Below are 288,070 nucleotides of genomic sequence, written 5' to 3' on the forward strand. Positions count from 1 at the left end.
AAAACTATGATCCAAATTTCATTCAGTTCTGAACTAACTTCAGAGCCTCTGTTCTCTCAGTCTCTTTTCTTCACTCCCCACCACACTGCAATATGGGGGAAATAATACTGGGCTACTTTATGAGGATTTCCAAAGTACTGTAAGTAGCAGTGGGCAAATGGTTTTGCAGTTTCTCATTTTTCCAGTCGTAAATTCAGTTCTCTACATTTCCATGTTGGTTTGCATCATGAAAATTCACTAGAATTTTAGTGACAATTTCTCCTAATATGTGTCATTTCCTACGCGGTTTTGCCCAATGTGTGAATTCTTGCAATGCAAATTTTGCTGTTATAATGCATTTTTGTATGTTATTTTCACTAATAAATGCCTTTTTAATGCACACTTTATGGTAGGGTATCCATTTTTGTATGTCTTCCTTGGCTGGAGAACTGCACTGCAAAATTTGGAGAAGTGCAAATTTCAAGGCACAGAAAGTGCAAACTACCTAGGTTTGCTTTCAGATGAGAACTGACTCTAATCTCTTCCCATCCCTAACTGCAAGTTATGCAATTATCCTCTATAAATGAAGTAGGATGTTGTAAATAATCTTAACTGGTAGAAGCATCTTAATTCATGAAAACATAAGGATTCCTTGAAATGGTTCCCACTTATGGAAGAGTTTACCAAATGATAAATTTTGTGACTTTCCCCAAACCTTCAGCTGAAGCAAATGGTTGTTCCCTGTGCTCATGTTCTGATAAAACAGCACTTGCCACTATTTGATCCAAAATCAAGTCCAGCCAGACCACTAGTCTAACGCTGAGCCTCCAGCGATGCTCAAGAACACGTTTGAGCAAAGAAGGTGACAGGAAGCAGATCTGCAATCTTTCCTCTTCCAGCAGCTTCACAGCGCTGGCTGTGCAGCCAGAAGCCCAGAGCTGGCTTAGAAAAATAGGGTTGGTGCTCTGCTTCAGGACTGGCAGAAGAATTCGCTCTCAGTCACTTGGCTTTTTATTTGCAGACTTAATAATACTTCCCCCCCCCAGCCCCCTGCCCGAGGAAGTGGGTACTAAAACTCAGCACCTAAGGTTTCTTTCCCACTCCCCCCTTTGAAACTGCACATGCTGCTGTCCCAATGGAGTCACTGAGGAGACTGTGTTGCAGCTGCTGCTTTTTCAACGGGTTAATTTGACAGTAATCTACTGTGCGGAGTTGCTAGGAGAAGCCGAATAGTCGCAATTAAGAGCCTACTCCTTCAATGGCAACCTGTGGAGCGCTCTCTCTCTCTCTCTCATTCCCTTTTATGCAGGAGCTCCGTGCACACCAACCATGCCTGCTCTGCTTATTCATTCTGAGAGGTGCTTTTGTTGGCAGAGAAGCAATTCAGGATCAACGCAGAGAAGGGGAAGCAGTGACGCTTAAGCAGATGCTCCCCCTTGATTAAGGAGGGTGCGGACTTCAGATTGGCTCCAGCCACCTGCTTCCTGATTGCACCCTGCTTTGTGAACTGCAGAGAGAAAAAGAGAGCGAGAGAGCGAGCGAGCAAGCAAGCAAGCGAGCGAGCGCACAAATCGTTCTCTCTCCTGGACCACTCTAGATGCTCACATTGATTCCGGCGTGGCCAGAGATTCCTGCACATTTTGAATGAGACAGCTGCGCTTCTGTGCGCAGGACTCCAGCAGTTGAACCGAACCAGAGACAAGTGCGGGGAGAGCATCAACGGTCGGCGGTACATTTGCTGCCTCACTGGCATGGATTAATCTGTCTTGAGGTCAGGAGAGCTGTGTGCTTAAGGGACTGAGTTGGCACGGAGGGAAGGGGGCAGGCAGAGTGTGGATTTGGCCAGCCGAGTGAATCAGCAATTGAGGAAGAAGCTCCCCTCCGCTCTGTAATCCTGATAGGTTTCGAGAGAGATGAGAGCAGCTGCTGCCTAACATGTGCAGATCTTCTGGTCTGTGTGCCAAACTGAAGAAGACTCTTCCTCCTCGCCGCTGAGATTGACTCTAATTCTGTCACTGCTGGCTGGACATTGATGGCCATGGGCTCCACGGGTACCGAGACAACTCCGGGCATGGAGAGCGCTCCTTTAAAGTATCCGATAGGAGGCCACACGGAGAAGATGTGGCAACGGCTCAAAGGAATGTGAGTATTCCACCTCTTCTCTTTCCCTTGCCTTGTCTCATTGAATGTTGTCTCTGAGAACATGCATTGCCATTGGGTGCATTGGCAAGCCACTTGTCTCAAAAACGATCAATTTGGTGGTTGATTTTGAGGACTGATTAATTTGATGGAATCGGCAGGGTTGCATAGGGTGTCTTGGAGTGGTTTGCTTTGCATCGGCCAAGGCAACAAGGGAAGCTGCCACTGGCAGCGTAACACATGCACCTTTCGAAGAGTTGGGTGTGACTGTCCAACCTCCCCAAAACAAACTTGCTGTCTAGCTTGAGAGCCAGTGTGGTGTAGTGGTTAAGAGCGGTAGTCATGTAATCTGGGGAACTGGGTTCGCGTCTCCGCTCCTCCACATGCAGCTGCTGGGTGACCTTGGGCCAGTCACACTTCTCTGAAGTCTCTCAGCCCCACTCACCTCACAGAGTGTTTGTTGTGGGGGAGGAAGGGAAAGGAGAATGTTAGCCGCTTTGAGACTCCTTAAAGGGAGTGAAAGGCGGGATATCAAATCCAAACTCTTCTTCTTCTTCTTCTTCTTGTATGGGTAGCAGCAATGTGACCAGGAGAAAAAAGTCATCCCGTAGTGAGCATGGGTATCTAGGAAAGTATACTCAAGTAGGAAAGCACTGAAAGTGGCAGTTTTTAATGCACAGTGCAAGAGAGGCATGTTCAGTGTTTAATGACTCTATCATCTCTATCTATCATTATCTATCTATCTGTCTGTCTATCTATCTATCATCTATCTACCTACTGTCATCTGTCTCCATCCATCCATCCATCCATCCATCCATCCATCCATCATCTTTCTTTATCCATTTAATTTGGCACATGATAATCTCAGAAGATGGTCCATGGTTCCTACTTGACTCCTGGTGTGGGTGGAGTGGAGGAAAGGGCCCTAGGAGAAACAGGGGGCAATGAAACTACCACACCCTGACCCTACTGCAGCCACACAACCATGGGCAAAAAAGTGGATGGGCAGAAGAGAACATGGCAACTTGGAAGCAACAGACCAAACTGAACATTTTTAACTCAACTGAATGTGGTCATGGTCCTCCTGGATGGAAAGATGCTCATAGAGAAACTGCACCTTTCAGAGGAAGCTCGTTGGGTCCAAAGGTTTTGCTCTATAGAATGAACCTCGCATTGAAGAGGTGAACCCATTTCTGTATTATCATTGGCTGTCTGGTGGCCTGTTTTCAGCATGATGACAAAGGCTTAATTCACAGGTGCAGGTTCATCAGCATCCAGTGACGACTTGCAGTGTGTGAATAGGACATCAGTGGCTGCAACACCCCAAAGAGAATGCCCTGTCCTTGTATCCCCTTGAACACAAGACTTTTCAATACAGGCCATTCATGTTTTGAGTCACCAGGTGCACAGACATGACTGTGACTTAAGCCACAGTTTGGAGTCCTGAAACTACAAAATCGAATAGCTCCTGGAGGAACATTGTTATGACAAAGGTTTGAGGTTTAAGTCAAAAGGTGTTGTCATCATTTGCATACGCTGTTTTGAGTTAGTTGTAGGAAGGGGGTGATTTCAAACACTGGGAATGAAAGACTGGTATTGATCCTAGCCACACGGTTAACAGCAGGAAAAAGAAAATACATACTTGAAAGGAAACAAGGGAATTTCAGATTCAGTGAAAGCAGCTTGGGAAAGTATAGATTAAACTTGTGCTTCCTTCCCCCTCCGTCTACTATTCTTGGACTCATTCTTTTATGTTGCTCCCTATACAACAGGTCCCAGCGGGAACTGGGCTATTTATCAATAAAAAGTGCCATTTCTGGACTTCCTGCGCAAAATCAGGTGAATAATGTTAGGCGGATGAAAGACAAGTTACTGAACTTGGTGTTTTTTTTTTAAAAAATGAAGGCAGAAGAGAGTCTTTGAAATCCGGTGTTGGGAACACGTGTGATACACCAAGGCATCCCTTACTGCTACCAAACCCAGGTTTATCCATGTGATATGGGCTCAAGGTAGATAAGGATATTTTCTCTTATTAGCATTGCAAGTTGATTCTAAGGGGTGTTGTTGTTATTACTAAAACCGTCATTGCAATCTGTGTGTCATAACACCTGCAAAATATCGGGTCTGAACTACATGTTGACCACCCCATCATATCACCAAGCTTGAGCTTCAGGCTTAGCGACTCTGAAAGTCTGACAACCCTGTACATCAGGGGTCACCCATATGATGGCTGAAGGTTCCAATGTACCCCTCAGCCGTTCCTATGGCACTTGTGAATAGTCTCAACTGGCTTGGTTGGACTCTCCTACATTGAACTTACACACCCTTGAACATGGCTTTGTTTCATTGGATGCCAAGATTGAGCTCCCATTTTCCTTTTCATTTCGAACAGAGGAGAGATGTAAAAAGTTTATTTTGGTGAGCAAGCAAAGTAGTGGTTGATATAGTTGCCTTCCAAACCATAACCAGCATTGTTGGGACAGCTGGTGTGTGTGTAGGGGGGCATTCTGTTTTTTTCTTGCTTTTTTAGATGTGGTAGCCATTTTGCGTTACGCCACACACACACATCCCCCACAGCAGCCATTTTAAGTTATGCCACACATCCACAATCTGAATCCACAGCTTGTAGCTACAGCAGCCATGTTGCGACTGATGCCCACGGCACTTTCTCAGCGTTCCAAATGCCCCTCCCAAAGTTGGCAGTCTTCCAAGTTAAAGAGATCCCTGAAGAGCTCATCCTTTTGGCTGGCTTCTAGGGAATCTTTTTCATGATATTTTATTGTTGTTCAGTTATATCCAGTGTAATTTTTTTTTTAAAAATATAATTTTGTATTAAATTTTCTGTTTTACTATTTGGAATGCTCATTTAAACATCCTAAAATATCAGTGACTTCCCTTCTTCTCTTTCCCTGGTTCATTTTGCATACCATAAAACCCTGCATATTTTACATAAACTAAACCATTCAGTATTCCATTATTACATCCATCAAAACTTATTTACACTGTTGAATTTATCTTAACGCAGCCAACGTTTTCAAGTGTACACAATTTCCCCCCATATATTCAATAAACATTTCCCAGTCTTCTCTAAATGTATGTTCTTTTTGTTCTCTTATTCTGTGTTAGGTCTGCAAGCTGCACATATTCCATCAGCTTAAGTTGCCATTCTTCGTGAGTTGGGACCTCGCTTGGTTTCCATTTTTGGGCTAACAAAACAGGGGCTGCAGTAGTGGCATACATAAATAACCTTTTTTGACACCTGGGAAATATATCCAGTGTAATTTAACCAGCTCTTGGTAGTTCTGCCATTGTTGGAAGTGTGGAGAACGGTGTTCCGGGATTGGGCTTTATCTATGACAGCCTCTAAATTGTGAAATTCCTTCCTCACAAAGGTGCATCTAGCATCTTCATTGAACATCTCTTTACTCTGGCCTTTGCCTGCTAAGGTGGTTTTTTTTGGGGTGGAACCCATTTCTTTTACTGAATCTATACTGTTCTGTTCTGGTTGGAACAGCATTACTTGTTTTCATAACTGTAACTGTTTTATTTGTTTTAATCACACACACACCAGTTGCAGTCTGCCCCTGGGACTTTACGAGAAAGCACGGCCAAGAAATCTCACATAGAAATAAATAAAAAATCTTATTGGCCAGCACCCGGTTTCTATTTTATAAACATCAATAATGTGATGTTAAGGGACGCAGGTGGCGCTGTGGGTTAAAGCCTCAGCGCCTAGGGCTTGCCGATCGAAAGGTCGGCGGTTCGAATCCCTGCGGTGGGGTGTGCTCCCGCTGCTCGGTCCCAGCGCCTGCCAACCTAGCAGTTTGAAAGCACCTCCGGGTGCAAGTAGATAAATAGGGACCGCTTACCAGCGGGAAGGTAAACGGCGTTTCCGTGTGCGGCTCTGGCTCTGGCTCTGGCTCTGGCCAGAGCACCGATGTCACGCTGGCCACGTGACCCGGAAGTGTCTCCGGACAGCGCTGGCCCCTGGCCTCTTAAGTGAGATGGGCGCACAACCCCAGAGTCTGTCAAGACTGGCCCGTACGGGCAGGGGTACCTTTACCTTTACCTAATGTGATGTTAAGATGCTACAGCATCTGGTTGGCCACTGTGAGAATGGGAACTTAGATGGGCTTAGTGAGAATGGGACTTAGATGGGCTGCAGATCTGATTCAGCAAGATTCTTCTTCAGTATAACAACAACTAGAACATACAGCATCATCCATTACACGGAGTAGTGCTTTGGGTAAACACGGTTGTCGGTAGTCCACCATGTGTAAAGGGATTCAAGTGAAGTCTTATTTCAGTATTCCAAGAAAGAAAAGGGAAAGAGACATGAGTGTGTTTGGCAGAAATGAATTCTGATGATGTCCAGTTCCATCCCCAAATGACCACTGATAATTCAATTACTTGTGCTTTTTTTCCAAGGACTCCACTTTGATGGGTGGGTGGGCATTCTTCATTTGGTTGTTTTTTGTTGTTGTTGTTTAAATTGTCAATTTTAAAATCACATAAAGGGAATACTGGACAGGTCAGACATGTTGTTGTTGTTTAGTCATTTGTCCGACTCTTCGTGACTCCATGGACCAGAGCACGTCAGGCCCTCCTGTCTTCTACTGCCTCCCTCAGTTTGGTCAAACTCATGTTGGTAGCTTCATGAACACTGTCCAACCATCTCGTCCTCTGTTGTCCCCTTCTCCTTGTGCCCTCAGTCTTTCCCAACATCAGGGTCTTTTGCAGGGAGTCTTCTCTTCTCATGAGGTGGCCAAAGTATTGGAGCCTCAGCTTCAGGTCAGACATATGGCAGCATATTGACTGGTTTTATGAAATATCAGGAAGGAAGTGTCAGAACAAGAGAAGGAAGCGTTGGTTGGGGCTATTGTCCTAGCTCATAGAGTTATCTGCATGAGTGACAAATAAAGGAAAAATTAATAGGACATATCTTCTCTCATAAAGAGAGCTCACATCCATTTCAGAATTGAACAGGACCTCAAAATGTGCACAGCACATAGGCATTCCTTTGAACAGGGCTTGCTGTTTTGTTTTGTTTTTTTCTCGCGTAGCATGAGCCCAGCTTGCACAAAGTGCACTGACCAGAGATTAAAGCAATGATTTCAGTCATCTCTGCTTCAATTCCCTCCATGATCTTCAGATGGGCTATCCATGTAATTGTTTAAAAAGTGAAGCATGAACATTTGTCATTTAAAAAACTGTTGCAACATTTCTCTGCAGGTGGGATGTGGGTTTGTGATGTTGCAAGTACTAGCCAATCAGTGGTGTGCACAGCTGGTTTCTACTGAAAACTTGTAGCAGCTGTCCTTTGAGTTAGCTGGCAAAGTGCATCTGAAATGGTTAAACCATTAAAACAATGTGCATCCATGTGCACTGAAAGCCAGAGCTCCCTGGAAAACCCACAAGAAAGTGTTGGAAAGGCCTTGGAGATGTTAGAAGAATTTGGTAAGGTATCTGGTTTCAAATTGAATAAACTAAAGACCAAAATTTTAACGAAGAATTTACAAAAGGATGAAAATGAAAAGCTAGAATTACAGTATGGAATTAAAGTGGCAAAAAAAATAAAGTATCTGGGAATTTGGTTAACTACTAAAAATATAAATCTGATTCAAGACAACTACCTTACGACATGGAAGCAGATTAAGAAAGACCTGGACACTTGGAGCAGAGTGAATCTCTCGTGGAGGGGAAGAATGGCAGCAATAAAAATGAACTTACTTCCTAGAATGCTGTTTTTGTTCCAAAACATCCCCGTGATCAGAGGCTCTAAAATGTTTACAGATTGGCAAAAAACTCTTTCGAAATTCATATGGCAAGGAAAAAGGCCAAGAATTAGATTCAAACTTCTTACAGACCGGAAAGAAAGAGGGGGATTCTCGGTGCCCAACCTAAAATTATATTTTGAGGCAGCCTGCCTTTGTTGGATCAAAGATTGGATCAATTTGGAAAATACTGACCTATTAGACCTTGAGGGGTTCGACAATAGGTTCGGCTGGCATGCCTACCTGTGGCAAAACAAAGAAAAAGTACATAAAGGGTTTTCTAGTCATATTATTAGGGGGCCTTTATATGAAGTGTGGGAGAAGAATAAAAAACTCCTTGAATGGAAAACACCCTGGTGGTTATCACCAATTGATATTTCAGTGATCAAAAAAACTAATATGGAAGGAAAAAGGTTTACTTATGAGGACCTACTAATAAGATCAGAAAGTGGATGGAAGATGAGAACATATGAGGAACTGAAAGAGAAACTAACAAGCTGGTTACAATTCCACCAAATAAACGCAATATGGACGGAACATAAAAAAGTAGGGATGAATGAGAAGAAATCCAAATTTCAGATAGAAATAATAGAGGGTAAATCCAAATTATTATCTAAAATGTATGATATACTATTAGAATGGGACACCAAAGATGAGGAAATAAAGGAGGTCATGACAAGATGGGCAATGGATTTGGGATATAATATAGAGTATGATAAGTGGCTGAATTTATGGTCTAGCGGAATGAAATTTACGGCATGTGTAACACTGAGGGAAAATTTAGAAAAGATGATGTACAGGTGGTACATTACCCCAGCAAAGCTAGGGAAAATGTACAAGACAGGGAATAAGTTTTGCTGGAAGTGTAAAACTAAAGAAGGTAATTTTTTCCACATGTGGTGGACATGCGACGAAATGAAGAAATACTGGGAACATATTTACAATGAGTTAAAAAAAATATTTAAATATACATTTCCCAAAAGACCAGAGGCTTTTCTTCTGGGAATAATTGGGGATGAAATTAAAAAAGAAGATAAGACATTATTCCAGTATGCTACAGCTGCCGCTAGATTATTAATTGCCCAAAATTGGAAAAGCCAAAGTATCCCACCAATTAGTGATTGGCAAACAAAGTTATTCGAATTTGTAGAACTTGCAAAAATGACACAAAAAATTAGAAACCAAAAGAATACAAAGTTTATTAATGATTGGAATAAATTTATGAATTATATTGAAGGGAATTATAAGAACCTAAAAACTATAGCAGGACTGATATAGATCCTACGATGTGCAAATTATTATAACTATCAACTGCAGGAGAAACAAACTATTTATACTAAGAAGCCTGAAACCGGGAGGGATGGAAGTCAATAGGAGTGTAGAATAATTAAAATACTTAAAAATATAAAGATATAAATGAGAAGACAAAGAAGCGTAATGGAAATCGACATTGTATATACGTTATGTATTGATATTTATTTAGTTTTCTTTTTTTGTGTGTGTTGAGGTTTTTTACAACTGTTGTAACTGTTGATTTATTTTTCTTTTTGGTGATCTAATGTGAAAATTAATAAAAAGAATTAAAAAAAAAAAAGAAAGCCAGAGCTCACCACTGCATATATCTCCAAAGAACTCTTAACAGGACAGCAAATGGCAGCCACAAATGTGCACTATGATGCTAACAGCAGCTCTTTTCAAATTACACTTTTCACCCAGGAGTTTTGAAGTTCCGAAACATCAGTGGCAATCTTTTACACCTACATTTCAGGAGGTGAGAATGTACAGATTTCTCTGGCCTGCAAATTGCTTTCAATCCACCTTTCAACATCACAGGTCAGCAGTTTATTTTACAGAGCTAAGGAATAAAAGTGCTTCTATATAATGTTGGCATGTTTCCTTTATGCTAATTAGCTGCTATGCTTTTCTTCCAGCTTTAAACATTTTTCATTTAAGCTTACCTGTTATTTCATAACAGATGCCTTGGGTTTCTTTTCATTGGAAAACCAGGCAGCATTTGAACACACCAGGGACATATGTTTTACATCAAGCATGGAGAATCTGGGGCTGCCCAGATGTTTCTGGAGTCCAGCTTCCATCAGCTTCAGCCAGCAAAGTCAATCATCAAGGGATGTTGGGAAGTGGCGTGCAATCCTGCTCTTCATACTTTTGATGGCACAAGCAGATAGCATGTGGAAGGTGTGGGTCTGTCAGGTAGCTTGATCCCAAGCTGTTTAGCAGGTCAAAGGCTGTACCAACAATTTTAACAGAGCCAGGAATGGACTGGGAGCCAATGCAGCTGACAAAGCCCAGGCATAAAATGGTAAAATGCTTCGTCCCATTCTGGCTCGCACCCTTTATAAAGATTTCAGGAGGGAGGTTATTATTATCTATTATTGTCCATGCTGGGTTGCTCAACCATTGCTACTGTGTCCTTTCTTCTAGCAGATCAAGATGATCAGGTGACAGCAAAAACTGCAAGGTTTTTAGCGGGGGCAATTAGAATAAGATCTATTATTTGATTATTGATATAAACCCCCAAAATGTATTTTCTATAGTTAAGTTTGCTATGGCTAGTGGCTGATGCAAATAAAGAGTCTATCATCTATCATCTATCTATCTATATCATCTATCTATCTATCTATCTATCTATCTATCTATCTATCTATCATCTATCTATCATCTATCTATCTATCATCTATCTATCTATCTATCATCTATCTATCTATCTATCTATCTATCTATCTATCTATCTATCATCTATCTATCTATCTATCTATCATCTATCTACCTATCATCTATCTATCTATCTATCTATCTATCTATCTATCTATCTAATCTATCATCATCATCTGTCTATCTATATCTATCTATCTATCTATCATCTATCTATCTATATCTATCTATCTATCTATCTATCATCTATCTATCTATCTATCTATCATCTATCTATCTATCTATCATCTATCTATCTATCTATCTATCATCTATCTATTATCTATCTATCATCTATCTATCTATCTATCTATCTATCTATCTATCTATCTATCATCTATCTATCTATCTATCTATCTATCTATCATCTATCTATCTATCTATCTATCTATCATCTATCTATCTATCTATCTATCTATCTATCTATCTATCTATCATCTATCATCATCTATATCTATCTATCTATCTATCTATCTATCTATCTATCTATCATCTATCATCATCTATATCTATCTATCTATCTATCTATCTATCTATCTATCTATCTATCTAATCTATCATCTATCTATCATCAATCATCTATCTATCATCTTCATCCCAGTCTTGCAAAGTGTCTCGCATCCTTGTTCTGGACCAACTGCAGTTTCCAGACCATTTTCAAAGGCAGCCCTGCACAGAGCATCATATGCAGTAAGTCATGCTTGTATCTCCAACTATCAGGCTGTGTCTTCCACAAGTGTCTATCTGCAACAGCTGCGCAGAAGGGAGAAAAAGTCAAACCTCTAACCCAAGCAGCCACGGGTAAACAGGGAAGCTTACAGAGGACTCGCACTCCTACTTGACCCTGTCAATATCCATTTGTTAAGTTTCTGCAGTGAAACAGCATTGGTTTTCCTGCCAAGGAGTTGCACTCACACTTGATGCTACAGCCAAATGTGTTGATGATTTCATTGCTGCCCATCATTCAGTCATTGCAGTTCTCTTTCCAGAGATCAGTTAGAGCAGTTCAGCAAGCCATGAGCAGCTGCCTGCTGGGCGTCTTTGCATGTAGCAAGGAGTGGTGACAAAATATTGTTTCAGGAGGTAGGCCTGGGGGTAAAATGTGGCTTGTTTTGCATTTTGATGTGACTGTGCCTATTTTCCACCTCCCAATACAATATGCCGCCCAATAATCCTTCTATATTTGCACTTTTCAGAATTTTGCAATTCAGTTCTCCAGCCAAACAGTGCATACAGAGATTCATGTATTAGGGGAAAGGGTGGATAAAAATGCATATGTTGGTGCAAATAACACACGAGAATGCATGAAGCACAGGGAAACTGCTTGCAAAGATGTGCACATTAGGCAAAATTGCATACAGAAATGAGCAATAAAAGGTGGGTGAATATTCATAAGGACTTTTTCTTTTCAAAGAATCCACAAACCCATGGGAAAATATGAGACTGGAAAAATGAGAAATGTGAGAGAAGACAAAACTGACAGATTCATCCAACCCTAGTTAAAGGTCAAAACAGAAACCAGGCAATTTTGCTACCATTCAGTGGAGCAAATGAAGAAGCCTGTAATTTAAATGAACTGAATTGACTTTTCTGGTTAAGGCATTTAAACCATAAATGTATAAGCCTCTGAAAATTCACAGGAGTCTTTTGCAGCTGTTAGGTGAGGACTACACTGTTTTGTCTGTGTGCATTCTTGGAATATATCACTTCTTCAAGGTGTCTCAGCTAGAGCAATAAGTACAAATAGGCAGCAGCATCATGAACGAAATGAGTCTCATCAGCAGAAACGTACACAAAGACTCATGTTTCCCTCCCCCTTATCCCCCCCATGCTCCCTCTGCACCCCCAACATTGGTTCATGAGGGAAGAGGTCAGGAGAACCCCTAGGGTAGATTGTTCCACCTGGCAATGCTTTGCCCTGATGGAATGATGGACATAATGTGATGTTGAATTCTTTCCCATGTTTTTAATTGCCCATGCCTTTATATACAATTGGCAGCAGAAATGCCACACAAAAATTATATTATGAATATGGGGGGGGGGGGAGAGCTAGATTTGAAGCTGTTTTCTGGGGTTCAGGTGGGAAAAAGGCACACATTATTCCATCTAAAGGGTGGTAGCCAACTAACAGGTAAAGGTAAAGGGTCCCTGGACAGTGAAGTCCAGTCAAATTTGACTATGGGGTTGTGGCACTCATCTTGCTTTCAGGCTGAGGGAGCCGGCGTTGGTTTGCAGACAGTTTTTCTGGATCATGTGCAATGAGACACTGACGGAAGCCAGAGCGCATGGAAATGCCATTTATCTACCTATTTATCTATTCACACTGGTATGCTTTTGAACTGCTAGGTTGGCAGGAGCTGGCACAAGGCAACGGGAGCTCACTCCACCACACACTTGAACTGCTGACCTTACGACTGGCAAGCCTGAGAGGCTCAGTGGTTTATAGGACCACAGCACCACCCAAGTCCCCAGCCAACTAATACATCCCATCAGCACAAGGATTCCTGCTTGCATAATGGAATTCCCACCCCTATGTCTCCCCCTTAAATCTGCTCTAGGCGTTCTCCCAACCCTCTGGGGCAGATTTGGAGATATCATGGGGTGTGTGTGATGGAGGAAAGGGGGAAAGTTCTGTTGCACAAGTGCAAATCCATGCACTGATGGGACTTATTAGTTGGATACCATTGAACACTCCTGATCCAAGTGTCCAGGGCAGACCAGCTGAACACTGATGTTCACCCTGTTGCTGTATACATCCTTTCATAGAATTATAAAATTGTAGAGTTGGGATGGACCCTGTGGGCAATCTAGTCCAACCCTCTTGCAATACAGGAATCTCATATTTTTGAGCTACCAACAGTGCAAGCGTTCAAGTGTTATTTTCCCCCCATAGATGGTAGCAGTGTGACAGCAGAGACCAGGGGCATGGGCTCTTTGCTACCTGATCTTTTCTCACTGGAGATGTTAGGAATCAAACCTTGACCTTCTGCATTGAAAGCATGTGATGTGCTACTGAGCTACATAACCACTGAGAAGGGATCCGCAATACGTCCCTCGTATGTGATAGGACACCCAACAAACTGCTTTCTTGCTGGTTTATTGTAGCCCTCTGTATGCTCAGAGGCATAAAGGAAGGGGAGTACATCTCTATCCAGGGTTTTTCTGCTAGAGCAGGAGCGATGATGTCATCTGCCGGAGCGCCAGGGTAACTGATGGCGTTCTCCTTGCTCTGGCAAGTGAATGTGATGGCAATGAGACTCTCGAGTTTGTTGATAATAGATTAGCTTAGAGGAAGTCGGAAAATGAGGAAAAAAATCAAGCAGGGGCTGTATACTTTCCTTTGACAGCGTTCCTCCTTCGTACTGGCAGCCGAAATGGCAAAACCTCTTTGCAAGATTGCATTTCTAATTTAAAAAGCCTGCATTTCTAATTAAAAGCTAAAAGGTTATGCTTCGGCTGGCTGAAGATCTCTTGCTAGAGCTGAATGTGCAGAATTCAACGTTGTCTTGTTACAAACGTTCTGTATGCTTGCCACATGGAATGTTATTCCCCCTCCTCTTGTGCAATAATCCCAATCCTACCCAGCCAAGTTTGGGGGGGGCACGGGGAGAAGAGAGTGGGGAAGCCCCATTATGCAAGCAGAAGCCCTTGCCCAATGCCTTTTGAAGCCATGCAGGCAGCGGTAAGTGGAGCCAGGAAGTGCTGGTGCTTCCTTCCGGGAAGCTTTGCACAGGAATGCAATCTTGCTGCTCCCAAGAAATAGGGTGTTGTACTTTGTACTGCTGCTTTTTGGTGTGTGATAATAATAATGGACCAACACAGTGGCTTGCATTTTTGGATTCTCCACGAGAGCATAGCTATGGGACTCACTTTGTGGGGGGATGCTTAGGATGGCTGTCATAGTGAGCTTTGGCACTTCAAAATTCACCACCATATCACTGGGTATGCTGTTGTTGCTTCTGTGCTCAATTACGGATTTCTACTCTGCTTCGTCCCTGAGCAAATCCAAAGGAGAAATGAGAGCCCCAGGACAGGGTGCTGCCTAAACACCAGTGGATAAAGGTTGCAGTCAGCTATCAGGACAACCCAGAAATACAGGGTCCTAAGGAGCAGCTGAGGTCCAAAGGTAAAGGTAAAGGTAAAGGTACCCCTGCCCGTACGGGCCAGTCTTGACAGACTCTGGGGTTGTGCGCCCATCTCACTTAAGAGGCCAGGGGCCAGCGCTGTCCGGAGACACTTCCGGGTCACGTGGCCAGCGTGACATCGCTGCTCTGGCCAGAGCCAGAGCCAGAGCCAGAGCCAGAGCCAGAGCCAGAGCCGCACACGGAAACGCCGTTTACCTTCCCGCTGGTAAGCGGTCCCTATTTATCTACTTGCACCCGGAGGTGCTTTCGAACTGCTAGGTTGGCAGGCGCTGGGACCGAGCAGCGGGAGCGCACCCCGCCGCAGGGATTCGAACCGCCGACCTTTCGATCGGCAAGCCCTAAGCGCTGAGGCTTTAACCCACAGCGCCACCTGCGTCCAAAGGTAGGTGCAGTCATAAGGCAAGTGTGAAATGCACATGAAGCAATGTAGAACTAGGTAGGTTTTCAAGAGCAAAATATTAGCAGGGGTCAGTAGCACAGGATCAGTCAGGGGAGGAAGCCAGAAGAAGAAACTGGGTTGTTAAAGACCTGGGTTGTTCCAGCAGCTAATACTCTTCAGCTAGCTGAGAGGAGCTTATGCAACCTGGTTGCCTGGATTCAGCCTTCAAGGTTTCTTCATTCTGAAGAGGCCTCATTCCCAAAGAGCCTGGTTCTTCTGGACCTTGAGACATACGAAGTCTTCTGACCCAGGCATTCCCTGAGGAGTCAACCTCCTCCATCTGTTCTGCAGGTGTGAGAGCCACTGTGGTCCACTCAGGATCCTCATCCATGGGTCTCCTGCTGCAGATGGGCCTGCTGTCACTTCTCTGGAGATGCTGGCTATGCCTGGCATAGTGCTGGAGTCAGGAGGCCCCATAAAATCTTGGTCATTTCTGTCATTGGGGAATCATCATTAGGGTTTTCATCTAAGGAGGAGTCATCCTGGCTCAGGCATGTCAAAGCAGCCAGAAAAGCGGGGGGGGGGGGGAGAGAGAGAAATCATCTACAATTTAGTCCTGGCAATTGTCAGCCATAATAAGCACTGCCTGATAATTTCGCTGCATCCACAAACAGAAGAGCTAAAACGAACAGTGAGCTTCACCACCCCAGTTGTTACTTAATAGCCTGTTTATTTGTTACAAAAGGCCTTATTAGTGCAGAGTTTCCCAAAGCATTAATAAAAACAACATACCGCACAGCCTCTTCTGCATACATTGACTCATTTGTTTGAACGGGGAAACTTTAAGGTCTACTATTTTTCTTTAGCATCTTTTAACAATAATATTCAGGTTAGGTTGATGATACCATTTGTCAAGCATGGCTTATTTATCTTCATGAAGACAGGCCAAATAATAAAGTGCTTTGAAATAACGCACATCGATGAGCGTGAAGTTTGTTAATAATGTGGGATACTCAAGTGACCCTTTCACTGAAGAAATGGTTCACATATTCCAGTCAACTCTTTAGCAGGAACCCCTGGTCTAATACACTGACAAAGCAGAAGTGAAAGTAGAAGTATATTTGCATTTAATGCACAGGCTCTTCTTTAAATGCAAATTGCATCAGTTGTGTGTGCGCGCACACACACATAGATTCATAGAATTGTAGAGTTTGAAGGGACCATGAGGGTTGTCTAACCCAACCGCCTACAATGCAGGAATATGCAGTTGTCCCATATGGGGATTGAACCTGAACATGTAATAATAATATTTATTTATTTATATGTCGCCCATCTGACTGGGTTGCCCCAGCCACTGTGGGCAGCTCCTAACAGACTATTAAAAACACAATGTGATAATTATCTGAATTTAATTTAATCCTTTATTACCTTGCTATGGTCCTAATGAATAGATCCCTTCTCTGAAGGTGGTATTAGCCTTGGGAGGGAAATCTCCCATTTCTGTCAGCGGGAGACTCTTTCTTCCACTACAGCAGCTTCTGAGGACAGATTTTCCTCAAGACTACAGCAGGGAAGGGAAGGTTTAACTTATCTCTCTCACCCATGTGAGAAATGCATGTGGCATTTCTGAGGATTTTATTTATGTAGTTGTACACTCCGCTCTTCCATAAGTGAAATCCCAGCATGAGAATTGTTGTATCTATATCATGAGCTCAGATTTAGCAGGGTTTGTTATTCTGTCAGGAGGCTGCCAGCAACTCCCACAGCCAGTTGCCCAGGAACGTACAAAGACAAGGAAATGCTTCTTAACGTCCGCTTTTTATTCAGTATTTACAGAGAGAGGCTTTAGAACCCAGCTTTTTAAATAATGGCATTGTCCCGAATGTCTGTCCCCCCGTCTCTCCCACTTCCTCATTAGTCATTCTCATCTGCTCTATGGGTGCGGACAAGCGCCCTCTGCCTTTGAGCTATTTGCTCTCCTACTTTCAAGGCTCACCAGGTTCTGGGAGAGGGGTGGGGTCTGGAATGCTTTTTAAAGACACTGTGTCTGCCAGCTGTCACCCCCTGGTGCTTCCTCTTCCTCCTCCTCCTCTCCCATTATTTCCCAACTTTCCCCCTCATCTGCCTCTGAGCTGTGACCTCCCTCAAACTCCTGCTGTAATTCTGAACTGTCTTCCTCTTCTCTAGAAGGGTCAGGATGGGGAGGTGGTCTCCACCGTTCCCCCTCTGCTCAGTCCCTGACATATTCTAGGGCAATAATGCACTGCTTTTCCACCCACAATCCCAGATGTCAGCGTCAGATTTAGGGTGGTGCAGGAGGTTCCCTGCACAGGGCACTGAGCTGAGTAGGTGGAAAATTGAGAAGATCCATAATTGAGAAGATCCATTTGGAAGTGCCAAATTTGGGCTTTGCACAGGGCGTCATATTTTGAAAGGCAACCCAAGTCCATCCCTGTAAACGTCCCTGAAACCTGTTTTCCCCTCCTGATCTCCTTAAGCTTCTTACTGCAGCCTCAAAACACCTTATACAAGTCGGCGAACTTTTTTTTTTTTTTAAAGATGTGGGCTGTTCCTTTTTAAACAAACAACAACAAAAGCCACCTCACTCGACTGCAATTTAGAAGAATGGACCACAGATGCTGGCATTCTTTTACACACACTTGGCAGCATGTTGACTTTGCTCGGGATTCATTTCCCTCTCATGCAAGTGGAACAAGAAGACAATCTGGTCCCACTCCCAGAAGATGAGTCACAGACTGAGAGCAATGCAGGAACAGTACTCTCTCCCCCCCCCCCTTTGGCTGCTGCCGTCTAATTCCGCAAAAGAAGATCATCCTTCTTTTCAACATTGTGCCCAGTACTTTTGATTTCAACCATGATTTAGTTATTTACTTATTAGTTCTTTGTACTTGTAGCCCACCCTTCATTAAATGGTCCCTGGACAAATTGCAAAAAAAAACCCACAGTTGTAAGAAATTCAATGTACAATTATTATTATTTTTTTAAACACACACACCTGATAACAGAGTAACAAAACAGTAGTACATAACTGCTGTGTGCAGCAATGTAAGAGGAGGGGAGATACCCATTCAAGCAAAGGTCTGGGTAAAGAGGTGCATCTTGACCAATTATTGAAAAGTATACAGTGGCGGCAGCCAAGAAACAGTTTTGGAGCAAGGTCATTCCATAACCTGAGGGCCACCACAGAGAAGGTCCTTCCACATGCTGCCACCTTTCAAACCACAGAAGGTGGGGGGTATAGCTCAGTGGTAGAGTATTTGACTGCAAACCACAGAAGGTGGCATCACTACGAAGTGATTGTAAGAACTGGGCAGGTCAACATGGAAGGGCCCTCATAAAGACAACTTTCCTCTCTGGGAGCATCTCACTCTCTCTCTGTCTCTCTCTGGGAGATTCCAAAACATCCTATAGGGATGCCATCCCAGAGTCTGTAGGACTGCAGCCTTAGTCATTTAAGATGAGCAGAAAGAAAATTAGTATTGAACGTGCTAATTCTCTTCTGCATTTTTCAGATTGTTTGATACCATGCTTAAAAAAATTGCCCTTCTTCATTGATAATAGAGCTCTATTAAGTGTGTATGGCAGGCTTCCTCAAACTCGGCCCTCCAGATGTTTTTGACCTACATCTCCCATGATCCCTAGCTAGCAGGACCAGTGGTCAGGGATGATGGGAATAGTAGTCTCAAAACATCTGGAGGACTGAGTTTGAGGAAGTCTGGTGTATGGTTTAAGAACAAGATAAAGTAGGCACAGTGTTGTGCAGCCATTGCTTCTGTCATCCAAGTAGCCACCTGTCAATGTTCAGGGTTGATGAAGGTTGTAGTATAATCACCTCTGGATCCCTGGGCTATTAACGTTTCACTAAATAGAGAGATGATTACATGTCCTTGAATATGCTAACAGTTCTAGGAACCATGTGATTGATTAATTACTGTCATTTAGGAAGTTGGTTCTCATTTCAGTAAAGTGAGGGAGATACAGAGCAAGGCTTCAGATCGTATCATGGTTTCAACACAGCATCCACAACTGTGGGGCTTTTCATAGGAATGCGTGTGAAGCTGTCTCAGAATGGCTTCTTTATTTGGCAACAGTCAAGCCACTAGAACATTGCCTTTCATATGCTGGGTTGGCTTTGATTTGCATAACAATACAACGGAATCACAATTAGATTCATAATGATGGCAAATGAAGAAAAAAATAAAGGAGAGGTATGCAGATTAATCCTCATTAAATGTCTTTGCTACAATATGCTTTATAACTTTGGGATTTCATCTAAATTTACCCGAGCGTAAAATACAGCATGCCATTGTTTGGATAAAATCATTACTTACAAAGGCTCTCAAGGAATATGTTAAAGATAACACGCAACATTGACTAAAGTCAATCTAGATTGCACAATTCCTGTTCCGTTCCTGGTTTGAGTTTCTGATGGGCCAATTCATCTGAATTATGACAATTCAGAAATGTTTCTTTGGACTGAAATAAGAACTGAAAAGCCAGGTATCTTATTATCTTTTTAAAATGTTCATAGTCACCTTTTTGTTTGAAGAAATATCTAAGGTGAATAAACAAGATTGACAAATTAATAGTGTGATATGAGAATTAAAAGCTTTAAATGGGTCAGCAACCTTTTTCAGCCATGGGCTGGTCCACTGTCCCTCAGACCATGTGGTGGGCTGGGCTATATTTTTTTGGGGGGGGGGGGAATGAATGAATTCCTATGCCCCACAAATAACCCAGAGATGCATTTTAAATAAAAGCACACAGTCTACTCATGTAAAAACACGCTGATTCCCAGACAGTCCGCGGGCCAGACTGAGAAGGCGATTGGGCCAGATCCGGCCCATGGACCTTAGGTTGCCTACCCTGGCTTAAAACAAAGCAAAACCTATCACAAATTGATCAGTAGTAAACAAACAAGAAATAACCCAGCAATTTAAATACTGGTCTATGTTAAAGCCCATCAAAGGACTGATAATTAAAACCACTGTTGTTTACAGGATGTTAAAGTTAGTGCCTTTGACTTGATCTAGCAGCCAGGTTCTTATGATGTTCTTAATACAAGCAAATACGTGCGATTTCAGATTTCAGGTGAGGAATCTTGGTATTACAAAAGCCTTCCTGCTAACAGATAATTTGCACGGCAGGGATGAATGTTTTTGCCTAGCCTTCTTCCTGATATGATACATGTCTATGTGCAGAAATATATATATTTATGTAGGAGCGTGTGTAAACTTGTGTGATTCCCTGGGCATGAAGTACAGCTCAGGAAGACCTGAACCACATGAGTCTCCGGGCTTGGGTAGCTTGTTCTCGAATACTTCAAGTATTAAATAATTGCTTCGGCAGGAAAGTGTGAAAGAATGTTGTCAGCTAATTAGTACATCTTAATTGTGTGTTTCATCCGGGTGAACTTTTTATAATGAGACAGGAAATGGTGGGCAACTATGGTTTGTTTTTCTTTAGGACCAGATAGACGATTGATCATCTAGAATTGCACCGGTATCTGCAGTGGTTTTGATGGTGTTGTGATTTAACTTCTAAACATCAAGGAGTTTAAGGTGGGAGGGAAGAGAGGGAGGAGACTGATGTCGGAGGAGTGCTAATTATCCCCCTGGGAAGTGGTACTTGCTCATTGTGGGAGGCTGGGGAGGAACAATTTTCCTGCAATCAAGATTTCCCTCCAGAGAGCCTAATAAAAGGGATGAGATTATTTTGGGAGCAATCATCCTCTTGAATATGTAATACCGATTTTGATTCCGCCTTGTACATCCTACAACTGTTTTGTGGATTCTGTTAATGAGAAGATTATATTTCCATACAGGCCTTGATTGAAGTGCATTTTCATAAGTTAGGGGTTGTTGTTGTTTTTTTAGAGAAGATGGGCAAGGACGGAGAAAATGAGGTAAAACAAGAAGTTTTTAAAAAAGTTTCCATAAGTTGATATTTAATTTGTATCAAGAACAGCTTTGTATGTTAGCCACAACATTGTGAAGCACAGGGGTAAGTCCCTTGCACAGTGCTGTTTTTAAAAAGAAAAAGCACCCCTCCTTTTACTATTCCAGAAGAATTTGCACAGGGAAAATGTGTAAGCTTCAGCCACAAGTTGTGAGGGCACATCTGCACTATATATTTAGCAGTCATGGCTCTCCACCCACAAAATATGGGTGATTGTAATTTGTTAAGGGTGCTGAAAGTTTTTAGCAGATACCTATTCTTCCTCCCATAGCTACAATTCTCAGAGTTCCCTGCAACGAGGGATTGGTTGTTAAACAACTCTGGAAATTGATGATAGCATCTTTTAAACTGCAGTTCCCATTATTATATGGGAGGAAGTCACACCACTGTTTAAAGCAGTATAGGAGTGTTTTAAATGTATGGTGTGGATTTTTGACTTAATATGAGGAGGGTTTTCTTTAGATAGTAATGTATATTATTTTGTTTACTTCAAAATGTGGCAAGCCAGTGATGCTGTGTGTGGTGCAGCGCGGTGCTGAAACATTTCAAATGGTTTCTTCCCCACAAAAGTGGCTTCTTCATTCACAGGGTGCTGCTTTAAGAATTTCAGTGTGTTTGGGGGACTGAGCTCTCTTTATCACTGCAAAGGGTCCAAGGCTGGTGGGTGTGCTTCTCTTTATAGTAAACATTTGTCCAATGCTTTGCAGCCTCCCTGGCTGCCTGTGCTTCCAAGTCTGAAAAAAATCCACGTGGGTGGAGTTACCTCATAACATTTCCCCCCGAATTTCAGTTGAAACATTGAAAACTGGCTACCAAGTGCCTGAGATCTTTGTGCTCTCTTTTACCTATCACCTGCATTTATTTCACTTAAAAGCAAGCAATGGCCAACTGTCAAATGCATGATGGGTGATTTTCCTAACCTCTTGCACTAAGATGTTGTGCTGTTTTCTGGGATGGTGGGCACCTGGGAGGGCTGCAAAGTGCGGACTGCAAGACAGATGATTTCCAGAATGAAAGAAATTACACTTGCATCTCCCCTTTGCAAGCTCAAAAGTAAACTGATCACTGAAAGACACCCATGCAAGAGAATTTCATTAACGTTTTCTCTCCCCTCTAATGATTTTTTGCATGCAGTTCGTTTTCTCATTAACCAGTGGTGAATCATTTTTTTAAAAATGAAGAAATCTTTGGCACAGTGCTAGCTGTGTTTAGAGGCTCTCCTGCTCATTCAGCTCAGCGGTCCCTGAATGTCTGCCCTAAAGTCCTACGCTGATGGCACCATGTGAGTTATCTGAACCATGGAAGAAAGATGCAGCCAGCCACCTGTTTGCTTCTGCTCCTGGTTACATACAAAATAATCCCAAACTAGTAGCCATGATGATACAGTGATGGCACTGCTGTATGATTGGTTGCGAGAAAAATGACAATTAAATGAAATAACAAAATGAAATTCTTCTTGGTTATAACTAGGTTTGATAGGCAGTCAGAAGAGCAGGTTAGCCTTACAGCGTGGATTATTATTAATTAAATTTGTATACCACCCTTCTTTCGTAGATCTCAGGCCAGTTCACAACATAAAAGATAACAGAATAGGGAGTCCTGATCTGTTCAGTGCTTGTGGAATTCTCTCCCAAAAAATATATGTTTGCTTCCCCACTCTACTGGCTTTTAAATGGAGCCTGAAAAATTTCTTATGATTTGAGATTTCTTTTTAATATTGGTGCTCCGTTTTGATTTAATTGCTGTGTTTCAATATAGTCATACTTCGATGTTTTACAGTATATCATGTTTTGGTCAGTTTTATGGCTTTTTATGTAAGCCTCTGGGGGGGGGGATATAAATGGTGGCATATAAATTCTTGTAGCAGATAGAGTTTTGGATTTGGACAACTAAGGATCCAATCTCTGAGCATCCAGGAGACCTCATGCCAACCTCACCCGGATCATCTTGTTAGGGAGCAGCTGTTTTGAGAGTAAACATGGGATTACATCTCTCTCATACAAATCTGGGTTACTTGGAGGAAAAGCAGGACTAGGGGTACCCGAATGCCCTTTGGGTAGAAAGCAGGGCAGTCAATAGTGGGCAGAGCCAGTGAGAGTGACAGTGACAGGCAGAGCCCACTAATTTTAGAATTGTCCCCATCCTCCCCCAGCTGAGTTCTACAAAGGCAACACTTAGACTAAGAAGGGAGGGTGTTGACAGACATGGTCTGGTTCTAAGTAAAAGGTGAGACTAGTTGAGGATGGACTGAGATGGATGGGGGAATGCCTTGTTGGACCAACCTTCTCTGAGCAGGAGAAATCACATTGAGATACCTGGAAAACAATGGCACCTTCTGATCAAGTGGAGCTTGGAAGTTCCACAAGACTTTTTCTTTTACTGCTCATTTGGGGGGGCCTGTGTAGGGCTAGCAGCTTCACTTCCTTGATGGTTTCTTGGTATGTATGAGAACAGGGACAGTCTCCTGCGGTAAAGCTGTCATGTATCTCTTCCAGAGATTGTTCAAGTAGGAGTAAATGTCATGATAATCATGCTGTTTTCATAGATCTGCAGTAAGTTATGTTATATATATATATATATTCATGTGAAACTCTTCACTTACAGTTGCAGTTAAGCATATGTTCCAGATTAGAAAAGCTTCCTATCTGCTCTTTGAAAACGCTTTCCCCATCCCTCATCCTGTCCTTTGAAGATGTTTGCTAAATCTGAGGAAGTCAACATTTCCCACATTTTTACTAAGATAAGCTTAGATGCTTTGCGTGTGTCCTGAGCAAATTACAGAGAAGCCAAGCAACACCAGGTGAATTTGCGCATTGCTCGGGGGGGGGGGGGGAGACGGGGACAAACCCTGTGTGTGTGTGGAAACTGAATATTTTATCTTTTGCATGTTGTAATAATAATAAAAATAATAAGCATTTGCCTGACTTTTGCCCAGTCAGTAGGATAGATACTACACAATTCTTATTTTTGCTTCCCCTTTATTTATTTCCCCTCCCCCTTATTTTATAAGGAGAAAACACATGTAGAGCTGGAGATAAGAAATGCTATTTCGCTCATAATTGGAAATGTTTGACTCTGCCTCTCTCCTCTCTGCCCTGGGCCATGGCTCAGTGGTGCAGCATCTACCTTGGATATAACACTGCTTTGATCTTAAAGGAATAGTAATGGAAAGAAATGTTTTTAGTACTGAAAATGAAGAGAATATCAAAATGAAGAAAACATCTCTTCAACCCCAATTTCACTACATAAGCACTGTACAGTGGATGCTTGGGTTGCGAACGTGATCTGTGCGGGATGCACGTTTGCAACCTGCAGAGGCGCGTCTGCGCACGCGGGGGTTGCAATTTGGTGCTTCTGCACATGCGCAAAGTGCGATTTAGCGCTTCTGCGCATGCGTGACTCCCGAAACCCGAAAGTAACCCGTTCCGGTACTTCCGGGTTTCGGAGGGTCCGTAACCCAAAAAAAACAACCTGAAGCTTCTGTAACCCGAGGTATGACTGTACATTTAAAGCAGTATAATACCACTTTAAGCCATCATGGTTTCCCCTGAAGAATCCTGGGAGCTGTAGTTTGTTAAGGGATCAGTGAGTTGTTAGGAGACCCCTGTTATCCCCCCACCCCCCAGAGATACGGTTCTCAGAGTTGTTTTACAATAAATTCCTCTTCCCAGGGGACTCTGGCTAACTGTAGCTCTGAGAGGAATCATGGCCTGTGAAGAATTCTTAGCAGCCCTATCAAATCAGGATTATTTTGTGAGGAAACCATGTCTGGGGTATGATACTGCCTTGAATGCATAGTGCAGCTGCGACCGCAGTGGCAATGAGTGGAACAAATTAGTAGCCCACCAGCAAACCACTGCATGAGTCGGTTTCTAATAGGAGAGATGGAAGTTGTATCCTACCACCTGCCAGGGGCAGAGTGGAGACAATAGCAAGACTGCCACATCATTCGTCGTTGCTCACCTGGTTAAAAATTCCTCATAGGAGCGCCAGCAATGGGAGGATGAGGGTGCGCAGCAACTCCTAAAGAATGTCATGAAATTTGGAAAATGAAAAAAAGGTGCTGTCTGCAGTACTAACTATCTAGAAAGGCATGAGGGCAAATGAAGTGGTTTGTGAAGGGAGAAAAACATGAGCCGAACCTCTCGCAGCTCTGAACTGAAAAGGATTTCATCCTATTCAAACTAATGCTGTGCTGGAGATTTCTGCCAGGCCAACCCTTCACCACGACCTCAACCATTCCCCATCAATTAATGAGAAAAGAAACTCCATTTGAAAATAATGAAAGGGGAGGGAAATATTTGGAGAAATTCAGGAGGGAAGGGCGCCGGGTTTTTGTCATGTGTACCTCGCTCTCGAAGTTGCTGGGGAGTGTTTGTGCCTGACATGTCTTTGTCTACAAATCATCTCACCAGTGGTCTCTGTTGTAAACAGAAATTGCCCTTTTCCCTCATGGGGTATCCAAGAGCCCATATAGAGTCCTTATATAGGTTCCCTTTTGGTAGGAGAGAATAACAGAGGCCAACCAGAGAATATTGAGAAGCAAAGCAGCTAGTAAGCTTGATCTTTATTGATCTGTTGCAACAGGGTGCTCCCCTCACCAGCAGGAGAGGAGGAGGAACCCAGAACAATGGTGTGCAAGGCCTTATAAAGACTTTTGAAATTGCCACCCTGTAGATCAAGACCACACCCAGAAACATCATACATACATCACAGAAGGGGTGTAACCTAAGACCACCCCTCAGATACATCATACCTACATCACAGAAAAGGCGGTCTAAAACAGAAATTTGAATGTTGTTTTTCTCCTGTCGTTGTTTATCTCCTGTCTGGCAGGTTACTTGATTGGATTGCCTGGGGAGCCTGGCCAGTCTTTTGTAATGATAAATACTTAGTTTCTGGGCCAGGTCACAGGCTCACACCCTATTCAAACACAGACATACCCTTAAGACAGGATTTGTGAGGAAAGAGACAATGGGGAGGTTTCCCACTTTGACCTTACAGAGAAAACATTTGCTCAGTTTAGGAATCAAAATGGTTCCAGGTTGGTCTTTCTGTGCTGATCTATGTACATGCTTGGTTGGTACACTTATGAACATTAGCATATATCTAAGACCATAAAATTCCTGTCACATCTGCACTCTGTGGTCTTCCCAGGTGCCCAGACTTCAGTTTAAGCCCAGGGCAAAATGTCATGAGGCTGCTGTTTCCATGGGGCGTTTTCAGATCGTGAAAGACGGGCATCCAGGGAGGCTGCAGGCACCTCCCGATAATAAGGTAAGCGTGAAACATCACACCCACCTAAGTTCTAAAGTGCTCTAGGGAAGGGTCAGAAAAATGGAAAGCTCTTTTACAGGGGTGGGGGAGCCTGAGAAATTGGAGGACAGACTTCAGCAGATCACTAGACTTGCCAGGTCACTTGCTGCACTGGCTTCCTGGCAGAGGAGTTGCTGTTGCTTATCAGAAGGGAGAGCAAGTGGTCAGTACAGTGCAAACAAACTGGTGCAGGCATCTTTGGTATTTCTGCTTCTGTGTTTGCACTACGCTGACATTCCTGCCATCTCACTCCTCTCAATCCTGGTAAACAACAGCAACACAACTGCAGGAACCTAATGTATTATCTCAACCCCACTCAGTGAGATGCTTCTGTTCAACCTCTTCTCCAGTCCTGTCCAGAATGCTTAGTCAGATGTAGTTCAATAAGTTCAGTGGAGCTTACTCTCACATAGGTGAGCGTAAGATCACAGTCCATCAAACTCCTTCCTTTCCACCATTCTGGGAATTTCTTCGAAAAGATGCCCAAAGAAGAAGTAGACATGATAGGTTATATCTAGGAATTCATATATTAACAGAAAGGAAATGGTCAAGGGAGAATGTTATTTAAAATAGCGCTCAGAGCACATTGGCTCAGATGTCCAAAACTACCTCAAAAAGGTTAATTAGCCGTCCTGAATTAAACAAAATATTTTTGTTGTTGTTATTGTTAGCCTGGTAGAAAGAAAATCTGTTCCTTAGTGGGAGAGCAAGTGTGTTTGTGTTTGGAGCATTCTGAAGGAAAAGAAAATATCTGAATTTATGCTGGAGAAGTGTGAAAACTGTAGGAGGGGATGGAAAAAGGAGAGTATTCAGAGATATTTTGGCTAAAGAGGCATTAATAACCCAATAACAGAACACTCTTCATGGTAGGAAAAAGGTAAATCTGAGAGAACTTGCGTATAGGCAAATGGGTGGGGTATAAATAACATTTTTATTATTATTATCTGTAGAAATGAACTCCTATGCATATTTAAAAACAACTGCAATGGGCAGGAGGGACCTGGCAGCAGTGGGGCAGGACAAAAAGCAGGCCAGGGTGGAAGCTGGTGGTGGGACAAGCAAAATCTTGCTTCATGCTATGTCCACCTCAAGCTGCCATAGCAATTGGGCTTGATAGCATCAGGTGATGGCAGTAGGTTGGGATCAGGATCCAGTGGAGATTTCTTGAGGGTTTTCTGTGGACTACTGCCAGTGGCAATTCCACGGGCATGACTTCCACCCACACTTCAGTGGGTGGAGCAGAGAGTTATTCCAGAGGAGGGAAACTGGGGTGGAAGCCAGCTGGACTGTTTTGGGATGAATGGACAGAAACATCTGCCTGCTCAGCCCCCTGTTTCCCAAGTGTGGTGGATTGATGGTTAGGTTGAGACCTTAATCTATTTGAAGACCCCCCCCCCCAAAAAAAAAGAATACATTAACAGACTTGATTAGCGGACATTACATGAAGCACTCGATTCCAACATAGCCACCAATTTTTGACTTCCATATTCATGTCAGTAATCAAGTTCCTCGAAAGCATAGCACATAATATATCTACAATCATTTTGGAGCACTCTGTCCTCTCCAGGCTATGAGAAAATCCTCAAGGGAACTGAAAAGGAAAGGTTTTGAACCAGGATAACCACCCTCATGTAAGTTAGAAAAGAGGAGCTATAACTTTGTCTTGAATTTATTTATTTTTTAAAAGAAAAAGGCGGGGGCACTGGCAATAATAATAATAATAATAATAATAACAATCATGAATGTCCTGGAACATTTCATATGTTAAATTGGTATTTCTCAAAATTAGCTTTCCTGAGGGCAGCAATATATTAACGTAATGAATGGGTGGTAAGAGGGAAGACAATTATTTTAATGGGAGAGTAGGATGAAGAGAGAAAAATCTTTTACTGAATAAGATCCTTCAGGGAATGATGCACATATTATGGAGAGAATTAGAACAGATACAGATGAATACATTTCCCAGTGTGCCATCTTACGCAATCATTGCACAGTGCGAATGTTTTCCTGTACAAAAAATAAAATAAAATCCTGGCACATAGAAAGGTGGATGTCAAATGAGAAAGGTTCTAATCTAGCTTCCTCCATGACACACTAGTTTTCTGTACAGAGGGACTTTTCCCCCCATGGGGGGAGCATTGTGTATTATGAAAGAGCACAATCTAGGAATCATTGTATCGTGATCAATTATGGTTGGTCCAGAAGAGAACTGAATTGCATGAGCAGACCTAATGCATGATGATTCAAGAGCTCAGGAGGGCTTGTCACCCACCTGACCTGCCGCTCACTCACTACTGGGCCTGAAGGTTGTGTGACCTTCCATGCTTGGCTCCCATGAACGGCAGTTGGCTACTTGCTTGCCTCCACCAACTGCCTCCCTATCTTGCCTGGGCTGTGAAAAAGGGCCATGGGTATCCTCTTCTGAGCTAGACATTTTGAACAAGGTGGCCAGAAAAATGCCCTGGTGGTTAGAAAGGTTTTTTAATCTTACATTTTAAAAAAAATATATTAAAAATCTCTTTTTAAAAAAAAAAACTAAGTTTTTAAAAATCCACAGCAATTCACTACAGTGGCATAGGCATTCTCCTGGCCCTCTCACCCAGAATGTCTGACTTTGAAGGAAGACATCTTTGGCCTTTCCTCACAGCCCATGTGCCATAAGCAGTGGGGAAGCTGTCAGCATTATGACGGCTATCACAGCACAGGTATATGTTGTTGTTGTCATTTAGTCGTTTAGTCGTGTCCGACTCTTCGTGACCCCATGGACCAGAGCACTCCAGGCACTCCTGTCTTCCACTGCCTCCCGCAGTTTGGTCAGACTCATGTTGGTAGCTTCGAGAACACTGTCCAACCATCTCGTCCTCTGTCGTCCCCTTCTTCTTGTGCCCTCCATCTTTCCCAACATCAGGGTCTTTTCCAGTGAGTCTTCTCTTCTCATGAGGTGGCCAAAGTATTGGAGCCTGAGCTTCACGATCTGTCCTTCCAGTGAGGACTCAGAGCTGATTTCCTTAAGAATGGATACGTTTGATCTTCTTGCAGTCCATGGGACTCTCAAGAGTCTCCTCCAGCACCATAATTCAAAAGCATCAATTCTTCGGTGATCAGCCTTCTTTATGGTCCAGCTGTCACTTCCATACATCACTACTGGGAAAACCATAGCTTTCACTATACCGTCCTTTGTTGGCAAGGTGATGTCTCTGCTTTCTAAGATGCTGTCTTTTTAAGATGCTGTCATTGCACAGGTATATGACTACTGAAGTAAGAAAAAGGGCAGGGAGGAATAGGAAGGTGATGCCCCTGCTGCTGCCTTCATTATGGTGACCTTGTATCCTACTTAATAGATGCCAGTCTTCTGTGTGAAGGGCTGTTAGAAGTTGGAGGAAGTCCTCTTTTTGAAGGGCTGGGTCTGGTGAAAGTCTGGGAAAGATAAAGAAGACGACTAATAATAGTACCAATACCCATCATCTGAAGATCACAGTTTACAACATAAAAATACAAATCCTAAGAGGGGAGAGCAGGAGGGACCTTGAAGTCGCCCATCGACTGTCGGCACCAGCCAGCAACAAGCTGTCAGTTTCAGTTTCTCTGTTTCTCATCCCCCCCCCCCATCATTTGTCCTCTTCTCCACACCACCACGTCGGTTTGCAATGGAAGCAAAAACCCTTGCGAAAATTTGTCAGCGTTTTTGTGTGAATTTTCCCTACCCTACACATTTTTTGTATGCCGTAGCATAATGTGTTTTGTATGACACATTTAATCAATATATGCATTTTAAATATATAAGATATATTAATATATGCATTTTTTTGGAAAAGTCACTGGGCAAATTTCAAAGGACTACTGTGCTCCTCTTCGCATATTGCTTTGGAGAGTGAGAATTAGGTAATTTCGCTTTTAGATACAAGGTGATGCAAATGCCTCCACCATCTACCTGAAGCACTTTTTTTTTTTTTTGAGAAAAGCAAAGCATGTTCAATGTGCCATGCAGTTTGGCCTTCAGCGATCAGTGCCAATGATGCAAAATTATACAACAGAGCTAGAAGAATTTCAGACCCTTTGAGGCCTTGCCCTGTTCATTAATCAACACTGCACTTGCTTTCCTTTGCTAATAATGCGTAGGAAATTCATTTTTATTAGCCATCTGCCTTGTCTTGCACTCCCAGCAGCATTTTCTTCAGATTTTTAACTTTAAAAACACTCCCACCCTACACATCCTGGTGTTTCATTTGTCTGGATGCTGCAGAAATCTTATATTGATCACTATCCAGGGAAGTGTAAGGATGGGTTTTTTGTTTGTTTGTTTATTATTTCTTTACTTAATATTTTGTATATAAAAATTAATTTTTGCAACTAAAAACCAGGACACCTGGAAAGTTATTGAGCTTTTTTAAAATATAAAAATGCCTCAAAAAACCTACAATTTGGAAATCCCCCAGACATCAATTCTACCTTTGAAATCCCTGTAATGTCCAGGAAAATCTGGACATATCGCAACCCTAGCAACATGCTTTGTGCCTGTATTTCTCCCTTTCCTGCAGCAGCCAGCTACGGATCCTGACATATCCCTTAAAAGAGTTCAGAATTGGGGAGTCAGGTGCTTGGCACAGCTGCAAGGAACACTCTGAACCCCAGCTAATACTTGGAATCATGTTCTAGCTGAGTTAACAATCAATAAGATTTGAATAGATCCCCCGCTGAACATCGAACGCACAGTCTCCTTAAAAAATGCACCAGTGGCTTGTTCTCAGAGCATCTCTCATGTACTTTTTGAGTGCTGTATGTGGGCGGATTTTAATTCCAAGCTGTTGTAATTATATACTTGTCTGTGTATGTAGCAGATAGTCTATTCCAAACCTTATTGGCTGGATCTGTGGTCTAACTTGATTGAAATTTCACAAAGTCCTTTGGATTTTTAGAAGACTCTGCAGAGGGGGACCACAAATAGGTTTTCTTCCTTCTCTCTCATCTTTGCAGGAGTTGCTTGTCCTGGCCCCTGGAATGTTAACTGAACTTCCTGGTGCCCTCTAATGTCAAATAATTGCAGAAGCCATGTCCACTGTCAGAGACTAGGTATACACTAAGGTGTTACTGGAAGTGTGGATCAGTGTTTCCTGGTGCACATTTGTGCACCTTTAACGCCACACATGTGTGCTTTCAATTTTATGCCTTTGAAATCTTTCTTGGAGTTTCCCATCCACACAAGTAAAAAAAAGGTAAAGGTAAAGGACCCTGGGACGGTTAAGTCCAGTCAAAGGCGACTATTTGGTTGTGGCACTCATCTTGCTTTCAGCATGAACACCCTGAGAGGGTCTTGTTTCTCCCATAGCCATAGCCTTGGACGCCACCAGAAATTAGGCATGGTTCTGTCTCTCACAGCTGCCCAGTCTGTAGCCTTCCAGCTTCTAGCTCACATAAGTCAACTCCCAACTCTGGTACAGTGGTACCTCCGGTTACGTACTTAATTCATTCCGGAGGTCCGTTCTTAACCTGAAACTGTTCTTAACCTGAAGCACCACTTTAGCTAATGGGGCCTCCCACTGCCGCCGCGCTGCCGGAGCACTATTTCTGTTCTCATCCTGAAACAAAGTTCTTAACCCGAGGTACTATTTCTGGGTTAGCAGAGTCTGTAACCTGAAGCGTATGTAACCTGAAGCATATGTAACCCGAGGTACCACTGTATTTGTCTTTTTAACTACCAGCAAGCTGAGGAAGACCCACTGGTTTTCTGTCTGGTGCACAGAGCCATTTCTTTTGTTACCTTAATGGCCCGTACTTAGAGGGTCATTACCAAGAAAAATGTCTGGTGATTTCAAAACTTTGCATCCTTGCTTAGATTTTAACACTAGCTGAATCTGGGTATTTGAAGGAACTCAGGCACACAACCTACCCTGCTCCCCAAACTCATATCATTATAAAATAGTTTATATCCATGACATGAAATTGAAATTCAGCTGTGGTGCTCCAGTTGATTTAATGGTCAGACTTGCTGAATATTAAAGAGTTGCTCTTGCCTTTGTTGACAAAGCGTGATAGGCAGTTTGTCCCATGAAGTACAGTTGTACCTTGGTTCTCGAACAGAATCTGTTTGAAAAGCAAAGCACAGTTTCCAATTGGCTGCAGGAGATTCCTGCACTCGATTGGAAGCCGCGGAAGCCGTGTCAGACGTTCGGCTTCCAAAAAACATTCACAAAACAGAACACTCTCTTCTGGGTTTGCGGCATTCGGGAGCCAAAACATTCGAGTTGCAAGGCAAACCAAGGTATGACTGTACAGAATTTAGGCAAAACAAATGGAGGGTCTGTTCTGCTGTTCTGCTTCTTTGTTATGATCTTGTATTTGATTTGTGCTTTCTGAATGACTGGATCAGTCCCAGATGTAACCAACCCCATCCTCATCCTTGAAGTCCCTCCATGGGGAATAATGCATCCAATTAATCTGTGAATAATCAGCTAGACTTTGAGAGCCAGTGTGGTGTAGTGGTTAAGAGCGGTAGTCTCGTAATCTGGGGAACCGGGTTCGCATCTCCGCTCCTCCACATGCAGCTGCTGGGTGACCTTGGGCCAGTCACACTTCTTTGAAGTCTCTCAGCCCCACTCACCTCACAGAGTGTTTGTTGTGGGGGAGGAAGGAAAAGGAGAATGTTAGCTGCTTTGAGACTCCTGAAGGGGAGTGAAAGGCAGGATATCAAATCCAAACTCCTAGACTGAAATCGAAAGGGCACCAGCAGCCTACAGCATGTGAATGGGGTAAGAGGGACTTTTATGGAGAGAACTAATATTTCACCAGAGAGGAACCATAGCTCAGTTCTGCTCTGCATCCAGTCCCAAGTTCAATTCCCGGCATATCCAGTTAAAAGGATTAGGTAGCAGCCTAGCAGATGGCAAGAAAGAGACTCCAGAGAGCCACCAATGGTCTGATTAAATAAATCTGACCTGGTATAAGGAAGCTTCCTATGTTCTACTAAATAAAATCTTATTTTTATGTGCAAGTCATCAAAACCAAGCATGTACCTGCCCCCCCCCCCAATTTCTTTATTTTGAAATCCTTCATCTTTACTGAACACACGTCATATTTCTTCCCAGGGCAGTTAGTTATTTGACAGATTCCAAGTCCGTAAAAAACCACTGCATGTCAAGTTTAATAGATAATCCATGAAAACAGATTGTGTCGAAACACACTGTTCCTGTTCACATGGCAGCTTTAAGCCTTAGGGAAAGTTTTAAGATTCATTATCAGTGTTATTCTTGCTTAAAGGAAGTTGAATTAACTGATATCCGTTCATCTCTTTATGCTAATAGGGTAGAGCACAATTGTATGGATAATTCCTCCAAGTCATCCTGTTGTGTTCAGCGGTGCTTACTCCCAAGTAAACGTACATAGAGTTGTAGCCTGAGGGTGTGTTATTGCAAATCTCATTACAACCAAAACTATAGTGAAGGAAATTACTGGGTTTTCATTAATTCTGCATTATGGTAGGCATATGTGTGGGAAGAACTTTGACCAAAAGCTCCTCCAGATGATCCATTTATTAATCCTTCATCCTGATTTGTTGTTCAAAGCTTATGGGAAGGTTAGACTATATTGGGTCTTTGCAAAGCATTTATTCTGATTTGATTTGGGAGAGATTATATGACAATGAGCATTCATTCTACATTCATCTTGATTTGCTTGTGTGATGTTCAGATGTCTCCCTATTAATCATTTGTTCATTGTGTATTTTTCAGTGCATTTCCCAATCAGTTTCCTAGCCACATTTGTTGTGCCAGTACCACAGAGCTAAACTAAGAATCCTGTACAGTATCTGCTTGGCTCCTTCCTGAAAAATACTGACAGACTAGAGGCCCCAGATCCCCACATATGTTCAAGCATGAAGAAGAAAGTATTCTTGTAATTTCTGAGACGCTGACATGAGTGTTATTGGGTGTTCAGTTTTACAAATGAAATTTGCAGCTTAAAAACACTTAACCTTTCAAGGGTTGCGATATTTACTCACATCCCAAACTTATTCTGACATGATGAATGCACTGCACTTGGAGTGGATATTGGGCAGGGGAGAGAAGCAGAAAGCAAAAGCGAAGCAGGGAAATGAGCCTGGATTTCTGGATGTGACAAGCTGAAGATTTTATTCTGTGTACAGTCGTACCTTAGATCCCAAATGCCTTGCGAGTTGAATTTTTGAACGCCACAAACTGGTTTGCGAATGTTCTTTGAAACCCGAACGTCTGATGCGGCTACTGATTGGCTGCAGGAGCTTCCTTCAGCCAATTGGAAGCTGCGCCTTGGTTTCTGAATGTTTTGGAAGTCGAACGGATTTCGTTTGACTTCTGAGGTACGACTATATTTTTTAAAAAATAAAATAAAGAAATTAAAGGCTCTGGAAACTAGGATATAAATGGTACACATCTGAGGCTGCAATGCATGCCATAATAGTCAGTTGTTGTTGTTGTTGTTGTTGTTGTTGTTGTTATCTTTCTCTTGAATGATGACGATGATGAAGAAAAAAAAACCTGCCTGGGGCGGCTACACGTTTAAGAAGAGAAGTAATAGGAGGAGGAACCTCTAAACCCCCCACTCTCTGGACATTTTCCTACTCATACATCCTCTCCCCCTCGCCTGATGCTTTTCTTTTTCACCTCTGCAGGAAAAGATACAGTGCAAATGTTTTGTTAATTTCCATTGAAATTACCGCAAATAGGGTCAGTTTGACACAGGTTTAAGGTAGGAGGGGAGCTGTTTCGCTCCAGTTAGAAGAGTCAAATGGTTAGTGGAGGAGGTGGGGATTCAGAACTTGTGATATTCCTTTTGTTCCTAATTATTAATTATGTAGCGTGACTCACTTTACATAACTTGCCTGGCAACGATTTTGCTGTCTAATAGATCACTAAAGAAATTTGACTTCTTTTTTTCTTCAACGTTCATTGGGGAAAAGAGTACAACAGTCATCTTCTTTTTTGTAGCTTTCTTGCCCGTACAAGGCACAGTCAGAATTTCGCTTTGATATTCTCCAAGGCAGGACAGCAGGACTTCCATCTTTCTATGTGTGAGAAGCTGAAATGTCTTCCTTTTGAACTCACAATGACCCCAGCATCCATAGAAACTAGGCAGCTGCTAAGTGAGCTGATGGGTTCGCCGGGATTATGCATCCTATTTTGCTGCCTGCATCCCATTTTGCTTGCCCTGCCGCTGCCGCTGCCGCCACCACCACAGTCACACCTGCTGCCATTGCCTGCATTGACCCTACCTGCCCGCAGACTGCCTCGCCAGAGTGGTGCATGCTCTAGTTATCTCCCGCTTGGACTACTGCAATGTGCTCTGTGTGGGGCTACCTTTGAAAGTGACCAGGAAACTACAACTAATCCAGAATGCGGCAGCTAGACTGGTGACTGGGGGCGGCCACTGAGACCACATAACACTGGTCTTGAAAGACCTACATTGGCTTCCAGTACGTTTCCGAGCACAATTCAAAGTGTTGGTGTTGAACTTTAAAGCCCTAAGCAGCCTCGGCCCAGTATACCTGTAGGAGCGTCTCCACCCCCATCGTTCTGCCCGGATGCTGAGGTCCAGCGCCGAGGGCCTTCTGGTGGTTCCCTCATTGCAAGAAGCAAAGTTACAGGGAACCAGGCAGAGGGTCTTCTTGGTAGTGGTGCCTGTCCTGTGGAACAGCCTCCCATCAGATGTCAAAGAGATAAACAACTACCTGACATTCAGTAGACATCTGAAGGCAGCCCTGTTCAGGGATGTTTTTAATGTGTGATATTTTAGTGTATTTTTGGTCTTTGTTGGAAGCCACCCAGAGTGGCTGGGGAAACAAAGCCAGATGGGCGGGATACAAATTATTATTATTATTATTATTATTATTATTATTATTATTATTATTATTCTCCCTGCAGCTTCTGCAGCTGGCTGAGAAGCAGTTTCCACCTTCAGCGTCAATTTCAGGTGAGATTGCGCTGATTTCAGGTGAGATCTTGCCCCCAGTGGCCACTATCTCACATGAAATCAGCACTGATGCTGGCGCCACTTCACTGCTGGCAGAGCAGCAGGGCGGGTGGGGCACCCGTGGGGAGGACCTCTGGGTCACCCCAGAGGCTTCTGCCACCCGAGGCAGCGGTCTCACTCTGCCTAATGGCTGGGCTTCCAAACACAAGCTAAGTGTTGAATATAAAGGGCATGATTTCAGTCTCAAGAGCATTGTTTCTGAAGAACGTTATTGCCTTTTATTGCCTTTTACCGGTGGAGTACAGAATCAGGTTTAAGGTGCTGGTTTCAACCTTTACGACCTAGGACCCTCGTACCTACGGGACTGCCTCTCCTGGTGTGTCCCATGGAGGACCTTATGGTCTTCAAATAAAAACATCTTGGAGATCCCGGGCCACAGGGAGGTTAGGCTGGCCTCAACCAGAGCCAGGGCTTTTTCAGCCATGGCCCCAGTCATGGTGGAACGCTCTGTCACAAGAGACTAGGGCCCTGCAGGACTTGACATCTTTCTGCAGGGCCTGCAAGACAGAGCTGTTCCACCAGGCCTTTGGCCAAGGCACAGTCTGACCCCCTCCTTCTGTAATCCTCATAGAATTCTAGCCCAATGGTTGCCATTAATTTGACTCTGAATTGATTTTAGAATGAAGAAGAGAGAAGAAGAGTTTGGATTTGATATCCCGCTTTATCTCTACCCTAAGGAGTCTCAAAGCGGCTAACAATCCCCTTTCTCTTCCTCCCCCACAACATACACTCTGTGAGGTGAGTGGGGCTGAGAGACTTCAGAGAAGTGTGACTAGCCCAAGGTCACCCAGCAACTGCATGTGGAGGAGTGGAGACGCGAACCCGGTTCACCAGAGTGCGAGTCCACCGCTCTTAACCACTGCACCACACTGGCTAAAATGAATTGATTTTAGAATGTATTTCAATTAATTGATTGTGATTTTATGCAAACTGTGTTATTTTTACTGTTGTTAGCCGCTCTGAGTCCGGCTTTGGCTGGGGAGGGCGGGATATAAATTATTATTATTATTATTATTATTATTATTATTATTATTATTATTTCCCCTTTAAACAAAGGAAGGGTGGGCAGAAGGTAGATCCCTAGATTGACAAGGGCATCTGACTCCTTAGAACAGCAACAGCAAAACATATTTTAAGCTGCGGACATGAAGACCAGTTACCAATTGCTGGAAACCACAGGCGAGGAGAGTACTCTTATGCTCAAATCCTGTTTACAGGTTTCCCTCATGCATCTAGTTGGCCACTGTGAAAACAGGATGCTGGACCAGATAAGACATTGGCCTGGTCCAGCAGGCTAATCTTATGTTCTTATGCTAGACAGCCAAGCATGAGCGGACTTTTGTGTGAAGGACTGCCGAACCCCTTTGATTTCTGGTGCTGAAAAAATAATAATCCTAGGCTCAGAATATAGTTGGCTGAGAGGCCCCGTCTTCTTAAATTATAGCATATGTCTTTTGCACCTGGCCCTGGTTGGTACATGTTAGGGGGCAGTAGCTATGTGTGGAATGAAACTAACCCTCCAATGTTCCTAACAATTGCTGAAAGTGCAAACAGGTAGATTGATGGTTTTTTTTAATATGTGGTGGATTTGCAAGGAAGCGAACGTATTTTGGGAAATGATACATGGCGAGATTAAAAAAAAAAAAAAGATGTTTAAAATGAGTATTCCAAAACACACACGCCCTGAAATGTTTCTGTTAGTGATTATAGGGGCAGAAATCCCCCCCCTATGTTGTTTATGTATGTAGCAACAGCAGCTAGGATTCTTTATGCACAGAAGTGGAAGGAGGAAGTTGTTCGCACCCAAATAAGAATAAATAAGCAAGATAATGGACTGTGCAGAACTGGCAAAAAATAAGAGAGTCCAGTGATGAGTGTTTTATATATGAATGGAAGCCTTTTTCGGACTACTTAAATGAATATTATCATATGATACGAGCTATGAGCAACAGAAGTAATTAGATTATAATATTGTGGTTATGATTTAATAGATAGAAGATAGGATGCATCAGAAAGGGAGAAACAGCAACTCCATGGGAAGTTGACAAAAATAAGAGAAAAAAATGTTGGAACTTAATGAAATATAATTGAACACAAGGGAACTAACCCTCCAACACTGGTATCACCACAGCTTACTTGGACAGAAACAGGGCAGCACAGCCCTGAGGTCAGGGCTGCACAAGGCACATCAGCAGAACCAAGCTGGTGCTCCTGGCAACACTTCTGCACAGCCCTGACCTCACCACTGCCTTGCTCTGTGCTCCATCAACCTGCCCAAGCCAGGGTTTCTCCATCTCTCTGCCCTCCACACCATCTGCTATGGCTTACGAACCTCTTTTAAAAAAACCAAACATCTGCTCACGCCTATTAAAAGTGACTCTGCTGTAGCATTCTTAGCTTAGTCTATTATACCAATTGGGGAGTAAGTGTTTCCAGAGCTTTATGGGAAGGTTAAAAACAACAGCCCAGCAAACCAAAGCAAGAAGAAATCTGCCATAAACATAAACGTCTTGTATGAGTGAATTGGACTGGATTCTAACCAACTCTTAATTTGATCTTGCTGCAAAAGGTTTTAATTTCCTTGATGCTGTTGTTTACTTCAAGTAAAAACACTTCCCCGGTTTGTCAGTAGGGCATGTTATTTTTCCTGCCTTGAGCCAAGAAATGCATCTTCATGTAGGTATTTTCTTGTCTCTTGCCCACCCTCCACCTCCTGGCTAACAGATGCTGATGGGGACAAAGCAGTAAAATGTCCAAGCTTCAGAGGAAAGTTCTCCAGATGGTTCTCACATGTGGAACCTTGCCAACGAACTATTGCCTCTTTGGCTTTGACTCAGAGTGGGTCTATTGCTTTGCATCTAATGAACTCTCAACATTCAACTGACTCTCCAATGACAGTCAGGGTAACAGATGTAGGGATAAAGAGAACATTTCATGAACATGTGACTGGGACCAGTGCTCTAAACAGAAGCATGAACAATTTGTTTTGGATCTGAGCTCTTCCTTTCATTCTCCTCCCTTTTTCTTTTTGCAAAAAGCAAACTTTGGAAGCTGATTCTAAGAGTCATTGCTAATAATAATAATAATAATAAAAAAAAAATATATACTACTCGCATGCCAAAATGGCTTCTAAGTGGTTCATAAGTGGAACGTCAGTTATAAAATAGCCATGCAGGATTAAAATACACAATAAAGCAATTCCCTCAAAACATTTGAACACATCCATAATTAAAATGTACGACGACATGAGCCCGTTCAAAAGCAGAACAATTAAAACAGCTAAAGTAGCAAGGAAGACAATTAGATCAGGAAGTTTGGGTTCAGAGGAATGTTTGTCTAAACAGCTGTGTCTTCAAGAGCTGGTGGAATACCAACACTGATGGGGCCTCTTGCATTTTAGCAGGCAGGGCTTTCCACATCTTGGGTGCCACCAGTAAAAATGCCCAACTCTGTGTTACTACAAGCTGATAATATTATATTGAGCCCTCAGTGTAGCATCACTCACTGAGCAGGGGTGGATGAATTTATCAGTTTTGGTTTCTCCTAAACTGCTGCTGGGACGCAGGTGGCGCTGTGGGTTAAAGCCTCAGCGCCTAGGGCTTGCCGATCGAAAGGTCGGCGGTTCGAATCCCTGCGGCGGGGTGCGCTCCCGCTGCTCGGTCCCAGCGCCTGCCAACCTAGCAGTTCGAAAGCACCTCCAGGTGCAAGTAGATAAATAGGGACCGCTTACCAGCGGGAAGGTAAACGGCGTTTCCGTGTGCGGCTCTGGCTCGCCAGAGCAGCGATGTCATGCTGGCCACGTGACCCGGAAGTGTCTCCAGACAGCGCTGGCCCCTGGCCTCTTAAGTGAGATGGGCGCACAACCCCAGAGTCTGTCAAGACTGGCCCGTACGGGCAGGGGTACCTTTACCTTTACCTTTAAACTGCTGCTAAGATAGGGGGAGGAAGAGGGCCCACCAGGTCAGTAGAGGGCCCACACATGAGTGACATCAAAGTCTCAAGCAACCCTGGCAGCAGCCTCATGTTTTTCTGCCAAAACTGGTTCCCAAACTGACTATGTACACACAAGAAATTACCATCGTTCAGCTGGGAGCTGACATAAAGCAATGAGGAAGCAGACATAAAACAGAATTCCTAAAAAAAAAGTTCAATAAATAAACCCTGTCACTTGGTTGGCTACCACAGATTTAGATCAGTGGACAAATAAAATAACACCATCTGTTTTCCCAAATACACTTCATTTGTCTCGTAATAACTTACAGCCGGCTTCTATGCACGGTTAACACATATCAAATGTTTAAGACCTGCCCCCTCTAGAGTTTGACAGGTGACCTCATGGTGACATCCTCAATCATGGCAATGTCACTGTGATGTCTCCTGTTAAACTCTAGAGTGGGCAGGGCTTATACATTTCATATAAGGTAGTCTACATATACTACTAATGGGAGTTACTTCCAAGGAAATGTGGATACAATCTGAGCTGCTTCAACCCTCCAATCCTTCCCATAGTCTGTTGCTAATAACGTGCACTACCATGTGCACTTCTTTTTGTTTTTATTGCATTCACCTCTTTTTTTAATTGATAACCCAGTCATTACAGGGACTGGATAATAGACTACTTCCTTCCTTGATCTTCTTTTGTCAATGCACAACTACAACCTAATTGCATTCTTATGGCCAGCTCAGATGGTGGGAAACCATTGTTTGCAAATCTCCTTTAGAGCACAGCTGATGTTTCTGGTTTGTTTGTTTGTTTGTTTGTTTGTTTTTGTTTTTGTTTAGTTTTATTCTAACATTCCTCAAAGGAGATCAGGGTGATGTTGTGGTCTCTCCTCTCCCCCATTCCCCAAAGCAAAATCTTATTAAATCCAAACTTGGGGCGCAAACCTTTTTTTAAAAAAACCTTATTTCATCTATGGCAATGCAAGTATGAATGGTTTCATGCTGTTTTAACTGTTAGTAATCACACAATGGTCAGCAAAGCACAGCAATTAGAGGACTCGTTTGCAAAATGCATGCAAAAACAATCACAATGTATTCAAAGGAAGAGCCAAGGTTCCATCTCCTCTGGCCAATAACAATATTGCACTGGCTCCAGACCAAGGAATCCCATGTTTTGACTCGTGTGTATCCCAGAACAAATATAGCATTCTAACTCCCAAGGGAATGTGTTTCTCCACTCTGCTCCCCACCCTTCCACCTCTGTATCTTTTCTGCCATTTCCCTGTTCATCCTCGCTGCAGATACGAAACACAAAACGCTGGTAAGAAAATTAAAGGATAGGTCATACAAGGAGAGGGCATCTGCCTCACTGCTCAAGCCCATGTTTTGCATGCAGAAAGACCCAAGTTCAATCTTTGGCAATATCCTGTGACTGAGCTCAGAGTGACCCCTCTTGGAAACCCTGGAGAGTTTCTTGCAGTCTCTCTCTCTCTTGTATGCTAGAAATGGGACACGGATTGTATTATTTTTTTTTTAAGTACAATTCCCACTGAGAACGATGGCACATCACCCCATTGCTCCCATGGGGATTTGGTTTGTTTTGAACATGCATTAGTGGCAGGAACCCCTAGCTAGCCACCTGTAGGCAACTGCAACTATTTTTTTAAAAACCCAGGGATGATAAACTTGTAGCCCTCCAGATGTTGTTGTACTCCAGCTTGTATCAGCCCCAGCCAGCATGGCCATTGGCCAGAGAGGATGGGTTTTGTAGTGCAGCAACATCTGCAGCTCCAAAGGCTCTTGGGGCACCTTATTACTCTTATTAGTAGCATTAATGCAGAACCACACCTTAATATAAAAAAATCAGTGGATCTCTTTAAGGATTTGAGCAGATTTTTCCTACTAAAAAGCTACACAGTGTCAGAACAGGGTGAGCTTGATTCTAATCCTGAACAGAAGCTAGAATTTTGCCCATCCCTGCTGATACCACCCGCTTTCAGAGTATGGAGGAGATTCCCAAACCATAAGGGATATCAATGAAAACACCTTTGGGAAGGCATAGCTCACATAGCCAAGGGCAAAAAACCCTTTGATTTCAACTAAAGTTGTTGATCTGCAACCTCACCTGCAGGTTGTGAGAAGCCTGGTAGAAGGCTGTCTTTGAAATACTAAAGAAATAAGGAAGAGCAGAAGGATATCCCATCTTTGACATAGTTCCTCTGGGAACAACAAGCTGGGTAATGATAGTGTCTGATAAGTTTATAAAGCTTATCCACTTTGTTCTGGAGAGAAACATATGAGGGAAGATTAGGAAGCACTAACTAGAGTAGCACACAGAGGGATGCTCTCAGATTGTTTGCTTTCAGACTGTTTGGTCTGATGGGGGCCACCTATATGCCCAGAGCCTTCTGGGGGGAAAGAAAACGAGAGAAGCTGCTTCAACTCATGATCAGGCCATGCGAGAGACAATAAAAATACCTTCCAGTAGCACCTTAAAGACCAACTAAGTTAGTTCTTGGTATGAGCTTTCGTGTGCATGCACACTTCTTCAGATAACTGAAGGAATTTTTTTTATTTTGTTTTGACTATGGCAGACCAACACGGCTACCTATCTGTAAATAAAAATACCACCCCTGAATGAGAACTTTACTCAAGGTGGGAAAGGTGACAAATCACCTCAAACGTACTCCTGGGGGTGGACCAAGCCTGCTACTGCTGGATTTTACTTTGTTATGCGGGAATTCCCTGTTCCAAATTCTCTGTGTGTTTCTTTCTCCCAGTCCCTCCTCAGTGTATTAAATACAGTTTGTACCTCATCAAGCTGTTGGGGAAGGAAGGTGGTAAACAGGAGTCTTATTACTACATTTAGCAGATGGAACCTCAAGGCTGAGGGGATCTTGGGAGAAGGCACTGTGCCGAATTAGAATTGAGGCCTCCTTGTTCCAGTTCCTTTCCAACTGAGGAAAGGGGGGGGGGAGTCAGGCATCTCTCCCCTCCCCCCCAATTTACCTGGTGGTCAGGGGGTTATGATTCAGTTAGTTTTTAAGTAGCAAAAGCCTTTTGCGTGGCTGTAAGCTTTCATTTCAGGGGGGGGTGGAAATTGTGCAAATCTGTCAGGCAAGTTCAGATTTAAGGGGGCTGTGGTAGTGAATAAGAGACCAAAACAGCCTGGGTTTCAGCCAGCAAGCAGGAAAGTCTTAGCGAGGAAATTAATCTCCCTGCAACATGACGTTGCTGGTCTCCTGTGCATGTTGTGTACACAGAGAAAGAGAGGGAGAGATTAAATCAGTTTTACAAATACTCCTATTTGCTATAGGCGAAAAAGGAAATCGGAGCTTAAAGGTCTTTACAATTGTTTGCTCATGGCTTTACCACATGAACTAGAGTAGAACTGGTCAATAGCCCGCTAGGGCATTTATTTTTTTTAACTGCCTTCTCCCGAGTGCCTGAATGAGTCATCATGCTTATGTTCAGTACTTTCTAGTTTTGCAAGCTTGGAGAAGTCATTAGGTTAAGTTTCAGAGCGTCTTTTTCCATTTGCTGACGTCAAGGCAAGGGAATAAATTGAGCTTGCCCTACACATTTGTGTGCTTCCATTGCCGGGCGCTGAATGTAAGCTCGTGCAGCAGTTATTGGGTGGACTTTGTTTTGCTTTCGTTAATCTGATCTGTAACGTAAGGAATCGTGCTGAGGAATGCCCCTGAAGGAAATATATTCGCATCCAAAGAACCTGGCTGTTGCTGGATCAAGGCTGCAGTCCTATGAGAGATGGGCACATGTGACAACCTCAGTTTCTCTCAATTTCCCGTTTTTTCCAATTCCTGTTCACCACATTTCAACCTCAGTTCGCCACTTTAAAAATAATAATAATAAAATAATAATAATTTATTATTTATACCCCGCCCATCTGGCTGGGTTCTCTGGGAGAAAAAAATAGTTCTCATCAAAATTCACCAGCATTTTAGTACAAACTTATCTTAATATATTTAATCAACAAATGCATTAATATACACACTTTACCCCAGTAAGTGCATTTTTGAGCACATTACTTGGCTGGGGAATTGCATTGCAAAATATGGCAATGTGTGAATTCTGAAGGATGGCTGTGTTTTGCTTCTCATATTGTAATCTTATGAGTCTCTATCTCCTTTTTCCCATTGGCTAAAATAATGGGGCATATTTCTAGGCAACCATCCCATTGTGATGAAGAGACATTCTTTTCCAGGAGTGGTTCAAGTGTGAGAATGTTCTGGAAGTGCCTCATTGCATCAGGGTTTCCCCTTCCTTCTGTTCTGGGCTTAAATTGGAAGGGAGTTGTGCCTTCGTCTAATGGGAAAGGAAGGAAGCAGGGTGTCTCATTTGTATTTAAAATTTACATTTAAAATTTACAGCCTGGCAGAGCTAAGGCCCACCATACAATTATAAAGATTAGGGTTGGGCGACATCTGGTTTTCAACATCACGATATATCATCAGCCAAACATCACAATATAGCAATATATCACAGTGTCTGAAATAAGGATGGAGCTATATAGAGGCATTGGCTGGCTTCACGGGTTTTCCTGCATTGTGATTTTTGCATAGGCAACATGCACACACATCATGATTCGCAATGTATTGCCAGGTAAAAAATTATGAAACAGATATTGCAATATGGGCTTCAAAGCAGTGTGGGATGATATATCAATATATAGCCCACACTTAAGGAAGAGTAAGGTGCTGTCCAAGGCTGCTGAATTTTATTTTATTTATTTATTAATGTTTGGTTGTAATTAGCAAAAGAATAAAATTATTCTCTGGATTTGGAGCAAGTGCTCTATGGTGAGAGAGCCTCAGCAGAGATTTAAAATCACAAAACAAGCAGCAAGGTAAAGCATGGAAATATATAGGCTGTTAGATCTTTAAAATAGCCCCTTCTAAATTCCTTTCAAAGTTCCCCTTACTTCCCATAGAAAAAGAGACTACACATTTAGTAAGTTTAAAAATGGTTTAGTTACAAACTCTTCAAAGGTCCGATTCATGCGCCTTTCCATACAGCAGCAAGAAAAGACAGGCAGTTTAACTTATTTTCAAAAAGGTAACATATTCTAAATTATTTGTATAGAAACACAAAGACAGCTTGCTAAAGCTATGGGGCCCAAGCTTGGAACATCTTGCTCAGACATCCTTTCTGGGTGGGTTCACATGATGGAAGAAAATGAACTAAGGCTTTGGTAATCCTTCTTCCCAAGGCGAGGGGATGTGACCCAAGGGGAACTTTGGGAAGAAGGGAAGAAGCAAGATGCTCCAAGCTTAGACCCCATAGCTTCAGCAAGCCATCTTTGTGACCTAGCTAAGCTTGGAAGACAGCTTATTCTACGGTCTTTACTTTTCCAGCCTCAAGCAGATAATGAACATAAGGGTGATGAGGTGAATCAATTTGTTATTGGCTTTCTCAGGCAACGTGGTATTGCTATCTCTGATCTTGCAGATGGGGTGGGCATGGAGTCAGAGTGAAATGGAAGAGAGAGCAAGAGCAATTTTTGCCATCTAGTTAGTTCATGACATGATATAAATTGGGTACTTTCTGATTTGTAGTTTAGTCCATTTGCCACTACACTTACGCCAGCTCTCACCTGGGGGTGAGGGGAAGAGACTTTAAGTACATCGGTTGTACAAAATTCTACAAAACTAGCCCATAGCTATACAGTCATTCTCTTCCCTTGGGAAAATAAGCAGCAAAGGAATGGGAGTAGTTTGGCAGGGGCTTCAGAGGCAACTATTCTTTACACTGCCGGATGCTTTCCTTATCCGTGTTTTGTGATGCATGCTTCCCTCAGCTAATGTCCCTGCAGTTGGCTGACATGAACTTGGGGGAATCAAGGTGCTACATCCTTCATTGTGCTTGTGCTCAGCTCTATACAAGGCAACAGAAGTTGTTGAAATAGTTCAGATGGCCTGCCTGTCAGGGCCATGGGCAATAATTTGGTTCTCATGTTTTTCATTCTTCTTAATATTGACATTTTAGGCAGCACTTATTTCCTGCAGAGGTGTATATTGGCATTTGCCCTTCACAGTTGACATCAATTGTAGTTTGAGAATGTGAGACTCTTGTGGGAATATAAGGGCAGATTCACACAACCATTTTTAATGTGGAGGACTCACCATGAGGTAATTCCCCCATAATTATTTACATGGTCAGGTAAAGTAGTCTTGTGAAGGCGCTTTCTTGTGTTTTGACTGGCCAAGGAGTTCGAAGGAAAACTCAGCTGAACTCTCACCTCAGGAAAAGAATATGGCTGGTAGCTGTGTGATGACCACCAGCGTCTCAGTATCTCTTGCCTCCTGAAGAGGATGTCAGGGCAATCTGTGACCTGCATGAGGTAAGGTTTTTGCCACATGTTGTTCCCAGAAGCCATGACAGGAATCATGAGCAACCCATGAGGTCTACATGAGGGAAATATTAAATTACAGTCCAAAATCAAAGTGTGGCTTGCCAAGTATTTGGGTTTCTTCGTTGTTGTTTACTGCATCTCTAGGAAAACCATCAGTTTTGTGGGTTTACATAACAGGTCAAAAATGCCAGGTTTCAATCGCAGGACCACATTCTCTAGGAATGTTTTACAGACCCATCTAGACAGGTTCGGTGTTCAAAACTCCCATTGTTCTAGGCACATTTTGAGACAGGGAATTTTATTAGAGCAAGCAGTTTCTGAGCTCTGCGCTCAGTACTGCGCCTGAGATTTCAGATTAAAACTGCAGAGTGGAAGGAAAGGAGGACCTTTTTTCTGCCTCCCCACTTCCAGCTACTTTCTGAAGACTCGAGAATACACCCTCTTAAGAATATTAGGGGGGTGGGCAGGGGAAGGACTAGAACATGTGAAAAAGGAACGTAGTATTTTAGCTGCAGTTCATTCATTTTCAGCTTTGTATTCTTGTTATTAAAAAAACGCATCTAGACATTCTGTTGTTGCTCCCATAAGAAGAAGAAGAAGAAGAGTTTGGATTTGATATCCCGCCTTTCACTCCCTTTAAGGAGTCTCAAAGCGGCTAACATTCTCCTTTCCCTTCCTCCCCCACAACAAACACTCTGTGAGGTGAGTGGGGCTGAGAGACTTCAGCGAAGTGTGACTAGCCCAAGGTCACCCAGCAGCTGCATGTGGAGGAGCGGAGACGCGAACCCGGTTCCCCAGATTACGAGTCTGCCGCTCTTAACCACTACACCACACTAGGTTTAAGGTGCTATTTAGCTCCCAGCTTTCATATCTCTGGGCAGGTTGTAGTTACATTTTCTCTAGTTTTGCCACAGATGACCTAAGACCCTATTCCTATGTTTATTTTGTGGGAGCAATGGCTCTTGGCCACAGCTTGGTAAAGGTAATATCAACATCAGGCATCTTAGGACTTGTGGGGGAATTTGTCGCCTCAGGGGTTTTTTGGGAGGGGGGAAGGGAGGTGGGGAAATAAGAAGAGCCACTCTACACTGAGCTTGCGCAATGAGCTGATAGAATTGTACCATATCAGAGATGGGGGAGATATTTTAGAATGCTCCCCTTTGTAAAGCACACACACAAACACTGTCCCTGCATACAGTAAATTACCACACAAGGGAGAGAGCTGCCCTAAACACTGATCTCTGATATGTTTGTTTACTCCATGCGGGAAGGGTTTGTTTGCTTTTTAGGTGGGGAATCTCCTCCTATGGCAGTGAAACACTGCACACACAGGGTCCTGATTTTGGCACCAACAGCAATTGTCCACAGATGTGCCAGTGAGTTCTCCGATCACTGCCAGGCAGGAGGCACCATTTACATTTCCCACAGTGCCCTGTAACACCAGACATAGCATTCCATACCCTCCAACGTTTCTCTGATGAAAATAATGTCCTATTCTGTTGTTGTTGTTGTTTTACTTATACCCCACCCATCTGACTGGGTTGCCCCAGCCTCTTTGGGTGGCTTCCAACACATATTAAAAACATAAAAAACCATTTAAAAACTTCCCTATCCAGGGCTGGCCTCAGATGTCTTCTAAAGGTTGTATAGTTTCTTATCTCCTTGGATCAGGGGTTGCATAACTCCATACCCACATTTCTCTGATGAAAACAGGGACATCCTCAGGAAAAGCAGGACATTCCAGGATCAAATCAGAAACCAGGACAGCTGTAAATCTGGGACTGTCCCTGGAAAATAGGGGCATTCCTCTGGAGGGTCTGGCATTCCTCTGGGGTACTGTGGGGAATAAATATGGCAGTTGCTACCTTGTATGGGGCCCAGGGTGTGCCTCAGCAATGATGACCCCTCTCTTCAGTACTGTCAAAGCATACTAGGTGCTGATGGGGCAGGGAGATACAATCATAGAAATGTAGAGTTGGAAGGGAATATGAGGATCATCTAGTCCAACTTCTTGCAATTCAGGAATATGCAGTTGTCCCTGACAGGGATCAATCCTGCAACTATGGCATAATCAGTGTCATGGTCTAACCAACTGAGCTATCCAGGCTGGGCATTGACCAGGGGTCAGCAAACTTTTTCAGCAGGGGGCCGGTCCACTGTCCCTCAGACAATGTGGTGGGCCGGACTATACTTTTTTGGGGGAAATGAATGAATTCCTATGCCCCACAGATAACCCAGATGCATTTTAAATAAAAGCACACATCCTACTCATAGAAGAAGAAGAAGAAGAAGAAGAAGAAGAAGAAGAAGAAGAAGAAGAAGAAGGACTTCCGGGTTGGCGCCATCGCCGAATGGCGGACTCCCTCCGAGCTCCGGAGGGAGCCTGCTCGGCAGGGGCTGGGTTCTACCGCGCCGGCGACGCGGGGACCCTCAAAAACCATGGGCGCTGAAACCCATGGGCATGGTGACTCGGCGGGCACCGTTTGCGTCCCCCCCGACCCGCGAAGGAGCCTTTTTAAAGGCTGCGGAGCGGGTGACAGGGGGGTGGTGGTGCTGTGAGTCCTCCGCTTCCCCTGCCGAGCGAAGCCGCATGCCATTCGACGGAGAGCGCTGACTTCTTCCATTGAAAATTTGGACTTTAAAAGAATAACCCGTGAGTAATTGGAACTTGGATTAAAAAAGGGGGAAAATTCTTTTTAAATTCGGAGCGAGCGGGGGAGGTGCAAAAAGGAAGTCAGCCTCCCCCCTGTTGTAGAGAAGCTAAAGCAAAGGATTTGACAACTAAGATCGAGTGCAATCTTTTTTTGATAAAATTATTAACTTCGCGATGGAAAATTATAAGATTGGGCTGGAGGAGAAAAGTGGAATGTGAATTAAAAGGCAACCCCCCCCGGAAACCCCAGGAGCGATCCGTAAGAGCGCCGGGAGAGGAGAAATAGAGGTTTTGACAGCTGTCAAAGGAGCTGTCAAAGTGGAAGAACAAAAAGAGAACTTTGTTACGAGGACTTTGCTGGTCACATTTGTTACAAATTGGATATAAATTGTTTAAAACAAGGAATAATAAGTTACTTTGACTGTTGGGTGTGATCGGGAAGGAAACTGAGTTACTATAATCCCTCTAGAGGAGCTGTGGGACACTACAAGTATTGTTGGCATCGAATTTGAATAGGACTTTTTATCTCCTGGGAAACTGCAGAAATGGAACACTATTTTGTCTACAGAGGTTTACACACTAAAGGAGACAATAGATTTATCTGTTGAAGAATGGAAGGGACTTGACGTAATGTTTTGTTCCTGAATAACAAAGCCTCTGCAGAGGAATTAGAAGTTTTTTGGAATTAGAACATTTGTGCAGGAGAGCGGGGGGGGGGGGGGAGAGGAGGAGAGAGAACAACAAGAACAACAAGAATAACAAGAACTGGACAAAGTCGGAAGATAGACTCCTTCCAAGATTGGACATGTGAAATCAAAGATGACCAAAAGAAGGCAAAGACTAATAAAAAGACGGCAAAGCGGACTGGTGAAGGACTGTGGTTTAGATGTGGGAGCTCCAGGATGACAGTAGATATTGACGGACATTGGGAACGCAACCGGGAAAGGGGGGAGGGAAATTTGGAATCCAAAGGGTGTTAAATTACATTTTATTCTTTTTTCTATTTTTCTGTTTATTTTAATCTGTATTGCATATTAAAGAGGGGAACTCGTGGAAGGGAACAGGTCGATTTTAGGGGATGGGAAAATATTTTTTAAATTGGGCCAATGATAATAATTTTAAAATTTGGGGTAAGAATTTGTTGAATTTATTTGAAAGAATTGGAATACAAGAGGGGGAGGGGAGGGGAAGTCCTGGAAGGATGCCAATGAAAATAAGGTTTTAAATTTGGATGTTTTTCTTTTTCTGTTATATTTGAAAATCTTTAATAAATATTATTTTAAAAAAAAAGAAGAAGAAGAAGAAGAAGGAGAGTTTGGATTTGATATCCTGCCTTTCACTCCCTTTAAGGAGTCTCAAAGCAGCTAACATTCTCCTTTCCCTTCCTCCCCCACAACAAACACTCTGTGAGGTGAGTGGGGCTGAGAGACTTCAAAGAAGTGTGACTGGCCCAAGGTCACCTAGCAGCTGCATATGGAGGAGCGGAGACGCGAACCCGGTTCCCCAGATTACGAGACTACCGCTCTTAACCACTACACCACACTGGTATAAAAACACCAGGCAGGCCCCACAAATAACTCAGAGATGCATTTTAAATAAAAGGACACATTCTACTCATATAAAAACACACTGATTCCCAGACAGTCCACAGGCTGAATTTATAAGGCGATTGGGCCTTAGTTTGCCTACCCATGGCATTGACTAATGTAAGTTTGAAGTTCCAGAGACTGGAATCTTACCTAGCGCCTCAATCTGTGTAATAGATAGATGGATTATCTCTGTCGATTAACTATGGTAGTATTAATTCTATTCCATGCTGACATACTTCTGCTTATGTTTAACATGCCCCATATTTCACATCATGGCCAGACTGAAATGCAGGGTTCAGTTTTGTTGGTGAAGAAATCTGGTTTGTTTTTCCCTTTCCCCCCTTCCCTGATGCAAGTCTAGTTGCTCCATTCTGTGTCGTTATGATCCCCCAACAGCTGCGAGCTCTGCATCCTACTGTGGGCTGTTAGGCTGTGTAAGTGCCAGAAATTATGAGCGGTGGTTTAATATGCATAGTTACAGCTACACATCAGCCAAAGTGAATAATAGCCAGACTGTAAAATAATTACAACAACGTCTTGAAGAGAAGCCAGGCACAGAGACCAGAGCCATTCGTCTCCTTTAATTTGTATACAGTTCCGTACAACGGCACACACAAAAAAAGGAAAAGGGAAAAAAAAACTTTCTGAAGGCACTTGCAAAGGGGTGTGTGTGTGTGCTTGCTGAAACAGCTGGACAACTTTTATTTTGAAGAAAGAGGAGAAGAAGGAGGGGAAAAGAAGAAGTGAAGTCTCTGAACTAACGAGCTTGTTTTACAGTGCAAGGGAGCCTCTGCATCAAAGACTTTGACCCGTGTGTGTAAGACGTGTTCTCATGACTGGAATAATCGTAGCACTTTTTCTTCTCCCCGAGTTAACTGGCTGGCAAAGTTTTGCATTTTTCTCAAGCACCTGAGAAGATTCCAAGGCACTTCCCCACTTCGATCGACTTGACTCCAGCGCTACTGTTAACAGCCTGCATGGTTTGGTCTTGCTCAGACGTTATGTGGTCTCTATGGCCTCACTTTGCTCAACTGTCAGAGAGAGGGAGGGAGGTTTTCCCCAGCACCAAAAAAAAATCCACTGTGTTCTCTTCAGCACAGTAGCTAAGTACAGGTCCCCTGGTTGCTCCCAGGTTCTCGCTGGAACTATTTTCAGGCCAAGGAGATTCCCCCACCTTCATTTAAATGGCTGATTGTGTTACAATTAGGAAAAAGCACCTCCAGAGACCAATCTTTAGGTAAGTAGTGCCATGGTCGTTTCTTGGGATCAGAGTAATTCTTCTGAACTTTTCCTCTTGCATCTCTTCTTGCTAACTTGGATTTCAGATGTGAAAGCAAATAAGAGGCTCTGCACAGCAGGAGTCTAAAGTTTAACTTACTCTGCGTGCCAGCAATGTCCTCCCCCCCCATAATGATATAGTCATTTTCGTGGAAGTTGGAGTAAATGTTCTGAGACATTTGTTGCAGAAGCTTAAGAGGGAGGAAAACAACAGCAACAACTGAAAAGAGGCTGAAACTTTCTACGAAGTTTTCTGTGGCATTTCCATGCTTGCAAAAGATGCACAGAAACCTTTCTTTTCCTAACGCTTCGCTGTTGCTCGGACCCATTCTGGAACGGTAGAGCCCTCTAAATGTTGTACATTGTTCAAATTTGGCTAGCTGATTATGTTTGTGTGCCAGAAATGTAATGCCTACTAATGACACATGATTTGCAACTTCTGCAGCTCAATGCTACATGTACCTACTTGAAAATAAGTTGCAATGAGTTCAGTTGCACTTACTCACCGGTAAACATGCTTAAGGCTGCAGCCTTAATAGCATGTTTGAAGTAACATGGAAACTAAATGCAATTACTTTTCTTTTTCTCAAAGGAACTATGCAACCAACAAGACCTGATGTACATTTATTCAGTGATAACTCCCATTCATGTGAATGGGGCATACTCCACAGGAAGGAAGAGGGAGATATTTAGTTTGGTTTGCGGTTTAGTGTGAACTAACCTAATTTATGTCCAGAAACAGTATGAAACCGAAATGTAGCTATCCTTAGAATTTCACACTTCTCCAAATTCTGCAGAGCAGTTCTACGAATGTTGTATAAAACATTGGATATATTCAGGAAAGTGTGCATTTTTGTATGTACATTATATTAGGGGAAATTGCATGCAAAAATGTGTGTACTGAGATCAATGGCACACTGAAATGCTGACAAATTTTCACAATCACAAACTGTTGCGGAAACCTTGTGAATTGAATTAAAACTGGAAAAATGGGAAACAGAGATAAATGGAAATTAGTAAGTGTATGTAGGATTGTTGCCGAAATATATAATGGGGTTCTTATAGCGAAAAAATATAAATCACAAGACAGAAGTAAATTAGGTTATAACTCTGATTCTGCTGTGTAAGTTTAGATTGCAAGAAAACCCACTGAAGTCCATTAAATTATGACTTCAATGCTATGCGCAGTTACTTGGGAATAATCCTCATGAAGTTCAATGGGATTCCTTCTATGCAGACATGTATCGGAATGGGATGGACACAACCGCTGACCATTAGTTTCCACCCAAAATCAGGCACGACTGAAGGACATTTGCATATAGTGCAATCCAAATCAAAATGCTAGTATATATTCTGAGTACATTTTGACCTCTAAAACTAGGCCGGGGGGGGGGGGAGGGGAAGGAAATCTTATGAATGGCAATTATGTTTTTATTGTATGAGTTTCATCTCATTTGTTTATTTTATGGCAAACGTCTTTACACCTTTGCTTTAGGCTTAGCCTGATAAAGTTTTGGAATTACATAGCTATATAATAAATATAAAGCAGAACAATCACAGCTAGTTCTGAAGCCTCCTTTAAAACACCTCTGGGAAGAACACGATGACAACAAGGAGATCTCGTTGCCAAAGTGTTGATAAGCTACATGAATGCCAAGTTCCAATGGGCCTCAGAAGGGCAAATGGGGCCGCAGTTTGATAAGGTGTGGCTATCTGCCCAGAAGTTAAATTCCAAAGATAAGATCCTTTGCCTTCTGTGTGGACTCAGATAGAGTGTCACAGTCAGTTTGACTCACTGTGAAAGACAAGTGTCCAGTGTTGGCATCCAAGTGTCCCTATTTTCCAGGGACGACTCTGATTTAGAGCAGCCATCCCAGTTTCTGATTTAATCCTGGAATGTCCCACTTTTCCTTAGGATGTCCCTGTTTTCATTGGAGATGTTGGAGGGTATGTATGGAGTTATCTGACCCCCGAGCCATCTGAAGGCAATCCTGTATAGGAGATGCTTTTTTAATTTTTTTTAAAAAAAATTATATGTTGGAAGGTGCCCAGAGTGCCTGGAGCCAACCAATAAGATGTCTGGGGTATAAAGAGTAAAATTGTCATCATGGAATGGAACGTCCCTATATTCATCAGAGAAATGTTGAAAGGTATGGCATTGTCAGGACTGGATTTAGGTTTGATCAGGCCCTAAGCTACTGAAGATAATGGGGACCTTTTTATGTCCAGCTGTCCTTTGTCAACAACGAATTGTTGCTGTTTTTTGTGTTGAATATATGCTTTATGGTAATTTATGGACCTAATAGGTATCTAAAGCCATTTGCACATAACAAATAGGAGCCGACACAACACAAAACACTGTTGCTGTATGTAGGTTTTATTTAATTTTTTTTTTATCTTGTATTTTGGAAATGTACATCCAGTTCATTTTTCTTTTAAAATTTTTGGGGCCCCCAAGAGAGTGGGGCCCTAAGCTATAGCTTGTTTAGCTGATAAGTAAATCCAGCACTGGGCATTGTGCAGCTGCAAGTCACATTTTCAACCAACATTTGTTGCAATTTAGGATTTCATGCTGGCACAGAAGTTCCCCCATTCACAAGGCCTTTCCCTCAATCGCTTCAGGCAAGGTAAGGGCATTCTGCTGCATGCAGGGTGTGGTTCAGCCCATTGAAGAGACTGTGGAATCCCCTTACACAGCATTCCTGTACTATTATCCAACTCTTCCTCCAAGGAGCTGAGGTTGTCATGCAAGGTGATCCTCATAACAGTCCCATGAGGTAGGTTATGCTTAAAAATAGAACCACAGAACCGTAAAACTGTAGAGTTTGAAGGAACCCTGAGGATCTTCTACTCCAACCCCCTGCAATGCAGGAATATGCAGCTGTCCTATACAGGGATCGAACCTGCAACCTTGGCATTATCAGCACCACACTCTAACCAACTGAGTTGACAAGCCCAGGTCACCCACTGAGTTCCATGAGTGGATATTGGAACCTGAGTCTCTGTCCCGCTCCAAGTCCATGCACTATGGAGCGACTATGGAGTTGCGGCGCTCATCTTGCTTTCAGGCCGAGGGAGCCAGCGTTTGTCCATGGACAGGTTTCTGGGTCATTTGGCCAGCAGGACTAAACCACTTCTGGCACAATGGAACACGGTGCCAGAAACCAGAGCGCACGGAAATGCTGTTTACCTTCATGCCACAGCAGTACAGCAGTACCTCGGGTTACAGACGCTTCAGGTTACAGACGCTTCAGTTTACAGACTCTGCTAACCCAGAAATATTAACTTGGGTTAAGAACTTTGCTTCAGGATGAGAACAGAAATGGTGCAGCGGCGGCAGCGGGAGGCCCCATTAGCTAAAATGGTACCTCAGGTTAAGAACAGTTTCAGGTTAAGAACGGACCTCCGGAACGAATTAAGTTCTTAACCCGAGGTACCACTGTACCTATTTATCTACATGCACTGGTGTGCTTTTCAATTGCTAGGTTGGCAGGAACTGGAACAGAGCAACAGAAACTCACTCTGTCATGAGGATTCGAACCGCCGACCTTCCGATCGGCAAGCCCAAGAGGCTCAGTGGTTTAGACCACAGCACCACCCGCCAACCACTGTGTGCACTGGAGTGTAGGCAGAGTCCTGGGCTTCTTCAGTTTGAAGATCTGAATTTCACAGAAGCCAAAAGGAAAAACAGTGTCATTTTTTTATGCTGTCGTAAAAACTTTCCGGCCACAATGCATTTCCCTTGGAAGTAAGTTCAAGCGGAACATTTTAGTGGCCCTTACCTCCAGGTAAATAAAGACTGCAACCCTGCACACTCTTTCCTGGGAGTTAGCCCAACTGAACTCGGTTGAACTATGTAACAATGAACATGGAACTATAAGAGTATGGTAGAGCATGAGACTCTTAATCTCAGGGTCCTGGGTTCAAATCCCGCATTGGGCAGAATGTTCCTGTATTACAGGGGGTTGGACTACATGAGCCTCAGGGTCCCTTCCAGCTCTGTGATTCTATGATCACAGCTTTTGGTCACATATAGGCTTGAACTCTAATATACTTGAGAATGTGTTCTTAAACTGTACAGGAAAATAATAATAATAATAATAATAATAATAATAATAATACATTTAGAATTTGCCAGTCGACCCTATACACAGGCCATTTAAATACCATTGGCAGTAAGGGTTTTCAGCAGCCGTGCCATTTGCAGAGTTGCGGCAGCCTTTGTCGGCTGTATTAATTTACTTTTTAAAACATCTATCCTGTAAAGGTGTCCAAAGCTTGACATGGTTTACAGACGCTTCAAACAAAAAACCTGCACAAAATGACAATTAAATCATAGTCAAATATAAACAGAGCAAAACTCTACTGTGTGTCAGCTCCAGTCATAAAAACCCAGTTCAAAAGTGACGCTCTCCTGAAGGTTTAGTTTGGGGCCAGTCTTCAAGGGAAGCGAGTACCGTTGTTTCGGGGTGGGGGGTGGGGGGTGGCAGGCAGCAGGGCTCCTTGTTCTTACTCTACGGCTTGGTCCACACATGCAGCAGAAGGAGGTGAGAAGGAGATAAGAGAGTCCTGATTCCTGAGGCTGTTGTGGAATGGACAGTACCCAGTGCCGGATTTGCGTATAAGCTAAACAAACTATAGCTTAGGCCTCACTCTCTTGGGCCCCCCAAAACAATTTAAAGGAAAATAAACTAGATGTACATTTCTGAAATATAATATAAAAAACAAATAAAATAAAACCTGCATACAGCAACAGTGTTTTGTGTTGTGTAGGCTCCTGCAATGGGCCCCGCCTGCTAGCCTGCTCCCTAAACTATCACTGGTTTGCTCATTTCTCTATTAGGGTGCCTACATTCTGCATGTGCAAATGGCTTTAGATACCTATTAGGTCCACAAATTACCATATAGCATATATTCAACACAAAAAACAGCAACAATTTGTTGTTGACAAAGGACAGCTGGATATATAAAGGGCCCCCTTATCTTCAGTAGCTTTGGGCTTCATCAAACCTAAATCTGGCCCTGACTGTACCACTTCAGACAGCAGGTAGAGGAAACATTTTTGAATGCTCCTTTTTTTGAGGGGATAAATAAACAAACAAACAATCCTGTAAGTAGTATTGTTGGAAGTGGGCTGGGCTAGAATCTTGATTTTATGACCAGGGATGTGTTGTGAGTCTGGGGCTATTGCACAAGACAGAAAGTAGTTGGGTAGAGAAAACAGGTGGTGCAGATTCTCCCTTGCAAGAGTTACCAAAGGAAAACAGTCTTGAAATAGAACCACTAAGCTAGATGCGGGTTGGGGAATTCTAGAAAATAAAACTACAGCACAGATACTGTAGTTATTTCCCTCTTGTGTCTTTTGTGGACTGGTGCAGCTCAGTTGCTTCTGGGCTGTGGTTTGAGAAAGGCAATTCTCAAGTTCCCCAAAGAGGATCTGGGTGCTATTTCATAGTAAAGGTAAAGGGACCCCTGACCATTAGGTCCAGTCATGACTGACTCTGGGGTTGCGGCACTCATCTCGCTTTATTGGCCGAGGGAGCCGGCATACAGCTTCCGGGTCATGTGGCCAGCATGACTAAGCCGCTTCTGGTGAACCAGAGCAGCGCACGGAAACGCCGTTTACCTTCCCACCAGAAGGTATTTATCTACTTCCACTTTGACGTGCTTTCGAACTGCTAGGTTGACAGGAGCAGGGACTGAGCAACGGGAGCTCACCCCATCGCGGGGATTCGAACCACCAACCTTCTGATCGGCAAGTCCTAGGCTCTGTGGTTTAACGCACAGCGCCACCCGCGTAGGGGCATCAACAGCACAGAACATTTAACCATCACCATTCTGCAACAATGCCAGAATGTCACTTATGTCACTGCAAGGCACCCCTGTCCTAACTTCTCCCACTCATTGGATACTGTTATCACCAGCGATGTACCCAGGGGTTGGCGAAACCGGCGTTTTGAATGCATTATAAACATGCAACTTCAGATGGCGCTGAAGTACAAAAAAACCCCCACTATGCGATTTTCCATAGCGTGTTTTTTTCTTTTGTTATAACGACTTAATTTCTGACTTATTTATAGTGGTTCCCTTCCCCCCTTGTGTAAATCCACCCTGTCTCTTCAGCTGATACATGATGTGCTTTATTGATGGTCTCTCTGCTGAGTCTAGCAAGTGTGGTGTAGGCACAGATTAGCTTTGACCAACCTGTAGTCCAATGTTTTGGACTACAACTCCCATCAATCCCAGTCAGCACTAGTTGGGGTTGATGGGAGTTGTAGTCCAAAACCTCTAGAAGGCACTAGGTTGGGGAAGACTGAAATTGGACTGCGGAGACTAGGATTGAAGTCCCCATTCAGCCATGAAATTCACCTGGTGATTTTAGGATACTTGTTCTCTCTCACATACTAAGATCCAACACCAAGTTGTTGTGAGGACAAATTGAGCACAGGAGAGGCCCATGCACTACTCCAAGGTCTTTGGAGGAAGGGGAAATTTTAATGTGCAATGAAATCACCTGAGGGTACTGTAGTAAGGTTTCAGAGCAGGAAGTACTTGAAATGGAGCCATCTGCAAGCTATTTTGTACACAAGAGATTGAGGAATACACTTGCGCTGCATGTAGATTGATCGGAGACTGAGATAAGAACAGCTGAAAAGTAAAGGAGAAGTTTGTTTTGGCACCTTAAGAAAAAATTCAGATGCATTTGAACAGCTGCCTAAACATTTGCATTTCAACCTCTTAATTGTTCTGCTGCAAGGTGAATGGCAGGATGATCCCCGCAAATATGTTGAGGGAAAACCAACTTTAATAGAATGGGATTTAGAACAGATTTGCAAAACAGGGAAGCACAACACACTTCTCTATCCCCCCCCCCCTGCATATGGTTTGAAAGGGCAGCGTTAATAGCTGTCAAACACAAGATTAGCTCAGTATCAGGTGTTCCATTGTTTACTGTTAGGGACTGAACTTTCGAAGTGGCCTGAAATGGCAAAAGCAGGCAATGTTCTGATGAAGCTGAATGTTGTACTTAGTGGGCAGCTATTGCTTTTTCAAAAGACACTGGACCTGAGTCTAGGCAGTGGAGCAGGTTGAGTTGTTATAAGTTGATTTCTCTCTCAGATGTAAAAGTATTGTATACATTCAACAGTATGGGTAGAACTTGCCTGCTCTCAGTGATTTTTATTATATATGGGGGAGATTAACTGTATGAATGAATCCAGTTCACTTATACACCCCATATTCGCGTGTAGCACTGGAATTCAAGGGGAGAGAGTGTGTGTAACATTTCTGTCCCAAAAGGAATGTATGAACAATTCTGACATCAAGAGATGGATGGGGGCCGATCCTCCAATTTAAATGTTAGCTATATGTGTGAATACAGAGAATGCAGACAGATAGGGACAGCAGCATGTGTAATTTGGAGCGGGGGTTTGGGGCCAATTGAGTTGTCCTGCTTCCCCTTTCCCCATGCGTGCCCTATATGTGTGGAGAATCATAGAATTGCAGCGAAAGGGTCCTTCCACCTACATACCCCACAAGTGTCCCGGAAAAACTGGGACATCCCATTTCCTCCCATGAGAGCAAGGCAGCCGTTTAAGTCGCTGTGATATTGTGCAAGTTGGTGCCGTGATCTCACCCTGAAAAAGCACATTGGTTTCCACAATTTTCTACAGCACCGCAAATGCGTGTTCTTTGAAACCGTGAGAGCATGGCCCTGAAAAAAGCATGTCTTTTGCACTCCATGATCTCGTGTGGGTCATGTGACTTGTGCGGGAGCATGGACGGGAAGACGCACGTCCCGGTTTTGGGACTCAACATGCTGAAGGGTATTGCACCAACACAGAGGGCACATAAACTTCTTCAGGGACTATTAGACATGGTGGGACCAATGCGTCCCCCAGCAGCATGCGACTGAGTACCAGTTGTTTGGGAGCGATGATGGAAGAAAACAATTGCCTTTAAGGCCTGCTTGTGGGTTTCCTGGGGGCACCTGCTTGGCCACTGCAGTGAGACGCTGGATGCTGGACCAGATGGACTTTGGATCAGAATCATCCAGGTTATTCTCATGTTTACCTAATGGCACAGTTTCACAAAGAAAGGATCTTTGTGTGGATTCTTCTCTTCCGCTGAAGTGAAAATGAAGCTCCTGTTCCCATGTGTGCATTCGTGTACCCTACCCACAAATGACTGCTGGATCAGAATATGCTCAGAAACTCATCAAAGAATTCAGTTGACAGCAAGCCTAATCCTCAAAGTGGTTGGTGAATGCATATCCCATTCAGGCCACTATTAACAGTGCTTTTAAGTCATCACAAGAGAACAATAAACGGAGGGTCGAGGCAGTGCTAAACGCTATTTGGAGTTCACAGTGCTGCTTCTAAAATGTTGTATATTTTTCCCACTAAACTAGCTCGTACTGTAGCATGCTTTATTTAATTCTTGAAAGTTTCCTTCTCCTTTTATGTACATTTTAAAATGTTAATAATGGAAAAAATGACACAAGCTGTCTAGTCACCTAAGAATGATTATGTTAAATTTACCATTTTGAAAGCAAGTTATGCTATAAATAGTGCAGGGCATGAATAGAAACTCAAATGCTACTAAATTGGTGCCCTCTGAGGATCCAAACAACAACAAAAAGATTTTGCAACCCACAAAGAACCCAGGAAAAAAAACCCTATTTGTAGAGAAAATATTGTCCATTATTGTCACAACAGGAAAAAAAAAAAAATCAAATGGAGCTGTTCTGGTTTTTCCATAGAGTATAGAATTCCTCCCAAAGCTCTGATTCGAAAAATAACTTGGTCTGGAATGGCTAGGCAATTGCATATGCTAAGACTGACATTTAATAGCACAGAACACTGGTATGACCTTTCAAATGCTGAGCTTAATACATGTTAAATATGCCTTCTTTATTGTGATTGGAAAGAGATGTGGGATTCTGCATTGGCTGTCTTTCTTTGCTAGTATGCAAAACAGAATGAAAGAAAGCGGGTCTTTCAAGTGCTTGAGAAACAATGGAAATAATAATCTTTCCTTTCATCCCTACAAGATTAATGATGAAAAACCATTTACCCAGGAAGGCATCCTAGATATTCAAAGTGCTGCAGCTGCTACTTATATTTTAACAAATGTGCCATAATTTTTTTAAAGCAATCACAGAGCACAAAAATGTTTTCCATTAACTGAACTAATTATTTTGACATTATTAGTACAAAAGGGTGATGAAAGGGCAGGCAAGAAGGAGCCTCCACACTGAAATGGAGAGGATATATGCGAACTCCATAGCAAACCCAAGTAAATATATTGAAATGCTGTCCATTTGAGCTGTGAATCAAGGAAAATGTCCATTCTGATGGGGAAGAGAATCAGATGGACTGAAAATGGATTTCCTTCTCCTGCTTTCCATTGATTGTCATGATCTGAAGATATTGGCAGATGAACTGTGGTTGAATTTTCATTGAGAGGGAGTAGGATGGTGAGGATCGTAAACGATAAAGAGATGATTGAGAGAACCATTTAATTTAACCATTGCCACATATTACCAGTGGACATTTTCCAGAGAAAGTTATACATTCATGAGATACATGAAATGGTTCAATATAGCTTCTAGTGTTCTAATGAGTTTAGAAAGAGAACATAGCATTTTATGGTACCAGTAGGGAAAATTTCATTTTGTTGTGCAGTTAGCAGAGATAGAAGAGCTGTCTGGGTAATTCTGATCGCTGTAGCATTGCAGTGAAAATAGATGAAATTCAGCACTGGCTCCCCATCAGCAGACATTCGCTGGCGTGCCAAAAGTTTGTAAGATGAATGGGTACAGTTTAGAGCTGAAAAATGCATTAACAAAAAAGCTGGATTCTGACAGTGTTATGGCTACGTCTTCTTAAAAGTGAAAAAAAAATATAAGACATTTTAGGACATAATATTGGGGGAAACAGGGAAGAGTACAAATATATACAAAAGGGTATATATGAAACTTTGAAAAACACATTTTTCAGTCAGAGTAGCGTACAACATGTCAAGATAAAATTTCGCTTAGATATATGCAGGGCTGGCCTGCCCACGAAGCAAAGTGAGGTGACAGATCTGGACCTGAGGAGCATGCTGCTCACCTCCTCCTTCTACATGGGTAGGCCTCACCATGTCCTCCCCCTCATCTGCCCCTCAAACCACCACCCTGCTCTGCTTTCCCCTCCTCTTCTGCCACAGACAGGCCACTGCACCGCCACCGCCATGCTGCCACGGCCGCATCTGCTGTTGTGGGCGTGTGGGCTTGGTGCACCCGTAGCAAGGGCAGGGTGCACCCATGGCGGGGTGGCAGCAGAGCACGCCCATGGTGGGGTGGGTGGCACTAGCAGGGCATTTTGCCTCAAGTGGCAAAACATGCCAGGCAGGCCCTGTATAGATGCATTTTTCACAAGAGGGAGCCAGTGAAATAACATGTTATTGGGGAGATGCATGTTGGAGTGATATATTAGGTTTGAGATTCTGAACAAAAGGGACAGGAAGAAGAGTGAATTTTGTAAAAGTGTGAGGAAGTTACAGAAACAGGATGTGAAGGATTTGGAGCAGGTGGGGAATAATGACTCCTGGAAAATAGAACCTATCAAAACAGCTTTCTTTCCTTATTTTTAATAGGCAGCTGGGCAACAGAAAGGGGAACAAGGACATTATTTATCAGTAGCATCCCACACAGAGAAAAAATTAGAATATCTGCCGGTACATCATGCATTAAGCATCTCATATTGTTGCCATGTCATTTCCTAGTGTTTTGCCAAAACAAAGCAGGCGTTGTAATGTTTGCCCCTCTTGACTTCTGTGTCAATCTGTCTGGCATGACAATTTTGATGAATGTTAAGTGTGAGTGTGACTCTTCCACTGAAGGAAGACTGATCCATTCTCATAGTCTGGAAGATCCTCCTTCCCATTCTGTACAAAACTTGTACTTTATCTGCATAATGCCTTGTGTGCTTAGAAAATCACGCTATTGAGAAAATATGCAATAGGAAGTGCTGATTTAAATCAAGCTCAAGGACAATTGGCAAAACTTTCCCCTTGATTGGCTGAGATCCAACACCCCTCGTCTCCTGTCCACTCCAATCAATTTTGGGGGGTTGGGAGAACTCCTAGGACAGATTGGGGAGTGCATGGGGGGAGGAGAGGGAAGGGAAATTCCCTTATGCATGCAGAAATCCTTGACAGACAGAACAACTTCATTGAATACAACCTGTTAATGTAACTTTTAAAAATAGTGAATATAGTTTTTTATATTTTCAGATTTCATAGCCCGCTGCAATGCACGTTCTGTTAAATAAGTATACACATGTATTAGCAGCTATTCTTTCATTGTGATTCAGGCCTCGTTTCTTGATAGAGCCGAGGGTGAACACCACTGAACTTGTTATTTGCTCACTTCATTATTCATCTCTGTGCTTTGGAAAACCTTGCCGTAAGCTCTAAACAGTGAAGAATTACTTGACCTGTTGACCTCTCCACCATAATGAATCCTGTGTTTTGCTCAGGTTTTGCATGTAGTATTGGTTGTTGCAACAATCTATGAAAGGCATGTAGACACATTAGCAGTGGGACAGCATATTCCAATTACCCCTGCCATAAACAGAGGGGCACTCTATTAAATATAGTCTGAATTCAGCAAGGATAGATACATTCTGGCAGCCAGTGCAAATTTCCCTCTCAGACTCAATCCAACAGCCCATTCAGGTATCCTTAATATGATTTACCACCAGGACATCTTAACCAACCTCTATGGACATTCATAGTGATCTGAAATCTCCTAAGGAATCCCTGCTCAAAGTGTACCCATATTCTGAAATGAGGTTGGTGTGTACAAAAAACAGGATCTTCTCAGTGATTACTCCTCATTGTATCACTCCTGTTCAAATAAACTTACCAGGTTCATTAAAAGAAAAGAAAAAACTCTTTTGAGAGAACTTACAGAATAGGGTAAGGCATTGAGATGGGTGAGGTTCTAGCCGTGGATTGCAAGCTAGTGTTGTCAATCAGCAAAATCCAGTGCCTCTTCTCCCTCTTCGCTTCCTGGCATTCTCCTTATATGGTACTGTTTTGCACTGTTGGATCATTTTGTAGTCAGTCTATCTGTCGGTTTAGAGCTTCATATCTGTTCAAATGAGTCCCAATTGATTTGGATTGATCTGATTTAATTCGGACCAATTCAGAGCTGATTTCAATCAGATTTGATTTGGGATTAGGCTGAATTGGTTGCCTAACCTTAATAATTATGTGTTGGCAATCACATTCTCCCAAACCCATGGGAAAGGGACATACTACCCTGTCCTGGCCACAACTGGGAGTCAGCAGGTGTCATGATGGACACCTGTGAGTAGCACCGGGCAGCCAGAGTATCAGGACCTTGGATAGCTCCAAGGAGACAACTTGTTGTGGTGGAGTTTGGAGGCTTAGAGCCAAACACGCTACAATCTCTGCCTTGTGTGTTAGTCATCACTGGGCTCAATTCAAGGTGCTCACAGTGATGTTTAAAGCCCTACGTGACTTGGGCTCCAAATATCTGAAACACCACCTCCTTCTCTGTAGATCTCCTCAGCAAAGGAGGCCCTCTTGGTAGTTCCACCACCCTCAGAATGTGGTTGTGGTAGCCTGGGAGAGGACATCTCTGGCAATTCCTTGGCTGTGGAATTCCCTCTCTAAAGAGATGCTTTCAATATACAGTTTTCATTGTATGCTAATGATGCAACTCCTTACACTGACCTTTGATATGTGAGGTAGACATTATGTTATGTGAAGGGCAAGCAAGATGCACTACAAAACAGTTAGTTAACCCAAAATGCCAGTCCTTTAACATACACAACCCTTTAAAAGTTAAGTCACAATATTTGTATGTCTCCGCTTGAAGTCAGGTTTAATCTGTTTTTCGTTTCAATCCAAGATTTTCTAGCACAGCACATAAATTAGCATTCTTCCAGGGGGTTTTCTGCAAATTTACCTCAGGATTCACACTTTCTTTTTTTTTAAATTTCATATTTATTAAGATTTTTGAATACAAGTGCATAAATAAAAATTACTTATATCATAACATAATTTCGTCTCTTCTTTGGACTCCCTCACATCTCCTGCTCCCACTTACATTGTTGCAAAAGGTTTTTTCCAAGCAAATTACCCACTTGTTTGCAATATTTGTCACCACTCATTTAGATAAAATCTAACAATTCTCCAAAATAAATTTATATTTTCCTTATTTCTCACTTATCATCAAAATCAAATCTAATTCAATGGTAGGCAATTATTTATGATCTAGCATCCTTCTTAACATTCAACCAAATTACAGTATTTCTGCAAATAAGTCTTAAATTTCCCCCAGTCCTCCTCAACCCTCTCTTCTCCCAGGTCTCGGATCCTGCCAGTCATCTCAGCCAGTTGCATATAGTCTATCAGCTGCATCTGCCACTCTTCCAGTGTGGGTAGATCTTGAGTTTTCCAATTCTTAGCGATGAGTATCCTTGCTGCCGTTGTTGCATACATAAAAAATGTTCGGCCCTTCTTTAACACCTTCACACTTTCATAGCCAAACAAATGCTAACAATATCAGCGGGTTCCAGCAAATGTCACCTGTGGTGTCTAAGTTTCCATGTGGCTTTCAGATGGAAGTTTTGTTTATTTTATTAGATTTGAAAGCTTTATTGCATCATTTGGCTGAAGTGTTCCTTCCCTATGCTGCAAAAGCAGATTTGGCTGGCATTTCTCAATATTACAGCTTTTTATGCAAGAAGCTGAAGGCTAGCATCTGTACATTGTACAAAACACATGGTCTGAATTATGTGCATGTGCCACCATTTCTGGTGCAGCAGATGAAGTGCTTGGTTAAAATGGGGTGTGTGTGTGGAATGGAAGAAGTTTTGAAGGCTCTCCCAGACATTCGAAGAACAGAAAGTAGCGATTATGTCACTGAATGTATTCCAAATCATATTAAAACATGTCAGAAAATAGTTAAGGGGGGCATAGGAGACTCCACTGGTAATGTGGCTTCCAAAATTGTTATTTAAAAAAATACATCCATCCCAATACAATGGCTTTTCATGCACAATGGAATGCCATTGCAGAGAACCTTTGGCCTTCCTGATACTGCTGAACTAAAACTCTCCTTAGCTCCAGGAAATATGGTCAATGGCTACCCCTGCATTACACAAACAGCACTCCATCCCCTAACGAGGGCTTCGTCCTTCACTTCATTATTAGAGACTCCCAACTCCCATCTAGGTAAGCAGCAGAGACACTGTTGTTGGAAGGGTGAGCTTCCACACCACCATAGGCACTGCTACTGGAAATGCGTTAACATTTCATACTCAGATTCAGCTTGGAGGGCCTTCTGGCGAGAAGGGAAGTTACAGGGAACCTGGCAGAGGGCCTTCTGAGTAGTGGTGTCCTCCCTGTGGAACACCCTCCCATCAGATGTCAAGGAGATCAATAACTATACAACTTTTAGAAGACATCTGAAGGCAGCCCTGTACAGGGAAGTTTTTAAATGTTTGATGTTTTATTATGCTATTATATTTGTTGAAAGCTGCCCAGAGTGGCAGGGGCAACCCAGTCAGGTGGGTGGGGTACAAATAAAACTATGATTATGATTATGGCCATTTGTGGCAGGTGACTAAATGCATTGTCTATCCTGTTATTTATTCAGTGCCCATTTCCCTTCTCCCCTAGGCAATATGATTATATTTGACATGTTAGCTAGAAAAGTATTTCAGGGTAGCTAAGCATGCTTTTTTTTTGGCGCATATATATATATATATATATATATATATATATATATATCTTAGTACAAGTATATTACATGTCCCTTTTTCTGGTCACAGTCCAGAAGGATAAGAGATAACATGTGAAGCTGAATGCCGTTTGCTGCTATGGAGACCTGATGTAAGGCTCTCCATAGTGAGTCAAACTGGTTAATTATTGGAATGCCGATAACTGCCTTTTGTATTCTGTGGTCTGTATCTTAATCTGTGCTTGTTGCTGTTCTATATTATCTGCAAACCACTTCTCAGCTAAGATTTGTGTGTTCCTGGCATTGGGCAACCGGGACAGATTAAGGGATTCTGCTGGTTTATTGCCTGCCTTGCTACCCAGCAGTCTCCCTGCTGGAACTGACAGCCAGTCTCGGAGGTGGTGTTGAAGACTTCCAGACCAGTGGTACTGGGGGATTTCAACATCCATGCCAAGGTGGCTCAGGAATTTTTGGTTGCCATGGCAACCATGGGGCTGCCCCAACCTGTCATTGGCCTACGCTTGTGGCAGGCCACAGTCTGGACTTTGTTTACTCAACTGGACTGGAAGAGGGTAATCTGAAAGTGGGGGCTATTGACATGGTCAGATCACTTCCTGTTCCGATTTAGGCTTTCAGCACCTTTCCCCCTCTGCAGAGGCAGGGGACCTATTAAGATGGTCCGCCCTTGGAGGCTGATGGATCCCATCAGTTTCCAGATGGCTCTGAGGGATTTTCCAGCTGATATGACTGACTGACCTCTGGAGCAACCGAACGGCTCAGACCGTTGACACGACTGCCCCTCTCCTACTTTGTGGAGCCCGTTTGTCTCCCTAGTATACTCCAGAGATTAGGGTGAGAAAACAAGCTGGGAGACAGCTCAAACGTGAGTGGTGGAAAACTCCAGTTGAATGCAATTGAGGGTTCATCATTGAGCCTACCTAGTGGCAGTGAAGGCAGCAAAGAAAACATACCGTATTTTTCGTCCCATAGGACGCTCTGTCCCATAGGACGCACCTAGATTTTTTGGGGAAAAATAAAGGATATTTCCCCCCTTTATTTCCCCCCCAAAACCAGGTCGGGGAAACCGAACCAGGTCGAGGAACAGCGGGGTGGTGGCGCTGCGCCCGAGCTTGTGGGGCTGGCCGATGTCTGTCCGGTGGGCGGGGCGCTCTGCTTCAGGGTGTCCCTTGCGCCGGGCGGCAGGCTGCTATCCGCAGTGTGGGGAGCCCTGTGGGGAACTCCCCAGGGCTCCAACACGCTGTGGATGTCTGCCTGGCGCAAGGGGTGCTCTGCTTCAGGGCGCCCCTCGCGCTGGGTGGCAGGCTGCTATCCGCAGCGTGGGGAGCCCTGCAGGGAACTCCCCAGGGCTCCAACACGCTGCGGATGTCTGTCCGGCGGGCGGGCTTTCAGCGTGCCCGGCACTCCGGGAAGCAGGCTGCTATCCGCAGCCTAGACAGCCCTGCGGGAGTTCGTCCTATAGGGCGAAAAATACGGTACTTTGCTGCCTCCATTGCATCCTCATTGTGCCGTCCAACAGAGCTTTTCCAGGTTGTGTGTGGCCTGTGACAGTCTAATCTGAAGGTAGAACCAATGCTAGCTTGCTGTGAATTGTTTACAAAACATTTTGAGGATAAAATGGCTTGCACCCACCAGGACCTTGATTCTCCTGTTACAGCAGAGAGGTGCCCAGAGCACTGCCTAGTCCTGTTATGTTGGATGAGTTTCAGTTAGTAAGGCTTGAGGATGTGGACAAAGTGCTTGTTCAGGGTGACCACTTGCATTCTGAACCCTTGCCTCTCTTGGCTGATAAAAACTAACAGGGCGAGGACAACTGACTAGGGCAGGGAGATGATCAATGCCTCCTTGCTAGAGGGGGTCGTCCCTGCCTGCTTAAAGGAAGCAGTGTTAAAACCACTCCTCAAAAGAAATATTGGGAAAATCTAAGTAACAATCAGCCAACCTTGCTTCTTGGGCAAGATTCTTCAGCAGGTGGTTGCAGACCAGATCTAGTCATTTTTGGAAGAAACTGATTTTCTAGATCCATTTCAGTCGGGGTTTAGGCATGGGTTTGGCACAGAAACTGCTTTGATCACCCTGTATGATGACCTATGTCAGGAGGCAGACAGGGAAAAGGTGTCCTTGTTAATTATCCTTGACATCTCAGCAGCTTTCAATACTGTTTATGATATCCTTCTCCTTCTTCTTGGAACAACTTTTCATTGCATTTTGTAAACAAGGATCACAGGAATTATAAACGGTACATGTAAATCTTCTCATGCCATTTGCAGTATATTTGCAGTAATATCTACAACACATGATTTATTATTAGTGTTCAGTGTAGAAGTTCTTGGTTCACAAACTGGTCTAAACAAAAACAAGGGGAAACAGGATAGAACAGAGTTAACAGACAATGTTAAACCTAGCTAAGCATCTAATGAGGAGCCCTTGTGGCTGTGTTTAGATTAAGTTTGAGTAATAGTAATTTTCCCTCTTATGTTACCAATGAAACAATATAAAAGGTCGGTCTATTGATGAATATGGGGCTCCAGATTTGGCATGTTCCAGCCTCCTTCCACTGCAGGGAGGTATAGGAGTCTGGGTCTTTTGCGGGGGGGGGGGGGGAGTAAATGAATTAAATTTTTTCTGCCACTTTCATACCTGGTTGAGCAGGATCCAATTTGGCAGTAATTGGAATAGAAACAGCAGTTTCGGTAGGATCATCACTTTTACCATTGCTAATCTGTATGAGAGAGTAAAATAGAGTCTGTTAAAGTTTCTTGTTATAATTATTCCTAAGTATCTAAGCTTTTTGTGGCAGAGTCTATTGAGTCTAAAGAGTTCTGTGAGTGCTTTTTGGATCTTGAGTGGTACATTGAAGCATAACGCTTCAGATTTTGAGAAGTTACCCTGCAGGCCTGATAGGGTTGCAAAGTTGTTAAGATCTCAGAATATTGCTGCTCCCGTGTTCAGTGGGTCAGGTGTAACGATCATTAAATTCTCAACGAATTGCCCTTTTGTACAGTACTGTTTTCCAGTTTGGACTCCCTTGATGTCTGGTGTTGTTCTGAAGCATATATCTAATGGTCCCAGGGATCTCCTTCCCCTGGGAAAGAGGTGCTGCATGTGTGTTTTTAAGCCTGTGTGTTTGTATGTGAGAGACAACACTCTCAGGAAAAGGCATCAGAAAATTAATTTCTGAAAAATTCTGGCCACAAGACAAAATTGAGCGAAACTTCCTGATATAATGCCAAAGCAAGAAGCCAAAGCTGTCTAGTGTCTCCTCAATGATTTCTGAATCTGCAAGATAATAATAATATTCGTTATTAGCAAGCAGACTCCTGCTCTTTGCAGCACTTGTTTTCAATACACACATTTTCTAGAGTCGCATAAAATATCATTTTTATCCCATCTTTCACACCCGTATGGAGAAACCTGTAGCTCTGTGCCACCATCAGGGGAAATGGACTATATATAAACAAGGATCGTTGCTTGTTCCAACCCTACCCCCATTTCCTTGTGGGATGAAATGACTGAGTTTTCTCACATGAGGAGAAGGTTTACAGAATGCAGGAGACAAGAAGCGCATGGGAAAATGCCTTCAGTAACCTTTTCCCTGTTCCTTTCCTCAACTGCGTAAAATGTGTCTGCCTTGGCCTACGATTATTAATTACTCTTGTTGCTATCTTGACAGGGACATACAGCAGAGAGTTTACATTCGTAAAGTTTCCAATAAAAAAAGAAAGAGAGCAACATATGAAAAGAACTTTAAAACAAACATCCCATTCCCACTAAGAGGAAAGAGAGTGAGATGTAGCCATTTCAGTCCTGCAATCTGGGAACTTGCTGTGACCAGACTCGTACTGTTTTACATGCATCACCAACGAGCTGCTTAAAGTTTATTTAAGGCCCCGTTGCAGTGAACTCTCTTAAAATGTATCTCCCAGAAAAGTAGTTGTAAGTCATATGTTGAGCTGCTTCCTGAAAGTTCAGACAATATACTTTTTAATGTAACCAGAAACTGGGCTATGAATAGATTTAGGATACTATATCGTGGGTCTGGGTTGTTTCCTGTGAACTAGCTGGTACTTGTGAATCCATAGCCAACGGGGTCGTCCATCTCTTCTTCCCAGGAATGCCCTTGGTAACAACTCTACATCATGGCAGAGCATCATTCCCACGGGATATTCCATTGAACATTACAAATGAAATGCCTCTGGATTGTTAAGGGCAGAGTGAAGTGGTGCCAAAAGTCTTTTCTCTGTTAAAAAATGAAAACATTGTCCATTTTGCCTTTAAAGGTAAACCCACCCCCATCTAAAAGTTCTTCAACTCCACCTTGACATTGGCTGAAGGAAGTGTCATTGGACCACCTGTCTGGCATGCTGAATGTCCCAGGTTTCAATCCCTGCTAGGGCTAGGAATGTCCCCTGCCTGGAACCTTGGAAGGTCTCTGCCAGATGGGCCTGTGAACTGGAGGCACCAATAGTTCGACTCAGTATAAGGGCTTATCCATACTTACTTTTTGCCCTCCTCTTTCCAGGCACAGGGCTGTGCTTTAATGCTCCAAGTGCAAGCACTCTTTTTAAATTTTGCCCTGGAATTTCCCCTGCGAAAACCCATTCTTTAAAACAGGACAAATGGCAATTCAGGTTTTCCACGGAATGCCATTTGCTCCGAGTCAGCGGTAAAGAGTGCTTTTTTGCAGGGAAAGCTCCAGAGTAGAACAACAACACTACTTGGTTGGTTAGAGCAGGTGATGAGGATGCTAAGGTTGCAAGTTCGATCCGCATCAGGGACAGCTGCATATTCCTGCATTGCAGGGGACTAAAAGATACTCAGGGTCCTTTCCAACTCTACAATTCTATGAATGTGGAGGATAGGTAAGCATGGATAAGTTCCTATGACATCCCTGACCTTACTTTCAGGGAGAGGATGAATGGTCCAGCAAAAATCGGGGTAGCAGGAGCATAGAAAGCTGCCTTGTGCTGCATCAGATGACTGGTCCATCTGACTCACTGACAGCAGCTCTGCAGGGTTTCAGACAAGATTCTGCCACTAGACTTACCTGCAGATGCTGGGGACTGAGTCTGGGGAAGCATGGATAGCTCAGCTGGCTAGAGCATGGTGCTGATAATGCCAAGGTTGCAAGTTTTATTCCTGTATGGGACAGCTGAACCTCAGGGTCCCAATTCTACAGTTCTATGATTCTGCATGGGATACGGGTGCCACTGTGGGTTAAACCACAGAGCCTAGGACTTGCCAATCAGAAAGTCGGTGGTTCGAATCCCCGTGACAGGGTGAGCTCCTGTTGCTTGGTCCCTGCTCCTGCCAACCTAGCAGTTCAATACCAAGTCAAAGTGCAAGTAGATAAATAGGTACCACTTCGGCGGGAAGGTAAACGGTGTTTCCGTGTGCCAGAAGTAGCCTAGTCATGCTGGCCACATGACCTGGAAGCTGTACACCGGCTCCCTCGGCCAATAAAGTGAGATGAGCACCACAACCCCAGAGTCGGTCACGACTGGACCTAATGGTCAGGGGTCTCTTTACCTTTACCTATGATTCTGCATGCAAAGCAGATGCTGTACAGCAGAGCTATGACCCTTCAAGTTTCTCTTATGGTTCTGATGCACCTTTTGGTCCTGTCTTACTGATTTGTCCCACTGCTCCTGCTTCTGCAATAGCCAAGTCAGATTGGTCATAGGGAATGCAAGGCACCTCCGAGTTGGAGAAGCTTTTTATATTATCAATATTTGTACAATAAGGGCAAACACTATGCCTGCCTTCCATTCTCAGGGTCCAGCATGAGCATGCAGCTCCAAGCCTTCATTAACCGAAAGCCAGCTTGGCCAAACAGATAAAAGTGTTGGACCTGGGAGACCCAATATATGGCCTCAGAGAAGCTGCAAACTTTCACCTTCAATTCTCATCTCCCCCCCCCCCTCCCAAATGTATTTATTTGAAAGGTTTGGCCTCAAGCCCAGCCATTCTCGCCTTTGCACTGGTATCTTCTAACCCCAACTTTATTAACTGTGAGCTGACATTTGCTGTTAAAAGATTGTGATTGCTTTGAAACGGGAGGGTCATATAGCACAGCTTAAATAACCTTGTCAAACTGCTTATGGCTGCATCCAGTCATCCTTAAAGGAACCCTGAGAATGGTTCATGCGGTACTATCACTGGGGCATGCACGCATGGAATCCGGTCAGGCGAAAAGCCTATTAAAAAGGAACTGGGTTGTTTTTCCATCAAGGCTGTCAGCAAAATGTGTCTGAGATAGATTGGATAGATTGTACCTACATAGGTTTGCGGGGTTGGGGAGTGGACAGGACGATAAGATACAACGGCAAGTTGTTTGAGATTACTGCATCCACTATGCAGTAATCTCAAACCACTTGCTGTTGTATCTTATCACACAGGATTGGGAACCTTGTAGCCCTTCAGGTGGTTGATGAAATATAGCTCCAATTCTTCCTGACCTGGGGCTGTTTGGAATTAAATTCCAAGAATCATCAGATTCCCCATTCCTGCATTGTCAGATGCGATGCCAAATGGTTTGGCATCAATGCATCCCATGAGCCCACATGCTCCCTTCTCATGTGTTAATCTTTCTGGAGGACCACAGAGTCCCTTTCCCTGTGATAATATTACCCTTTTATAAGGGTGGATTGCATTTTAGCCCCTTGGCACTGAGTTTGATAAAGAAAAGCCCTTATGTTCACACACCAGAACAGAAAACAAACACAACAACTTTCTCAAACGAAAAGACGTTAATTTGGAGCACGATCTAGTCAAGGTAAAGATGTTTTAAGCTCAGCTGATTTTAATGGGATAGATGGTATGTTCTTCCCATGAAATCAGTAGGATTTAAAAGTACGTACTTCGCTTTGGATGGCTCAGGACTTGCTCCAATTAAAACAGGGCTAGAGAACTTGTGTGGCCCTCCAGATATTATTGAACTATTGAGCTCCAACTCCCATCAGCCCCAGCCAACATGACCAATGGCCAGGAATGGTGGAAACATCCACAGCAACATCTGGAGGGCCTTGGGTCACCCAGCCCTGAACAAAAGTGACCAATCTAATTCAGCTTCTGAGATTTCAGCCTGTACTTGCCTCTCCCATCAAAATAAATGGGCCTTGAAAGTTCATAGCCTGGATTGGACTGTGCCCTTTCTATTCCTAATGAATTCTGAATAGTTTTTCAAAAGCACCAGCCATTTGCTCAAAGCACGTAATACCAAAGAAAGGCCCATTTAATTTTTTAGGTTTCTGGTTTAATTTCCAGAGATGGCCTTGTGTAATTTCCTTATTGCAATTACTGCCAGAATGTTGCAGAGTTGCAAATGTGGTTTTGTCTTTTTTATATATATAATAAAAACCATTGTTTCACTTTTTAGTTATTCCAGGGTTCTAGCCCTTTTATTGGGTGGCGCTGTGGGTTAAACCAGAGAGCCTAAGGCTTGCCGATCAGAAGGTCGGAGGTTTGAATCCCCGCAATGGGATGAGCTCCCGTTGCTCAGTCCCTGCTCCTGCCAACCTAGCAGTTTGAAAGCACGTCAAAGTGCAAGTAGATAAATAGGTACCGCTCTGGCGGGAAGGTAAACGACGTTTCCGTGTGCTGCTCTGGTTCGCCAGGAGCGGCTTAGTCATGCTGGCTACATGACCCGGAAGCTGTACCCCGGCTCCCTCGCCCAATAAAGCGAGATGAGCGCCGCAACCCCAGAGTCGGCCACGACTGGACCTAATGGTCAGGGGTCCCTTTACCTTTACCTTTCTAGCCCTTTTATACTAGTCTCTTTTTAAAATTATTGATTATCTTATTAAGCCACAGACTTATTTGCATCAAGGACCTTACAAAATCATTTGTGGAAAAGGTGTGCTTAATGTGCCTTCATGGTCATGGTCAAGGAAGGAGAAATACTTCCTTACTCCAAAACTCTGCTTTTCTCTTGTAGCTGGTGGGCCTTGATGTGGGATCTTCTGACTGGGTGCAATTCAGATTTGAAAAGGAACTGTTCAGGGCTGGCTTTAGGGCTGGGTGAGCTGGGCGGTCAGCCAGGACAGTGAACTGAGGAAGACACAAGGCTGTGCTCAGTGGCTGTGTTTTTTTTGGGGGGGACAGTACTTTCAGCATTGCCATACCTTCCAAAATTTCTCCGATGAAAATAGGGACATCCTATTCCATAGCCTCCAACATCCCTCTAATGAAAATAGGGAGATCCTATTCCATACCCTCCAACATTTCTCCAGTGAAAATAGGGATGTCTTAAGGAAAAGTGGGGCATTCTAGGATTAAATCAGAAACTGGGACAGCTTCTATAAATCTGGGATTTTCCCTGGAAAATGGGGACACTTTGAGGGTCTGCTGAGCTAGGATGGCCAAAAACATTTGTTTTAAGAAACTCCCCCCCCAAAAAAAACAACAACTCAATACCCCGGTTCTATAGCTTGTTTGGGCCAACTATAAAAATGGTCATCCTTTAACTAGCTTTAAAGTATGTTTCGTCTTCAATTTCCACCTAGATGTCATTTGTGCTAGAAAAAAATCAGTGGGACACAGCTTTCCTTTGAGGCAACTTTGCCAAGCACTTAGCACTTCAAATGCTATAAACACTGTAAGCACTATATAAATACTAGCAGAAAAAAGCTGTAATCTCTAAGAGGTCAGCTGCATATCTTATTTATTTTTTTAAAAATAAAAATAATGGATGTTCTAAAATAAAGAATGCTTACCAAAAGAAAGTAACTGCTTCAAAACAAAGTAAACGCAAACCCTTTGATAGCCCCACTGCACTGAATTAGTTCACTGCCACTAATGGCTTTTTGAGCTTTGGCTTGTGCTAACAGTGGAACAGTCTCCCTTGGGAGGTTGTGGGCTCTCCTTCCTTGGAAGTTTTTAAGCAGAGGTTGGATGGCCACCTGTCATGGATGCTGTAGCTGAGATTCCTGCACTGCAGGGGGTTGGACTAGATAGCCCCTAGGGGTCCCTTCCAGCTCTGTGATTCTATGATCACAGCTCTTGGTCACATTTGGGCTTGAACTCTAATATACTTGAGAATGTGTTCTTAAACTGTACAGGAAAATAATAATAATAATAATAATAATAATAATAATAATACATTTAGAATTTGCCAGTCAACCTACAATTCTTTGATTCTTTGAATCCAACTGTGGCACAACAGCTGAGAGATCCAGGTTTTCAGCCATATGGTTCTTGATGGATAGGATTGCAAGGGACGAAAAACCTCGTCTACCAGATTCACAAGGACATTTTTATGAGTTTCATTTCTTTCTTTTTTTTATAAATTTATAAATTTTATTTAACATAATTGTTGCAAATTATAAGCAAAACACTGCAAATACATACACGCATATACACTTCAAATATTGAGAGTTAAGCACATATACATGAAAAAAGAAACAAAAGAGGAAAAAAGAAGAAAAGAAGAAGAAAAAGAGAAAAGAAGAAGAAGAAAACAGATACAATCTTGCTTAAAATGTATATAGGAAGTGCAGTGTAAGTGATGGAAGTCAATCAATGAAATTTTATTATTATTTTCATATTGAGATATTTGTAGAATGAGTTTCATTTCTGAGAAGCCGTGCTCGCCACTGGTAACTGGATCTTAATATGTAATTGTAACATAACGGGGACGTCCCCCTGGCTACGATGAAGTAAATATTTTACGTAGTTGTGTGTGAAACTGAACAGATGCTAATTTGAGAGTTAAGCAATTGTTTAGGCCATTGGTGTGTGTGCAGGCTGGTTGAAAAACACAAACAAGCAACCCAGCAACATTAAATGAATTATTTTTGCTTCTTTGGTCAAATTTAAGCCGGCTGTCAAATGTATCCTAGGGAGCCTGGCAGAGAGGGCTTGCTTATTAACTAGAGTGTCTGAACCAATCGCAGTAAGGTAAAAAACTTACAGTGGTACCTCGGGTCAAGAACTTAATTCGTTCCAGAGGTCCATTCTTAACCTGCAACTGTTCTTAACCTGAGGCACCACTTGAGCTAATGGGGCCTCCCGCTGCCGCCGCACAATTTCTGTTTTCATCCTGAAGCAAAGTTCTTAACCCGAGGGACTATTTGTGGGTTAGCAGAATTTGTAACCTGAAGTGTCTGTAACCTGAAGTGTCTGTAACCTGAGGTACCACTATACTTTATGTCTGGGCATCAGTAAAGATTGGTCAGGCAGGTTTATGATTCACCAGGCCAAGTAGCCCCAATTACAATTTGTTGTAAGGGGAGGAGCAACACAGAAGGCTTTAAGGAGGGTTTCTGTGGAAAAGCAGGATGCCTGTTATTAGTACAGAAAGGACTCCAGGGCTGCTGGGAAAAAAAGAGAGTTTGAGATGTCAGCGAGTGAATTCTCTGATTTGCAAGCCTGGGCAGTGTGTTTGGAGATCCTGGGCTGCCCAGAAGACCCAACCCCCCTCTCAGCCTCACTGATGTGGTTCAAAGGAAAGCAGAGCAATACATTTGGCACCAGCTTGGAAGGTGGCGCTGTGGGTTAAAGCCTCAGCGCCTAGGACTTGCCGATCGAAAGATTGGCGGTTCGAATCCCTGCGGCGGGGTGCGCTCCCGCTGCTCGGTCCCAGCGCCTGCCAACCTAGCAGTTCGAAAGCACCTCCGGGTGCAAGTAGATAAATAGGGACCGCTTACCAGCGGGAAGGTAAACGGCGTTTCCGTGTGCGGCTCTGGCTCTGGCCAGAGCAGCGATGTCACGCTGGCCACGTGACCCGGAAGTGTCTCCGGACAGCGCTGGCCCCTGGCCTCTTAAGTGAGATGGGCGCACAACCCCAGAGTCTGTCAAGACTGGCCCGTACGGGCAGGGGTACCTTGGAAGGAGGCATTCAAAGCACCATCCAACCGTCTTAGGGACTCCATTCTGGATTTGTGTGGGGTTGACCCCCCCCCACAACACCTGCCTACCAGGGAGGAGCAAAACCTTTTGCTAACAAGCCACATGCCCTATACTAGCTGTGCCTGTGTGTGGATGAAAACCAAGAAAGCTGACTGGAACAAACTTCCATTTATTGGGAAATAAAAGACATGAAATCACATAAAACAGACAGTGCAATTTTGTGACTAATTTATGTGTGGCAGCACAGGTTTATATATATAAACTTGCGGGAACCTTTGACCGTTGTTCCAACATGTATTCTAAGCGAAAGAATTTTAAGGTTTAAGATGTGGTAGAGGTCAAAACGACTGATTGGCAATTAAAAGCGTACTAGTTAAATGCGCTTTTACCTCTCACAGCTGCCTATAAATAAGGGAGGGCTTTATAGTGATGCAAGTGAAAGGTGATTTATGGTATAAGAACATTTTCCTTACCTTCCTGGGAAAGTGGTGAGGGACTGAGTTTATGGCTAATTCCCCATCTCATCTGGCAATGGTGCAGCCTGGTTTCAACTGTCTTACCACCTTTTCGTTAAACAACCTCTTGATCTACTGCTCCCCTTGCTGTTCATAATGTATAACTGGGAGAAATTACCCAGTAGAATAAATCTACCAACAGGATTAGGTAAAAATCCTCAAGGCCTACATCAGGGGGCAGTCCTTTTAGTTTGCCAGTGTTATTATTCCCAGTTAAAGCTAGGACTCCAAAAGGATCAGCACTGGCTCCCAGTATGTTTCCGAGCACAATTCTTGGTGCTGACCTTTAAAGCCCTAAATGGCATCAGCCCAGTATACCGAAAGGAGCATCTCCACTCCCATCGTTCAGCTCCGAGGGCCTTCTGGTGGTTCCCCACCGGAAGGAAGTGAGGTTACAGGGAACCAGGCAGAGGGCCTTTTTGGTAGTAGCACCCTCCCTGTGGAACGCCCTCCCTTCAGATGTCAAGGAGATAAACAACTATCTGACTTTTATAAGACATCTGAAGGCAGCCTTGTTCAGGGAAGTTTTTTAATGTTTGAGGTTTAATTGTGTTTTTAGTATTTTGTTGAGAGCCACCCAGAGTGGCTGGGGCAATCCAGTCAGATGGGAGGAATAATAATAATAATAATAATAATAATAATAATAATAATAATGTCAGGGCAAGGCAGGGGTCAGAGCAGGGGATGAGAATATACCCCAGGGTTCACATGGCTTGTACCAGGCAGGTGGCACTGTGGTGTAAACCACTAAGCCTCTTGGGCTTGCTGATTAGAAGGTCGGTGGTTCGAATCCCCATGATGGGGTGAGCTCCTGTTGCTCTGTCCTAGCTCCTGCCAACCTAGCAGTTCGAAAGCACACCAGTGCAAGTAGATGAATAAGTACCGCTGTGGCAGGGAGATAAATGGCGTTTCTGTGCCCTTTGGTTTCCGTCATGGTGTCCCATTGCGTCAGAAGCAGTTTAGTTATGCTGGTCACATGACCCAGAAAGCTGCCTGTGGACAAACACCAGCTCCCTCGGCCTGAAAAGCGAGATGAGTAACCCCATAGTCACCTTTGACAGGACTTAACCACCCAGGGGTCCTTTGCCTTTTTACCTACCAGGCTGCAATTCATTGAGATGAACTAGATTCTGGTGCCCTGTGCCACCCTCATAATTTGATTCTGATGTGCACTTCCACATTCCAGATAAAGTTGAGAGCTATATCTGCTCAGCCTCCTGATACCAGGTATGAACATATTTTCTTGCAATGGGGTGCTTTCCGCTGATCTGAACGTGAGTGACCACAAGGATTTAGTGGGCCAGGGCAGTTCTGTATTTGGGGGGGGGGGTCGATAGTGACTGTGAATTAAACAGATATTGGCCAGAGAGCTCAATTGTCAGGGACTGGACTGAACAGGAGGAATGGGAAATGAGCCCTCGGTCTGATCGGCTCCTCTCAGAAGAGGAGGAGGAGTGGGAAGTTTCGCCCTCCCTGTCTCCAACAGTTTCAGGAGGAGAGGGAGACAGGGATGATGTACAGCTGAAGAAGGAAATCCCAAGTTAGGAGATAGTGGAGGATGAGGAGGGGGACGTAAGTAAGCAGTAAGCAGAGACCTCCCTGGAGAGTATGGGGGACCCTCCTAGTTCTAAGGCTCGAAGTTCCCTCTGCATTCAAGAACAGAGGATGTGAAGGGATGAGACTCCTGTGACTTCCCATAGGTTTCCAGGAGTCCTTCCCCCCGAAGAAAATATTCCCCACCCCTACTTTGATACATGGCTGGTGCTCTCAGAGTTAACAGATCCAAAGCAGGTCCTTGAATAAAGCTTGAAATGTTATAGGAAACTTGACCACAAATAGCATGTGCCCCTGGCAATTCTCCCCACCCTTTAATAGTCTTATTCTCCATGGAATACAGAACTATAGAGTTGAAAGGGACCCCTGAGAGTCTTCTAGTGCAGGAGTCACGGCCTAAGGCTATCTGATCTGTGTTTAGAAACCTCCAGTACAGGACCTTCCGAGGTTGTAATCAACACATCTGAGAAAAATGGTTAATGATTTAATTGCAATAAAGTTTGGGGTATTATACCCCACCAGTGGAGTTTGCCTAGGGCAAAATTTGACATTAAACATGCCATGCTCTGTTTTTAAAGTAAACAAGGTTTGCAGAATGGAATGAATGTAAAGATGCTTCAAGAGCATGGCTGGGAAATTCTAACTTTAAAAGCTTTCTAATTGCTCTTTCAATAACAAAAATGCCCCACATTTTACCCTTGAGTCCTGCTCTTTAAGCACATTCATTATGAAATTTAGTTAATGCTGGTTAACCATATATCAGCTGAGGTATGAGGTTAGCAAAGAACACTTCAAAGCCACTATAAAATCAATGCCGTCATGCAGTAGAATCAGGTTTTATTTTGCATCTAATTTTTTCAGGCAGCAGTATTAAACTCCTACTACCAAGGAGCCTATCCGCCCCCCCCCCCCCGCCATTTATCTTTGGGTTGCCACATTTTAAAAAGTGAAAATCTGGACACAAAAGTCATCAAGCTTCTTTTGGCAAAGCTGTTGAGCTTCTTTTGCAAAATCTAAAATAATAATAATGAAGCTTTTGAGCTTTTCATAAAGGAAATCCACCAAAATCTACACTTCCGACATGGGTTACCATATGTCCAGATTTCCCCAGAATTTGCAGCGTTTTCTGCCCAAACACTGCTTCCGGCGGCTGAATCCCAGCTATGTCTGCGATATTCCAGACATATGGCAACCCTAGTAATCCAAAACTGCAATTTTTGGCCAGCGAAGCTTGAATATGGGCAATAAAGGCATCCTGTTTGAAGTCCAATCAGGACAGGGGACACTTTTGTCCAAAAAGGGGGTGACCCTGTTTTTCTAGGGACAGATGACAACATTAGCCATGGGTGTCCGATTCCTGGTAAACAGGATTTCGGCATGCTTGAAGGTTTTGATTTCTCTGAATTATAATATTAATTAACCTGATCATCATCCCTCAGACTAACATGCAAATTGGATTGGGACTTCTCTGAATTTTCTGGTACAATTCTTGACTCAAAGGAAAAGAATCAAAATGTGTTAAAAATGCATACTTAAGGTCCAGTGTTTAGAACTTGTGCGTGTTTTGACAAATGTTTACATGAGGATTTTAAAAACAAAGAAAACAAGCAAATAAACTGCAGATTTAGGTTGGAGTTCAACATATCACACTCTTCCAATTCTTCTATCAGTGCATGCATTTCAGCTTGCCAGAGAGAGAAAAATCTCCCTCCTCTTGCACACTGTTCTCGTGTCCCCCCCCAACACTTGCACACCCCAGAGCTGATTGGAGGGGACGTGAAGAAGGAGTAGGGAGGAAGAAAGCCCTGTTCTGCTAGCAGGACTTGTTGCATTGGCTCCCACTAGCGCAACTACTTAAGGTGGATCCTGCCCAAACATCGGAATGAGATGGAACAGATTTATGAATGACTATATGGACCTTTCAGAACCACTTGACTTTTAGCTTTCCATTCCAGCTTCAGCTTCCTTGTGTCTTTATGACTTTAGCATCATCAGAAAAATGCCAATCGGAGTTCTTCATTGTGTGTTATCATTAGGTGATGAAAAAGGAAGCCCTTTGAAAGTAGCACAGAGGGAAAAATTGTTATCGTGGTGCTGCTTATTTCCTGCATGCAGAAAATCTGTTGTGATTTTGTGGCCTACTCCTGCCACAATGTTTGTGTGTGCTCATTTGGCTGGGGTTGGTGATAGAAATCAGGCTAGGAATCACTCTTTGATTTGTGTTACATTAAGCCCAGTTAATCATTTATTCGGCCACTGCTAATAAAAACCAAATACTTCTCTTTGAAGAAGGGTTCTAGAGAATGTTAAGTGCTTGCAATATAAAGTAAGCAGTGGTGCTGGCAAATCATCTCAGCAGCTGAGGGTACATTTAGGACCATATTCTGCCTTAAAGAGAATAATTGCTGCTTTAGTTAATGAAGGCTGCCCACTTAGGTTAAAGGTTGGAATCTGACCAAGAACTTGACATTGTCGAAGTAGCAATTCATGGTCGTCTTCTTTTTATTTCTGCAACTTCCTCCTAAAATTCTGGCCACATCTTCCACCCTTGGATCAAAGGGAACAAGGTCCCAGTGTTAAATAGATTTAAAGAGGAGGAGACATGGACATGTTTAATTTTCTCCTGTTTATTCATTTTAAATGTGTGGAACTTTGATGATGGGGCAGGGAGAGCAACAACTGGTACCAGGCGCTATTTTTGGGTGGGATTCAGTCACATTCTGGCAAATTCAGTTGGTGCAGTTGAAACTGGTTTGGATTTTTCACTCAACAAACTCATTCCCCCCAAATACCAGACTTTTAGTGATAAGGAAAGTGATGAGGAGAATGCACTGGAATGTTTGCAGACCCTCCAAGTGTCCCTATTTTCCAAGGACAGTGCTGGATTTACAGAAGCCGTCCCAGTTTCTGATTTGATCCCCAAATGTACTGCATTTCCTTTGTACTTCCCTATTTCCACTGGAGAAATTTTGGAGGGTTTAGAATAGGATATCCTTATTTTCACTGGCGAAATATTAGAGGGGTACGTGTGTGGGATAACACTTGCTTTGATGTAACCCACAGTTTGGCAGTCTTTCCATTCTTCTGAATTCAGATAAGTATTCAGAGGGTTGGGAAAAACCTTGGGGCAAATGAAAAGCCTAGTTCAAATTGTGAGGGCTGCAAGATCGGCTCATAACTCAGGTGAAGTATTGAATGGTAGAATGAGGAGATGTCCCCATGGCAACTTTCTCTTTTTTTTAATTTTTTTTAATGCAAATTTATTAAGGTTTTTTTGAATACGAATACGTAAATATTAAACAACATTACTTATATGGTAACATAATTTTGTTACATCTTTGGACTCCCTCACATCTCCCGCTCCCACTTACATCATTACTTAAAAGAGATTTTTCAAGCAAATTACCCTCTTGTTTACATTCTTATCTCCACTCGTTTAAATAATATCTAGCAATTCTCCAAAAAATTTATATTTTCCTTAATCTCACTTAGCGTCAAAATCAGATCTAATTCAATGGTAGGCAATTATTTATGATCTAGCATCCTTCTTAGCATTCAACCACCCATGGCAACTTTCTCAAATTGTAGGCCGCATTTCCTTCTGTGCATTGTTCTGAGGACCAGATGCCAGTGGCAGCAGGCAGGAAGGCTGAGGGAAAAGCCAGAAAAGCAACAAGTGTGAAGTTCACCTTTGTACAGTAGGCAAGTTTCTGCATACACTCACACAACTCTTCTATCCTCCAAGGAGGCATGCAAGAAGCATTATCAGAGTTCAGGGACACTTTCCAGTCAGGCAGAAATACTCAAGGGTCAGTACGGGGTGTAGCTAAGGAAGAGATATGCTCTATGGAGAGTTATATCTGAGGGCCAGATAGAGAGACATGGAAGGCCACATTGGGCTTCTGGTCCTAAGTCTCCCCATCCCTGGTTCATTTAGCACCGCAGTTAACCTGAATGCACCACAAATGCAAAGGCTGTGTCTTTTGGTTAAGACAAGGCTGTCCTTTCTCACTCCTAGCTTGTAAAGCTGGTTAAACAGACTACATGCACGGTTAATTGCTTCTTCTTCTTTGGCAATCACTCGTAGCCAAGTAAGATTGTCTTCCATGAACACAGTTTTAACAGTGAGTCTGTAAGTGACTGTGGAGGCCAATTCTGGATCCACACGTCCTTCCACAGTGGGGACATTGGTTTCCGGGTGGGAGTTGATCACAGTGTGGATTTGCCAAGCGTGCCTTCCTCTTAGCACATTTCTTCCTTGCGTCCTGAGTTCGAGTATTTCCAAAACCCATGACACCAAACCCATGACACCTTTGGTAAAGGTTGTTCTCCAATTGGAGCGCTTGCAGGCCAGTGTTTCCCATTTGTCTGTGTTTATGCTACATTTTTTAAAATTTGCATTGAGAGAGCCTTTAAACCTCTTTTATTGACCACCAGCATTACACTTTCCATTTTAAAGTTGGGAATAAAGTATTTGCTTTGGAAGACGACAATCAGGCATCCACACAACATGACCAGTCCAATGAAGTTGATGTTGTAGTATCATTGCTTTGACACTGGTGATCTTTGCTTCTTCCGGTACACTGGCATTAGTTCACCTGTCTTCCCAAGTGATGTGTTAAAATTTTCTGGAGGCACCGTTGATGGAATCTTTTTTTTAAAAAAAAGGTTAATTGCACACTGTTAATCACACAGCTGCAGAAATGGTTTTATTGTTCTAGTAGAATTTGTACACAGAGGGGTTTGTCATTTTTTTAAGTTTGTCAAAAGGGTTTTATTGCTTTTAGAGCATGCGTTTCTGCTTTCTTCTATTTTTATGCCTCTTTGATGGCTTCATCCTACAAAGTGGTTAATTAATGCATTTGTTAAGTAAGTAAATGCAGTGGTATCAAACGAATCATCATCAGTGGCTTGGAATCCCAGCAGCAGCAACAAAAAAGAGAGAGAAAGGATCAGTGGGATGATGAAGCCAGATGAGAAAAGACACAATTCATGATGGTGAACAGCTACATGGCTGGCTTTTAAAAAAATGAAATTGGATACACTAGGGCCCTTAATCTGCACCAGATGGTGGTGGAGTGAGGGCTGTAAAATGTTGTCTACCCTGTTGAATCCCAAGTCTGGATCACAGAGCCCACACCTGCCATTTCCTCTCTTTTTAAAAATGCCCTTCACAAGTTTGCTAAATAGGGTTGCCATGTGTCCTCCTTTTCCAGGACACCTCATTTTTCAGAGGTAAAATTTGAGACAAATTGCGTTTATTTGCTTTGAATGGCCTCCCTTCCGTCTTCTTTTTCGCTCTTCAAAATATGGCAACCCTAAAATGTTGCGTATTATCTTGTTTGGCCCTCACCATCTTTCTTTATGTGTACTGCAGGACTCGGGAGCACACTAGGTTCTTACCTAAATTCTTCCAAAAGCTCACATATTTGGCAGGGGACGGGGGAGGGAACGTGCTGCCTTGAGTCATTAGATGCGCATGTATCCATCTGCACAAAAAATGGCTAAACTAGTGTTGTGAGGGGGAAGTTCAGGACTGTTCATGAATGAGCATGAGACAAAAGAAAGGGCTCATTCAGATGATGGTGCATGATTTCCAGAACCAACTTTCCGCAAGATGTGCTGAGGGCCGTTGGTTTCAGGTGCTTTAAAAGTGGATCAGACAAGTTCGTGAAGGGCAGAGCTGTCTGTAGCTCTTGGTCGTGAAAGCTAAATAAAAGTTCCATGGCTAGCATGTCACTAAATGCCAGTTATTTTGGAGGGAGGCATCATTAGGTGATGAAGGATTTTCAGAGTTACTGGAAACCAAGATGCCATACTAAATGGATCCCCCTTGGTCTATCTGTCAAAGTTCTTGTTATGTACTTAAATGTGTCTAAGCAATCCGATACAGGAGAGACATGGTTTATTGCAGGGAGGGCATATAAAGGCATCCAGTTTTGCTGCTACAGGTACACCATGACATTTCTTTCCCCTGTGGTCTAGTCACTGCCATGGATACACGACCTGACTGCCTGTCTCTAAGCACTGTGATCGTCTGCATGGGATTCCCACACGGCAGGATTAATGCTGCCAGCCGTCATATCACATTTGCAGCCATCTTTGTAACACAGAGTAGGGACTCAGCTACATTAGTAAAAAAAACAGTGTTTTGAATGCGTTATAAACATGAAACACCAGATGGCGCGGGAGAGCAAAACAAAATCATTGCAATTTTCCATAGCGTTTTCTCTCTCTTTTGTTATAACAATTTAATTTCTGACTTACTTATAGCTCCACACACCCCCGTGTGTAGATCCACCTTTGGTCCGCCAATAGACCTAGTGCCTGAAGCCAGCTCCCTGTAGAGGTTGTTGAAAGATACAGTTGGAAACTGATAATCTCCAGCTGTATCACTGAATGAAGAAATATCTAGGTCCCTAATGCTACCACATAAAGAAAAATAAAAGTTTGGTATACTAACTGTTATCTATCTATCTATAGATATAGGATTTTAATATCTATTTAATGTAAGATTTAGTTAGCACCAATAGTAAAACAGCAATGTGCTCCAATGCAACGTAATCCCAGCATCCTTTTCCCATATTTTCCCCCCTCGCTTTTATGGCAGTGTATCAAACATGGCCAGTTTCCCAGAACCTTTCAAGATAATTTTATGTCTAGTCAACAGATTGGATGCTTGCAGTATAGGAAGCCGCGTCTTGGCTCAGAAAACACATCTGAACAAAGTTGCCTAAAATATGACAAAGTATTTATGAACTTACTAGGGGCTGCACCCCAGCTTGCTCTGCTCAACAATCTCTCTGACATTCTCCCTCCTTCCACCTCATGCAACTACAGTGGTACCTCAGGTTACATACGCTTCAGGTTACAGACTCCGCTAACCTAGAAATAGTGCTTCAGGTTAAGAATTTTGCTTCAGGATGAGAACAGAAATCGTGCTCCAGTGGCGCGGTGGCAGCAGGAGGCCCCATTAGCTAAAGTGGTGCTTCAGGTTAAGAACAGTTTCAGGTTAAGTACAGACCTCCAGAACAAATTGAGTACTTAACCTGAGGTACCACTGTATTAAGTTTGCTTTTCACCTTCCCAACCCCTTTTCTGAAGCTGCTTCTCTCTTCTCTTCCGCAGCCCTACTTTGTGCCAGTTTTCATCTTCACTCCATGTCCATATGTCCATGCCTCCCCCTCCTTTTGTGCGACGCCCCCCTATTACACACAAACCACCCACATGGTAACCTCCTGCATCTTCCCCCCCCCCACCTATTGCAACTTCTAAGCACTGTCTTCCACCCCAGGGTTATTTTCCCCCAGCTGTAACTTCCCGGAACTCAGTTCTCGCACCTCTCAGATGGGCACCATTGCCATTATAAGAGGACAAGGGAGGTGTTATGTACTGAAGTTCTCACCCTGGGCCAGCAGGGGGATACTGTAGATAGTTTTCACTCAGGTCCACATATGCAAATACGGGATTGAAAGTGACGTTCAGTGATTGGATAGTTACAGAAAATGGTTACTGTTGCGTTCTAGTGGAGCTCTATAGAAGCAGGCTGGCTGAACCCTTCAGTTCAGTTCTGTTCTGGCCTGTGAATAAACAAGAGCTTCCTGCTTGGCAGGGGGTTGGACTCGATGGCCCTTGTGGTCTCTTCCAACTCTATGATTCTATGATTCTATGATTCTAAGAGCTGTTTGAAGAATCGCTGTGTTGTCTGATATGTTCACCCACAACTTAGCAGGAGGTGTTCCTGGTGAGTTCTGGCCCCTCTTTTTCTAGAAAAATAGCACTGTTCCTAGAATAAATAATCCTTCAGATATTATGTAGATAGAAATGTACCCCCTCACAATCCCTCTTTCAAAGAAATACGAACAGCTCTGTGAAGACACATTTTAGCCAGAAGTGATTTCCAGGACATTCTGCAAGTGATTTGTTCTCAAATATTTAGAAAGGCTTTTTTCAGCCAGGTTTTTCCAATAGCGTGAAGAGCAATAGGTTAGGAAAGGTTAGATAAACAGTGTTACATCCATTACATATGTTTTAGACATTCAGAAGCCTTTCCCTATTGCAAAAATAATAAAAAAGTAGAGTGCTGTTTTATAAGAGATATTTTGGCCCATGGTTCGGTTGTAAATCTAGCCAAATATTATATTGGATTTAATCTGCAAAGCTCAGGGGATGTCAGTAGCGCTTTGAAGGGAGTTGTGGGTGGGGGAATCAGATATAACGCTGGTCACATGGAAGTGTGTATGGGGTTGTTATTTTTACACACAGCTGCCGCTGCATCAGATCTCTTGTTAGCAGCACAGTCTTACCTGCAAAACATTTAAATGGAGCAATTATGCCTTTAAATTGCTCCCTGGGAAAACAAGGCACTTGTCTTAAGTGCCTTGGCACACATATCACCCAGGGTTCCCATATGATGAGGCAAGCAAAGAAAACTTAACCATGCCTTGGATTGCCTGCCTGTTTTCCATGTGCAGCTATAATGAGCCTTGAAGGCACTGCAACTAACCTTGCTGCTGTGGTCAATTAACCTTGCAGTTAACATATGCTAAGCCATGCATCTTTCCCTCTGCCTATACTGTATATTTTTGCTCGTGATACATTGATTGGGTGTGTTTGTTTTTAAGAGTCTGAAAAGCATTATATATCAGAAGGAGGTCGACAACAGTCTGTGTACCAAGATTATTCATGTGCCTAGTGGCTTACTTCGTAAAATGTTTACTGATTTCATTGCTGTTGTGGTTCTGCTTAAATGTGCTTAAATATAAGGGTCAATTAACAATTTTACATTATTGTGTCTCATGGATAGCTCAGTTGGTTAGAGCATGGTGCTGATAACATCAAAGTTGCAGGTTCAATCCCCATAAGAGGCAACTGCATATATCTGCATTGAACTAGATGATCCTTAGGGTCCTTTTCAACTCTATGATTTATTTATTTGCTGCCCTGTCTCATAAGATCCCAGGGTGGGTTACAAATATGTAAAAATTCAATATCAAAACCCAAGTGTTCCTGCTTGCTTTGAACTCTTGCTTCCCGTTGTACCAAAATATCCCAAAGCACAATAAATGCCTAGGTTTGCACACTTAAGAATGTAAGAGGAGCCTTGTAGGTTCTGACCAATGACCCATCTAGTCCAGAATCCTGTTCTCACAGTGGCCAACCAAAGGGGGAAGCTTAAAAGCAGATCCCAAATGCAATAGAGCTCTCCCCAGCTGAAAACTCCTGTTTTTTCACCTCTAGCTTAAACGGAGCCCCAGTTCCTTCGCTGATGACTAATGTATTGAGAATGATTTGTATGATCTGTCCCCATGGCTTGCATTCTTAAATTTCATGCATCATTTATGGATCTTTGACTTGTACCGTTCCCGTTATTGTAAGTCCGCTCACCTTCCGGGTGCGGCGGCATTGGGGGCCAGAGGCTGCTCCCCACAGGACCTGATGAGGGGTTTCGGGTCACTGGGAACCCATCTGAGCTGTTGAGGAGGGTGTAACAACCCTTTCGCCTATCAGGTGCTGGATCCAAGCCTGCCTGCGTGATTGGCCAATGGCAGGCAGGCTTGGACGCAGGGCTGACCTTGGGGGGTAGTCCTGATGGAGCAGGTAGGCTTCCTTCAGGTCCACCTCCAGGGCATTTAAGGACCTTGCACCTGGACCCTTTACCTGGTCGGTTCCTGTGACTTGTGGCTTGCGTTCTTCACTTTTAGATATAATTTATGGATATTTGACTTCTATCGTTCCAGTCCTGAGACTTTTTTGTATAAGGTGCTTAATAAGTGAAACAAAAAGATTACGATACTGCATTTATGTCAATTCATCTCCTTTTACTCTTGTCTCCATCTTTACTCACTGCCCTTCTCAATTTCTGCTATCTCTCCTCTGCAGAATTTCTGTGCGGTAGCAGTCCACCGTCCAATTAGAAAGAGGGTATAGCAAATTGATTTGAAAAGTAGCTGTTCAGTCATAAGCGTTCCTTTGAATGCCACACAACATTCCCCAAGCAGAAAGGATTTACAGTGAAGTGAGGAAGAACCAGTAAAGGAAAATAGGTATCATCTCTCCCACCCGTATCCACCCTGAGCTAAGATTTATACTTGTTGTGCCAGAGTGACAGCAAGCAAATCCAGTTCTTCCTGCAAAGGCAGCTTCCAGCTCTCCAGCTTTCTATCTTTAAATGACAAACACTGCTTGGAAAGAAATTTCCATGCACCTGAAGTTTGACCCCAAACCACAAATAATGGGACAGGAAATGGCTTCCCAAATACTTTTTATATATACAGTTTTTCCATGGTACATGATTTGCAACACAGCATTACTGGTGTGTGCCGACATCTCGAAAAGGTCATAATTCTTTCACTAGGTTAATTCGTTCCAAACACGTACACACATAGGAGATGTGGGAGAGGAATCCCTTTTGGGATTATTCAGTGTATATTCAATCCATTTGAAATATTCGGATCTGAATAGTTCATTTGTCCTGAAGAGTTTTTACAGGGTTTTCATAGTCTACAGCAGGCTTCCTCAACCTCGGCCCTCCAGATGTTTTGAGACTACAATTCTCATCATCCCTGACCACTGGTCCTGCTAGCTAGGAATCATGGGAGTTGTAGGCCAAAAACATCTGGAGGGCCAAGGTTGAGGAAGCCTGGTCTACAGCCCATTTTGCAGTCTAAAGCTTTTGCAAAAGATAAGACTCCAAGCCCTCCTCTGCTATTTGCATACTTATAGTTACCTAGAAAATGTAATGGTGTGTCCACTGATATAATCACAGTTTTATCCTGTCGAGGCTGTTGCCATAAAGGGGGAAAGTGCTTGTCAGGGAACTGTGGACTGATACAGAGGCAGCGTCACAATGGACTTGGGTGATTGGAAAGCGATTTGGTTTTCACCAGTACCATAATTGCTAATGTAGCACTGGGGAGAAATGAGCTTGTTTCTGAGGTAAACTTTTATTTTTAAAACGATTAATGGTAAGTGTGCGTGCACACACATACACAAAATTCATTTAGTTCAGTTTATAAGCATACATAAGTTCCTAGAAAAGGCACTTTATTTGCACACACGTTATAAGAAAAATACATTGATGCTAAATAATAATAATAAAAATTATTTTATTTTATTTTATTTTATTTTATTTTATTTTATTTTATTTTATTTTATTTTATTTTATTTTATTCCCCCCCCACCCATCTGGGTTGCCCCAGCCATTCCAGGTGGCTTCTAATAAAGCAATATTCAATAATCCATTAAAATAATAAACAGTAAAATTAAACAACAGCAAATAATAATGAAACAGTTTACACTTATCAATTACAATAAAGAATTGCTATATAATAAAGATAGTGCATGCTCACAGCTTGATTACTTTAACCCCTTCCTTTCAAGTGAAATTCTATGTGATTGGCGAAAACTGACTTGAAATCTTATAATGGGAATTCATTACAGAACCGTACCTGTACAACCAATTAGCTAGGGAGTGCAATGTACTCTGTGGGTTTGGCCAGAGTTTGTGGTGTGTGATGCATTGCTGTTGCCTCTCGTCCTGTGGATTTGCACCTTTCCTTTTAAACGAAAACTTGCCAAGTGGAGTCTTCTTTTTCTTCAGTTGTAAAGCTGGCTGCAATACAGCTGGGATTGTTTGTACTGTACTGAGAATTCTGCGCTAAAATGTCTGTTGGTAAAGGAGAGTGCTTCTCCCGTGCTGTGATCCGATTCCTGACCGGCCTCCCAAAGCAGGATTGCAAACGAACAAAGAACGACATCTGACCTTCACTGTTTCTATCATTTCTCCTTACTCCCCTGCCCTTCCAAGTATTTGAGACTTTCTGCCATCCCACATTGTTGTATGTTGAAAGCATTAAAGAGACATAATGGAGTAGCTTCTCTGCTGGTATAAATTGGGCTCCAGCTCTGCAGCCCTGAATGGGTCTGTGTCTAGCTTTTGAAGCACCTGGGGATACAACTCAGTGTTTTCAATTTTCTCTTCCTTTCTGTGCTTGAAAGGATTCGGAAAAACTGAACTTTTTCTTCTTCCAGGGCAAGGCCAACACAGCATCGCATCCCATTTCTACATGAAAGCACCTCTTTTTTCCCCAACATGAAAAACTAAAAGCTTTTATACTAAAGTGTATTGAGCAGCTTTCATTATAAAGACACCTTTCGGGGACTAAAATGGTCGCTTCTGCACTTGGTACAAAAATTGGATATTCACATGCAGTTCACTCCCTTAAAAGTGGAGTCATTACATAGTTCTGCTGCAGCAATCTCATATGCTATGGGAGGGGAAACCTCAAAATACATAGACGCAGTATGCTCTTGAAAAATGCTATTTCCACATCCTTGTGGCTTCTAACCATCCCTCTAGTTCCACCGTCCAATGTCTTATTTAATGAAGCTTTGGCATATGTGTGTGGAACCTGTAGTCTTCCAGATATTGTTGGACTATAATTCTCATCATCCTTCATCCATGCAATGCTGGCTGGGGATGATGGGAGTTGGAGTTCATCTGAGAGGCACAGGTTTCACACTCTGGCCCTGTATGTTCAGGATTCATCCTCATATCCTTTGGTACATATTGAAGACAACATAAATGTACCGTACTTCCCCCAATCTTGTAAGAAGGTTACTATGTATCCTTAGAAAAATACATCTCCACCCTCTCCCATTTCAAGACATGTTGAGTTGTGATCTAGACACATATTAAACTACATCCGAGCTGAAATTTTTAAAGAAGATTTTCTAATGAAGTGCTGAAGAAATGTTAGGTAAAGGTAAAGGTACCCCTGACCATTAGGTCCAGTCGTGACCGACTCTGGGGTTGTGGCGCTCATCTTGCTTTACTGGCCGAGGGAGCCGGCATACAGCTTCTGGGTCATGTGGCCAGCATGACTAAGCCACTTCTGGCGAACCAGAGCAGCGCACGGAAATGCCATTTACCTTCCCGCCAGAGCGGTACCTATTTCTCTACTTGCACTTTGACGTTCTTTCGAACTGCTAGGTTGGCAGGAATTCGCTGGAATTCGAACTGCCAACCTTCTGATCAGCAAGTCCTAGGCTCTGTGGTTTAACCCACAGCGCCACCCACGTCCCTTTGAAAAAATATTGGTTGGGGCTAAATGGCATGCTGAAGTAGGGTAATTCCGATGGAAGAAGAAATAGACAATGTTGCAAGAGTGTCAAAACTCACTGAAATGGTATGATTAAGAGAAGGCAGGCAAAGGAAAGAATGATTTGAGAGATTATGGTCCCCTTTTATTAATTACATGAAAGAGGAGTACAATTCGGAACCATTTAAAAGTTTTTCACTGCTGCTATAATTTATGTATATTTCGTATATAAGTTTGTACTGTTTTATTCCTGGCAGCCAACTGATGAGGGAGGGAGAAAGAAAGAAGCCATCTCATGTCCGCAGATGCTTTCGTGGTGTATGATTTAACCTGGCTGAGTAGAGGGGAAACTTGCATTTGATGTGTGGAGAGAGCGAGAGCGAGAGCGAGAGAGAGAGAGAGAGAGAGAGAGAGAGAAGGAAGATTTCATTTCACTTTTAATTTGAATATCGCCTCTCTATATTACTATACACAAGGTGATGTACAGCAACAAAGAACGCGTGCCTTAAAATAACCTGAACCAATACAAAAAATCATAATAAAACGTAACTTTAAAACACAATGACATATCAAATAAAGTAATGTTAGAATATAACAGTACACAATAAAATTAACTCTCAAAACAACAGCAAATAAGCAGAAATTCACTCTTAACAAATACAATAAATAATTACTAAACTATGATCAATAAAAATAACTGCAAGTTACAGACACCCCTATCTGCTGTGGGTTGAAAGCAGCATCTGTCTTCTTCTCTTTCTGGCAGGTGATCAGCATCTGTGGGAAGGAAGGCACGGTGGCCAGTTTGTCCTTTAAGTTGGCCATTATCAGTCTGAGGCTTATACGCCTGTCGGTCTTCAGGCAGAAAGCATCAGTATGACATCACAATGGCCCGCCATTCTTTTGCAGCTGCATGAGCCTTGGGGGCAGCGGGTGGGCAGGGGCAACACTGATCAGCCTCTTTTCACACTGAATCCAGCCACCGCCTGTGGCAGCATGTATCTCCCTCTCAGGCAGAAGCAGGGAAATTCAGACAATTACTCTTTCTCATTGAGGTGAGTTTCTGCAGGAACAGATGGGAACCAGCGGCAGAGCATATGCACGTGCTGCTCAGGGTGGGCGCACTCCCTAGGGGGGCATGGCGTGGAGGGTGCCCTCCTAGGTACAGGATAGTCGCTTGGGTGCCTGGAGCGGTGCATGTGTCCTGCAGCCGGGGGCAGAGCAAGCCGCCCATGGCAGACATTCGGGGCACCACCTGCCCGCGACTCCAAAGCCTCCCCCAAGCTGGCAAAACAAAGGGGAAGGGGGAAATGCTGCAGCCAAAGTGGCGTAGCTCCCCCCTTACCCTGACAGCTCAGGTAGGTTTGCAAGTGGTGGGTGGGTGGCACGCCGAATGTCACCCCCCTCAGTGAGGGTTGTTGAGATACTGCCGGGGAGACGGGGGCATTTGGCAGGCCCCCAGCTGGCAGCCGGGCGATCTCTGGTATAAATCAGCGACACGAGCCTCAGATACGTTTAGAGACTCAGCACGCTCTTATCAGCAGAGGGAATAAATCTTCACAATGGAAGTGGCGGACAGAGACATGTGTAAGCGTATTTGCAAGCGTTTATTCAGCATAGTTCAGGAACAAAGGAAAAAACATGTCTGCTTCCCTTTGTGTCCAAGCAAACAGAAGTAATGCAAAAGCAATAGACAAACGTAAGTTCCCAGCAAACTGTGCTGGAAGTAAACAGGCATGTGACACACAACAGTCATGCCTGTCCCTCTTAAGGTGGAACGGAACTATATCCAAACAAGGGCACCCGGGGTGGTCTGCCCCCACTGCCCCCCTTCCTACGTCCCTGATGGGAACAGCCTCTTTCTCAATGAAGTGGGCACAGTCTCAGATCACACCTGCACCATGCACTTAAAGCTCATTTAAACCACCTAGCCTCCTCCCAAATGCTGGGAACCATAATTTATTAAGTGTGCTTGGATGTTATAGCTCTGAGGAGGAAGTTGCAGTTCCCAGGATTCTTTGGGAGAAGTTGTGGGCTTCAAATGTACGGAGTGACTTGACCTTGCTTTTTGAGATGTGGAGAGAGAAGCAGCAGGTAGAAAAGGGGGGAAGTGGTTTGGTAAAGGTAGCCTAGGCTGGTGAATCAAATATGGATGGCAAAGACACACAAGAAGGCCTTATTGCTATCTACTGTCTCTCTAGAACTGCATTTTCCTTCCTATAATGTCTTTAAAAGTCAGACTGCCTTCCAGAAGTAATGCAAGTCTTTTTAAAGCAGGAATTAGTAATTGGAAATAATTATGGGACAACTTTAATGGGGTCGTTAGAGGAAGAGGGCTCTCTTAGACCCATGTAATGATGTTCCGTGCGTCCAAATAATTATGACTCTTATGTATTGCTGATGGAATACTTTGCCATAAAGGAACACTGTGCTCATATTTTCTCTTTACTGTATGTGGGAATGTGCCTTAGGGCTGAAAAACCTCAATTTCTTAAAGAAGCCAGTTCTTTTTCCGATTCATTTCAGATGCTTTTAATTTTTATAGTTTATGTTGTGTTTCCCTTGTGCGAACAGTGCAGCCTCTGGCAACAAATGGATTCCTGAACATTCCAACTGCTCAGAGAACATAGCTCTTGGAATATTTGCAGTCCAGCTTCTATCAGAGAAAGGAAACGTCACTTTGACTGAGATTAAAGCCTCACAAAGGCTAGGCACAGTAGTGGCTGTGTGGGATTGTCTGGCTGGGAACAGGTCAGAAAGTAGGGGAGCTGAGGGGTGGATGTGGATGATTCATTGGAAAATTAATTCAGACACAATAGAAGTACTTTTGGCATGAGATTGTCTGAGATGGGGCCTTTTCTAAAGTGGTACTAAGACTCTGAGACTCCCCGTATTTGGTCCCTTTGCTGCCAGTTTTCCCAATTTGCTGCCATTTTAATTCAGAGGGCATTTATGGAGCCCTCTGGAGAGCAAGGGTCTTGGTTTTTCTACCAACTGGGTATGCTTATTGCTGCTTTTTGACCCCCCCTTTTGCTTTAGTCCTGTATTTGAGGCTCTTCATTGTGAGCTTGTCAACATGCTCTTGCAAGAAAGGTGGGATACGAATATTTCAGTGAGTCAGTCAAACTAAAGGTGACTGAAGAACATTTGTAGAATCGGCAGCGGATTGAGAAATGTGAACTTTGGGGAAGTCTAGATTGAAAAGGCAGTTGAAAAGGGAGCCAGCATGGTGTAGTGCTTAAGAGCGGTGGACTCATAATCTGGTGAACCGGGTTTGCGTGGCTAAAGGATGGAGGCCAAAGTAGGTCATGGGTTGAAAAGCACAAACTTGAGAAAGAATAGGCAGTGCAGACATTGCAGAGAGGAAGTACTATGCAGAAATTACGATGCTCAAGTACTCTTCCTGTCATCAAGAAGAAAAGAAAAAGAGGGATGGAGACTAGGGATACAGAGTTGCTTCATCAAGACTTCAGATTCTAGAGTCACTTTTGCACCTGACAGGCTTCTTGTAACTTTAAAGCAGGTCTGGGGAGCCTGTGGCTTGCCAGACATTGATGAATTCCAGCTCCCATCATCCCTGACCATTAATTGTGCTGGCTGGGGCTGAAGGGACTGCGAGCCCAACAACTTCTGGAGGGCCTCGGGTTCCTGGCTTTAAAGGGTTGCATTGGAAAGGGAGCAGTGGCCACAAAGGTTCAGTACTGTTAGTGAAACTTAATAACCTTGCAAACATAAGGGGAGGACTAAGAAGAATCAGTTGGCAGGAATGAAACATGGATACTGAATTTTACATTTTGAACAGACCAGTAAAAAAAAAAAAATATTATTATCTTTTTACTACTATTTATTATTATTATTTGAACACATCAGAGACAGCAGGATAGCTGAAAAAGCTGAAAAATGTCTTAGTAAATATGAATAATCTGAGCTTTACTGTTCAGTCAGGTGGGCCCCTGGCATTGCATCTGCTAAACGCCCCATCAGCGCTGCAGAAACCTTTGCCACAGAAGCAAAAATAGCAGAGCTTGTTCTCATTTCACCTGTGTGATCACACGGGCTATGGTTCTTAAGATCTCAGCACCAGACTAGATCTCTTTAAATCAGATGGGGGGAACAACCCCCCCCCCCAATGTTATGGTACTGGTCAGTATTATGTTTCTGCTTTATGTAATCCAAATGGTCATTTCCAAACAGAAACGTCTAAACAAAGAATATTGACACAGATGTGAGGGTTAGGAAAGCAAAATGTAGCTTCCAAGGGGTACAGTATTTTTCGCTCTATAAGACGCACCAGACCACAAGACGCACCTAGTTTTTGGAGGAGGAAAACAAGAAAAAAAATATTCTGAATCTCAGAAGCCAGAACAGCAAGAGGGATCGCTGTGCAGTGAAAATAGCAATGCCTCTTGCTGTTCTGGCTTCTGGGATAGCTGCACAGCCTGCATTTGCTCCATAAGACGCACACACATTTCCCCTTACTTTTTAGGAGGGAAAAAGTGAGTCTTATAGAGCAAAAAATACGGTATGTGTGTAGGGAATGTCAGGTGAGTAATTTGGAATTATCCTGCATCATTTGTAGCCCAACATGCTGAGAACAACTCTGTAATACATATGTGTCCTCCCGGAGCCTCAACCTTTTTTTTTTTTTTTTTTTTTGCAATTCTGAGACATGGGGCTGGGTGGGTCAGTAGGTGGAGCACAACCCTCCATCCCTGATGGGCTGCATTAAGTGTGATGAGTCACAAGTTGTACAAGCCAAGTTTTAATAGATGTTTTCAGAACAAACGGCAGTTTTGTTTGGAAGAGGTTTGTGAGGCTTATGAGGCTTGAACCCTCAGTGACGGTTCATTTAAAATAGTTGTTTTACAGCAGGAGCCGCCCACCGATTCTTGGGAATCGTGGGCACATTTGCAAACAGGAGAAACCACAATCGCACATCCGCAAGTGCTCATACACACATCTGGGCCACTAGCAGTGGCATAACGTGGTGATGGGGGCACAGGGACAGCTGCCCTGGGTGCAAATTTGTTAGGGGCGCAAAATTTCAACACCTGCCTCAATACAGCCGTGTGCTTCTGTCACTGGGCTCCATTGCAAAGGGCTTCTCCATGCGAAACAGGAAGTGGCACCCCCAGACAACAAAACGACTCTTCTTTTCTTTTTCTTTTTCTTTATAATCTTTTTTCTTTTTTAAAGTTTACAAAAAACAGAAAATAAATTAATCCTTTCACCCACATATACCAAAAAGAAAAATGATACATAGAAGAAAACATGAAAAGAAAAAGAAAAGAAAAAGGGGGGGGGGTGAAAAAGAAAAATATATTTGTCAAATACACAAAATTATTTAAGGAGTGCAAACCATATTGAATATTCTATACCCAAAATTCCTAGAAAGACATTACCTTCATATTCCATCTTTTCTTTTTTTCTTTACCATCACATTCTTTCTATTTCACTAAACTGGTTTGAGTCCCTTATATGTTAATTGACTTCCCCCATCTCTTTGCAGTTTCCACATTTCTCGTACATTTAAATAATCTGCATTCCATTATTAAAAAATAAAATTCCCTTATATCTGTGAAGTTAGTCTAGGCACAGATAAGTGTTGTTGTTGGAAACATATTTTGTCATAATTTTTAAAGCAATCCCATTCTTTTTTAACCCTGTCGCCTGAGTGACTTCTTATTAATTCTGTCATTTTGGCTAGTTCAAGGTACTCACACAACTTTAATTGCCTTTCGTCTTTTGTTGGTGTTAACTCATTTTTCCAGTATTTTGCTGTTAACATTCTGGCTGCTGTTGTCGCATAAAGAAACACGCTTTTATTTTCATTTGGAATGCTTATCGTTAAAATGCCTAATAAAAAAGTTTCGGGTTTCTTTAAGAATGTATATTTTAGCATTTTTTCTTAGTTCCTCATAAATCATGTCCCATTTGTTAAATTTGGGGACAAGTCCACCACATGTGGAATAAGGTTCCTTCATTTTGTTTGCATCTCCAACACTTGTTGCTATTATTTTTATTTATTTTAGCTAATTTGGTACCATCTGTAAGTCATTTTCATAAAGTTTTCTTTAACCAGATAGCACGCAGTAAATTTTAAGTCTTTTTTCCATAATTCTTCCCATTCAACTCTTCTTTTCTTATGTGTGCTGCTGTGATCTCCTGGGTGATGTGGATGCCGTTAGGCAGTTGAATGTGCATGCCTAGTTGGTCCGTTTCCCCTTCCTCTCACCCCCTGCATAGCCCTGGGGGCTGCCAACCCACGCTACACCACTGGCCATGAGACATTAGCCTTATAAAAAGCATTTTCACTTTCTACAAGTCTAATTTGGGAGGACAATTTTCCTGGAGGGTTAATGTCTCCTTCCTAGCTGCAATGCCCAGAAAGATCACATACCCCAGCTGCGATGGTGCGTATTTTCAGGTGTGTATTTCTTACCTCCTCTGCTACATCCCACCCACCAAAATGGCCCCTCCTCCATTGTAATTGTAGCAGAAGGCTTCTTTGCACACATGACCACCTTAGCACATGAAGTGGGTGCCACGTGCTGAAAGAGTCGTGAATTCTTCCTGCATGTCCATTGGAACAAGTGTCAAAGGTTACTTTTCATTTCTTTCTTTGTGCATTTCCCACAAATGAAAGTTAACAGAGGTGTCAACCAGTGTCAACACCACAGTACAAAGGGAGCAAGGCTCTCAAAAACGCGCATATGTATGGTTTCCTCAGATGTCTGGCCTCCAAATCTGACAGCTCTTTCTTTTTAAATGTTGCACATGAGTTTTCTTTTCTGTAACAGTGAGCTGCTGACCTCCTGAACTGAAGTGGCATTTCTGCCAGCTTAATTAGCTGTGCTGACAAGAGGAATCATTATGAAACCTTAAAGATGTTCTTGGTGATACTCAGCACACAGATGCTCCCCATGGACTGGCCTTAACCGGCTCCACATGCTGTTCTTGCTGATATGTCAGCTACATTTATTAGCTCAGGAAATGAAAAACACCACCAATGCCCACTTATTTAACCGTACATCTTTTGCCCTTCTGTGATTTTTTTGACCTATTCTTAACTGCTCTGAGTTTGGTTTTCTTTTCTTTTCAGCGTTACACTGTGCATTCAGATTATGTCCAGCTCTACTTCATAATGCATTATTGGATAAATATGACGTGCAGCGTAAATTAGTAATGCAGAGTCTTCTTCAGTAAAAGAATAAAAGCTTTACTGAGTTAAAATAAACTCATTTGCAAATACAGTGGTACCTCTGGTTACGAACTTAACTCATTCCAGAGGTCCGTTCTTAACCTGAAACCGTTCTTAACCTGAGGTACCACTTTAGCTAATGGGGCCTCCTGCTGCCTCCGTGCCACCAGAGTGCGATTTTTGTTCTCATCCTGAGATAAAGTTCTTAACCTGAGGTACTACTTCCGGGTTAGCGGAGTCTGCAACCCGAAGTGTTTGTAACCCGAGGTGTTTGTAACCTGAGGTACCACTGTAACAGCATGGCGAACAGAAGATTAAACTAGCTTCAGAGCATACACAGAGTTACTGAGTCACACAGAGTCTCCATTGAGCACAGGCTTCACAGAGTACAGACTCCACCTTACACACAGAGACATAGACTGAGAGAGACACTGAGTCTGCCTGCAAGCAGATACAATACTTATACAGTGGTACCTCGGGTTACATACGCTTCAGGTTACAGACTCTGCTAACCCAGAAATAGTACCTCGGGTTAAGAACTTTACTTCAGGATGAGAACAGAAATCGTGCTCTGGTGGTGTGGCGGCAGCAGGAGACCCCATTAGCTAAAGTGGTGCTTCAGGTTAAGAACAGTTTCAGGTTAAGAACGGACCTCCGGAACAAATTAAGTACTTAACCTGAGGTACCACTGCACAGGGAATGAGTCATCCTCAAGATGAGTCATAGTGATTCAGCATGCTAAATGATTCTGCAGCTTTTCAGCATTTCACAACATTTCTAGACTCCTTTACTGCTTCCTTTACTGTTTCTGCTCTCAAATACCTTTGTCACATGACAAAATATGTTTTATGGTCCCTTTTTGGAAGTGGAACAGTCACCTTGCACCACAGCCTCAGAACTGGGACTCTATAGCTTCCGTCCTGAGATAGCTCAGTCAGTAGAGCATGAGCCTTTTAATCTCAGGGTTGCAGTAGGTAACTCTAGTGATCCCTTCCAGTTCTACAACTCTATGAGTCCCATGGCTGAATAGCTTCTCCACCTATCCAAAACTTTCAAGACCTGGCAGGTCAAGATGAGTCCCCTGTTCCTCCCTATCTAATTCCTGCCACCTTCATCTTCACATCTCATCTCTTAGGCATACTCAAAATCTTAAGTAATCATTTGTCTCTGTGTGGTTTCTATTTTAACATCAACGGTAACCTTGGGAATAAATTTCGCTCTTGACATCAGCTCGTCCAGTTATCTGATTGGTTGCTCTCACTTGGCAACATTGTGATCTAATGCATGAACTCAATAGTCAAGATGGTTTAAAACCTTAGAACCTCACTCATATTGCAAAAGTGGGGATGAGACATCCTTAGAGGAGGGAGAGATGCAATTTTTTGCCAATCTCCCACCTTTCCTGCTTACTCACTCACTACTATTGCCGCCTCCACCTCTAGATGGGCGAAATATGCAAAGCACAATGCGTGAGGGTGCCTGAGCTGGATTCAACCATTAGATGACAAATCAGGTTGAAACTGGCTAGTTTTGTGTCCTGATTAGTAATTTATAAAATGTCTTTTCATACATGCAATTCTCAAAGTATTTATCATAGCTCTACTCTTGTTGGGAAGACATAATGGATGTCATTAAAGGTTTGGTATTTTTGTCCAAGAGGTATTTTTCACTGGTAAAATCTTCAATCTCTCTCTCTCTCTCTCTCTCTGTGTGTGTGTGTGTGTGTGCAAGCCACCCACTCAAGCTATTGAAAATGCACATGCAAAGAAAGATAATTTGTGTCTTCCAGCCAAATGCCAAGTGAAAGGCGTTTGTGTACAATTTACCTTGGTGTGATAGATGCAGATATAATGAAATAAGTAGCTCATAAAGAACTTTGTCAGGACATCCATTACTCAAATGGAACTTGAAATCTCAAAGGAACCAAAGAAGCACCACACACATAGTGGACTGTCAACATACCTTATCACAGCATTAAGAAAAGTTAGCTGCATTTTCTGAGCAGTTTTTTTTTTAAAAAAACTTCCCTGAAGATTCCATCGTAGGCTAAATCAAGGGTAATAACTTGGTCTGCTACTGCATAGATCAGTTAAATTACTATTTTTTTATTTTTTTTTAAAGTGCATGCAATTTTAAAAACTTTCCAAAACACAGCTTTTTCCAAACTAAAAACAACAGCCAAATTTACCTGGGGCTAGAAACGGGTGGTATGACTACTGCCACTCAAGTCTGAAAAGGCATGTCGGAGGCAGAATTGTGAAAGTGTTTTCTCATAAATGGATCTACAGTAAAAACCAGTATGGTTCTAAAAGAAGGATGAAGATGAAATGCTCATCTTGTACCAATTTCGCCACGAGCCCTTGGAATCTGGTTGATTACGCAGCTGGGCAAGGCTTTGCAATGGGTATCCAGGGCACCACTTGGCAGAATGAACAGAACACGACAGGGCTGGTTTATCACATGTTGAAGTAAGTGAAGTAATACTTCCAATGAGATCTCAGAAGGTCATCAAAAGCAGAATCTAAAACTGTCCAGCTGCTCTGGATGAGGACTGCAGTGCTCTCAGTCAGTGTTTTGCATGCACGAACCCATTGCAGCGCAAAGCATTACAGTGGTACCTCGGGTTAAGAACTTAATTCGTTCTGGAGGACCGTTCTTAACTTGAAATTGTTCTTAACCTGAAGAACCACTTTAGCTAATGGGGCCTCCTGCTGCCACTGCGCTGCCAGAGCACGATTTCTGTTCTCATTCTGAAGCAAAATTCTTAACCCGAAGCACTATTTCTGGGTTAGTGCAGTCTGTAACCTGAGTATGTAACCCGAGGTACCACTGTATACGTCACCCAGAGTTGAGCAATCAGATATCAAGTGTACAGGAATGTGGGAACTGGCCCAGTCCATAAATTGCAAGTCCGAGCACAATTCAAAGTGTTGGTGCTGACCTTTAAAGCCCTAAATGGCCTTGGTCCAGTATACTTGAAGGAGCGTCTCCACCTCCATCGTTCTGCCCGGACACTAAGGTCCAGCGCCAAGGGCCTTCTGGCAGTTCCCTCACTACAAGAAGCCAAGTTACAGGGAACCAGGCAGAGGGCCTTCTCGGTAGCGGCACCCACCCTGTGGAATGCCCTCCCACCAGATGTCAAACAGAAAAATAACTACCAAACTTTTAGAAGACATCTGAAGGCAGCCCTGTTTAGGGAAACTTTTAATGTTTAATAGGTTACTGTATTTTAGTGTTTTATTGGAAGCCGCCCAGAGTGGCTGGGGAATAAATAATAAATTTTTATTTTTATGGGCGGGGTATAAATAATAAATTATTATTATTATTATTATTATTATTATTATTATTATTATTCCAAAGAATAAAACGAAATTGGGATTAATGGGTTTTATCAGGACAGTGTCATAGGTGCCAATTCCATGGGGTCCTGGGTGCCCAAGAACCCACAAAATTCCCCATGTAGGTGCTGGGCACCCACAAATTTCGGACCTGGGCTCCCATGGTCGCAGGGCCAAACTGGCACTCTTGGCACTGTGTGTCCTGCACAGGGTGAGGCACAACAATGGGGGGGGGGTCCAAGGAGGGACAGTTGTAGAAGAGTGAGAAATGTCCCTATTTTCATCTGTGGAATGTCAGAGGGCATGGAATAGGACCAGGCTGATCTTATTATTGCTTCAATATTCCTTGGGTGTTCAAAAGCGTATAACCCCTAATGGCAACCTCCATTTGCCACTCTCTGTCTTTAAGTAAATGTGAAGAGCCAGAATGGATCAATGTTGTTTTGCAAGCAGCATTCAAAAGGGCAGTTGCTCTAGAAGTACTAGCCTTTGGCCTTTGCACTAATCAACACGCAGAAAATGACACCGGGGCACCTCGGTGCTGCGGTACTTCAAACGTTCAGCAGAAGTTGGGAAAGGTTTGCGTAGCTTTTTCGTATTGCATTTATTAAGTGTAATCGAGCTTGATCAAATATTGAGCACAGGTCTAACGAAATCCTAGAGGATGTACCTTGGGGCCTCATTATTTTCAATTAATTATCATTTTATAGGTAGGCTCTGAACTATGCCTAGGGAACTGCACCAGCACACCTTAATTCTTCACACAGGAGGAAGAAATGTGTAAAACTAATTTTCTCAAAGGAAATTAAATGGCCACTAAAGCTGAATCTCATTTAAAATGTGTCTCTTTTGCCCAGAGCTTGTACATGATTAGAAGTTGAGCACGATCACAGATGTAGTCTTACGAGTATTAACAAAATCATATTAAAAGTGATACTGGCCTTTTTCTTTCTTTCTTTCTTTTACTCTGAAAATTATTTCTCCCTCACCCCGTTGTGCTTTAAAGCAAAAATCCTGGACTGCATTTTAGTTTGGGAGAGTGGGAAATGAAGAAGAAAAAACTTTATGGGTTAGGAATCATGTTTGTTCTAGAGGTTAGCATAAATAGCTTAGTACAGGGTTCCCTGAACTTAGGTCTCCAGCTGTTTTTGGACTATGATTCCCATCGTCCCTCACCACTGGTCCTGCTAGCTAGGAATGATGGGAGGTGTAGTCCAAAAACAGCTGGAGACCCAAGTTTAGAAAACCTGGTTTAGTAAAAGGAAACTATGGTTGGTGGATGTTACCACTGTTTAATGTGAACTTTAATTTGTATTACTGTTTGCATGGTGATATTTTTCTCCTGTATAAATGCAACATCACTTTCACTTTTGTCTGTGTGATTTATGATCAAGCATATCCTTTTCTGTTTCCACTAGTTCAGTCACAAGGTATCCTGCCCTGCCCACACCATGACACATGATTATTCCTCAAAAGCAGGATGGGAAATTTGTCTCTTTCTGGATGTTATTGGACTACAACTCCCACAATGCCTGACTGCTGCTGGCAATGCTAGCTGAGATTGATGAGAGTTGTGGTCAAACAGCATTTGGAAGGCCACGAATTCCCTCTTCCTAATTAAGTGCTTGCATTGTTTATATCTAGCTACTTGGAGGGGCAAAAACTAATGATCACAAATAGCCTGAAAACGTGCTGCTTTATTTCAATTTCATATTGACTACATCCTAAGCCTTTGAATTCTACCAGGTAAATAGAGTTGCCAGACACTGACAGCAGCAGCAGGGGTTGGAGGGGGGGGGGAAACCCCTTCAAGAATTGATGGCACACTTAATTTATTTATGATAATTTATGGACCAAAACCAAAAAGGTTCCTAGTGTTTTTCACTAGTGCAAAGTAAATTGCTAGCGCACATGAATTCATATATCCCATGTGGTGCAGTTTGACTTGTGGCGAGGATCAAGGGTGAGAATTGAAGTCTAAAAAACCCCAAATTTGACATCCACAAGTCTAATGATGCCTTCCAAAGCACAGGCAGGAGTTCCTATTCCTTTGGATATAGTCTGTGTGCATTTTCATTGAAATGAATGAAGTCTTCATACATGTAGTGGAGCTCCAGGTGTACAATGGAGTATACTTGGGGCCTGCATTCTGGGTAAAATTATGTCATCCTAGATAGCTCAGTTGGTTAGAGCATAGTGCTGATAATGTCATAGTGCTGATTCCCCATATGGGACAATTGCATATTCTGGCATTGCAGGGTGCTGGACTAGGACTGGGTGATCCTTAGGGTTCCTTCCAGTTTTATGTCTAGGATTTTGGTATATGAGGTAGTATTGAACTAAGTTTTACTCACAGTAAAGGTAAAGGTACCCCTGCCCGTACGGGCCAGTCTTGACAGACTCTGGGGTTGTACGCCCATCTCACTTAAGAGGCCAGGGGCCAGCGCTGTCCGGAGACACTTCCGGGTCACGTGGCCAGCGTGACATCGCTGCTCTGGCGAGCCAGAGCCGCACACGGAAACGCCGTTTACCTTCCCGCTGGTAAGCGGTCCCTATTTATCTACTTGCACCCGGAGGTGCTTTCGAACTGCTAGGTTGGCAGGCGCTGGGACCGAGCAGCGGGAGCGCACCCCACCGCAGGGATTCGAACCGCCGACCTTTCGATCGGCAAGCCCTAGGCGCTGAGGCTTTAACCCACAGCGCCACCTGCGTCCCTTACTCACAGTAGACCATTAATGGACCTAAGCTATGCTTCCAATTTGACACACACCACTTCTCTGCTGCCCCAGTGTGTTTCCCATACATCATATAAATATTGGAGACCTCACATTTCTTTTCCTTTTGGGGTCAAGCTTCTTTGTTGTGGTTCCCCTGTATCAAGCTGTCAGATCGACGACTGCAGAGGCCCTTGGAGCATTGCTTGATAGCACTGGATGTCTGAACCACTCATCACTAAAGTTCAATAATTTTAATGGGTGTAAAACTTAGTCAAATCATACCCATTGTCAGAAACCACCTTCCACAGAAGTTGAAGGAATATACTGTTTTGGAAAGGACAACTAGTTTTGCCTTGAATAATCCCAGTTTTTTTTTTGTTTTTGTTTTTGTTTTACAGATTAAGATGTTTGGTGAAGCAGCTGGAGAAAGGTGACGTTAATGTGGTCGATTTGAAGAAGAATATTGAATATGCTGCATCTGTCCTGGAGGCTGTATACATTGACGAAACAAGGTAGGTCTACAGAACGTGGGGCAATTGACTAAATCTGGCTGAATATATTTGTCTAGCTCTCCATTCATCCACCACCTGTCTATTGGAAGAAGGACTTCTCTGAGTTACATCACATCTGCACAAGTCATGACTAAAATAAGATGGTAATGTAACCCTTAGGCCAGCATCCATTTTGGAGATAATGTAGGTGCATTGCTTTGAACACTAAAAAGGAGATCAGTTCTAGTGGCGTAGCGTGGGGGGTGCAGGGGGGGCCGGCTGCACCGGGCGCAACATCTGGGGGTTAGGGAAATCCACGGGTTAGGGGGCGCAAATCCATGGGTTAGGGGGCGCAAATTACTTGCCTTGTCCCGGGTGCTGATAACCCACGCTACGCCGCTGATCAGTTCTAAATATTTGAATTATTTTTTTTGAGTTCAGAATCCAGAATGTCCTTAACCATGTTGAACGGTGCCTTTTTGTGATCTTTATTCTCAGCTCAACAGAATTAGATGTTTTTGGGAACAGAAGGTGCTCAATGTTGTTCAATTACTCTGACCGTTGGAACTTGTCTCTCAGTACATCTGTGATTAATTAGCTTTTTGTATGGCTACACATGCAGAAAGTCTTTTCTTTTTTCATCCCAAGCCTTGTACATACTGGACTTCTATTGAAATGGTTTTACAGCTAATTTCATGCGTCTCATTTTTACTGTTAGAAATAATGTTTAGGGTAGCCATGTCAATGAAACTGTATCTAGTGTAAGACCAATTTCCAGCGTGTTTACCTAAGTTTTACATTTCACAGTCTTGACTTTCTCAACATTTTTGCATCGAATGGAATGTTCTCCCAAGTGTGGCTGCCAAAACGTCTGTAGGATCACTTGGAGTTGGAGTCTGTGTTTGGTCCTATTTCCTTATTAAATTTAAGGTCTGGTGTTTTCATAATTCCAGGAAGCCAGCCAACCTTGTTATATAGTAAGTGTGATACGTGTAATTTGTATGACTTTCTTGTTTATTATATGCGCACACTAAACACGATACATTTGGAGTTAATAAATAAGAGAACAAGAGGAACAACCTGCCTGTGATTTCCTGTAACCTCTGCTGAGAAATGAAAATTAATAGAAAAGGAGCAGAAGCCATTATCCAACAATTCTGCATCATACACAGATTTCTGTGCTCTTGTCCAAGTCAAATTTTTGTCATAGCCTATAGCTATTCTGTTTGCACCAGTGTTGTTGTTGTTGCTGTTGTGACATTATGAGTTGGGGGGGTCAGTCTGGATGGACCCTGAGTCCCCTCTTAACCTTCCATCCTGTACCTTCAGTCTACCAACCTTTCTCAACCTGTGGGTCCCCAGATGTTGTTGAACTACAACTCCCATCACCCCTAGCTAGCAAGGCCAGAGCTCAGGGATGATGGGAGTTGTAGTCCAACAACATCTGGGGACCCACAGGTTGAGAACCGCTGGCTCTAGTCCCATTGTCAAAGTTAGGCTTTAGCTGGCCAGTTAACTGCTCATCAGCATCTCAAAGAATGAGATTAGTGATGGCGCTTTCTAGGAAAGGGAATAAGCTCCCCTCCTTTCCATCATTGAGCTGCTAGCTGCTATGTAGGAGAACAATAGCCAGAATGGTGCATGAGAGCTGGAAGGAGACAGAGACATGCTCTGTGCTGGATCTAAAGCTGTTGCGAATTGAGGAACAAGACCTCGTGGGGTGTTAATGTCGTGAGCTCCCTTCCCATCCTATGCTATATGTGTAAATAAAACCATATTGACTCTAAAAACACCATAGTTTTCAACTGTCCTTCACTCAAAGAAAACTGAACCCTGGAAAAGCACTTAGAACCAAGGGTGCCAACTTGAATAAAATATTGGGGGGGGGCATGCAGAATCGATCACATGACATGGCACACAAACATGATTTGAATGAGAATTCCCCTGAACTTTGGGGGGCCCTGGCACCCTCAAATATTTGGGGGCGGCGACAAAGGGACCTCGGCTCCTAAGATTTTGTTCCTGTGCTTGGAACCCCTGGAGTCTCTCACCACTCAGAGATTGGAGTGGTGTGTAACATAACTATTTCTATTAGGTAAAGGTAAAGGGACCTCTGACCATTAGGTGCAGTTGTGGCCGACTCTGGGGTTGCGGCGCTCATCTCGCTTTATTGGCCGAGGGAGCCGGCGTACAGTGACTAAGCTGCTTCTGGCGAACCAGAGCAGTGCATGGAAAGGCTGTTTACCTTCCTGCAGGAGCGGTACCTATTTATCTACTTGCACTTTGATGTGCTTTCAAACTGCTAGGTTGGCAGGAGCAGGGACTGAGCAACGGGAGCTCACCCCGTCACGGGGATTCGAACCGCCAACCTTCTGACTGGCAAGTTCTAGGCTCTATGGTTTAACCCACAGTGTCACCCGCGTCCCCAACTATTACTAGTAACTATTAATGGTAACTATTACTATTACTGTTATTTATATTCATATTATTACATCTAGATCTTACCTTTCATTCGAGGAGTTCCCGGTGACATATAAGCTTGGGCTCTCCCCCTTCCTGTTTATCCCTGTGAGGTAGATTAGGTTGAGAGACTGTGACAGGCCCAAGGTGATCCTCATGGCCGAGCACGTATTTGATCCTTGGTTTCCCAAATCCTGGCCCATTATTCTAATATACCTGTGGGAGGGGCACATGGAGCCGCTCCTCCTTTAGGTGGGCAGAATCAGCTGTAGGGGACATGATCCTGTCACTCTTCTGGCAGGCAGGGTCAACATGAGGTCACAATGGCCAGCCTTTCTTCTTCATCAGCATGGGTTGGCCCCCTCACCCCAACTGATTCAAGCAGCCACCTGTGTGTACTATGTGCCTTTCTGTAAGATACTGCCGCAAGCTGAAAAATGAAGCCATTGCCAAAATAAGTTTCTTACTGGGGTGAGTATATGTAGCGGCATGTTGTAGCTTCATGACAGAGTAGAGATTTAAACCTGGGTCTCCCAGATCCCAGTTGAGCACTCTGCACAATATAGTTATTTCTAGGCAGAAACTCCGGTGCATGAAATGGCTTCACTGATTCTCCCCGAGAAACATCCATCTTCTAAATATTAAAATACTTCTGAATTTATTTAAGAATTGAGGGAGCATGGAAGAATGACAGATTTCTCACCTCATAGAAACATTCCCTATGAAATAACTGGCTTTGCAATGTCACATTCATGCATTTCCTGCTTGGAACAGGGACCCTACATTGAGCTAAAGTAGATCATTCATGATGCACTTCTGAAACTTTTAGTCTCAAAGATGTGCTTCCAGATCATGTGGTTCAGAATGCTCAGAATGTACTTTGATTAAGCAGCACCCCAGATCTTTTTAATATAGCCGGATACCAAAATGGATCATTCAGACTGACTTGCAAAGTCCCCACTGTCCCTCCTCTGCGTATTCATTCTTCTAAAGCATCTGCTGTATTACCACAAATGGGAACTGTTAAAATATTCCCAAAAATTCAAGGAGAACGTTCAAATGAAACATTTTACACAGTTCCGCCAGCCTAGCGCTTTGATGCATTTGGGGAGCACTTGCCTACGTAAATCCCTGGCCTGTGTCACAAGAGTTTAATTTTCAGGAGTCCCCAGCTAGCAAAATAAGAATGGGTAACAATTGGCTAGTCCAGACCCCATTATGTGTTTAATATGTGTGTTTCCCACTTGCCTAGAAAGTAATAGCTTTTAGTGGAAAAATCAATAAGGCCTGATTGTATTTTTCCTGTTGCTGAAGGTTGGGGGAGGGAGCAGATATGAAATGCATTTGATTCAAAGTAATTCCAAACTTTAAATTAAGTTTCTTTGATTGGAAACTTTACATTTAAAATTTGAAAATGTAGCATACCCTCCAACATTTCTCTGATGAAAATAGGGACATCCTATTCAATAATAATAATAATAATAATAATAATAATAATAATACCCCGCCCATCTGACTGGGTTGCCCCAGCCGCTCTGGGCGGCTTCCAACATATATAAAAACATAATAAAACATTAAACATTTTTTTAAAAAACTTCCTTATACAGGGCTGCCTTCAAATGTCTTCTGAATGTTGTACAATTACTTATCTCCTTGGCTTGGAGGTCACATAACTCCATACCCTCCAATAGTTCTCCAGTGAAATTAGGAACATCTCACCACATGCTCCAACATTGCTCTGGTGAAAATAGGGACGTCCTAAGGGAAAGCAGGATATTCTGTTTAGGGAAGCTTTTAATGTTTGATGCATTACTGTATTTTAATATTTTGTTGGAAGCTGCCCAGAGTGGCTGGGGAAGCCCAGCCAGATGGGTGGGGTATAAATAAATTATTATTATTATTATTATTATTATTATTATTATTATTATTATTATCATTATTATTATTATTATTTAGAAACCAGGATGGCATCTGTAATCCAGGTCTGTCCCTGGAAAATAGGGACACTTGGAGGGTCTGTGCTGTAGCCATCATTTGTATCTTAATGCTGCATGGGAGGTTATTCTGACCAGCTTCATACAAGAAGAACACAGATCTGGAGCTGAGAATGTTGCTGGCCTGGAGCTGGGGCTGCTGGGCACCTGTATATCCCAAAGTGTGGGATTTTAACAAATTCCCCCATAAAGAATGAGAGAAGCCTATCTTGAAACCCCCTAAAAGCAGGGGTGGCAAACCTGTGGACCTCCCACAGGTTGCAGGACTCCAACTCCCATCAGCCCCAGCCAGCACAACCCAATGGCCTGAGGTTATGGGTGTTGTAGTCGGTCAACCTCTGCAAAAGCCACAGGCTTCCTACTTCCCACTACATTACTGTAGTAAAGAAAAAGCGTTTTGAATTCGTTGTAAACATGCAGCACCAGATGGCGCTGTAGAGCAAAAAAAAATTCTTTGTGATATTCCATAGCACTTTTTCTCTTTCTGTTATAATTGGTGGCGGAGCTTCATGCTCTGGCACTGGGGGCTGAGAGCAGGTGGGGGTGGGGCTGGCGCATGTCCTGGGGGCGGGGGGCGTCGGCCAAAGGGATGGGGCACACGTTCTGGGGCGGCGTGTGCCGCCTGCGGGGGCAGGGTGCCCAGCACGAGTGGGGGAACAGCCGCAATGGAACCCCACCGGGATTGCGCTGCCGGGGGCAGTGCGCTCCCCCCCCCCCGTCCCCTCTTCCTCCACCAGTGGTTATAATGATTTAATTTCTGACTTATTTATAGGGTTCCCCACCCCCACCCCGGTGTGTAGATCCATACAAAATCGTGTTTATTAGGAGAAGTTTACACTGAAATGCTAAAGAATTTTCACGAACATGTCCCTCCCCCCCAAATTGCTGCAGAAATGTAGAAAATGTAGAATTTAAGATTAGAAAAAGGAGAAAGTGAGAGAACTGAAATGGACAAATTCTCTGGTTAAGAGCCAGCTAGGTTTGAAGTCAGACAAGTCAACTACTGTGGCATGTTGAGGATATGCAGAGATGGGCCAAGATGTTTTGATGCCTAGTGAAAAATTGTGTCCCTAATCATTTGTGTGTACACTGATGCATAACAATTAAATACATTAATGATATGTTGCCTGCTATTTGCATTTTACCATGTGCCACCTGAGGCCAGCTGCTTCACCAGTCTGCCTCCAAGGCCCTGCCATAATTAGCAATAATAGAGGGGTTGCCTGCAGTGTCCGCTGAAGAGAAGGCAGAGGTCTTTCAGTCACTTCCAGCACCTCACAGCATGCATTTGATGTAACTGAATTTCCAGGAAACAAATAACACCTTGGAATTAGATTTTCTCTTAACCTTTTGCTTGAATTACTACTGAGGTCTCATTAGACACAAATTTGTCACAAAAAGAAGAGGAAGATCACAAACAGAAAAAAAGAAAAAGAGGAGGATGAAAAAGAAGAAGATGAATAAGCTAAAAGAAGTTCTTCCCCTTTTTATGCTCAGACATTTCCATGACAGCCTCCGCCAACCAGGTGCCCTCCAGATGTTTAGGACTATGGCGAGATCCTCACCATATATTGAAACATTTAAAACACATGACTTCACTCAAGAAATCTTGGGAACTGCTGTTTCCACCACACAGAGCTACAGTCCACAGCAGTGAAATATACTTGGAGTAGAGAGTGGATTTCATGCTCTTTATTCAGCTCATAGTGTTGAAGAGGAATGAATGTTCCCCCAGAATGTCTACTTTCTATACATTATTTACACAATGGTCCCCACGTGATTGGCTAATTCCGGGATTCTCCTGTAGGCCAATCAGGTTGCGGATTCACTTCCTCCTGGAGCTGGATTGGGAGGCTCCTGTGGACCAATCAGGCTGCTGCATTCTGGATCCTATTGTTCTAGGACCAATCAGACTGCTGCATTCTGAATCCTATTGTTCTAGGACCAATCAGACTGCTGCATTTTGGATCCTAATCAACTCAGTACATAACAGCACCCTTAACAAACTGTGATTCCTAGGATTCTTGGGGGTGGAGGGAGTCGCCCCCAAGAGTGCCTTAAAGGGTGGCCTTTAAATGTATGGTGTGGGTGAGCACTATGACCCTCTTAACTCCCTGCTAGTATAGCCATGCTGGGTGAAGTATGGTGAAGTATGTTCCACCACAGGTAGAAAGTCTCTCCCCCCCCCCCAATATATGGGCAAGATACTCATAAAAGTAGCCCTCAAAAACACAACTGAAGTAGTCTTAATTTGGTTGTGATCCTCTGACCAGTGCCTTAGATTATTTCCTCCTTACCCGCCTCCTATTTTGTAACCGATCATTCCATTATCATAACAGCAAAGTCCTTCAAATATTATTTCCTATTTGCTAGCTGAAGTGCTACTAAGCTGCTTCTTCTCCCAAGCAGAAGTGGGCCTTCGAGAGCAAACAGTGTTGGAGAAAGGCAAAGTAATCAGTTCTTCAAGCTGAGAAGAGAGTCAGGGCAGCTCTTCATGCCCACTTCATTATTCATTTCCTGGAGTAGATGATGGAACATCAGCAAAGTATATAATGGAACTGAATATAACAGAATACCAAAGGAAACCGTCTTGAAACCTAAAATGAGTATGCAAGATTATCAACGAAGATTGTAATGTTTGTTGTTTATCGGGCTGAGGATGGTCTGGGGTGCTGATAAAGTTATTTTTGATATTTGGGGATACGCTGCTGATAAGATTTCGACCTTCATTAGTTAGGTGCTTATATTTTCCATTTAATGATGGTCTACTCTAGATCATAATGATGTTGATCTTATTTTATTCTATTAAGCCCCTTTAAGGCATACTTAAGTGGGGATGCACTGTTGTGCTGAGGTGTTTCTTGCAGGGTTCCCGTAAACTGACCAGCCTGGGAGAGACTCCCAAAAGGAAGGAAGAGACTCCCAAAACCCAGTTAAGGGAGGGGGGTTGTGAGCCCTTAAGACTATTACTGAAAGTTACCTCAGGAGTTGGATTTGTTAAAGGGGTGGGTACCTGAAGGAAAGTGCCGCCTCAGAAAGGGAACAAACTAAAAAGCCGAAAAACCTCTGTGAAACAAATTCAGCATACTAGCATATTAATTCTGAAATAACCTAAGTTTCTCAACTTGTATTATAATACCTTGTTTTAAAATAAATCTTTATTGTCATTTAAAAAACAAAACAAAAAAACTGGCCAGTCTGAAAACAGGATATGGGTTCTAGGTAGGCCTTTGGCCTGATCCACTAGACCTCTTTTTATGTTCTTTTCTGCACCACAATCCAAAATTATGGAAGACTGCATTTAACTTCTGCAGGTTGGGTTTAGCTAAGGCTGGGTTGAGCTAAGAGCTTTGAGCGCCTGGTCCATATTTTCCTCTTCCTATTCTGAAGTCTGCAGACCTTCTATACTGATTCATGCACCCGATATATATTTACAGGAGACTCTTGGATACAGAGGATGAGCTGTCGGATATCCAGTCAGATGCAGTCCCGCTGGAAGTACGGGATTGGTTGGCGTCCACCTTCACGAGGAAAATGGGGATGACCAAAAGGAGGCCAGAGGAGAAACCAAAGTTTCGAAGCATTGTGCATGCTGTACAAGCAGGGATTTTTGTAGAAAGGTGAGTTCTGGCTTTATAAGAACAAGGAGGACGTGGCATAGCTCAGTGGTAGAGCATCTGACTTGAGTATGAAAGACCCCTTTAGCATCTCTGAGCAGACTAGTAAAGTCTCCCCCTAGAAACCCTTAAGAGAGTCTGCCAGCAGACAACACTGAGCTTGATTGATCAGTGGTCTGTCTTATGTTCCTAATCTGTAATAAGCCATAGTTTGGCTTACCATGATGTGCAAGCCAGGCCACTGTTAAGCTTGTAGCATCTTAAATTTCTTTTCTCCATGGGTGGGTTGATTCATTTGTTTTAGTCCTCTTGGTAGCAGTCATTTGAAGACAGGTCTGAAATCTTGATAAGTGCTAAGACGGAACATTAAAATTCTTTATATAGACTAGAAACTAAATGTTAATGTTCCGCCTTTGCACTTAGCAAGATTTCAGATCTGTCTTCAAAAGTTGTTTCCCATATGCGAAGACCACAGCAAGGTTTGAAGTGTAAGAAAACAGCAGAATATATTAAGAAACTTGTTAGAGAGGGTAAAATTGGATAAAACGAAACCTTAAAATGTAATTGTATATAAATTGAGTTATAAACATTGATGTTGGGTGAGTGGGAATTGTTTTGTTGAATAGGAATACAATTGTTCAGTAATAAATGTAACTTATGAAAAAAATGTTTTGTTTTGTTTTTTTAAAAAAGACAGAACATTAAAATTCTGTTTCACCACACATTGACCAAGAAAGTGTTATCTTAAAAACAGATAAGCATGTGGCACTATTGAAAGGACATTGGCATAAAATGCAGAGATCAGATATAAATATCAACAAATTCTATTGTAAGTTGGCGTATGCCTTCCCTTGCTTTCGGGAGCAAACATTTTTGGCTCCCATCTTTCACAAGATTTTAAGGGTCTTTTTATATCGAATTTCAAACTTCAAATTGCAAGGGGAACTTTTCCAGAACTGCTCCAAAAGCATAAACACATCACCATTAGTTTTCAGATGCCGTTTCATTTACGCTTCTTTTCTTCTAGAATGTATCGAAAGACCTCTAGCATGGTCGGCTTGGCCTATCCAGCTGAAGTGATGTTAGCTTTTAAGGTGAGATCAGTTTGTGGACTTTACTACAAAGTAGGGATTTGGGAGAAGTGCAGTTTCAGAAAGTGCAAATTTGGTCGGTTTGCCTTTTAATTCACGTGTACCAAAACAACCATGTGCCAAAATGCACACTTCCCCAAATTTTGCAATGCATTTCTACAGCCAGGTAATATGTACCAAAAAATATACTAGCACAAACTGTGATTGCAACTGCAGGTGTAGGTGAAAGCAACATAAAAATATTTGCTATAAGAGAAAATGTTGCTTTGGGCAGCGTAAGCAATTTGGCCTTCCAGACTGAATGATCCCACTCTCCAGCCCACACGTGCTGTCAGGAGCTCATCCTACACTCGAGTAGGACCCTGGCAGAGACACAGGTCCGACTGGCATGTTCTCTCCCTCCTGGTCTTTCATTCGGGAGCTTCAAAAGCTTTATCCAGCCCGAACATCACAGTGACCGATGCCAACAGACACCGGCACACTTAGGGATCCACAGAGCCTTTGCAGCTTGCGTAACAGACCTCAGCAACTCAGCATTTTGGCTAATCTACTTTATTTACATATAAACACACACGGAGCACTGCAGCATGGCTCCGTCTCTCTCTAGCATCAGACAGCAAAGAGAAAAAACGAAGAACAATAGTTCCACTTCACGGAACACAGTAACATAAACATCCTGTCTCCATCACTTCCCACTCTGTGGAGTCAAAACATACACCGTCATGTGATAGACAAAAATCCCATGACTGCAATCATGGAGCAGGAATTCTAACATGTGCTGTTTGGGAAGCCCCATTGCTCAAACAGAAGTCCTTCTAATGGGGCTCGAGGAGCTGGATCCCACCCATATATTCTAGCTACTGGAATATAGTACAACTAGCCCCAACCTGGCGTCCTCCAGGTGTTGTTGCGCTACAGTTTCCCACATTACTGACCAATGGCCATGCTGCCTTGAGCTTGACCCCTTGCTTGAGTGAACCATTTCCTAAGTGTTTCAGTATCAAATACACACGCAAGGACATGTTTTTCCGCTTTCACAAAAGGTTTGTGATTGTATGGCTTCTTCCGCTTAGTTGTGATGAAATTTAGGTATTATTGGAATGGTAAGATGTATCTGTTTTGAGAGGTGTTGCTCAAAAAGGTAATCATTGCTATTGTTTCAGTAATAATAATTTATTTATACCCCCGCCCATCTGGCTGGGTTTCCCCAGCCGCTCTGGGCGGCTCCCAGCAGAATATTAAAAACACAATAAAGCATCAAACATTGAAAAGTTCCCTAAACAGGGCTGCCTTCAGATGTCTTCTAAAATTCAGATAGTTGTTTATTTCCTTGACATCTGATGGGAGGGTGTTCCAAAGGGTGGGCGCCACCACCGAGAAGGCCCTCTACCTAGTTCCCTTTAAGCTCACTTCTTGCAGTGAGGGAACTGCCAGAAGACCCTCAGAGCTGGACCTTAGTGTCTGGGCTGAACAATGAGGGTGAAGACGCTCCTTTAGGTGTTCTTTTTCAGCAAGGCTACCCCCACCCTGTGATTCCTTCTAACTTGAGGTGGTAGCTTATATGCAGAAAGGTTTCGAGATGAGGGTGTTTTTCAAATAAACAGTCCCAAAATCTATATTATGCGGAATCACAGTCTAGCAAGAGTCCTTTGCCACACGCATTTTGGTTTTCAGCCCAGAGCAAGTTGGGGACTGCAAGAGACTAAAGACCTGCGGTAAGAACATTTCTGGTGCCAATATGATTCCCTGACAATTATGGGATGTCAGGGTAACAGGTTATTGAGTGCAAATTACTTCATAAACAATGCTGAACATGATCCAGCCAGATCTGAGCACGTTTAAGACCGAGCACTCAAAACTCAAAACCTCAGTGCCATTGTCCATGTCTAGGAAGGAAGAGTATTACATAAATGGGGTGCCAGGACTGAGTAGGTCCTTGCACATGTTGTTGTGGCATACTAGTTTTCAGGTAACTGTGGCAAAATAACCTCCTTCACAGGTATAGGCAGGTCTATAGATACACCATACCTTATTCTCAAATGGTGCTTGTTGCTTGAATGAAACAGAGTTTAATTGCTGCCCCTCCCCTGAATTTTCTGTCTCCTATCGGTGGAGAATGTATGCAAATCCTTAATTATCCCCCTTCCTCAAAATTCTTTTACAGGATGTTGATAAATGGTCGTTTGACGTGTTTGCCCTAAATGATGCAAGTGGGGGACACAGCCTGAAATTTATGATGTATGAATTATTTACCAGATATGATCTATTGAACCGTTTCAAGGTAAGAGACTTTCCCTTAAAGAACTACCACATCTACCCACACCTAAACATACGCCAGAGAAGGGAAAACAGGTATATGATTTCTTTACAGAGAACTGGAGAATATTTATTCTATTCATTACTGGAATGACAAAGGACAAGATGAAATTCAATGGCATGTTAAGTAATTTGAGTAAGATAACTATATTATCATTTCTCTCTCTTTTTCTTTCTCCTTGTCTTTTCACTTCTCTTCTCGTTTTTCTTTTTTTCTTTTTCTTTCTCTTTTCTTCCCTCTCCTATAGGGTCTTTTTTATCCTTATCTATGGAGAATCTGAAAGGCGTGGTGATTACGTACATCCGTATTGTTTTGTTATTGAATATGCAGGCCATATATATATATATATATATACACACACCGTATTTTTTGCACCATAACACTCACTTTTTTCCGCCTAGAAAGTAAGGGGAAATGTCTGTGCGTGTTATGGAGGGAATGCCTACGGGTGGCATGCCTACGGATTTTCCTCCTCTAAAAACTACGTGCGTGTTATGGTCGGGTGCGTGTTATAGAGCGAAAAATACGGTATATATATTTGTGTTGATTGCTTTGTTATATACAACTGCTATAAAATACCAGATATGGGAATTATGGCATATTGTTAACTTGCAAAGAAACATTTTGCACACAGACACACCCAAAGGAAGTTATTTCATGTCATTTATTTATTTATTTATTTATTTATTGCTAAATACTCTGTGTTAACACATGTGTATTGTAATTAAATTATCATAAAATGTATATGCCGCTTGATTGTAAAAACAAAAACAAAAAAACCAACAACCTCAAGGTGGTTTACAACAGGACAAAAGAAAAAAATCAAGAAAAAAATCACAACCATCGTTTAAAACATACAAAAGTTAAAATACTAAAACAGATTAAAATTGCCCCAACTTTCTCAGGATCTGGGTACACTTGTCTAAACAGGATTATTTTTTAGCAGGTGCCAAAAAGAGTACATTGAAGGCTCCTGCTTGATCTCAATAGGCAGGGAGTTCCAAAGTGCAGATGCCATCACACTAAATTATAATTATAATTAAATTTTCTAATCATAATTATATAATTATATTAAAAACACAATCAAACATTAAAAACTTCCCTAAATAGGGTTGCCTTCAGATGTCTTCTAAAAGTCAGATAATTGTTTATTTCCTTGACATCTGATGGGAGGGCATTCCACAGGGCCACTACCGAGAAGGCCCTCTGCCTGGTTCCCTGTAACCTCATTTCTCTCAGTGAGGGAACCGCCAGAAGGCCCTTGGAGCTGGACCTTGGAGTCCAGGCTGAATGATGGGGGATGGAGACGCTCCTTCAGGTTTACTGGGCCGAGGCCGTTTAAGGCTTTAAAGGTCAGCACCAACACTTTGAATTGTGCTGGGAAATGTACTGAGTCCTTACAAAAAATAATAATAAGCAACGTGTACAGAGATGACTTGAAGTGGGCTGGCAATCAAGGGCTCAGGCCAAAAGAAGGGCAAGCATCTTAGGCAGGAGCTGGGCTGAATAAATGCAGGAGACCGAAGGCCAGGAAACTAGTGCATCAGTTTGGCAGTGACAGAAAACAGGTGCCACCCACCCAAGTGACTATTTGCCTAGACTGAGTGAAGCTTCAGTAGCTTCAGTTCTAAGCAATCCCACAAGATGGGCTCTGCAATGTCACCTGCTGTCCGTCTCAGCACAGGAGGATTATGGGTTGTTGCTAAATGTCCTATCGGCAGGTACCAGTTTGCATACATGCTGGCTGATTTCTAGCTGGTGCCATCCCCAAAACTCAGGATGGAAGATGGCATGGCAACATTAGCACCCTCAAATCTGCTGGTGACCCTGGTGATTATTACTTGTGCTTGCCTCTTGCAGATCCCTGTTCCTAGCCTTATTTTGTTTGGAGAAGCTTTGGAAACTGGCTACAGCAAACACCGAAACCCTTACCACAACTTAATCCACGCAGCTGATGTCACCCACACGGTGCATTGCATCATGCTTCTTACAGGGATCATGGTAAGAAATAATGAGCTGGTCTGAGCCCAGAGGATCGGGACATGGTGACATAATGCAACCTATTAGTGAACACTGGCGGGAGACATACTGCAAATATATATGTTTTTTTGGGGGTAGGCAAACCAGAGGCCGCAATCTAAAGAGCACCTTTAAAGGTAAAGGGTAAAGGGACCCCTGACTATTAGGTTCGGTTGTGGCCGACTCTGGGGTTGCGGTGCTCATCTGGCTTTATTGGCCGAGGGAGCCGGTGTACAGCTTCCGGGTCATGTGGCCAGCATGACTAAGCCACTTCTGGCGAACCAGAACAGCACACGGAAACACCGTTTACCTTCCCACCGGAGCGGTACCTATTTATCTACTTGCACTTTGACGCGCTTTTGAACTGCTAGGTTGGCAGGAGCAGGGACCAAGCAATGGGACATCACCCTGTCGTGGGGACTCGAACTGCCGGCCTTCTGATTGGCAAGTCCTAGGCTCTGTGGTTTAACCCACGGCACCTTTAGGGATGCTCAAAGGCAGCCTGCTTCTAGGCACTGTCAGCATTTGACTCAGCATTTGACTATGACTTTGGAGTCACTAAAATAAAGCTTTTGATGGTAGCCAACTCTCTCACGGTCCATGCATTTTTTTTAAGCTCTCTCTCTGCCCAGAGATTAACATAATGCCAGCCTGAACCTTTTATCCTTGGCTATTTATAAGTATCCTGATGGCAGAAATGAATGAGGAGCAAGATGCTAGGAAAGCTATATGGTGTCTTGAGGTATATGTGGCTTGAGGTTTAAGGCAACATTGATAAGTGCAAAGGTTATGGACCACTTCCTGCAACCTTTCTTGCCGTATGGGAGTATGATAGCACAAAGGCTAAGCCGGTAGTGGGGAACCTGTGACCCTCCAAATCTTCTTGGACTGCAGCTCCCCTTGGCCCCAACCAACATAGCCATTGGTCAGGGACTGGGGTGGCCCAAGATGTCTCAGAACCTGAGGCAAAACGCCCCCACGATGGGGGCGCCAACTTTGTAAGGAGTCTCCCTCATTGGGTGGAAGGGGAGTTTTCCACAGAGCTTTGCTACCAGTTCCTCTCTGCCCCTAGAGGCCAGGGAGACAAGCTGCAAGGCTGGGTGGCAGAGCCAGGTGATGCCCCTTAAGTGGTGCTGCTTGAAGCAGCCACCTCACCCAATCTCACGGGTGGGCCGGCTCTGTCATAGACAATGGGAGTTGTAGTCCAGCAACATCTGGAGGACATCCCCATCCCTGCTCTGTATTAAGAAAGGGTAGGATTCTATAAGACAAGACAACTTAGCCAGAGATGAACTATTTGTACTTCATATGATGGAAGGTTTTGTTATTGTTGTTGACTAGCACTGGCTCACCGAACTGGAAATATTAGCAATGATCTTTGCAGCTACAATCCATGACTACGAGCACACTGGGACTACGAACAACTTTCACATCCAGACCAGGTAAGCTGGTGGTATAAGAACAAACACATAAAACTGGGAAGGAGAAAATCTTTGAGCAGGCTTTCAGGCATTGCTTTCCCGCAAGATCCCATGGCAGACTCCCAAGCTGGTATTGCGCATGATACAATGCAGAAATTTCCATCAGTGCGATAATTTCAGTGCTTCCAGAAGGCACGAGGGACAGAAGAGAAGCAAAGTCACGAGTGAAGGGTTCCCAGCCCTCGCTTGAAGCTGGTATTGGCACTTCAAAGTTTATTTATATCCCCTCATTTTTGGCTGGTGCTAGAGATCATCCAGGCTGGGCACTGGTCAAGATCCCAGAGGCTTAGAAGGGGCCCCTCGTTGGCTCAACCCAGCAGTGTGTAGCTAGGTTATCGGATGTGGCATTGATATAACACTATGGCGCCTGTCAGTCATTTATAAGGGTGCCAAGAAATCAGCCCACTTCTCCCTAGCAATTCTTTTTTTTCATACAATTGTAGCGAAGACTTGTTGAGAAGGATTAATCTAAACAGTCCTGCCAGTGGGAACCATTGCAATGGGTCCTGCTAGCAGAATGGGACCCCCCCTCTCCTTCCCACCTGCTCCCCTCCAAATTGGCTCTTGGGGGTCAGAATAACCCCCAAAACAGTGCATGGTGGGAGGAGAGGGGAGATCTTTCCACCTGGCAAATAGAACTGCTTCCACGGATGGAATGATTGCCTCAATGCTATTTTGAATTCCAGCCATTGTGATTTGATATTCATATTGCACCGTTTAATGAAGAGATGGAGAACCTCAGGCCTGAGGGTCAAAAGTGACCCACCAAGCCTCTCAGGACTCTTCCCCAGTCCATATCCCTTTGAGTGTTTTTGTCTGACTGGACTGTGTCCTTGAACTCTTGCTTCCCTGGATGGTGGGTAGTGTCCAGGAACATGCTGAGGGGGGCTGCACTGAGGAAGAATGGTGGGAGCCTCCCCCTCCTCCTGATCAGAATCCTGAATGTTCCCAGGAGCAGGAGGACAGTATAGACAGTAAACAGTGGTTTGCAGAGGGACATAATTCAGAAGGCAGAAGCTGGGAAATACTAGATGGGGAACAGCTAGGAGAAGTACTGGGAGAGAGAGAGTTAACAGATTCACTGTCTCTGGAAAGCTTTCATCTGCCCAGCCCAAGGTCAAGAAGAGCTGACAAGGTGGCAGCGCAGAAAGCACAGTGGTTATGAGCTCAGGGTACAAGACGCGGTAGTGACGTGGGTGACAAGGCAGGAAGTGGATGGAACCCTTAACTGGGAGCACCACCATTCCTTGGAAATGGATTTTTTGTTCTCTCGCTGTGATCATTCAAGTTTCTAACTGGTAGGAAGACTCCTTTTCCTTTGTTCTGCTTATCTACTGCCAGAGGAGGGAGGAAGCCAATTCCCCGAAGCCTGGCAGGTAGAGAGATCTGCGTGCGAACATGTGTGAAACAATTGCTCCTCCCACTTTTGTCTCTGGCCCTGCTCAGCACTGGCATGTGGCCCCTGGAAGTTTGCCTGACAATGAATAGAACCCTTGGACTGTCAAAGGTTCTCCATTCATGATTTAATGATACAATGAAGGGGTGTTTTCTTCTTCGTTCTCCCACAAATTGCTATGACCCCCCCAACCGAAAATGAAGACTCGTTTTCCCTCACCCTATCATGCAGCGTGTGCTAGGACCCTGCTCTTGCCAGACATGTTACTCAGTTCATAAACTTTACAGACTTAGAATGCGTGTGTTGATTTATTTATCCAGTGTCATATTTGCTCCCATGGCGACAGTGTCAAGCCAAGGCTTGCAAGCTATAACGAAAAATAACTTTTTACCACTCAGTCCAGTAATTCCAAATTTAAACCACTTTTCTATTTTGATCTTAAATTATGGGGCCATTTTTTTTTTAAAAAAAACAACTGAATAAAAACTCAGCCCTTCTCATTTCAGATTTCAAAAGCAAAGATAAAATTGAGATAGTTCTAGTTTTTAAAGGATTTCATGCCCTGATGTGACAGAATGGGCTGCAACATATTGAATTGGAGGTTCCTCACCACTGTCATAAGGTGTTTTCTTGTGCCTCCTGACTCACCTGACAGGTAGATAAACCTGCCAAGGTGTTGTGAACTCAAGGTGTTGTGAACTCAAGCTATCCAACTCTTTGCATCTAGGTCAGATGTTGCCATTTTGTACAACGATCGCTCCGTTCTTGAAAACCATCATGTAAGTGCTGCTTATAAGATTATGCAAGAAGAAGAAATGAACATTCTGGTGAACCTAACCAAAGATGAGTGGAGGTAAGACAGGTGGGCTTGTTGAGAGTGACACGCATCATAGGCCCGGCTCATAGTATTCCAGCTACCACAAAAGCTCTTCCAATTGGTTGGCTACCATGTTGCCAGAGTCATATGTCAAAACTTTCTCCAGTGTGAGTGGTCTGTGTCATGTGGATTTTGCCCATTCCAGAGACCCCCGGGTGTAAGGTGGTATATAAATTCAATAAATAATATACAGTGGTGCCCCGCAAGACGAATGCCTCGCAAGACGAAAAACTCGCTAGACGAAAGAGTTTTCCGTTTTTTGAGGTGCTTCGCAAGACGAATTTCCCTATGGGCTTGCTTCGCAAGACAAAAACACCTTGCGAGTTCTTGCGAGTTTTTTCCCTCCCCCCCCCCTTTTCTAAGCCGCTAAGCCGCTAATAGCCGTGCTTCGCAAGACGAAAAAAACGCAAGACAAAGAGACTCGCGGAACGGATTAATTTCGTCTTGCGAGGCACCACTGTAGAATAAATAAAAATAACTCTTCGGGGTTTCAGACAGGGAGCCTCTCTCAGCCCTAACCTGGAGATGTCAGGGATTGAACCAGGAAACTTCCATATGCAAGGCAGATGCTCTACCCCCTGAGCTATGGCTCTTCCACATCAGCTTTGTGTGCAGGATGGGGGTGTTGCTAAATATTAAGAAGACTCAGGGGTACAGGCTTATGACCCCAATCTGCGCAAAGTTTGCATATGCAAAGATATCCCTGAGATAGTCCCAACATTGCCCTTGGCACATGGGTTCTTTTAAAGGCTCACGTGTGCAGTTTATTTTCCCTTCCCAAGATGTTACCCACAGGGTAACAAAGGTATGCTGCAAAATGCCCTTCCTTTCTGGGATGTTATCCAATGGAGGTGCTGTCCTACCAGGCGCATGCTGAGATGGCTGCAAGTCACCACCTGGTAGCTTTTCTGTCACCAAAGTAGTCACCTCCCCCAGCTACTGAACACCACAGCATGAATAGCGCTGTGGTTTAAACCACTGAGCCTCTTGGGCTTGCTGATTAGAAGTTTGGCAGTTCAAGTCCCCAAGACGGAGTGAGGTCCCGTTGCTCTTTCCCTGCTCCTGCCAACCTAGCAGTTCAAAAGCACACCAGTGCAAGTAGATAAATAGGCACTGCTGTAGCGGGAAGGTCAATGGTGTTTCCATATGCTCTGGCTTTCGTCATGGTGTCCTGTTGCGCCAGAAGCAGTTTAGTCATGCTGGCCACATGACCCGAAAAGCTATCTTCAGACAAACACTATCTCCCTCGGCCTGAAAAGCGAGATGAGCGCCACAACCCCATAGTCGCCTTTGACTGGACTTAACCATCCTTTTCCTCCTGGTGAGCCTCCTTCTTTAAGGGAACTATCCCGAGATCTAGTTGGTTTCTCTTCCCCTTCTGAGTTCCCAAGCGAAAGTTCAGTGCTGGTGGTAAAGTCTTAACCTTCTCCACGTTCTGCTGATTGCAGTTATGTGGAAATCAGGCAGAGCTTCCACCCAGAGCCCCAGAATGTAATTACAGTTCATGATTCTGAAATGAGGGATAACAAAACAGCAGGACCGATGAAGTAATAGCAGGGTTGCGTTGTCGTATTTTTCAAGTACCCAACTCCCATCAACTCTCAGGAGGCTGGAGGTTTCCAGATAATAATAATTTGAAGTGCTTTTCTCATTTTTTAAAATAATGTTCATGCTCATCCCAAGAGATAAATTAACCATTGCTTTGTGAGCAAAACGTCTCATTAGAGAATAAATACGATTGTAATTTAGTAATGCTGACTGTCTGCAGGGAGCTGCGCACCCTCGTCATCGAGATGGTCTTATCAACTGACATGTCAGGCCATTTCCAGCAGATCAAAACAATGAGGCACAGTCTGCAGCAGACCGAGGGGTAAGTGCCTCCCCTCATTCTCTCTCCAGTGCTGTGTGTTAACATACAATTCCTATTTGAATGGGAGGGAGGGGGAGACTTGCTGTTGTGGTAAGATAATGTGAGAAAATCTTTGAATGGGCAGGATAGACAAAGCCAAAGCCATGTCCCTGATTCTTCATGCGGCCGACATCAGTCATCCATCAAAAATCTGGAAGCTGCATTACCGGTGGACGATGGCACTGATGGAAGAATTTTTTCAACAGGTAATATCCGTCTCCCATGTCCAAACCTGTTCATAAAGATCCCTTATACAGTGGTACCTCGGGTTAAGTACTTAATTCGTTCCGGAGGTCTGTTCTTAACCTGAAGCACCACTTTAGCTAATGGGGCCTCCTGCTGCCGCCGTGCCACCGGAGCACAATTTCTGTTCTTATCCTGAAGCAAAGTTCTTAACCTGAAGCACTATTTCTGGGTTAGCGGAGTCTGTAACCTGAAGCGTATGTAACCCGAGGTACCACTGTATTTGTTATTAGATTTGGTTGTAATATTCCTTTTTCTTTCTACTTACTACTTGTAAGAAAGGGTGAAGGAAGAATTCGTTTCAGTTCACATTTCAAGGTGAACGGTCCAACCCGGAAGCAATAGGAGAACCGAAGCCCAACTAGCCTTTGAAATTCGCACGTATCTGAATTTTGCAAATTAGCTCTCCAGCCAAGCTGTGCTTACAAAAAACACACATCTGTTATGGGAAAGCATGTGTACAGTGGTGAAAACCACACACAAAGCTGGATTCTGTTTGGGGAAACTGTTTGCGAGAATGTGTGCATCAGGCAACATTGTGTGCAGAAATGCACGTGTTAGCAGAAATTTGGACAAAAACCAGAATTTTCATGAGAACTCTTAGAAATGAATGAAGAGTTGCAAAACTGACATGGAAATGTAGAGAGCTGAACGTAAGATTTTAAAAATGAGAAATGGAAAGAAACTGAGATTGTCCATCTCTAGATGGTGTGGGTGCATCTGAGCATACATGGAAATGTTTGTAGCTCATAGGGAGAGAGAAATAAGCAGGCAGTGCTAAGAACCCTCTGTCTGGAAGCAACCATTTTCTCTATCCTCATTCATCATAAGTACATGTTTAATATACAGTATTTTTCTTTTTTTTAAGCCACACATTGCAGAAATTGGATGTGAAAGGGACACCCCTTGGTTTAGTTAAATAGTTGGGCTTGTGTTCAGATGCAGTCCATAAATTCTTAGTCTTGCTTTCATTAGTACCTGTAAACTTACACATTTCAATGTGTCACCTTTTTTTAACCCTTCAGGGAGACAAAGAGGCAGAACTGGGGCTACCGTTTTCTCCTCTCTGTGACCGCAAATCCACCATGGTGGCACAGTCCCAAATAGGTAATGCTTGGCTTTTTTATTTTTTACTTTGGAGAAATGATCTCGTAACAGAAAGGAACAGTGTTGTAACCATCACAAAATAGGAACAACCAGCATTCTAAGGCTGGCAAGTCACTAGCTTCTGCTTCCTCCTGCTACGTGTGTTCATTATGCACACCGTCGCTTATGGAAGAGGACTCTCATAACATCTGGAAGAACAGAAGAGGATCCTCACCTTTCAAGAGCCCAGTACTCTGAGGAAAGGCAGAGGTTTGGGGATGGATTGTTGCTGCAGGATGGGAATGAGACTATGGGTACGTGAACACCGTACATTTAAAGCACATGACTTCCCCCAAGGAATCCTGGGAAATGCAGTTTACCCCTCACAGGGCCACGATTCCCAGGATTCTTTGAGGAAAGTCATGTGCTTTAAATGCATAGTGTGTTTGCAGCCGATGAAGAAAGAATCTGTGTGCATGTGTGTGTGTATACAGGCCCATGATATAGGAAGATGTCTGAAACTAAGCAGGTCTGCCTCTGGTCAGGTTTTGGATGGGAAACCACATATAGAGTGCTACATATTCAGCCTTGTGTCCATGACAAAAGGTGGAATATAAATGTTTATTTCAGAGAAGAGAGAGAATATGTTGATTGTTAGGAACACGGCGTCTCTGGCCTTTCCATTGCCTACTGAAGACCTTCCTCTTTCAACAAGCCCTCGCATATGTTGTTTGCCATCCTGGGCTCCATTGGAAGGAAGGGGTAAACTTGTAGTAAACAAGCAAATGAATGGCTGCAGGACCATTGGCTGGGGAAGAAGCATCACCACCTACTGTGAAGGTAGATTTCCCACTCCCAGCACCAAATAGCTATAGTCCAGCTGGTTCTGGGGGAATCCCAGCAGGTCAACAGCCAACATGTCTCCAGCCCAGGTGCCATTGCACAGGTATGGGTAAAAAGGGCAATTCAGCTTGCACCTTTTACGTTTGCAGTAGGAGGAGCTGCAGTCTTGTCCTAGCTCACTTTCCTGGCCTCACCTTGCTTGTTGTAGCTGGCTTGTTGTGGGTGGTAGTTTTAGGTGCAAGTATCACAGGAACTGGTCATGGCTCTGAGCCACAGGTACATGGCAGCCGGCTGTGCTGATGCTAGACGAGTCTCCCTGCACACACCTAGATGGATCCTTTGCTGTAGCAGGGATGGGGAACTGTTGGCCCTCCAAATGTTGGAAGCTCAACAGCCCTTGATCCTGCACAGCCAATAGGTATGGATGATAGGCATTGGATCCATCAACACCCAGAGGACCACTTCTGCTCTTGAGGGTCTTCAAGTCAGCCAATGTTCTTAGCTAACACAAGATATGGGCCATACAGATTTTCAGATTCAGTGCCACAACATTCCACACATTGGTGTCATTTCTAAGTCTGAGAATGCCTGTTTTCAGTAAGGTAATGGGGTACCGCTCTCCTTTATGCCCAGAGCATTTATTTAGCATATTGAGATGATGTGAAATCTGTTGCTGTTCCATGTAGTATCGGGCGTTTCTCTTTTTTCACCTGTTCAGTTCTCAGCGGGGGATAATGCTTTGTTCTCTGCGTAATTTCTTGCCTCGACAAGCATTTTTCAAGAAGACATTGTTCGATACTGACATCTCAGAGCTGTGGGTTGAGTTCTGTCTCCCAGGGATATTGCTTGTTCCATTCACTGATTTGACAGAACGCTGCTAACGCATTGTGAAATAACACTTGCGCAGAATAATAAACAGTAATTTGGAATATCAACTCAGACTCATAAAGACCCTGCTCCAAGATCGATCCCCTGTAGGCGGAAGTGTAAAAGTTGCAGCACGCAAGGGCTTCTTCTGCCAAAGAGATGAGATGTTTCTGAGCTCCATCTTGGCTCGCACAAGACTGTGCCCAGAAGGTCACACAGGTGCTTGTTTCCATACATGGATTTCCTGTGCTAGATCAAAGGAGGACTCCCTGTCAAGAGACAGGATGATGATCTGGCTCAAGGACTCTGTCGTAGGCAAGGGAACTTCAGGTTCATATTCCCACCCACACCCCTATGGCAAAGTTCACTTTGTGATTTTGGGCCAATGACTCCAGGCACACCTTCCTCTTAGAAGGTAGTGTTATCGTTGATGATATATTTATGTATTTATTTGAAATATTTCTTAACTGTCCTTCATCAGAAGATTCCAGGCAATATACAAAAGTGTGGAAACAATTCGTGTAGCATAAATGCAATAGGTTATTGAAGTGTAGGTGGGTTCCCATGAGACAAGACACGGTGATAACAGCAAGAACCTGTATTGAACTAACAGAACTGGACAACAGGGGCAAAGCAACTGCTTATCTACATTTTTGAAGGCCTAGGCCACTCCCACTCCCAACATGATTGGCTGTCTAAACTTCCAAGCTGTGAATCATGACTCAGAGTTTAAGAGCCAATGGCAGATGCCCAAATCCTGAAATGTTCTGTGATTAGATATCATGTATCGAATCAGAACACAGGGGCTCATAATCCTTAGTCCAGACTCAAGCTCAGGCAAACACAGACCACTGAATACATAACATCTATACTCAACTGAGTTCCAGTCAGAGTAGGCCCATCAAAAACACTGGATCGTGCCCATTAATTGGATGTAACCCAATTTTTAAAGGAAACAGAAAGAAGAAGGCTAATCTTGTTGCACTCCAATAAACACTTATTTGGGTTTTAGTGCCATGAAACTCAGTGGCACTTCTGAGTAAACGCAGGATTTTGCTGCGTAAACCCAGCCTGAGTTTCTGGACGTAAGGGTAGGAGGTAAATGTTAACACCTGACATAAAATAAATAGTGATCCTTTTTGCTCAGCAATTGGACCATGGGAGTATTTCCTTTTTATTCCAACAGTTAGCTGCACAAGTCTAATCATGTCTACTCAGAAGTAAGTCCTATTGAATTCAATGAGGCTTTCTCCTACGAAAATGAGATTAGGATTCCATCTTAAGGGCGCCTTAAAAGAGAGGTTTATAGAATACTGGCTTGACTCTAGAATTGAAAGCTGTAAATATTAAATGTCAACCTTTTTTATCCTTGCCTTCACCTTGTGGGCAACATAGGACGTGTGTGTGTGTGTGTGTGTGTGTGTGTACTCCTACGGTCTTGCATCTCTAATGCATTAGATTTGCAACATTTATTTTATTGCACACCTGTCCCTTGCCCATATAAACTGGACCTTACATAAACTGGACCTCATATTGTTTATGTAGTTGCTCTAAATATATATCTGTACAGAAAGCCAGTGGTGGAACATTGTGTCTAAGCCTATCAGGGCCAATGGACATTGTACAAAGTCTGCAGCTTTACTGTGCAATCCAATGTATGCATGTTCAGAAGTAAATCCTGCTGCTTTCAGTGAGAGTTTCTTCCAGGTAACTGCAGGCAGAGAACTGCAGACCGAATCTCACCTCTGTCACGGGTTAACCACGTAGTCTTCAGCAAACCACTATACCTCAGCCTCGCCCTCTGAAATAAGAAGGGTGTGGGAATACAACTGATCCTGCCTTGCCATTTATGCCCAAAATACAAGTGTTTTGAACACTTGCACACTACACAGATGCTTTCATGTGCAGAGTTTGTGCTGTTACCAAATGCCACATAATGTCCATTGTGCATTTGTGAGAAATTGATCTTTTAGTGTGGCAGCACATCTGTTAGGCTAGCACACTTGTCATATACAATTGTAGGCACTTGCTGAAACCGTTATTCCAGCAAGTCTATCTGGTCACATAATTAAGTCATGTATTCTTGTATCTTGATTATGTTTATTTTATCTCTGTGTTGATGGTAATTATTTTACTGTTTTATGTACACTTACTGGATTTTATTTTTAATTAAGCTGTTTGTTAAAACTCTTAAATTTGCCTTCAGCAAAGCTCTATTCACATTTACTTACTAACTGTACAAAGAATGCACAGGCACTCAATGTTTTCTTCCGTCTCTCTCTCTTTCTCTCCACACCCCACTCCCAAATTTCCCTGCAGGTTTCATAGATTTCATAGTAAAGCCAACATTTGCTCTTCTTACTGACTCCATGGAGAAAATAGTTTTTCCTCTTATAGAGGAAGCGTCAAAATCTGAAAGCCCTTCCTTCTCGACAGCACTAAGGTTTGAGAAGCACCCCCCCCCATTTATATTATTATTGAAAATCGAAATTACGCTAATATAACATTGCCACCTAGTGGCAAGAGTTGCAACTGTGTTACATGACAGCATATAAATCCTGTTGAGGAAACGACTGTGTATATGTAAGAATACAAATCATTATATTTGAAGGAGCTGGTGCTCAAAATATTATTCAGGAAATTTTGTGGAGGGATTATTTGCTTGGAGGTGTGTACACATGATTTCAAGGCTCTTTCCTCTCTGCCCTAAAGCAAATTATGAATTTAGCTTTTAGCCATTAAGCTTGTTATGCTAGCAAAATACTGTACGTTTTTGTTTCATAATAGCTTTGCGGCATCTCACAATCACAAGATCCAAAGCAGAAATAGGAAGATTCGAGGTCATATAATGTAGGGCATATAAATAAAAATAAACCAGCACCCCTTTTGGCAAGGAACAGAGGTCTACAAGTTAATTCTCCAAGTCCAACTAGTGTCCTTTATTTAATTTAGGCTGCATTCTTATACCGAGTTTCCTGGGAATAAGCTCTATGGGACTCATTGGGACTTCTAAGCAGGCATACATAGGATTGTATTGCCATGGCAAAGAACAATAGAGTTGCGTTCTGCACATGGGCATAGACTGGAGAGGAACAGGGGGCAGCTGCCCTCCCCTAAATCAAGTAAACAAACAAAAACTCTTAACTATAAAAGTAGAAATTGTAGAAAGATTTTGACGGATTTCTCTGAGCACTTGGGGTCAAAGGGAAGGAATTTAAAACAACTGTTGTTGAGACATTTCATTCTGAATCTGCTAGGCAGAGCCAGACAGAGGAGGATGACAGATGAGTGTCCTCGCCCCCCCCCCCAAACCCTGGCTATGCCCATTAGGGTGGTTCATTTCTTTTTAAATGCCTGCTCCAATGGTCTTATCTTACTACACTAGGGATTATATAGCTATATCTGAAATTTCATGCATATCAGTTAATATCTTGACCCTCCTCCACTGAATTAAAATTTCAGCCTTCATGACATAGGGAAATGACCAAGTAAACAGCTCTTTGTGGCTTAGGGCCCTCGTATTTACAGGACCGACTCTCCTGGTCTGCCCCGCAGAGGACCTTAAGGTGCATGAATAATCATAGTTTAGAGGTCTCGGGTCCTAAGGAAGTCAGATTATCCTCCACCAGGGCCAGGGCCTTCTCAGTGATGGCTCCGACCTGGTGGAATGCTCTGTCCCATAAGACCAGGGCCCTGCAGGATTTAACTTCCTTCTGCAGGGCCTGTAAGACAGAGGGAACTTCCTTCCCTCCCTCTCCCCTTTTTATGAAGATTACCCTCTCTGGGATCCCACAGCTAATTCTCCCTGGGTCTCCTCGCTGGCCCAAATAGGACTAATTTAGCCAGCTAGCCCTGGTGATCATCTAATGTTTTCCCCTAAATTGATTTTTTGAATTCAATTAGCTAGTGTAGTAAGAGAAGACCTTTGGAGCAGGCATTTTCGAGAAAGGTTTTTTATGAACCACCCTAATGCCCATGTCTCGTTGCCCTTTCCACCCTCCTCCATGTAGGGGATATTCCTGCATCAGTTATGGGAGCCTTTTACAACCTGGCATCCTTTAGACTGTTGACTTCAACCCCATCCAGAACTGATGCAAGCTGTAGTCAAAAGCCTCTGGAGAACCCCAGGCTGAGTTACGGGCTACAATGTATTACTGTCCTTTCTCCTTGTCTGTGCCCCTGAAGTGTCTTGCTCTGCCTTTAATCTAGTTCTTTAATACACCCCCTCTTCTAGTGACATCGCTGGGGGATCCAGTGTGGAGGTACAAAGAAGGATACATGTTAAAAATGCCGGGTGTGTTGGCGGGTCTTGCTCAGAAAACTCTTTGAACACCGTGGACTTAAGAAGCTTTAAAGACACCCTGTTTCAGATCATACAAGAGAACAAAGACAGGTGGAAAGAGTTAGCAGAAAAAGGTACGTTTTCCATTTGTCAGAGTTCCATTTCCACCCCATTGGCTGGTTCACTCGTGAGCAGCAAAGTATCTCTGTTCATCTGCGCTCAAAGACAGTTTCCTTGCAAAACTACCACACATTAAAAACACCGTGAACACACAAATGGACGTGTGCATGCGAGAAAGACAAAGATACAGTGATCACCTTTTTTTGTGCATGGTATTTAGGAGTATTTTTCTTTCTAAAGTTGTAGACAACCTGCTGTTCCCTTGATGGACACTTGCAGCATTCACACCACTAGGTGGCAGGTGTCCACGCCATCTCTCACAGTGCTGTCCTTTCCATAAAAGGTAAAGGTAAAGGTACCCCTGCCCGTACGGGCCAGTCTTGACAGACTCTGGGGTTGTGCGCCCATCTCACTTAAGAGGCCGGGGGCCAGCGCTGTCCGGAGACACTTCCGGGTCACGTGGCCAGCGTGACAAAGCTGCATCTGGCGAGCCAGAGCTGCACACGGAAACGCTGTTTACCTTCCCGCTGGTAAGCGGTCCCTATTTATCTACTTGCACGCGGAGGTGCTTTCGAACTGCTAGGTTGGCAGGCGCTGGGACCGAGCAGCGGGAGCGCACCCCGCCGCAGGGATTCGAACCGCCGACCTTTCAATCGGCAAGTCCTAGGCGCTGAGGCTTTAACCCACAGCGCCACCTGCGTCCTTTCCATACTCGTGTCTTGATAGAGCATTGCATATAAGAGATGAGAACCTGAAGTTTCCTTTTGACTGATAGCATGCAGTTAGCAAAGTCCAAGTGAAAAGCTTGCTTGCTTTCAAAAGGATAAAACGTTAACGAAAGAACGTACGCAGAGGCATGCTGGGACAGATCAAAAAGGTCCGTCCAGTGCAGCGTTCTGCCTGCTACAACTTTGGTAGAGCATGAGACTTTTAATCTCAAGGTTGTGGGTTCATGCCCCATGCTGGGTGAAAGATTCCTGCATTGCAGGGGTTTGGACTAGATGATCCTTGTGGTCCCTTCAACCTCTACAATTCTATGATTCTGTGTTTATGGGAAGCCGACAAGCAGAATGTGAAGGCGATCGCCCTTCCCTACTGTTTTTGTCCCTGCCTCCAGTAGCAACTGGTATTCTGAGAAACATCGGGGGTCGGCTTGAACTGAACTGAATTGCAAAATTTGGAAAACAGTTTAATCCAATTGTAAGAGGCATCCCAATCAGTCTGGAAACTACAAATTGCAGTATTTTTCGCTCCATAAGAAGCACCTGACCATAAGACGCACCTAGTTTTTAGAGTGGGAATGCAAGAAAAAGAATATTCTTTAAAGGGAGCGCTGAGCAGAGCCTGTATGCATCCCAGGCTCTGCTCAGCGCTCCCTTTTACGAGCCGCGTGGAGCATGTGTGCGGCGCTTGCAGGCTTTTCACCAAGGAGGGAGAAGGGCAGCCCATCACTGACAGGCTGCCCTTCTCCCTTCTTGGGGAAAAGCCCCCAAGAGCCACACACACGCTCCGCGCAGCTCGTAAAAGGGAGCGCGCTCTTGTGGTATTTTCCAGGAGGTGGAGGAAGGGACAGGGGGGCTGCCCTCTGTCCCTTCCCCCACCTCCCCCAAAGCCAGGTAAAGCCACATGAAACCTCCTCAGGGCAGCGGGATGAAGGCTCCCCATGCCCTGAAGAGGCTTCGCGTGGCTAAGCCAGAAGCTAGAACAGCAAGAGGAAGCACTGCACAGTGCTCCCTCTCACTGTTCTGGCTTCTGGGATAGCTGTGCAGCCTGCATTCGCTCCATAAGACACACATACATTTCCCCTTACTTTTTAAGAGGGGGGAAAGTGTGTCTTATAGAGCGAAAAATACGGTAGGTGAGATCCCTTCCCTTGAAAATGAACAAAACTCTTGTGACCCACCAAGCAAAATGCAGCCTGCCAAGTTTTGACAAACCTTGCCCCCATGTTTTTGCCGTCCTAAGAAGGAAGGGAAGCATTAATAGGTCTCTGACATGTGTGCCAGCTTGCGCCTGCGATTGAGGGGGCCGGCGCTGAGTGACATGTGACACACAACGCATAGTGCACTGATGACATGCATGCACGCAATGTGCTGATGTGTCGTGTGCCTGTCGTGCACCTTGTGCATGTGATGCAAGCAGGCTGTGCGCATGCACAAGTGACGTGAGTATGCTACACAGTGTGCGCACATGGCATGTGCATGGTCATTGTGAAATTTTGAGGGGGCGAGGTCCCCTCTTGAAAATTTTGGAGGGGGGCCTCGGGGCCCCTTAGTTGGCACCACTGGTCTTTGATGGGCTCTCACATAGAGCTGCTTGGCTTGGTCAGTCACAGATTGTGTGGCCCCCACCCTGGGAAAATCTCACTCTGTGACATAAAACCTTCTCTGTCTGTCTCTCTGTGTGTTTTGTTACTTAAAAAAAAATCTTTATTGCATTTTAAAAGTTTACAAAGAAAGCACGAAGTAAACATTGCATCCAAATATTCAAAACTAAAAAGGAAAAATAGAAAAGAAAGTAAAAATATAAAAAGAAAAGAAAATGATAAAGGAAAAAAAGAAAAAATGAGGAAAAAAGAAAAATGATGAATAATAATAAAGGGGGGGGGAGAGAATTAATCAAATACACAAAATGGTTCAAAGGATACAAACAGTAATTTAAATATTCTACACACCAGGTTCCCACAAAGAAATTACATTTGTCATCCTTCTTTTCTTTCTTTCTTTACTGTCACTTTCTTTCTGTTCCGGAATGTTAGTTGACTTCCCTCTATCTCTTAGCGGCTTCAACACTTTTCTTAAATAACAAGTATTCTTTATTGATTTAAATCTGTTTTTTCCCAATATATCTGTGAAATTAATCTAAGGACAACCTTAGAAATTAATCTAAGGACAACCAAGTATTATTTTTGGAACCATATTTTATCAGGTAGTTTCTGAAGCAACCCCATTCCTTTTTTACCTTATCGCCTGACTGATCTCTTATTAGTTCTGTCATTTTGGCTAATTTGAGGTACTTGCACAACTTTAATTGCCACTTGTCTTTTGTTGGTATTAAATCACTTTTCCAGTATTTTGCAATTAGCATTCTAGCCACTGTTGTTGCATAAAGAAACACACTTTTGTTTTCGTTTTGTGCAATAAGGTTCCTTCGTTTTGTTTACATCTCCAACACATATTGTTGTTATTTATATATATTTTTTGCTAATTTGGATGGCGTCAGGCACCATCTGTAAATCATTTTCATAAAGTTTTCTTTTATCAGCACAAGGTGAATTTTAAGTCTTTTTTCCATCATTTTCCCCATTTTTCCATCTCAGTTGGATAACCAAAATCTTGTGCCCACTTCACCATCACTTCCTTGACCTCCTCGTCTTTAAGGTTCCAGTCCAGTAATAATCTGTATCTTTTTGATAATATATTTTCATTATTTAATAAAAGTACTTTTTCTAAATCCAATATCTTTGTTTCAAATACATTAATATTTTTGGTCTGATTTAAAATTTTCATTTCACTGGATATATTGTAGCCAATTCACACCTACCTGCTTTAATTCTTCATATTTTTAAATTTAATTGGTTATTTTCTTTTTCTAAAATTTCCTTATATGTTAGCCAATTAATGTCCATAGCTTTCTTTTTTACTGCTATTGCTTCTATCGATGACAACCACCAAGGTGTTTTGGGTGCCAATAATTTTTTGTTTCTTTCCCATACAGTAAACAGAGATTTCCTAATTATGTGACTGAGGAATCCTCTGTGGATTTTAACTTTATTACAGTGGTACCTCTGGTTACGAACTTAATTCGTTCTGGAGGTCCGTTCTTAACCTGAAACCATTCTTAACCTGAGGAACCGTTTTAGCTAATGGGGCCTCCCGCTGCTGCTGTGCTGCCGCCGTGCGATTTCTGTTCTCATCCTGAAGTAAAGTTCTTAACCCGAGGTACTACTTCCGGGTTAGCAGAGTCTATAACCTGAAGTGTTTGTAACCCGAGGTGTTTGTAACCCAAGGTACCACTGTATATCCCAGATAACTGTGCCAGCCGAACCTATTTTTTCAGCCTTCGAAGTCTAATATATTGGCTTTTTAAAAAATCATCCATTCTTTAAGCCATACTAAACATGCTGCCTCATAATACAATTTGAGGTCTGGTAATGGAAACCCTCCTCTGTCTTTTATTTCCATTAGCAGTTTGTACTTTATCCTTGGGTTTTTTTTTGCCCTGCCATATAAATCTTGCCAAATCTCTCTGCCATTCCTTAAAGCAATTTAGTCAGCTTATTATTGGGATTGTTTGAAAAAGAAACCACATTTTCGGTAGCACAGTCATCTTTATTGTAGCTATCCTTCCCCATAGTGACAAATTTAGCCTATTCCAAATTTCCAAGTCTTTTATTATTTCTTTCCATGTTTTGGCATAGTCATCATTATATAAATTTATGCTTTTTACCGTGATCCAGAATCCTACGTATTTAACTTTGTTTGTTATAATTAGCCCGGTCTTATTTACTAGCTCTAATTTTTCTTGTTGATATTTTTCACTAATAATTTTGTTTTATCTTTATTCGATTTAAAGCCTGAAACCATTCATTTTTTCCATTGCTTCTGTTATACTTTCTGTTGGGTTTTCTATCGTAATGATGAAGTTGTCTGCAAATGCTTTTAATTTGTAATATCTATTTCCCAGTTTGATCCCTTTTATTCTTGGTTCTTCCCTTATTGCCTTTAATAATGTTTCTAATGTTGTTATAAAGAAAAGTGGTGATAGCGGGCAGCCTTGTCTGATGCCTTTAGAAATATTAAACATTTCTGATAAATCATTTATTATCAATTTGGCTTTTTGATTTTTATATATCGCTTTTATGCTACATCCAATTTTCTCTCCTAATTCCATTACATCAATAGTTTTCTCCATAAATCTCCAAGACACATTATCAAAAGCCTTTTTGGCATCCACCAGCATCAGTGCAGCTTTTTTATCAGGCCTCATATCCAAATATTCCTAATGTATTGATCACCATTCTTGTGTTATAATACATTTGCTTCCCTGGAAGGAAGCCTGCTTGATCATCGCTGATAATTCTCTTCAAAATCTTTTTTAATCTATCAGCCAATATTCCTGCAAATAATTTATAATCTGAATTTAGTAAAGAAATTGTTACTGTTCTGTAGAAGAACAAGTGCCAAAAGCTGGTGGGGAGAGAAAGGAACAGAAAGGCCAAAGCCGACGTGCCTCAGACCCGTTGCTAGAGGAGGTGGCAACGGAGACACCAAATGAGAAGAGCAAGGAAAGCGGTGGTGAAAGGCCATCTGTGGACTTGTCCCATACCTCTGTCGTCCTTCAAGTGCACTCTCTCAATTCCCTGCCCAAACCATCTGACTCTGAGATCTCACCAAAGGATTCTTTGAATGGAAAAGAGACTGCGGATATACAGCAAGACACAAAACCTTGTGCTCCGCTAAATGGTAAGAGGACATCAGCAAGCATGCCTCGGATGGGTTTTGTTCAGGTTTTGTTTTTAATCTCTAATTTTCCATTACAGATTCTCACATTCAAATCAATATAACCACACAGTAATCATCAACTTCCCTCTCCCCCCCCACTCCATGGTTTGTTTTCATTATCCATTACCACTGCATATCCCAATTACTCCAAATATTTTCTTTTATCCCCATTTGCATTATATCTTCACTTAATTCAAACTGCTGAATTTGTTGTAAGCCTACTAATGTTTTATCCTGCTTACAATGATTCTTCAGCTATTCTACAAACATTTTCCAATCTTCCTTGAAGGCTCCTTCTTCTCATTCTCTCATTCTATTCATTAAATTTTCTAATTCTGCATATTCCATCAGTTTCGTCTGCCACTTCTCCTTTTATTGGCATCGTTCCCTCTCTCAATTTCTGAGCATATATCGTTCAGGGCTGCTGAATAAGGTATTCAACCCTGCAGTTAACAGATCGCACCTTATGCAAGCATGCACAGACTAATAGGTCTCTATGTAAAAGAAATTAGCCAGTACAAAAATGTAGCCAGATTCAGCTATCAGCAACAAGTTATAGTGTTGCTTGGGAATTCTAAAATACCCCCCACCAAAAATCTGAGATTTATAAATCACTAATGGCAGTTTGTTAGTATCTAGATGTTAATAAACTCTGGTCAACTTGGAAAACGCCTGTCCCAGATCCACCCCCAAATTAATGTGAGAGACAGGCTAGTGTTTAATCAGAGGTTAAGAGCGGTAGATTCGCAATCTGGGGAATTGGGTTCGCGTCTCCGCTCCTCCACATGCAGCTGCTGGGTGACCTTGGGCTAGTCACACTTCTCTGAAGTCTCTCAGCCCCACTCACCTCACAGAGTGTTTGTTGTGGGGGAGGAAGGGAAAGGAGAATGTTAGCCGCTTTGAGACTCCTGAAGGGGAGTGATAAAGCGGAATATAAAATCCAAACTCTTCTTTGCTCTATTGAAGCAGCCAGGTGCTCAACACCTTCATTTGTGCATCTGAGCACATACAGGGTTTGGGGGATATCCATTTCACACACTGTACTACCACCTTTCATTGGTTTCAGTAGGAGTTACCGCCTCCTTCCTTGGAGGTTTTTAAGCAGAGGTTGGATGGTCATGGATGCTTTAGCTGAGATTCCTGCACTGCAGGGGGTTGGGCCAGATGACCCTTGGGGTCCCATCCAATTCTACACTCTTATGATTCTATGATATAGCTGCAGAGTGAAAGATCCAGCATTGGAGATCAGATTTATATAGGCATCTGGATTTACATTTCCCTGTACTTTCCTTGCAATGCCTTTCTGGGCTCCCCTGAAATAGCTGAGTGCATATTTTGATATGGGTTGGAATCCACACATTCACATCCAGGGCTATCAGTTATTACATGTGATCATGGACACTTTGGGGTGGGGCCTTGGTTTTTAAATCTCCGATAAAAAGTTTGGTGAAGCATCCAAAAGAAAAGGCTCAGTCTATATTAATAGAAGCTATTAAACTTCTTTTAAACTTGTTATTTATTTGCTGAATGCCAAGGTTGCTGGGAAAGTAATGCTCACCTTTTCTAAGTAAATAGCGAGGGCTGGTTTCTTTTTCTGGCTGAGCAAATCCTCCGCCTGTTATTACAGCACGTCCCACTAATTGTAGGCACTTAATATCATTGGAATCCCATGGGCCAAGTCATTTGTACTTCAAAATAAAGAACAGGTTCCATTGCTAATTTTACATGATTTTAATGTGATGCACTCCAAAACGGAAAGTCGATGTAGAAGCTTTCATTTCATTAATATGGAACATTCCTTTGCTAGTACGGAATGGGAAAAGGGAATAGCTAGAAAGCCCTTCATCATACACTGTGATAATTAACTTGGATTAAAACTAATGAAACCAACTGCAGCCGTCATTCTGATGGGGATGGAGCGCCGAGGGCCTTCTGGCGGTTCCGTCATTGCGAGAAGCAAAGCTGCAGGGAACCAGGCAGAGGGCCTTCTCGGTAGTGGCGCCTGCCCTGTGGAACGCCCTCCCATCAGATGTCAAAGCGATAAATAACTACCTGACATTCAGAAGACATCTTAAGGCAGTCCTGTTCAGGGAAGTTTTTAATCTGTGATATTTTAGTGTATTTTTGGTTTCTATGGAAGCCGCCCAGAGTGGCTGGGGAAACCCAGCCAGATGGGCGGGGTACAAATAATAAATTATTATTATTATTATTATTTGTCTATGTTATCTGTAGGAAAAGCATTGCCTGTAAACAGAATTCTACGGCTTATGTTTTATGTTAACATTATAGTGATATTAAGTGTGAGTTTGGAAAGGGAGATTGAGTTGCTGGGGGGAAATGGCTGTGATCTTCCCCCCTTTTTGACTGGGACCTGCTAGTGGGTCACAGCCTGATCCAAAGTGGGCCATGACAGGGGCCGTACCATCATGCAAATATATGGTAATAGGTTAAGAAATGGAGCCCCCAATGAATGCATGTTTGGGTTAAAAGTGGGTCCTAGGTCTGGAAAGGTTGAAAACTGATTAGCCAATCTGCACACATACAAAATATTATTGCTTTCAGTGGGAGAAAGCGAAGGATTCATCATCAATGAGAATTGAAGCTGCAATCCTGTACAACTATATTGGCTGATTGCTGGGTCTGCCCCCATTGCAGAGCCACTTTGCAAGGCGCTTCTCAAAACCTGCCATTCAGCTGATCATCAGGATTTGCAAATTCTTTTTCACACGGCTTTGCAGGCATCAGAAATCAGTGTTTAGGAAGAAATCTAATTCTGTTCTTGTTTAAAAGCAAACATGTTGACACTTTCTGAAATAGTATGTGAACCGAAACACATCTATCCATCAAAATCTGAACTTCTCTAGATTTTGCAATGCAGTTCTCTAGCCAGCTTCTGTGGGGGGGGGGTAGAGAATATGCCAGAGAAACATATGCGGCCCTATACAACCTAGGACCCTCGTACCTACGGGACCGCCTCTCCTGGTATGTTCCACAGAGGAACTTACGGTCTTCAAACAAGAACATCCTGAAGGTCCCAGGCCACAGAGAGGTTAGGCTGGCCTCAACTAGAGCCAGGGCTTTTTCGCCTGTGGCTCCGATCTGGTGGAACGCTCTGTCACAAGAGACTAGGGCCCTGCGGGACTTGACATCTTTCCGCAGGGCCTGCAAGACAGAGCTGTTCCACCAGGCCTTTGGCCAGGCACAGCCTGACTCCCTCCTTTGGCAATCTTCACAGAACTCTAGCCCAATGGTTGCCATCAGTTTGATTTGAATTAATTTTATAATGAAATGATTTTAGAATGTTGTATTATTTTAATTTATTATTATTATTATTATTATTATTATTATTATTATTATTATTATTATCATTATTATTATTAAATGCACACAATAGTGAAACTAACAAAATAAAAGAGTATTATATTACAGCCAGGGCCGTCTTTACCCGGGGGTGCAAGGGATGCAGGGCACCTGGGCGCCGAATTCTGGGGGGCACCAGGCACCCGCCACTGAAGCCGCCTAAGCTCTTAACTATCTACCTGTTATGAAATAATAAATAATTTTGCTCAAGCTAGAAAAACAAAATACATATATACCTAGGTATTACCGAAATGTATACCTACTGTTTCACTAAAGGACTTTTGACTTTGTGCACTCATTTACCAAAGACGTGCTGCTCCAGCAGCGGTGCTTGTCATTCACAATGGCAGTGCTTGTCATTCACAACAGCGCCATGCAGGTGAAATTAACCCTTACATCAAAATACTGTGTTACGTATTGTATTGAGCTGCTATGCGGCAGCGGGGTCAGCGGCACCTTTGACACGACTGATGTTTCTCCTAAGTAGGTGCCTAAACAATACTTATAAGTTTAAGTGTGGTGGTGGTGTATACTTAAGTATAAGTGTGTTGTAAATAAATGAGTAAATAAAAAAGTTTGTTTCTTTTTCCTCCCTTCTTTCATAAACAAGAGAAAAGGTGGTGTCTGACATAAGCATAATAAAAGTTAATTTGGGGGCTAAACTAAATTTGGGGGCGCTGGGTGGATCTTTGCACCCCGGCGGTGCATATGCTAAAGACAGCATTGATTACGGGAAATTGCTTTGCAAAGATTTCTATGTTAGGCAAAATTGCATATATAAATGTGTCTATTAGGATAAATTTGAACTAAAATGCTGGTGGGTTTTCAGAAGGACTTTTTAAATTAAAGAAATTGCAAATTGGTGTGGGATTGTGGAGAACTGAATTTAAGATTGGAAAAATGAGAATTGGAGAGAACCTAAAACGGGCAGATTCTCCCATCCTTCTTGGTGGCACCTGAAAATCTCTTTTAGCTGGGCCAGGCTTTTGCCTGCTCCACACCTGATGTCATATATCTGTGGTTTTCAACCAGTGTGTCATGACACCCTGGAGTGCCTTGAATGATGGTTAGGGGTGCTGTGGGCCACACCAACCTCTGTCCCTCCTTCCTTCCCTCCCTCCTCTGATGCCCTCTCGTGTCTCTTCCTCCCAAAGGCTTGCACAGCTGTTTGTTGCAGCAGCCCTGGCTATAAGCTCCCCAGGTGAATGGTGCCTCTGGGGCTGGTCATTGGGTGCTGGTTGCCAGGAGCTGAGGTGGTCTTGGAGTAAACAAGCAAGCGGGTGAGGGAGCCCAGCCAGCCAGTCCACCAACCCTTGATGTTGGGAATGGACAGACAAGTCCCAGGTCCATGTGGGGCAGTGTGAGGAGGCACCTCTCTTTGGGGCAGGGAGAGGGCAGCTCAGAGACCAGGGGCAGCAGTGGCGGCTGCCCAGAGGACTTCGAAGGAGAGGGGAGAGGAGACTGAGGGAACACTCCACAAGGGAAGGTGTTCAAAAAAGGGTGAGAGCCTGTCAGTTCTACAGGCGAGGAGAAACATAAATGGACTCCTGAGCCCCACAGGGGTGTTGCAGGAAGAATGTAGTTGGTCAAGGGAGCCGTGGACTCAGAAAGGTTGAAAACCTCTGTCATATATGATGGCAGGTAGGCATGGCTTGGCCAATATGGCCTATGGGCCAAATGGGGAGGTCTGCTGGACCTAAATAGGCCTGCGGACCAGAGGTTCCCCACCCCGATTTGCCCACTTATCTGGGAGTCACCCCCAATGTGCTCAAGTGGGACTTACTTCTCAGTAGACATGTATGGAATTGTGCCATAGATATGCTTAACTGTGTCTGCATCTCCTGGTTCTCAAGGCTAATGCAGAATTTAAGGGGCATATACAGTTCTCCACCCACAACCAACATTTGCAGCCATCTTGTGAGGTGTGTTAGGCTGAGAGGCCTTAGGCCAGCCAAGAAGTTTCATGATTGATTGGGAATTTGAACCAACCCAGGCTTTCCTGGACGTAGTCCAGCACTTCAACTGTTAGGCCACACTTAGACAGTCAAGGCCACATAATAGCTGACTCACATGACTTATGTGGAGACTTTTTTAATTTTTTAAAAAAGCTTTGTTTTTCTTTCCAGGTGAGCCTAACCTCAATAAGACCCCAGAAGTGACACCTGAAGAACAGAAGCAGAAGCTGCTCCGCAACTAGATGAGCTGCATCCTCAAATGTTTCTGCTGTTTTGAGAAGGATAGGTAATTGTTTTCTTACCTGGTCTTCCCCTTGCAACAGAGCCCTGAGAATTAAGTTGCCAAGTGGTCATGAAATGGCTTCAAGTCACGTTACAGGGTTTGCATCCCATCACTCTGTTTTCTGTATCTGGGTGACTGTTTTATCTGAATAGTTAAAAGAAGAAGCCTCACAAAGTTGTAATGGGGTGGAGCGTGTCCAAGAGAAGGAAGTTCGATTGTGGGAGAGACTTGTATCTCAATTGCTTGGGATCCAAATATCCCCATGTGGCAAGTTAGCGTTGACCGTTGGGGCCAGTTTTGCCAATGCAGTGGTTCAAAATATCAGGAGGAGACAACTGACGACACTGTGTGGAGTTGTTGCTCGTGTGTGCTGAGGCTGGGAGTGAAGAGGGAGAGGTGGCGCTAGGGTACTTTTTTTGGTATTACAATTCATCACTGCAACTTTCACATTTTCAAAACTTCAGAGAAAAATAGGAAATAGGCCACTGTTCACCTATCACGCCCCCTTAGTGGAAGGATTTCTGCTTCTGCCATGGGACTTTCTCCCCTCTCTTCCCTCTGTGTGTGCACCTCTCACCCTCCCCGAATCTGCTCTGCAGGGTTAGTGGAACCCGTGGAACAGATTTAGGGGGTACACCGAGGGAGGAGAGGTGGGGGGGGACCACTCTGTTGCACAAGCAGAAATCCTTCCACTGATGGAAAGTTCACTTGGTGCTATGTTGGATTCTGCCCATAGCCAGTCGTGCTGCCTTTGTTGGAATGAAGCCACGGAGTTTCCCTTCTGACACCAGTGTTGCTGCTGCTTACCTGGATAGGACTGGGACAGGGCACAGTGGTGATGGTGAGGTTGTTCCCATGGTACTGCCTTCTTCACCACCCTGCTTGGCTTAGCTCTGCCCAGGTAAACAGCATCAATACTACCCTTGGGAGGGGACCTCCATAGCTCCACACACACACACACCCTTCACCACACCTGGAAATAACCCACTGTGCTTTCATGTCCTTATTGTTGTAGCATGTGGCATACCTTTCGATTTTTAAAAATCCGCTCCAGTCAAGCGGATGCTACTTAATGACACTGGGAGAATCAGTATCCTTCAGTGTGTAGTCCATTCTCCTTTGTAACCTTCAAAATGTCCAGTTTCATTACTCCACAGTTAAATGCCTTGAGTTTCGCACAACAGCAAATCTCAACCTTCTCCCTCCTCCATTTCTGTTTGCAGGATGAACAGTGCAGCACTAAGACATCTCCATTCCCCACAAGGCTGTTACCTTCTGTGCCAAATCATCCTTGGACCATCCTATCTATAGACGCAAAACTGATGGATACTGAAACATTAAACACTACAAAGCCCTGAGCTGGTAACTCAAGGCACTTAATAGCAGCGCTGGATATGTGGAGTTATTTTATTCCTTCTTCTGGTCCTGCTACCCCTCAGCTTTGCTGGAATGCTTACCAGCCAATTTCCTTTGAAATCCATGAACGAATGTTGCCATGTGCAATGTGGGCTGAAGACTGACTGGCTAGCAGAGACTTCTGGACAGCCTGTTTGGGATGGAAAGCACAACCATGGCTTGTAGATGACCGAGGGGTGCAGTTGGGTGGGTGGCATACCAAGCTGAAGTCACTACAGACAGCCTCAGCCTTTCCTTCTCACAGCCCTGTTGTATAATGACGCTCGTGTCTGCATTTATGCGGGTCCTTTTCTTTTTCAAAGCGCGGGAGAGAGATTCCGAAAAGCTGTACCGAAAAATTCAGGAGTCGTGGAAAAGCCTCTTGAATGAGCAGTGAATGTATTGTTGACACCATTCTGTGTGTAGGTGGTGGGAGCAGGTCTTTTATTTAATCAGCTTTTTTAAGAGAGAGAGAGAGAGAGAGAGAGAGAGAGAGAGAGAGAGAATGATCTGTTTAAAGGTAGTGAAATAACAGTAGGTCACAAGTTCAAAGTGTTGCCCTTCTTGGGCTCTAGCAGAGGAGGCATTGCCTGCTGGTTAAGCATGTGCTATGCATGCAGAAGATCCCAGATCTAATTCCCTGGCACTTCCAGTTTAAAAATGAGCTGTGCGAGTCTTGGAGAGCTGCTGCCAGCCTGAGTAAACATTACTAGGCTAGATAGGCCAATTGCCTCCTTGAGGCTGCTTTATATGTCTGTTGTTCAAAACTATCTTGATAGATATGCCATGAAATTGCATTGTGTTTTTTTAAATATATATATATATATATACAGAGAGAGAAAGACAAAAGAACTACCAATGATTGGGGTACGGGGTCTTAACTTGCTCATAAACCACAGGCTAATGGTCTGTGGGCACCACTGAGGAGATAATTCAGTCCAAACCTGTCTGTTGTACTGAGGACAGCACAGTGACTCTGCATGCCATAGCAGTTCCTCTTCGTCTTTTCAGGCCTCTCTCACATTTTGAACTGGGTACATTCCAAAATATCAGGGATGGTATAAGATAATACCAAGAAGTCATAACAGATGCCAGTTGCCATGGAAGCCATAGCAGATCTGCGCAGTTTTAGTACGGATTATTTAATTTGGGGTGGGAGTGATGCAAAATATTTGGGGGGTGGGGTGGGGTGGGAGAGTGAAGCATTTTAAGATATTTTATAAGGGCCAGAGCTTACCTTCAGCATGGACTTTTGTGTACAGTACCGTAAACAAACAACATTTCAAAGAATAAAAATGTATGATATACTATATAATGCAACTTGCGGTTTGGCTACTCTTGCTCTCTCTGTGGGTGCGCATGGGAGCATGTGCACATGCACGAACTATGGCTGCCAAGCGACTCCCAAGAGTCTGTGCCCTCATGTCCTCTTGCAGAATTTCTTCTCCATCCGAATAACTGTCACTGTGAATCATCTGCTTCAAAATGGAATGTGAGAGCTACATCCAAAATATGTGTGTGTATATATATAATTGGGCTAGTCTTAAGGAATTACCATACTCAGGTAAAACACCAGAAGCATTCAAATCCAGTGCCTGGGGTGCAAATAGAAGCCATGATTTATCTGCACTGAAGTGAGTGAGATGGACTTTACAGCAATGAGAACTCAGTGTGGACAAAGTACCCCAGCCTGCCTACAACAAACCATAAATCTGTGGGGCAGTGATTTTCCAGTGTGTTAAAGATCTAGGAGGAATCCCTTACGCCATTTCTTTCTGCAAAAGTACGCCAGCTTCGTGCTTGCATTCGGCACGCCTACAGATGAAACTCTGCAGGCTGTGAGTCTAGCCACCAGCCAGAGATCTTTGGGCTGAGATTTCCTCTTGTCAGTGCTAGGAACTTGGCTCCGGTAGGTGGAAAGCAGGGTTTGCTAATGCCTTTTTGTGAAACAGCAGACACAGTATATGGACTGTAGATTTTTGGAACTGGTTGTTTGAAAATGGAAGGAATTCAATATCGTGCTAAGGCGATCGTTCTGCAAGGTGAGCATTTCAGCTTCCAGTCAGAACAGCCTCCCTCTTCTCCCCTGCCTGTGCTGTTCCATGGGTTCTCCTGGGTAGGGGTCATATCGGGAGGAGAGGAGGGGAAAGCCCTATTGTGCAATCAGAAGTCCTTGCGCAGGGTTTCCACCGACAAGGCTCCTCGTTTGAACCCACCCAATGAGGCCAGGCAGCATGTTCAAGAGGTCTAAGCACCCAAAGCAGCTTTGAAGGTGGAAAATTGCATGAGAACCTGTCAGCTCATGCAAAAAATGAAGCCAGTGGAAGACAATTGTGCATGCTCCTTTTACACTATTTGTTTAGCATCCACTGCTAGAAGTGCTGGCAGAAGTGGGTTTAAAGCTCCTAACAATCACTGGCCCAACTGAGGACAAACGCAGGTGAGGACAGCTCTGGGACATTTTCCACAATAGGAGGGATAACATCATCTGCCAAAGCACCAAGGCAATTTGCAGGCCATCTTCGCCCTAGCAAGCAAATGAGGTGATAACGAGGTTTTCAAGTTTTGCTTTGGTTTGTGACGTAAAGTCACAGAATCTGTTGAGGTTGCTTTGAAAAATAAAATCCCTGAAAGCATGCCTATTGGGGGGGTCTCCTGTTGAGCTCAATCCTATAACTACGTACAGTGGTACCTCTGGATACGAATGGGATCCCCATTCGCATCCTGAAGCAAACGTAACCCATGCCTGCGCTGGTCGCAATTCGCCACTTCCGTGCATGCGTGTGACGTCATTTTGACCATCTGCGCATGCGCGAGCAGTGAAACCCAGAAGTAACGTGTTCCATTACTTCTGGGTCGCCGTGGAGCACAACCCAAAAGCTCTCCACCTGAAGCATATTTAACCCGAGGTATGACTGTACTTCAGAACAAGCCCCACCAAAATCAATGAGACTTGCTTCTGAGTAGAGAGGCATACGTTTGCACTGTGTACTCACAGTGCAATAGAACTATTTGGCCATTTCTGGCGCAGGGAATGTCATTTGACTTTAAGGACTGAGTAAAACTATGTTCATGCGATCTTTTCATGTTTCGTGTGTGTGCTGAAAAAAAAACCTAACCAGTTTTAACTACTTGCATTACCATTCTAAGCACTGTGGAAGGTTTCAATCTGATGGTCTAGAGAAGCAGGCCTTTCTTCTGCGTGTCTTCTCCCTCCCTCTCACAGAGAGAGCAACTGAGACTGGGAACACATAGATACCAGTCACTTGGCTTTGCAATGCTTGGCAGCAGGGCTGGGGAACCTGGTGCCCTCCTTAGATACCAGCCTTGCATACTGGCCATGCTGGCTGTGGCTGAAGGAAGTCTAACAACATGGAGGCCACAGGTGCACGAGCCTGACTTCACAGAGCATTGCCTCGCCTGCTTTTTCCTGTGCACACATATTCCTCACGCACAGCCACCTACAGGGCGGCCTTGCAATGAGGTGAGGTGAAGCCATTTGCCTCTGGCGGCAGATTCAACCCACTCCCGCCCTCACCACTGCAACATTGCCCACACCTCTGTGCCCGCTGTGGCTTTGCCGCTTCTGCTGTGTCACAGCAGCAATGCAGGCCCAACCGCAGGCGAAGTTCCAGTAGTAGGGTTGGTGGCAGCGCGCGAACAATGGCAAGAACTCCAACTTATTTAAGGGCATGGAGGGAGCCTGGTTCTGTAGAGGGAGAGGTTGTGGGGGCGGGAGTGGCACCAGGATGCTGGAAACCGACAACAAACATTGATATGTTGCTCATCTCCCTGCTTTGTTGTTGCCCATAGAGATTATGGGGAGCAGAGAAGCAGCACTGCAGAACTACAGCACCGAAGTGCTGGGTAGCGCTCGTCTCTTGAGTGAGTAGAGGCATCTCTTCCTTAAGAGACATCCTGCTTTACTCTGCGTCTGAGGGAGAAGCCAGATGGAAGGACCTTTGATTCCCAAGAGATTGGAGTGCAGATCAGATAATAACAATAATAATTTTATTCTTTGTACCCTGTCCGTCTGACTGGGTGGTCCTAGCCACTCCAGGCCACTTCCAACGTATCTAAAAGCATAATAAAACATTCCACATGGAAAAGCTTCCCTCTACAGAGCAGCCTTCAGATGTCTTCGAAAGGTCATATAGTTACTCATCTCCTTGACATCTGATGGGAGGGCATTCCACAGGGTGGGCGCCACTATCGAGAAGGCCCTCAGCCTGGTTCCCTCTACAGATGTGTATTGTAGATGGCTCAGAGCAACAGCACACTCAGACACAATAAACAGCCAATACAGATCAGGCCTTGGTTTAGCTTTCCAAGTTTATATGTCAAATATCACTAACAGAACAGTTAACTACAACTCCCAGAATCCTTTGGAGGAAACAAGGACAAGTCACAGTTGTATAAACACAACATACATTTGTAATGTATCTAGGGCCTTATAAGGATGCATATGTCCATAATGTCCCAAGGGCCTGTTGAAAGTACCGTCCAACAATTATTTTGTATATTTATCTCAGGACAGCTGGTGTTCCCTGTAATTTAATAATGGGCTATGATTTCTGGACATTTTGAATTTTTAATTTTCTATGTGGCAAGCATCATGGGATGATCAGGGTTATTTTTTTCTGCTGTACTTGCCTGCGATAAGAAGGTGAAATAAATTATATTGGAAAGTAACGTTTGTAAAATGTTGGCATGCCTTTGAGATATATAATGAAAAGCCTTTGATCACTGCCTATAGCTTTGTTTGGCAAAAACTGATGCACCATAAAAAAAAAAAATGCCACTGATTTCTATAGCTTGTGATTCTGTACTTTCTGGTGTTTCCCCCTTTCTTCTCCTTGTCTCCCAGTGAGGAAAGCAAACACACCTTGTGCTATGTCTCTCTTTTCTCCTGGTTTCTTTCCCTCCCCAAAAGAGAGTGCAGTATAAATAGGTAGGACAATCACTTAGGCCTTGCCAAAATATACATCACAAATAAAGAAGATTAAAGAGAAGCCCAATTTGCATACAATGTGCATGTGCAAATTTATATTTCTAGATGCATATTTAAGAAACAGTAATAGGATAATATTAACAGAAACTACAAGCTCAGTTGAGTTTTGGGTCCTGAGATGCTACTTTCAAGACATGTTGCTGCCTGAATCTGAGCCCCAGTGGTCCCTCCTGCTAGGGCCAATATTTGAAGAAGTCTTGCTGCACCATTAAGACATTTGTTCCTGCCTTCATCTATCTCCTGGCCTCCCCCGGACCTGCCTGAAGCAGGTTTCTTGGACTTGATGCACAACAGAATCCTAGCAACTCTAGAAAATGCCCCCTTTATGAGAGAGAGAGGTAGAGATCCTGTTTTCTGGGTCTGGTCCCTATGGGGAAGCACTGGAAATTACATTTTTTAAAAATGATTTTTTTAAAAAAATGCTATAGAAGAAAACGCCATAAAAGCTCTTGATGCAAAACCCCATCAGTGACGGAACCACTGCTCTACATTGCCATCTGGTGCCGCATGTTTATAACACAGTTAAAGGTAAAGGGATCCCTGACCATTAGGTCCAGTCGTGACCGACTCTGGGGTTGCGGTGCTCATCTTGCTTTATTGGCTGAGGGAGCCAGCATACAGCTACCGGGTCATGTGGCCAGCATGACTAAGCCGCTTCTGGTGAACCAGAGCAGCACACGGAAATGCCGTTTACCTTCCCGCCGGAGCGGTACCTATTTATCTAGTTGCACTTTGATGTGCTTTTGAACTGCTAGGTTGGCAGGAGCAGGGATCGAGCAACGGGAGCTCACCCTGTTGTGGGGATTCGAACCACCAACCTTCTGATTGGCAAGTCCTAGGCTCTGTGGTTTAACCCACAGCGCCACCTGCGTCCCTTATAACAAAGTTAGAACAATATAATTGATACAGTCTCAGGGCAGATTAAGAGGCAGATGAACAAGCAATTTGTTTCTTGCGGTCGCAGTGGCTTCCGGTGAGCACCAGGGGCAGGTGGGACGCCATCCCACAGAATTCTGCCACCCGAGGTGGCTGCTGCAGCCTGCCTCATGACCAGGCCAGCCCTTACTATCAGAATAATCTAGAAAGAGGCTATAGATTTCTAAGCTAACTGAAAGCCACTTCCCAGAACATGTGTACACTTTTTCTGCTGCCACACAGTAATCTCTCCACAAACAGGGTGGTTTTTTTAAGGCTCTGTGAAACCAAGCAAACCCAGTGAACAGAGATGGCAGGAGGATTAATCTATACATAATGAAGAACAAAGGCTCTTACTATACAGCTTTCAGCATTCTGAACTGGTTGGGCTGAGAAGTGTCAGTCTCCAGTTTCATTTTCGCTTCCTGCGGCGATAACTTGGCACCCCTAAAACTGTTTACACTCTGTGTCTTATATCAAGACTGAATGCAATTAGCAAATATCTAAGAAGATACTTAGCAAAGAGATACAGAACTCTCTGTTCTCCCCAAGATGACAGAAGTCTGCATTGTTCATTTGCATGGAATGAACATTTTATTTCTCACTCGCCAGAGAACTTCAGCTTAGCATCTGCAAACTGATGAGCAACTCTCTCTCTTTTTGCACCCTCTTAATGGTAAATGACATTCTGAGAGATGATTGACTTCCTGAGCAAAGTAACTGGATCACTGAGAAGCCACTACAGTATTAGCATATTCTCAGGTTCATTTTGCAAATAAACTGGCATTATAAAGAGAAACGAACATTATGACTCTTGACTGCCCCCGTCTGTTCAGTTGCCAACTTGCGGAATGTAAACTGCATAGTAACGCAAGAAATAATCTCGTTTAAGGCCATTATTACAGCAACCATGACAAACACTGGGCTGGGAATCTTAGCTGTCGCTTCTCAACAGCTAAAACGGGGTGGGGTGGGGTGGGGGGAATGGAATAATTTGCAGAGTGGTTTGGTGCATGGGAGAAGGGGTGCTTAATCCTTCCTTTGCTGCTGTTTTCCCCCTCCCTCAACTAGGATTTACAGATACATATTTGACATTTTAAAAGGGGGGGGGGAGCTGCAGAGAGATAGCAACAAAGGGTTAATTCCTAACTCTCGTGTTGCTGTTTCTCTGATACAAAATAATTCACTTCTTCCAGTTTACTGGGAGGGGGGGTCTGTCTGTGCTACATTAAAGAATACACTCCCCGCCTCCAAATATTTACACTGAGATAAAGCCTCCAGCTTCTGTGTTGCGATCAGAATACATTTTATTAGACTTAGCACTGACATACTGCTCTACAGCACCATCTCGTACACATTTACTTAGGGATGAGTTCCACTGAATTCAACGAGGCTTCCTCCTAAGTAAAGTTTTACAGGTTTCAAAGTCTTAAAAGTGGTTATTTGCCAACTAGGTGCCCTTGAGATTTGTCCGGACTGCAACTTCCATCATCCTTGGGCCACTGGCTAGTTGGGACAGAGCGAATGAATCTCTACAGCTGGGGAAGACTACCTTAGAAGGTTAAATCTATCATATTATATCTCCATGCAGGTCTATCAATTTTTCTGTTTAGCACCTTTAAATTTTGATTTCTTTTAAAAGGGAAAGTGTCTATATAACATTTTAGGCAGGCGTAGATGATATTTGCAGACATGGCTACTCCTTTTGGAGTGGGGGGGGGGGAGAAATCCTTCCAAATTTCAAATGATTCCCTGTGGGCATGACTTGGGGAAATCCAGGGCTTTCTTGACCCAACTTGACACAAATTCCCCCCACTTGACACTTGATTCCCCCAAATCAGTCTGATTTAGTTCAGGCTTCAGCCAAATCTGGAGCACAACCCTACAAATTATGTGCATAATTATGAAGTGCAATAAATCCAAAAAGTGAGTCCTCTCCAGCATTCTGACAGACAGACAGACAGACAGACAGAGAGAGAGAGAGAGAGAGAGTAAGTACACACACATACAAGAGGAAAACACGAATGAGCCTTTCAGCTTAGTTAAAATAGAAATTTAGATGGACTCTCACCTCATCTAGCAAGGGAATTTTGTACGGAAGAGTTACATTACTGCAGTTAAATGATATCTCTACTGTTATCAAAGTGAAGAAGAATTGGTGTGTTTTCATTTAGCTCAGAGTAATCTCTGGAAGTTTTATCTGCTCCAGAGCCAGAATAAGGAGGCATACAAACAACCCCATCACAAACTAGTCATAACAACATAATGATTCCAATTGCATTTATTAGATACTATATATATATATATATATATATATATATATATATATAAAATAATGTTCTTGTTTAGTCATTTAGTCATGTCCGACTCTTCGTGACCCCATGGACCAGAGCACACCAGGCACTCCTGTCTTCCACTGCCTCCCGCAGTTTGGTCAAACTCATGTTGGTAGCTTCGAAAACACTGTCCAACCATCTCGTCCTCTGTTGTCCCCTTCTCCTTGTGCCCTCCATCTTTCCCAACATCAGGGTCCTTTCCAGGGAGTCTTCTCTTCTCATGAGGTGGCCAAAGTATTGGAGTCTCAGCTTCAGGAGATACACACACACACACACACACACACACACACACACTCACACATATTGACCTCCCCTTTAACAAATAGTGAACGCAGATATCAGCTACTCTTTTGTGCTGCATATCCTGTTCCAAAGACATGAGTCACCCATTAGATTGTTGCAGAGGTCAGATCAATGAGTGACTAAGTATGCATTACCTCATTAGCCAATCTGGCCATCTGTTGGCTGAGGATCCCACCTCAGTTCCTAAATTCTGCCTGTTGATTTTTGAACCATAAGCTTTGGACCAGCATTGACTGTGGGGTTTAACAGTAGTTTGCGAATGAAGTGTGCTAATGATGTCATGTAGCCTGTAGACATATGTTGGCATCCCTCACCAGAGACGAAAGCCATAATGATAAAGAATTTTCAGGCGCAAGGGAAGGGATCAATTACACATACAGTCTCACGCACAAACCCCTATCTCAGTGGTGTCAAAATTTAGCATTTGAGACACAAGGAGATGCAAGCCCATTGGACAGGGAAGCAAGGTGTGCAGGCTAGAATGTGTTTTCCACCTCTCTTCTAAGGATCTGAGAGGACAATATAATCAAGAATATTATGTATAAGTGCATCCATTCATTTCTGGGTGTGTGTTTTTTTCAAAGCTAAGCAACTGGCTTATAAGACCTACTGGCAATAAGGAACCTATCATCATTTGGCATTGCTGATTAAGTCCTGCATCTGACAATAATGAAAAAAGTATAAAAGTAAGGGGTCTGAGCATACAAAAATAGACTTGATTGTTGGACACACAGACCTACCACTGAAAACAGCAACAGCAGGTCATGTTCTTCCTCATCTCTCTATAACAAGCCAACATGCGTGTGTTATGGCATCATCACACAATGTTTTTCCCTGGCTGGGCCCACAGAGCGGCTAACAAAGGCGACGCCAGGAAATGTGTGGGAAAAACACTGACAAGTATGCCTACATTCTACTGCTAAGCCAGTAAGCAAAACCAGCAAATCGAATGGGGCTTGTTCGTTTTGTCTAATTAAAACACACAACACAACTAAGAACCAACCTCAGACATTTTGAAATTGTCTCTGAAGGTTCACGTTATGGCTACGTCTTTTTAAATGCTGGGGCCCATTGCTGTGCTCCTTTCCCCCAGGAAGCAACAAGGGCTCCTACTTTTGTATCCGAGAAGCTATATCCTGGGAGAGAAAACTATGCATCTCCTCCAACTTCTGTTCCCCAGCTACAGCCCCACCAAAATGGCCTCCTTGTGTTTCCCCTCCTCATCTACCTCAGAGTGCCACTCCACTCCTGAGCCCAGTAAAGCCTTCAGCTTGTATCAGCTTCTCTGAACCTGGGCCCCTGCAGATGTTTTGGATCTGAGTTACCACCACTCTTGACTACTGGTCATTCTGGTTGGGGCTGACTTCTGCAGCACACTGTCCAAATTTTCTAGGTAAAAAAATGGGACCCACGTCTTTCAGGATGCATTCCCAGGTGTGTCAGGTGCCCCACGTTACCATCTCACCCCAAAAAAAGCACTTGGGGGAAGTGTGATCACATTTTTTTTCAGAGTGTGAACATGTCAGATTGTGGCCCCCAAAATGGCCGCCACAATCTCATGTGAAAAAACAGTGTCCCATTTCCCCTCCGGGATACTTGGTGGGTATGATATAGCTGATAGTACGGAGTTGCACAGTGGGCCGTTTTGTGCAGTGTTGCCTTGCATCTTGTCTCATAACCCATGATGGCTGATTTGTGCTGATTTGGTTTATATCGGTAGCAATAAGATGAAATTGGCTTTAGTCCCCAGCATTGTGGCTTAATATGGATGGGTGAGCCTGATTATCCCGCCACTATGTCACGTTTTACCTAAATGTTTTCTGTTCAGGCTCTCGCTGGCAGCTAATGACATTCTCTGTGTCGTTCCTAACTTTGATGAGCCCTTTAAAATGTAAAAGACATTGTTCATTACTGACATCTCTGGGCTGTGGGATGAATTTCGTCTCCCAGGGATATTGCTTGTTCTGTTCGCTGGTTTGACAGAACGCTCCCACGCAATATAAAATAACACTTTGCTTCCGCAGAATAATAAACAGTAATTTGGAATATCAGCTCCACGCTTCATGGCTCACAAAGCAATATGACGTTGTCCGCAGGCCTAAACAGTGGCTTTTCATTTTATTCAGTAATTAATCGCAGCACAAAAGAGGACATTTGTTGCAGATAATATCTTATAGTTATAAGTCAAGTAATAAAAATGCTGTCAATAATGGAGAGGGGGGAAATATCTGGAATGCATTTGTCAAATATGCTCCTGAGGAAATTGCAGTGATAATAATAAGAAAAACTTCTGCTCTAAGCAAAATGAGATACAAGCCTAACAAATAAATAAATACTTAGGACACAATCTAGTCCCACTTTGGGTGCAGTGCTTACATGTAGACTATTTCCATAGGCTAAATTAATACAGGAACCCCCAAGTAATTTCAGGACTATACATTTAAACCAGTATCATACCATTTTAAACAATCTCGGCTTCCTATAAAGAATTATGGGAGTTGTTTTCAGCTAAGAGTTCTGAGAGTTGTTAGAAGCCCCTATCCCCTTCACAGAGCTACAATTCTCAGAGTAGTTTAACAATCAACCCATATTCACAGGGAACCCTGAGAATTGTAGCTTTGTGAGGGAAATAGGGGTCTCCTCACAACTCCCAGAACCCTCAACAAACTCGGCAGGATTCTTGGGGAAAGCCATGGTTATTAAAAATGGTATCATAGTACTTTAAATGCATGGTGTGAATGAGGTCTTAAAGTACACAAGGGCAACATACTCCACAAGTGTCCGGGATAAAACGAGACTTCCCATTTTCTTGTGCGATAGCATGGCAGCCATTTTGGTTGCTGTGATTTAGCAACAAGATTTCGCCCCCCAAAAGCCGTGATCTTGTACAGTACCTCAAAATGCATGCTTTTTTTTTTTTTATAATAATTTTTATTAATTTTCCACAAAATGCATGCTTTTGACCTGCTTATGCCTTTCCTCTCCTGCATAGGGCAAGTTTCATGGGTGTACAAGTTGACAGCTTTTTTCTGAATTTCAGCAGTTTTTGAAGGAGGGAACATTCCCAGCCCTACCTACAAAATGAACCTAGAACTTTCCCTACAGAGCCATGGGAATTGTAGTTTGGTGAGATCTGTGTTGACCCAGTGTGCTATGGCCATGAAAAAGACAAATTCCATGCTAGGGATCATTAGGAAAGGAATTGAAAATAAAGCTGCCAGTATCAGAATGCCATTATACAGATATTTGGGGTGCAGAATAGGAGAGAGGAGGAGGTATGAAAATAAAGGTGGTCTGTGTGCAAGGGAGAGTGGAAAAAAGATGGAGGAGGGAAGAAAAAGGGAACGGGGGTGATAAGGGTATGCAGGGCTTTTCCCCCCAGCCGGAACTCACTGGAACTCAGTTCCAGGACCTCTGAGGTGGGTTCTGGCACCTCTCAAGTGGGTGCCATTGCCATTCTAAGAGAACAAGGTGAATTCCAGCACCTCTTTTTCTAGAAAAATAACACTGAGGATATGTGCCTATGCAAAGGTGACTGCAGAAGAGGTGAGAGGATAAGGCATGGAAATGGGGTAATCTGTGTGCAAGGGAGAGTGGAGAAAAGTAAGGACGATGGAGGGGGAAAAAGAGAGCAAAGGTAAAAATGGAGGTGCAAAGGGAGCTGCAAAAAAGGAGGGAGCAGGTGGCATGGGAACGGGGTTGAACATGAAAGCAGGTGTCTGAAGAGTGGATGGTGGCTTAGTAGTTGCAAAGTGTGGGCAAGGAAGATGCAGGGGGGTTGCCATGTGGGTGGTTTGTGTGCAAGGGGATTCGGCCAGAAAGATTACAGAATTGCAAAGAGGTGGCTTCAGGTACTGGGTTCGAAAAGCAAGCTTACTAGTTACATGGGGTGGGAAGGGGAAACTCTAGGGGTTTAATATGGGGAGAATGCTGAGGGTTGGTGAGTGGAGAGAGCAGCAGCAAAGCTCTGTGTATTATATTGTAGCCCTTACATGGATATATTAGAATAAGCTTCAAGTCTGGGGGCTGGGGACAGCAACCAAACGCCCATCTGCAATCCAAATGTTATTTATATTTATGATGGGTTGTTGACCTCCATGTCAGTTTCTTAATAGTAAGTCTGCCAAGAGTTTCAAGAAGCAATTAAAAGGCCCATATAATGTTGAAACCCTTGATAAATGCAATAAACAAATGACATATTCAAAGGGTGGAATCAGTGTCCCATTAGAACCGGAGGAGAAATATGAGAGAGACATATGGCAGTATAATTAGCATGATTAGGGAGACAGAGAGAAGAGTTTATGCCACAGGGAGCATGTAAGAAGAAACCAAGATATCTAGTTCACTGCTAAGAAAACTATAAAACCACACTTAAAAAAAAAGAGGGCAAGAAAGTGAAAATACACCAACCAGCCCAGTGAAACACTTTGAAGTTCCATTGATTTCAGTGGGAGAGACTTAAGCAGATACTTAACGTTCCACGGAAACAATGGAAACATATTTCCTAAATCTCTACTGCAGCCCTTACTCCATCCATCCTTAATATGTGCTGAGCCCAACAATTTCTTCCAAGAGCTCTGTGTGACCAGGAGCCCTGAGTGTGTATGCTGCCCAGTTGTGTGATCAGCTCACATGAATACAGCCGTATGCACAAAGGCTTTCTTTGCAGATGTCATCACTGAATGCATAGATGTTGGGAAGCAGGGCCAGGAGGTGCACAGATGTCTGTTTCAAACCAGCAGAAGAAAGGTGAGACATCAACAGCCCATCTCTCCAACAGTCTGTCTGGAATAAGTTGCCTCCTCCCCTCTCAGAAATTACTCCACCAACAACCAATGTGTCTTCATCAGGGCGGTTCAGATGAACCACACACACACAAACACACACACACAGTGTTCAAAGGTGACTCTGAACAGATGTGTTTCACTCCTATCTTATTAATCTCTTATCTCTTATCACTTAGCAATCTCTTACCTATCCCTAAATTCTCTCTAATCAGTCTCTTATCTCCGATCTCTTATCAATCTTGTATCTCCTATCAATCTCCTATCTCTTATCTAAACTATTATCAATCTATTATCTAGGGTTGCCACATGTCCAGAATTTCCCATACATAGCAGGAATACCACTAGGGAGCAGTGTCTGGGTGGAAATTGCTAGAAAATGTCTGGGGAAATCCGGACATGTTGGCAGTGTCATTTTTGGTGATTTCCCTTAAAAATAGCTGAAAAACTTCAATTTTTTGCTTGACAACTTTGGTTAAAAATAAAAAAAACCTCAACAACTTTTGTCTCCAAATTTTCATTTTTTGAAATATGTATATCCTAACTCTTTTCTCTCATCAATCTTTTACCTCTAATCTTATCTCTTAACAATCTACCATCTCTTTTCTATCTCTTATCTCTTATCAAAAACAGCTGGAGACCCAAGTTTGGGAATCCCTGCTCTACTGCATCCAGCTAGTAACCATAGATAGCCCTCTCCTCCTCAAATTTGTCTAATCCCCTTTTAAAGCCCTCTAAGATTAGTAGCTAGGGACGCGAGTGGTGCTGTGGGTTAAACCACAGAGCCTAGGACTTGCCAATCAGAAGGTCGGCGGTTCGAATCCCCGCAACGGGGTGAGCTCCCATTGCTCGGTCCCTGCTCCTGCCAACCTAGCAGTTCAAAAGCACGTCAAAGTGCAAGTAGATAAATAGGTACCGCTCCAGCGGGAAGGTAAACAGTGTTTCTGTGTGCTGATCTGGTTCACCAGAGGCGGCTTAGTCATGCTGGCCACATGACCCGGAAGCTCCCTTGGCCAATAAAGCGAGATGAGGACCGCAACCCCAGAGTCCGCCACGACTGGACCTAATAGTCAGGGGTCCCTTTACCTTTACCTAAGGTTAGTAGCTGTCACTTCCATATGTGCTGCGTGAATATGTCCTTCATCTGTCCTGAATCTTCCAGCGTTCAGCTTCATGAGGCCTGTGCTTCATCTCCTCTGTCAGAAGCAGTCTGTCTCTGAATGCCAGCTGCTGGGAAGCACAAGTAGGGAAAGTGCTACTGTGCACAGATCCTGCTTGCATATTCCCCATAAGACATCTGCTTGGTGAGAACAGAATGCTGGACTAGATGGGTCACTGGTCTGATCCAGCAGACAGGCTCTTCTGGTGTTCCTTTGTGGATGGTCCTGGACTGTGGCTGCTGATGCTTCATTTTCTTCAGAACGAAAAGGCTAAGCAGCTGTCCAGGAAATAGCCTTTTATGGAGGACAGATGGACCAGATACTGTGTTGAGAGTCAGTGTGGTATAATGGTGAGAGAGTCAGACTTGGGTCGACCAGGGTTCAAATCCCCACTCAGCCATAAAGCTCACAGATGATTTGTTAATTATTTTTATTTGATTTATGCTGCATTTATGCGACGTTCTATTATGTTACTGTTATTTATTGTTTGCAAGCCGCTTTGAGATTCATCGGAATGAAAAACGGCATAGAAATACAATAACTCAAACCAAATCGCTTGGTGTGACCTTAGGCCAGTCACTGCCTCTCAGCATAACCTACCTCACAAGGTTGTTGTGGGGATTAAAGGAGGAGCAGAAAAACTATGCGCACCACGGTGAGCTTCTTGGAGAGAAGGTGTGATATAAATGCAATAAATAAATAACAAATATTTGGGCGTGGCCACTTATGGAACCCCCAAATTCAATGACAATAGAATATGTACCTCTCCATTTCCCCTCAAAAAATAATGCCAGATGTCTCAATGCCTACAAGATCAGAAAAGTGGCAACAAAAGCATCCCGTTATTAATTAGCCACAGATCAATTAAAACAGCATGAAAACAGTGAGGCAAAACACATAACCTAAAAGCGTATTCATAAAGGCCCAGTCCATAACAGTATCCTCAAACAGAAGACCTCTGACATTGTTGCCAGACAGGATTCAAATGGAAGGCTGTGCCAGATTAAGCCCTGTGGAGGCCCCAGGTAGTCGAAATCTCAGGTAGCCCCCTGTGTGCACACCCTAGTGGGCTAATATTGAACTAAGAAGGCTTGGTTGTAATTTTCTATCAAGATCAAATCAATATTATTTTGATTGGCTGTCATGGGGCCCTTAAAAGGCACGGTCTGCCTATTTAGCACAGTTTTGTAGCATTCAAATTTATACTATTTACAGCTGATCTTCTAGACTGCAGCTCACATTCAGAAATGAAGCAACGGCAGCACTAAAGGACTCGACATGTTTGCAAACGACGAATTTGAAGTCATTAAAAACAAATGCAAGGGGGAAATGGCTAGAAAAGAAATGGAAGAAACCGTTATCTTCAGTTATGAAGTACCACAAGGCAGATTCTGCAAATTGCTGTAAATTCCACCACGAAATCCTCCTGCTGTTGGGTACTGAGGTGAAGACTGGTTTGGGTCAGGAAGACAAGCAATAGAGTTCCACGTTAAGTACAGAAAGTTTAGCAGTTCAGTTATTGACAATTAGGGCTTTCCCACAGATGCTCGGAGCCAGTTACGGGCTCCACTCCTCATCTCTTTCATTGACTCCTTCATCCTCCTCCGGGAAGGCCGCGTCATTCTGGTTTTTTAGATGCTTAATCCCTGTAAATATAAAAGAACCACATTTAAGGCCACATACAGTCAAATCTGAAATCTTGCCTGTTGTGCTGAAGGAAGAAATCAATGTGACAATGTTGCTGTTTTATTAACAACTGTTAAGGGTGACAGCTTACAAAAACATGAACGGTGGGTTTCCATTACATCGGCAAAATAAGGGTCAAACAAAATATGTTGCTCACCGACCCTGCCCACCCCACACACCCTTGCCAAACCCCCATTCTTTACACCCCACGCAAACCCCCCAACACTCCTTCCATCCCATGAGGGTGAATGTCTTTCTCCTCCTGATTCCGCTTTCCTCTGCTACTGGCAAAGGGATATATGAGATTGCAGGGAGCTGGGAAGGGATGGGGGCAGTTTGGGGTGAATTGTGGGCAGTGGAGACCATGGTGATGGGGAGTGCGTGAATGCCTGGGCCAGCAGCCTTGGGCCTCCTGCCTGTTTGAATCCCAGGTTTCCCTGTTGTGCACGCATGTAAACAGGCAGGCAGCTGGTGGCAGTGGTGACACAGAACATGTGAATGTCTGCCTGGGCCACCCAGCTGCCCACTCGCTTGCTCTGCCCACATGTGATGCTGGCCTGCCTGCTTTTATTGCTCCTTCCAACCATGATTTTTGTTTAGGAGGGGAGTTGTTGAGCTTAATTTTTTTTTGGGGGGGAGGACATTATAGGGGGAAGGCTTTTGTTGGGGGGGGAGGCTTCTGCCGGGGGAGGCAGAACCTCAGTTAACTGGCCCATCACCTCCTGGCAAATAGAAGGGGAAGAAATGGAGGCAATGAGAAATTTTACTTTCTTGGGCTCCATGATCACTGCAGATGGTGACAGCAGCCACGAAATTAAAAGACGCCTGCTTCTTGGGAGAAAGGCGATGACAAACCTAGACAGCATCTTAAAAAGCAGAGACATCACCTTGCCGACAAAGGTCCATATAAGTTAAAGCCATGGTTTTCCCAGTAGTGACATATGGAAGTGAGAGCTGGACCATAAAGAAGGCTGATCGCCGAAGAATTGATGCTTTTGAATTATGGTGCTGGAGGAGACTCTTGAGAGTCCCATGGATTAGGGGCTATCCATTCTGAAGGAAATCAGCCCTGAGTGCTCACTGGGAGGACAGATCCTGAAGCTGAGGCTCCAATACTTTGGCCACCTCATGAGAAGAGAAGACTCCCTGGAAAAGACCCTGATGTTGGGAAAGATGGAGGGCACAAGGAGAAGGAGACGACAGAGGACGAGATGATTGGACAGTGTTCTCAAAGCTACCAGCATGAGTTTGACAAAACTGCAGGAGGCAGTGGAAGACAGAAGTGCCTGGCGTGCTCTGGTCCATGGGGTCACGAAGAGTCGGACACGACTAAATGACTAAACAACAACAACAATGCTTTTCAATACTTTTTGAGGATTTGGAGGGCAACTGCCCCCCCCCTTGGCAATGCCCATGCTTCCACCTGTTGCTGTCATGCTGCAGTTTGCATGGCTGCCTATATCGAAAGCTACACACACAGATATGGGTTACATGATATCATTCTATTCCTACGTCGCCTCCACCCTCCCATTCATTTCCCTGCTATAATTTGAAATGGTCCTTGGGTTGCTGGCTCCGAGGGTGTTGTGTTCTGCTCACACCCTTTGTCTGCTTTCAAGTCACTCTCTTCATGCTTGGCTACACCTTTTGTGTTCAACTAAGCTTGCCTTCCTCATTACTGAGTTGAGATCTCTATGCCCAGGCTGAGTTCCCCCCTCTGAATCTCTGCTTTTGTCTGCCGGTGTTTCTCCTCTCTTGCCATCTGTCTGATAGTAAGGCTCATCTATTTCTCCTCACAATGTAGCAGTGATTTCCCTGGGTCTGTATTTCTTTTTTTACCCGACAGAAATCAGTTTGTACCCTTCAGTTCACCTGCTTCAGAGTTGTCTTCCGTCCCTTGATGTCACAATGCGAGGAAACATGCATACATATTTGACTCTTATTTTTGTCTTCCTTCTAAAGTTTGCTGTTTTCTCCTTTCTCCTTTCCCTCAAAGGCTCTGATTTCACTGCAGGTAATTTAATTCAATTAATGTTGACGAAGAAAGCCTGAATGCCAAGCCATTTTCAGTAAGCATGTACTAATATGCTTTGAACTGGTAATGCATTTTAGATTAAATCATCGCCTCAAAGCTTATTTGCAGATTCAGGATAAATTATCTGTGCAAATGAGGCAACTTTCTGACATTTCCACAGTCACATCATGAAAATCTCCTGTGGGGAAATGAAAACTTGACATCTGGTTTAATCCATCCAAGCAAAGTAGAAGAAATTTGAAAGCAGATACGTATTCAACAAGGTTCCTCAACTTTGCAAAATACTTGTGGGGGATTCAAACATTTAACATGCATCCATGTCATGGGTCAATTTAATAAATTCAAGTTGTCCATTTAGCATAATAGAATTGCAGAGTTGGCAGGGACTTCAAAAAGACCATCTACTCCAACTCTAATGATGCAGGAAATCCAGTTCTGCAATATCCCTGATAGGTTGCTGTCCATTTAATGCACTCTAAAGACTACGTCCACCTTCTTCTAAGCTTGTATCACTAAGGAAATCTTCCTTCTGTTTAGTCAAAATCCCTCTTTTTGTCATTTGAACCCATTGGTTCAGGCCCTGCATCAGAAGACAAATTATCTCCATTATCTCTGTGATAAGCTTTTCACCTATGTGAAGATGGCTACAGTACTGCATCTAGTCTGCAGGCTAAATGTACCCAACTCCTTCAACCTTTCCTCATGAATTTAGTTTTCAAGCCCTTCACCTTCTTTACTGACCTCCTCCTGATACTGTCCATACGATACACTTCTTGTTAAATGCAGACGATCTGATCTAAAGATTTATTATTGGTTGCCAGAGTTCTAATACACATATGGAGCTACCCTGCTTATCATTCATTTCAATGGAAGAAGTGTGCGTATTGCATTGCCTATGGGGGTCTACTCCCTCCGTCAAAATGAATGGGACAAGCCACACCCACAAGAGCACATAGAAAGCTCTAAGTTGTGATATATATAATGCTGAAGGTCATGGCTAAAGTTAACTCAGATTCTGCCTTATTGTAGATGTTGCATTTCCTTTTGATGATGCAGTTTCTAGCGCAGGTGTAGATAAAGGTGAATGGGTACTGGTGATGAGAGATATGTTCCTGCCCTTTTGGTCTATGAGCTGATCTTCAAAATCAGAAGAATCCCACTGATCCTGGGATAGCACAACACCAACATGAACCCAGGCGATTTCATGCTCTCCACATTTCAAAAGCTTTCCACATCGGGAATCCTAGTTAATTGGTGGTGAGACTACAGCTGATGCATGAGTATGTAAACACTGTGGATGGGCCATCCTAAGAGATTGAACTGTACTTGTGCTATATTTATACGTTATGCATATAAAGGTACCATTCAACTGGTAAATTGGAGCAAGCTTCTGATGCTGGTGCCTCATAGACAACAGATCCCAAGGCTGCTGGCTGAAAGCCAATGGGACATGCCTCTGGTTGCCCCGAGTTAGCAAAACCTGAGGCAGGGACCCTCACAGGTATTGTTCCCTAAACTTGACTCACCAGAGGAGTTGAGTGGTTTCCATGCTACTGCACCTGCCCGATAGTAAAGGAAGCGTGACAAACAGGATTCCACAGAAAAACAAGGAAGTGCTTTTTTATGCAGGCCATGGGGCTGGCCCTCACCTTTAGGCCAAGGGGTTCAAGCCTGGGGAAATGGACAGGAAGAAGAGGCTTATGAGACAGCAATTCACCTCCAGCCTTTGTTCACTTGGAGCTATCCGTGGTGCTGTAAAACGGCTGAACTGGCTTGCCCCCTCATACGAGTACCTGGTGCAGATAAGGCGAGAACAGTACCCTCCAGGGACAACCCTGATTTAGAGAAGCCGTCCCAGTTTCTGATTTGATCTCAGAATGTCCCGCTTTGCCTTATAATGTTCCCATTTTCACTGGAGAAATGTTGGAGGATATGGAGTTATCCGACCCCCGAGCCGTCTGAAGGCAATCCTGTATAGGAAAGCTTTTTTAATGTTTAATGTTTTGTTGTGTTTTTATATATGTTGGAAGCTGTCCAGAGTGCTGAGGCAACCCAATAAGATGTGCGGGATGTAATTATCACGATGGAATGGGACACCCCTGTTTTCATTGGAGAAATGTTAGAGGGTATGTGAGAACAAAGCATGAATGTACAGAGACATTACCTACATTAATGAGCAAAAGTGGGGGACATTTTAGGGGAATTGGGTCAAGGCTATATGGGAATCAGAGCTGATTGTGGGCCAGGCTCATATATGCAAGTGTTAATTTTATCATGTACAAAAACACTTCTCTTCTGCATACATAGGGTTGGATCCAGAGCACCACTGGTTTAAGGGAGGTGACTTTTTTCAATTCCTTCTCCCCTTGCAGCCCCCCAGGGCTAACTTGCACTCTTCAGGCATTGTTTTGTAGAGTTATTTAAAGTGGGGTAGATGGGCCAAGTGCAATAGCTCCATTTCACCATTGTCAGGATGGAAGGTGCCTGAAATAGTGACAGAGAGAAAATAGAGGCAGTGTGCCTCATCCCTGTCTCCATGTTAATTAATGCCCTGCTCAGCGCCTGAGGGCCCCAGTCCTGCCACTCAACACTTGGCCCAGGGCGGGGCCTGACAGGCCTATAAGAACTGTTGTTGTTGCTGCTGCTGCTGGCCAGAGAGGGCTCCGTTTTCTTTTCTTTTTCTTTTTTGTTTAAATTGCTGTTATTTTTTTACCTATGTCATTTCAAACTGTGATATTAATGCTGTGTTCTTAGTTTTAGATTTTGATTTATGTGGAAATTGTTTCCCATTTGGTTGTGTATGTTTTTATGTGGTTTATTTATGGTTTATGACTTTTGTAATTATGTAAATCTTGTTACGCTGTAAGCCGCCTTGAGCATTGTTTTTTTAACTGTGGAAAGGCGGCATACAAATAAAAAAATGATGAAATGGTGATGATAATGCCGACATGCTAAACAGAGGAATCCTGTTCCAGAGAGCTGGGGGTGGGTATCTTGTGTGGCAATGTGGAAGGTAGTGCTGGAAACATTGGGGGGGCAGGGGGGGATAATCAAGTGCAGCTTCTCTTTCCTTTCACCAGCAGAATTCCCCCACTGGATCCAATGTCTTTCCATTGACACAAGGAGCCTTTTTGTCCATGCAAGGTGATTTCTGGATCCAACCCACTGTCTAAAAACAGATGGCAAAGTTCTTGCTGTTTTGCTCTCAGAGTGTTGAATGTGAGATGAGATGGGTGTTCATGATCTTAATTGTTTCAGTGTTTGTAGATGGTCCTAAGTGTTCCAAAAATAAGAGTCGATAGTTGGGTGGATAGTTGTGTGTGTGTGTGTGGTGGCACTGTGATATAAACGACTGAGCCTCTTGAGGTTGCTCAAAAAAGACATCCTGCCAGCACATGCCTCTGTTACCTACCATACATAAAAACTTTAGGCCTCCTCAAACCTATTCAGGCCTTTAGTATGAATTAAGAGTATGCTATTCACAGTGCCGAAGCTGCATGTTCCAGCACTGGGGGCGGAGAGCAGGCGGGGGCGTGACATGTGTCCTGGGGGTGTGGCATGCCACCCACGGGGGCGTGGTGCCTGCACAGTGTGGGTGTGTGGCGCGTGTCCAGGGGGCAGCCGTGATGGTACCCCCCTCTCCGATGGTGCCGGGGGCGCTGTGCTCCCCCTGCCCCCCCTTTCCTCTGCCAGTGGCTATTCATTAAAGTTTATGTGAAGCCCATCTGTGAGTAACACTGTTGCTGAGAAATAATATAATATAGAAGGAGAAAGACATCTTTACTTAAAATATCAAGTGGGAGGGGGAAAAATCAAACCCTAATTTCTTGTTCTTTACAATTTGACATACAAATGTCAAAGAAGTCCATCTGTCCAGATTCATGTCCTATTTATGCTGCTTTGTTCAGATACTATTATGGGATGCACATTCCCAGCTCTGTACAGAGAGACGGACATCTCTCTGTACATCTCTCTGGGAATGTTATATCTATGCTTATGCACACAATGGAAAAAACATAGCCTGGGACATTGGCCCTGATTAATCAAATCTCCTTAGATAAAGCATTTTAAAATTTCAACCTTGCTATATTAAGGTTTGCCATGAAATAGTTTAAAGGGTCAGGCAGTGCCGGGTCAGTAAGTCAAGCAAGAGAAAGGAAAATGTTGATCTCTCAAGGGTCTATTTTTATCCATTTTCTTGATTTCTTCTTAAAATAATCATCCTTGTCTATATGTGCAACTTATTCTGGGATGGCCAAGTTTCTGCAGCAGGCTAGGTGGGTGGTAGGTTTCTGAATTACTGCTTATGTTTCAGCAAAACTGATCAGTGCTTATATCTGTCGTTCTTCCAGATTTGCATTGCTATATATATATATATGTGTGTGTGTGTGTGTGTGTGTGTGTGTGTGTGTGTGTGTTATTACAAATAAAGGTAATATACATATTAGATGATACTGAAAGAGTCTTAAGTAGCTTTTAAAAAGACCTATGTATTTTCTTATCTATTTGTAATTGCACTTTTGAAGGAAGAGAACGGGAACCCAGAAAAAAACACAAATTTCAGCATTTGAAACTCTTGGTTGTTGAGGTTACCTGGGGAACTATGAGCTCATTTGGGTGTATCAGTTTCTTGCTATCAGAATGAGCTTAGCTGATAATTGGGTTTGTGCTTTCTCCCTCCTTCAGTGTTGATGTTGTTCACTGTTTCCTCCAAACCCAAACAAGGTTTGCCTTAGCTACAGTTCAAGAGAGCAAGCCAACTTCAAACCTTGGTATATGAAGCTGGTTTGTTTTAACTAGACATAGTTATGTTTAGCCACAGTTTAGGGTTTGGGTGTAAAGCTAAACTGTGGTTAATCAGAAACAGAAGCAAAAGCTCATGGCTGCTCTGGAGGAGTGGGAGGGAGGGAGAAGTGTGTGAGGGAAAGGTTTGACCAGGCTTGTTCCTGTAACAATAAACCCTACATCAGAAGGCAGCCTGTGCACAACCCCTTCGACTCCATAGAGAGAAAAGCCAAGAAATAAATTAGTAGCAATGAACTAATCATTGCCCTCCAATTTTCCTACTTTCCTACTGAAAGCACAGATACAGAGTTACAACTCAGAGTCAATGAGCCACTGTTTACACTGTCACTGCTCATCAGCCATGAAAACAGTAAAAGGCTGTGTTCAAAATAGTTGGCTGCTTTCCAGTTTATTATTTCATATCACACGACTTCCATTCCCTTTTCCCTTCTCCACATTTAAAAGTTGCAAACAACAGCATTGGCTCAAGATCAGTGCAGAGAGATGTTTCCTCCACACAACTGTGCTGTCACATCACTGCCTCCCCCCACCCCCGACTGAACAAAGCATGCTTTGAATGGGAGGCTGATTTCGCTAATGTAGAATCACACCCTGTAGAAATCTTCTGCTGACAGCATCCCCCCAAAATGTAAGCAGCTTTTGTAGTTCCAGGCAAGCCTCACTAGCATGTAAACATTTCAGATTTGCTGATTCCTTAAGTCTCTCCCTAGTCTCTGTCTAGAACTTGTCAGCCAAATCAAAAGACTTCAGATGAAGAGCAGAAGCCCCTAGAGGTCAATTCGACGACCACAGTTTCGGTCTCCAATCATCACAGTTTATCTTCTTCTTTTGTAAAATAGAAAAATAATAAAATAAAATAATGGTTTATATACTGAAAGGAAGGTGGTGTTTCTGAAGGGATGTTTCAGGTTCTGCAAAAGCTTTGGGTGGGCTTCTCTTAGCAAGGGAAGGGAGAGGGAGAGGGAGAGAAAACCTAGTTTATGTGTAATTAAGTTTGGCACAGTTGCGTCAGGGACTGGCTGGATGTGAAAGAATGGTGGGAGCCACCCACCCAAGAACCCACCATGGAGGACACAGAAGATGACGACTTAGATCCCAGATCATGGTGGTGGTGGTGGGATGCTGAAGAGCAGTCTGGGGAAGGAATGAGCTGGGAGGCGCTAGAAACAGGGGATTCAAGGAATCAAGGTGGGGATCAAGAGAAGGAAGGCCTTCCAGGACAGGTTAGAGGCTGAGAGTCACAGGAGGAGTGCAGACTCAGACACAGAGGAGTTAGAGGTTGCCTTTTCTACCCAGCAGCAGGGAAGTCTCAGTCCTGCTGGCTCTCCTCCCCCTCTTACACCCCGCTCGAGGAGAGTCCTGTACGTAGCTGAGCAATAGGGCAGGCAGGTCCAGAGGAGGAAGAGGAGACCACCCCCTCAATGCAGGCTTTGTCTGCTTTGGGAGAGATCCCGAGTGAGAGCCTAGAGGGGGAAGGGTGGGGCTAGTGGTCAGTTTCAGCAATGTCTTAGCTGGTTTAAGATGAACCAGAGGACTGTGGCGATCACACAGGGTCCCCAGACATTTCACCGTCTATTGATCCCTGTGCCACCACTTTATTTCTCGCTGCCACCACCCAGGCCCTACCTGGGAAATTACTGAGTCCAGTCAGGGTTAAGTTGGAACATAAACTTCTGTTTATTTATTGCAGTTTAACAAGGGTGTGGTTGCATAAACGGTCTCAGTCAATTACAATCATGGGCTGCCTATCCAGACCTATAACTTCCGCTACCTGCTCTCACTCACTAAACCACCTCTCAGATATTTACTTGTCTTCCTAGCCCCTAACTATTCCTGACTCAGGTTATTTCGCTACACTAACTCAACCTACCCACAGACTCTATCCCAATTCACTCCCACTCCCGCCAACCACCCAACTCCCAACGAATGCCTCCTCTTGCCCCTCCCAGAGCTGGTTTTATAGTCCCTCTGACTCCACCCCCCTGGGTTCTGATTGGGTAACCTGTTTAACTATTTCACCTCCCGCACTCTCATATGTTAATGTCACAAATACAAAGCTAATTGCATTCTATGCCTCCTGTGCTTCCCTGTCCTGTGGTTGACAGGTTGTCACATAAGAACGTAAGCAGCTGCCTGATAGCCCATTCAGGCTATTTGGTCAATCTATTCCAGGACTGTTTATTCTGACTGGCTGTAGCTCTCCGGAATCCACAACTAGCATAATAACAATGTAATAATAATTTTATTATTTATATGCTGCCCATCTGACTAGGTTGTCCCAGTCACTCTGGGTGGCTCCCAACAAAATATTAAAAACACATGGCTTGCTTCAACCTGAAGAGTGGAAGGGGATAGTTTACTGCCTACCAGATGATGAGTGCAATGACAAACTTCTTACGGAACTGTTGAGGTGGAAAAGAAAGAGATGAGAAAAGGGCTGAGGACTGGAAAAACGAAGGTACTAAGAAATAACTAATGTTGTGATCCTATTGTCCCTGGGAGGGCATCCTAGCACCATAAATGTAAAGGGACCCCTGACCATTAGGTCCAGTCACGGACGACTCTGGGGTTGAGGTGCTCATCTCGCTTTATTGGCCAAGGGAGCTGGCATACACCTTCCGGGTCATGTGGCCAGCATGACTAAGCCGCTTCTGGCGAACCAGACCAGCGCACGGAAATGCCGTTTACCTTCCCGCTGGAACGGTACCTATTTATCTACTTGCACTTTGAAGTGCTTTCGAACTGCTAGGTTGGCAGGAGCAGGGACCAAGCAATGGGAGCTCACCCCGTCACAGGGATTCGAACTGCCGACCTTCTGATTGGCAAGTCCTAGGCTCTGTGGTTTAACCCACAGCACCACCAGATCAGGAGAGAGAACACTCCAAACTTGGTGAGGGAGATCTGATGTTGCAATACCCCTCTCTGCCACTATGGGAATGTCTAGGTTCCTGGCCCTATGGATCTTGGAGCCCCAATGTTTGTAGAGTAAAAGAGGGCGTATGCTGCTGTCTATTGGAAAAGGACCAGGAAAATGGTTGGAGTCAAAGAATTCAATGACCCGGGAGAATCGCACCCTAAATATGGTTTGCAGGTGAATGAAGAGAGTGAAATTGCAGTAAATAACATTGTTTTTGTAGATTTGTTTGTTCCCTTAAAAGGTACCAGGGGAACCAAATGATATAAATCAAGGCTGACAGATCTCAGAAATCACCCCATGAGTGCAGTAAAACAACCCTCTGCCTTTCTTACCAGCCTGCCAAAAATAACAGCCACCATTGTTCTCTTTTATTTCTCCCTATAAAGCGTCCTTCCCGAAGATATATTTGCAGAGCCGCTTGCAATAAACAGCAATGTCAAAAAATAAATGTATACAGTCAACATAAATAAAGTGAGGATCATTCCATTCCCGTGGTGGAAACCAAATATTTATCTCAACCCATGCTTGTATATCTGCCTGTGTTTTGGGTGGGAAGGGAGGCATGAAAAAAATCCCACGTACATTTATGGAAGAGGACTTATTTTAAAAACATGGGATTTGGGGTTTTGCTGTGTTTGTACTCAACACAATAGGGCAACAGAGGGTGATTAAATTAATTCCCATGTGAGCCAGAGGAGGAGATGTCATGGAAATCTCTCTCTCTCTCTCTCTCTCTCTCTCTCTCTCTGTGTGTGTGTGTGTGTCCATGTGCATGGGGGACATTTCTGTCTGGACATTTCAGTGTATACTGTAACATGTAGGGAAGCCTGAACAACAAGCCAGAAGCTGCACTGCTTTATCCCACATACACTTCATAAATTGCAAAGGTGTCGCGTCCATGGCAAATCATATCTGGGGTGGAGTTTTTTGCGTTTTTATTATTATTAAAGCTTTTTAATGATACAACAAGATAAAAAAACTAATCTGTATAAAATCAAAAGAAGAAAAAGAAGAAAAACCCACACAGAGAGATATGAGCATGTATGGGGTGAAAGGGGATGATGACCCTTCTGTTGTCATACTGTGTACCCTGTGCTTTTCTTGTGGAGACCATTTTTTTTTTTTTGAAGGGTGGGGCAAAGTGTCTCTTAAGTGCAGTGGAAGCTCTTTTTAAAGCTTTTTATTTATACTTTTCAAATTTATACATTTCATGAATTTTACAATCCATTTAACATTTCAAAATCTGACTTACTTTCCCCTCGTTCGGCGGTTCCCTAAATTTATTTTTTCATATCTTTTGCATATCCAAATTCAATTAGCTTACTCATTTAATTATCTACTGTAAATGTATACTCTTATAAAACTGCAGGTTACTGCAACAATCCTGCTAATGTTTTTTATCTGTTTACAATTTATCTGTAGATATTCGATAAACCATTTCTGTTCTTTTATAAAGAGTTTGTTATCTTGATTTCTCATTCTTCTGGTAAGTTTCGCCATTTCTGCATATTCCATAAGTTTTTGTATCCATTCTTCCTTTACTTGGGACTTTTACTTCTTTCCACTTGGGGGCAAGTTCAGAGGAAGTTCGACTTGTGTTATCTTTAGTTAATTTTTTTAGAAATGTCCACAGGAACATGTCGCTCACATTTAAAGCAGATCTGATGAAACATCCATCAGTCAACAAAGGTTTGGGTTCTTTTTGTGGGGGGGCGGGGAGGAGAGCAGAAATAATACTTCCTGTGCAGTCCCCCTGTCAATCAATGTAGTATACTTGGGATATGGGCTGCAATCTTAAACCTCGCATAAGCAGAAACCAAATTCACATATGAGCTCTCCGTTGCTGCCATGTCGCTTCCACGTGGCCACTCTGCTACTGGGCTGAGCAGCACTATAGAGCGCTGGGCTTGCAGGAGGAGTGGCAGATTAAATTAATGGACTATGCCGAAATGGCAAAACTTACTGGAGCATTAAGAAGCCAAGAGGAAAAGCACTTTATTAAAGAATGGGGGAACATATGTGCAAAATCTGAAAAGTTCTCGCCCATGTGTAAGTTCGTTAGCAGGATTAACTTAAAACCAAGCAGTTAAAATTAATGTTAAAGAAAACTAGGGAGTAATTAGTAACTGGAATAATGAGGGAAATGCAGTGCTAAGAATCAAAAAATACAAGGAACCACAAAAGGGGTGTGGTGGGGGAGTCTAAATATATATGTTTATTGGGAAAATATTGGATTTGTATGTTTTTAAAAAGAATAAGAAACTCTCTCTCTCTCTCTCTCTCTCTCTCTCTCTCTCTCTCTCTCTCTCTCTCTCTTTCGTCAAAGCTCTCATGTTTGTCTCTTTCTCTAGTCCATTGGGCTATCGAGAGGCAGGAACTGGAAGTGCAAAAACACACCTCTCAGATCCACTAGAGGGAGCCTTGTTACTAATAACAAGTTGCTTCGAAACCAAGCAGCGAGAATCCATTTTAAGAGTACTTGAGTGCTGTCATATTGATAGCAATGAAACAGAAAGTAATCTTGAAGCCTGAGCTCCTATATTTAACAAAACATTTTATCAGCTGTATCCTCTCTGCTCAGAGTACATCCACACAGAGCATAGAACTGGGGCAACTGCTGAATTTCCTACACCTAATAAGCAATCGGTGAAAACGCCGCATATTGATAAAAACAGTAACTTTTCAGCTGACATTAAATAGCAGCTGATAAACCTTTCAATTACTTCAGACTTTCCCACCCACTATTTTAAACACAAAGTTTCTCGCTGGCTTTATTTTGTCAGCTTAAATCAGCAATCCAATTCAAACCCGACAGAATGAATTCAGTCCAAAGATCTTATTCCACTCACGGAGGTGTCCCTCCGTTCAGGAAGAGAAATGATTAAATTCAACTCAGTGTATGTTATCTCCACAATATCCCCCGAGTTAGCTTTAATCCACAGATTTGTGAATTTTTGTATCTACTGCTAGAATTATACCCAGTTCTTTATCAAATCAAGAACACACTGCCAAGGTGACCTCTGCTTCTGAAGGGAATCCTTTTGTTATCTGATGATGGCTGTAACTGACACAAATTATTTCCTGGTTGGACAGAAGGCAACATGTTTGGGATTGTGCAAGCATCCTGCTAACCTAAGCCCATTGGTCCATCTAACTCATTATTGTCTCCACTGACTGGCAGAAGCTCTTCAGCGTTTCAGACAAGAACCATTCTCTTTTTTTTTTAAATAAAATGTTTATTAGTTTCCAAATTTTTAACAAACACAAAAACAACATAAAGACAAACATAAAAGATCATACTTTCTTTACCTCGTTTCCATAAGCCTCTTTTCCCGGACTTCCCCATACCTTCCCCTTTTTGCATCCTTTATTTTAAACAATTGTTCAGCAACCCTTCTTAGCCAATTAAAAATAAATTCATACTCCTTTTCAATTTCACCCTTAACTTAACACAATTTATCGCTGTAATTCTACGTCTTAGCAGACAAGAACTATTCTCAGCCCTACATAGAGAGACCATGGATTGAACCTGGTGCCTGCAAAGCATGGGCTCAACCATAGAGTTATTTCCCTTGCTTTCTTTGAAGTAAAATCAGGATGCAATTAAGGGACAGGTAAAGATTGTTCTTACGGGATGCGGGTGGCGCTGTGGGTTAAACCACAGAGCCTAGGACTTGCTGATTAGAAGGTCGGAAGTTCGAATCCCTGCGATGGGGTGAGCTCCCGTTGCTCGGTCCCTGTTCCTGCCAACCTAGCAGTTCGAAACCACCTAAAAGTGCAAGTAAATAAATAGGTACCGCTCCGACAGGAAGGTAAACGGCGTTTCTGTGCGCTCTTCTGGTTCGCCAGAAGCGGCTTAGTCATGCTGGCCACATGACCTGGAAGCTGTACGCCGGCTCCCTCAGCCAATAAAGCAAGATGAGTGCCGCAACCCCAGAGTCGACCACGAGTGGACCTAATGGTCAGGGGTCCCTTTACCTTTACCTTTAAGGATTGTTCCTGTTTTCTAAAGCATAATGTCACAAGGATGCTCATTAATACCTTTGAGAGACTAAGCTGCTGTGGAGGATGACAAATGAAGAGATAAATGAATGTAGCAAAATGGCATTCCTCCGCCATCTCCCTAATCTGAGCTTGTATAAAGGAGGAAAGGCTTGCAAAAATGCATATATAGGCTAAAATGCATACAGAGAGTGAAACAGAACCTGACAGATTTGTGCCTCCTTTAGTTTTTAGTGAATGCTGGCTTTGCAACACTTTGTCCCTTTAGCCACTAAATGTGGCTAAAAAGCCAATGACTGCAGCCACAGACAAATCACGTTGACCCAACATGACAGTCCAATTAGAATCTCCAGCTTTAAACTTTAGTGTTGTCATAGCCAATCCAGCTCAAATATTTAAATGGATAACCCAACAAACGGGTTTAAACACTGAATAATTTCCCCATGAGCAAAACCAGTATTGTCCCAGCACACTTCTCAGGGGTAAAGGAATCCCCACTAAGGAGTAGCAGCCAACAATGCTATTGCTCTACCACCTTGACTGCTTTTCTCCCTGGGTAAATCTGAGGAACCTCAGGCCCAGCAGCCAAGTGTGGCCCTCAAGGGCCTTGGGACTCTTCCCCAGGCCAGGCCCCCTTCCCAGCCATGTTTTGCGCCTTTGCTTGAGTGTTTCTGCCTGGCTGGCATGTGTCTTTGAGCTCTGTTTGTGCTTCTTGCTTGACGAGATGGAGGATAAAGAGTAACGTATGTGGAAACTAGCCTACTGCACAAAAGGTAAGAGTCACTTAAATATATGTGAATCTTACATTTTGTACATAGGCCCATGATTGCCAATCTTCCACTGCCTTGTGGGTTATCTTCTGGAGAAGAAAAGGCTAAGGAGTACAGTGGCATAGCATGGGTTGCCAGAGCTTGTAGCAAGGCAAGTATTGCCCGCCCTCTACAGTGAAACCCCCCCCCCCCCAAAAAAACACACACAAATGTATCCCCCACGCATTCCTCCATACGGGGGTGGGTTGGCCAGTGGAGCCAGCGTTCTGCTGTCCAAGCTATGGGTGCTTTCTGAGGTGCAGAGTCTGTGGGTAGGTTGAGTTAGTGTAGCAAAATAAGCTGAGTCAGGAACAGTTAGGAGCTAGGAAGACAAGTAAATATCTGAGAGGTGGTTTAGTGAATGAGAGCAGGTAGCGGAAGTTATAGGTCTGGATAGGCAGCCCATGATTGTAATGGATACTGTTTATGAAACCACACCCTTGTTAAACGGCAAGAAGTTTATGTTCCAATTTAACTCTGAGTGGTCTCAGTATTTTACCAAGCAGGGCCTGGGTGATGGCAGCGAGAAATAAAGTGGTGGCACAGGGATCAATAGATGGTGAAACGTCTGGGGACCCTGTGTGATCGCCACAGGGGCAAGTAAGCCCTGCCCTGCATAATCACTTGACATGGTCAATGGACACCATTTGAATGGCAATGCTCATCAACTTGGAGGGGCGGCCTTCTCAAATATTTTATTGGGGGGAATGGAGACCCCTTGGTCCCTTTGCCAAACATATTGCTCTGCTTTCCTTTGGACCGCATCCGTGAGGCTGGGGTGTGTGTGTGTGTGTGTGTGTGTGTGTGTGTGTGTGTGTGTGTTGTCATCTGGGCAGCCCAGGATCTCCATACAGACTGTCCAGACTTGCGCCCCAGGCAGGTCACCTTGGTGTTGCTAACGCAGCGGTTTGACTTCACCCCTGGATGCGCACTGCATTGTCTCCCAAGACAGACAGATGCCAACAATGTTGCCTCTGGTCCCTCCCCTGCTGGCATGTGGCCCTGGAAGAATGCCCAGAAGGGAAAGGGCTGAGAAAATGTTTCTCTCCTGCCTTCGTTCATGAACAAATCTTCAGCTCCCTCTGGGGTTAATGTAGGGAAGCTTGTGCATTGCCTGAGACTACTGGATCTTCCCAGCATGTTGTTCCACATCAATCCATTCAGGTGCATTTCAAACATCTGAGACAGTGCTGGAAAGTGCATCACTGATCGATTCCCCTTGGCCACGCTCAGGTGATCTGGGCATGCTTTACGGACAGCAGGTTTTATCCCTGGCTCTGCACCAATGCATCACAGTTTACTTGTGCAATTGGCCCCGTGTCTGTGTTTAATGGAGGGTTATCTGATAAGTGACCAGAACACAGGGGAAATGCTCCTGTGATGAGCAAATCCAAATCAAGAAGTGTCAGGATTCCCAATCTGCGATTTTGCTTACCACACAAGTGTGTGTAAGCATCACTCGGGAGATGAGAACGACGGAGGCTCTTCAGATGGGGAGAGTGTCTCCCAACATCCATTAAGCACAGAAACATAAGCCTCACAAGGATCCTGTGCCAAACGGCTCTCTCGGCTGCTGTCTGCCTTGTTCTGGAGATAGCTCTGCAATCAATAGCACTCGCATTGATTTTTCCAGTGCGCTGCATTCCAGTAAAACACACATACATAGCTGAGTAAGCCATTTCCTGCTAGAAGGGCGAGTGGATGATGCCTTGGAAAAAGTGCACAGGAAGGAAATTTGCTTTTTTTGAGGAGAGGGAATTTATGCTGCCAGTCACACACTAGCATGATACTGATGTCGTAGAAAAGCTATATTGAAATATTTAAGCAGAGAGGAAACATTGCATAGAGTCTGGAGGGTCCATTTTTTTAGTGGCAGAGGATTTAGAATAGGGATTAGGTGCTGGATATGGCCCCCAGGTCTTCCTTTATGGCCCTCAGAACTCTCCTCAAGTAATCCCACCCCCTGCAGATACAAGGGAAAGAGCAGTGTGCTGACAGTCTTTCAAAGGTGTGTGGATCATGGCCATGTGTCTTTTTCACTCAATGTCATTATAAAGTTATCCTGTTAATGTTTAGTTTTGGGGTTTTGAGAGATGTCATGAACAACAAAATAGACATTATTAGCATGGCAAGAAACAGTACCTGCACAGTACCTTTCATGGCAGGAGGGGTATAGACGCTCTGCTTCCTCTGTTTGGGAGAAGCATTCTGTGTCTAAGGAGAGAAAAGAACGACGTTTCAACAAAACTAAGAGCAAAGCAATAAAGTCAGACAATAAACTAGAGACATTTCTTCCTATTTGCAGTTTTCTCATGGTACCCTGAACGCTTTATATTTATGGCTTAGTTACTAATATTGTTTGTTGACACCGCTTATTGATCCTGTATAGACAGTTATAGTAGGTCTGAGCTCTTTAATTAAAAGGGTATGTTTGAAGCAAAAAGTACACACACACACACACACACAGAGAGAGAGAGAGAGAGAGAGAGAGAGAGAGAGAGAGAGAGAGAGAGATTTTGTGGGGACTGCTCTGAAATAGGATGATAGGATGATCACCCATTCAAAGTGAGAGTGCCGCTGATCTAAGAAGCATGTTTCACTCTCGATTGGCTTGGTGGTGTCATCATCACATAGTCAACTATGATAGGGTTGTGATGACATCATATTTTTTTGTGTGATCTCCAGTTGGCTAGGATCATTCTTCCCAGGAAAAAGAAGACCAAGTTTAAATAAATTTTATGGGCTAGACATTGTTAAACTACAGCTGTTCCACCTGTTTCTGAATGGTTAAGGAAAATAACGGATATTACTCAAAAGGGGGGGGGGAAGAATGAAATTATATGAAGATGAAATGTGGAGCCTAAAATATAGCTTGGGATTTTGAAGGGAAATGGATTCTTTTCAACTCTTGATTATGTACCACCTTTTATAGTCCATTACTTATTTTTTATGTTGCAGATAATCATTAATTTAAAAAGCCTGACTACACTAGAAAAAACATGCGATTGAATGATGTCAGTCTTGCAGCATTCTAAAAGGTCTGCAAAGTTCACCCTCCTGTACTCCAACACAGTGAAATTGTAGAAGTTAGTACTATATTTAAATCTTCACTTAAAAAGCTTTACTCCATTTCCCTAGGGGCTTTGATCTAGTACGTAAGAAGTATATTTTTAACATACCTAGTCTAATCAATGAAGATTCAGTAGCTATGTAAGTTGGCCTATAATATTTAAAGTGGTTCATAATAGCTTAAGGTAATGGATGGAAAGATGATATTTATGAATAAATTATTGGGTACATTCAGAGAGTGCTAATTATATTTATTGCATGATGGGATGTTGATGCTCTTCACTGAATGCTTTTAAATGTTTGGAGCTGAATCTGAAGGGGGGGGGAATCAATAGTGTTCATTGCTATTTAAAGCAATACTGGTTTGTCTGAATCTCCAGTGAAAATGAGAGAGATTCAGGTCACGGGGAAGGAGCACACAAAGGTGTGTGTGGGGGGAAATCTCATCTCTGATTATGTTGGATATAATTTCCCTTATTTCCAAAGTTCAGATGCAAATGTAGATAAGGAGCCAAAAATGGCACCATAAGAGGGAGATATCAGAAGCTTTGAGGAAACCCCAAGGTTTGTGCAAATGTAATAAATCTATTCCCCCCCCCCAGTCTAATAGGAGGGATGCTAAAAATAGCCCAGTGAGGACTGGGCATGCAGAGCAGCCATAATACTGACTGATGGAGGAGGGGAATGGAAAACTGTTGGCAAGAACACTGCAAGGGAGCCCTCCATGCTGCAACATATGGTTGCAGTTCCCTCTTGCTTTAAGTCTGAGTTTACACATTTAATATGAAACAAGTGATACTGAGCTCAGAGGGACTCATAGTGTTAGAAAATACAATTAAGAGCACAGCTTTCCCACATATCTGATGGTTGTATTAAGAATTGGGCAGTGCTTCACTCTTACATCCAAAAAGGTATGAATGTGTAATAATCCTCTGCTGACAAAGAGCCCACAGCTCCATGTTTTGCTATTCTGAGTGTGCCGTGTGACTGAAAGAATGCAAGCTCAAGGCAAGAACTCATGCAGAGATGCAGCAGGCAGCCTCCTTTGAAGATAGGTATCTGCATCAGGAGTGAGTGAATGGGCCAGACACCAGGTGAAATGAATCACTCCCAAAGGAGCCAGTTTAAGAGCAATGAGTTGTTAATGCTGCAATCCTATACACACTTACTTGAGAGTAAGTCCCATTGAATTTAATAGGCCTTACTTCTCGTAGATTGCACTGTCAGAGACTTAACTGAGAGCAACATTTTGGACCAACGTCTGCAATTATTTTAATTAATATATTTTTGATTCATTTTCATAGTTCTCTCTCTACACACCAGTTCATCCCTGAAGGAGCATCTTCACTCCCATCATTCAGCCCAGACACTGAGGTCCAGCTCCGAGGGCCTTCTAGTGGTTCCCTCACTGCAAGAAGTGAGGTTACAGGGAACTAGGCAAAGGGCCTTCTCGGCAGTGGCACCCGTCCTGTGGAATGCCCTCCCATCAACAACTATCTGACTTTTAGAAGACATCTGAAGGCAGCCCTGTTTAGGGTAGTTTTTAATGTTTGATGTTTTATCGTGTTTTTAATATTCTGTTGGGAGCTGCCCAGAGTGGCTAGGGAAAACCGCCAGATGGATGGGGTAAAAATAATAAAATTAATTATTATTATTATTATTACTACTACTACTACTACTACTACTACTACTACTACACAGTTTAGGAAGTCTTGCTCAAGTCCACTGCAGGATAATCATAAGAATAAAATAACATATTTCTGAATGTTTGTTAGACAGCAATTTATCAGCAAATTATCAGTTTCTTAAAGCATAATGAACTTACATCATCTTGGGAGTTGTTGTTCATTCTCTTCTCATCTATTTCTATAAGAAAGAAAAATACAATTAGGAGACTGCCAAGCTCCTATTTTCTAGACATAGCCCAACATGATAAGATACTGGAATTTAATACTGACATAATCATTGTTGGCTGTGGTCTGCCAAAAGAGCCTTTAGTTATACTGCTTGGGTATCTTAAAGGAGATGTACCTCAAAAATATATTGAGATGAATACTCATTTATTAATGGCAGCCTGCCAGGAATGGGGTGGTGGGAGAGAGTGGGGAGCTGACCTTCCCAGAACAGAAAAAAAAGGATGCAGCCTATATGACTAAACTGATAAATATAGTAAGGACCAAAGAAGGCAGTCGATAAGATAACAGGTTTGTCAAGAAATGGAGTTTATTTATAGTTGCTTACTACAGAAAAAGTCTTGAAGTGAATTATAAAAAAATTAAGAGACAAAAGAATAACAAAAAAGTCAAAAATTACAGTAAAACCACTGCCATCAGCCACAACATAGAAAAGCAAGCCTCTTCCCCCACCCCAAATGAGTGACAAATTGGTATGAAGGTGTAGGGAAAAAACCCCCCACCCCTCCTTCATTGCTCAAGACGTAAGTTTCACAATGAATGAAAACTGAAATGAATGGGCCCTGTTCACGTCAAGATTCCATTGGTTCAGAAATGAATGCAACTCTCCACCCCACCCCCTACAAATAATTATAAATGGTCATCATTGGCAATTTTTATGAAATGCTGCTTATTATATTATGCAAAATGTTTTAACCTGGAATACTCATTAAATTACAGTAAAAGTAGCCATATCTGCTACCTCAGAAGAATCCCTGACCATCACCACGACTCTTGCTCTGAGCAGACTTAAAAGCTCTCGGCGAAACAGGATACAGTAAATGTGAGACCAATACTCTTTCTCTCTTACTCACTCTCTCTCACACACAAACACACAGCCTTATGTGAAAATATTCATCTCATTAAACATTGGCTCAGTAGTTTATCACACTCTCTTCTCAAATTATTGAGTGTGTCTTCTTTTGTTTTCACCTATCAAAGGAAACTTTGCCACAGAGGTGAATGTAATTACATATAATCACCAATGAAAAAGGTCAGGATTGGGCCTACAGCAAGGGGTCCCTGTAAACCATAAAAGATCCTCTTATTGCAAAGGGGTAGCTAGAGGCTTTTTTTCATTATTACCCCTGTGCTGAGAAGGGACGAAGAACCTGATATTTCCGCAGCTTTTTACATACTAATCCACATCTAAATCATTGGTTAATCCTTTAGGGAACTTTAATAATGAGAACAGAAGAAGAAGTATGATTAATAACAGCAAAACATACACACACAGCACTGTAATATAAGAGGGAAAATGCTATCTCTCTGCCCATTCTTCCCCACCAGCCCCAATATTATGGCTCAGTACAGTGGTGCCCCACAAGACGAATGCCTCGCAAGACGGAAAGCCCGCTAGACGAAAGGGTTTTCCGTTTTGGAGGTGCTTCACAAAACGAATTTCCTATGGGCTTGCTTCGCAAGACGAAAATGTCTTGCGAGTTCCTGCGGGTTTTTTCCCCTCCCCCCCCCCTTTTTCTAAGCTGCTAAGCCGCTAAAGGGCTTGCTTTGCAAGACGAAAAAACCGCAAGACGAAGAGACTCGCGGAACGGATTCTTTTCGTCTTGCGAGGCACAACTGTATTGGGTCTAAAGTCTAGCTGAGACTTGGCACACCAACATAAGTTGATGGCATTGATTTATGGAGGAAACAATCACATCTCAAATCTTCTCACCCATGCTGGAATTTTTTATTTCATTTCTTAAGGCCCCACATATAATAGAATGATTTTCCTTTCCTTTCCTTTTCTCATAGTAACTTTCAAAAATGGCTTTGATTCTGTTTTGGAACTAGGCTGATACCTCAAACTTTTAAATTGTTTGGAAGGAAATCTGAAAAAGTTGAATGCCCTTTTTGAACAAAAGGTTACTAAAAAGACCTCAAAGTACAGCCAGCAAGTTTTCAGTTGATAAGCCTGGGAGTGAGGGAGGGGAACCAATCAAATCATCATCATAAACAACAACAACAAAAGAGATAATAGTATAACCACATGGATTTCTATGCGTTTCTCTTTTTTTACATAGGCAATAATCTAAAAAAAAGAGCCTTAATTAAACCATGGACATGAAAGCTGTAGCTCTCCAGGTGCTATTGGACAACACTGCCACCAACTCTACAGGGCCGAGTCCTCGGCTCCTTCAATATTTGTGGGGAGTGGGCCCAGCCCCCTCAATGTTGAGGGGGTGGAGGAGGCCGAGCACGGTGTGGCTTCAGTGGTCGGATCCTTCTGAACGCAAGAAGAAGAAGAAGAGTTTGGATTTGATATTCCGCTTTATCACTCCCCTTCAGGAGTCTCAAAGCGGCTAACATTCTCCTTTCCCTTCCTCCCCCACAACAAACACTCTGTGAGGTGAGTGAGGCTCAGAGACTTCAGAGAAGTGTGACTAGCCCAAGGTCACCCAGCAGCTGCATGTGGAGGAGCAGGGATGCGAACCTGGTTCACCAGATTACGAGTCTACCGCTCTTAACTACTACACCACACTGGCAAGAGAGGAGGAGCTGCTGGCCACTGAAACCATGACATGCTGGGCTCCACGCTCGGCCTCCTCCTGGTGATGCAACATGCGTATGGCATCACACACACACAATGCGCTCCAGGCCCCCTCAATCTTGGGCACGAGTCGGTGCCTCTGTTGGACAACAGCCTCCATCTTCCCTGACAATTTGCCGTGAGGGCTGAGCCTGATGGGAACTGGAGTCAAGCAATATCTGGAAGGCCACAAGTTCTCCATCCCTGATCTGAGTCAGTACCAGACCGAAGGCATCACCAGGGTCTATTAGTGAACCGCTGGCTACATTCAAAAGAACCAACTGATGCCTCCTGGTCAGGGCTGGTCCCCTCATAAAGCAAGGTGAGGTGACTGCCTCAGGCAGCAGGATTACAGGAGCAGCAGAACTGGCATTGTTGGCCACCCTAGGCTCCCTTCCATCTGGCCAGTTTTCCTTGTCACCTTTGAAAAGAGAGAAGCTGGAGTTGTCTGGAGACCATTCCTCCAAAAGCTACATTTTCCTGAATTCCTGGTGAAGGGGGATTGATTGTTAAAACACTCTGGGAATCGATTGTAGCTTTCTAAGGGAAGCAGAGGTCTCCTAGCAACTCTCAGCACTCCTGACGCGATCACACCTGGTAGGAAATTCTTACCTATCTAGATTAAAAAGTCCTATAGCATTCTGCAAAAATAAGCAAGAATATTGATTCTGGTAAACAAGTCACTCTCTTCTCAACAGCATTCCGTATTTGTGGAGCTACTCTGTGCCTCTGTAGAGATGTTGCTTTACCTCATGATAAGAGGGACTCAGAAGATAACAGAAGCAGTCTAGGTGCTTATCAGTCCCTGGCACCAAAGCCTTTAGGACTATTGTAACAGGAAGCTATCTGTATTGAAAATGATGTGTAAATAATTCCCTGGAATAGAGGAAGCTTGTTTCTATGGCGCTGCTCTGAATGGAGCGACGATCAGAGAAAGGATACAAGGTTCAGTTATGAAATTATTGAGCGCACTTTCAGATTTCTCCATTTACAAAAGCACTCTGACACACCCAGAGACAACCAAAACCAATCTGTTGTTTAGAGGCTACAACACTGCAGCCTGTGGGAGAGATTTATGCCAGAGATGAATACACTGAAAGTATGAATTTCACCCGTTTTTGAACCAATGCACTGAGTCAGATGCAAAGTGCAGAATTATGAGATTGATTTTCATCACAGAAAAACAAATAAAACAAAGCAGGCTGCAATCCTACAGCCTGCAGAGGTTCAACAAAATGTCCCTGAGGCCTAAGTGCTAATAGGAGATGTTGTTCCTTGAACACATCTCTCTCACACAAACAGTGACACCTCAAATAGGATACAAGATCCATGTTGTTTAGAGCATTTCCTTGTTGAAAAAGGAATTCATATTTTTTAAGAAATAAATAAATACAGTGGTACCTCAGGTTAAGAACTTAATTCATTCTGGAGGTCTGTTCACCTAAAACTGTTTTTAACCTGAGGTAACATTTTAGCTAATGGGGCCTCCTGCTGCTGCCAGTACACAATTTCTGTTCTCATCCTGAGGTAAAGTTCTTAACCCGAGGTACTATTTCTGGGTTAGCGGTGAGGAGATTTCACCCCTCCCATATCCAAGAATCTGCTGATGTGCTCTGCTGATTCTCCGGAGAGGAGGGGCGGTTTCTGCTCTCTACTTATTCTGCTCCAGCCTCACATCAAAGTGTCAGAGAGAGAGAGACTGAGTGTTAGAGAGATCGTGTGTATAGATAAGGTTGCTGCTAAGAGCAGCTGCAGACACTCAGTGCAGTTCAGAATTTTCATTTAGACCTCCTTTAGCTCTGTATATAGTTGTGTATTATAGTTGTTGATAGAATAAAGAAGATATTCTACAGAGCTGCTCTCCGAGTCGTTTATGCTCTGCCATACTCTGCTATACTCTGCTGTGCGACGACTGTCTTCTTGTGGAAGTGAATCCGGTGCTCACAACTCTAAGCTGTGAGTCCACAGCACTTCGACCTGTTCCTGTGTAGAAGGTGGTCTCTGGAAGTGCCACCCAGCTCGCCTAGCCCAGTCGGGGCTGAAGTGGATGAGTCCAGTTGGTGGCACTGGCTCAAGGGCGATGCTGACAAGCAGAGTCTGTAACCTGAAGCATCTGTAACCCAAGGTACCACTGTAAATAAATACATATTTCATTCAGAACAGCAGAATTTGTCCTTTTGACCCCATGCCCCCCAGGCTGCAAGGCAGGACCATTACATATTTTAAACCTGTAGATTCTATCCAAATTTTTATCCATCCAAAGGGACCATTCAGACGTCTCTCCCCATACGCAGGGTCAAGCCTACCATTAGGCTGAGTGAGGCAGTTCCTTCGGGCAGTAGCTGCTGAGGGGTGGCAGCAAAGTGCTGGAAAGCACAGAGGCGAAATTGTGTGTGAGGAAGGTGAGCCTGCGACCTGGATTCAGGAACTAAAGCATTTACCATCACAAAAGGATGGCCAGACCGCTCAGGTAATGCAAGCAGTGACCATTATCAGGTATCCTGGCAGACAGGATTTCTGCTGTAGACCACCTCCTTCTGTGATGTATGTATGATGTTCTGAGGTGGTGGTCTTGGGCTACAGGGTGGGCAATTTCAAAAGTCTGTCTAAGGGAAATGTAATGAGACTGAAGGTACCTTCTTTCACCTTTGGTGGACCTGCCCAAAGATTAAAGCCTTTTGGGAAATGATCTATAATGAAATTAAGAAGGTACTTAAATGTACTTTTCATAAGAAACCAGAGGCATTTCTCTTGGGCATTGTTACGGAGGGGGGGCATGTCTTCTTCACCTTCTTCGCTACAATATATTTGCTCAATTTCTCTAGGACTCCATCACCCCTCCCCTGTCCTCCATAATCCCTCAAGGTGTCAAGACCCTAATCCTGTCAAATCGCTCTGATCAGCCTTTCCTCCAGGCAATGTCAGGTGGCAGACTATGCATATTTGGGACCATTGTTTTCTCATCCCCAGGAAGTGTTTATCTGTGCATATCTCCAGCTCTGCATATTCCCCCCTCCCTCCTCCATATGTTAATCTGTGTAACCCAACCTCCCTTTAATATATTCATGATGTAATCTGTGTAACCAAACCTCTCTTTAATGTATTCATGACGTGTTTTGCACTGTATTCTGGGACATGGAGGGAGTTTCAAAAACTCATGTCACCCCTTTCTCACTGTTCAATCTCGCCTTGAACCTGTTGCGCAATAAACTTGGATCTTCTGCTGTTTGCTCCTGTCTCCGGCTGAGCTCATTTTCCTCCACAGGGACCCACGGACTTAGTCCGATGAGCTGGGTGGCAGAGCAGCCTCGCACCCAGATTTTGCCGTAACAGGCATGGTCGGCCAATTGGTGTCAAGGAAGGATAGGACTTTTTTTATGTACGCCACTACAGCAGCAAGGATCCTTCTAGCAAAGTATTGGAAGACACAAGAACTCCCCACACTGGAAGAATGGCAGACGAAAGTGATTGACTTTATGGGATTGGCAGAAATGACTGGCAGAATCCGCGACCAAGAGAAAGAGACAGTGGAGGAAGATTGGAAGAAATTTAAAGCTTATCTTAAGAACTGTTATAATATTGATGAGTGTTAAAATGTCAAGGGGAAGGAAGATGCAGAATTACAGCCGAAAATGTTTGATGATTTAAGGTGAAATTGAGAAAGATAACAAATTTAAATTTAATTGGCTAAAATGGTTGCTGAAAAATGGTAAAATAAGGATGTAAAAAGGGTGAGGTATGGGGAAGTCCGAGAAAGGAGGCTTATGAAAATGAGGTTAAGAACTTATATTTGTGTGTTTGTTTGTATTTGTTGATGTTTTTATGTTGTTGTGGTTGTTTTGTTTTAAAACTGGAAAACTAATAAAAATTATTATAAAAAAACAAAACAAAAGTCTGTCTAAGGGCTTGCGCACCATTGTTCAGGGTTCTCCTCCCTCCTGTGTGTGGTGAGTGGGGACCCTGTGGCAACAGTTCCTTAAATAAAGATCAGGCTTACTAGCCGCTTTGCTTCTCAATATACTCCGGTTTGCCTCTGTTATTTTCTCCTACCGATAGGGAACCCACTTAAGGACTTTATATGGGCTATAGAATACCCCATAAGGGAAAGGGAGCAGTTTTTCTTATAGCAATACCATGATGCGCCCAGCCTAGCTTCATTTTAACACACAAAGCAGTGACCTGATCAAGTTTGCATATAAATGGTGTCAGGTTCAATCCTAGTGAAAAGACTTCAGGAAACAAGACTGGGAGAATTCTTTGCCTGAGACTTAGGGGAGCCAGTGTCTGGCCTCAGTGGTTTGTCTCAGCAACGGAGACTCCCTTATCTTCTTTCTTCTATAAACACCCTTTTAATAACATTTGCTTTATAAATGAAAGGAAATGTGTTAACTAGTAGCTAAATATTAATGCCTCGGGTGGACATTTCCATTGTGCTTTATTTCATGTTGATGACATCATGGGATAATGTCCCCACAACTGATCTTATCTTCTGCAAAGTCTCGTAAAGATAAAGAAGTTATAGGGAGTATAAATTGCAGCTAACGCACCAATTAGAAGCGCTCCGGCTTCCACAATCAATAAACCACCCACTGGGTAATTAAATTTAACAAAATAAATCAGCTAGCAGAGAAAGGGAAAACAAAGTGAGATCGCTGAGATGAAGCTCTGATGTTGAGATGTGAGATACATCCCCTCCCTGCTCTGTTTTGGAATCAACAACTCCCAAATACAAACCACATTCAGACCTTACAAGTTTCTGCTTCTGAGAGTTCCTTCTTTCCTACATTAACCCCTGCAAGAGCAAAGCCTTCAAAATGATATTCCTGACAAATTAAATCTACTAGTACATCTTGAATGAAAACAGCCACATACTGTTCTCTGTTGCTATAGCTAGTAAGAACTATTCTAGCCTCTCCTAGGAAATATTGACATTACAGGGACTCAAGGAAGTGGTTTTCTACTGTCGTCATACACGCAAAGGATACATGATTGATGATCCATTTACAAAGACCACATGTACAGGGGGTTTTTTGTAGGAGGAGGGGAGGGGAAATGGAGCAGAAAATGGGCAGAACCACTATTGCCCCTGATGACTGCCTTGGAGTTTTTAAGAAAATGGTGGTGTTTGTTTCTATGGGTCCTGGAAGGGAAATGGTATGTATAGGTTTCTTGATTTACATTCTAATGGAGCTTATATATCCATGAATGGTCTAAACTTAAATTCTAAACTAGGGATGAGAGAACCTCAGGTTGGGTTGGGGGCAAATGCAGCTCACCAAGTCTCCAAGGACCCTAATGTCACAGACTGGTTGGACGCAGAGGAATGATGGAAGGAACCAGCTAGGGAGCCCCCAAGGGAAGAAGGCTCAGAGCCAGGGGATTGGTGATGGAACAACAACAAGTGGTCAGGAGAAGAGGAAGAAGACTGGGAAGAGGAGGTGTCAGAAGCTGAAGAGGGAACAGGGCTTGGTGAGCAGGAACAGTCTGTGGCAGACAGCAGTCCAGAATCAGAGGCAGAAGCTGAAGCAGGAGAGGCGGAAGGCCGAGAGGCAGAGATCAGGCCAGCTGGGGAAGAGGCAGAGATGTCTCTCATTCCTGCTGCAATAAGCTGCCCTCCCCCTGTTCTCCAAGAACCAGGAGAGGCATGAAGAGGGCGAAAGAGAAATTAGCTTCACACAGGTGCAGTCTCAGATTGCTTGAGGAAAACCCTGGAGAGGAGACTTAGGCAGCTGTGGGGAGCCGGGGACTTCTGTCTTAGCAACTAATCCATAGGAACAAGACCTGCTGGAGATGAGCTGCTGTGCTCATTCAGCCTGACACTCCTTTGCAGACCCTGCTTTTGCTACTATAGAGTTACCTCCAACTTGCTTGGTGTGATTTGTTGTTGGTTTGCTCCTTTCACCTTCCCACAACACACCCTTTCCCCAGCTACATCACCTGCTGACCTTGCACCAAGCCCTCCTTGAGTGTTTTTACCTGACTGGAATGTGTCCTAGAACTCTGATAATTGCCTGCCTATTGCCTGCCTCAACAGATAGAGAGGGTTATGTGAGTGTGTAGAAACTAGCCCATCGTACAGAGATAACATTTGCATCTCTTCCTCTGCCTAATTTTCCCTATGGCCCTGTCCACCGCAAGGCACATTGCCCCCCAGAAAGTTGCTCAGACGGGAATGTGACTGTCAGGGTGAAAAAGGTTCCTGGCTTCTAGTCTAAATGAACTGAATGGTGTAGAATCTCCTTGGTAACAATATCTGCAACTTTGGCATTTTGTATATGCACCACACATGTCAGCAAGAATTAGAAGACCGTCAACAGAGCGTGGGAACTTATCAACAGACTGTGAGTGGAGAAAGTAGGAAGGGTTGCTAATCACATCAGAAGCCTTACAGATATGTTGAGAAAGGGGGTTAAAAGTGAAAATTTAAAGTTTTGTCAAACTGGCATGATGAAGTCTGTAAATATTAAAATGCAGGAAGTAATGCATAAGGAGTCTGCAACCAGCATAAATTCAGAATTTGTTTTTATTTTTTAAAAAGCAACTATCTCTGGTGGAAAAGATGCTGTGTGCCAGATTCCCTGCACCAGAGGTTTTCAACCTTTTTGAGTCCACGGCTCCCTTAACCAACTATATTCTCTCTGCGGCACCCCTGTGGGGCTCAGGGATCCAGTTATGTCACTCCTTGCCAGCAGAGCTGGCAGCTTCTCACCCTTTTTCAAATGCCCTCCCTTGTGGAGTGTTCCCTCAGCCTCCTCTCCTTAGGAGCTTTTCAGGCAGCTGCTGCTGCTGTCCCTGGTCTCTGAGCTGCCCCCCTTTGCCCCAAAGAGAGGTGCCTCCCAGCTGCATCATTCGCCTGCGGAGCTTATAGCCAGGGCTGCTGCAACAAACAGCAATGCAAGCCTCTGGGAGGCAGAGATGCAAGAGGGCATCAGAGGAGGGAGGGAAAGAAAGAGGGACAGAGACCAGTGTTGCCCACAGCACTCCTGACCATCACTGAAGGGACCCCAGGGTGCCACGGTACACTGGTTGAAAACCACTGCCCTACACCATATACAGTGGGAGTGTCACAAAACAGACACAAACTGCTGTTAGCAGCAAGAATGGCAACAACTACGCACTGGCACTGCCCACTGAAAGGATTGGCTGCAACCTGGTATGTTAAAATTTGGAACCAACTCATAACAGACAAGTTAAGATGTGTCTGAGGACACACGGAGTATCAGATCAGCTTAAAAATACTTGGGAGTGGTTCTTTAACTCTGCAGATATGATAACGTCTGCTACATTATACAGTGGTACCTCGGGTTACATACGTTTCAGGTTACATGCGCTTCAGGTTACAGACTCCGCTAACCCAGAAATATTACCTCGGGTTAAGAACTTTGCTTCAGGATGAGAACAGAAATTGTGCAGCGGTGGCCCAGCGGCAGCGGGAGGCCCCATTAGATAAAGTGGTGCTTCAGGTTAAGAACAGTTTCAGGTTAAGAACGGACCTCCAGAATGAATTAAGTACGTAACCAGAGGTACCACTGTAACACTGTTGAATTATTAGCCTATTGTACTGTAAATGGTAAAATACATTGTTTGTTGGATTCCTGCCTCCCCACCCCACTGCTGTTTCTGCCATAGATTTTGCCCCACCACCAGCCAGCACTGATATGTGATATTTGACAGATGCCAATCAATGCTGGATGCCGCTACCATAATATGAGGAACATACATGCGTGAATCAGCCCTGGGGGTTGTGCACATCCATCCTTCACAATAAACAAATCTGTACCAGCATTTCCAGGTATGCAATCTGATTCAGTTTCATATCATTTAATCAAATATTTCCCACACAGAGAGAGATACGATAGATTATAAGCCCTGAAATCAAGTTAAAATTAAACTTAAAAGTCAAATAAACAAACAGTGAACTGCAAAAATTGTATAGTACTGTAACAGGGAGAGAAACAGCCATGTAGTTTTCTTCACATACAACCAGTATGTGGCTGTTGTTTTTAACTGATGTGTGGCTTTGACCAGAGATTTTATGTCTAAGCCATAAGTACAAATTTGAAACTGAAAGCATCTGTTTTTGGTTTTTGCTAGCGACTGCCCTGCTCTGCCAAAAGATGCAGCTCTGCTCTCTTGAAAATGAAGCTTGAAGTTACGTGATACATCTTTCTAAATAACAACCCTCGCCACCATCCAGGGTTCTAAGAGTGCTTTTCAGAAATGCCACATAGGAAAGATTTTAAATATCACAGCCAGATGGTGATATTAAGACAAAATTTAGAAAAGACTTTCCTCCCATTCTTTCTACACCATTGTCCTCTGTGGTTGCAGCCGACCAGTTTGGGACCTGATCACGACTGTAGCCAAGTGCGGGGCAGGGAGGGGCTACTGCTCCCCCCCAAAATCCATAAAAATACATAGCTAACTGAGGTTCTGCCTCCCCTAACAAAAGGCCTGTCCCTCCCCCCCCCAAAAAAAAATCCTGGCTACGCCCATGGACCTTATTACTTCCCAGATGAGCCAAAATGCATCTAGGCTCCCTGTTGCTCTCTGGCTTCCTGTGACTACAATCCCAGCTGCTTGCTACAGAGGATCCCAACAAGCTGGATTTCAGTGACCTGAATATAACTGATCTGTAGAAAGGACTTGATGAACTGAAAATAGAGATGATGTATATACTTTGGTGACCCAAGAAAATCTTCAATTAAAATTATGTGTGTGTGTGTGTGTGTTTTCCATCTGCAAATCTTCTATTGTAAAATAAAATGCACTTGTGTGTGTGTTTAAGTGTAAATGTGAGTGTTCTTAACATTCCAGAAAGAACATCTTCCTTGTGCTTGTTTCTAAGATTGCCGTATAGTGAGCCTTAGAAAAAAGTGTCAACACAAACAGATTAGTCATAAACTCTGCCTGTGTTGCAATGCTTCTTCCACATCTGTTCTCGATAAAAATTTGCTTCAGCACAGGAAAACTTTCCTAACAATGGAAATAATATTTTGGGGAAGAACCAAGGGGATATCCAGAAACCACCTGTTATATTTCAGACAGCTGATCTTTGGGATTTCTTGGAATTGTCTTAGGTGCTATTTTTGAAATTCCATTCCTTGGAGCAGGGAGGGGACGAACAAATAGTTTCCTGTGGGATCAAGGAGTCCTGGTCTTTCCTTGTCCCTGGAAATGGAATAAGCATTGCTAGATGGAAACGATCCCTTTTTAAATGATTTGTCTCTCTTACACAGGGAGGCTTGGGCACTTATTTTTTCATTGTGGCAACCTCACTCTTAACATTGTGGTATAGTGTGCATTCCTAACCCCCATGTGTACCTAGGAGTAAAGTCCCATTGAATTCAACAGGACTGACTTTTGAGTAGACATGATTCAGATAGCACTGTTAGAGGCTAACTAAAGCTCCAATGGCCAAAGTGTCCCATGAGCAAAGTTCTGTTGGAATGCTCCAGAAGCCGAAGGGGAGGTGGCATTTTCCCCTTGTCCCTGGAGCCCCGCTGCCCATCAGCAATGTTCTCCAGAAGGTTGGTGGGCCCTCCAGGACAACATGGAAGGTGCTAGGGGTTGCAGGGGAAAGGGGAGATCAAATGTTGCTCCACTGTTGTCTTCCAGTGGGAACCTAGTTCCCCCCATCTTTCCTCTGCGCCCATCATAGAAATGAAGTGGACTGCTAAAGGAAGAAAGCCCCCTTCCACCATAGAAAGGAATGGGCCATAGCTTAATGGTAGTGCATCTGCTTTGCATGCAGGAGGTCCCTGGTTCAGTTCTCAACATCCCTAGGTTGTACTGCGAATGTATCCCCTGTCTGAAACCCTGGACAGCTGCTAGTCAATAGGCACAATATTGAGCTGCATGTAATAATGGTCTGACACAGTACAAGGCAGCTTCCTATGATCCTAGAAATGCAACTCTTCTGCCAGGCCTCAGCAGCAGGCTAATAAAATTCAAGGGAGGCTAGTAACTTTGTGTGACCTTGTTCTCAAATCTGGGAGAAAAGGCATGCAAACACCAGCAAGCAAATCAGAATGAATGCTGGAAGAATGGTCATGGCCATATAAGTTCCCCTCAAACTAATCAAACTGAATGCTCAATAAAGATGACACATAGTGTGACCACCACTAAGGTTTGCACAAACAAATGAGGACGAATGCTCAATAAGTAGGTCTTCTGGAGGAACCCTCATTTCCCCACTTTTTCAGGGAAGGGAAGCCACCAATTGCAAAGTTCCAATATGGGCAGCATCACTGCAGATGCTTTCCCCCTGAATATTTAACTCTTTCCTATAAATATTTCCACTTAGAAAACGCCACAGCTGATTGCCTATTCCTTGGCAAATAAGTCGGCCCATCATGCCTTGTCATTTAGCCATTTTTTAAAGTGCAGAGGGAAACCTTCCAATCAATGTTTCGCCAGCACACTGAGCACATTTCTTGAAGCCAAATCCACTGCCGGTCTCTAAATCATTTAGTGCGCTCTGATGTTCGGCGACTCCTTGGAAGCAAAGGTGGAGGAAATCAGGCAGGGTGCTCTGATCACTTCTGAGAAACTGCCATTAGATAAAAGATTATTTAGCTGGGGGCAACTGCTCTGCTTTCCATGCAGCCTTGGAAGAGGCTTGCTTGCTGATGATAATGATGTCAAGAATAATAGATTCCTATTACTCTTGGGATGAAGGAAGTGCCTCTGGACACAACTCCCCAAATTCAAACATTTAACAGAGCATGTGTGGTCTGTTGGGTGGCAGAGCTTCTTCTGGAAGGGAAGAGAGGGTCAAATGTGATATTCTGCTTGCGCCTCTGCTTCTATCCTCCTTCCAGACAAACAGTGAAGCAGAGCCCCATCCACTCCTCCTACAGGAAAACTTTGCTTTAGATGGCCCTAAGGTTATACGGCTCCCCAGCAGTTTTTCAGAGCTCACTGGGAATCCCCTGCACATGTGCACACTTCAGAAATTCTCAGAAGGGATGGGGCACATAGATGGAAGGCGAAGTGCTTCTGAAAATATTTGCTTGGGGGAGCATAAATACTTGAGAGAAAGAATTGGCAAAAACCAGAGAGGCACTTTCCATCAGAACTTATGGTCCAAATGAGTCATGCCGGTCATTGTTCTGAACCTGAGTTGATCAGAACAAACCTCTGCTGTAATGTTGGAGCCATGAACTCACAAACTCCTCTTCTCTTCCATACATAAAGTAGGCAATTTCAAAAATTGCAGTCTTCCACTTTGGCGAAGAGCAAGATGCAACCTCACATTACTTGGTCTGATGTCATGCGAGTACACCACTCATGTGAGCAGAGTTTATGCATCTGAGAATTTATGTCCTATCCGGCTGATGTGTATACATTAAGCAGGGCATCTTGGGGGAATCAGCTACCACTCAGGGCAATGTGGTTGCATACTGAGTTGTGCGCACACCAATGCAGCTGTGCATCCTTTCTCTCTCTCTCTTCATATCACCGCCCTGTTAAAGCAGAGAAGCAGCCTCACTTGTATAAATAAGATTTCTTCTGGCAAATGAAGACCATTTGTTTCAAAGTGAAGACAATTAAAATGCCCTGTTGTTTTGTTGTTCACCTAATATGAAACATTGCTTACTGCCTATGCAAGAACAACTGGGCGGGGTGGGGGAGGAACCCCTCTGTAGTCTAATATTGCTTAATGGATATGAAATGCTGCAATGCTTTTACAGAAAATGGAAAAGGAGCGTCAGTAACAGAGAGGGGGTGGGTACTTTTCAAATGGCTTTTAAATGGTCAGCGGTGGACATTGATTGGGAAACCTGTCGATGGCATTACTTTGAGCGCCCATTAACAGTGTGTGGAACTAAATTTGGATTGTCCACAAGCTGCTGCATGCCACAGATGGAAAGTGCCATGCAGTAACACATTAAAGGCCGCTCTACATTATAGCTTCAGGCAGAGCTATCAGTAGATGCAGACATCAAACTCCCAAATAGAAAGCTAGAATGCCCTGAAGCATGAGCCTGTTTGTTTTGTAAAGTCTCATTTGTTTATCTTTAGATATGTGATACTTCGTCATATGCTCCAGCAATGTTTTCAGGGCTTCATCTGTAGGTGGGCATTTTTGAAATGAGGTGCAGTATTCCGTCATTACTGTTATTTTTCAACTTTAGGGGTGAGTGAGATTGGAATGGAGTACCTTGGAAAAGGGCATGGCTGGCAGGCAGGCTGGCTGACTGGCTAGAACCCAGAAGGGGAACCCTCTACACGACAACAGCTCCTTGCATGTCTCACTTGTACCATCATCCTTCTTAAAGTGCAGCATCTGAATAGCATTTGAAATGCTTCAGATACATTCACCAGTTGTAATCCTTACATGAAATAATGTAAAAAAAAAAACCCCAAGAGCAGTAAAAGCAGGAGTGGTGGTGGAGGAGAGTTCGGCCATAGACATGATGTAAGTGGATAGTTTGACTTCCTCTCTGGAAGTTTGGCAAAAAGAGCCAGCTCCTCTATGCCATTGGTAGCCAATGTAGCACCCACTTCCAGATGTTTTGGACTACAAGGCTCATCACACAACTTCCTGACCATTGACAATGCTGCCTGAGGCTGATGGGAGTTACAATCCAAATCATCTGCATGGCTCCATGGTTTGCTACCCTGATCTAAGGCTTCCATGGTTTTGAGCCTCAGTTGCTAGCCATTACCTGTCCTTCCCTGTTGTAAGCTTCAGGCACTGAGTGGTCACATGGAGCAAGGCAGCCTTGAAGGTATGAGATCCCAAGCCAGGCAAAACTTTTTATAGGGTACCACCAGCACCCTAAATTGTGTCAAAAGATGAAGTGCTAATCGAAGTAACAGGTTAGCTAGCTAATCTAAGTAACAGCGGAACAGGTTGAATTCATACATGTCTCTCTCAGCACTTGTTAGGAGACATGCATTCCAGGGAGTTGGATTCTTTTGGGTCCTTTCCAATTCTGCAGTTCCATGTTGCCATGTGTTAGTCTTCTGCAGCTGTTGGTGCTTTTGAGTCCTCTTCATACGATGGAGAGAGCCTGGCAAGACTGCTCCCCTGATGTTCAGGTGCCAGGCTAGGATCCATGGACAACCCTGTCCCCACTTGGAGCAAACACATTGCATTGTGTGACTCCTCTGCAAAAATGCCCATGGGATCGGTATTTGGAGAGCCCTCAGGCATGGCACCTTCAGTGCATCCTTCCAACCTTGTAGAATCTGCACATGGAAACCAAGATCTTCTTAGGTACTCTGTGCAAAGTGGACATGGTGGCATTGTTATGTAGGTCCTCTGCAGGTTCTGGAAAATGCCCAACTTTGCACCTCCCTGGAACCAGCCCTGTGTAGGACCTCAGAGTCGATTTCCCTCTGGTGTCCACAAGCAGTGGGGTGGAGAAGCACAAGAGAGGTCCTGCTTTTCACGCCCCCCTTGGTGAGCTCATCTTGAGCCCGTAGTTTGCCATAGTGCTGTAATTGTTTTTCAGTTTCTAACGGCCACCCCCTCGCCCAATAGAATTATTCAATATAGTCAAATTGTGCTGATACCCCAGGACTTAGAAGCTGCAGGATTCACTTACCAGGAGGCGAATCAGTCATAATTACTAATGATGCTGGCGTGGGCCTTCTTTTCCTGATCTGCGGAAAATATAGGTGCAAACAGATTTATTAAATGATGGCCACATCCCTCAATCTAGAATACTAGCACAAACTGCCAAACTATTTGTACCCAACATAGGGAAGCCAAAAATCATTCAAACTATTGGGTTGCAGATGATCAAAAATAGAACACTTCCCATGTCTGGTCATTCTTTCCATTTCTGAAAGCTAATATGCCCATTTTGAATTTGCATTGATGCAGTTACCAGCAAATTGCTAAGTTTCCCCCTCTTTATGCCTTTTTCCATTTGCTTCATTAGGCTGAATTTGAAATCTGTAAAGACTGCAATGGGCATGGGCCAGGCTGCTTTAATCAAAGAGGATATAGGTCAAGGATCTCTGGAAGCAGTATGGAAATCTGGAGTCTTGTGCTGCTTCCAGCACAGCCAATTCCTCATCCCAAGTGTGCAGCCCAGAATCCTCAGGAAATCCTAAGGTGCACTTTCAGTTTGTGCTTCTGCCTCACCTATGGAACAACAAGGCTTGAGTCAGGCCTGTCCATTAAATCTCAGCCTAATGATAACAGACCTTCCAAGTGTCCCTATTTTCCAGGGACAGTCCCGGATTTACAGAAGCGGTCCCAGTTTCTGATTTGATCCCAGAATGTTCCACCTTTCCTTAGGACGCCCCTATTTTCATCAGAGAAATGTTGGAGGGTATGGAGTTATGCAACATCCGAGTCAAGGAGAAAAGTAATGACACAACCTTTAGAAGATGTCCGAAGGCAGCCCTGTATAGGGAAGTTTATTTAATGTTTAAAGTTTTATCATGTTTTTATATATTTTGGAAGCAGCCCAGAGTGGCTGCAGCAACCCAGGGCAAGGTTTGATGATGATCATGATGGAATAGGATGTCTCTATTTTCATCAGAGAAATGTTGGAGGATATGCAATAATGGCTGTTCCACAAACCCAAACATTGATATTGGTACAATAGAAAATGTTGAAATATTTTATTTTATATTGAATGACATAAAGCTCTTATATAATGGGACAAGATGTGTACTTGGAGCTTATCTCTGGAAACAGAATACAATTATAGGCATTTGTTACAAAGAAATGCGATGTGAGGATTTTAAAAGCCTGTTCCATGAGCACAACAGGGAGTGGGAACAAGAAGGTGTATCAGACTTTTCTTCGTCCCTCATCCTGTGTGACAAACTGCTTTTGATACGGAGGGATGTTTCAAAAGCAGTTTGCGATCGTGGCATGGGAGGTCCAGAGTTTTTTAAAAGGTGGCTGGGTTGGGGGGGTGATGTCAGAATTTTACTGGTCAAGGATGAATCCCTTGCAACTTGGGATTCCAGCCTGCAATGACACTGGAACAGGGAACCAGCATGCTGTTCCACTAGCATCTGCATGGCCTCTTATCTTCAGCATTCCTTTGCCACTGGAGAAAGGCTATTGGTAGGTAATGAGGATTGTGCTTTATTTCATCATCTCTTCTGCTATCAGAGACCATTTGGGGATGCTTTACAGCAGGGTTTCCCAAACCTGGGTCTCCAGCTGTTTTGGGACTACATCTCCCATCATCCTTAGCTAGCAGGACCAGTGGGGATGATGGGAGTTGTAGTTCAAAAGCAGGTGGAGACCCGAGTTTGAGAAATCCTGCTTTAGAGGAAACTCAGGCCCTTGGCCTACTTTCTTGCCTGCAGCCTGCAAAGATGGATGACTAGTAAGCACACACAGAGTGTTCGGGTGGCAAAGAGAGAATGCACTATATAAAATCCTGCCATCACCCATTTTCGGCTTTTGGCTCCACCCAACGTTGCTTACAGCCCCCAAATATCTTTTCCCATGGGTCAGTAGGAAAACGTTCGCCACTTCTGCTACATGGGATGTGTACACCAGACAGCACAGGGAGATGGCGCAGTAGTATATTGCCTAGGTTCTAGCAATATCCTTGTCCGGAAACAGTGAGATAAATCAAGCAATCACGGGAATGAGATATTTAACATTTGTAATGGAATTACATGAAGGGCACAGTCCTTTATCTGTAGCAGCCATGACGCACGTTGATTCAATGGGATATGTCACTCAGATAATGACTTCAGATTTTCACCTTCAGCACAGTATAATATGCTCAATGTTATACATTAGTCATGATCATGAACAGCTACATTGTATTTTTTGGAAGGACTTGCTCTTGATAATGTCTTTGCCAGTGATGAGGAGACAGCGCATTCTAAGCAGCCAGAGAGATGAACTTCATCAAACTGTGAATTTAATTCACTATTTCTTTATTTTCTAATGTTTTGCATTGTTACAGAGGGCCAAAGGTCAGCTCAGAGAACAGCTTACTAGAATGAAGTATTCCAAAATATAAGTAAATCCTTGCCTGTTCCCTCTGCACATGTACACACGTGCATATACCCAGTGCTTTTTTCTATAAAAAATAAATAAATGTTTAGGGATACTCCCATTTTCCTACTCATATTGAAATATTGCCCCTCAATGAGGCCAAGCTTAGATTCACAAAAAATGTAGGGGTATGCATACCTCTGCGTCCCCCGAGAAAAAAAGCACTGCATATATCTAAGTATTTTAAGTGTGTGTGCATACACATATGAACACACACTCGGAAAGAGTTGTATTTAAAGCAGGAGTTTGTTTGTTTTTTAAGCCTTATTTTGTCAAGATTAAAGAGACCCCAACATCTTTTTAAAAAGCCTTTCAACTTCCTTAGTTGAATAGCTATCTACTTGATCTGTTGACATCTCTCTATTTCAACATCCACCCAGCTATGTTTGTTTAACAGAGATAGATACCATTTTAAGTAATTCCATCTGTCCGTCCATCCATCCATCTGTCTATCTAGTGACATAGAAACACTGATAAAAGGTACACTATTGCTACTGGAAAGCATCTGTTCTTAAGGAATGAAGACAGCAAATGTTTGCTCTGAAAAAATGGGTGTGAATGTCACCTGGAAATCCAAAAGGACAAACCCTCCTCCGTCCTGTCAGTGCTTGGGACACTTTGTGGAATTCCCTAGCTGAAGCTGAGTCGCAGTTACATTTTCTGATCTGGCAGCAACGCCCTCTCAGCCCCTTCCCCCGCCACCCAGACAGGGAGAGAAGATGAAACTAACTTACCTGTTCAGCTGCTTCAGGGTCTATTTGACTCTGAAATAACGGCACAGCAAACTGTATCTTTTTGGGGCTGTTTGGCTCCATGGCAGCAGTCAGGACGCAGAAGAGAAAAGAGCCCCAAACTGCCTGAGAGGAGAAGCAGACAGTTGTTCCCGCGATTATCCTCTGGCACGCTCCCTGAAGCTGCGCCAAGCGGTCCTTAATAACAGCAGTTAATTCCCCGAGTTAGCAAGCAGAGCTGCCTGGGCTGAGAAACTCCACGATTTCACATCCACAGCAATGCCTTTGGCTGGAGCCACGACTGTATTCCTCCTCCGGCCCTTCAAATCTTCGCCGCACGGAGCTGGAAGGAACAATAAGCTAATTGTGCACCGATTCCCTTCTGCATATGCCAAGCGTTCACTCAGAAGCTAATTGAAAATGCAATACTAGCCTGGCTTGGCCTGGTGCCCTGGGATTTGAAAGAGAGGATCTCTCCGCTGTACATTACTAGCTGGCTGCACCAAAGTGCCGGGTAAGCGCCCTTCGGAGTCTTGCTGATGGCTCGTGAATTATTGATAGGCACAGAGATCAGGATGTTTTCAGGTCGGAGGTGTGGAGGTGGGAGCAGGTGGGGTGTAGTCAGCCGGCCCCCTTAGAAGTGTTCACAGAACACTTCCTCACCTAGTTGGACTGCCAATTCTTCTGGGCTGAATTTTACTGCTTGCACCTCCGAATTCCAGTTCCCAAACTACAGAGCAACAAAGAAAACTTTTGACCAGAGATGTCATTTTGGTTATTTCCCTACTTTTATATATAGATGCGGGTGACGCTGTGGGTTAAACCACAGAGCCTAGGGCTTGCCGATCAGAAGGTCAGCAGTTCGAATCCCCGCAACGGGGTGAGCTCCCATTACCCGGTCCCTGCTCCTGCCAACCTAGCAGTTCAAAAGCAAGAAGTGCAAGTAGATAAATAGGTACCGCTCCAGCAGGAAGGTAAATGGTGTTTCCATGTGCTTCTCTGGTTCGCCAGAAACGGCTTAGTCATGCTGCCCGCATGACCCGGAAGCTGTACACCGGCTCCCTCAGCCAGTAAAGCGAGATGAGCGCTGCAACCCCAGAGCCGTCCGCAACTGGACCTAACGGTCAGGGGTCCCTTTACCTTTATATATAGATGGGGCTCCTTAACTTGGGAAGGTAGCCTATCTAGGAGAACTGTGATCCTAAACCTCCGCTGTCTTGCAGGATATCTTTGGGAGAGGAAAAGGCTAAGGAGTAAACCCTACACAAATTCCTAAGATGGTGGGATGGTGCCTTGTACACCACCTTCCAGCAACTCCTGCAGCCAAGCTGGTGTCAAACTTATTGCTCTGCGTTCCTTTGGACTACATCAGTGAGTCTGAGGGGGGGGGGGGCGTCTTATCATCTCAGCAGCCCAGGACCTTTGGTGTAGCTAGACTGGTGACTGGGAGTGGCCGCCAAGATCATATAACACCAGTCCTGAAAGACCTACATTGGCTCCCAGTACGTTTCTGAAATATACTCAGAGTCGCAAAGTGATTTCATGCTCTTTATTCAGCTCATAGTGGTGAGGAGGAATGAATGTCCCCTCAAAGTATCTGCTTTATATACATTATTTACACAATGGGCTGCACATGATTGGCTAATTCCGGAATTCTACTGTAAGCCAATCAGGTTGTGGATTCACTTCAATCTGGAGCATGACTGGGTGGTTCCTGCCAACCAATCATACTGCTGCATTGTTCTAGGACCAATCAGACTGCTGCATTCTGAATCCTATTGTTCTAGGACCAATCAGACTGCTGCCTTTTGGATCCTATTGTTCTAGGACCAATCAGACTGCTGCAGTTTGGATCCTATTTGACTCAGTACATAACACCCCTCCCCTCTAAGTTCCAGTCCTGCCCGGGAGGTCGCATTCATAGTCCTCAAGGTACGCTGGCGGCCTACGTGTGCGTTGCGGCCTGGGGTGTTCCCTGGTCCGGGGTTCAGGTTCTGGCTCGTGTTCCAAGGATGCTGGCTGTGATGGGGCTGTTTGGTCTGGCGCAACCGGCTCGCTCAGTCGTGGTTCTGGTTCCGGTGTCCTTTCAGCCTCACGGGTCCTCTCTGTATTTACTGATTCTGCCTCTCCTGCTGGCCCCTGCTGCTCTATGGGCCTCACTGCCCCACTGTTCCCTTGGGACTCCTCTGACCTGTCCTCCTCCTCCTGGTTTTCTCCCGGGAATCGTCGGCATATCTGGTCGCAGTGGCGGCGCCAGCATTGCCCCCCATCTGTTAGCACCTCGTACGACACGGGGCCAGTGACCCTGGTGACTGTGGCGGGTACCCATGCAGGGCCTGCCCCAAAATTCTTTGCGTACACTGGGTCCTGGGCCTCGAAGGTCCGGGGGTTCCTGCCTTCCCCCACCACTACCTCATCCTGAGCTCTATCGGGGTGAAGGCGGTCCAATCTGATTGCAAGGCGCCGACCCATTAGTAGTTCAGCGGGGCTCCTGCCAGTTGTTGAGCTGGGGGTGCTGTGCTGTGCTAGAAGGAATGTGGCAAGGCGGTACTCCCAATCCCCTTGCGTCATGCGGCGAAGGGTTTCCTTGGTGGTCCGCACCATGCGTTCTGCTTGGCCATTGGTGGCAGGGTGGAATGGCGCCGAACGGATGTGGCGGATGGCGTTCTGCGCTGTGAAGGTTTGGAATTCTCCTGACGTAAATGCAGTCCCGTTGTCTGAGACGAGAGTGTCAGGGAGCCCGTGGGTAGCAAACAGCCTGCGTAGTACCCGGATGGCTGCGGACGTAGAAGTGGACGGTACCAGTGCGACTTCCAGCCATTTGGTGTAGGAGTCCACCACTATGAAGAATGTTTTCCCCTGAAAGGGGCCAGCGAAGTCCACATGCAGTCGTGACCATGGTGCTCGGGCGGACTCCCAGGACTGGACTGGGGCCCTTGGGGGATCTGGGCGGGATTCTTGGCAGGCCTGGCAGTGTTTGACCCAGGCCTCTATCTCTCCGTCAATCCCCGGCCACCACACATAACTCCTGGCAAGGGCCTTCATTCTTACTACCCCAGGGTGTGTCTCGTGTAGGGCTGTGAGGACCCTTTTTCGGAGGGGCTGGGGAACAACGACCCTGCTTCCCCATAACAGGCACCCCTTGTGGGCCGACAGTTCATGTTTGCGGGTTGTGTAGCCGGCGAATTCTGGCCCGGGGCTGCTGCTGGGCCATCCCCTCCACACCCAGTCCAGGACCCGGGAGATGACCCTATCTTTCTTGGAATGGTGTGCAACTTCTTGTGCCTGAATGGGGCGGTCAGGAAGCAGCTCCAGGCTCATAACCTCTTGTGCAGGTGCTGGGTCAGGGCCTGTTTCCGGTAGTGGCAGCCTGCTGAGGGCGTCCGCATGGCCCATCGCCTTCCCAGGGCGGTGAATCAGTGCATACTGGTAGCTGGTAAGGAAAATTGACCACCTGAGGACGCGAGGAGACAGCACTTGGGGGGTCTGCTTTTCGGGGGCAAACAAGCCAAGCAACGGTTTGTGGTCAGTCACCACGGTGAAGGGCCGCCCGTACAAGAAATCATGGAATTTTTTAACTCCCTTCACGATTGCCAGACCCTCCTTGTCAATTTGTGAGTAGTTCCGCTCAGTTGCGTTGAGTGTCTGGGAAAAGTATGCCACCGGTACCTCTCTTCCATCTGGGAGTTGGTGTCCCAGGACAGCGCCAATGCCATAGGGTGAGGCGTCGCATGCTAGCACCACCGGCAGCCTCTCGTCGAAGTGTGCCAAGACCGAGTTTGAGACAAGCAAGTCCTTGACTGCCTGGAATGCGGCCTCCTGGCGCTGGCCCCACACCCGAGGGGCCCGCTTGTCCAGGAGTCTGTGTAGGGGCTCCGCTACCGCCGCCTTGTGGGGAAGGAAGGAATGGTAAAAGTTCAATAGTCCCAAGAAGGCCTGAAGTTCAGTCTTGTTCTTGGGCGCTGGGGCATCACAAATGGCCCGTACCTTGTCCCCAGTCGGGTGGACCCCTTCTGCGTCCACCATAAATCCCAGAAAGTCCACCTGGGGCACTCCTAGTAGACATTTGTCCCGCTTCACCTTGAGACCTGCTGTCTGGAAACGGTGCAGAACGGTGCGGAGGCGGTCCTCAAACTCCTCTGGTGTGGGCCCGGCAATCAACACATCATCGAAGAAGGGGGTGACGCCAGGAATCCCTTTAAGGAGAGAGTCCATTAGATTCTGGAATATGCCTGGTGCCACGCTGACACCGAATTGCAGCCGCTTTACCCTGAATGCTCCTCTGTGCGTCACAATCGTCTGTGCCTCCGCTGTGGCCTCATCTACTGGCAGCTGTTGATATGCTTGGGCCAAGTCCAGCTTGCCAAAAATTTTCGACCCAGCCAGGGTGGCAAGGACATGGCTGACCACTGGCACTGGGTATGCATGGGCCGTGAGGGCCTTGTTTATAGTACATTTGTAGTCTGCGCAGATGCGGACTGAACCATTAGGCTTGACAGGTGTGACGATTGGGGTTTCCCAGGGGGCATTAGGCACCGGTTCCAGCACTCCTTGCTCCATGAGCCGGTCCAATTCCTCATCTATACGGGGTTTCAGGGCGAACGGGACCCGGCGGGCCTTGAGCCTGACCGGTCGTACTGCGGGGTCCAGCTGTAGAGCAATGGGGGGGCCCGTATACTGTCCCAATTTCCCATCGAAAACCCCCGGAAATTCCTTGCATATGGCGTCCACGTCCACTTGTAAGCTAGTGTGGTTCACCCCGGTGACAGCTAGCCCCAGTGGTCCAAACCATGACAATCCCAGTAGGCTAATGTAGGGGCCCTTGACCACAAGTAAGTCCAGTTGCCGCGTCCGCCCTCGGTATTGCACCCTGAAGGTCCCCACCCCCATTGTGGGGACCTTACGTTTCTGGAAGTCCCGGAGGGTGAATGGGGCCGGCCTGAGTTTGGGACCCCCAGTAGGACACAGTTTCCTTAAGGTCCTTGCCGAGATTATGGATAGAGTTGAACCCGTGTCAAGCTCCATGCGGCATGGGGCCCCCTCTATCTGTACCTCTACATAAATTTTTTCTACGTTGGGGTGGGGCAACTGGTATACCTGGAAGTCCGTGAGCTCCGTCGAGTTGCCTTGGTGCGTTGGGCCCCGGGACCTGGGGTTCTTGGATTGGTCATCTGATGCCTGGCATCGGGTGGGCCGAGCCCGACACACCCGGGCGATGTGTCCCACTTTTCTGCACTGCCTGCACTCTGCGTTGCGGAAACGGCAGGTCCTCCTCTCGTGACTTTCTCCACAGCTTGCGCAGTTCCCTCCTTCTCGTCGAGGCAGCTGTGGTATGTGGGCTGCTTGAGTGCGCTGCTGTACTCGGTGCACCTCCTCCCTGTCAGATCCTGAGTCGTCGGTGAGGTCTTCGTGGTGGACCCTCGGTTGGGATGGCTGGCTCGGCCGTGCCTCTTGCGTCGACCTCTCGGCAGCTTCCGTTGCCAGGGCCTCCTCCAGAGCGACCTGGAACGTTAGGTTCTTCTTAGCGTAGAGGCGTCGTTGCAGCTTCTCATCCCTCAGGCCACCGACGAGGCGGTCACGAAGCATGTTCTCCAGCTCTGAGAAGTTGCAGAACCGGGCGGCTTGGCGGAGAGAGGTCACAAACCCAGTTATGGTTTCCCCAGGGGCTTGCCGCTTTGCATAGAAGGCATTTCGACGAGCTACCACTGAGGGCTGTGGCGAAAAGTGCCCCTTCAGCTGTTCCATTATTGTTTTGTATGGAACAGTAGCAACGTCTTCAGGCGCAAGGAGAGCCCGGGCGATTTCAAATGTCTCCTCTCCGCAAACGCTGAAGAATATTGCCCTCTTCTTGGCGTCTTCTTCATCGGTGACCCCTTTGGCTTCTAGGAGGAAGGTGAAACGGGAGGCGTACGCTTCCCAGTCTCCGGATGCTGGGTTGAACGGCGAGAAGCTGCTGTCGGTTGCCATTCTGAGTTCCTTGTGTCCCGGAGCTGAAGCCTGGATACACGGTGCGAGGCAGCGGTGCGGCAGGTGGCGGTGCTGCGGTGCTGTGTGTGGCAGTCAGCTCAGCGGGATCCCACCTTCGTCGCCAGTGAAATATACTCAGAGTCGCAAAGTGATTTCATGCTCTTTATTCAGCTCATAGTGGTGAGGAGGAATGAATGTCCCCTCAAAGTATCTGCTTTATATACATTATTTACACAATGGGCTGCACATGATTGGCTAATTCCGGAATTCTACTGTAAGCCAATCAGGTTGTGGATTCACTTCAATCTGGAGCATGACTGGGTGGTTCCTGCCAACCAATCATACTGCTGCATTGTTCTAGGACCAATCAGACTGCTGCATTCTGAATCCTATTGTTCTAGGACCAATCAGACTGCTGCCTTTTGGATCCTATTGTTCTAGGACCAATCAGACTGCTGCAGTTTGGATCCTATTTGACTCAGTACATAACAGTTTCCAAGCACAATTCAAAGTGTTGGTGCTGACTTTTAAAGCCCTAAACAACCTCGGCCTGGTATACCTGAAGGAGCATCTCCATCCCCATCGTTCAGCCCAGACTCTGAGGTCCAGCACCGAGAGCCTTCTGGAGGTTCCCTCAGTGTGAGAAGCAAAGCTACAGGGAAGCAAACAGAGGACCTTCTTGGTAGTGGCACCCACCCTGTGGAATGCCCTTCCATCAGATGTCAAGGAAACAAGCAACTATCTGACTTTTAGAAGACATCTGAAGGCAGCCCTGTTTAGGGAAGTTTTTAATGTTTGATGTTTTATCGTGTTTTTAATATTCTGTTGGGAGCTGCCCAGAGTAGCTGGAGAAACCCAGCCAGACGGTCAGGGTATAGGTAATAAATTATTATTATTATTATTATTATTATTATTATTATTATTATTATTAATTATACACATTGCCCAGGGTTGTGCCCCGGGGAGGTCACTTAGGTGCTGCTAATGCAGTGATTTGACTTCAGCCAGGAGACACATTCCCTTGTCTCTCGAGACAGATGTATACCAACAACAATATATTTAAAGCATGCATTGCTTTTGTTGTTGCTGTTGTTTCAGCTGTCATTTAAAGGTGGGCACTCTGCTCAGAGACACCATGTCACAATCCATCCACTTGCCTCTTGACAAGGTGTCACTAGGGTGCAGCGACACCCTAGTCTCCTTGCACCCATATTGCTTACTGGTGTCCAAAACCCGCTCCTGCATCTGTTCTCCCACTCAACAGGCACACAAGTGTCCCATCAACATCACTTCACAAGGGGTTATTTCTTCAGAAATACTTACTGCCTCCTTTGATATAGCAAGGAAGGTGGTTAGAAAATGGCAAAATGATAGACTCCCCCACTGCTGAAAGTTCAATATGCTTCAATGGTTTTTTTAAAAATCATTTTTATTTGATTTTACAAATATAAGGTTATAACAATACCAAATACATATCCATATAAAGAGATTTTTCTGAAACTTTTGACTTTCCCCCATCCCTTCCATGGGTCCTAATGTGAACATTTTCACCTACATATTATTTCATAATCTATATTTTATATTCATCCATATTATCTATAGTACCTGTTACATTACAAGTGATATTAAAATCTTGCTAAGGTTTTCATCTGCTTACAGTGGTCTAAGTAAATTATAAATTTTTTCCATTCTTTTAAAAAGTTTTTGTCCTCTTGGTTCCTGAGTTTTCCAGTCAGCTTTGCCATTTCAGCATAGTCCAGCTTAGTTTGCTATTCCTTTCTGGTAGGGACTCTTCTTTCCATCTCTGGGCTAGTAGCATCCGTGCGACTGTTGTCGTGTACATGAAAAGTATTTTCTGTTCCTTTGGTATGTCGGTACCTAAAATTCCTAATAGAAGAGCTTCTGGTTTTTTAACAAAAGTTATTTTCAACATTTTTTTCAATTCATTATACATCTCCCAGAAAGCTTTAATTATCTTACATGACCACCGCATACGATAAAAGGTACCTTCTATCACTTTACCAGCTTCCTGTGTTTCTATCCTGGTCTGCTTAAAGGCTAGGGATGGGAAAATCTGTTCATTTCAGTTTCTCTCAGACCCCAGCTGCACTGTACCACATTAAATAGTCACGGCTTCCACCAAAGAATCCTATAGTTTGTTAAGGGTGCTGAGAGTTGTTTAGAGGCCCCTACTTACCTCACAAAGGGACACAGGTGGCGCTGTGGGTTAAAGCCTCAGCGCCTAGGGCTTGCCGATCGAAAGGTCGGCGGTTCGAATCCCTGCGGCAGGGTGCACTCCCGCTGCTCGGTCCCAGCGCCTGCCAACCTAGCAGTTCGAAAGCACCTCCGGGTGCAAGTAGATAAATAGGGACCGCTTACCAGCGGGAAGGTAAACAGCGTTTCCGTGTGCGGCTCTGGCTCTGGCTCTGGCTCTGGCCAGAGCAGCGATGTCATGCTGGCCACGTGACCCGGAAGTGTCTCCGGACAGCGTTGGCCCCTGGCCTCTTAAGTGAGATGGGCGCACAACCCCAGAGTCTGTCAAGACTGGCCCGTACGGGCAGGGGTACCTTTACCTTTTTTACTTACCTCACAGAGCTACAATTCCCAGAATTCTCTGTGAAGAGGGGCTGACTGTTAAACCACTCTGAGAAATGCATAATTATTATTTTTTGCATGCAACTTTATTTTTGCCAGCCGTTTCCCCTAATATAATGCATTTTTGTAGGAATGCAAAATTATTTTCAGGAATGCATGCATTCTTCTTTGCATCTCCCCAAGATATGCATTTTGTGGGGGGGGGGGGGGGTTGACTATGTTGCAAAATTTGGAGGTGGATCTGAAGAATACTTGTGTCGGTTTGGGAAGAGTGACTTCGGTAGGTTCTCATTAAAATGCAAAACAATTTTATTCCCTATATATATTTAATGTTGGCTGATTCCTACCTGATTGACACCTACATCTGCTCTCCACCAGTGAACTCTGTGCTTACAAAGTGAATCACAAATTGTTTGTGGGATGCTTTTACAGCCTGAGAAGTTGCTTTTCTAGAGAGGCAAAAGAGAGAAAGAGGCTGCTTCCAATCCAAATCCAAAGGCTTGTTGTATGTAATTTAGAAGGAATTAAAAGGGGATTAGAAAATTCATGGAGGGCAAAGCTATTAAAGGCATCATTACCTCCAGAATTCAATGAGGCATGTTTCTGAATACTGGTCATTTGGGGGCTGGGAGTGACAATGGGAGCAGGCTACTGCCCTTGTGTCTGCTTGCTGGTTCCCAAGAGGCACCTGGTTGGCAACTACGGCAAACATGCTGCTGGCCTAGAGAGGCCATTGTTCTTGCAAGGCACTTCTTATGTTTAAGCGCAAAATATTGGAGGAATTTCGAGGAGAGGAAAGAAGAGTTTTGGTGGGACATCCCTGCACTCAGCATTGCTCACCATAGCTGCCAATTCCTTGGGGGCCTGAGCACCCACAAAATTCTGCATGAAGGGTCTGGGCACCCACAAATTTTGTTGCCAGGACCATGCACTCTGCATGGCACCCATGCGCCTGGGCACCCACAGCCATGAGGCAAAGCTGGTACTCCTGCTGCCCACTCATTGTTGGCAAGTAGGGTCATTCCGGTGGCAGCAGAACTGGTGAGATGGGGGTGTCTCAGGTGGAAATGTTGCAAGTCTATTAGAAACCACGTGAAGACTTGTGATTTAAATTTAGTACAACAACAAAAGCCAGACTGGTTTTTTTGTTTTTTTTTAGTCTGTCCTTGTTTAGTATTTGTACCTTGATCTTCCTTTTTTGCAGCTCTTAAATTGCTTGACTTGTGTCATTATATTTCACCTGAGTTTGATAAATCAGGCATCCATCAATAGATTTCACTTTAAGGAGTAGGATGTGTGCCAGAACCAGGGGTGGATTTCAGAGGGCAGGGAGGATAGAGAAAGGAAAAGAAGCATGGCCAGGTGTGTCTGCCTGCCTGCCTGCCTGTTTATCTATGTCTAGATATCTAGCTATATCTACAGACAGACAGATGTATTCCTTAATATAAAAGTGCAAAAATTAAATATCCATCGTTTCATGGCAATTCTCCTTAGGTGCAATCCCCTCTTGCACACAAGACCAGCTTCCTCCTCACACCTTTTCCACCCTGCACCCAGTTATAAAGCCACCATCCCCTCTGATTCTGCAGTACCTTTTGTACCCACGCTTTCAGCTTCATCTTTCTGGTTCAAATGGCATCCCAAAATCCAGCCCTAGCAACCACTCTCAGCACTGAGGTTCCTCAAATGAAGCAGGGGTAGCTGTGGTGCCCTTCAGATGTTGATGGACTTCCAAATCCCATCAACCCCAGCCAGCAGGGCCAAAGGGCAAGGTTCATGGGACGTCTTTTGGAATACATGTGGACTACAGCATCAGGAGGGCATGATGCTGACTATCCCTGAAGTTGAGGCACAACAAAGAACTGAAAAGAGCCTTTCCTTTCCCAGCGAGAAGCCCCAGCTTGGCCTCGGAGTTAAAAGGCAATCTCTCAAGACTGAAGACCTTGAGAAGCTCTAATGGCCTTCACAATCTGTACTGCACATATAACGTGAACATTTAAATTAAAAAATTGGTTTCTCTTGATACTTTACCCATGAGAGAGGCAATATGTAAACATTTGATTTACAGATAGGCATTTCTTTCTGCTCTTCATAGAAATTGCAAAGCCTGCTTATAGGAAATGAGATAGATTAAAGATGCATAACCTTATTATAAATTGCAAACACTGCTGTCTTCTTAAAGCTACATACGGTTCAATAGAAGAGATAAATGTTTGGCTAGCTAACACCCAGTTCATAAACACAATTACATGGAAGGAAGCTCAATTGATTTCATTGAGCTTAGATCAGAATTCTGCTCTAGTGTATTTAATCAGGAAATCAAGTATTTAGGGCTGTTGCAATGATTGAAAATCAGTTGAGTTTCCAGGAACCTGCATTTGTGATATGAAGATTTAGCAACGTTAAAAAGAATAATAGTGTGGGTCATCTTTTTGTCAGCCATGCTGTAAAAAATAACCTTTTTTTAAAAAAATGAGGATAGAAATTGACTTTTAAACTATATTAATTTTGCAGGAATATTTAGAAAGGATTTACAAATACAACAAGAAATGAAAAGTTGGCATTTTCTCCACTTTAACAGCATGTTTTTTTAAAAAAACGAGCTTTGAGTTTATAATAAACAGAAAGGGCAGAATCTCTTTTTAGACTGGGAAAAAGAGCAATTGTTTCAAAATATTTGGATCCTAGATTTAAATGTGCTTAATTTTGAGCTCAGCAATGTGACAGCATTTTTATTCAACTATTTCAGTACTAAAAAATAGAATAAAGCAAACATTAACCCTACCGCCCAAACATGAGTACCACTACTCTTTTAGTGTAGGAAGTAGAAAAGTACAGAATCATACAGATTAAAATTGGATAAAGTATTAGTAATTGATCATAAAATATTAAAGACACTTAAAAGTGTCAAGTCGAAAAACGAAAGTGAAGACGAAAACCCATATTCCAATCCAAGCATACCATATTTTTCGCACCATAGGACGCACCGGACAATAGGACGCACCTTGTTTTAGAGGGGGGAGAACAAGAAAAAAAATATCTCCCCCTCTCTGCCCAGCACCCCTTCAGCGAAGCGGCAGGAGGCGCTGCGCAGAGAGGGGGAGAATTTCCCCCCTCTTGTTTTCCCGCTCTAAAACAAGGTGCCGTTCAGGTGGCTAACTTGAAAGCCTGGAGAGCGAGAGGGGTCGGTGTGCACCAACCCCTCTCACTCTCCAGGCTTCAGGTTCCTTTCGACCTGCTCTTTGGGGCTGGCAGGGGAAGCCCACCACCAGCTCCCAAGAGCAGGTCAGGGAGCAGCGGAAAGGCGCAGCGGAGAGGCTGCTGCCATAGTCGCGCGTCACCTCTCCAGCTGGGAGAGGGTCGCGGGGCTATGGCTTCTTTAGCCCCTCACGCACTCTCCTGGCTGGAGAGGTGACGCGCGGCTATAGAGGCTCCTTCCATAGCTGCGCGTCACCTCTCTAGCCGGGAGAGGGTCGTGGGGCTATGGCGTCTTCGCTCCATAGGACGCACACACATTTCCCCTTCATTTTTGAAGGGGAAAAGGTGCGTCCTATAGAGCGAAAAATACAGTAAATGGTTTACATGTGAAATACAAAAGTTGTTAAGAAAATGATTCTTGACAAAGATAGAGTAGCTTAAAACAGACTTCACTTGGCAACTTCAGTAAAGATACTAAAATTTCCGGAGGCCACCTACTAATTCCCTTGTTTCAATAATAGTTCTTAGTAGCATCCATGTCTATGAACATGGTTTAGAAAACAGCAAAACATGTAGCTCAGGAGTGATGAACTTGTTGCCTTCTAAATGTTGGCCTGTAACTCCCATCATCTCTGAACGTTGACAATGCAGGCTGATGGGGGTCAGAAATTTTTGAGCTATTTTTATGGCAACCAAAATGGGTTGCCATATGTTTGGATTTCCCTGGACGTTTCAGCATTTTATGCCCAGACACTGCTTCGAACTGCTGTATTCTGGCTATGTCCAGGAAATTCTGGACATATGGCAACCCTACCCTAGGGTCTCTGGGTGGTGGTGTAGATGAGCAAAACTTGGTATCTAGAACAAGTGACGCTGTTTTATTCACTACTGGAGAACATAAAAGCTCTTTTGGAGAGACACAATGAGACCGTGAAGAATTAAAGAGACACATTGCACAGAAGGCCGCTGTTTGAAACCCATGTAGGCATGTACAATTAGTCGCGTGGTGCTTGGGAACCTGGCCAGCGAGCCCAATAAATTGCTTACATTCATCGCCATCATAATGTCAGCCTGAAGGATTGTCTGTGTAGGTGTCGTCCTCCTCAGTGCAGTGAAAGCCATTTTAAAGCCAGTTTGAGTAGGTTTGCTTCAGTGATGGTTGTTGCATGTGGCAGGAAGCTGCAAAAAACAACCACCATGTACTATATGGGGGGGGGGGAATCATGCTATTTCCTATGTACATTGACAACTTCTGGATCTATGCATCAACCAAATTACCGGTACACTCGTGGCTATGTTAAATAGGCAGGAGCACGGAGTCATAACTGTGGTGACAATGAGCTGCTATGGACATGGGTATCGCTGGGGTCTAAACCACTGAGCCTCTTGGGCTTGCCAATCAGAAGGCTGGTGGTTCAAATCCCCATGACAGGGTGAGCTTCCATTGCTCTGTCCTAGCTAGCAGTTGAAAAGCACACCAGTGCAAGTAGGTAAATAGGTACCACTGCAGTGGGAAGGTAAATGGCGTTTCTGTGCACACTGGCTTCCATGACGGTGTTCTGTTGCGCCAGAAGCGGTTTAGTTGTGCTGGCCGCAAGACCTGGAAAGCTGTCTGTGGACAAACGCCAGCTCCTTCAGCCTGAAAAGCGAGATGAACACTGCAACCCCATAGTTGGATTGGACTGGACGTAACCATTCCAAGGGTCCTTTACCTTTACCTTTTATGTAGCTTTTGAAATGGTAGCAACAAACCAGGAAGAGTCTGTTCCATTGACACCGAACATTAATCTATAGGTAAATAAGAACAGAAGAATAGCTTTGCTGGATCAGATCAAAGGTCCATCTAACCCAGACGTGTTCTCACACTAGCTATCTAGATACCTACAAGAAGCTTTTAAGCAAGACATTAGCCCAATAGCTCCCTTCAGCAGTAAATTCCTTGAATCCAGCCTTTTCTTTATGTCAGGTATGGGGAACATTTGCCCCCACAGATGATTACTGAACTAAAACTCCCATAATCTCTGGTCTGAAAGAGTGTCTCCACCCCCATCATTCAGCCCAGACACTGAGATCCAGCTCTGAAGGCCTTCTGGTGGTTCCCTCATTGTGAGAGGTGAGCTTACAGGAAACCAGGCAAAGGGCCTTTTTGGTAGTGGCGCCTACACTGTGGAACAGCCTCCCAGCAGATGTCAAACAGCTATGCAATTTTTAAAAGACATGTGAAGGCAGTCCTGTTCAGGGAAATTTTTAGTGTGTGATATTGTGCCCCCCCCCCCATTTTTTGTTGGGAGCCATCCAGAGTGGCTGAGGCAACCAGGCTAGAGCCAGTGTGGTGTAGTGGTTAAGAGCGGTAGACTCATAATCTGGTGAACCAGGTTCGCTTCCCCGCTCCTCCACATGCAGCTGCTAGTCACACTTCTTTGAAGTCTCTCAGCCCCATTCACCTCACAGAGTGTTTGTTGTGGGGGGAGGAAGGGAAAGGAGAATGCTAGCCGCTTTGAGACTCCTTTGGGTAGTGATAAAGTGGGATATCAAATCCAAACTCTTCTTCTGTTCTTACATGGGCAGTGTTATAGCAAAAAGTCAGTTTTTTTGCAGGGGTCAGGAGGGGGTAACAGATTTGTTGCGCAAGAGCTCTGGATCAACTTCAGTTGCACAACCTGAATGACTGGACATGGCTTGTGTGTCTCTTGTAATGTAAAGGAACATTCATACATGACACACACACACCCCACCTATCACCTGAGGTGGTTCAGTCCATTATATCAGCTCAGGGTTCAAATATCTCATTTTGCTGCATGTATAAACCAGGATTAATATGCAAGCTGAATTCTTCTCTCAAATGCCTATGTAAGGATCTATTCACATAACTCTCCCAGCCCAGCCAGAAGACTCCAGTGTCTCAAAACCAATGAAAATAATGAGTTCAAACACTTGTAGGCAAAATAAATATTTTATTGGCATAACAGCCCCTTTTAATATGAAAGCCCTTATGTCCATTCCAAATGCACTTTGACAGACTTTTCTCATAAAAGATAGTTTTACTAGTTTTGATTATGTATTCAACACAATCTTGATTTTATTAGTTGAAAACATATTTAAAAAACAAAAGACAAAACCACAGAAACATAAGGAATCCCAGTGGCAATAATCCAGACATTATTAAACCTTGACTGTCTAGCATCCCATTGACAAAAAAAAAACATGTAAAAGAAACCCAAAACCCTGCCAACATACAATTTCATCTGTTCTGATACATGCCATTTTCCCTGGGCCATAGTAAAACTTCAGAAAAAGGGGAACAATTCCTTCCAATTTCCCCTCAACAACAGCATTATCCACTTAGAAAAACCCTCTAGTGTTTTATAGACTTGTTTTATTAAAAGGAGAAAAAGGCTGCCTCCTGATACCATTGAGAAGTCATTAATATATATTAAGGATTTTTAAAACAATACAAAGTACACCCCCAAGGAGAAAGATTAAAGAAGCAGAAATTTTTATTTATTTTTAAAAGGTGTCTACTGCTCTTGGTGTAAGCATTCTTAGTAGTTTTACCTAAGTTCATTTAGCTCTCTAAACTCTTTGCAAACAACAGCTTCTCCCAAGAGTTACAGCATTTTAAAACAACAACAGCAACAACACAACAGGTTACTCTCCTCTTTTGAAGTGGCACTTGGTAACAGCAGTGAAAATAGTTACGATAGTTGTTTCAAGCTCTCAGAGTGAATCAGTTATTGCACAGTTAAATACCTCACAGAGGTCAGTGGGTTTTTACATATATATAAAATAACAATGACAATCCTAGGCTATTTATAACTGGGGTAGATCAAGGAAGTCTTCAAGTTTTACGAGGAACACCTCTACACAGAAATAATTATAATAATAATAATAATAATAATAATAATAGCAAGACACTATGCACAAATGAACCATAGGAATGTACAAATAAATATTAAGGCTTGGAAGATGGTTCATGGGCAGTAGTAAGATGTAGAGTGTCCCAATCGGAGCAGAGGGAGCTGAAGTGGAACATTAAGCAGCACAAAACTACGGACTGTATACAGTAGCTTTCACTTCTGTCCTTCTGAGTACAGGCAGACAAGCCCATCTAGCCTTCCAAAAGGAGAATTCCACAGTGTCCCTGGACCACATGCCAACCTGTTGTTGGGGGAGGGGGGAGAGAGAGTTATTGCATGATTGTCATTTCAAATCAAAAACAAATATATTTATTCAGTGAAAGCAGCGACATGTATCTCAACACCCGGGACTCACAACTTGCAGACTCAACACATAGAATAAGGGAAGAAGAAGAACATACATTTAAAGAAGATTGGAAAATATCTATTGAATATATGGGAAATAATTGTGTACAGCTGAAAACACTGGCAGCATTAAGATAAATTCAACAGTGTAAATAAGTTTTGATGGGTGCAATAATGGGATACTGAATGGTATAGTTTTTGTAAAATATGTAGGGATTTATGATACATAAAATGAACTATGGAAAGAGAAGAAGGGAAGTCACTGATATTTTAAGGATGTAAAATGAGTATTTGAAATTGTAAAACAGAAAGTTTAAGAAAAATTATATATATTATATATAACACACGCATCTCAACACCCCAGGGCTAATGGTTTGGAATCCACCTACTGGATTCCAAACCATTGTTGCTAGAGTCAACTTTGAGAAAGTGGACACAGTAATGCAATTCTGTAATATTCAGCCCCTAATCTTAATGGCATTTTTTTCTGATGTAATTTGCATGGTCTTTCCCCACCCTCCTGCTAGCACTTACTGGCATGCAGCAACACTGAAATATTTACCTGTAGTACCGATTCACGGTTGCGTTTCTTGCTTAGCGTTAGCAGATCTGCTAGGGGAAGAGACAGCTGCTAACAGTCCACTTACAATTTCCCGTCTGATTTCACCGACGATAGATTCTTTGATCTGAAAAGAAGACATTTCAGGTTTGCCTACATTTACCATACTTCCACTATATTTGTAGCTCACTGAAGCCTAAGCACAACTGCATAGGTTGGACCAATCCCATTCATTCTTTCCTTGTGGAATTGGGGAAATGTGGCAGTAGGCAGTTTTCCAGGGTTATATTGCCAACAAAGGTTCGTATAGTTAAAGCTATGGTTTTCCCAGTAGTGATGTATGGAAGTGAGAGCTGGACCATAAAGAAGGCTGATCACTGAAGAAATGATGCTTTTGAATTATGGTGCTGGAGGAGACTCTTGAGAGTCCCATGGACTGCAAGAAGATCAAACCTATCCATTCTGAAGGAAATCAACCCTGAGTGCTCACTGGAAGGACAGATCCTGAAGCTGAGGCTCCAATACTTTGGCCACCTCATGAGAAAAGAAGACTCCCTGGAAAAGACCCTGATGTTGGGAAAGATGGTGGGCACAAGGAGAAGGGGATGACAGAGGACGAGATGGTTGGACAGTGTTCTCGAAGCTACAAACATGAGTTTGACCAAATTGCAGGAGGCAGTGGAAGACAGGAGTGCCTGGCGTGCTCTGGTCCAGGGGGTCACGAAGAGTCGGAGATGACTAAATGACTAAACAACAACAAATCCGCAACACCATACATTTGAAGCATATGGCTTTCCCCCAACTTATCCTGGGAACTGTAGTTTAAGGATGCTGGGAACTGTAGCTCTGTGAGGGGGTAAACTACAGTTTCCAGGTTTAATAGTGGGGAAGCATCTGCTTTATTAAATGTATGGAGTAGATGTGTCCTAAGTTCTGTACTGTACTTTTAATCCTACAAGAATATTGTTGGAGGTCAACACTGAAGGAGGGGGGTCAGTACTGAGAAACAGACCCACAAGTGCAGAATAACCTAGGAGCCAAAGATGAGGAATAAATTGGCAGATACCTAAGCCAGGATGATCATTGTTGTCCAAAAACTCAGCTCTAACAGAAAGCCTTTTATCGTTCTTCCTGTCTATGAGGACCCAATGGGCAGCAGGGGGAAGGAGGGGTGTGGTTGGAGAATGAGCCAGTTTAGTGCTTATTTAATGCCCAGGAAATTGCTCCCAACTGCAGCCCTGGTGGTTGACCACAAGGAGCAGCGCTGTGCAGAGAACCAAGGGTTCTGCATTCCAGTGCTGGCGGGATTGCCACTTAAGGGACGACTGCTATTCACCCAGGAATACAAAGCCTATAAATAAATTGGGTGCATTCCGAAACGAAGTGACAAAGGCTTCCCAAATTAGCGAAGCTAATGGATGAGCAAGCAAGAGAAAGGATCCATCTGTGTGGAAAGGAACAGGCAACTTGTGTTCTATTCCTGGCTTTGCTACAGCCAGGCTTCCTGTGTGACCTTGGGCAGGATGCTGTCTCTGCGTCCAAGTTTCCTCGCTGCAGTAAGGGATGTTTGCAAAGTATCAAACTTTGCATCTAGAAAGTGGCACACAAGAAAGAATACCAGTGGACCTGCAATCAGTCTGATTTTTAAAAATGTTTTACAGCTAAGTGTAAGACCTGCCACTCTTTCTGGAGAAGCTTCTTCAAAACAGAGGGTGATGTCCAATGATTTCAATGGGTCTATGCTGAGAATGATGAATGTTGCCTATCACCCAAAGGTGCCTTGAAATGCTCACACTACTTGCACACCAAGGCATTAGTGTGACTTTGCAAAAGTGCACCGGTGTCTTGAAAAGCTAAAATGGAAAGTATCGAGAAGCAAACGATTCAAATCAAGTATTCCTGAAACAATTTGATTCAAGATACTATTCCCCAATAACCAGATTTCTTTTAAGTAGAGAACACTAGCTCCATTCTTATTTTATTTTATATTTTGCATTTATATCCCCTAAATAAGAAAGCAATCTGCATTTTCTTCGAAGCAAGAGAGAACAAAGTTAAGTATCTTGGCATTTTTGTCATTTTCTTCTGTGGGAGTATAGAGAAAAGGATAGCAGGTTCCTTTTCATTCCAGTAAAAAGATACAGGTCAAAAGCTCACACACATTACAGTCTATTCTGGCATGCTCTGGAACACTGAATACTGTTTATGCTGTTTTCTCCAACAAGCCAAGATAATTCATGTATACAGAGGGAGAGGAATTGTTCAGAATGCCATGAGTTTAACATTTGTGAAGAAATATCAAGAATGCATATTAATGAATTTCCCTGCAATGGATTCATTCTGCTTTGGGAAGCAAACAATGCAAGGCAGATACTTTTGGTATTTATGAGATGCAAAGGGATATACTAAACAAAGTGGGTGCCAGCATTTAACAAACCCACTCTGTAACATACACACAATGTGTGATTTGGCAAACTTCTGTGTTTAAGGGACTAGCGACACAATGGGACTTACATCTGAGCAAACATGAGAAGAATTGAATAACCTTTATGGCATTAGTCCTTAGACCATAACAGCACCAGACTTTCTCCAAAGCCCAGCATTGAATATGAGACTCTCAGGGAAAGATCACATGCTCTGTATGCAGGAGGTCTCAGTTCAACCCCTGACATCTCTTGATAGTGTTGGGAAAGATCTGAACTAAGGCTGGGCCAAAAGAAGAAAGAAAGCTTTCCAACTGCTGCAAACAGCAACCTGATGGCTTCCCTCAAAGAATCTTGGAAACTATAGTTTGTTAAGGTTGCCAAGAGTTGTTAGGAGATCCCTATTACCCTCACAGAGTTACAATTCCCCATTTCCTAGGAAGAGGGATTGATCATTAAACTACCCTGGGGATTGGAGTTCGGTGAGGTCAATCGAATCTTCTTAACCACATTAAGAAGAAAACATTGAGATCAAACGCTCCTGTCAAAAAAATGCTAGCCAGCCTGCTGCTCACCTCTCGTATGACTTGCTGCAGTTCATCATTTTCCACACTTCTGTGAATTTCTTCAACCGCAGGCACAAGAGGGATCTTTTCAAGTTTCTGCTCCATCTCCGATCTGGACGTTGTGTGTCCCTCAGAGCTTTCAGGAGGCTGCCCTGTTCCTGCTCTTGCCGGTGGAGAGGGCATCAAGGCCACACACGCTCGGTAGATTTTTTTGCTTTGGGGCTTGGCCTTCCCCATCATCTCAGATGAGTGTGCACTGTCTTTTCTGCTGGCTTGGCTGGAACAGACCGAAGAGGAGTCAGAATGTCCGTGATCAAAGGCACATTCTGAGCCGTCGGCCGGCGGAATCTCCATTCCAAGTTCTCCCAGACCCAACCTCAGCTCAGACTTCAGAAATGACTGCTCTCGAATGAGTTCAGAGACCTACGGAATTGTGGGAGGTGGGGGAGGAAGACAAGACAACTGCTTTACTCACTGTCTTGTGAGACAGGCAAAACCACAAATGTATGCTGGAACAGGAGTACAAAAATTCCGCCTCATCCTTGGGCTACAAACCATGCCTTCAACCCTACTGGAACGCACTGCGTCTCAGAATAGCCAAAGGCCTAGCATGAATTTGACAGCATCCCCAATATCTCATATGTTCTGTACATACATTTATTCCAATCCATTCCAATCCATTCCATTCATGTATCACTGCCAATGAAACATCTCAATGTGACTGGAAAATACCACTGCCTTCAATTCCAGCCTTTGTCTTGGTTACTTACCGGCTCCATCACATTCAGTGAAGAAGGGCACGACAAGTTATCAGTGCTTCTGCTCCCATACATGCCCTGGAAGAAAAAGAAAACACAGAAATTAGGGGTTGTTAACATTTTCGGGAGCTCTCAAAACTGCTTCGTGGCCTGTGCCACACCACCAACTTTCTGAGAAAACAAGGACCCAGAGAGCCTTTTATGCTACCTCTGCATTTATGATTCCAGGACATAGTAAGGAAGAAAAATATTTAAAGAGCCGTAAGAGTTTAAAGTTGATGGACCCTGTTAGTCAGGACTCAGAGACAACCAAACAAAATCAGTGGACTTAAGTAGCTTAAGTTCATCAATTTCAGTGGATCTATTTGGCACAACTTACTTGGTTCTTATTCTTAGTCCCCCCCCCCAAACACACACACACACACACACACACACACACACACACACACACACACCATGTTTCCTTTCCCTCCTCAGACCCATCCCTGGGTCTTCTAAACCTTTGGAATCTCCAAAGAAAAGCAACCTAAATCTGCAGAGGTCACCATTTAGTTATCGGGTAACCTGCAGTCAACTGTGCTATTCTGTCTAGAACTTCCCCCCTCAGATGAGGGGAAAGGGACAGAGTGTGGATATGCTACATGCTCTTTAGTTTCTTCTAACCCCTCATTCAAACGTAATAGCTCTGTTCATATGATTAAATTATTGACACACATGCAGCCCCTTTGTTTCCCCTTCACATGAGTGGACACAAGCTACCATTGTTTGCCATTTGGGGTGGCTTCCCTATCCAGGCTTCTTTGGAAGCCATGAACCCCAGTTCTCCATTCACATGTAACAGAAAGCTGCAGTCAGCTGTAGCTTCCTGGTTTGTTTCCTTGCTGAGACAAAGGGGGGAGTGAAGGAGATGTAACAGCTCAGAAATACCCTAGCTTATTAATCCAGGATTGGACCACTGTCAATATAAGCTTCTATCATTTTCTCTCTCAGGTTTGTTAATATGAAGAATGCCAGAGAGATCAAGGGGCTGGAAGGTTGATCTGGATCATTTGTGGATTGTTGAACTGGATCATTAGTGACACCTGGGCTACACCACCTGAAATGCATGGAAAAATGCTTCCAGAGCAAGTTGTGAGCCTAGGGGAGAACACAGGCCATGTTTTATGCCTGTTGGTATTGGCAGAGCAATGCAACCTCCACCTTCTTCTTGGCCTAGAAAACCAAGCCCAGTTGCCTGTCTCTTAGTTTTTTAACAATAAAGCAGTACAGTGGTACCTCGGGTTAAGTACTTAATTCGTTCCGGAGGTCCATTCTTAGCCAGAAACTGTTCTTAACCTGAAGCACCACTTTAGCTGATGGGGCCTCCTGCTGCCACTGCATCACCGCCACACGATTTCTGTTCCCAACCTGAAGCAAAGTTCTTAACCTGAAGACCACTTTAGCTAATGGGGTCTCCTGCTGCTGCTGCGTCACCGGAGCACAATTTCTGTTCTCATCCTGAAGCAAAGTTCTTAACCTGAAGCACTATTTCTGGGTTAACTGAGTCTGTAACCTGAAGCGTATGTAACCTGAAGCGTATGTAACCCGAGGTACCACTGTACAAATACCCACAGGACAGACTCAACCATTCTGCTGAATGTGCATGTCCTCACCATTCTGAGGCTGTGGGCTACAGGCCATCAATCTGGGCTTCCCTCTTCCCACTGACTTGAAAATTTGCTTAGCATGTCTAATATTGAATTCCATTAGCCTCTGGAACATGGATCCACATGAAAAAACACTCTGCCCCAAAACAAAAATGCTTAATGCGGCTGTTCTAATGTTTGGTGGCATAACAAAGTTCTGGGCGTTGGGGGAATAACTCACCCCATAGAAGCACCCAGTGCTTCTACATCCCTTGCAGAGATATATCTGCACAGACGGACTGTGACAAAAGACATACCATGGGTGTTTGTTGCCTGTAAGGTGAAGACACGTGAATATTCCTAAGCTGCTCTTCGAGAGCAAGAAGGCGCTCCTCTAACTGCATTTCTAATTCCTGAAGCTCCATGCGGACAGATTTCCTCAGGGTCTGGAGCTGATCAGCTTCGTATCTAAATCAGAAGCAAACAAAATGGAAAGGGGAATATACAGAGCACAAATAGGCATATCATCCAAAGCAGTGGAGGGAATGATAACATATCAGTTCAGTGTTATGCAGATATATGCACTTTGACATGAAAATATATAGCAACCAAGAAAAGGGAACAGAGGAAAGAGGGAAAGAAGGAATGTGTGCATTCCACAGGAGTGCATGGGGCTTTACTTTTGGTTTTGCAAACTAATGAGGAAAATCCACTGGAGATGAAATTAGTAAAAAAACAACAACTAATCCCTTAGGGCGGGGAACAAGACTTCCAGAGCTTAACTAGTATGTATTTAGCAAATCTGTAAATTAAATGCTATATATAGGTTTGGATGTGGTCCAGGTATTTATTGGGAGCAGCGTATTATATAAGCAAGGGAAAGAGCAGATGCAGTAATACATGGATGGGAGAGTGAAGCAACCCTTTTCTTTCTTTACAGAATCTACAGTGAAAACGAAACAGGATTTCAGTGGAACTGGGCTGGCTTGAAGGGCTACCATGCACATAGCAGACATCAGACAAGGAACTCATGAGCAGAGCCTTAGCTAGGCCTGGGAAGACACACACTCAAATCTTCACTCACTTATGACTGACCTTAAGCTCAGTCACTATTTCTCAAGCAAACCTTTACCACAAGCATATTGAAAGACTAAGATGGGGTGGGGAGAAGAAACTCAGGGCACATTTATCTCTTTAGGAGGATGGCAGATGTGTGTGTAATAAAATGAGTATCTTCAGAAACAAATAGTTCTACGGAACCTCACCACAAGGTGGCTATAAGAGTGACTGGTATGATCTGGAGGGAAATCCTGAGACCACCCCAGTGTGGTGAAGTGGTTTGAGTGTTGGACTAAGGTAAAAGTAAAATAAAAGGGAAAGGACCCCCAGACGGGTAAGTCCAGTCAAAGGTGGATATGGGGTGCAGCACTCATCTCACTTTCAGGCCAAGGGATCCAGCGTTTGTCCGCACACAGCTTTCTGGGTCATGTGGCTAGCATGACTAAACTGCTTCTGGCGCAACAGAACACCGTGACGGAATCCAGAGTGCATGGAAACACCATTTACCTTCCCGCCACAGCAGTACCTATTTATCTACTTGTACTGGATTGCTTTCGAACTGCTAGGTTGGCAAAAGCTGGGAAAGAGCAATGGGAGCTCACCCTGTCACAGGGATTCAAATCACCGACCTTCCAATCACCAAGCCCAAGAGGCTCAGAGGTTTAGACCACAGCAGCACCCGCACCCCACAGTGTTGGACTAGGACCTGAGAAACCAAGGTCTAAATCCCGACTCAGTCATTAAGTTCACTGGGTGATCTTGGGCCAGCCACAGTCTTGAAGTCTTAAGCTATTGCTTCACAGCGATGACAAAAATGGAAGGGTTGAGAAGCATGCCACCTTAAACTCCTTGAGGAATAAATAAAATGAAAAGCCATCCCTTTCAAAACATCTAAACATCCTATGGAATAGGACCCTTGAAATTAATGCCCAAACAAAACGAAACCCCAACGTCAAAAAGGATCTTACCAAGAGGGCAGAGATCAGAGCAAAAGGGACGAACAGTTGGTCTTGACAGAAGCACTCTGAAGAGAGTGGAGAAGAGGTGGCAGAACAGAAAGACCGGCATGGAGAAAGTTGCAGCAATCTAACTGTGAGTGATGATCAGAAGCAAAGTGGCAGAGTCAGAATGCAAAAGGCCAGTTCTAAATGCGCAGAAGAGGAAGGAGAAGGAGCGTGCTTTAGGATTAACTGAAGGCTGCGCACCTAGAAGAAAAACAGTGCTTTTGAGAAAGAAAGAGAACAGATGCGAAAGGTTTTAGTAGAAATATAAAAGGAACCTGCATGTGAGCACAGATATAGTAAACAAGTTGCTTGGGTGAGAACACCCCCCCTACCCACTCACCTCTCTTCCTCTGTCATGTGCTGATAAACAGTGGTTTGCTGGCGCAACATGGACAATTCCAAATCCATCATTTGCGTTCTAAACAGGTTTAGGTTCCTTCTCACGGCTTGAAGATCTTGGAATGTATTCTAGACAAATACAGAGAAGTATTTATGTTCAGAACTCTGTGTAAATACATAACAAGAGCTCTAAAGGCCCCTCCAGGACAGCACCCTGTCTTCACAGTAGCCAAGCAGATGGCGACGATAGTGATGATTCACTTGTATATTGCTTATGTCAAAATGCCTTCTATGCAGTTTACAGCTACAGTTCCCCAACTATAAAAACCAATGCATAACTAAAAGAGACAAAAACCATTCAGCTGGGGCACCAAAACAACCTCAAAAATTAAAATATGCAATAAAACAAAAGAGAAGTCCACAAACAGGACATGAGCTCTGTTCTCAGTTGCAATTCCCAGAAACTGGTATTCAGAGGCATACTGCCCTCTTGACACTGGAGGGAATAAAGAGCCACTATGACGCAGGTGGCGCTATGGGTTAAACCACAGAGCCTAGGACTTTCTGATCAGAAGGTCAGCGGTTCAAATCCCCGCGACGGGGTGAGCTCCCGTTGCTCGGCCCCAACCTAGCAGTTCGAAAGCAAGTCAGAGTGCAAGTAGATAAATAGGTACCGCTCTGGCGAGAAGGTAAATGGCATTTCCGTGCACTGCTCTGGTTTGCCAGAAGCGGCTTAGTCATGCTGGCCACATGACCCGGAAGCTGTACGCTGGCTCCCTCAGCCAATAAAGTGAGATGAGCGCCGCAACCCCAGAGTCGGCCATGACTGGACCTAATGGTCAGGGGTCCCTTTTCCTTTACCTTATGGCTGGTTGCTATAGCCTTGTCTTCCATGAATTCCATGAGCCCAATCTGCCAATGGATTGTCTTCATAGAGACAATTTGGGCTCTGGACTGGGGCTCAGCAACTTAGAGCCTATTGGTGGAGTCAGCCATCTCAGCACCACACCTACAGCATCCCCATGACCTCCCTGTCCTTTGCCCTTGAAAACCACCCAGAGGGAGGGAGGGAGGGAGGGAGGGAGAGGGCTGGGTACATGGAGTAGAGAACTGCAACATCTCTTTCTTCATCCCCATCTTCTAAAGATGGGAGGGGAGAACCCAGATGAAAGGACATTCCCATTTTATACATATACATATATATATATATATACATATATATATATATATATATATATATATATATATGCGCGCAATTTTATCTCAAACACAGAACATGGATGAAGAGAGAGAAAAATGCCATTTACTTCATAGAGAGGTAGAATAGAAGATCTCTGAGTACTGTAAGGGGCTGTAGTGAGGTCAGGACTTCTCATCATAGCATTCTAGAAAGGGAAAAGAAGAGATAAAAACAAACATAACATTTTAACAACTTGGTGCATGAGACCAATAAGCAATAACATGTCAATACAACAGTCATGAACACAATGAACTTTTCACGCTATTGCACCAAAAAAGCACAATATTTTTTTATTTTTACCTCTTGAAATATGACAACCCTAACTCTGGGGCACTTCCGCAAAAGCTCAGCAACTTCGGCCAACTTCCCTGACCACTGCTGATGTTTAAATATATGGTACTAAATATACCAGTACTTTGAATTTTTAAGAAAATATCAAAGATGTTCTGTTTTATGTTTTATGTTTAAAATATTGATCTCTTAATTTTGAGGTTGTCTTATACATTGGGGCATCTTATACAAGGAAAAATACGGTAGGTCGTTTGCATTTACCCTGTTTGTTTTTCTATAACAACTTCATGAGTAAATGGGCTGGCACTTCAAGCAAGGCCAAACTTTGGCTCTCATCCTCAATTCTGGGCCCAGCCCCCTCACACCTAAACAGCAGCCACCTGTGTTACAGCCAATGTTTCTGGCAGTGATACCCCTGCCACCCCTCCACATTGCAGATATGGAAACACTGAAGCCCCAAATATCTAAAATCTGAGACTGGTCAGATTTGTTGCACCTCTTCAATTCTGCTGGGTGTGCGTATTCAAACCAGCAAGGCCCCAGAAGCCTTGCAAGGTGGTATAGTCCTACGGATGGCGGTATCATGTGTGCCATCTGAATTAGCTCTGTGCACCTGTGTGAAGAGCAAATTCCATCTAAGAAGAGGAATGGATTTAGATTCAAAAATCCAATTTGGCAGTGAAATTTCTGGGTAAGAAGCCAATTTGTGCAAGGCAAAACTTCCCACCTGCGATTTTTGTCCTTCCCCCAAAGGACTAAGAGCAGCCCATAGGCAACTGTCTACTCTGCGAAATAGAATGAGACCAAATGCCTTCTTCAAGGCCACAGTGAACTTCACAATTAAGCAGGGATTTGAAGCACAGGTCAATGAAGTCTAAGTCCAACGCTGTAACCCCGGCACAAACTGGCTCATAATATTCTGGTTAAGATACAAGTACCAAATCAAAACTGTGCTATGATGATAATGATACGTGCTGCATGACAGACAAAGGAGCTTTTCCTCAGACTTAAAAGTATCTAAGACGTTAGTGTGCAAGTAGCAAGGCTTCAGATAGCATTATCTACACAAACCCAAATATGTCAAAACAGAAACACACAGAGGCAATACCGCCAAACTCCTAAAGGATGGGGAAATGTAGCAAGTCCAGTATAGGTCTAGGAATTTTATTAACTATGGACACCATGGAAAAGAATGCATTTTACAAAATGGAATGAGTAAAGCTGTGTCAGATCCCTGGGAAACTCCTGACTGGAAAAGCAACTATGTTCATTCCAAACTTTCATATGATAAAATGAGGCTTCCGATTGTGAAAGCCTATTCAAAAAAAGGTGAACTTCCCCCAGCTCCAGAACGGAGTTTATTGCATCTGGCAAGCATTTTAGAACATGACAGGGCTGTTAAGTACCAAGTGGGGGGAAATCTTGGGATTCGTTCTAGGAGGAGGTTGCGAAAAGGAAGTTACTTAATCAAAATTTATTGCAGAGCATTAAAATAGTCTGAGCTTTCGAATTAGCAGTTTTGCACATGAAACACATGGCTGCAAAACTTAAGCCGCCTAGCCTAGCTCTCAGGCTTCATGAAGACTCTGCAGAAATATGCATGGCATTCAAATATTGTTGCTTTATTCTAATTTGTGTGTGTGTGTGTGAACGGGGCTTGGCTCTTATGCATACTACTCATTTCACACTTGCCTAAACCAGGCTGGCCCTTATTATAATGACATCTGGGAAATGGGAGACGGCTCAGATTCACAATCCTGCTCAAGGACTCTCTAGATCAGTGTTTCCCAACCTTGTGCCTCCAGCTGTTTTTGAACTACAACTCCCATCATCCCTGACTAGCAAGACCAGTGGCAAGGGATGATGGGAATTGTAGTCCAAAAACAGCTGGAGGCACAAGGTTGGGAAACACTGCTCTAGATGAGAGGAGGAGAACTTGTGACCCTCCAGACATCCCTTTGTTATAACTCCCATAAGCCCTAGCGAGCATGGCCAATTATCAGGGAAAATGGGAATTGTGATGCAACATTTCCACACAGCTGTACACGGCATGCATTAGACAATTAGGGGAGAGCAAACTTGTCCTTCTGCAAAGTTTACCTCCCATTACTTATCTTGTCCTTGAGGGGACTCTGTCAAGCTCCTGACCTGAGCAATGCCAACATTCCCCAGGGCACACAATACCAATGGCTTACACTTCATCAGATGCACTGGAGCATAGAACTAACAGAACAGAAATATCTTCTCAAGCCTCAGTTTAATAATAATAATAAAAAGCAAGGCCTTTAAAATGTTTGCATGTAAAAGATCCTGAGTAGGAAGAAATCTAATTCATGCATCACAGAACTGAGTTTTTGTACGTCAGCTTTGCCATGACTGTATGAAAGGCAACGTGACCCAGTTGATAAGAGCATCAAACGTAGATCTGGGGAGTGAAATACCAACTTAGTCAGGGACTCAATGGAATGTTTGGGCAGCGGCATCCAATGTAGTGCCTTCTAGATGTGGTGGACTACAACTTGTCAGCACGGCCAGTGGTCATGGATGATGGAAATTGCAATCCATAACACCTAGAGGGCATTATGTTGGCAAAACCAGTCTTTGACAAGCTTTCCCCTTTGCCAGCAAAATCAATTACATGTGGAAACCCTAAGTGCCACGGGGAATCCTAAATTTAAACAAACCACCGCACAACGGTTGTGCATGCCGTATTTCTTTTTAGCAACCAAAATATGCGCCCTCCAAACAGACACATGGGGGGGTGTATACAGACTGCAGCCATGAGCTAGTTTACCTGTGAAAGGTTTTGCAAAGAGTTCCTGATGTCGTGCAAGACTCTCCTCAGCTGCATTTCGACCGTGGAGGGCGAATGCATGGCCTGAGCTTGGCGCCGGTGCCCAGCGTGCCTCAGCGAGTAAGGGCAGCTGAACGGGGAAGGCAAACCACTGCAAGACGACCCAGGGGTGCTTGGGATGCTGTGCGTACTGAATGTTCTCATATGCGCACATAAGGGCCTGTCTGGATAGTCAAACTGAAGGGAATGTAGCGAGCACGACGACTGAGACATATGAGCTGGGAGGTGCAAAGGGCAGCTCTGTATTCTGCTCCGATACGGTTCGTCCGCCACCTTGTTCAATGCAGGCTGGGAACCTTCTTTCCTAAGGGATGATGGTGCAATGAAAAGTGTGGATTTGCACCTGGGGGGACTGTGGTCTCTCTCCTCAGGGGGCTTCTCTTCCGTCTGCTCCTCCTTCTCCTCCTGTTCAGGAGTATCGTACTTGTATGTAAAAGACGGGGGGCTACAAAATGTCTGTTTTCCCGGAGTGAGCTGGACATTCACGGAGGAGACGACTTTCACCGGGTTCAGTAGTGCAGATGGGAGAGACTGGGAGCGCCTCAATGGATAGTCCAACTCAGAGATCCGATGCCTTTGCTTGAAAAGAAAGTCTTTCGATTTGAGCAGCGAGCGACCGGCTCTGGAATCAGACGAGCCACTTATCCTCCTCTGGGCTCTTTGCAAAGCAATGCTAACCCGCTCAGTGGAAGAAGGAGATGAACTGCTGCTTTCTATAGAGGACATTGATTTAAGAATGTGGTGCGTTTTATACTGAGGAAATTCGTACTCGCTGCTTTTATCTGCGTCGCTCTCTTCACTGCCTTCCTCCAGCACTTCAGACTCTCCCTCCTGTGCAAGAGCATCTTCATCTTTTCTAATATATCCTCCTTGGCCAAACTCTGTATCTCCTCCGGTCTCAGCCTGCCCAGTTTCGCCTTCTAGAACTTTCCGGCCTTCTCTGGCATCGCTCCCAGAAACCGCCTCCCTCTTCCGCTGCTCCACTTCTGTGTGGAGGAATTTCTCCTCATCAAGCTCATTAAAATAGGACTGTTCATCTATTGGCGTTTTGAGTTCTTCACTGTAAGATGTCACCGTTGTCTCGCTGTCGCAGCTGTCAGCGCTGCTTCCCATGGCCTGCAATGACTCGTGTCCCTGTCAGGAACACAATGAGAACAGGGTGGTGAAGAGACAACAAAAATACCAAAACATTTGTACCTTTATGCAAATAACTTTTAAAAAATAAAATAAAAAGCAAAACGAGTCCATAAGATAGCTGGATTGGAGAAATAAGCATTCATGAGAAAATAAAGCAAGGCTGGTCAAATGTTTAATTCACTGAATTCTCTAATATACAACACACTGAGGTCCAGTGTGGTATAGTGATCACAGTGTCAGATAAGGATAGATGAAGTAAAGGTAAAGGGACCCCTGACCATTAGGTCAAGTCGTGACTGACTCTGGGGTTGCGGTGCTCATCTCGCTTTATTGGCCGAGGGAGCCAGCATACAGCTTCCGGGTCATGTGGCCAGCATGACTAAGCCGCTTCTGGCGAACCAGAGCAGCGCACGGAAACGCCGTTTACCTTACTGCTGGAGCAGTTCCTATTTATCTACTTGGACTTTTGACATGCTTGCGAACGGCTAGGTTGGCAGGAGCAGGGACCGAGCAATGGGAGCTCACCCCATCACGGGGATTCGAACCGCCGACCTTCTGATAGGCAAGTCCTAGGCTCTGTGGTTTAACCTACAGCGCCACCCGCATCCCTTAGGATAGATGAAACCCAGGTTCAAATCTGCACCTAGCTATGAAGCTCCGTGCTGGGTGAGCTTGGGCCAGCCAGCTTAACCTACCTTGTTCAGACTGTACCAGGAATCTACCCAGCGCTCATGGAAAAATGTGGCATGATCTCAAATGAAACTTTAACAGATGGCATAACAAAAGTCTGTAATTTTATCAAGACAAGTTATTTGTTGTTTACTGCTGTGACAATTGTTTTCTCAAAATTTATCTTCTGTACCATGAAAATAAAGAAAAAAGGTATTATTATTTTTTAAAAAATGGGGAGGGAAAGAGAATCACGTTTGCTGCCTTGAGCTCACTGGAGAAAAGGCAGAATATAAACATGGACAATATATTTTCTGCCACTTATAAAAGAAGAAGAAAAATATCAAACATTATTCTACTCCTTAAAGAAAAATCTGTTTAACAGCAGAGGGCACTAATTTATAATATTTTGAGGTAAGTCATCTTTGGCAATTCAGTCTGGATCCCTTTCCATTTCTTACAGAGAAGCTTGTTGCTCAAGCCATCAGAAAGGGCTGGAAGTGCACAGGAAGAGACCGGACAGGCAGTCTTTTAAAAACTTCATGGCACAAGCAAAGCTTGCTTTGCTCAAGCTAACATTACAAGTTTCCTGCCTTTCAATGCCTTCATTCACACAAGCAGAATGTTACTCATGACATTACAGCATTTTACTGCTTGTGAACATAGTCATATACCTACAAAATACCATATTTTTGCCCAGATCAACACCAACAACTGTGGGGAGGGGACTTGCACATCGATGTGATTTTATCCTGCAAGGCAGATGAGCCCTAATACTTATTTTATAAGCAGGTCAAAGCCTAAAACATGGACTTTTAGTTTATCTTCGGGCTGATTCCATTTCTTGATGCATGCAACAAGGACCAAAATATATATTTGCAACAAGGACTGAAGTATACATTTGCAGCGATTCTTAGAAAGTTTTATGCTCAGTAAAAGAAGTACACCTACATATAACCAGCGTAGCATCAGGATAAAAATAATTTTTAAAAATGTAGTCAAAAGGATACAAATAGATTTGTGTAGGGATTTACACAAAATTGTGCAAATGGTGAAATAGGGTTGCCATGTGTCTTCTTTTTCAGGAGTAAAATTTATGTCCAGGTAGATTTTTTAAATTTGCCAAAATATCTCTGGCTATTTTTTCTGGATGAGACATAGGCATAACTGGTGGCTGAAGACTTTTCTCTTCTCTTCTCCTGCCCCCCCCCAACAGCAATATATCACAGCTTCTATAGCCTACATATAGCAGGGGTATTGAAAATGAGAGTCTTTATAGCATCCTCTTTTTTGCTCTTCAAAATACAGTAACCCTACAAGCAGAATTGCTGGCAGTGATATTTTTCTAGAAGAAGAGGTGCCAGAACTCACCATGAACACCTCCCTTGTTCTCTTTAGAATGGCAATGGGACCCACCTGAGAGGGGCCGGAACTGAGTTCGGCCGAGTTTTGGCTGAAAGAAACACCCTGATTGGTGGCAATAAAATGAGGACAGCTTCATGGCTGTAACGTTATTGTTACTCAGTCACCAAGAGCCAATAAAAACCTTTAAAATATGCCTAGGACTTTATATATCTCTCCCCCCAAACATGTACGCATTGGGGGGTTTTGGTAAAAAAAGAAGGTTTGTACCTGCAACTGATTCAGCAAGAAGCAGTCTGTGGAAGAATCCTCGGCAAAACCACTGCTGTCAGAATGCTGACTTGCTGATCGTAAGAGCTGGTCTGCGAAAGCAAGAGAAACCAAGAGGTTCAAACAAACTTGTCTGCAGTAGATATTGTGAACCAACACAGACACAAATCTGCATTTAGCTATAAAGAGCAGAACTGCGATGTTTGGCCTGTTCCATCCCAAAGGTTGTGATTTGAAACTGTTTCCCCAAATCACACTGCCAGAACGAGAACGCAAAAAAAATTCTTTCGGTAGTATGAGAGGAGCCATCTTTTGTGTGAATTCCAGGACAGGCATTGTATAGTTTAGGTAGACACTAATAACCCTCTGGGTTCCCCCCTCCCCTTCCTTCCTGGAAAAGCAGTAACTCTCCGGTTACAGCCTGTAGAGACTTAGAAAATTCTGATCCATGCACAGGTCTACACTATTTGTGATCCATGGAGCCAACAAAGTCAACCAACCACATGGGGTCTCCCATCAGCAAAATTCAACCAATGTTTGCTGTCTGGGATACAGAAGCAGGGACTGTCAAACATTGGGCAGGCGCAATATACATGGCTGGAGGCTGCTTTCAGCTTGGTACAACACAAGTGGTGCTGACCTGGTCTAGTAGGAAGAGCTTACAGATTTCTGCTGATTTACTGTATTTCCATTGGCTTCAGTGTGATTTGCTCAGTTTAAACAGGCCGACTTAAGTCATTTGCAGATCTGTGTGCCAGGTCAAGTGTCTTTCAAAACTGGACACATCATGAAATTGAATTCAGCAGACAAATAAAGCAGTCCAAATATCCTGCTAAAATGATTAATGAAACCTGCTTCTTGCCCACGAGTGACTCTAACCATTAAGAACATTATCTGTGCAGCCCCCCCCCCCCGGCTCCATGTTCTTAAGACATTCTGGTGTATATAACATAATGTTGAGATTGGCTTTTGGATTTATTTCCTTGTACTTTTCCTCCCAATGGGAGCATGGGGCAACTAAACACGATACAAGATATCACAATCGTAACAAGCAATAAAATACTGTTTAAAAACACATACATCAAATCCTGCAAAACAAAACAGCAAAAACAGTCAGCAAAAGCAAGGTTGCCATATCCGCAAAAGAGAAAATCCCCCAAAAGTAAAAGTTTTGGGGGGTTTTGTGGATTTTTAAAGCTTTTTTTTATCACCCTACTTGCCATATATCTGAGTTTTCCCGGACATTTTGCTGATACAGCAAAAATCCACCTGGATGCCATTTTTGACACCCAATTCCCAGATGTGTCCAGACATATGGCAGCCCTAGCAAAACTACTGGTCTGTAGACAGGCGTCCCAAACTGAAATTCCTCTTGCAAAACTAAGGAAAACTTTCATTGTTTTTAAAACTGCTGGACACACTGCATTCGGTGCAGGCTGCCATGCTCCCAACCATCTCTTAGCTTATGTAGAGTTTCAGCCATCAAGGAGGCAGTATGCTGAGTACCACTACCTACTTAGTGCAGACTGGCATTTAACATGCAAATGCCCAATTACATCTGGCTGCAGTGGAGGACATCACAGAAATCCAAGGAAGCTCAGCATCCTTCCTTAGGAAAGTGCTTTAGCATCTGCTTTGCATGCAAAAACCCCTCAGGTTTAACTCCTGGCATTTCCAAGTAAGGCTGGTAAAGACTCCTGCCCAAAACCCTGGAGAGCCATTGAGAGTTAGTATAGACCAGTGTTGTTGGACTACAATTCCCATCATCCCTAACTAGCAGGGCCAGTGGTCAGGGGTGGTGGGAGTTGTGGTCCAACAACATCCAAGTTTGAGAAACAATGGTATAGACAATAATGAGCTTGGTGGACAGTCTGACTTGATATAGGCAAGCCTCCTATGTTCAGATGTTGGCAATGGTCACATATAACTGCGTCAATGGATGTCGCAGGATTTAGTAGGTGTCCTTGCAGGCAAGCTGTGTCCTGCACGGGGCAGACCTTTACATATTTCACAAAGTTCTGTTATAAATAAAATAAGCCACAAAGAGGCATTTTACAAGACAGGTCTCAGGATTCTATGGGGAATTAAAGTGCACAGCTAGAGTAAACATTTTGGCAGGATCCAACTGGAACCCCTCTTTTCCCCTCCCCACCTAAATCGCTTTAAGAAACTGTATAATTTATAAGGAATGGCTGAAAAACGGAGCAGTGCAGTTTCTTAAAAGGTTGATGAAAGGTTTTTAAAGGTTCCATGGAGCTGACAGTCAGTACATTTCTTACAAAGTTGCACATGAAAGAAATAATAACAATTAATCCATCAGGAGCTCTCAAGAGTCTTACAGAGCAGATTAAGTCAAGAAAGCCTTTTAACATTTGAAGCGGGTTCAACTTGCTGCTCATGAGTGTTAATAATTTGATGACTTCACACAAACGTCGTTCAGAGCAGCAGCTACTTTTAGGGGCAAGCTTTCCAACTGAATCTGCTCTCCTGTTAGAAGGTGTTTTAAACTGACAACGCCTGCAAGTGACAGGACTTGGGAACTCAACTCACAAAAGATATGCCTTATCGCCAAACTATGGCTCCTCCACAATAGACAAGGGTGACCAAAGTATTTGGTGGAGTTTATTTTTTATTTTAGAATGCTTATTTGCAGATACAGTGGTACCTCGGGTTAAGAACGTAATTCGTTCCAGAGGTCCGTACTGAACCTGAAACTGTTCTTAACCTGAAGCACCACTTTAGCTAATGGGGCCTCCTGCTGCTGCCGCACCCCCGGAGTGCAATTTCTGTTCTCATCCTGAAGCAAAGTTCTTAACCTGAAGCACTATTTCTGGGTTAGCGGAGTCTGTAACCTGAAGCGTATGTAACCTGAGGTACCACTGTATAACAAAAAGAAAGGGAGAGGGGGACATTTAAAATATTTTTTTCCAGCAGCCGCAATTTAAACATATAGATTAATATAAGCAGTCCATATGTCTGAATAGGTATCTAAATGACATTGATTATTATAAGCCCTGTGCTCAAATGTAGAAAGGGCAATGAAATCTTCAGACCATTGAGTAATAGATGTTGGCCTTGCAAAGTAGTAATTGCAAGTTTTTATTAGGCTGGCCTCTGTGAACCACCAAATAATTTTTTTAAAAACATTAAGAACAGTAAAACTAATACCTGCTTTATACCTGAAGGCCCAGTGCGAGCAATGTTCAGAAACAAATAGTCAAAACATTTTCAAAAGAGAGAGAAATGCTTTTATTGGCTGCTTTAAAGGGCACATGAACTCAAAAACACACTGAAACTCAATCCAACAAATTCACATCAGCAAATTCCCCTTTGTAATAATTCTTATCATACATTCCTATCCACTAAACAAACTGGCTTGAACCTGTTACGCCTTAGTCAATTTTGCATTCTGCAGACTCAGATCTAACCCTGATACCAGAAAAACAGGAGCGAGTTAACGGCATAGCAGCGTCCTACTTGACCCTTAACTTGGTTAGCGGTGGAGGAGCAGGGTCTTCATTTGCAATTTGTTTCATCCCCTGAGGAAACCCTTGGCCTCCAAGTGTTGGTGGAATCCAGAGTCCATCATCCCTAACTGCTGGCTGAGGCTGATGGGAGCTGGAGGGCCACAGGTCCCTCATCTTTGTATGTAAGGCTTTTGGCAAGTTGGCTCTTCTCCACTGCTCAACTAAAGAGAGCTATATAACGTTGACAATCATATAGACACTGTCTTCCAAAACACCTCAGGGGAGCTGAGGGGAACAACTGGTGGGCTCAGGAGGAAAGAGTGGTGGGTTGCTACTGCTGCACCCCAGTATCTGCTGATTAGCAGGGTCAACACTGATCGCACCCTCTAGCTGAGAGGTTCTCAGATATCTAGGCCTTGAAGAACTGCTGGCCCTGCGTATTGACCAGTTTGTGTACTGAAGTCTGCACACATATCTGTAAATGTTGTATTAACTACCTCCCAAAACGGGAAGCAACTGTGCTAAAAATAAAGAAGCAACACCTCCTGCAAAACTGAAATAATGGTCAAGAACAACAACAACAACAAATTGTGGCAATGAATTATTTCACATTTCCAGTGGACACATGCAAAACTTTGATCTCCTCAGCTGAAAAACGCTTGTAAATCCATCCCGGAAGCTGAATACTGGCATAGTAGAAACCCAATGTAGTGTATGGTTAGGAGTTGGGAGACAAGGGTTCATATCCCCATCCAGTCATGAGCTCATTTGATGACCATCGACCAGTCCCCATCTCTCAGCCAAACGTACCTCAGAGGGTTGTTGTGATAATGAGACGAGGTGGGGAGAACCGCGTATACCATGACCATGAGTAACTTAGTGGCAAGGCAGGATACAAATGTAGAAGGAGTACTAGTAATATCAACAGGTAGGTAGCCGTGTTGGTCTGCCATAGTCGAAACAAAATAAAATAACTAAAATAAAATAACTAAATTCCTTCCAGTAGCACCTTAGAGAACAACTAAGTTAGTTATTGGTATGAGCTATTGTGTCAAAAGCTCATACCAATAGCTAACTTAGTTGATCTCTAAGGTGTTACTGGAAGGGTTTTTTTTTTTAAAAAAAAAATTATTTATTTTATTTTGTTAGTAATATCAACATAAACCTTTTAAATGGATAGATAAAATAGGTGATGCTGGGCAAATGTCTTATCACAGGACAGCTGGATTTAGTATAAGGCAAGTTCATATGATTGCATTTGACTTCTGAGCTTTCAAGACACTTGGGTGTTCAACTTCTCTCTCAATCTGCCAGAGACTTGAGAGCTGGGGTTCCAGAAAGAACAAACCAACTGTTACTTATGGGTTTGTTAAGCCCACCCTCTTCTTCAATGTCATGCTCATGGTTCCCCCCACTCATTTTATCGCTACGACAACTCTGTGAGGTAGGTTAGACTGAAATGCAGCAACACTGGCCCATGGTCACCTAGTGAGCTACATGGCCAAGAGGGGATTTAAACCTTGATCTCTGAAGCCTTACTCCAGTGATGGCCAAACTTGGCCTTCCAGCTGTTTTGGGACTACAATGCCCATCATCCCTGACCACTGGTCTTGTTAGCTAGGGATGATGGGAGTTGTAGTACCAAAACAGCTGGAGGGCCAAGTTTGGCCATCACTACCTTACTCCAACACTGGCACACTAGCCCCCCTAATACTCATGTTGCTCCAAGGTCAAGCCATCACAGAAGAAAGGGGTGAGGGGCAGGAAAGTGGTGCCTTCCCTGAAATGAGCTTCCTCCAATTAACTAGCATTGCACATGCTGGACATTTCAGCAGCACTTTCATTTTTATAGTGCAGAGCAAGGGTATCTTTTTGTTCCAGTCATAGGAAAGAAATCCAGAAAGCAAAGCATATCTCCATTCGGGTTACGTAATAACAAATGCCGGTGCTGAACACACCAGATAAACTCATTTGGGTAAAATGCATTACCTAAAAAGTACATCATATCATATGTACAGGAAGATTGTTTTGCAATATTGTTTTTTTCAGCCAGCAGAAGATTATGAAAAATGATTACATTAAGCTTTTTTCTTTTTAAGCACAATTCATAAAGAGGGCAGTGACTTTTTTTTTTAATAAAAGCTTGCATTTGTGCATGGCACAGTAGTTGTAAAATGCAGCAGTGTTTAACATAAAAATCCTAAGAATGGGTTGCCCCCATGCTTGTAAAAAAAGAGACAAATATTATAAAAACAATCAGATATTGTACGTTTCACTGCGTGCCTGCTAAACATGTTTTTCAGACTGCAGTAAGTTACAAAAAGCAACAGTGACCTTCTCCTTGGAGGCACAATGCCACCAAAAATGTATTACAAGTGCATAACATTCTGTGCTGAAGAGCACAACACTGGTATGGGTATCAAAGCAGCCGTTTAAGAGTCACAAGCTACGTATATGAAAGGTGCATCTGGACTCCTGTTTTGTTATTAACGGGCTTTGGAAACAGGCAATGGAAAACAGGTTGATGGAAATGAGATAACATCTTGCAATGCAAGGCTAGGGCTTTCATGTGAGCCTGAACCAAGGTTGAAGGACTTAAGGACTCGGAGAATTAATAAAAAAAACCTGGGTCTGATAATAAGCTGATTTATTACTAAACAGGAGCATAGGGCTCTCAACTCAAAGTGCACACATTCACACAAGCATGTATGTACCTAAATTCTATTGTCAGCTGCACATGCACATGGCATCAGTGTTTTTTCCTCAAAAAATTTGAGATCAGTAGCAAAATGTTTTCTGTATTGAAACTGGAAGCACAATTCACTCTATATGTCTATTTTATTTATATTACATAGCAACTTCTAAAGTACATTCAAAAGTTACATGCATGCAATGAACAATGCATTTTCTTGATCAGTTCCCTGAATGGTGGGCAGATATCTTTGCTACACTGCACAATAACCCAATTAATTTGGCCTCCCAGGATCCCACCCCTTTTCCTTGCTCAGACAAGGCTCAGGAATGAAATAGTGCTTTCCTGTGATGCATTCTGGGATTTCTTCATGTCCATCAGCTGTATAGTGCAGGCTGGGAATCCTACACTGCCCTTGCTTTCATCCTTTGGGCAATAGCCCATATATTGGCAGAGAAGGTAAAGGTAAAGGGACCCCTGACCATTAGGTATAGTTGTGACCGACTCTGGGGTTGTGGCGCTCATCTCACTTTATTGGCCGAGAGAGCCGGTGTACAGCTTCCGGGTCATGTGGCCAGCATGACTAAGCTGCTTCTGGCGAACCAGAGCAGCACACGGAAACACGGTTTATCTTCCCGCCTGAGTGGTAACTATTTCTCTACTTGCACTGCGTGCTTTCGAACTGCTAGTTTGGCAGGAGCAGGGACCGATCAATGGGAGCTCATCCCGTCATGGGGATTCAAACCGCTGACCTTCTGATTGCCAAGTCCCAGGCTCTGTGGTTTAACCCACAGCGCCACCCACATCCCTTATTGGCAGAGAAAGAGGGGAATAAATGCTGCACCCTGAAAACAGACTTATTAGGGAAGAATCCCCCTTGGAAACAGTGGAACTTAACATGTGCAGAGGACTGCAGTGGAAGACATTCTGTGTGGTCAAAAGTACGAGGCTTCTGTACAGTCAGCAGTCTGAAGGGCAGTAAAATGCTGTATGTACCACACAATTCAGGTTGAAAGAGTTTGTAATTTTAAGGTTTAAAATTGTCATTTCAAATGACAGGGCTCCGTTATAAAAAAACAAAGCAAAACACAACCTTTCAGTTTCTCTGACACAGAGAAGCAGAACCATTCATTGAGGTTAGAAACATGATTCATCCTCTCTCATTTGAAGTGCCACTTCACAAGGGGAACACTATGATTTGAAAGCTGGCAGAGAAGCAGACAAGGATCTTTTGGGTGGGCTGCAATTTAAGAAGCTCCCAAGTACTTGCATCAACATGTCAATGGGCACTGTCAGAAATAAATGGGCCTGTGCCAGAGCCATTTCAGAGGGGGCCAAAAAGAAAGAAGAGAGAAACCTACTCACCTTTTTTCATTTTGGCTAAAGCCAGCTGGCTCATGTTAAGAGCATGTGGAATCTCTCCTTCTGTACTTTGAATCTGCAGTAGGAATAAAATCAAAGCATTTTTTGAGTCATGCCCAACAGACAGTTATGCCCACTGATCAACATAACTAGCTACTTAGCTGATTCACAATCCAACGCAATCAAATTTGGCAATCCAAAGCAAACATTCATTGCTGTTTATCACTAGTATATCCCTTTCAGACTTCCTGCAGCAGAAAATAAGTATTTAAGCTGGAACATGCAGAACATGATATACGTGGAATAAAAAGACACCATATCAGTATTCCAGGGGGCAATTAAGGTTTTGGGTTTTTTTTAAAAAAGAGAAATGTTGTATAGAAAACACAATCATCTCCAAAAGAGCTTTTTGTTTTTAGGCAAGAATGTTTAAAAACAAAACAAACAACAACAAAAACAACAACAGGTAGCTGTGCTGGTTTATTGATGCAGTAACACAATATCATTATTTAGACCGAACAAAAATAATAAAGTTAATGACAGCTAGCTTGTGAATTTCACTAAAGTCTTCCCCAAACACTGTGTTTAAAAGGGTGGAGGGAGACATTGTTCATAAAGGGTATTGTAGAGGCCCTAGCTGCAAATCTTCTGGTCTTAAAACCACTAACATGTTGCAGAGGTTTCTACCATGCCTCTAAGTCTGCAAGCTACCTCCTTCTCTCTCTTTCCCCCAGTCCAAACCACATTAATACTGATCCTCAGAACAGTTCTGTGAAAGCTGAAAACTATCCCATTGCTTTAGGATTTTAGCGGATCCTAACTAATCTCCCCTTGATACAATTCCATATGTAGACTTTTTAATATTATTTGTACAGGTTCATAGATGAAGAATTGAGTATTCACACATAGCTCAGTGGGTTAGAGCAGGGGTCAGCAAACCTTTTCAGTCCACTGTCCCTTAGACCTTGGGGGGGGGGGGCGGGGTGGACTATATTTTGAAGAAGAAGAAAAAGAACGAATTCCTATGCCCCACAAATAACCCAGAGATGCATTTTAAATAAAAGGACATATTCTACTCATGTAAAAACACGCTGATTCCCGGACCATCCGCAGGCCAGATTTAGAAGGCGATTGGGCCGGATCCTGCCCCCGGGCCTTAGTTTGCCTACCCATGGGTTGCAGCGGTTCTCAACCTGTGGGTCCCCAGATGTTGTTAGACTACAACTGCCAGACCACTGGTCATGTTGGCTAGGAATGATGGGAGTTGTAGTTCAACAACATCTGGGGACCCACAGGTTGAGGAAGGCTGGGTTAGAGCATAGTGCTAACCATGCCAAGTTTGCAGGTTTGATCCCCATATGGGACAACTTCATATTCCTGCACTGCAGGGGGTTGGACTATATTAGTGTTTCCCAAATGCGGGTCTCCAGCTGTTTTTGGACTACTGTTCCCATCAGTGTTCAAAACTCCCATTGTTCTAGGTGCATGTTGCAACAGGGAATTTCATTAGTGTGAGCACTTTCTGAGCTCTGCGCTCAGTACTGTGCCTAAGATTTCAGATTAAAACTGCAGAGTGGAAGGAAAGGAGGACCCTTTTCTGCCTCCCCACTTCCAGCTACTCTCTGAAGACTGGAAAAGAGACCTCCTTAAGAATATTAGGGGGGTGGGCAGGGGAAGGACTAGGCCATGTGAAAAACGAACATAATATTTTAACTGCATTTCATTCATTTTCAGCTTTGTATTTTTGTTATAAAAAAAGCACACCTAGACATTCCATTGTCGTACCCATAACCTAAGTTTAAGGTGCCATTTAGCTCCCAGCTTTCATATCTCAGTTTCTAACACTGATTCCCATGATCCCTAACTGCTAGTCCTGCTAGCTAAGGATGATGGGAGTTGTAGTCCAAAAACAGCGGGAGACCCAAGTTTGGGAAACACTGGACTAGATGATCCCGAGGTTCCCTTGCAGCTCTATGATTTTATGATTCTATAACACCACATGGTAGGTTTATTACCAAAGTAATTAACGCCACAGGCAAGGCCTGACATCACCTCAAAACACCATCCAATGTCAGCTGTCAAATCATGACTAATCTGGCCAGTAGATTCAACCCAAAACATTTAAATAGGCAGCACTACAGGTTTCACAGCTCACATTTCCCTCTATAAAGTTCTATTTGGTGTCAGAGACTATGTTGCAAGGCAGGCTGGCCTGCTAGCAGGAATGGGGAGATGTAGCACAAAGCAGCTCCTTTGTTTAAACAGCAAGAAAGCTGCTCTAAATTAATTGCTAAATAAGCAGTTCTCATGCAACTTCCCACCACCCAGCAACAAAGAGAAACTAGACAGGAAAGGTTTTGTTCAAGGGGGGAAATGTCGCTTTTCTTGTTGCACAAAGCAAGAGAGCCACCTCATCGATAAAATTATATATAAAACCATCCCAGATGTAAGAATCAAATTAAAATTTCAAAATTAATTAAAAAAGAAACCACACCACCAGTTGCAATCAATCTAAAAGATGAATGTGACTACTATTTATTAGCATTCAACAGGTTTTGCAGGTGAAGTTAGCTTTGCCCCAAGGTAGAATGAAACTGCAGTCACCTCTGTTTAAATTCCCCTAGTTCTAGTGAGTTATTGCTAGCCATTGTTTGGAGAAAGCCTTGTAACCAGCTACAACACAGCTGCCAACTTTTTGGTGTGGCAACTGAGGGAATAATTATGCCTTTAAGCAAACACATCCTCCCCAACCCAAACAAGGAAGGAAGACATCCCACAAGCTAATCTAATCACCCCACACAAAGTGGCAATTGCCTCGATTGCGATAAGATTATTAATGTGCTCAACTGATTGGGAGATGCATATCATCACCAATGTGGTATACATCACAATTCTTGTTTAATTCATATAAGAATAGGATATTCAAGAGTGTGACTAGGAACGACACACTGAGTGTCAGCTTCATTCCATCTAGAGCAGTGTTTCCCAACCTTGGGCCTCCAGCTGTTTTTGAACTACAATTCCCATCATCCCTGACCACTGGTCTTGCTAGCTAGGGATGATGGGAGTTGTAGGCCAAAAACATCTGGAGGCCCAAGGTTGGGAAACACTGATCTAGAGTGTCAAACTGAAAGCACCCAATCCAAAGCAATGCAAAATGGAGACCAGTGGCTACGCTATAGCAAGGATAGGCAAATGTTTACTTTTCGAGGGCCATGCTCTCTCAGTGTTACTTTGTCAGGAGCCACATACTGATAAGTCAGTGGAGCCACAGTCAAAAGTAGCTGGGCTTTTCTTTCTCTTTAACCCTCCCTTTCCCCTCTGTTTCTCCCTCTCTTTGCCACCCACATGAAATTGCCTGTTCTGGTCTACAAAAGCTGAGGCTGCTGAAGAGGCCAGAGGCCATCTTGGCTGTAAGCCCAGGAAGACCTGCTCCCTGCCTTGTGGGCCTTTTCCACTTGGCCTGGGAAGGACTGACTCCAACTACAAAAGCTGAGGCTGCTGAACAGATTCTTGGGCTAGGGTGCTGTGGGGGGGGGGGTTGTGGGGAGGTATTTTGCATTTTTATTTTGGATCTTATTGTGATTTATGTGGAAATTGTTTGGTTTGGTTGCGAATTTGTAATGTTTTGTTTTTTTTTACAACTACTTTTGTTGTATATATATTTACATGTTGTAAGCAGCCTTGAGCATGGTTTAAACTGTGGAAAGACATCTATGTATGTATGTGTATGTATGTAAAATGTCTGAAGCTTTACCCCATGTTAACATTTTGCCAAAAGCTGTACTAGAAATAGCAGGTGCCAATTAGATGATGTAAAATTAACTGAGAGTCCTGTCCAAACAATTAGCATCCATGCCAAAACCATCTGCTATCCCCAAGTTTGCATATACATTGTTCATTCTAGCAATTTTCTCTTAACTACTCAAGCCCAGACTCTTGGGAGGGAGGGGGCCCCACCAAGAATAAACTTTTTTAAAAAAGGCCGGCCATCACACCCTCCCAGTCGAAATCTGCTCATTGCTTGCCAGAAAAACTGTATTGTCTAGTTTCGTCTAGACCCATTATGATGGCAAAGGTTACTCTATGCATGTGTTTGCAAGAAAACTACGTATCTGAGTGGCCTGCAAAGGCGCCTTAAGAGTGTAATCTTATCCGTGTCTGCTCAAGAAATAAGCACTACTGAATTCAGCCGTACTTACTCCCATTTAAGCACATATAAGATTGCAGCTTAGCAACAGCGCTACCTAAACACAAAAACATCTCTTCATTGTTAAAAAAGAACTCTGAAATCCAGGACACAGCAAACTATAAATAGCCATTCCTTAAATTACAGAGGTTATATGCAAACTGTAGACAAGCTGCGAATACAAAACTTTCTTCCGTTACATTTCATCTAAAGGTAGCAAACCCTGAACATTGTAACACGTTTAGTCTGTGAGAAAAGAACCTTCATATTTTGGAACATAGCTTTGCTAATCTTCATATGAAAAGGTTTAATACCAATTACTATTGTCTGGCAGAAGATTCTGGATTTTTCCAGAAGTGGGTGGATTCCCCACAACTTCCAAATCCCCAAATTTGAGCTTATGGTCAACATGGGTTTGGATAGCCTGTATAATTTGTTGTCACTAACAAACTTGTTATTTAAACATATCTGAATCAGTGCTTCAAGCTGCAACATCATTTTATTCACCAGCCATCATTTTATGTAATATGCGGTCATTCAGAGTGGCGTTTCTTGCTCCTGACTACTTCCCTCAAGTAAGCAGGGCAATAAAGTAACTGTGCCCATTGCAATAACCTCTGTGTCACACAATCGTCTCCAGTCACGTTCCCCAAAGTGATGCTGCCTATAAAACAAAGTGTGATCTTTAAATTACTAAGGCTGGTATTAAGAACTGCAAATATTTATGCCAACTTGTTTAAGTAAAAATCCATCTAGGTGAAGGCAGCTAGACTTGTTCTCTCCCTTCTCAAGCGGCCAGTCTCCACATTTCACAACTGACCAACTTTCAGACATTTCCTCAATTCCAAGATGTTCTTTGGTGATAAAACTGCTTGCTTTCTCTTTTCTCACACAACAAACTCTGACTTAATACTGGTTTATTAAAATAGAAACATTCAATATCAAAGGACTTCCTCTTAGGAAACCAGCGTATTTTCAAAATATCAAGCTGAGGCATTGTGTCCCTGTTATCACAGCTTAAAAAGAATGGATTAAATGCTATTGAAAGAAAACTGTTTGAGCTTTGTCCAAGGAAACAAAATGGGGGGTTTTTGTTTGCATTTTGTCATAATGCCATTCCCTCTCCCCACCCCACACCCCTGGAAGCCTAAAGGTCAGGAAACCTTGAATCTTACATCACTGCGCCAGCACAGCACACAAGACAAATTCCAGATGTGCCCCCAGCAGTGCCATTTAGTGAACCCACAGTGGGTTCACAGTTCTGGTGCAGGTCCTCACCAATTTTGTGGGTTTGCCATGGTGGCAGAAGACAATAGTAATGCCACTGAAATCTGTGATGGGCACCTGCCATTTTGACTTTTCCACCGTGCCCTGGCAGAACATGGCAGGAAGACCCCAACTCAAATATAGGTGGGTGGGTCTCTTCCAGGGCCCTGAATCCTGCCTGGAAGCTTTCTGACCATTCCACATGCTGGCACCAGCCCTGACACAGGGATTTGGGCCCAATTTGCCATGTCTAACTTGAAGGTGAAAAGAAGAAACATGTTCTTCCAAGCAGTTATTCTGAGGAACTGCACACAGAGGCAGCAGAACTGGCTGCCCCTAACAGAGGCTTCCTTGGAACAAGACACAAACCTCTTCTGGGAATGGGAGATTTGGGCTTGCAACAGCCTTTAATCATGTAATCTCACAGCGTAACAGGAACTCTCTTGTGGTTATACGGCAGCCTGGATGAGAACAGACTCCCCCAACCCGGCAGCCTCCCCCCCACCCCCCAAAATGCCTGAATCATAGCTCCAGTCATCTTCAGCAAGCATGGCCAGGGATGATCGGAGCTATAGTTCAAATCATCTGGAAAACACCAGGCTGGACTAGAACATCTAGACAGACGGACAAGGAATGCAGAAAGAGAAAGCTGCTGCACAAACGAGTCTCAAAATTCTACTCGTCTTCATAATTGACCACCACTTCTTTGCCAAGGCACACTGTTGCATAGGGCTGCCATAAGTTTGGGATTTCCCAGACATATCTGGGATATGTCCATCAAAAATAACATCCGGGTGGAATTTTTGAAAAGCGGTAAAAACCCGGGCGTATGGCAACCCATGCCAGAAGTGTCGATTTTTCAGCAAATCTCCTTAAAAATAGCAGAAAACTTTCAAATTTTGGGGAGATTTTGCAAACAAAAACAAAACCTCAACAACTTTGCCCAAAAAGGCTCAACAAACTTTTGTGTCCAGATTTTCACTTTTTGAAATATGCATTGCATTGCAAGCCAATAACCAGATCCAGCCACTTTTTCAACTTCACTGTGATCAGAGCCAAGTTCACAGTATGGCCCTCAGTCCTGCCACCCCATCTAATTAAAAACAACAACAGAATTCTATATAAATCTCAGTGTGCATCAGAGGCAGCCGTGGTGGAATTAAATCAGTGCCGCTGGGGCTAATGGCAAAATGCTAGAATAGTCAGGAAAGGCAAGGTGCAACTAGAGCAAGTAGAGAGCAGAAAGCTCTCTGCAGACAGGCAAGACCCAGGTGAGTGAATTTAGTTCACCCTCAATATTAGAAGTCCTTCCCCATTCCCAGAGCCTTGCAGTTTCAGCAGCCACACAAAGCAGTGCCTCTTTTTAAAGCCCCTCTTTGCAAACAAAATGAAGGTTAGAAACCTCTTCGCAAAAACAAACTCATTCCTGAATCTTCTAAGGAAAGTCACTTGAAAAAGCTGGACATCCAAGATTTGCAACCCTGGAAGAAAGCCTCTCCGACTGTAGCTGCACTGAAAATTCCCAGGGATATAATATGCTACATATCATTGTCTAGCACTAGTATCAGAATTTACACTGTGTTAGTGACAGGTTTACTTCAATGACATTTTTTTTAAAAAACCACCACAACACCACACATGCACATGCACACACGCAAAACAGCTTAATGCAGTTTCCTACAGAATCAAATACATCAAATACATATTGAAAAAGCTCATCTCACAAGCCTTTCTGCTACGGTCTGGCTTTTCGGAGGCGTTGCCTTGGTCTACTTGCTCCCGGTTGGGTACACTTAAGCTTCTTGTGTTCCCACCTTTCTATTTTTTCCTGGTGGCATTTTTGGAGGGGGAAGGACCAGATCATTTGTCATCACCCGCCCTTGCCTGGACCCCAGGATCAAAGCCCCACCAGCATTTGTACCCTGCAAACTTGCAACCGCCGCCCAATCCACCCCTCTGCGCCTCCTTAGCCAATATCAATATGGGACATAGACTTGAGAGAATCGTGATTGGCTGAGAGGGCAGAGGCCAGGGCTCCCGAGGAAACTTTGCCCTGACTCACTCCCACACTGGCTATCTTGACAGCAACAGACTTCCTAAAGGAGCCCCAGGATAGCACGGAAAAACCTGCAGGAATGTAAGCTTGCCATGCGATGCCTGACGAAAACATGCCAAAGCAATGCTTGGGAAGAGGCAGACCAGAAGGCCGCTGCGCACTCCCAGCTCACGCTCATTGTTTCATAAGCATTTTTAGAAACACAAATATTTTTTTTAAAAAGGAATTGCCTCATTCCTGTTGGGAAAAGCTGGATTTCCCACTCCTGTCGACTTATGCACCTCTAACCAGAATGCAGATGTTTATTTAGCAAGAATTTGTCATCATTTCAACACATCAGCTCTACTTAAGCTCGCTGGTGCTTCCTAGCAGTCATGATGGCTATATGCTACCTCTAGATCAAAGGAGCATACAAAACTGGGTAATGCTGGGTGATATCTGGTTTTCAAGATTGTGAGGTATCACCAGCTAAACATTGCAGTATACTGATATATCATGATATCTCAAAGAAGGATGGAGCTACGTGGAGGCATTGGCTGGCTTCACGGTTTTTCCCGCATCATGATTTTTGCCGGCACCTGCTCTTGTGATTCGCTGCCCCCCTGCAGGAGGCAGGGGAGAGCCGAGTCGGCAGAGTTAACACGGGCTGCAGGAATCGAGAGAAACACTAGCTGGCTTTACGGTTTTCCCCACCTTGTGATTTTTGCACAGCACACACACACCACGATTCACGACACATTGCCAGGTCAAAAATTACAAAACCAATATCACGGTATGGGCTTCAATCCGGTTTTGGATGATATATTGATATTTCGCTCAGCCCTAGCGTAGGGGACCAAGGAGGACTTTGCACAAATGCCTTTCCACTTACCTCTTCCATCTCAAACGAGTCCTTTTGCTGCAACAAGAGATTGGCGATGGATGGGTTGGCTATTGAAGCACAGGGCTGTTTATCCAACACGGGAGCAGGAGTTATTTGCAGTTCGGCGTTAACTTCGAGCCCAGAACTGGCTGGTGCTAGCGCATCGCTCTCGATACTACTGGATGTTGTAGCAGCAGCTTTCTCATCTGAATGATCAACCGAGTCCTTGCTTTCAGGAGGCACAGTACCATCTCCTTGCTTTGCATTCATGCCAGAAGAAATTCCTGAAGCATTGAGACCCTCAGCCGCAGTGGACTGGTTGCTTGGCGTCTCCTCTTTTACCGTAGCCAGCAGAGAAGCTTTGAAGTGTTTTGGTGTTTTGGGCTCATTTTTCGCCTCCGCTTCTTCAGCCCCACTTTCGGCTTTCCCCTTCTCAACTGGTGAGGTGGTAGGGCTGCCGGCCCCTTCTCCTGCCTGCGGGCTCCCGTACAGATTGAGTTTAGACAAGGTCTTGATGAAACGGCTCGCCGTGTTGCTCCGCGTCAGAGGAGGAGGGCTGGGTGCCTCTTTGCTGGAAGCGGTCGAATTCATGCTCCCAATTTTCTGCAGCGGAGTGCCAGAGACTTGGGAGTACAAGGAAGAGAATGCATTGGCCACCGTCGTGAGCACTTCAATTTGACGAAAGCGGCCTGGCAAAAGGACAAAAAAACAAAGAGATGACAAAGAGAACAATGGGAGGCATTGTAAGAGTCAATAATGAAGCTGCTTGGAACTTGCAAAGGTAAAAACAAACACATAGCAGGCGAAGAATTGCTAACCCTCAAATGTCTCTGTCAGAAAGTACCCACAGCCTTGGGCTTTTCCAAAATTCTATTTTTTAAAAAGCCAATCATTTTATTTTATTTTTAAGAACAGTTGTTTGTTGACCACAGATGACAGAGCATTTCATTTTCAAAATGTCATTTTGACTATTAGATGAAAAAGGAAAACACACACATACAAAATGTTACTGTGCCTTTCAAGTTACACAAACTATATATTTTGGTTGCATCTAGCAAAGTTCTGGTGAAATTTTTCAGGAGGCGAGAGAGGTCAGCATTGGCCCTTTTCACCACCTTTGCCCACCCAGGTCCCTCTCAAAGTGGTTTCATATTCTTTCCTCTGAATCCCACCATGCACCATCGCCACCACAATAATAATAATAGTAATAATAATTTTATTATTTATGTGCCACCTATATTACTGGGTAGCCCCAGCCACTCTGGGCGATTCCCAACAAAGTATTAAAAACACAATAAAATGTCAACCATTAAAAACTTTCCTGAACGGGGCTGCCTTCAGGTTTCTTCTAAAAGTCAGATAGTTGTTTATTTCCTTGACATCTGATAGGAGGGAGTTCTATGGGGGGGGGGGGGTGTCACTACCGAGAAGGCTCTCTGCCTGGTTCCCTATAGCTTCACATCTCACAGTGAGGGAACCTCCAGAAAGCCCTCGGTGCTGGACCTCAGTGTCCAGGTTGGACCATGGGGGTGGAGATGCTCCTTCAGGTATACAGGGCTGAGGCTGTTTAGGGCTTTAAAGGTCAACACCAACACTTTGAATTGTACTCAGAAACATACTGGAAGCCACTGTAGATCCTCTGCTCTGTCATCTGTGGTCAACTGCCTTCAAATAGCCACTATGTGTCACTATGGAATAGGGGTGAGGACCCAGTGATGGCCTTCCAGTTGTTATTTGGTTTCCCAGATATAAATCATTCAGCATTTTGTTAGGGAAGTCCATTTAGAGTCCATCTGCACTATACATTTAATGTAGTACCACACCACTTTAAATAGCTGCAGCTTCCCCCCCCCCCAAAAAAACCACATCATCATCATCATCATCATCATCATGGGAACTGTAGTTCATTAAGGGTGCTGAGAGTTGTTAGGCCTCCCATTTCCCTCACAAAGAACGACTGCTAAACCACTAGAAGTTTTTTGGGGGAAGGCTCCTATCAATACTGAACAAACTACAGCCCCTATGATTTAAAGTGGTGTGATCCTGCTTTAAATGTGTACTGTAGATGGGGCCCCAAGCACTCGCTCCTGAGGCCAACAACATGACGTCAGCAATTTTGAAACCATGCTCTTAATTTAGTATACATACTGGTCAATGCAAAATTCGGATTTTCCACTTCCATGCGCTGCAACTGGGCATTTAGAAACACTTTGATATCTATCCCCCTGGCAAAGGACGACGAATTGAAAAATCTCGATGGAATCTTAGAAGCAATATCTGGTTCATCACGGCCAAATCCAAGATTGTAGAGGACCTCTTCAGGATCTTCCTCATACAGTTCGAGGAGTTCAGATACACTAGACAAAAACAAAAACACCCCATAATTGCTTTCCACCCTTTTTCTTTCTTTCTTAGATATGATTTCCTCCTTTTGGACAAGTACAGTGGTACCTCGGTTTACGAACTTAATCCGTTCCGGAAGTCTGTTCTTAAACCAAAACCATTCTTAAACTGAGGTGTGCTTTCCCTAATGAGGCCTCCTGCCGCTGGTGCCCTTCCACTGTTTGGATTCCGTTCTTAGACTGAGGTAAAGTTCTCAAACCAAGACACTATTTCCAGTTTTGTGGAGTTTGTAAACCAAATCATTCTTAAACCGGACTGTTCTTAAACCGAGGTACCACTATACAAGCAAGAACTACATCCTGGTTAAACTGAAGTCCTCTGATTAAAACATATGTAGGCTACGGTTCTGAGGGACGCGGGTGGCGCTGTGGGTAAAAGCCTCAGCGCCTAGGGCTTGCCGATCGAAAGGTCGGCGGTTCGAATCCCCGCGGCGGGGTGCGCTCCCGCTGCTCGGTCCCAGCGCCTGCCAACCTAGCAGTTCGAAAGCACCCCCGGGTGCAAGTAGATAAATAGGGACCGCTTACCAGCGGGAAGGTAAACGGCGTTTCCGTGTGCTGCGCTGGCTCGCCAGATGCAGCTTTGTCACGCTGGCCACGTGACCCGGAAGTGTCTGCGGATAGCGCTGGCCCCTGGCCTCTTAAGTGAGATGGGCGCACAACCCTAGAGTCTGTCAAGAATGGCCCGTACGGGCAGGGGTACCTTTACCTTTACCTTTAGGCTACGGTTCTAAGCATTTCAAGGAGATGAAATTATTTTCTGGGAGTCTGCAAGGTTTACTTCCAAGAACATGTGTTGAGGAATGAGGAACTGGACCTGTCTGAGACCACAACCCTCTTCAGGTGTTTCAATAGTGAGCGCAAAAAATAAGAAGTTGCCATCGCCCTTCTGCACTTGTGGAGGCCGCCCACACATTTTGGAGCCCCGGTTTTCCTGGGTTCTAAAGTGCACAGGGAGCCTTCACAAATGCAGGAGGCTACTCACTCCAGACCTTAGCCTTCCACAAGTTGGAAGTTGGATGGGAAGAGTGCCTGGGGGAAGAGACAGAACTAGCATGCTCATCTGCACTGCCCGCCCGTGTTTTCTGAAGTCTTCATTGAACTGGAGGTGGCATTCGATAGCCATCTCCAGCTTGCTGACTTGAGAGGAACTTCAAGATCAAAGCAAAACTTGCTTTCAAGGAAATGTGTCTAGGCTTGGTATGTGAATTTAATGCTTCAGTCCCCAGTATACCATTTCAGTCTTGAGGGTTTTGAACATGCTTCTGAGACAAGTGCTATCTACCACCTCAAAAGCAAGTTTACAATGCAATCTTGGGCACATCTACTCAAAAGAACATCAGAGCAATGGAACCAATGCCCAGGGGTGAGGGTTATGTGACTACAGTTTCAACTCCAGATAATTCAACTTAACTGGTTTATGCTTTGGACAGCAGAAGTAGCCAAGGTACATAGCATTATCTAGTCTCCACTACAATAGATCTTGTAACTGGTTATGTAGTAGTTCTAGTGTGTGTTATGCTGTTCAAAACAATGCACATCTTTCTCATTGGTCCTTAGAAAAAATCCTATGGAAACACAGAAGTATAGCCAGGCTCATTCAGGTACAAATTGGGAGCTATTTCATCCTGTAAATGGGTGTGCAAGTGAAGGGGCCTAATCCAGCTTCCTGTCCCCAGGTACTTGGCCCCCACCCCACCTCTGACTCAGAGAGGGGGAAAGTGAGAGTAAGATGTAAAATGGGGAGTCAATGAGAGGTTCAACGTTCATCATCTATGGATGTAAAAAATCAGGTCTATTTGAAAAGAGCAGATACATGAACAACAAATATGGCTTCCCTTATCACATTTAGCATGTCCCACAGCTTATAAAACTCCAGGGAGGTGCTAGTTTGTGAATATACCTCAAAAAAGCAGAAAGCAGGCACTCAGGCCATCAACAGATAACATAGCTTGGTGATTTTTATTGGCAGAATAGGGGGAAAAGAAGAAATTCCATTGAGCTATTAAAAGATTGACAGTGCCAGAGCCCAGCTCTGCAGAGACATTATCTCGGGAGCCCAGATGCATTATGGGGAATTAAAAATGGGAAGCCACCCAGGTTCCAGCACTGAGAAGTACAAGAGGCCGGGTTGACTATAGCCAGCATTTTATAGATAGTGGGCCCAACCTAATGTCAGGTCTGTACCTACCCCCAGTCCCTGGGTTATCAATACTGCTTACCTTGAAACGGTTGCACTGCTTTTCCCCGAGCCAGTGGAATTCATACTTCTCCCCTTCTGATGAAACTGCAGCCTCTTGTCCTTTGCCAACATGCCGTTACTGACAACACAAATGAATCAGGCATTGAAAGAACAGCATAGCTTCCTTCCTCTTTCAAGAACACTCCAAAAATCCAATAGTGTACCATTTCTCTTTTCTTAAGAATGCACGCCCTTCACTTAAAGCAGACAGCTGCAACATTCATACCTCAAGGATCAGAACTCCAAAACAAAACAACAACCCTCATTCTCATCTCTGAGTTTCTGCTGTCTCCATTGTTGGAAGAAGACGAAACCACCCCTAAAGCTTTTACACTGTTCCGGGATATTGCTGAATTCAACTTCTTTTCGAAAACAACAACAAAATTGTATTTTGAAATACAGAACAAAAGGGAAAAAAGGAAGGGGGTGCATTGCACTACAATATCACCCACTGAAACAAAAAAACAACAAAAAAAAAAAACCAAATGACTAACTAATTAACTGTCTTCAGTATATTATGGGTAAGCTGATGAGACAATAAGCATAAACTGACCTGTGGAAAACCTCACAAACTCCTGAAAGAGTCTGGATGTGTAAGTTAAGAAGGGGGGGAAATGCTCATCTGTATTTTATGTGATCAAAACCTTCTTTATATTCAATATAGAAGTATTCTATGCTGCACTTATGTCTCCTTCCAGCTACTGAATTCAACTGACTGCTTCACATGACGAACGGGACGCCTCCAGTAAGTAATGTAATCATGGCACAAACCTCATCTTTAAACCAGACCTTAAAGAAACTCTGTGTTTTTATATTTGGCAGCAAGAGCCCTGTGCCTGTAGGGATCTGGGCCACTGCTGGGGTTTTTGAATTAAGATCACTGGATTTCAGTTTATTTTGCTTTAAATTCTGATATTTACTTAATTCAGATTCCAGAAACATTTCCCACAATAAAGGACCTCCTTCAGTAACAACCCATTAGAATTTTTTAATGTTTTATATAGATTGCCTGGTAGCTTATCCCCACGCCAGACATGACTCCCAAACCAAAAGTGTGAATATTCACCAGATTTCCATTTGCTCGCCGGTTTGATGCAGTTGATTAGCTAAAGGAGAAAGACAGGAAAAATAAATTGTTGGCACCATATGCAGTCACCCAAAGAACAATAGCCACTTGATAGGCAGTGACAAATTATGCTGTAGTTTTTTCCCCACCATATATGCTATGAACACATCTTGTGTAACATCTGCAGTAGACTATACAAATCAGGTTAGAATTAGGAGCATGGCGGTTGCACACGAGCCTTTTCCAAGACCAATTTAAGACTATGCTCAATACCAATGTATATACCAATGTATGAGATAGCAGCAGCAGCTCTTTATATGCAAGATACAAGTGAGCAGGGGTACAAGAGAGCCCATAAACCTAGGAGATTCCTGGGCACAGTATATTGAGGATGACAGGTTGCCTTAAATTCAATTGTCACTTCCTGCATGGTTCAGATCTGCTCTGCATAACTCTCAACCTCCACAATAGCAAAAGCTTCCATTAGTCCGCTTAACACATGACACCTACAGAGCCACTGGATCTTGGGTACAAAATGTCAGCTGTGGGAAGCAGCTGCCATCCCTGCCTATGGTACAGCTATTCTTCTTCCCATCACCCTCCTGTGACAGCATCCAATCAAACATAATTTTGTGTAATCATTTGCACAGGTGAACACACAAAATCTGCAAAAAAACCCACAAGCAACCAACCCCAAACCCTAGACTTAACCAATGTCAACAATGAGATGAACATACATATCTGATTTTTGAGTTCAGAGATTGTAAAAAAAAGGCGAAAGATTTATACGATCTGAAGAGAAACCAGAGTATGAGTTCAGAGATTGATCTGTAGCTATACCAACAGACCTTTAAAAGGACTTTTCATGTTTTTCCAATCATCCTCTTTCTCTCTATTTGTCAACCAATGTAGCCCATTGTAGTTTGACTAGGACAGGGATGAAGAACCTATCGACTTGAGATGTCCTTGGACTTTGACTCAAAGCAATCTCAATGCTCACATATGAGTGCTGTAGTTTAGCAAATCCTGCACTACACACGGTTTTGCTTTTAACAAGCTGCTTGATTTTGATTTGAGGAGTGGGGAACAAGCATGCATATTAACACCACACCTACCTTCTGCTCCCAGGGATAAATCATCTTCAAAGCTTCCTCCGTTTCTCACCAGCATGCCTGAAAAGATGTCAGTTTGACGTGATCAACATCTAGCGTTGTGGTTTCCCCTTCCACTTATCTGGATTGCCCACTTAAAACCAGAGCACCAAATGACAGCCATGCATATAAAATCCTTGTTCTTGAAAGCCAAATTTGAGCTCTCCAAGCTCAAATCTGGGGACCTGACCTGTCTGCTTCAAGGTAAGATATATTGTTATTTTCAATGCAGAGAGCAGGTCTTACAACAGACACAAAAGATGCATTAAGGTAACTTCCATAGAGCTCCATGCCCAAGCTAAAGAAAATGGCCATTTCAGAGCCATGAGTACTACACACCTTTGGTTACAGCTGCACCGCATATAACACAGAATGCATCTTAAGCGAGCCTGCAGGTCTCTTACCAAGGAGTCTCAAGCCAAGGAAACGTCCTGGATCAAACATTCCCTGTCTCCCTTGCGCATTGAAAGAAAGGAGCTGCAACTACTGAAAGGGCTTCGGAGCTGCCCTGTTGCTACCTGCAGCGTCTTGTTGTACTTTGAACTTTTGCATTCTGGTTTGCGCAAGTGGTAACTTTTCAGGTGTGGCAAGTTTGGTCGGAGCAAGCCAACAGAGATTGCGCTGAAAGGGGTTGACCTACTTCTCAGTGTAATACTTAACAATATTCATTCTCTGCCTTTCTCTCTCTCTCTCTCTCTCTTTCTCTCTCTCTCACACAAACAGCACAGCTTATCTTTATCACAAGAGAAATATTGCTTAAGAGTTCCTTCAGTTTAAAAAAATTGCAGATCCATTTGTCTCCTCTGCTTTCAGGCTTGCAGAAGCCCGCTCAACAACTTCTAACACCGTCAGCTCAAACCTGCATTTGAATTAGGATTTTTTTTTTTTTGTCTAATGAACAAGCAGGAAAACAGAAATGCACTTAAAAGGCCTCAGATCCTTACCCTTTAGAACTGTGTTGCTCTGCTCATCCAGGGAGGCTCCCAATGGCGTTCTGAAACCACAGAAGAGATTAAAACATGCATGGCTGTCTTTTAAAAGTTGCTTCTTCATGTCCTTCCTTAAAGCCAAACTTCTTTCACATCCGTCCCCTCCTCTTCCCGAAAATGTGCGCTCACACACACACACAAACACACACACACACAAACTTGCAAAGCAAGCTTTGAGGAAACCAGCCCCTAACCAGGCACCAGTTTGTGAAAAGGCTGTTTAATCAAATTGATACAGCTGCCAACTTAACAGACTGCTCCGATGCAGGAAGTAAGCTCTGTGGGACTTTATTCCCAAATGACTGAGCATAAGATTGTCCGTGCTGCCGTAAGTGTACATGAACATTAATGTGATTAATTAGTCTGTCAAAAGAAAAAGGGAAAAAAAATTACTTTATTATAATCTTTAGCATTAATGCGTGAGTAAAGGAGACAGACCTACAGCACTATACTTAATTGAAATTCATTCTGCACTTTAAACATTTCTCATCCATATAGCCAATGCTAAAAGTATGGGCATAATAGCCCCCTCCTCTCCCACAAACATACATACATTTCTGCTTGGCTAAAAGCAGAGTACGATCTATGATTGCTTCAGACACTCTCTTTTTATCTTCTCTCAGCCCAATTTAGGCTGCAATCTGAAACCACTTTAGCGCGAGTTTAAAGTCCCACTGATCTTTGTGGGATGGGCTGCCAAGGAAATACTTACAGTATTTCACAGTATCATTACATGCTGTTTGTAGAGCTTCCAGCTGCCTGCCAAAAGGTTATGCCAGGACTTCTTTAAAAACTCGAAAGCAACGCAACCAGCTGTAGGCACCCAGGATCTCACACTCTGCTGCTCCAACAGCCCTGCTGTAGCACACAATTTTTTACTTTAGACCCACAAACAGTAGGGTAGGTGAGAAAATGCAACAGCTGTACCCTCATCCTTTTAAAGGGGCAGGTACAATTTCAGGGTCGGGTTATTAGCACCAACCTCTGACCATTTGGGGCTTTCACAGCTGGAGTACTGGCCAGCTTCTTTCTCTGCAAAACCCCACCACCACCTCTGATAAATCTTGGAACACTTGTATATCAAAGGGTGAAGGTTCAGAGGAAGGAGGAAGACTTTCCTCTGCTAAACATTTTCAAGTGATGGCCTTTCAAATGCTTGGGTTTAAACAACTGTGCTTATTGTTTACACCACGGGCTTTTAATGGCCCTTTTAAAATTCTTCTCCTCTGCTTCAGGCCACTTCTGAGCATCTCGCTGTGCTCCCAGATCCTTTCAAGGCTGTTGCCAACGATACACACATCAGCAGTAAATGAACAGCAAAGCTGGCGCTGCAAGAGCTAACCCTTCACCTCTATAGCCGATTAACAGCTACCAGTGAAACAGCTTCGTCAAGGCAGCCCCGCCACTTGCATTTTCTACATACAAGACGTCATGGCAATTTAGCCCACTACAGCGATAGCCTGGGAGGGGAAGGGAGATGCTTGTGTTTGAACATAGGGCAACGGATCCGCACAACGTATGAAGCCCTTTGGGATGCAACTGAAGAGCAAAGTGGGACAGTTGGAAAGAAACTATTTTGCGGCAGCAAGACCTCCTGAGATGGCTGAGTCTGTTTGGAAGTGTACGATAATGCTAAACAGGAAGCTTGGATTCTGGACGGAGGCCGCAGATATCTTGTATGCATTCAAAAGAATTCGTCAGGCAGGCACAGGAAAGAAAGAATGGAGAAAAAGACTTCCTTTGCAGTTGGGTTAAGCAAGTGGCAGCGGTGGGGAGGCGATTGCAAAATGGAAACACAGCTAAAAATGAAAACTACAATAAGGGGCCAGCACGTCTTCAACACTACAGTCCTCAAGATCTCCTATACCATATTTATCTGACATGCAGAGATCTTGTTTGATGATGTTGTGCTGGCACAACAGGTGTTATACTGGAGGAGGGGCAGAAGGCAGACCAGGGTCTCCTAGTAGATTTCTAAAGGATTTTCAGTAGGTTGTCATGGATTTCTGACTCCCAACTGTCTAACAATTAAGGTAAAGGAACCCCTGACCATTAGGTCCAGTCGTGACCGACTCTGGGGTTGCGGCGCTCATCTCGCTTTATTGGCCAAGGGAGCCGGCGTACAGCTTCCGGGTCATGTGGCCAGCATGACTTAAGTCGCTTCTGGCGAGCCAGAGCAGCGCACGGAAACGCCGTTTACCTTCCTGCCGGAGTGGTACCTATTTATCTACTTGCACTTTGACGTGCTTTCGAACTACTAGGTTGGCAGGAGCAGGGACCGAGCAACGGGAGCTCACCCCGTCGCAGGGATTCGAACCGCCGACCTTCTGATCGGCAAGTCCTAGGCTCTGTGGTTTAACCCACAGAGCCACCCGCGTTCCCCCGTCTAACAATAGCAGCAGCAAAAAGGCAGACCCCTCCCTATCCTGAATTAGGCTGCTGAAACAAAGGAAGCATTGGGGGGGGGGGGAGGAACCCAGAATGGATCTTTATCCTGGACTCTGCTAAGAGGTACCCTGCCTTTAATTCTCAGTGTTGTCCTCAGTCACTATTCTGCACTGAGGTCTGGTTCCAGTAAAAAAAAATTAAATAAAAATTAGATCCCATAAGCCTAAAGTTTTCCCATCCCTAATATACACTAACTAGCAGACACAGGCAGTAAGAGCAAAACCATGAGCTTCTGTTGACAGAGATGTTTCTCACTAGCTTTTCAGAGTGCTAGAGGTCTCTCCAGCTACCATATCTGCAGAGCTTTGACAATACACAATGTCTAAATGTCACAATTTCCCATCCATAAAATGGGGACAGCCACAATGCACCATTTAGGTTTCATGGAAACAAATTAGAATCCAAAAACCTTGAAGTCTTTCGCTCATGAGAATAGCTGTACAAAATATTGCTCTGTTCTAAATAGCTCACACACAAAAAAGCAAACCAGCCAAGGTTGTGCGAAAAGAAAATCCCTGTCTAGCCAGCTTATCAACTTATTCTAGCCATTTTAGTGCCTCTTTGCTTTCCTTGAAGCTCCATCTTCCAAACAGCCTTGGAAACATCCTAGCCCTCAAGGGAATGCATACCAAAGCAGCTCACTTGTGGCATATGAACTATGTGGGGGAGACGAGAATGAGTGAATATGAACCTTGTGGAGGAGATGTGGGAGAGTGAGGACACCCATCTCATTCCATTTGCAATCTTCATTTGCACGCTATAGCTGCCACAGGGGAAGAGTGAAACTACCATATTTTTCGCTCTATAAGACGCACCTGACCGTAAGACACACCTAGTTTTTAGAGGAGGAAAACAAGAAAGCAACGCAAAGCCTCTTGAGCGAAGAGGCAGGAGCACTCCCACTGCACTCAAGAGGCTTTGCGTGGCTATCCCCGAAGCCTGAAGAGCAAGAGGGATCGCTGCGCACTGATCCCTCTTGCTCTTCTGGCTTCGGGGATAGCTGCGCAGCCTCTTCAGGGCAGCGGGATGGAGGCTCCCCGCGGCCCTGAAGAGGCTGTGTGCAGCTAAGCCAGAAGCTAGAACAGCGAGAGGGAGCACTGTGCAGTGATCCCTCTTGCTGTTCTGGCTTCAGCGATAGCTGCGCAGCCTGCATTCGCTCCATAAGACGCACACACATTTCCCCTTACTTTTTAGGAGGGGGAAAGTGCGTCTTATAGAGCGAAAAATACGGTACTTGCATGGTGAACAGCTGAACAGCTACAAGGCAGGCAAAGGTAACCAAGTCCTCCTTTCATCATCACCACATCTCCACTGCAGGGAGACAGGAACATTTCTAGCTGTTAAACAGCTCCAAAAAGGAAAGCCCACCATGACCACCAGCCTCTTCAAGCCCTTCTGTTTCAAAAAGCTCTAGAAAGGAGTGTGCCCCAGTGCGTCTCTTTTTAAATGAAAGAAGGCATCAAACTCAGGAGGGTCACCCAAGCAATACATCAAAGCAGCACATTTCCAGAAAGGTAACTCATCTACCAGACTCCAGTTAAGACGTCAAATCTGTTCTCTCTTCTCAGGCATTTTGCAAACTCCCTATCAATCAAACCAAAAGGGGCTTTCTTCTCCCCCACCTTGTGGCAATGAATATTCTCCTTACAGAGTGATGTTTACCCCAAAGTAGGTATTGCCCTGTTTTTGTGGCCAACCAAAAGTGACTGGGGGAAAGCCAACCCCTGGGATCTGAGGGCGCCTCACACACAAACAAGGAAATCCTCTACCCTAAGCTTAAGCTGATTCTTATTGTCTGAACTTGAGTGTGTGTGCTGTTTATTTTTAAAAGAATTAGTCTTTCCCTGCTGGCTAAATACTGCCCGCTTACATTTCAGGGGCGACGTTTTTGCACAACATCCCAGAAAAGAAGTTCCTTGTAAAACCACCAGCCTTTTCCCAATTTTCTGGAAAGATGACTTTTCAAACTGTTGGCGGTCTACAACAGCAGTACATATTTAGGAAACAAGAACAAAAAAAGGGTGTGTGCCCAGCCCAGATATCAATACAAGGAAGTACATTGTAAATGTATTTATTCAATTTTTTTGAAAAATTTCTCAGATTTCTCACAGAAAAACAGCAGTGTAATTCCCAAACTAACCTCCTTATGGAAGGAGTGAGGAATCTGGCGCCCTCTCATCACTGCTGACTATTGGCCATGCTGACTGAATGATCTGAATGGCCACAGGTTGCTCACACCTGCATTACGGAGTCACTGGCTCCCATTCACTTCACACAGCATTATTTTTCTAGAAAAAGAGGTGCCAGAACTCCCCATGAACACCCTCTTATAATGGCAATGGCATCCACCTGAGAGGTGCTGAAACCGGGTTCTGGCAAGTTCCGGCTGAAAAAAGGCCCTGACTTCACTGATACCTGCTTGAACAAGAGCACCACAGATGATGCAAAACAGAAAACTTGGGCTTTGGAACACCCATGCAAACCGTAGAACAATTCACAGATTTGTGTGTTTGTTAAAGACTCCTACAGGGATAAGATTTCTTTAAATAAGCGAACACCCCCACCTTCTCTTTACCTCAGCAGCCAAAGACAAGCAGAGCAAACCTATCAAGACTGTCCATCTTTTGGCACAGTTGTAGCTTCAAACGCCAAGGATGTAACTAGGATGGGTAGCATTTGGTGGGAAAGGCAAGGTGCAAATTTCAGAAATCAACTGGATGATTTAATGCAATGCTACGTTGGTTTACTTGGAAGCATGTCAATGTTAGAAACTCATATATATAAGCTAGGCGCCAAATGGCTCCTTAAACAGGGTTACAGTTGCCAAAACAGAATTCCTAGTTGCTATTTTTTGGCCAGAAGGCTCAAAAGTTGTATTTTAACATGCAAGTTTTTGGTTCCTGAAATTCATTCTGATTGTGAAGATAAAATATAATGGATAGAATTCTACAGGATGTGTTCAGTGGCAAAGCTGCATGCTCTGGGGGAAGAGAGCAGGCGGGGGCGTGGCTGGTGCCCCCGGGGGCGTGGTGCACATTCTGGGGGCGTGGCATGCCACCCACAGGGGTGTGGCACGTATCCCAGGGGCATGGTATGCCACCTGTGAGGGCATGGTGTGCGTTCTGGGGGCGTGACACGCTGCCTGTGGGAGCATGGTGCCCGGCACATGGGGGTGCTCAGTGCATGTCCGGGGGGCTGCTGCGATGGCACCCTACCGGAATAGTGGTGCCGGGGGCAGTCTGCTCCCTCCACACACCCGTTCCGCCAGTAGATGTGTTGCTAGAGTGTTAAGGCAATCAAGATCCAAGGATCCCCAGACATGCACCTCCAGAAGGTGGAGACGTCAGGCACCATTCTGGAGCCCAGGCATCTTCACCTGGGTTGTAAGTGGCCGATAAAGGTAAAGGGACCCCTGACCATTAGGTCCAGTCGTGGCCGACTCTGGGGTTGCGGCACTCATCTCGCTTTATTGGCCGAGGGAGCCAGCCTACAGTTTCCGGGTCATGTGGCCAGCATGACTAAGCCACTTCTGGCGAACCAGAGCAGCGTACGAAAACGCCATTTACCTTTGCGCCGGAGCAGTACCTATTTATCTACTTGCACTCTGACGTGCTTTCGAACTGCTAGGTTGGCAGGAGCAGGGACCGAGCAACGGGAGCTCACCCCGTCGCGGGGATTCAAACCACCGACCTTCTGATCGGCAAGTCCTAGGCTCTGTAGTTTAACCGATAGCCAGGTGCAAAATGCACCTGGTAAATTTTGAATGCTGTGCATGCCCCCTGGGACTTACACCTAAGCAAGTGGACACATGACAGCCACCTTAACCGTGCTTCAAATTCCAAGGGAATAAATGAGATTTAAGAATGCTAAATTTCAGCGGGTTGGACCCCCTCAACCTTGTAAACACACGATTGCCTTGATTTAGCTAAACTAACAGCTCAGTCCTATATAGCGTTACATTATACAAGCCAATTGACACCAGGAGGTTGACATGTAGCTAACTCTGCACAAGAGCACACCGTACTATTTTTTTAAAACTGGACATTAGCAGTAGTGACACACCACAGATGGGCTGTTGCAATACTAAAATGCATTTACATTTAAAATGCATTTACATTTACCACAACACTGGAGTCCCAGTCCTAAAATGCTCAAATCCGTTATCTCTGGGTTCCTACATCCATCTGAGGATCTTTAGCGCAAAGTCCTAAAACAGATAGAAGTTACTTTACAAGTTAAAACTCGTCCAGTCATGATCAACATTTCTCAAGAGGAAAAAGATTTAGACTAGGGAATCCCCCACACACAACCCAGAGTCATTCAGAAGACTTAAAATAAGTGTTGAAAAATGGCAAGATGTTAAATATAGAATTGCAAGTTCCACCCCACCATTTGCAGGCCCTTGCTCCACGACGGGCAAAAGTGTGTCAGGCAATGTTTTCCACTCCCCTTGGCTCCTTTTGTGCTGAGGAATCTAAACATGTTGAACTTCTACCTGTCATGCAGCTGTTCAAAGAAGCCCACACAACTTGCAGCCCACCCAGTGTGCGTTTTGACTTGCCAAGTGCTCAACAACTGCCTTTTTTCTTTTCTTTTTTTTCTGCAGTCAGTCCAAAAAGCAGGAAAAACAGGTTTATCAAACCCCTGGAAGGCCAACACATAGATGATTACGTTGGCCCGAAAGGTCACAATTTGGGTAGGTAGGATGGAAGCCCAACTCAAAACACAGAAACAAAGAGCGAGAAGCCCTCTTTCAAAATATAAAGGCAAGAGTGGTTACAGTGACCAGATGCAAAAGAACAAGTCTCGTTACGCAAGAGACATTTCAGAGTGCTTAGTCTCTCTCACCCCTGCATGGCAAGCTATGCTATCCTCCACAGGCATCTAGCCAGTCTACCAACAGGTCTCCTGTAACAGGGCCCGGGGGAGGGCAGCCTAATCCTATGAGCGTTTACTCAGAAGTTCCATTGGGTTCAAAGCGACCAACTGCCAAGCATGGGTACACAGGGCAGACACTGCCTGGGCTGTCTCACTACTGTGCAGATCTCTCATGCCCTTGGTGCAATAAGAGTGCATAGAATCATAGAGTTGAAAGGGACCCCGAGGGTCATCTAGTTCAACCCGCTGCAATACAGGAAACTCAGCTAAATCATCCATGAAGGAGAGTCCACCACCTCTCGTGGGGGCCTGTTCCACTGCTCAACAGCTTTTACTGTCAGAAAGTTTTTCCAAATGTTTCGTCAGAATCTCCTTTCTTGCAACTTGAAGCCATTGGGTTGAGTCCTACGTCCAGAGCAGGAGAAAACAAGCATGCACCCTCCTCCATGTGACAGCCCTTAAGATATTGGAAGATGGGTATCGTGCCTCCTTTCAGTCTCCTCTTTTCCCGGCTAAACATACCCAGCTCCTCATAAGGCTTGGTTTCCAGTCCCTTGATCATCTTGGTTGCCTTCCTCTGCACATGTTCCAGCTTGTCTACATCCTTCTTAAACTATGGTGCCCAGAATTGGACACAGTATTCCAAGTGTGGTCCCATGTACTGCTAGCAAGCCAGGTGTCCCCCCCGCCCCCACATCCTGCATTTGTGCATCTCGTTCTTCCTGCCCAAGTACAGAACCTTACATTTGTTCCTATTGAAATTCATTTTGTTAGATTGTGCCCAGTTCTCCAATCTGTGAAGGTCATTTTGAATTCTGATTCTGTCTTCTGTGGCATTAGTTGCCCCTCCCATTTTGGTGTCATCTGCAAATTTGATGAGCATCCCCTCAATTCCTTCATCCAAGTCATTTATAAAGACGTTAAACAACAATGGACCCAGGAGAACATGATCATGTTTCTGAGCACTTCCACTTCATTAATCAGTTCCTCCCTATTGGTGAGGACCAGGTCCAAGATAGATGGCCCCCTTGTTGGTTCTTCCATCTGTGGCGCAATAGAGGAATTTGTCAGACCTTACACTCTTGGCAGAGTCTGAGTCCCAACAGATATCGGGGATGTTGAAGTCCCCCATGATTACTATTTCTCTCCTTTCTTAATGTTTGGTAATCTGCTCTAGTAAGGCATCATCCAAGTCTTCAATCTGACTTGGCGGTCTATAGCAGACACCCACAGTAAGGTCACTGTTGCGTCTCTCTCCTACCATTTTTACCCATATACAGTGGTACCTCTGGATGCGAACGGGATCCTTCCCCGTAGCCCCGTTCGCATCCTGAAGCGAACGCAACCTGCATCTGCGTGTGCGCGGATTGCAATTCACCGCTTCCACACATGCACTTGACATCATTTTGAGCGTTTGCGCATGCGCGAATGGCGAAACCCGGAAGTAACGCATTCCGTTACTTCCGGGTCGCCACTGAGCGTAACCTGAAAACACTCAACTCAAAGCTACTTCAACCCAAGGTATGACTGTATTCTCAATCCACTTTTCATCCTCCAGGTCATGGATTTCATCACAAGTGAAGACATCTTTTAAGTACAATGCTACTCCTCCTCCCTTCCTGTTTGGCCTATTCCTTTGGAACAGTTTATTATCCCTAAACTCCTAAATTCCAGTCTCTTCCAGCAGGACAACCAGCTTGCTCTTGCTCCAAGTGTACTGTTCCTTGTTCACTGGCAGAATGTCAAACATGGCACAGGTTTGACAGATCACTGCAGCAGCTCCCTCGCCCTCCATGTCTCTGGTCCTATGCACACCAAGAGACAGAACTCTGGGCCTCCCCTTTAAACTCCCCCACTAAACGCCCATTTGCGAGGTCTGTTTGCGAGCTCCCAGGATCTGCACTGAGCTAAGTTTGACTGCTGCTGGTTGCTAACTCCTCCCTCAGCCTGGCTTCCTCTCAGCTGGAACTGCTACCTCTCAGATCCTGTGTTCCCATAGAGCCATCAGCCACACACACCCTCAGGCTCCAAAAGACACAATCTCTCTCTCTCTTCAGTTTCTTCCAGGAATCCTTGCCCGTGTTTGCAAGCTCTCTTTGCGAGCTCTTCATAACACATCATAAAGAATGACTGAGATGAATAGAAATCACCAAATAGCATTCTTGTACAGTACAACAAATCTGCTTCCCCAAAAGTTATACGGTATATGATTTGTTGCTTAAGGAATGTGTTAATGCAAGTGATGTCCCAACCCAGGGCAGGGGGAAGGAGATGCAGGATTAGCTACTGCCGGTGGGGTACAGCTTAAAATAATCATTACAGTATGAATTCCTCTGACACAGTCAAATATAATTTTCCTATTTAATTAGCTATCAAAAAATCAAAATTACCTATGTGTAATTAATATAATAAAATGAAACCATTATAAGCAATGCATATTAGTTTCATTAATCCTGTGTGAGTAATTCTGATTTTTCGATAACAAACTACACTGCTATCTGTAAAGGAATGACATTTGTTCAATTATGATGATTTTAGCTGATTAATGGATACTGCTGATTACTAATGGATTGCCTTGGTGTGGTTTTGTGAAACTGGGATGCTTGTTAGAGCCTCAATTTGAATAGATCAAACTAAGTTGCTTCCATAAAACAACAGACAGATATCTGTAACTTTTCTGATTCAATACCAGTTTTAAACATAGGCTAACTCTGTTGCAGATAAAAATCCCTAATGGAACAGAAGGGGAAATGGACTCATTTATCCATTGCTCTGGGAAAGGGTGGTTATCAGCTTCATGAACTGCTGACAAATGTGCAGAACAAACAAAACTGAGGCCCATTCCTATGCAGACACACCCAGGACCAATTTTTTAAAAATAATAATATAAAATCAATAGGGTTAGGCACTCCTAATATCTATGCTGGGCTGTAAAGAGAGTGAAGCAGAGATCAAGACCAAGAGATGTTCTCATGTAGATTGGTTTTTTCCCTCAGCTGTAGGGAGCCTTCACAAATTCCAAATCCTTTAAAAGACCTGCTCACACTAAGAGTGCAGATTAAGGGAAAGTGGGGCCCTGCTACTAGCTCCCACCACCACCGTTACACCCACCCAGTGGCAGATTGGGGCTCTCAAATTTCAGCAGCGCCCTGTGCGTTGCTAAAATTTGGGGCTCCCTCACCTCTCATGCTCTGTTCTGTATCACTGTTGCAGTGCCCCCTGCAATGCCAGCAGCCAGTGCAGCCGAACTGGTCGTAATACCCTATAACCACCTCTGTCCACCCCATTCCCTGGCATCAGTGTGTTGGAGCGGATCAGATTCAGCCAGGAGAGTCATTATTGGCAAGAGTCCTGTTTTGGGTGAAACCAAACCTGCTTCCATCCTTCTGAGCCTTGGACAAAGGAAAATGCTCTTTTATTATGACTGTGGAAGAAGTGACAACGTAAAGGCACTCTGACCTTCTCAGAGTCATTCTGCTTCTTAATTTTAAAGTGGGCACTGACAGAGGAAAAGGGACACACATTCCCTTAATACTGAGAGCAAAGCATTCCGCATATGCTCAGAGGCACTGCAATTTGTTGTTGTTTAGTCGTTTAGTCATGCCCAACTCTTCGTGGCCCCATGGACCAGGGCACGCCAGGCACTCCTGTCTTCCACTGCCTCCCGCAGTTTGGTCAAACTCATGCTGGTAGCTTCGAGAACACTGTCCAACCATCTCGTCCTCTGTCGTCCCCTTCTCCTTGTGCCCTCCATCTTTCCCAACATCAGGGTCACTTCCAGGGAATCTTATCTTCTCATGAGGTGTCCAAAGTATTGGAGCCTCCGCTTCACAATCTGTCCTTCCAGTGAGCACTCAGGGCCGATTTCCTTAAGAATGGATAGGTTTGATCTTCTTGCAGTCCATGGAACTCTCAAGAGTCTCCTCCAGCACCATAATTCAAAAGCATCAATTCTTTGGCAATCAGCCTTTTTGATGGTCCAGCTTTCACTTCCATACATCACTACTGTGAAAACCATAGCACTGCAATACCAGATGCAGTTTCCGCTTTAAGAATTCCCTGCCATGGATTTGTTGCTTGTTCTTGGGCTCTGCCACTTACTGCTGTGTGTCAAGTCTTCTACAGCTGTAAAACAGAACCAGCATAGTGGACTCTCCTTCACTGGAGGTTTTTAAGCAGAGATTCAATGGCCATCTCTCGTGGATGCTTTGATTGAGATTCATGCATTGCAAGGGGTTGGACTAGATAATTCTCCTCATGATCCCTTCCAACCAGTTTATGATTCTATGAACATCCTCCAAATACTGTACTATTCCATGTATAAGACGAGGTTTTTTACTCTAAAATTATGTTCAAAAACTTGCCTCATCTTATCCGTGGATAGTGAATGGGGTGGACAGGTGATTGGCAGGAGCTTGTCAGTGATGATTGTTGGCTGCTAGAAGGGCTGCTTTCAATTGGCTGCTGCTTCTCTAATTGGGCTGGTGATTGGCTTCTGCAGCAAACACTGCTGTTTATTGGCTGCCGCTGCCGCAATTGGTGGTGGCTGTTCTGGGATGCGTGCGATTGCCAGCGGACAGCTTTTCTCAGTTGGGTAAGGATTTTTTTGCCGGGGAAGGGTCTGTTTGCAATTGTCTGTCGCTGTGAGAAGTGGGCAATTGTCTGCTGCCTGCAATTGTCAGTGTTGATGCTGCGTGTGAGCAATTTTTGGCAATTCCCCCCCCCCCAAAAAAAGAACACTGTAAAACTCTGGGCAATCCTCCGCAAAAAAACTCAACAAATCTGAGCCATCTCTCCCCCCATTTTCTTAAATTTGAGCCCCCCCAAATATTTTATACATGGAAAAGTACGTTAGAATCCATGCAATGTGTGTCCTTCACATAATTTTAACTTTCCCTGCAACGTGTGACTTGTCTTGGTGCTTTTCTCATCTAGAGAAATCTTCTTGCAGGAGCCTTTAGTTCCCACTTTCTTCTGAGAAGCCATGAGTGTCTGGATTTTGCTGACACAACCATAACACACCAGGCCACTGTTGGTCTGCTGAACTCTGCCCATAGTCTCAAACATCCCCCACCCCACCCCATCCATGCATAGGAGCGTTAATTATTTCCGTTTGTGAAATGTGGTAGGGAACAATACAATTATACCCTCGGCAAACAGAAACAGGCTAGCCACAGGCTGCCATCTGCTTTCCATCTGTCAGAGGGCTAATCACGGGGATCAACTGAGCTACTGTGATGTCATAAAATGTTTGCTAATGTAGTATTTGCTCAAGGGGAAATGGTCTGCAATAGAATGACACACAGCAGCACTACTCAAGAAAATGAAAGGTCAAGGTGGCTTGGGAGGGGAGGAAAACCCTCACAAGGCCAAGATAACAGGACCAGCTATGCGGGCATCAACTTCCATTATACAACTGAAAGCCACCATTGGCCTTTATTCTCTGTAGACAAGCAACGCCATCACTGTAATCTCTTGGCATATCTATGGTGAACACCCAGGGTGGAAAACCAGTGCAACCTTTTATCAGAAGTGCCCGTAAGAACTGGTTTAAAGTCTGTGGGTGTTGGAAGAGGGCACAGGAAGTGGGACTACTCGAGGGAAGAGGTAGATGGGAGAGTGGTCAGAGAACGTCTGACTCAGTAAACTGCAACCCCCTACAAAACGCAGGCGTCCAACTCAAAAACAGGAACATGAGGGAACAACTTACAGAGGACACAAAAGCGAGAGCAAAAGATGGACACAGAAGGCATGCAGTGGAGTCTAAAGAACTTGCCTCACGGGAAGAGAAGAAATTATCTGCTATTATCTGGAAATGGAGGGGGGGGAGAGAGAGTTTATAGTCTCTAGGGAACCGCTAGGGAACCGCTAGCGAAGTCAGAGAGCCATGAGCGGTGGAGGGGTGACACATTCTCATATGACAGGACATTTTCTAACATATAATAAGATGAGGCAGCCCTCATGCACACCGCTCAGAGCTCCTTGGAGGAAGGGTGGAACACGACCACAACAAACACACAAGAAATGACTAACCAGCCACATTGTTGGCAGCAGTTTCCGTGGCTTCGGCTTCTGACTATACCTACTCTTTTTTATTTCCTTTTTGTTATTATTGTTGTTGTTAGCATCTGCACATGTTCCGTACAAGTTTGCCTCATATACTTAGGTTCTTCCAGAGCAAAAGCTTGTGAGGTAAACTAACTGCACGGTGCCATTCTGTATACAGTTCTGGTTGCGGCACCCCCCAAAAAAGGACGCTTCAGAGCTGGACAAAGGGCAGGAAAAGGGCAATCAAAATGACTGAGGGGGCTGGAGCCCTGCAAGGGAAGATTGCAACATTTGGGGCTGTTTTTTGCTTTGTTTGGAAAAATAAGGCAAATGTCAGACACAACAGAAATGCTTGAGATTATTCACAGAGCAAAGAAAACATACAGAAGTGTTTTTTCTCCCTCTCATACACACATCCAACCAAGTTAAACGTCGGAAGATTCAGGATGGGCAAAAAGGTTATTTATTTATTCAGGCAGGGTATAATTGGAAATTTGCTCCCATGGGATGTGCTGGCGGTTAGGCAAACTAATGGGGTATAAGGCTATCGATGGCGGTGTTGCAGCTCCACTGTCAGAGTTAGTGTGCCTCTGAAGAAGCACAACTGGGGAAAGAGCTGCTGCAAAGTGTCCTCCTGCCTATGGGCTTCTCAAGGGCATCCAGATAGCCACTCTGAGACCACACTGGTCTCCAGCAGGGCTCAGATGATAGATAGATAGATAGATAGATAGATAGATGATAGATAGATAATTTATTACAGTCAGAGACCAGCTTATAAAACACACTTGGGGATACAATCCCAGAAGGAAAACAAATATTTAAAACAATGTACAACAATAAATTTAAAAACCATGTACAACAATAAACTACCACAGGGAGTTGACCCAGAGTCACCCATGGAACTGAGTTTGGGGGTTTTCATAACGAACTAGTTTGAGTTAGGAGATCGTCTGTGCCTACAGATCTGTACACAGAATCTGGCGACCATCCAGGTTGTCTTCTGATCTTTGCCTAAGTCTTCATATCCTAAATGGTTGCACTAGGGGCGATATCCCTGGGGAATATACATTCATGTCTGGGGTAAGAACCAGCACAATTGATTATATGTTGGCTGACAGTGAATTGCTAACAAAAATAGGGCTCTTATACAGGTGAGCCCACAGCAAGAATCACAGAGTTGGAAGGGACCATGCGGGTCATCTAGCCCAACCCCTGGAATGCAGGAAACTTCTTGCCCAACGTGAGACTCAATGATTAAGAGTCATGGCCCTCAGATTAAGAGTCTCATGCTCTAACCAGTTGAACTACCTCAGCTGACAAAGGCTTACGGATTCACCGACAAGTGCAACCTTATACATGCCTACTCAGAAGCAGGTCCTCCTGAATTCAGCTGGACCTACTGCGGGGAAAGTGTGGAAGGGACAGCAGCTTAGGGTAGTCAAGGTAAGCCAATGCCAAAACAAAAACACTCCACTAAATAGTATAATGGATTCAAAGAAGCTTGAGTCACCTAGCTCAGTTGTTTAGAGCATTGTCCTGAAAATGCCAAGGTTGCAAGTTTGATCCCCATATGGAACAGCTGCATATTCCTGCGTTCTTCAATTCTATGAAGAGCCAGTGTGGTGTAGTGGTTAAGAGCGGTAGTCTCGTAACCTGGGGAACCGTGTTTGTGTCTCCGCTCCTCCACATGCAGCTGCTGGGTGACCTTGGGCCAGTCACACTTCTCTGAAGTCTCTCAGCCCCACTCACCTCGCAGAGTGTTTGTTGTGGGGGAGGAAGGGAAAGGAGAATGTTAGCCGCTTTGAGACTCCTTAAAGGGAGTGAAAGGCGGGATATCAAATCCAAACTCTTCTTCTTCAAACTCTATTGTAGCATAAGCTTTTTTTTTACTTAGCTACAAAGTTATTTCTTACCCTCCGGTCTGTTTATACTTACCATAGGGCTGCAGTCTTAAAAACACTTAACTAGGGGTAAATCCCACTGAGGTACACAGACTAACTTCTTAGTAAGCATGCTTAGGATTGCATTGCAAATCTGTTAAGACTTTAGGGTGCCACACAATGGTTTTATTTTTACTTTTTTGGAGTAGCAGACGAATATGGCTAAGCTTTCGGAAATTATTGCTAATAGAACAAAACTTTTAAACATGTTAGAGAAGTTCAATTTTCATTTACACTTTATTTCATTAACTCAAATGCCAGGTGTCCAACTACCGATTACTCCACCGCCTTGGTGCTCCCTGAAGGCAGCAGAGGAGATTTACCTCTCACTGAGCAGCTAGGTGATTTTCCTTCTATAAAAGTCTGTAAATAAAGAACTGGAAGCTTAAAAAAAAAAAGGAAGCTGAAGAGGCCAGAAATTTCCCTGGAGGAAGTGTGTTTATAAGCCTGCTCTCTGATAAATATAGAAACAGCTGCCCTGAAAATTATATTCTTTGATGGTGCTATTGACATTGAATAGGGCTCAATAGGGCTTTACTCTTGGGGTAAAGGGGTATCGAATTGCAGCCTGGATCAGAGGTACCTCTTAGACCATTTACTTTTGAAAGACAGCAAGAAGCCACACTAAAACCCAGGTGTTTCAAAGTACTGATTCTAACAGAGCCCACAAACAGAAGGCAACCAAACTGGATGGAAATCTGCACCTCTTTTCAACAGAGCTTTTGTGTAAACATGCACAATTGGGCTGCAGAACTGCCATATCCATCTCGGAAATATGAAATTAATCTTTGTGATAACTTGCAGGTGCCTCCTTAGCCCCAAGGTGGATCCAGAAGGTTTCAACAGTATGCTATATGTTGTGTTTTACACAGGACAACAAAGCCTTATACAGCATCAGGGGAGGATTTACAGCCGGGGCAATTTATTTCACATTAGGTACAAATGATAAAATTAGCACTACCATTAAAAGAAAAAAATTAGTGGCCAACTTTGTTACCTCCTTTCATGTTCAGCATGCATTTTGAAGGAATTCATTTGAAAAACACCACCACTTTGTACATGAAACAGGCAGTTTCTTCCTTTGATAACTAAACAGGATGAAAATGGGGTATGTGCGTGAGGAGAAGATTTCACCCTAAAGTAGATATTGTAGTGGGGCACCTGGATGTCTGATCTGACAGTGAGTGAATTTGAAACTGGGCCCTGAAACTGTATGCCTCTTGCTCAGGCATAGGCAAACTCAGCCCTCCAGATGTCTTGGGACTACAACTCCCATCATCCCTAGCTAACAGGACCAGTGGTCAGGGATGATGGGAACTGTAGTCTCAAAACAACTGGAGGGCCAAATTTGCCTATGCCTGCTCTTGTTATTCAGATAGTTCCTTTGAAGATGCATCAGGAAGACACTAAGTCAGGGATGGCAAACCTGGCACCGTCCTAATGTCATTGGGCTACAATTCACATCATTCCTGGCAACTAACCATTCTGACTGGAGCTGTTGAACAATGGAAGGACAAGGAGTTCCCCCTGCATCCCTATGCAAATTGTTGGGCATGGAGAAGGTTCTGTATGGATGCTCTGGAGCAGAGCAAAATGCTATCCGAATAACCTTGTGGCAAATGCTCATTTCCCAGAAGCGTCTCACCTCTCCTTTGTTTAATGGGCCTGGGTGGAGAAGACAAGCCTGCTCATCTGTAGGCTATTATTAAGGCATCACCACCAAGAAATAATTCTCTCTCAAACAAGGCACGGGAAAGGTAAATGGCATTTTAAAACTCCCACTTATTTTCACATTCTAGATTAAATAGCCCCTCACAGTATAAATAAAAAAGATACACCAGAACTATAATATCCCATGCCTTTGGTGAACTGCAAACATTAAGGTTTTGTTAATCCCAGACCTCTCTGTCACCAAAGAAACTGTTTGATCATCAGCAACTTTGGAACTATTCGTAGATCTCTGGGTGATTTGTAGCAGATCAGCTAGGATTTCTTATTCCCATCTGTTTGACAATGGCAAACTCTCTCCCCTGAAATGAAGAAAATCAGTAAGGGAAGAACAACTAGGAGCATTTCTCTGTTTTAAACTATAACTGATGTTAGATGTTTTTGACTGTGGCTGCTTTTAGGATATGTTAACTGTTCTACAATGTTTCGGCTTTCTTTGGTTTTAAATTGTGTTATGTTTGCTGCCCTGGGCTCCTTGAGGAGGAAGGGTGGGGTACAACTCCAATGAATAATAAAATTCAATAAATAACAGCATTCTAAGAGAGTGCTGAAAAACTTTTCTCCAGCCGCCTTTTCCACACCTTACAAGAACAAGGTTGGCCAATTCTGAATTCGAAGGAGAAACAATAGTGGAATTTCTAGTTTTGCAAGGCTTCTAGGTTTGACTCTACCTTCCTGGTACCTCCTCAAAGAGTTTCAGATTCCCTCTTCAGAGTGGAGAACGCAGCGTATCAATCCCTTGTCTCACTTTAGAGAAATGGTTCCAGACTAAACACCACAGAGGGAAACGATGAGCAATTTTTGATGGCCACAGCTCAAACCCCCAAATTGCATCTAGCCAAAAGGATGAGGCAGAACAAAGGGGTGGGGCAGGCTGAGAGACACCATTCATTTCCCTGCAGTTTTGGGACAGGGTGAATAGCAGTCAGCATCCACACTACAGGCCAGAGGAGGATTAAATACCGGTAATGGCTGTGGCAGGGCTCACCTGCTGATACGGCTACACCTAAAAAGAAAACAGTAAACTAACTGCTCAGAATACCCTCTACCTCAGAACACTGCAAACAGCCATAACCATAATAACCAGTATCCAAGGCAGCTGATTCAGCTGGTTCATCCAAAGGCTTCACTCAGCATTCCCTAGTGAGATTTTAAGAATGATTTTCACCAAGCAGCAAACCCTCACATTATACTACAATCTGCATTTGAACATTCCTTCCATTCAAACAGTGTTTGCTATGTTGTACAAGGAGCTGCCATTACAAGCCCGCCCTAAGAATGCAGAACCGTGGTTCTTTGGACCCCTGGCTTACAAGAAAAGTAACTTCAGTTCACATAGGTGTTAAAAATGTTTGGAATGCTGATCATGTCCAATAGAGGAGGAGATCTTTAAGGACAGGGAATGGGATCTATGGGGTGCTCTTGAACCCCAGCTCCCCAGTTGGCATGGCCAGCGTTGAGGGATGATGGGAACTGTCGTTCAACAACACCTGGAGGGCAGCAGATTCTCCATCCCTGGTTTATAGGGTTACAGTTCCTTCTCAAAAACAACAACAAAATGAAAAAATTATAGGAAAACCCAATCGTTGCTTTTCTTCTGCTACAGTTTGTGGATCACATCCTCAAACTTGATGCACTGTATATGGGGATTGTCTACGCCACAGCTCTGCTTTAAGTCTTTATCACAGCAAGCCACACAGAAGGAAAATAGGAAAGGCAGAAAATGGACTTTGTGTCATTTGGAAGACCAATTGATCTCCACCATCATGCTCAGTAGATCCACTAACATTAAAGCATTTAAGTTATGTAAGTCCATTCATTTCAATGGTCAATTTGGAGTATGATACAAGTTGGCTAGGACCCACAGAGGTAGCAAAAGTATGTTTATTTACAAATTATGTTACAAATTAACTGCCAGGCCCAAGCCCCACCCCCCGCCAAAAAAAACATAATGCCCTACACAAAATAATTGCTACATTTCTTGTGGCTTATCCTGATCTGCTATGATCATGTTTTGAAAATCCTCTTGCTTTTAATTTTACCTTAAAAACAAAAATTTTATGAAGTACATAGCTCGAGAAAAGGGGTATTATAAAAGCCATTTCCATCCCATTCTTCTTCTATGGACCCTTGGGTTAGCATAAATGAGTGTCCATTTATATCCTGCCAACAACCCTGTGAGGTAAATTACATTAAGGAAGTGCAACTGAGAGTGAACCAGTGTTAAGTGACCTATACATTATTCTAATTTAAATTCACTTCTCGGGAAAACTGAATGAAGTGTTGTAAATATCTCCAGATGGTACACTGTGTTATCTAAAACACATTTATCCAGAACAAGGGTTCTCAAACTTTCTAGCCCCAGGACCCACTTAAGACAGCTGAAAACTCACGAGGCCCACCAAACACAAAATGGTGGGACAGTGGCAGAGCCAGTCACAAAATGGAGGCAGGTGGAGGCAGAGTTTGGCATAACCAGCTGGCAAATACAGGCATCATGTTATACTGATAGCTAATCTAACTTTGGAAATTGCTACATTCTCTGACACAGCAGTTTCCTTGTGGCAAGGAGTTCCACAGCTCAGCTTTCTTCAATGTAAGTTACAGCCATTTGCTCTGGAGGAATTGTGACTTGGCTTCCCTACTTTAGGCAAAATTTGCTGATTAAGAGGCTTCTTCTTTTCATTTCCTTCCCTCCCCCCACTTGCCTCTTAGAGTATTTTTACCCATTTCCTGTCACTTCTTTTCCCAGTTTCCTTTCACATTCCTCTTATACCTTATCCCATACCCCAAAACTGCCAATTTCTTTTATCCCTCCTCCCTGGTCCTGCTACATTCCCTTCTTCCTCCAGCGACAACATTCCTCTCTTATCTCTCTATTTTCTATTCCCATTTTGTTTATTTGATTATTATTATTACTATTAAATACTAGTCTTGATCTCACTTTCCATTTCCCTTCAATGCTACCTTTGGCCCTTAGAACAGAGGTCAGCAACCTTTTTCAGCCATGGGCCAGTCCACCATCAGACCATGTGGTAGGCCGGACTATATTTTGGGGGGGGGGAATGAACAAATTCCTATGCCCCACAAATAACCCAGAGATGTATTTTAAATAAAAGCACACATTCTACTCATGTAAAAAGACCAGGTGGGCCCCACAAATAAACCCAGAGATGCATTTTAAATAAAATGACACATTCTACTCATGTAAAAACATGCTGATTCCCGGACCATCCATGGGCCAGATTGAGAAGGTGATTGAGCTGCATCCGACCCCCGGGCCTTAGGTTGGTGACCTCTGCCTTAGAATCATAGAATTATAGTGTTGGAAGGGACCCCAAGGATCATCTAGTCCAACCCCCTGCAATGCAAGAATCTCAGCTAAAGCAGCCATGACAAATGACCATCCAACCTTCGTTTAAAAACCTTCAAGCAGAGTCCACAACCTCCCGAGGGAGACCGTTACAGTGTCGAACAGCTCCTACTGTCAGAAAGTTCTTCCTGATGTTGAGTCGGAATCTCCTTTCTTACTTCATTCCAAACACATGCACACCCAATTTCTCTGAGTCCTCTGGCTAGAAATGCATGCAAGAAATTGCTCAAACTGGCATCAATCCAACCAAAAGCCTACGAGATCAGCTAGGAGGCAATGCAAGACAACGAGGAGAAAGTCGCCCATAGCCCACTATGTGAGAAACCCTGATCCAGAAGCTGAATTGGTTTCAACACTCCTCTCTAATAAATAATAAGACTTCAGGCTAAAGCAGGTTTGCAGTTGCAGCAGCAGTGGATTTAAAACTTGTTTACAAACATGGGAGGAAATCCAACCGGTTGCAACACGGCTTACTTCCCGGTACATCCTAAATGCATTTAAGATCGCAGCTGAAATCACAAAGCCGAGACAGCATGGAACTTTCCCTTTGTTTCTGGTATGCAGTTATATTTTCAGACAACACCCCGGTCTATGCACTATGGGTTGTGTCTTTACAACAACAGGACCTGCCGTCCCAAATAACAGCTGCTATTTCCTGAACAACATAATAAACTTTAGCCGAAAGAGCAGTCTTCCATTCATCTCTGTCTCTCGCACACAAAATATTATGGCCACAGCCTATTCCAGCACAAAATAAAGAGGGCTTGAATTTCCTTATAGATCAGTGAGTTTAAATGCATGCCCAACTTTTGTCTAATTCTATGCAAATTTACTCAGAAGGAAGCCTAAAGAAAGCATGCAAAGGATTAAAGGATGTGTTGAATTATGGTCGAAACATGGAGAGAAAATCCATTGCAATTCATGTGATTTACTACTAAAACACATTTTGGGAGGCAAAAAGAAGCTAAGGGGAAACCGATTTGCAATTGGTATTTCTAAAAAGCCTCAGGGCCAGAGAGGTTCTAGATATCTTACAAGATTCAGGATGGAGCAGATATATTGAACAACTGCATCATTCTGTACAAGAAGTACTTACCTACAATCTTTAAGCCATATTGCAATCTTTTCATTTGGAATAGAACCTGCTGAATGGGGAGAGGTGGGAAAGGGCAGAGAGAAACAAAAGGGAAATGGGGAGAAGCAAGAAGTTATCATTGATGAATGATAAAAGTAGCCATTTGCCGATGCATCTTTCCTGCTGGCTTTCAAAAATCCCACTGAACTAAATGATATGTAGACCAGCTAAGGCACAATATCAACAGTTTCTAGAAGGGAAGCCAAGCTCCCAACATTTTCTTTAAAACGTTCAAAGACAAAGCAAAAGTATGAACAACAAGGGTACAATTGGGAATTTTGCAGGCTAATCCTAAAAACAATTTTTATATTTTTTTTACTAAATTTATAAGCCTACTCAGAAGCACGTCCTACCAAATTCAACAGAGCTGGTAAACGAGATTAGGATTGCTGCCTAAAAGTTATAATATTGCATTCAACTCAGCCAGTAAACATGCCTAGAACAGCATGGTGAGCTCATTAGGATTTTCTTTCTAGTGAAAAGAAAGTGTGATATTGCAGTAGGAAGAAAGAGCTTCAGAGCTCGGTATGGCAGTTTAGGATAGCAGCCATAAAGTTCAGTTCCACCCCCCAACAGTTATTTGCTCATCAAAATAAGATTCCTGTGAAACCTGAAAGGCATTTCTCTATCTTGGCATCAGTTTTTGTGGTCGTCATCAGACACCCAAGCAACAGCCTCTAGCCCACAGATGCTGATGCGACAATCAATCGGTTAACCTTTCAGGTGCCACATGACTCCTCCGAGTGTCTCTTGGGTAGCCAAAGAGAGAGAAAACCATGAGGCTAATAAGACAAACCTCCTTCGGCAGCCAAAGGCAACTTCCCCCCGGCGACCTCCTGCTCCGGCGCCGGCTCAGCTGCCTCTGGAGAGAGCCGCTCCGCCTCCGACGCTTGCCAAGAGTCTCTGCTTTTGGCCCAGGCCTTTCTCCTTTGAGCGACCCCTTGCCACTCGTCGCGCACCGAAGCCACCTCTTCCTCCTCCATCGGGAGCCCTTAGCTGCTTCTCGCTCTCGGTGCCTCGCTCGCCCGCCCTCACCCGGCTGCTGAAGAACGCCTCCAACCTACAGCAAGGAGGAAAGAAAGAAAAGGTCCGGAGGAGAGCTCGTTTTTGCGCGCGATCGAGTCGAGCTGCGGGAAGCAGCAGCAGCACCACCACCAGCAGGAGCCGTGCGCAATTACGCGCCAAGTCGGTGGCGATGGGCGACTTGTGCAAAAGTTGCGCAGGAGGAGGAGGAGGAGGTGGCGGCGGCGGCAGAATCGCTGGGCGCCCCCGATCTAGCGCATCCGCTCCTCTGGGAGCCACTGGAATCGAGGGGGCCACCCCACAGCTGCCCACCAGCAGCACATCTGGCCACAGGCACCCAGCAGCAACCCCGGCTGCATGACCAAGACGACCCAGCATTTACTCCTCCCCCTCGACTCCCAGGGCTATAAAACAAAAAAATCTTGAAAGCGTGCCTCCGCCTCTCCAGTTGCAACCTAGTAGCAACAAGCAAAGCCGCCGGGGGAGGAGGCAGGAAGGAGGGAAACTGACTCTGCGTTTGGTAGCTCCCGGCCGCTGCGAAATTCTGCAGCCGCCCTTCGCCCGCCAGCGAAGCCGCCCCAAACTTCCCCACGACGCCACCCGAGAGTTGCTGCGCCCGCCGCGCGCGGGACGAGCAAGCAGCCGAGGAATAAAGCGGCATTACCGGCAGAGGCGAAAGCAGGCCCGCCCGAGCCTGATCGGACGCGAAGAGCACGGAAACCGGAGAGTTTATATCATCAATCAGGGTGTTCCTCTCTCTCCTGCTGTCTCTCCCCCCACCCCACTTTCCCTGGGGAGGGGACTGCAGGCAGTGTTGGGAGGCAGGATCCGGCTCCTCCTCCTCCAGCGTCCCGGTGGTGACAAGGGGGAAGAGGGCACTTAAGAAGGCGCGGTGTCCTAACCCAGGGGAGGGGAAGCCACGGCTGCCAAGGAAGGTCCCCTCCCCCGGGCGCCTCCACCGCGATCAGGAGGAAGGAAGGGACCCTGCCAAATCCCTCCTCACACACCCGCACTCCAAGGACAGCGCGGCACTCACGTCCTCGTCTTCTCCGCCCTCGCTGCTCTCGGGATCAGGAGAACAGCGAGGCGAGCGCGCCTCTCCCCGACTTCCTCATACCGCAGCTGTCGGGAGGAGAGTTTGACTACTGCTCCGGCAGCGGCCCACGTGATGGGGACCCGAGGCGAGAGGCGCGCTCATCTCCTCCTGCTGGCGGTGTCGCTTGAAAAATAAACAAAGCCTGGGGCTGGGACAAGGGTGCTTGTAGTGGCCGGAGGGATCATAGAATTGCAGCGTTGGAAGGGACCGCGAGGGTCACCTAGTCCAAACCGCTGCAATTCAGAAACCTTTTTTTGACCCATTTGAGCCTCGAACCCACGACCCTGTGATTAAGTCTCACGCTCTCCCGGTTGAGTTGGAAAGGACCACGAGGTTCATCTATTCCAAGCCCTGCAATGCAGACATCTTTTTTGCCCAATGTGGGGCTCGAACCTGGAATCCTGAGAGTTAAGAGTCTCATGTTCTACCAGCTGAGCTATCCAACGCCTACCTTTCTGTGCTGTACTTTTCCCTGGGTGATTTGACTCCGTCTTCCGCACCCGGGCTTAGTCAGTCACCTGATTCAAACAAAACTGGGGTGGGTGTGTTGCTTATGGACTGATTCGAAGTACAGTACTTTCCATGGGAGTCTCCGAAAGGGCCGGCCAGAAGATAACATCAAGTAGAAAACGTGATGGTGACATTGCAACAGTAACCGTGTGACTTGAGTTTCATAGGTGTGACTGGGTTGTAGATGGCTGAAACTTGGCTGTAAAACTTCGGAAGACAACAGTAACCCAGAGTAGACCTGCCGCCATTGAAGCATGAATGGGGAGACCTTCAGCTGGAGACCCAAGCTTGGGAACACTTGTTTTAAACTATTGTAATCCCCCCCCCCGCTTGATTTTGTTTTTTTGGTCTCCCCAACCCTACCCCACATTACAATCAAGCAGTGTAGAAATATTATGAAATAAATAAACTTGTGGGGGTTCTTTGCTTCAGGATTGCCTCTTTGGGGTTGTTGTTGTTGATGTTGTTATGTCACGCATCTGACTGGGTTGCCATAGTCACTCTGGGCAAATTAAAACATCAAACAGAGGTGGACTTTGAGGTGGAGTTCTTCCTTGTTTTGCCTGCTTTGGGGGGGGGGGAGGTCCTGAGCATTGTTAGTTTTTCATCTATGAAATGAGTACAGTGGTACCTTGTGTTAACTACTTAATTCGTTCCAGAGGTCTGTTCTTAACCTGAAACTGTTCTTAACATGAAGCACCACTTTAGCTAATGGGGCCTCCTGCTGCTGCCACACCGCTGGAGCACGATTTCTCTTCTCATCCTGAAGCAAAGTTCTTAACCCAAGGTACTATTTCTGGGTTAGCGGAGTCTGTAACCTGAAGTGTATGCAACCTGAAGCGTCTGTAACCTGAGGTGCCGCTGTACTGTATTTTGTGGTGGCTATGACAGTTTCTTAGATTTCCAAAGGTTTCCAAAATGGGGGGGGGCAGGGCCCCTGAAATGTCTTAAAGCAGAGGTTTTCAACCTTTTTGGGTGCACGGCTCCCTTGACCAACTACATTCTTTTTGTGGCACCCCTGTGGGGCTCAGGAGTCTAGTTATGCCCCCCTTGCCTGCAGAGCTGGCAGCCCCTCACCCTTTTTTGAACACCCTCGCTTGTGCAGTGCTATCTCCGCCTTCTCTCCCCTCTCCTTGGGAGTCCTCCGGGCAGCCTGTGCTGCCTCTCGAGTCTCTGAGCTGCCTGCCCCCCCCCCATCCCAAAGTGAGGTACCTCCTCACATACCAGGAAAGAGGATGCCTCCAGCCTTAGTGGCCCAATGGAGAATGGTCAGAGGTGAATGTGTGGCCAACACCTTACCTTGGGTGGCAGTAGCGGGTGCTGCCAGGCCTGCATGGTGAAAAGGCTCCCTTTCAGCCCTGGGCACTCAGCTCCCAGACAGGCCTTTGACACAGCAAGCACAATAAAGGCCAGTGCAATGCCTGCCTCCCACTTGTCTGTCCATTCCCAACCCAAGGGCTGGTGGACTAGCTGGCTGGGCTCCCTCACCCGCTTGCTTACTCCTAGGTTGCCTCAGCTCCTGGCAACCAGCACTCCCTGGCCAGCCCCAGAGGCACCATTTGCCTGGGGAGCTTGTAGCCAGGGCTGCTGCAACAAACAGCTGTGCAAGTCTTTGGGAGGCAGAGGTGCAAGAGGGCATCAGAGGAGGGAGGGAAGGAAGGAGGGACGGAGGCCAGTGTTGCCCACGGCACCCCTCACCAGCATTCAAGGCACCCCAGGGTGCCACGGCACACTGGTTGAAAACCCCTGCCTTGATGTTGCACTCTATGCAACAAAATATCTCAAGCTAGTCTACAGAGCGGTCGACTCCACAAAGAGAACAAATTGATTTATTTTTTTAAAAAATAAGGGGGAATGAGTGTCACAGTTTTGCCTGAGTCATTCTGGCTTCTTCTGCATGTTCACTGCTAAGGGCAAAAGTTTGATAATCCTCTTCTGGGTTTTATGTCAGCGCTCCATAAAACTGCTGGCAATGGGAACCTTTCTAGATACTTATTTGAATTCATTTGCGACACTTTTAATATTTCTAAGACTTGCAGTTAAGCAGATTAAAGTAGCTAGTGCTTTCTGAAAAGCCAGATCAGGGCAGAAATGAGGCTTAATGCCTATGAACACTTGGTTATAACAACCAAAGCATAGGCTGGCTCAGGAATTCCTCTGCAGTTCGTATTTCTCCCTTCGCATCCCAAATAATCAAAATTCAACCACTTATTGATTTATAGGGTTTAGGGGTGTCGTCCACCCCAATCTACAACGATAGAAATAGAGACAGTTGTGTGGGGACATGAAAACAAATGTGTGCTTCATTTCACCCTGAGCATCCAAAGGCCTTTCAGCTGTGAGGACTTGGAATTATTTTTCTCTACTTCACCCACACAATAACAGGCCTCGTTTGTGCGTGTTTGCCGTCCCCTCACTTTCAGAAGATCCCCAGCCATTTTGCTGGCAGCCTTTCCATAGTTGCTCTGTTTGCAGGGGAAATATGAGAACTATTTAGCTGGCAAGAGACTATTGTGTCACTTCTGTCAGGAAGACAATTGCTTTCATTCAGAGGTATGGCGAGTGGCGTTTGAGACAACTGACTTCCCCAGTCAACAGCCAGAGGATGAAAGGTTTCACTGAGGGATCTTCGGTCCTGAGATAATAGGCAGAGTATTCTGCAATTGCTAGCCAAGCACATCCTTAGACAACTGTTACAACATGCATATGTGCAACCACTGAGGAAAATGAAGCAAGCCCAGAAACCCATTTGCCCAATCTAGTACCCTCCATGGACTTTGAGGTACATGACCAGATTCCGTTAGAGAATAAATGCTGCTTACGTCTGACACCTGGGACTTCCAAACCAACACTACCATCATAATATAACTGATTTCTTATGATAAGTCCCAAGTTAAATATCTGACAGTGTCCACAACAACTTGGCAGCAATGAAGATCTATGTCTAACACATACACTCCACCCTAGCAGCTAACCTCTAGAGGCTGAGGTCTTTTCAACCCCCCCCCTAAAATATTTGTGGTGACCGCCTCCCAAAGTTGATGGGCAATGCCATTCAAATGGGGTATGTGTGGTTGATTATGTGGGGTGGGGCTTATGTGCCCCCAATATTTTATTCAAGTTGGTACCCTTGCACCCCACTGAACCTGGCCCCATGACTACTATTTAGAAGAAAAAAAACCAGACAAATTCAATGAGGGCAATCATTCTGACTGAGGGGGCAGCCATAGATATTTTAAGAATCCCAAGAGCTAGCAACAACCGCAAAAGGAACCATAAATATCAAAGAGAATTCTTATGGCTTTGGATGGGAAATGTATAGAAATGGGTGGGTGTTATGGAAAAACACCCCATAAATCCTTGGAGTGTGTCTCCTGCATGTTGTAGTTCTAGCACTTTCAGGGAACAGAGAGATCCCAGGCAACTAGGGGTAAGAGAGAAAGCTCTGCCTGAGGTGGAGCAGCAAATGGAAACCCCAAATAGGTTCTTAAGACTGCACGTTATTGCGGCAACTGAGACACAAACTCCCACAATTCCCTCCCTCCCTATAACTAACAGTGTGTTGCCCTTTTGTGACACCCAAAATCTGCTGCCTGGGGTGGTGACCTCACCCTGCCTAGCAGGTCTTCAGCTCATCCATTTAGCCTGAAACCTTCTTAATTCACTGGAATGAACTTGATAATTACTACATCTGTGTTGTACTGCAGCTACTTTGGGTGGCAATATACCCTGCGAGGTTGGGTCCTGGCTTTGAGCAACCTATTTGTTATGTACTGAGCTGAATAGGATTCAGAATGCAGTAGTCTGATTGGTCCGCAGGAGCCACCCAATCCAGCTCCAGGTGGAAGTGAATCAGCGACCTGATTGGCCTGCAGGACCAGCCAATCAGGCTCCTGGATGAAGTGAATCAGCAACCTGATTGGCCTGCAGGAGCAGCCCGGAATTAGTCAATCGTGCAGGGCCCATTGTGTAAATAATGTATATATAGCTGGACGTTTTGAGGAAAGATCCATTCATTGCTACTATGAGCTGAATAAAGAGCATGAAATTCACACTCGACTCCAAGTATATTTCACTATTTAAATATTCCACTTCAGAATTTGAACGTTTGCTTTTTAATCCTTGGGGATCTGAAAGATCATTTAGAAACCCTTCGTTTAGAAAAGCATGAGACTGGAATGCAACCAAGAACTGTTATAATTTATAAATAAAATCTGTGTTCCATATTCTGTCTATTTAAACAATTCAAATATTTATTATTATTACTTAATTCTGTTTACAATATCAATACAAATCATATGGTGCATATTTCCATAATAAACATTTCCTCAATATTCTTTTGATTCCAAACAGTGTCCAAATCTTTTGAAATATCTCAGTTGCCTGACTTCTAGCCTCCCATAACTATATATAACTTCGTAATTTTATTCATTACTGTAAAATTCCAGGTCCACTTCAATCTATCATCAATTAACAGGGCTGTTGGGCTTTTCAGAGTTTTTTTGCAATCATAATCCAAGCAGCTGCTAACATTTGGAATATTGAAACAATCCCCATCCATTAAATCTAATACTGCACACACTCATGCAAAATCTGTTCACTTGTAAAGTGCTACCAGACTCTTTGTTCTTAGCTTGAATTGGATGTTTTGGAAACTAACAAATTCTTAAACAAAAGCCATAGATATACTTTATTTACAGAAAATCTATCTAGGCAACAGTATCATTGTGTGAAGAGCCAAGAGATACACAGAGGCACCATCTGTACTGTGCATTTTAAGCAGTATCATAACAATTTCAACATTCATGATGCCTGTAGTTTGTTAAGGGCGCTGAGAGTTGTTAAAGGACCCCTGACCATTAGGTCCAGTAATGGCCGACTCTGGAGTTGCGGCGCACATCTTGCTTTATTGGCTGAGGGAGCCGGCGTACAGCTTCCGGGTCATGTGGCCAGCATGACTAAGCACTTCTGGCAAACCAGAGCAGTGCACAGAAACACCGTTTACCTTCCTGTTGGAGTGGTACCTATTTATCTACTTGCACTTTGGCGTGCTTTTGAACTGCTAGGTTGGTAGGAGCAGGGACCGAGCAATGGGAGCTCACCCCGTCACGGGGATTCAAACTGCCGACCTTCTGATTGGCAAGTCCTAGGTTCTGTGGTTTAACCCACAGTGCCACCCGCGTCCCTTGAGAGTTGTTAGGAGAACCCTATTCCCCTCACAGAGCTACCATTCCCAGAGTGGTTTAGCAGTCAGTGCCTCTTCCCAAGGAACTCCTAACAGGTAAAGGACCCCTGGACAGTTATATCCAGTCAAAGCCGACTATGGGGTTGTGGTGCTTATCTCGCTTTCAGGCCAAGGGAGCTGGCGTTTATCCGCAGACAGCTTTCCAGGTCATGTGGCCAGCATGACAAATCCACTTCTGACGCAATGAAACACCATGATGGAAACCAGAGCACACGGAAATGCCATTTACCTTCCTGCCATTTATCTTCCTGCTACTGGCATGCTTTTGAACTGCTAGGTTGGCAGGAGCTGGGACAGAGCAACGGGAACTCACCCCATCGCCGGGATTTGAACCACTGACCCTCTGATCAGCAAGCCCAAGAGGCTCAGTGGTTTAGACCACAGCACCACCCACATCCCTAACTCCTAATAACATTTAGTTCACACCACCCCTAGCAAACTCCGGTACCAGGATTCTTTAGGGGAAGCCAGAACTCTTCTAAGTAGTGTGATACTACTTTAAACGTATAGTGTAAATGGGGACAGAAACACACCATAACTAGAAAGACTTTGTTGCTCTGACAAGGTCTCAGCTCAGACGATAAGCCATTTATAACCTTTCCTGTCTAGGAGTGCCCAATGGCTTGCATGAGTAAATGGGGCCAATTCACACCCTGAAAACACTTTAGTGCCAGCAGAAATGATATAAGCAAAAGTTCTGATGGCTCACCACCAGGGATGGACTAATCCATGGGTAGGCAAACTAAGGCCCGGGGGCCAGATCCAACCCAATCGCCTTCTAAATCCAGCCCATGGATGGTCCGGAAATCGGCGTGTTTTTACATGAGTAGAATGTGTGCTTTTATTTAAAATGCATCTCTGGGTTATGTGTGGGGCATAGAAATTCATTCATTTCCTCCCCTCTCCAAAATATAGTCCGCCCCCCCCCACAAAGTCTGAGGGACAGTGGACCGGCCCCCTGCTGAAAAAGTTTGCTGACCCCTGGACTAATCTGTTACTTTGGGTCTCCTGTTTTCCCAGTGTTCAGCTCAGTTTGCCACATTTTTACAACAGTCTGCACTTTATTTATTTTTGGAGAAATTTGGTTTACTTCACCTTTTACCTAAAAGCGCTCTCCCCAAAGCATACGAGCACCAAAGTGCTGCAATTTTTTTTGAAATTCTCACTTCAAAGTTTGCAATGCCATTTTGGGTTACAGAACTGCATTGCAAAATTTGAAGTGAGAATTTCAAAAAAAATAAAATAAAAATGCAACTCTTTGGTACCCATATGGTTTGGGGAAGCACGAATAAGGTAAAAGTTGAAGTAGGTTCTCTCTTGGTTCTGTGTCAACACACAGAGCAGCCACATTCAGAACCCAAAGATGCCTGACATTGCATGTATTCTGTTGGGGCTTGTAAAAACGGGGCAATGAGTTTAACAAGTGGCATGCAGTACGCAGAAGAAGAGGAGAACCTGCTGTGATTAAAAAGAAGAAAAATCATAGTTGAATGCCAAGATCCGGGGTGTCTGCTTCTCTGGACTATGGCCAGTACGGCTAATGAATTCAGTATGTTTTACTAATTGAAGTACAAATAATTCCTTTTCAGAAAATGAACAATGAGCTCTCCCAGCGCCAAGCAAACTACAAACCTCTAAATGACTCGCAAAAGCATTTCAATATTGCATGTACCGTATATAAAAATAGTAACCTGTCTGGCAAGTGAAACCCTAGAAGGATATCATCTAGTCAGTGCAGTCTAGTATTGGGTCAAGTAGTGGATCCAGCAGCCTAATAGT

The 288,070-nt window shown here is 44.0% G+C and overlaps 3 protein-coding genes across 12 annotated transcripts; 1 reads left to right on the top strand and 2 right to left on the bottom strand.

Moving 5' to 3' along the window:
• The first annotated feature begins 1,281 nt into the window (after positions 1 to 1,281).
• Positions 1,282 to 145,895, top strand: PDE1A (phosphodiesterase 1A). 5 transcript variants are annotated; one of them, XM_079978578.1, is made up of 16 exons: positions 1,282 to 2,121; positions 106,714 to 106,827; positions 114,698 to 114,880; positions 115,905 to 115,971; positions 118,133 to 118,249; positions 120,146 to 120,286; positions 121,646 to 121,746; positions 123,909 to 124,034; positions 125,827 to 125,928; positions 126,053 to 126,173; positions 127,236 to 127,317; positions 131,326 to 131,449; positions 133,241 to 133,422; positions 138,580 to 138,873; positions 144,399 to 144,513; positions 145,734 to 145,895. In XM_079978578.1, the coding sequence occupies exons 1-15, from the start codon at positions 2,012 to 2,014 to the stop codon at positions 144,467 to 144,469; spliced, it is 1,935 nt and encodes a 644-aa protein (XP_079834704.1). In that variant the 5' UTR covers positions 1,282 to 2,011; the 3' UTR covers positions 144,470 to 144,513; positions 145,734 to 145,895. The 5 variants fall into 5 exon arrangements, with proteins under 5 accessions (XP_079834704.1, XP_079834708.1, XP_079834706.1 ...); XM_079978580.1 differs by lacking the exon at positions 1,282 to 2,121 and adding an exon at positions 51,704 to 52,216; XM_079978579.1 differs by lacking the exon at positions 1,282 to 2,121 and adding an exon at positions 93,990 to 94,114.
• Positions 145,896 to 160,827: 14,932 nt separating this feature from the next.
• Positions 160,828 to 201,470, bottom strand: PPP1R1C (protein phosphatase 1 regulatory inhibitor subunit 1C). 2 transcript variants are annotated; one of them, XM_079983638.1, is made up of 5 exons: positions 200,952 to 201,470; positions 197,780 to 197,837; positions 181,564 to 181,604; positions 178,812 to 178,883; positions 160,828 to 162,060 (listed from the first exon to the last, which is right to left on the bottom strand). In XM_079983638.1, the coding sequence occupies exons 1-5, from the start codon at positions 201,030 to 201,032 to the stop codon at positions 162,046 to 162,048; spliced, it is 267 nt and encodes an 88-aa protein (XP_079839764.1). In that variant the 5' UTR covers positions 201,033 to 201,470; the 3' UTR covers positions 160,828 to 162,045. The 2 variants fall into 2 exon arrangements, with proteins under 2 accessions (XP_079839764.1, XP_079839763.1); XM_079983637.1 differs by having other exon boundaries at positions 178,823 to 178,883; positions 200,952 to 201,460.
• Positions 201,471 to 215,642: 14,172 nt separating this feature from the next.
• ITPRID2 (ITPR interacting domain containing 2) lies at positions 215,643 to 281,518 on the bottom strand. 5 transcript variants are annotated; one of them, XM_079976193.1, is made up of 19 exons: positions 280,477 to 281,518; positions 279,214 to 279,477; positions 278,379 to 278,427; positions 256,823 to 256,872; positions 255,843 to 255,899; positions 254,728 to 254,767; positions 253,642 to 253,740; positions 251,169 to 251,377; positions 249,030 to 249,709; positions 240,651 to 240,723; positions 233,127 to 233,218; positions 229,629 to 230,822; positions 226,611 to 226,688; positions 225,305 to 225,432; positions 223,219 to 223,369; positions 221,289 to 221,354; positions 220,528 to 220,941; positions 217,533 to 217,656; positions 215,643 to 216,866 (listed from the first exon to the last, which is right to left on the bottom strand). In XM_079976193.1, the coding sequence occupies exons 2-18, from the start codon at positions 279,398 to 279,400 to the stop codon at positions 217,546 to 217,548; spliced, it is 3,678 nt and encodes a 1,225-aa protein (XP_079832319.1). In that variant the 5' UTR covers positions 279,401 to 279,477; positions 280,477 to 281,518; the 3' UTR covers positions 215,643 to 216,866; positions 217,533 to 217,545. The 5 variants fall into 5 exon arrangements, with proteins under 5 accessions (XP_079832319.1, XP_079832318.1, XP_079832320.1 ...); XM_079976192.1 differs by having other exon boundaries at positions 280,105 to 281,518; XM_079976194.1 differs by having other exon boundaries at positions 278,379 to 278,424; positions 279,214 to 281,518.
• Between the last annotated feature and the right edge of the window lie 6,552 nt (positions 281,519 to 288,070).

This window comes from Podarcis cretensis (assembly GCF_951804945.1).
Source record: "Podarcis cretensis genome assembly, chromosome: 1".
Classification (NCBI taxonomy): Eukaryota; Metazoa; Chordata; class Lepidosauria; order Squamata; family Lacertidae; genus Podarcis; species Podarcis cretensis.

Bases quoted from the DNA above. Each gene is read 5' to 3' on its own strand.
- PDE1A (XM_079978578.1), top strand. From the start codon at position 2,012: ATGGCCATGGGCTCCACGGGTACCGAGACAACTCCGGGCATGGAGAGC. The intron at 118,250-120,145 runs GTAAGAGACTTT...TGCCTCTTGCAG, and splicing joins ATCTATTGAACCGTTTCAAG to ATCCCTGTTCCTAGCCTTAT. The intron at 126,174-127,235 runs GTAATATCCGTC...TTAACCCTTCAG, and splicing joins TGGAAGAATTTTTTCAACAG to GGAGACAAAGAGGCAGAACT.
- PPP1R1C (XM_079983637.1), bottom strand. From the start codon at position 201,032: ATGGAGCCAAACAGCCCCAAAAAGATACAGTTTGCTGTGCCGTTATTT. The intron at 197,838-200,951 runs GTAAGTTAGTTT...TATTTTCCGCAG, and splicing joins ACCCTGAAGCAGCTGAACAG to ATCAGGAAAAGAAGGCCCAC. The intron at 181,605-197,779 runs GTAAGTGAATCC...TCTTTCTTATAG, and splicing joins TATGACTGATTCGCCTCCTG to AAATAGATGAGAAGAGAATG.
- ITPRID2 (XM_079976193.1), bottom strand. From the start codon at position 279,400: ATGGAGGAGGAAGAGGTGGCTTCGGTGCGCGACGAGTGGCAAGGGGTC. The intron at 225,433-226,610 runs GTAAATGGCATT...GTATTTGTCTAG, and splicing joins CTATTCTACCTCTCTATGAA to AATACATTCCAAGATCTTCA. The intron at 221,355-223,218 runs GTATGTCTTTTG...TTTTTCTTCCAG, and splicing joins ACAGGCAACAAACACCCATG to GGCATGTATGGGAGCAGAAG.